Source organism: Alligator mississippiensis, chromosome 12 (assembly GCF_030867095.1).
Source record: "Alligator mississippiensis isolate rAllMis1 chromosome 12, rAllMis1, whole genome shotgun sequence".
In the NCBI taxonomy this organism is placed as follows: Eukaryota; Metazoa; Chordata; order Crocodylia; family Alligatoridae; genus Alligator; species Alligator mississippiensis.
In genome coordinates this window covers 57,499,061-57,706,865 of record NC_081835.1, presented here as the reverse complement: position 1 = coordinate 57,706,865, position 207,805 = coordinate 57,499,061, and the positions used below count along the sequence as shown (strand labels likewise).

The 207,805-nt window shown below is 46.2% G+C and overlaps 7 protein-coding genes and 1 non-coding gene across 26 annotated transcripts; 5 read left to right on the top strand and 3 right to left on the bottom strand.

The window, feature by feature from the left end:
• Positions 1-3,360: 3,360 nt before the first annotated feature.
• Positions 3,361-105,536, top strand: DNM1 (dynamin 1). 15 transcript variants are annotated; one of them, XM_059715593.1, is made up of 23 exons: positions 3,361-3,815; positions 35,461-35,534; positions 41,103-41,252; positions 43,547-43,750; positions 44,364-44,462; positions 46,749-46,909; positions 49,778-49,920; positions 50,009-50,144; positions 51,923-51,990; positions 57,207-57,345; positions 63,748-63,834; positions 64,095-64,165; positions 64,623-64,674; positions 65,935-65,946; positions 67,612-67,725; positions 86,300-86,409; positions 86,857-86,968; positions 88,567-88,578; positions 91,500-91,670; positions 91,884-92,125; positions 92,523-92,741; positions 97,789-97,825; positions 103,448-105,536. In XM_059715593.1, exons 1-22 carry the CDS (start codon positions 3,655-3,657, stop codon positions 97,808-97,810), a joined length of 2,559 nt encoding a protein of 852 aa, XP_059571576.1. In that variant the 5' UTR covers positions 3,361-3,654; the 3' UTR covers positions 97,811-97,825; positions 103,448-105,536. The 15 variants fall into 15 exon arrangements, 11 of the variants coding, with proteins under 11 accessions (XP_059571576.1, XP_019331138.1, XP_019331142.1 ...); XM_019475599.2 differs by lacking the exon at positions 57,207-57,345 and adding an exon at positions 53,089-53,227 and having other exon boundaries at positions 3,371-3,815; positions 103,451-105,536; XM_019475600.2 differs by lacking the exon at positions 57,207-57,345 and adding an exon at positions 53,089-53,227 and having other exon boundaries at positions 3,371-3,815.
• A 1,710-nt stretch (positions 105,537-107,246) lies between these two features.
• On the bottom strand, positions 107,247-129,388 carry GOLGA2 (golgin A2). Of its 4 annotated transcripts, none has more exons than XM_019475591.2 (28): positions 129,289-129,388; positions 128,927-129,058; positions 128,026-128,106; positions 124,351-124,485; positions 123,750-123,793; positions 123,528-123,591; positions 122,960-123,019; positions 122,443-122,523; positions 120,506-120,544; positions 119,480-119,542; positions 119,121-119,214; positions 118,268-118,374; positions 117,573-117,631; positions 117,225-117,366; positions 116,463-116,552; positions 116,196-116,303; positions 115,974-116,061; positions 115,051-115,394; positions 114,069-114,182; positions 113,255-113,479; positions 112,959-113,058; positions 112,769-112,857; positions 111,810-111,963; positions 111,598-111,665; positions 110,862-110,964; positions 110,423-110,529; positions 109,701-109,869; positions 107,247-109,590 (listed from the first exon to the last, which is right to left on the bottom strand). In XM_019475591.2, exons 1-28 carry the CDS (start codon positions 129,337-129,339, stop codon positions 109,343-109,345), a joined length of 3,159 nt encoding a protein of 1,052 aa, XP_019331136.1. In that variant the 5' UTR covers positions 129,340-129,388; the 3' UTR covers positions 107,247-109,342. The 4 variants fall into 4 exon arrangements, with proteins under 4 accessions (XP_019331136.1, XP_014466059.1, XP_014466061.1 ...); XM_014610573.3 differs by having other exon boundaries at positions 115,051-115,397; positions 129,289-129,387; XM_014610575.3 differs by lacking the exon at positions 122,443-122,523 and having other exon boundaries at positions 115,051-115,397; positions 129,289-129,387.
• Positions 129,389-133,983: 4,595 nt separating this feature from the next.
• On the top strand, positions 133,984-139,207 carry SWI5 (SWI5 homologous recombination repair protein). Its single transcript, XM_006269434.4, has 5 exons — positions 133,984-134,092; positions 134,332-134,380; positions 135,683-135,804; positions 137,231-137,325; positions 137,893-139,207. The coding sequence occupies exons 1-5, from the start codon at positions 134,004-134,006 to the stop codon at positions 137,955-137,957; spliced, it is 420 nt and encodes a 139-aa protein (XP_006269496.2). The 5' UTR covers positions 133,984-134,003; the 3' UTR covers positions 137,958-139,207.
• Positions 139,208-140,712: 1,505 nt separating this feature from the next.
• Positions 140,713-147,823, bottom strand: TRUB2 (TruB pseudouridine synthase family member 2). The gene is made up of 8 exons (XM_006269455.4): positions 147,535-147,823; positions 147,276-147,407; positions 146,830-146,904; positions 146,131-146,192; positions 144,531-144,612; positions 143,834-143,906; positions 143,230-143,366; positions 140,713-142,392 (listed from the first exon to the last, which is right to left on the bottom strand). The coding sequence occupies exons 1-8, from the start codon at positions 147,821-147,823 to the stop codon at positions 142,094-142,096; spliced, it is 1,149 nt and encodes a 382-aa protein (XP_006269517.4). The 3' UTR covers positions 140,713-142,093.
• Positions 147,784-153,892, top strand: COQ4 (coenzyme Q4). Of its 2 annotated transcripts, XM_014610550.3 has the most exons (7): positions 147,784-147,867; positions 147,968-148,066; positions 148,372-148,468; positions 149,482-149,584; positions 149,997-150,126; positions 151,459-151,552; positions 152,194-153,892. In XM_014610550.3, the coding sequence occupies exons 1-7, from the start codon at positions 147,822-147,824 to the stop codon at positions 152,354-152,356; spliced, it is 732 nt and encodes a 243-aa protein (XP_014466036.3). In that variant the 5' UTR covers positions 147,784-147,821; the 3' UTR covers positions 152,357-153,892. The 2 variants fall into 2 exon arrangements, with proteins under 2 accessions (XP_014466036.3, XP_019331378.2); XM_019475833.2 differs by lacking the exon at positions 149,482-149,584 and having other exon boundaries at positions 148,287-148,468.
• Positions 153,893-157,268: 3,376 nt separating this feature from the next.
• On the bottom strand, positions 157,269-157,361 carry TRNAR-UCU (transfer RNA arginine (anticodon UCU)). The gene is made up of 2 exons: positions 157,325-157,361; positions 157,269-157,304 (listed from the first exon to the last, which is right to left on the bottom strand). It is a non-coding gene; the product is annotated as a tRNA-Arg (tRNA).
• SLC27A4 (solute carrier family 27 member 4) lies at positions 157,341-173,915 on the top strand. The gene is made up of 13 exons (XM_059715591.1): positions 157,341-157,585; positions 160,713-160,879; positions 161,654-162,048; positions 163,315-163,473; positions 164,185-164,254; positions 164,395-164,486; positions 165,121-165,230; positions 165,712-165,921; positions 166,385-166,511; positions 167,156-167,293; positions 167,912-168,076; positions 169,224-169,370; positions 170,559-173,915. Exons 2-13 carry the CDS (start codon positions 160,719-160,721, stop codon positions 170,714-170,716), a joined length of 1,932 nt encoding a protein of 643 aa, XP_059571574.1. The 5' UTR covers positions 157,341-157,585; positions 160,713-160,718; the 3' UTR covers positions 170,717-173,915.
• Positions 173,916-181,755: 7,840 nt separating this feature from the next.
• Positions 181,756-206,242, top strand: URM1 (ubiquitin related modifier 1). The gene is made up of 5 exons (XM_006269435.4): positions 181,756-181,853; positions 185,813-185,883; positions 201,420-201,501; positions 202,509-202,557; positions 203,392-206,242. Exons 1-5 carry the CDS (start codon positions 181,819-181,821, stop codon positions 203,458-203,460), a joined length of 306 nt encoding a protein of 101 aa, XP_006269497.1. The 5' UTR covers positions 181,756-181,818; the 3' UTR covers positions 203,461-206,242.
• Positions 206,243-207,805: the final 1,563 nt, after the last annotated feature.

Sequence of the window (207,805 nt, the reverse complement as noted above, 5' to 3'; positions counted from 1 at the left end):
GGTTCCTCTGTAATCTGACTGTCAGAAATTCTGAGCATTCACAACTCTGGCTGAAGGCTGGGACCCATGGGGCTCAGGATCTCTGAAAAGGAGATTCTTAGTGAGCAGGACACCAATGGCAATTATAAAAATTACTAATCTTTACATGGGATCTGGTATACTGTTCCACTGGGGTCTGAGTGTATTGACAATACACCTGGATCTCTCCTGCAGAGGGGCAGCCTGCTGGCATTTGCTCTACTGGATGACTTTTTAAAGGATGTGCTTTTCCAAAAGGGCTTTTAAACTGCAGTAGCCACATAGTTGGCAGATGTCTTTGCATAAGTACATTTGTCCCAACAAGGGCAGGCAAAGTTCTTTGAGTAGATGTGATATCTTTTATTAGACCAACTGAGTAGCTGGAAAAAAAGTTCTTAGCAAGCTTTCAGGCACAATCACCCTTCTTTAGGCATAAGAAGTCTCTGCTGCTCTGACTAGTGCACCCACGCTGCCTGTTAGCACATCAGTAGATGGAGCTGCAAGCAGCAGCATCTTTATGTGAAGGTACAGTTTTAGAGATTAATTTAAAAGTATGGCCCTAGATCTTTAAACCATCTTAAAGAAAAGGTCTCCCTTTTCCTTCATTCATCTGTTCCCAGGCAGCACTTACTAGCCTAGAAATGATCTTGTTTTTTCTCTTCCATTCCTGTTTGGAAATGTCCTTTTTTATTTGTAAGATAATTTCTCCAAGGATCATCACTTGGCTCTTTTTATTTAACTACTGGTACAGCAGGTGTGTAAGTCATCTAGAAAGGCAATGCTGTACAGTCACAAAGCCTGCTACACTGCCCTTTGCAGACACCATTCCTGTGCACAAGCTTTTACATGAGCAGAAAATTATTCTGAGAGGTAATAAGCACATGCAGTTCTACTTGATATCAGACCTCAGTTTCCTTCATACCTAAATTTAGGGCTCTGACTTTGCAGGCCATGATCTGTATGACTGGAATCATCACAGAACTGACAGGGCAGACTAATGCTGTGGCAATATTACTGACAATTGAGAGCTTTGATATCATGCACACATGCCATATCCTCCTTTACCCGAGTGCACCTGCAAAACAGTAAAAGGTGAAGTGCTTTGTGCAGCTTACAAAGTAACGTTCATGGTGACTGACAGGCTCGGAGTGAAAATCTCAAGGCACTTTGCCACCGTTTCTGCAGATTTTTTCTTCTCCCTTTTTCCTCCTTTCTTGGAGGCTTGGGAAGAGAATCTGCTTTCTTCTGCTTGCTTCCCTAGCACTTTCTTTCAGGCCTCTCTTGCACCAGGTAGCATGGCTACTGTGATTAGATTGAACCAGGCAGGGCATAAAGAGCTCACCTCAGAGCCGTAGGTTCATTGATTCTCGCAGCTTTCAACTTCATATCAGTATAAAGGCAAGAATACCTAAGAGCTCATAAATGATCCTGCTGCAAATTCTGTGTTGCCTCCAATCCATCCAGTTTCCTTTCCTTTCCCCTGGGACATTAATTTTTTTTTCAGTGTGAAAATCAGCTGTTGGCACAAAGGTTTGCTTTTTTGCAAACCTTTTCTAATAGAAAAACAAGTATATTCATTTAATTTTAGATCTCACTGAGAACAGGAGGATTCCAAGTGATGAATTCTGGGGAACAGGCTCATCCGGAGTGAAACACCTGTTTAGAATGTGAAACAGCCAGATGGGGGCAAAATCCAATATCAGCACAGTTTGAGGCCGCTCCTGTTAGCACAAATGTTGACCATAGCAATCAAATACAATCAATTGTATAGGAATATTAGAAATGCAGATTAAAGCAAGCTTCTAGCAAATGGTAACTTTCCTACCAAGATTGCTAGAGGGGGACTGCAAAGATGTGTCTGGCGAGACTGAAATGATGTTGCTCCTTAAAGAGGCTTGGACAGGAAGGAGGGCATTCTTGATGCCTGTTTCACACTTTGCTGATATCTCCAAGGGCAGGAGTCTGCCAGGGAGAGAGGGTAATATTGTTATTTCAGACTCTGCCTGTATGAATCCTCAGAATGAGAGGCGGCTCACAGCAGAGAGAGAAATTGGCAACATATGGCTGTGTGCACCTCTTAACCTCCACTAGGGTTATTAAGCTTGGCCCTCTTTGAGGTTAACTAGGCTTGATAGCTTGGAAGGAAAAATAAGTAGTGGTTTCTCCTAAACACCACCAACTGATGGCCTGAAAATGATGCATCACCCACAGCACGAGATGCAGATCTTTGATTCTCCCCGCTTACCTTTCTTGCGTGAGGAATGAAAGTTAACAGCATGGATGATGTAAATCATCATTTGACATCTGAGCTAACATGTCCCTGATACAAAAAGGGCATTTCACACCTCTCAGAGCTATAGTTCCAGGCTCTGCAGTTTCATACAGGTGTGTCTGCATAGCTCACAGTTGACTGATATTTGTGAGGTTTTATGTACAATTATAATAGCTGAGACTTATTTAAAAAACTGAGAGCAGAAATTCTGGAAAATAAGATGGCAGCTCAGGCAAAGGGCCAAAGTACTATGCTTTCAGCTGAATCTGAGCCTGGAACAGGAATACCGTTTAGCCTCAGTTACAATGGCAGTTGAGATGCTATATATTTTCTTGAGCCACCACTTCCTTTGTTTTTTTCCCAAACACACTACTGTTTTCACCTGGGCATACTTCCAATGTAAATATGGCCCTGCATTTTATTTTTGTAGCTACCCTTTCACAAACCCTGAAATGGAAGACTTTCTCTTTGTGAAAATTAGAAAAAAAGAACCGGTGGAAACATCCTATTAAGTATTTCCCTGCATATTTGGGAAATGGCAACAAGGTCCGAGTGTGCTGAATAAGAAACTGAAATGGATCACTTCCCGGTCGGATGAAATGCAAAACGCAGAGATCCAAAAACAGAAGGCCAATCAGAAATACAAGAACATAACCTTTCAGACCAGTGATTTCAGGTGTTGACTATTTACAGAGACAGTACTTCACATGTTGGAAGGGATGGTTTCACAGTGCCCTTCCAGCGTGCAGAGTCAGGGCACTGATCATTTTGTGCTTCTCCAGGTTCAAAGAAAGAAGACAGACTTATTCCTACTTTCTGTACTGCAAGGTATCCCTGATCGTGCAAGAGATCAGCGATCATGAAGCTGTGCCACATCTCAGCTTGTAGGGCTGGATTTTAATTTCGCCTTTTAACTCCACTAGTGAGGATTTTGCTTGCTGAGACACTGGAAACATCCCTCTTATTCTACTCTTGCTGCATAGCCCGCTTTGGCCGCCCACGGACACTAGAGAGAGAAACTACAAGTCCCATGAAGCTCTGGGCGCGCCGGAGGCATCACGGCGCCCCCTGGCGGCGGCTTTCGGTCGCTGCGCTTTAAATCCAAGCAGGAGCCCGGCGGGTAGCGGGTCTCGAGCTGGCAGTCGGGAGCAGCGCTGCTGCCGCAGAGATCTAGGGACCTGGGCAAGGTCGGTGGAGGCGGAGGGCGAGCCAGCCCCACTGGCCACGGAAGGGTGGGTGGGGACAGCCCCCCATGCGGGCTCGGGGGTCGATCCCCACCAGTAGATCTTTTGCAAAGCAAGCGGGGGAGAAGGAGGCGGTTGCATTGCAAGCCTAGAAGGTGAGAGCCAGGCAGAGCTGCAAGCATGGGGAACCGCGGGATGGAAGACCTCATCCCCCTGGTGAACAAGCTCCAGGATGCCTTCGCAGCCATCGGCCAGAATGCCAACTTGGACCTGCCCCAGATTGCTGTGGTCGGGGGGCAGAGCGCCGGCAAGAGCTCCGTGCTGGAGAATTTCGTGGGAAGGTAAGATTGCAAAGACACGTATGATTTTAGGGGTCGTTCTAGTGCTGGATCCTGATGTGTCTGTATCTTGTGCAAGGCATTACTCAATATGCAGGCAGTGCAATTCAAGCAGGGGGAGGAGGGCTGATCTTGCTCCCATTGACTTGGGGTTTGTGTAGAAGGAGCCCAGTCCCTGCTGCATGCACACGCTCTACAGCTAGGATTGCAATGCAGGGTATAATGCAGAAATCCATGAGCGGTGACACTGTCACCTTCAGTAGCCCAGGGGTCTCTCTCCGCAGCATATAAGTGTGTGTGTGTGTATAAGTGTCAAGCTCTAAACTGGTTAGATCTGATTGGCAGCGGATCAGTGCTGGGCCTCATTGCTGGGTAGGCTCTCATAGGGTTTGGAGAAGGGGGAGGTGAAAGAGGTTCCCACAGATCCTTCTCTGGAGTGACTAATGCACAAAAGAAGCCATTTGTCTGAAGGTGGAGAGGGAGTGAGGAAGTCATGGAGCTAAATGCGTTGTCCACAGCACAGGAGATTTAATGGTTTAAATCTTAAATCATTTATTTATTTTTTTTTGAGACCTAAAGACAGGGAGGCAGGATTCAGGGGAAGGAGCTGGGATAGAAGGATGTCTGCCCCCCTTCACACTGTTGTCAGAGGACAATTGCTGCTGGACATGGAGGGGGCAGGCTGAGGAGTATGGGAGGGAGGGCACTGCTTCAAGGAGAGAAGGAATAACATAGATTGGTCTGTACATTCAATACACCCTCGTAGAGATACAGCAAAGCACAAACAAAGGCTCCCTCCGTTATGTAATCTCAGGAGGTAGAAATGTCTGAGGAAAATAGCCACAATTGGTGTGTTCTCCTATTTTATCACACCTTGGGGACCCTCAAACCTGTGCCAAAAATGATGCAGCTCCTGAATCATTATTGGCATTGAATCATCTATGTGGTTCTGGAAAGGGCTGATCAGTGAATACTGCGCATGCAAATACAGAACTGTCTATGCAAAACCCGTTTGATACCAAGATAACCTTTCCCTGCTGTTATCTGAGCACATCCTTCATGACTAGATGTCTTATTTGTTACAAGTTTCACCCTGAGGAATCCTACAAGGTGAAATGCCTGCTAGGAAGGCTAGGTTAACACAGCTTGTCCTCTGCTCTTGATTGTGACTGGCTGGGTGCAAGACTTGCCCCCAATGCTATGCAGCCCCCTAAAGATGGAGGTAGTTGTTAAGAGGCAAAACAACAGTGTCATTTAAGTTTAATTTGATCCCCACCCCAGTGTCTGCTTCTGTCCTCTATGGTGGATGCCATGTCGGGAGCTGATGGAGAAGATGCAGAAAGGATTGGGTTGTTTGTTCCCCTGTAAGCTCTGGGGACTACCATTTTGTGACAGGAAGATTGATGCTTTCCCTTCATGTAACATTCATATTAAATCATCAGCAAATTCAACAAATAGCAGGTAACCAGAGAAGACACAGACACAACACCTGGAGATCTTTCTGAGCTTGTCTGTAGCCTGGTTAAGCTATTGTAGCCATTGTGATTATTCTTGCCTATCGGGAACTACCTTCCTCTGTGACCATGATGCAGGTTGCAAGGGATTTTCCTAAGACAACTGCTATGATAGTGCTGTGTTTTAGACCTCCCCTCACACCCCTCCTGCCCAAAATTTGACAGTCTCCCATTTCTTCCCCTTTTACTGTTCTCTCTTCCCCACACTAGCCTCTGCACTGTGTTATCTGCCAACAAAAGACTTGTAAAGCTTTTGTATTGTTAAGAGAGCCTGTAATGAGTAGAAATAGCTCTATCTTTGGTACCTGAACAGACCCCATCATAGGGACTTAGACTCGGGCAGCCCTCAGAAGTAAGACTGTGTGTAGGCAGCACAGCTTATTTAAGAGAAGGCATAACTGCCGCTCCTGGGGAAATTAAAACACTGGGATCAGAGTAGTATTTCATGCAAAATATCCTATAGGCACATGTAAAAGAACAGCCTGGGATTCTCACTTGGTGATTATAAGGGACCTATCTGGAGCCTACTGATGATCCCATTCTGATTGTTCGTGTGCCTGTGGGCATCACAGCAAGGAAAAGACCCCCCCCCAGTCGGCTCTTACACTAATACTGCTACTAACTTTATCCCTGTCCAACCTTAGAGCCACAGTCATTGACCTGGAATCTATTGTGTTAGGAGGCTGTAAAAACACAATAAAGGATCCCTGCCCCCAAAAACTTAATACTCTGATAAAGCTAATTGAGAAGGGAATAAGATCACCAGAACCACTGCTGAATAAAACCCTAGTTAACCTGTTGGGTTGTCTGCTTCCGTGGCCCCTAACAGCTGATGGTCAAATCTATCGAGTCTTGTCTGAAGGCACTGCTGCAATGGCGTAATTTATAATGCATGACCACTGAGCCAGGAAAGGGCTCTTCTAAGGGACGCTCAGCGTATCGGGGAATGTAATACCTTTCTTTCAGATTTTTGCAAGCATTAGGGGACACAGTCATCCTTGGTGTAACTCCACTGTTTTCAGTTGAGAACTGGAAAGTGTAGTTGCCTGATGGAGGGTAATGAGCTGATTTCTGTTTTCCATCATTTTCTGATGATCTGTACCCTAGGAGTACTTGTGACCATGCTGTGTCCTATCAGTTGTCTCCATGGTAGCACATTAAGGTGCCACAGCTTTTAGAATAATTAGATGACAAAAGGGTCTGCAAGCAGGAACTGACGGGACAAAATAAAAACAAACCATTCATGGAAATAATTGGAGAGAAAATAGAAAATGTATCAAAGGGAGGAGCTGTTGTCTCCTGCTTGATGCCATTCAGTGGCTTGGTGACTTAGGGTCTCGGTAATGGGTATGAAACCTCTCATAACAGAAATCCCTGTACCTACCATACAAACAGCCTGGCCCCAGCCATATTTATCCATGAATGTCTCCTAATACAATTTGTTTTTACCTGGGTGGATTTAAACCCCCTCCCCCCCCAAACAAAACAAAAAAACCTGTCAAAGAGCTCAGGGTTTTTTTCCCCTCATCAGTGTCTCGCCTTAAATACAGTTCCTTAGCATAAGTATAATTTTTTTTTTCTTCTGTGCACGCAGGCAAACTGAAGTGGTTTGAAAGTATAGTGGGTCCACACACTGCTTTAAACATGGTTATAGCCCCTCTCACCAGCTTTACTTGAGGGGAGGCTAGGGGTGAGATTGGCTTTTTACCACCCAGCAGCTGTGTGTTTAGTGCACAGTATGAAATGAATATGGTGAATCTGGGTCTATTTTGTAGTGGGTAGGTACCTCCATAAAAAGTCAAACCCCCGCATGGTGTGAGCTGCCTCAGCACAAAGTCTGAGGCACACCTTGGCCATATCTTATCTTCAGAGATGTTTCCTCCAGATCAAGGCTAAGGCACACCAGTATGGCAGAGTAGGGTTGGCTGCACCAACATCAGACCTGATCCATAGGGGAAAAAAGAACTTCAGGCTCTCGAACTCCCACTCCAGCTTCTCCCTCTGGCACCAAGATTCAGTGTTTTCTGGATTTGCTAAAGCAGAGGAATTGCCCTGAGGGCAATAAAGGTTATTTCATTTACCATTAAGTTATCAGACAAGAGTTTCTTTTGACTGTAATGATTGACTGGACATTGCTAATTACCCTTCCATTATCACTTATTCTGCTGTTAAGAGATTACCCAACAATACAGAGCTTGTATTTACAATAGCAGATGTCAATGTGGCTGCTACATGTGCTTTTCATGCAGAGGACTCAGCATGGTGAATGTGACACCAGATGATGGTAAAATCTAAGGCTGTGAGCTCTGAGACTAGACTAAAGGATGATGGGCAGCTGACACTTCTATACCCAGACAGTTTTACCTTAGGCCTCTGGGCTTAAAGAAAGCTAAGCCTTGATCATTCCTGAACACTGGCTACTCTTGATGTCCTCAATGCAGCACACCTCATGGCATTGACTTCTCCTGTTTCTTATACTCAAGATCACTTTGCTACTTCAGTTGGCCTTATAAACACCACTGGCATCAATTAAATGGCTGGGTTGAGTTCATGAAGTGGGGCACATGTTAATCTAATTTGAGAATGAGTTTCTAGGCTACTTTAATGGAGCTGGCAGCGAAGACACGACTGCATGGGCTTTAGAGTGTGCTAGCAACTAGAGTTCAGGGCCTGTGTATGTATATATAGGTTGCCAGCACTTGCTCAGACCAGTGCTGCTTCATTTTTAGGAGTATTTTTACCCGTGACCAATAGATCAAGCTAGTGCATGCCATAGAAGGTCCACCAAGTCTGGCAGCCCACTGGACTAGTGTGGTAAAGGCACACCAGCATCCCTAGCCAACAGGACACCAGGGAGCCATTTGGTTAGCATATCTGACTGCCTTTGTCTCTGTACTCCAGATAGGATACCCACTGACAGATGTGTCAACCATACAGGCATGAACCTGGAGTGAGACTTGGTGAGAGACCTTCCCTACTCTGCCATCATGTCCCATGCACATCCAACAAGCACCTCTTTCTTTTGTTGGATATGCAGACTTTACACATGTCCGGGACTCGAGCTCTTGGATTTGACTCTAGCTCCTGATACTTTAATGACCTTGGGGTTGGGGGAGTAACGTAGTAGCTCTGTCCCTTATTTTCCCCACCTGTAAAACAGAAATAAATCCTTTACCTCTTAAAGGTGAAGACATGAAACATAATGAGGCAATGTAATAGGAAGGGCTTTACCAGCTTGTCACATGAAGTGTTTCCCAGACACTCCCCCAGAAAAGGCAATACTTATGAGCAGAGACCAGGGGTGGGAAAAGTCTGACCCATGGGCTGCGTTGGGCCCACAGCAGACTCCGTTTCCCGGCTTCTGGCTGGTCTTCATGGAAACCCCAGGAACATAGGGGTGTGACTGTACGGGGCTGCAGAACCAGGGCTCTGCCCTGCCTGGCCCCACATTGTCATTCCCCTGCACGGTCAGGCTCCTGCACTCCTGGGGACTCTATAGAGACCAGCAGGAGCCCACGGGAAGCAGGGCCAGGGCAGAGCTGCAGTATGCTGCCCGTATGCCCCTGCAACAAGCATGGGGCAGAGCCCCAGTTCTGCAGCCCCTTACTGTCATGCTCCCACACTCCTGTGGGCCTCTCTGGAGGAGCCAGGAGTCGGGACTGCTGGGAAATGGAGTCCAGTGGCTGATCAGATCTATCATTTTGCCCACCCCAGCACAGACTGTGCAAAAAATAAAGGCTCTCTCGGGAGCATTTGCTGGCCTGCCTTTATATCACAGGGTAATCCTAGAAAATGAGGATAGGACAGGACCTTGGGAAGTCATGTGGTCAACAGGACCATCCCCAATTATCATCCTACCAAAGGTGGTAACTACCCGGGTCTTTAAAACCTCCAAGGATGGAGAGTCCACAGCCTCTCTGGGTAACCTGTTCCAGTGATTTACTGTCTTCCTCATAAGAGAGTTTTTCCTAATTTCTAACCTAAACTTCTCTTGCTGCTGTAATGTCACTGCTGTTGCTTTCCAGCTTAAACAGTAAGGTGCTGAGACTTCCAGTATCACTTCTTAGGCAAGCACTATGGCTCGGATATCCAGAACTGCTAGGAAGCTTGGAAACTCTCATTTGGTAGGTTTTTCTGTGTCTGCTCACTGTAGTGAGAGCTGCTGAGCATTTACACCAGACTGGGAAGGCCAGATTTTCACTTAAACTATATGCAGATGTCAATATGATTCAGGCCAACTTTAAGTCCCCTTTAGGTATCCAGCGTCCTGTAAAGAGACTTTAGTGTTATAAGATTCTGACCGTACATATTAAGCCATTTTATAATGCATGCATATCTGCGAGGTAAGTGAATGATCCCACCCCAGTCTGATGAACAGAAAGCTGAGGTTTAGGTAGGTGAAATGGCTAAATCTAGGACCACAGGGGATAATACTGTGGGAACCTGGGATTCAAACCCCTGGTTCCAGTCCTGTGTTCATACCTGCCAATTAAATCAATTTACATACTATGATCTGTGTTATAACTTTTCTTTAATGTGGCTGTTAGATATACACAATTGTAAGGGTCCCCGTAAGATTGGTGGTTCGTGAAAAATGTACATTCTTCTTGTAAGGTTAATAAAAAAACGGCAAAGTACAATACAGCGCTAGAGTCCATCTATACAGCATTCCATAAGACTGCAAGAAAAAAGAACTCAAGAACTGTGCGTGGCTCTTGGCATCAGTCAGTGGGAAGAAAAACATTAGGGGACACCACTTTGGGCCAAAGCATAAGGGGGAGAAAGAAAAAAAGAGAAATATCTCTGAAAACCTGTATATTCAAGAAGCAACACTTGCTCATGTTTTGTTGACTCTCCAGGTGAAGAAGGTGCAGAATCAGGCCCCAAATAAATGTGTATATACCGGATATCCTCACTGCTTCCTGCAGTAGCTCACTGTTTGCTAGGGGTCTCTCACCTGCAGGCTTCTTATAGATATTTTTTTTTTCAGCTAAATGCTTTTGGCATTTACCCACACTGTAAAATAATCATTGCTTGAAATAATCATCACCTTCTTTAGCTTTACTAGGAATAAAGGCGTGTTCTTACCACATGTTCACAAACGCACGGGGAAAATCCAGTGAAAACGAGACGGTTGTAGTGTTAACCTGTTGAGAGAAACCCTAGAGGTTGGATTGCTCTGCTGACACACAAGAAAAGTGCAAGTGTCTTGTTACTGGGATTTTACCACTTGTTAGGTACGGCACGTGAGCGAACGTGTTTAAAAGACAACTTTTTATTTTTCCTAGTGTGGACACAATATCAGGCTTGCACTTCTGTAGTTCACCTGAGGATCTCATAGCGCTTCAAGCATTAATTCAGTCTCTCAATACTCTGCTGTGAGAGATGTGTTTTGATGCATCTGTCTAGATGGTAAACTAAGGCACAGAGTTCCTATGCAATTGGCATGCAAACCTGGACAAGGATAGAAGCCAGAACTGCTGTGCACCAGCTCTCTACACTGAACATTAGATTTTAAAAAAAAAAACAAACAAACCCCAAAACAGAAGAGAGAGCATTTAAATGTTCATTGTATCTCGCATAATTAGGAATAAATGACCGTGACAGGAAGGGAAAATATTAAGTGGCTGCTAATTTGAAGTGCTGCAGATCTTAAGACCCACCCTGCGACACCTTAGACCTCAGTTTTTCAGAAGGACTGAGTAGTCCGAGCTCCATCAGAGTGTAGGGGGACCCATGGGTGTCTCAGGTTGGGCCTTTAAAAATGAGGCCTGCCAAATCAGCGGCCCCTTCTGAAAAAGTTGTTCTCGGATAGATACTAAAAAGATAAAAACCTTAACCCCTCTCTTACCTGGATCCTAATTAATCCTCACCCCCACACTTGTACTGACTGAAGGCTCAGTCCTGTCTATAGATGTCAGGGGGGCTTTTTGGAGTAGAGGATGCTCTGTGTCTTGCCAGGTCAACCCTGGGGAAAGCAAACTGAAGAAACCACCAATTTAGCACACAAGTTCATGAATCAAAGAACATCTGGCTCTTGCTGTTTTAGCTGCAGGGGTAAAATTTGCCATAGTGCATTAAGCAGGGAATTTATTTGTAGACAAGAGCCAAACCCACATGTGCTCCACCCAAATGAGCTAATACTAGGCTTTTCCAATCAGTGCGCTTAGGTGGCAAAACCACCTGGAGTGGCTAAATGGGGTATAGGTGACACATTCCTGGGTTGATGCCCACAGCAAAATGAGCTTCTTTTGGGGTTGCCTCTCCCCCAAGATTAAAAATAACTTGCCAGCATGCACAATAAATCCTCTGCCATGAGGAGACCCAGGTTGAACAGAATGTTTTAAAATATCTCTGGATGTAATCCTTTCCTTCGCTTTCAGACTCGCAGCATAGTGATGTGAGGCACAGCACCATTTGGGGGGGAGGGGGGGAAGCTATAACCTGATCTGTAAGACTGAAGCAAGCTCTAGTTTGTTTATGGGGCATGGTGGGAAATGTAGTCTTTGTGATGGGACAAGATTTAGCCTCATAGTTCAACAGCATCCCCTCAGATCTCCAAGCTGCATTTACACATCCCAATCTGCAGAAGAGCTCAGACTGAGGGGGATGCCACCTTTAATTAAGGAGATGGGAAGCGGGGTCCTGTGGTGAGACTGCAGGCCTGGATAGCTGGAGGCTCAGTTTCTATTCCTGGCTCTGCTGTTGATTTCTTGTGTGATTATTTTTATTTATTTTTTTAATTTCTCTGCACTTTCCTTCCGATCTGCAGAAGGGAAGAATACCACTATTTATTTCATAGGTGCGATGCAATACTCTGTTATACCATACAGAGACTTAACCTACTAATGGAAGTACTTTGAGTACATGAAACAGATGGTATTAAAGAAGTGTTGGCAGTTAAAAGAAAACAGATTTTTCCATTATTAAATAGATAAATCCAAGCTCTGCAGGACTAATGCAATGACATGCACTTTGCAACACTTTCACGTGAAGGAGCTGCATTCTTAGTTACTGAAGTGACTTGCCAGGAGGCTGTAGCCATCGCATTCACCAGCTGGTGTTAGAAAAAATTTCCCCCACCCCCAGGACAGTACTATGCAATTAGGTGTATTATCAAGTGAGTATCGAGCATTGGCCGGTGTCAGAGTTTGGAAACTGGATTTGATGGATCTGTATCTGTTATGACATAACAAGAAGCAGACTACCAGGTGACATCAATTGCAACTCATATTTGGCTTTAGCATTTTTTTAAATCTTTTCTTATATAGAGCCACATAGAGAAATGCAGAAAAGTGTACAGATTGTAAGCTGTTTGGGGCAGAGATTGTTTTGGTTTTTCTCTCTGTATATCCAGCGCTTAGTCAAATGACCTGACAGATGATACCAAAACATTTGATAATGGTGAAAGAGAAGCATTAGTCGAGACCATGTTGAAAGAGCATCTTCTTCTGGTATGAATCTCATTAGATTGATGTGGTGAGGAAAGCACAGGTCTCAATAATGTACCTAAACAAAAAGCCCCTCCTTGCTTGTCAGTTATGTGGCTTTTATGCACAGGGAAGTGAACTGCTGTACTTTAGACCCTAGGGCAGACCAACCCAGAATGTCATTGCAGTTAGAGTCACTGGAGTAGTGTGTGTGTGAAAGAGAGAGAGAGAGGCCCTGCTTCTGATGGCTCCAAACACCTCTCTGTCTCTCTCCTTCAGCCTTTTTAATCTTGTCTATGGCATTTCTAATGTGGCCATCACTGTATCTATGCATTAATTTGCATATTCTTTTTTTTCCATGTCAAAATGGATTCTAGTTAGTTGCAACTGGTATTTTTACTCATAGCTTATTAACTACAAATACTAGAGTGGTGGTGAAGCATGGCTGGAGATGACACTCAGGCATGTTCCTTATTTGCTCATCCTCTTGGCACATGTTAAAATAACCACACGGTGACCTTAAAATCATGTTAAGGGTCTGACTTAAATGCTCTATAGTCAAGATCTCCAGAATGCTTAGTTATCCACTGTACTATACAGCACTCTTAACCTTCAAAGCGTTTTCCAAATATTTATTCCTAGATAATGAGTGATGACATAAAGAAGTAATTGTCTTAATCCCCATTATAGAGATGCAAAAACTGAGGCAGAGAGGTTACGTGACATGCTGAAGGCCCCACCATCCAGGGGTGTCAAGCTTGCTTTGGCTCCTTGTCTAGCACTTACATTTCTTGATCAAGACCTCCTCTTACCTGAGGAGACCCTGAAGAGATGGTACACAAGGCGCACATCTACACGAGAGGTCTACAGCAGAGTAGGCTAATTAGTTCTGCAGTAAATGTCTCTGTCTACACGTGCAGGGCTATTAGGCTGGAGTAAACTAATAAACTCTACAGCAGGGTAGTACTTGTATTTAAGTACTATCCTGCTGCAGAGTTGTCTATTATTATTATTATTATTATTATTATTATTATTCTGCAGCAGCGCACATGTAGATGCTAACGGGGCTGGCTGGGGCATGAGCATTCTTCAGTGTGGGGGATACCTGCTGGTGAGCCCTGCACTGAAGCATCCTCATTCCCCAGCCAGCCCCTCTGCAGCACACTGAGCCAGGTTGGAGCAGCCCCACCCTGGCAGGCTGACTTCGGGGGCCCCCTGCCAGCTGGTCCTGCTTCAACCCAGATCAACATGCTGTGATCCCAGGCACACATGTGAATATGGTGCCCAAGAGCAATAAACTCTGGTGAAATAAGCACTGGAGTTTATTGCATTGCATTAATATGCATGTGTAGATGCTCCCAAGATCTCCTAAGGTTCTTGATTTGGAAACCCTTGCTACCCCCAGGAATAAGAGTAGATGAATTTCAGCATACTGAGGCACAGTGCAATCAGACGTGCCAGCTCTCTCAATGCAACTTCCTGCTGACCAGGAACAGCGTTGTTGACTTCTGTGGTTTTATTGCTACTCTCATGATTTGGTTCTTTTCCTTAAAACCCCAGATGCAGGAATCAGGTTTGTGGGAATGAATCTCAGGATTCATATTTAAAAAGTCAAGTTTCTAACTTACAGGGTTGTTCAAGAAAGCTTAAGGATGTGATGGTCCCCACCAGCTGCTCCAGCACTATGAAACAGAGAGCCACAAATGTGTTGTAATAGCAGCACTGCTAATTGCAAGCATTCAGAAATCATGTGTCATGGCCCGACATAATGAGGTTGACTTTAAAATCATCATTTGACCATCGCGACAAGCATTGCATTTTGCAGAATAAGACTTGGGATAAACCCAACTCCTTTCCATATGTGACTTAGACAGAAATTGAACTCAGGTCTCTGGGGTGAAAATCACTGTTTTAATAATCCCCAGCACTAACTTCCTTTAACTCCTGCTTTCCCATTTCTTATGGGGCTTAGTCGTAATTTGCTCATGATGAGTAGAGAAGGCTTAACGGCTTTGTGGGTACTGCTGCTGAAAATGTGCAGGAGTGGCCAGGGTCCTGTTAATTATTCCTGTGCAATCATTTTGCACCAATAAAACTGAACCTTTGATACAGGATCACAGGGGTGCGTGGGCAGGATATGGTTCCTCTGGAAAAAGGACATAACAGATACTAAGCTGATTCTGCCATGGCTCTTAGCCAAAGGACCAGGCAGTTTTGCTGAAGCATTACATAAACTATAAATTGAACTGAAGTCACGTTTCAGAGCAGACTTTTTGCCTTAGCTGTATGAAAAGACATTTTTTCTAAACATCAACAGGCAGAAATCCACAGAGACGCTGAGTATTCACTTCTCAACATCTGCAAACATTTTTGTTGTTTTTTACAGCCAAGCTAATCTGTTCATGAGAGCACTAGAAAGGCTACTATTCTGCCTTCCTCGAGTGGGGTGGGGGTGTCCACGCTGATATTTAACATTAGGAGAGAGGAAAACCATAAACGCAAAATGTTGAAGCCCTTACCCCATCATTACTCTGGGTGACCGGCTTTGCCTATATAAAGGCTGAATATATTCTTCAGAATTTAGCCCTAAATTTTGGGAATGTAAATGGGGTAGTTCAGAATGCTTTTCCCCATCCACACCAAGCAGAGGGCTTTATAATGGTAAAGAAGCAGTCCTGTTCATTTCCCCTCCTCTCTCTAAAAGAGAACAATTCAACATCAGCAGAACAATGCTCTTGATAATTTAATAGATCTCTGTCTTTCATGGGCCTTGTTCTGAGCTCGGCTGCATATATATTTATGCTGATATAGCCCCAGTGATTTGCTTGGAAATACTCCTGAGTTACACTGGTGTATGTGAGGTGTGGGACAGGCCCTTTGATTCTCACATATACATGTGTAAGGTTGCCTCTCTCTGGCTGCTGTGATCTCTTTGATAATCTCTGGCTACTTCTTAAGCTGATTGTGCTTTTACTTTTAATAGAAATGTCCCTATGTATAGCTGGGAATTGCCTGGGCATAGCGGCAGCCTTGAGAGAACTGTCGCAGTGGGGTTGTTGCCGGAAGGAAGGAGGGGGAGTGGGACATGCTGAAATGGAGAACAAGTACCATGGATCTCTGGAGTGGTACAGGACATATGTCACTGCAGAGCTGTTGATGCCATCTCAATGCCAAAACCCAGGTTACCTCCTTGTGGATGTCAGAAGAGATCCTAGTAGGATTTCTCCTTCCCCTAGACCAGAGATCAGCAGTTTACAGCTTGTGGGCCAGATCTGGCCTGTGGAGCCATTGGATCTGGCCCATGGATGGGGGGCTTTGCCAGAATTCAGCAGCTGGGAGCCTTGGCTGTAGGCATGCTTCCCATGCTGCCACGGAGGCAAGCGACGGCAGCAGCCAGGTCCTAGTATCCATCTGCGTGTAACCCGTGATAGGTCATTTTGGCCTGCAGCTGGGAAAGGTGAACTAGCCCTGCTCTAGGCTGTATTACTTGGATTTTGCGTGATCTGGTATTTTTGCTTCTAGGGATCATTCAAAGAGTGTATGTGCGTGCACGTGCCTACCTGGTGTTGCCTCACTGATGCCGTGAATACTTGCCAGAGGAGAAGGGATCCCCTGGATTAATCTTCTTTGGCTTTCATTTTCTTAGGGCAATTGCTTGCGAGTGCCTCAGACTGGAGAAGCCTCATTTCAGACGCATTCCGGTCTTGACCTAGGCACCTGAAAGTGGAAGCACAGCCGAGTGAGGACACTGGTAACAAGGGGTTTGAGGAGGGAGTGTCAGGGCAAGGAAACGGTTACTTGAACGTGTCTGGTTACTTAGAGCTAAGGGACCAGAGTGAGGAAAAGGGAAGTCCAGGGTTTGTCTGCTACCTGCTTGTCCAAGTCAGAGTTACTACCATGCAGCTTTGCTGATGGGCTCCAGTTTTGCCTCTGAAGTATCAGCTGGAGTTAGGGAAGAGAAAAATCCCCTCCATTCATTCAAAATCGGTCTCAGTCTTGACCCAGAAGCGTTGTCTTTTCCAGGCTGAAAATGTCCCCCTGGCCTGTCACTCCTGTGAGTGTTGCTTCTTCCTGCAGTTTTCTGATGCTGGAGATGGGACTGTCCTATTTTTTAAGCTCCGTATAATGCCTGCGGTTCTAAGCGGACTGGAAGTGTTAGTGATTGAGCGTCTGTTTCTCAGGGGCCAGGGGAGCAGAGTCCCTGATGTGACATGTTTCTCAGGCAGCATGATCCTAATTATATCTGAAACTGCAGAGGTGCAATGTCTAGTATAGAGCCTGGCCCCACTCCTGCATCTTCCTCCAAGCATGCAACACCATCTCAATGTCTTTGAGCCCTTTGCAAAATGCAGGCATCTTGGAGAACCTCCCTTACCCTACAGCACCTCTGTCACATCTGCACAATCTGTAATAATTCATATACACCCTGGGGATCTACCTTACCATCCACAACACATTCCACCTCTGTATGCCTGTGCCAATGAAAACACAGACCCTGGAGAATCTGTCTATTTATAACAATTCTGTCCAGCCTGTGATAGTTCATACGTAATCCATCCTGCCGTCTTCCATTAGGTAGTAAACTATCCACCCCTGGAAGGGATGCCTCAACCCTCAGTGCTCTCTCCACGCTGCCATCTGTGATCACAGGATGTACCAGACAAGAGGTTGCAGTGATGGAATAGCCCCTGAACTACATTTGGGTCTCCTTTTAGTCTCGTCTCAGCAAACACCGGAGCTCTGGAACCCCTAATGTCTTTAACCAAAGTGCCTATACCAAAGGTAGCTGCCATTTATCTATTATCTCCAGAGACTCACCTCTGCACAGCCTGATGATGCATATGGACATGGGAGAGTCTCCTGTTATTTCAGAGTGCCCTTTCATTTAGTCTGGTGGTTTTCAATATTTTTAGGCTCTAGGTCCCCCTGGATAGACTTGAGGCCCCTCAGGAAAATGTCCTCTCTTAGTTTTCACTTGCTGTTTTTTGACCACAGAAAAATAATAGAACAATTCTTCTGTTGCAAAGCACCTGGGAAGACCACAACGGGTCAGAATGGTTTTAATGTTATGAATTTGTATTTGAAATCTCTGGATTTATCTTGTGAATCGTGTGCCCACCAAACCGTGCTAACATAGAAAGCATCTCTCAGTACCCTCGGTTGCTGTGGCACCCTAGCTGAGAACCACTGGTGTAGTATCTTGTGTATCCGGACTCTGTCTTTATTTCAGTCAGGTTAAGACATGGAACAAAGCATTGGGCTGATGCCAACTTCAGTCTTAGCACTGCATTGTGGTGGTTACAGTTTTCAGAGTAACTGGTTATTCTTGTTCTCTTGGTGCACTGCTCAGGTGATGCTGGGAGGGCTGCAGGACCACCCTCTGCCATGGCAAAGCCACCTTTGACAGCACGTCGGTTCCAGTTCCTCTCGGTTCTGTGGGGTCTGCGTGGAGCAAGTGCTCCTGCAGCGTTGTTAGCGGTCAGGATCACTGTCAGGAGGGGGTGGGCAAAGAACCTGAGTCCTGGGTCTCTGAAGATTGGCTCTTCTCACTCTTTGTCACTTGGTTTGCAGTCATTTGATGCTCCAGGGTGTATCTGGGGCTTGATGGCATCCTCCTACTGGAAGGAGGCTTTTGGAGAGCTGCAGGTGTGTTCTAGGAAGGGCATCTTGCAGAAAACTAAAGCAGACAGCGGAATGAGATGTGCATGCAAGCAGAGTGGCGTTTGTAGGCAGAAAGGAGGGCTGGGGTTGTGTCTACACACACGGGCATCTCAGTGCTCAGAAATATTCAGCAAGAAACACATGCCTTTATCACTTTTGATTCTGTCAAGCAGGTGAGAAATTGGTATCGCTGCAGACTGGCAGGGTCTGTTTTGTCTCTTCTTGGCGTGGAACCTATGCATCTGCTAGGTCAGGGTTTTCTGCAGTTTGAGAAGCCCCTGCCAAGCACCAGAACTGCACTCACTATCTTGGAAGCCCCGATGTCATTACCTTGAGGCATCCAGAGTCCCTGCATAGAGCCAGCCCTGCGTCCCCTGCTTGTTGGGAGGCCCAGTCTTCCTCCTTCGCAGTGGACATTACCTTCTCCATTACCATGAAATTCACACTGCCCGAGCCACCCTGAATGCATCGGGTTTCGTAGTGCCCTGAAGTTTCTGTTACTAATGCGCCGTATGCCCTTTACCTTGAATGTGCCCAGGCAACTAACTAGAACCAGGGCACCATCTACTGTCACCTTGCAGATCCAAGGAAGCTGAACAACAACAGCACTGCAGTCCTTATTCTCCAAAGGCTCCCCCAGTGCTGCAGCCTACAGTCAATGTGCCATATGCTATAATAGGCAGTGACTTTTTGGGATTAAGCACTGCTTTGTAGGCTGTACCATGCTGTACACTGCCCTCATCAGAAACAATGCAGAGGCTTTAAATAGGGAAATGTCTCTTCAGCCCTCATCTGTAAAATACAGAGAAAGGTAATCGGGGCACATGCAGGCAGCCAGTGGGTGGGAGCAATCCTTATGGGTGTGCTCTTTCCTACCTGCACTTCATTATTGCCCTTTTTCAGGGCTAACCCATCTGCAGTGAAGTAGCAGGGAGGGATCCTGTGGGTAAATCCAACCCTGAGAACAGAGGAAGGGGGAGGATACTCATAGTTAATCCCATCTGTCACAGCAGGGAGCTCAGCTGAGATGTGATAGTCAGTAGGGATGATGGGTTATGTGCATCTGGAACCTGCCTAAAACAAACTCTGGACGCTCAGCCGTGGAGCCATGGCTGCTGCTCCAGAGTCGGTCAGCACCTTGGGCCTGATGGCAGCTGCACAGGGTGCAGGTAATGCACAAGCAGCAAAAATGACCTGTTTCCATGGAAACTGCTGCTTTCCACCATGTTACAGGGAAGTAAGAAGGAAATTGCCGCCCCCACCTCTCCTCCCCAGCCCGGTTCTGGCTCCTGGATTGGTTTAGCTGCTACACTCTAATGGAAGGAAGGTGGGTGATCCCTTCTCAGGCTGCTGTTTTTGATAGGAAAGTACCCCCAGCCCATTGCTAAAGATGATTGCACTGGGGATCAATCTGTTCCTGCCTCAAGCTTCCCCCAGCGGAGATCTCGTACAGCACTGTGGTCATGTGCTATGGTTTCCAGTATCACAGCCCCGAGTGGCACTTAGTGGTTACCAGGGTTAATTCTGTGCTTGTCACTATCCAGAGGGAAGGCCTTCATTAGCATGCAGGCAGCTGGGATAGCATATCCTGCTCCAGCCTGCAGTCCCTCAATTAGGAGGATGACTAAAGTGGTGAACTGCGCTAGCACCTGTGCACAGCACAGGCAGAGCTGGGACTGGGCACTGGATCCTCTGCAGGCCAGCGCTGGGGATCAAACGTGATCCCAGGGTTATAATCAAACCCTGCGAGATGGCATGCTGTTGGTTACTTTTCATAAAGCCCCAGCCACTGGAGTCCTATGATTAGGTGAGAATCTTGGGTTTGACTTAAAAAGACAGTTTCTAGCCCTCCTGGTTGTGGAGAACAGATAAAAATCATGCATGTGAGCACCTAGTAAGGGGCCAGAAACAAAAGGGTGGAGAGAAAGAACCCATTAACTATTGTTGTGGCTTTCTTGAGTTTCTTAATCCAGCCTCAGGCTTTCTAACATGTGGGGGCTGTGACGCTGCAGGTCCTGTGGAGTGGGCCGAGGGTCCTGCAGGAGGGTCTAGCGCAGGTGGTCCAAGGTTCTCCCTAGCGCACAGATTCGTTTGGCTGATGGTAGCTCCTCTCTTGCATCTTCTCAGGATGCTTGTCCGTTCAGGACGGAGACCACTTGGAAGTGGGAAGGTCTGTTTCTAATTAGGAGGAGAAAGGGGTGTGTGAAGGAAGACTAATGGCACTGCCTGTACCCCTACATTAAAGCAATGATAGAGAGACCAGCCCCTCTGACTAGAGTAAGCAGCTAGAAATTCACCTCCCTGCCTAGTCTATAAGGTGCACCTCTACCCTGCCTTCTCTGCCTTGTGTTAATGGCCCGGGGTTTGGCCCTCTTGGCCCTGGGGCAAGGCTGGGAGTCCGTTCTCATAACATGGTGTTTCTCAAGGGTTTGATGGATTTATACCCCCTCCCCTCTGTTCTTTGTCACTATTCTTGTGTTTCCCACAAAAGCCTCTCATCCTCCCTGGTTCTGTTATAATCCCCGCAGCCAGCCACAACAGCTTGACTTGCTGCCTTTGCATGCTGCTTTCCTATTATTTTCAGTGATTAGCCATTCATTTTTCTCATGGAACTACAGAAAAGAAAAGCCGAAGAGAATGTATACCAGCACTCGCCACATCCTGCCCACTAACGCTGCCCCCAGCACACTCGTGGGATCTAACTTGAATCACTCGGAGCAGAGATTCCCTTTACTGTCTTTATCTTGCCCCATTGTGCATAGGGACTGCAGCACATATGTAGTTATGCAGGGTCAGTTAGGGACAGAATGACAGCCTCCTGTCAGCACTCCCTGCCTCCTGCTATGTGTCCCTTAGTAGCTGGACTACTAAGGTTTAGCGCTATACAGGGATGTGCCAGTGGAATACAGGGGAATGACTGCAGCATCTCTGCCGTCTTCCCAGGCCTGCAAAAAAAAAAAAAAAAAAAGAGAGGGAAAAAAAAAAAAGCACCTTGAGAGACTAGGGCCAGTTTGTGCTGGCAGCTATACTGCTACAAAGCCACTGAGTTACTGGCTTCAGTAGAATTACTCAAGATTTACAGCAATGCGATTCATTTCCATCTAATCCACAGGGCAAATTCATTCCTGTGTCAGTTCAACCCCTTATGCAGATTAACGTATGTGGTGGCTGCAAGGGGTACTGAGCGACTGGGACTATTGCCTTCCCTTTGGGCTGCCCTGAAATATCTTCTGCACTAAGAGGCTGCTGCGGAGATGGCACAGAGGGGATAGAGCATGGGGAATTGCCATCAGCCCTGCACCAATCTATTTCATAGACTTCACAGACATTAGGACTGGAAGCGACCTCGGAAGATCATCGAGTCCAGCCCCCTGCCCCAAGGGGCAGGAAGTCAGCAGGGTTGTAGGATCCCAGCAAGATAAACATCCAAATTTCTCTTGAAGGTATTCGGTGCAGAGGGTCTATAGAGCAACTATGAATCTAGCCCAATGGGTCTGATTCTCCTTGCCTTGGATGAGAATCAGGAGTGATCCGCTGAAGCCAAAGGAGTTAGACCAGTGTAAAATTGGTGTAAGAGAGGAAAATCAAGCCGAGGCATTTATACCAGCACTAGTATTAGAAAGCTTGGCTCCTGATCCTACTAGTTCTGGGAAATAGCAGAGGTACAGACAGGAAAGAGACGGAGTGAGACACAAAGGAGAGGTGGAAAGAGAGAGGGTGATAAAGAGAGGAAATGACCACAAAGGCTCCTGGGAGCTGGTCTGCACAGCTGGAGATAAACCTCAGCTGAGAGGAGTAGGATTTAGTACCGTTGGGAAGAGACAAGGTGGGAGGTGCGGAGCTGGGGAGAAGGGTGAACAGCTCCTACACAAATATGTTCATGCATTATCGCTCTGTGCTGTTTGCCTTTTGCTAGGATCGTTCTGTTTCTAAAGCCGCCACGCAGGCTGTGTTCTGAACTCGGCCACTGCGGCTGAGACGCTGAGTGTTGAGGGAACGCTACTATGTAGTCACGTGATTTTTTTTAAATTATGTTTAGGCTTACTGCTGGGGCACGCCCTTCTCTCTGCCGGTCTGCCCCCTCATAGCCTGTGCTTCCCTTAAACAAATCATTGCGGTTGACTTTGGTGTCTGATCAGGCTAGAATGAAAGCTGGGAGGAAGAAATTGTTAAGTAAAGATGCCATGTGGACAATCTATAGTAAGGTGCAACTGTCGTCATGTTTGTGAGTCAAAGTGGATCAGGTGCAGCCCACCCAGCCAGTGTGAGGAGCTGGACTGTCGTGATACAGGAAAATAACCCAGACATTTGTGTTGAACTAGTTTGGGTAGAAGATAACAGCCTGAAAACCCCAGAAGGCTAGCAGAGTGCCTCTGCTACAAAAAGTCCATCCTTCCCAGCCAGTGTTGCGTTTGGCCTCTCTGCAGGGGCTGCCAGCATAGGTGTTATGTAGGCCAGTTATAGAGGTGAATTTTGTTCTGTGGACATTTGGTGACTGGAACTGGACTGTGGTCAGCAACTCGCATCATGTAGGCTGGCAAATAACCACTGCAGACCTGGAGTAGTGTTGAAGAGACCAAGTTTGCAGAGCTTTCTATCACATCAGCAAAGCAATGTGGAATGCAGATGTAGTTATTACTTCCCCTTTGAAGCTGCACATTTATGTGTTTGTAATATGATGGGAGTGTTTTTGTGTCTGTATTTACCTTGCTTTGATAGATGCACTTTTTGAAGATGAAATATTCATGATTTATGTGGGGGGCACAGAGAGAGAGAGAGAGGCATGAGAAAAGATGAACGCTAAAACACAAACATCCTGCTCATTGCAACAGTGGGAAGAGAAAGGAAGCATAAAATTTGGGAGGTCAATTTCAGAGGTGGGTCTGGGGCTAGGTTTTCACTGCAAAAAGCTATATGCTTTTTAGTTTTCTCGCTGTAGTGGAGACAAAGCACAGGTAAGGTTTATTGTGATGTACCCGATTTGAGGTTCAAGGTGAAAGTGCCTTGTTCTCACTAGGGTTTTATGCAGAGACGGTGATCTGAAGTCAGCTCTCTTAAAGCAAACCCATGATATTTAGGAATAAAGACACGTTAGTAAAGGGTTGACCTGGCATTACTGGCATGCCAAGCAGGCAGAGGACTGGAACAGAGAAACAAAGGCTGCTTACAGGAGGGAGCAAAAAAGTGCAAATGAAGTGGCTCCTCCCTGGACTAATAGACTTCTCCTTCTCGCTCTTTAGGGTGTGAATCCTGCACATAAGACTCTCTGAGGCTTTGGTGCATGGGTATAAGTTAGTCAGTCTGACCCGTCCTACTCTAACACCATTGCAGCAGTGCAAAGCAGCTATAACTGGACCAGGTGCCCAGGAAGGAATTCCCTGTGTCAGAAGATCAGCAAACCAGGTGTAACATGTCTGTACCAGCTCTGCTGTCCCTGATGCAGAGCATTCTTGGGAGAATGAGTGCCTGTGGGCTCTGGCTGTCGGGCTGCCAGAACCACCCCATGCAGCAGTGCCCATATCAGAACAATACTGTTTTACCCCCCACTCTGTACTGCTGTAAATGGGACTCAAGGTGCAAGGCAGTGGAAAGTCTCACTGTGTCTTGTTTTGTTTGCACTGTCCCATGTATATTCTGACATTCATGAATTATGGTCTCTGACGATTTTGAATGTCCATTTGCACAATTGTATTCTGAAATAATGAATCATTGTATATAATAATGTTACCAGTGTCACAGAATATGCAGTACTTGTAAACAGAGATAAAGATCTATTGTCTCCAGTTGTGGGGCCAGTACCATATTACACACATAAGAAGTGGTGTTTATAATAAGCATTTATGGATTTGCCCTCTCATTCACCATGAGCCAAGACTAATTCAGAGCATGGCAGTGCGTGGAGCTCTTAGACAAATGAGATGTGGCCACTGACCTGAACTTCTTGAAGCATAATGATAATCCTCATTGAAATTTAATATGACTTCTCATGGTTTAGGCAGTCCCACATGAGTAAGGGTCCCTAAGATGAGACAAATCATAGTGAGGAGAGGATGAATATTGGGGGCAGGAATGTGGAAGGACAAGGGTAACAACCAGTAGGGCAAGTGGGATGCTCTGGCTCGTAATACACCTGCAAGAGAGGTGAGGGTTTACAGGCCTTCTGGTGGCAGGGCTTAAAAGGTGAAGGATGGGATCTCTTCCTATGGGGACACATACAAGAAGGTGTAGAGGTGAGAGTGAAGGAAAGAAACCAAAGGAGTAAAATTGTCTCCAACTAACTTCCCAGCCTGCTCACCCTAGGTCACAGCTGGGCAAAATCTGGCCCGGGGACTGGATCTGACTCACCAGGCCATTCTATCTGGCCTGCGGGGCACCCCAACAATTAAGAAAATTAATATTTATCTGCCCCTGGCTGCCTGTCATGTGGCCCTCAATGGCTTGCCAAAACTCAGTAAGCGGCCCTCCTCCCGAAACAATTGCTTGCCCTAGGTAGAGGAACAAACACACTTGCCCTGCCCCATGTAGGCTGACCAGTGACACTGGTGTAGGTTGACAGGACATGCCAGCTGAGGGGCCCAATTGTATACATCATCCAAAGAACTGAAGGAGGACAGGCACCCTGGGGACCCAGAGGACAAGGCACCATGTGGGCAAAAGCGGGAGGGCAGGAAATGAAGCAGCAGAGCAAAGGTGGGCAAAAGGGGGATGGAAGAGTAGAAATAAGGGCAGAGCAGGTTGAGCAGAGGGAGAGCGTGGGAAGAAATGAGAGAAGACCTGTGTGGCAGAGGCAAGCACAGGGCAGCAATGAGTAGCAGAAACTTGGTTCAACAGTGGAGGCAGGTGAGCAGCAAACCCTGGCTAGCAATTCCTGAATGAAGCCCTTTGCTCCTGGCTCAGCCAGAGTGCCTCATTTTTAAAGACTTCTGGTCTTGGTGCATAGTTGTCAAATACTGCCAAAGCCCCCACTTCCTTAGGTAAGTTGCTTCAGGCCTGAATAACCCCGAGTGCTAAAACTGCCATACAGAATTACATTCTATGGCTTTTCTACGTCCCATGTGTCACTGTCTGCATTTTGCAGACCCTTGCCAGAGAGCAACACTGATTTTTTAGCATGTTCCTAAACATAATCCTTGCACTATGGGAATAAAGTAGAGATTATGAAACTCTTTGAGCTGTTAATAAATGATGCTCTGTATTAATGAGAAACAACTGCTGCCACTCGAATCCAAGTATCCGAAAAATCAGAGGTTTAAGGAATCAATATTGCTAGGCTGGACTGGGCTTCTTGTTACTCCCTAAACTGAGTTAAAATAGAGCATTCTTGATCAGATTTTCATGTCTTGATGTTTGTAGGTGGTAGATGATCAGTCGCATGGCTCAGCCAGCTGGACCCCAGGTAGTTCTGTGTGTAAAAGCCCCGGCATATCTGGATTGGATATGAAATTTGTGAACTTTTCAGGTTAGGGAAGGTTTTTCTTCTGTGTCTATACAGCACCTAGCACAATGGGGTCCTGGTTTATCATTATTGCTGTTAGGTCCTATTAGCAACACCAAACAAGAACAATAATGGACACCTCTGTTTTTCATGTGATCTGTCAGACTCCAGATAGCTTCAGTATCACAAGATTCGTGCTGTTGTTTAATATATAATACAGATCAGGGATTCATCAGTTTCCTGGATATTGCCTTTATCTGCAGGTGGTAAATGAGAAAAGACAATGGCAGCAAACTGACCAGAGGCAGCGGCGTGTCAATTCTGTCTTCTCGAGTGTATTTTATCTGTTTTATAAATTGCAGCTTGGGTCATTTAACTGATACTTCGCCCTTCTTTAGTGTGTTTAATTCAAGCATCTCAAAACTTGAAAGCATCGCACCCATGTGATGCAGTGCTGCGGTATTAGAGACTATGATCTGACCCAAATATTTAAGTAATTTTCATCTCAAAAGTCATTACGCCTCATGAATTCTCCAGGAGAATGGGAGATATTATCACAGACATTGTGATTCTGTCCTGGTCGGAGAATGTAAATGGTGAGACGTGTTCTGCTCTTAACTGCTAGCAACTTGCAGGGTGATTCTAGTCAAGGTAGTTAATATTTCTCTACCTCAGTTTCTCCTTGATAAAATTAGGATGGCAATAATATCTACCACTATAAAAACATTGTTATATTCCTGGATAAAAGAAGATACAGGAGTAAGTTTAGCTGTAGAGAATATAATTGTTTTGGAGTATTTTCGAAGGCTGCAAAGCAAATCCAAAACGGAACAGGGAGCAGAATGCAGGAGTCCTGCTTGCCCATCCTGCACGCTGCCCAGGAGTCTGTGATCTTCTTGTGCAAACAGTCCATTGAAAGTTGGACGTTTGCTGTGCAGAATATGCAGCTCGGGAACACTGGGATCCTCTCTGGTGGAGAAGGTATCTCTGTAATCTTATGTCACAGGCCAAATGGCCAAACAAAAAGAAAGCCCATATTTGAATTTTGGTCCCAGAAAAAAGACCTCTGTTGGGGGAGTTGTTTTTATTTCAATCTTCCCTACGGAGAGAACGGCAAAATATAGTTGCAGCCTCACGAGAGGATTCGGATGCTCTTCTTTACAAATGTCCCCGAATCACAGCGAAGCAGAAGAGTTGCAACAAAGTCCAAGAAAGCAGGTTCACTTGCTCATACTTCCCAGGACAGCCTACCTCCTAGATCTCTTCTTAGCTAGCTTATACACATTTCTGTTTCCTACCACTTCTTGCCAGAAGTGAGGACTGTTATCTCTGATGAACCACGTTTCCCAGAGAAACTAGTTTACATTAACACTTCAAAATACTGAAACAAGAGAATTCCAGCTCATCTTCCTTGTGGGATGCTAGTCGCTTTCCTTACAGTGAGGGTCAGAAACAGGGCGCATTTTAATAAAGGCCAGAATACTTCCTGGAGGCCACTTCCTCTCCATTAGACAGGATTTCTCAGCCCCTAGGCAAACCTGGACCTGGGTTGTACGTACTGGTCTCAGAATAGTTATCTTCAGAAGCCTCAAGAGACCTGTGCGTCTGTATACAAATAATGAGCTTCTAAATGTAGGCAGGGCCTATACACTGAAAAAGAGGGACCTGGCAGAAAGATGCATGTTTCTTTTCTAATAACGATGGAAAGTATTTCAATGAGACTTTCTGATGCAATAGATCCTCTGAAAAAAGGGACCTGTACTGTCCTTCCATGTTGGTTCAGCACTCTGCTGCATTTACGTCAGTGCTGTTCCATTAGAGAGTACTTGAATCCAGAGCGGCAGGGTCAGAAGAACACGGGCAGGGCTGTTGCAGATGTTGTATCAATTACCGTGACACTTAATCCTGATGTTAGAGTCACCAAGCCTTTGCTTAGCACAGCTGAATTTGCACAAATTAGAGCAGCAAATCAATCTGCTTCTAGCAAGAACTAGAGGCTCAGCCTGACTATGTGGCTCTTCTCTTCAAGCCTTGTCCTTCCTTTTGTACTCTTTGTATCACCACTAAAAAGCACCTTCTTACAGGGTGCATCTACACATTAATTAATGGGCCGTAGTTACTGTGCACTACGTTTAGTATGTGGATAACCAAGTACTAAATTAATGTGCAGAAATTTGTGCTACTGCGCAGTTGTGCCAGCACATGGGGTTTTAGTTGTGCTTACTGCACAGTGGCCTAATGCTACTGCACAGTAGTGTTAGTTAGCAAGGCTTCTGCTTCTGACTCTAGCAAGTTTTGTGCCCCAAAAGTTCTGTCTCTGTTTTCCTTTGGAGCTACACTCACCACAAATCCCCTCCCTCCCCACTTTTTTCCATGGGTTCTGCCAAGCACAAATGGGCACAGCTAGGTACAACTAGGGATTTCCTAGCCCTTGATGTTTTGCAGTCAATCCTGGGGAAACCCCTCAGACCACATAATTTAACTTCCAATCATCCTTGTCTCACAGCCCACTGCTTTGGGCAGTGGTTTCCTGCTACTCCCAGTTATCACTAGATAAAGCTGCACTTAATTGCTTAGACACATGGGGTGTGCTTAGTATACTTGTTAGCTTGTACAAACTGTGTAATTATCTAAAGATCAAAGACCTGCTTGATGGCAGCCATTAATACCTTCCAGAAGAATAGTATAATGGCCCTTTTCATCTTGAAGGATCCTAAAGTGTCTGACTATCGGAGGTTTTGTTTATGCAGGGAGTTGTTCCAGGATCCAGCACAGCTGTTCGTGATTCACTCCGCGTGTGGATTCTCTGCCTTCAGAACAAGAGTGCCTCTTTTCAAATGGATTTAATATCCTTATTTCTGGAAGAACAGTATCCATATGGGGAGTGAGTCGGGAACGGCTATTCCACTTTCAATTCACACCCTGCTTAAATCAAATTAATTTTCCTACGAAGCAAAAACTTTGTGTTATGTAATTCTCTTTATTAAGGGTCACCCTGTTATATCTAACATCAAAATGAGGGAAATTACGGTAACTGGTTGTAATAGCTTAGATAGCCAGGTACCTCATTCTTAAAAATTAGAGGATTAAAAAAAATACATTAAAATTGTTGTTAGTTTAATCTAATCTGGGCCTACAAACAGTGTCTGTGTGTATGTAACTGTAGAGTTACTGCCTGGCATCAAAGTTGTATATTTTCATACCTTTGTGCACGGAGTTCTTTTAATTCTGAATCCGCTCTGGGGTTACCTTAATTCTGAATGTCATGCATTCACAGTACTTTGGTTTGAGTTGATTGTGATGTCCCTCTAATGCTTTTTACCCTTAAACTACTGATCCACACTGTCAAACATAACTTGGCTTTAGCATAGTTTTGCATCTTAGAGGTATTAGAGATAGCAAAAAGATCAGTCTACTACAGTTTGTGCCTGCCACCAGATGGTAATTCAATGTATTTAAGACGGGGAAGGACAATGTCTAAACACAGATTTGAGAACCAAGCAGCTCGAAAATATGGTCCTAATCCAACACTGATTTCCTCCCTGACACGTGGCTGTCATTAAAAATCTCCCTCATTTTCCCTTCTATAGTTATATGACCAGAAATATCAGCCTTGCATTGTTGTGAGAATTAGTTGGTGAGATGATATCTGTCAATACTTTGGGCATGGCAGATGCAAAATTATAATAATGAGTATTATGCAGGTCATTCCCTGCTCAATATATTACAGCATATGACTAGGAAGGCTTCTTCCTCCTTACCTCATAGTTTTGTTCCTAACATTACATTTATCTGAATAGAATTGAAAGGACTCAAGAAGCTAGACCTTACAGTTTTAGCTGAGAAAACATGAGCCAGTAACCAAGTCAAATATCCAGGCACACCCAGCATCTCCATTGCCTGAATGGGGCTGCTGTCTCTCAGTAGGGTGCCATTGCCCTTTTAGTGATGCTTCCCAGAAGACAGTCTAGCCTGATGATGCAGTGTAGGGTGGAGAGAATTCAGCTCCCATTTAAGAGTCTGGGAAAACCAGAGCTTCAGTGTTGCTTGCCACTTAATTTCTGTATGATTTAAAAAATATATATATCTTTTGGTTAATTTTAAGGTTCTTTCCACTCCACTTTGCATCATGAGGTCCAGACAGTAGCTTCCTGTTTAACTGAACACCATATGTCAGGCACTCCTCTTTGTAAGGGTTCTGTGTAATCAGACGTCGAGATTACACTGCTTTTTATGTCTCACTAGAGTCTGCTTTGCTTTGGAATTTGAATCCTCGCTGCTCCTGTGACTCCGTTGCTGAGCTCTGTAGGATGGTATTATTGATGATGTCATATTCTCTTATCTCCTAATTTTTAGCCCCTAGCCTAATTACCTTATATTTCCCTTCAAGGAACCAAATAAGCCAGTTTATCTAACTCTTTTGCTCTTGTCAGTCTAAGTCATCTTGAATGTAATTGCTTTTGTCTCCTGTATTGATTCCCTGCTTCTGATTTAATTTCATCACTCCATGTTCCTTCTTCCAGAGCAGGGAACAAAACAGGTGCTTATACAGCCTTTTCCCTTTGCTGCTAACTGGGCCCAACACCTCTTCAAAGGAGGCTGCCTGGCAGGTTGTCATTGCTGCACTGCTTCTCTGTCGCTGCAGTTCATTTACAGGAGCAGTTTATTAAGTCTGCTGTGCAAGTATCCTTCACTCTGCCTAGGCCCTGGCCTGCAGCCAACTAGCCGCAGCATTTATCAGTCTCTAATTGTAGGGCTATGGCGCTGAAAGAACGCCACCTGAACAGGAGAGGCCTGATGGACAAAGGTGAGGGGGCAGATGTATCCTGGAAAGATGGAGTCCATCCCAGTGTTTGCAGAGAGCAAAATAAGCAAGGTGGGTAGTGAAAGGAGAAAGAGGTAGTATCATCATTGAATCGGTGAGCTATAGGGCCTCTTCCATATTCTCATTATAAATTTTAATTTTTTTCCTGTTGGTGTTTCGCTGTCTGCTAAAGGTTCAAAGGGTTGTGTAGGATTAGAGCAGGGGCCGGCAATTATTTCGGGTGGAGGGCCGTGTACTGAGTTTTGGCAAGCCATCAAGGGCCTCATGACAGGCAGCCAGGGGCAGATAAATATTAATTTTCTAAATTTCTTAGGGGCCGTGGAGGCCAGAGAGAATGGCCTGGTGGGTCACATCTGGCCCGTGGGCTGCATTTTGCCCACCCTGGACTAGAGCCATCTGATTCCTAGTAGGACAGTCGATAGGAGCCAGCCCAGTTGAGCCTCACATTCTTTTATAAAGCAAGAGTGATGGCACAAATCCTGCTCACTGTATTAGGAACCATGTGCTCATTTATCACTCAGACAGAAGTCCGTGAAATCAGATGCCTAATTTAGGTGACAAATTATGGACTTGGGCAACTACTCTTTGGGCTTGTCTAGAAAGGGAGTTTTACCAGCAGAATATAGAGGCATAATTATACCCATAAAATTTTATTTGTATAATTCTCTGTATGGATACTCTTAATGGAAAAAGGGAATCTGTAAGAGTGTCCATGCTGGGAGTTATCAGAGTATAACTACGTGCATAATTATACCAGTACAGTTGTGCTGGTAACTTTCTCCTTGAGGCCAAGTCCTAGGCTCGCGTGCTGGAAACTTTTCAGGTCAGTTCTAGGTGCCTCAGTTTCCCTGCCTGCTAACTTGGGATAACACTTAACTATATGACAGGAGTAATGTGAGGATAATTGAATACATGACTTGAAAGCAGTAGGAGATCCCAGAATGGAAAACTGAAAAAATAGCACAATACGATGTGAAAAAAACAAGTGTGTTTGGTTTTTTTGTTTTTTTTTAAGTGTTTGAAGTATCAATAGCAACTGTGGGTTAATGATTAAAACAACAGTAATAAGTGACACCAGATCAGTGGAGTCGGCTGGAAAAGCTCAGGGTGCAATCATCATTGCTCTAATGAAAGATGATAAGCAGAGATGGAGACAGAACTATCTGTGGTATCGCTGTATTGGAATCGGTGGAGATATACCAGGATTGGATTTGGCTCAGTGAACTGAAAAGACTAATCTGAGGTAACCTGCAAATAATAGTTTAAGTGGACTTTTGTTCTCTTTTGCTTCCCTATGCTGTAGAAAAAGGGCCTAAAAGATGTTTTTTTTATGGCATGGACAGAACACCTCTTGCTTTATTTCCATCTAAGCAGCCTAAGGTGATACTAACTTATACTAATACAAGCAAATCATTGGGAGGTAAGCTAGGCTGAACATTTAAAGTGCATTAGCTAGTCTGCAGTGCCTGCATGGGTGCAGGCTCTGACCTTGCAGTAGGTGTGAGATCAATCACCTCACTTCTGTGGGGGGTGTCCAAGCTTTCTTGAGTAGCAACTTTGCAAAGCAGAGATGTACAAAGGTCAGCATAAAAGGCATACAAAAATAATTCACGGCTTGATTTTTGCAAGGTGCTGAGTTCCTGCCTTTCCCATTACTACAAAGGGGGTTGGGGGCATTTGACACCGGGAAGGTGTCCCACACCTCAGAGAATCAGGTCTTCCTATAGTGTCCCAATGTCATAGAGAAGGGAATGTTTAGTAATGGAATAGCTTTTGCTCATGGTGTAACAATTAGTTTAAAAAGAACAAGTTAATACCATACGATACAGACATCAAGTATGTGCCAGGGGAAAATATTGTAACCTTAGTGTGGGGTTTTATTTTATAGATTCATAGATGCTAGGGTCGGAAGGGACCTCAATAGATCATCGAGTCCAACCCCCTGCATAGGCAGGAAAGAGTGCTGGGTTCAGATGACCCCAGCTAGATGCTTATCTAACCTCCTCTTGAAGACCCCCAGGGTAGGGGAGAGCACCACCTCCCTTGGGAGCCCATTCCTGCCCCTCACTTAGGAACACAGAGGCAAAGAACTCGTTGAGGAGTTCAGCCTTGTCCCCCCTGTCCATCACCAATTGCTTCTGCCCATTTAGTAGGGGTCCTATTCCTCCCTGGGCCTTCCTTTTACTCCTTATATATCTGAAAAACAATTTTTTGTTATCCTTTACTTGGGATGCCATCCTCAGGTCCATGGTAGCTTTGGCCTGTCTAACTGCCTCCCTACACGTGCGAGCAGAGGAGGTATACTCCTATTTGGTAATCTCTCCCCATTTCCACTTTTTATATGCTCCCCTTTTAGTCCGCAGTCTGCCCTGGATTTCTCTGGTCAGCCAAGGAAGCCTCCTGGCCCCTTTCCCTCTTCTTCCTCACATAGGGATCGTCTCCCTCTGTGCCCGAAGGACCATTTCCTTAAGGTACAGCCACCCTTCCTGGGCTCCCATGTCTTCAAAACTCCTACTCTGCAGTGCGTCCTTGGAATACTGGCCACAGTCTTTTACATAAATGGAGATGAGACGGCAGTCGGAAGGATACAGGGTCTTTAAGATTGTATTTGTGATTCCAGAAGACAGAGAAACCGGGGCTCTGTTCTTTGGAAAGCTGACGAAAGGAAAACCCCAGTGATCTATTCCTTCCAAAAGGACTAGGGCAGTGAGAATGGGTCCAAGCCTTCTTCCAGTTATGGAGGTATATATGTCTAGTAGAGCTACATCAACTTCTGCAGGGTTACTCCAGACTTACAGTAATGTAACTAGCAGCTGATTTTATTTTATTTTTTTTATTCCCTCCCTCCCTCCCCCCCCCCGGTATGTAAAGGAGAGAGATCCAAGACAGGGTCCATTGTCTTACCTATTTCTGCCCTCTCATTGTAGTAGCTGTGCACCTCCACAAGTACTGATTTTATTCTCACAAACTGCCCATGAAATAGAAAATTAGTACCCCTACTTCACAGAAGTGAAAACGGAGGCACAGGGAAAGAAAATGACTTGCCGAAGATCTCATAAGAAGCCTGTGGCAGGCAAAGCGGGCATTGAAATATGGTTAAGTCTTTTTCTACTGTTTTACATACGAAACTCTCCCTCCTCTTCACTTCCTCCACCAACAGGACAAGCAGGAGAGCTGAGGACTTAAAGCTAGTGGAGAGGGGGAGATGGCTGGCTTTCTTCTCACCAGTGTAAACTGGGGTAGCTGTTGAAATCAGTGGTACTATTCTAGTGTCATACTGATGACAAGATGGGGGGGGGGGGAGGGAAGTGAAGCTGTTTAAGTTGGATTTCATCACATGGAATATCTGTTAAAAGGCATAAAGGGTCAGATTTTCAGAAGAATTCATTCAGGCACTGAAATGAAATGATCAAGCTTCCAGAAGTGGGCGGCACTCAGCAGCTCTTGGCGAGATGCATAGGAAGAGTCGAACGCTTGAAAATCTGGCCACAAACTTACAAGGTCAACAACAGATGCAATATGCCTGCCTGCCTTAAACCAAACAAAACAAAGCAAGAGTGAAGCATTTGAATGGGGAAGGGGGAAAAAAAAAGCTTGTGGGATGTGGCTGCAGAGTCAGCATCAGGAAGTGGATGTAGATGGGCTTCTTTCCTTCCCTAAAATTTCCTGTACTCTAATCACTTCACCAGCTTGGTGAGTTGGTTTGGGAAGGAGCTGAGGGTGCTGTTGATCTCACAGTAGTTCCTGGCTCAGACTAGTTTAGTCAGTCAGGAGGAGTCCTAGGTGGAGGCAAGCCCTTTGGCGTGATTGATTTTGTTGCAGATGGATCATATGCCGTATCCATGTTTGAGCAATGCAGTCTCCTTTGAATCCCAAATGCAGGGCTTGAATGATTCACTGACAGGCCCAACCCCCTTTAGGGTAATGCTGCACGCTGTCAAAGGAGGCACTTGGTTTTCCAGCCTTTGCTCTGATTTCTCCCTCCTTTTTTGGGTTTGGCTAAACCTGGATTTTGTCCTCGAAATCCAGATTGTTACTCTAGGAATGTAGGAAGTGTTGCTTGTTAGACTGAAACAGAAATGCTGCACATTTAACAAAGGAAATCCCTGGGGCAGGGGGCTCTCAGGCCTCCCTAGCAGTCTAGATGGTGTGGGCGATCCACTTCTCCTCAATGCTTTGAGGAAGATTTAAAGCGTAAGTAGAACTCCACGGATATCGGTGGACTACAAATCCCTTTGGAGAGTTTTACAAAACTGCCCAGGGGATTTAGGAGTACGCATCCCATTGACTTTCAAAAGGCACTTGTGCTTTAATTCCTTTAGATGCTTTTGAAACTCTCCTCCCTAACCTTTTAGAGCATGTCTACACGTGCACTTTAATGCACAGTAGCCTATTTTACTGTGCATTAAAGCATCTCATAAAAACCATGCAAATATGCTAATGTGCAGTAAAATAGGTTACTGTGCATTTAAGTATCACTTAGAAGCATGCACTTTCGCTACTGTGCATTAGGGCAGCCTGATGTGCATTTATTTACTACCTCACATTTTAGGTACTAAATTTAACATGCATTAGAAAAATGCATTAATGCACATGTAAATGTGCCTTTATTGTCTTTTGGGGGAAAAGGAAGTTTTTCCATTGCCTTGAACTTTGTTGCCTCCTTTCTCTGGCAAAAATTCTTGGCTACAGACTCTCCTGAACACTTCTGAAGGTAGCAAAGCCATGAAAAGTTTGAAGGAAGGAAGCTATCACTCATGAGACGTTTCCCATTCCATTTCAGAGACTTCCTGCCTCGTGGTTCTGGCATCGTCACGAGACGCCCACTGGTCCTGCAGCTGGGAAACTCCAACACAGGTATGTGAGTCGCCTTCTTTCCCACCCCAACCTCAGCACATCGCTCATAGAGATGGAGCAAGGGTCCAGCCTTCCATCTCTGCAGCTCTCTAAAGCCATTAACTTTTACTTCACTATTATATCCAAGAGAGGGGAAAAAGAGTCACTTTCAGCACTTCTCATACATATTATGAATGATCTCTAGAAATATTACCAGAGTACATGGAATGTCTTGTGCTCTTTGGATGGGCTGCATGAGACAGTTTAGGAGCGATCATTCCACTTTTTGGGTCTACTTTACAAAACTTGGTGTCTTAGCTGGCAGCAACTGACAAATGTGTTGGCAATTTCAAGAGAGTGCCCAGGGACTGGGTAGCCAGACTTCTCTCTCATGTCCAAAAATTATCCTTCCCCCTTAAACTAGAGATTTGCTGGCAGAACCTTGACCTGCTGCTCTCTGCATTATAACTTTCTGTGGATAAGCAGAAGATACTGGTTTCCAAAGTGGTTGATGCATCAATTGTTGCCTGCACTAAACTTGCAGATAGCCAGATGGTGATGCTCACACTCAGTGTGAGTACTGCTTAGTCCAGGAACAATCCTGCTGAAATGAGTGGTAAGACTCTATGGGAAAGAATGAACCAGAATTTGTCCCAAGAAAAAGAGTGCTACATTTAGCCAGTTTTCACATTGCTCTATGTAAAATCTATCAAGTATTAAATGTTCAGGGACATAGTGATTCATGTCACTGTGTGTGTGGACTTTAGTAGGCAAAGTTTCACAAAATGCCTTTAAGCTTTCCCTTGTCAATAGAGTCATGATTTTATTGTGTGGATGGGACCTAGAAGACTGAAGTACCCTTCCAATATCATTTTAATTGGAATTATGGCTATTATAATAATTCTAATTTGTTGAGACCAGGTATCAGAACATCAATTATGGAAAAATAGATGAACAGTGAGAAAATCCAGTGGTTCTGGTTTGTGGTGTGTTTATTAGTGTCAGTGGTGGGAAGACCTAGGAAGGACTTAAACTTTGGCACGAACATCTATCGGTTTCCCAAGTCTGTGTCATTGGGAGAAGATGCCTCTGATCGGTTAGGTGTTCATATTTGGTATTGCACACACAGTCAACTTCTCTAGCCCTTAGTGACTATTCAGCTATGCCATTCATCTGCATGGATTTACAAGTCCTTGGCATGAATGGCCTAGGAAACAGGTAATAGGATAGGCTGGGAGACTTTCACATCCAAATACAGGTGGGTAGCGACCAAAACCTTCATGATGGAGATCCCACAATTTTTCTAAATAGCCTATTCCTAGGTAGTTTTATAGTAAATCATTTCTCCCCCTAAAATCTATTTTGATTTACAAATTAATCTTATTGTTTTTTGTCCTGTCTGCAGTGGACATGGAGAAAAAAATTGTCTTTGTTCTCTTTGTAACATCCTTTCACATACTGAAAGACTGCTATCATGTTCTCCTCTTAATCTTTTCTTTCTTGGATTGAAATGCAATTCTTTCAACATATCCTCAAAGGTCATGTTTTCTGAACATCTTATTCGTGTTGCTTTCCTGCAAACCCTCTTTAATTTGTTTAAATATTTCTTGTAGTATTGGACCTCCAATTGTACCCAGTACTTTAGCCTTATCAGTGTCAAATAGTTATTCTGCTCTGTCCCCTGTGACTTGGGTACAACGCTGCCAGTAATTGCAGATTGGTATTTGCATTTTTCCAACAGCATCCCATTACTGACTTCTGTTCATTTTTTGCAATCCACTATAACCCCTAGTTCCTCTTTGGCAGTGCTGCTGTCTAATCAGTTATTTGCCATTTTGTATTTGTGCATCTGATTTTTGTTTTTTTTTTCCTTCTTCCTGAGTATCCTCCCAGTTGACAGCAAACTACTCTCCAAATGAAGTTTTCAAACCAGTTCTATTCCCACTATTCAATGATGGGTTGTTTTTTTTTCCTAGAACATATTTCTGTAGCTTGCTTTTGAGTGTACCATGTAAGATGGTATCAAAATCTAACCTCAAGTCAAGATATGTATTGCATTTCCTTCCACCCTCTTGTCTATTAGGCCAGTTATCCTGTCAAAGAAGGAAATCAGATTGTTTAACATGGCCTTGTTCTTAACACTGGTTTTCAATCTATGGTCCCTGGACACCTGGGGGGTCTGTAGACTGTCTAAGGGATCCATGAAAGATTACTATGATCAATCAAATATGTGAATACACTTACAATTCAAAGGGGTCCACACCTTCATTTGCAAGGGTCCCCAAATGAAAAAAAATGTTGAAAACCACTGTCTTAACAAATCTATGTCATCTGTTTTGTTTTACATGTTTATAATTTTTTAGGTGCTTATAAGCTGATTGCTAGCCTTTTTTTTTGAAGTCTGTCTTTCCAGGAATAAGTCAAACTAACTGCTCCATCATTCCCCAGGTCCTCCTTCCCCCCGCTTTTTAAAAAGAGGCAATATATTACCCCCCCCCCCCCCCCCCCGGGTCCTCTTGGACATTACCTACTCCTGTGAGGTCTCAAAGATAATCACTAATAGTTCAGAGATTGCTTCAGTTAGTTCCGAAAGTACCCGAGGGTGCATTTCAACAGGCCCTGCCAGCATGAACATTCCCATCTTAGTTAAGAATTCCTTAAACTGTTCTTTCTTTAATTTGACCTGTGATTCTCTTCTCTTGTTAAATTTTAATTGCATTATGTACCTGGGCATAATTTACCTTTTTTTGTAGACACCTAAAGCAAAGAAGGCCCTGAATATTTCACCCTGTTGTACATGATCTGTTATTTGTTCTCCTTTCCTATCAAGTAGTGGATCTATACTTTCCTTTGTCTTCCTCTTCCTTCTAATGCATTTTTAGAACCTTCTTGTGATGCTTGTACCCCTTGCTAGTTGTAACTCATTTTGCCCCTTAGCCATATGATTTTATTCCTACTGTTCCTCTAAACTCACCTTTACTCAAGTCTCCTAGTATCAAGTTTTTGTTTGATTTTTCTTTTTTAATTTTCAGGTCCTTAAAGAACTCCTGATGCAGCCGTATTGGGCTCTTGCCATGCCTTTTACTTCTCTTTCACATTGGGATAGTCTACATTATGCCTTAATATAGTTTCCTTTAGTAAGTGCCAGCTCTCCTGCACTCCTTCATATTCTCTTCTCAGGAGACCCTATCTGCTAGCTCCTCTGTTTGTTGATACCTTCTTTTTTGAAGTCCCTTATCCTTACTCTGCTGCTTTTACTCCTCCTTTTTCTTACAGTGGGGAACTCAATCATTTCACAATCACTTTCATCTAGATTATCTTTCATCTTCAAATTTTTCAATCATTTCTTCCCTGTTACTCAGAAATAGATCTAAAAAAAAGCTCTTCCCCTAAGAATTTCCTCTAGTTTCTGAAACAGAGTTATCCTATATCCATCCTAGGAACTTGATGGATATCATCTGTGTCTTGCTGCATTGCTTTTTTAACAGACATTTGGGTAATTAAAGTCTCTCATCAACACTGGTTCCTGTCCTTTACAAGTTTGTATTTTTTGGTTAAAAAAAAAAGCCTCATCCCCCAGCTTCTTTTCAGTAGGTGGTCTATAGTAGATCCTTACCCTGACATTGCTGGTGTGTGTGTGTAGGTGGGGGGGTGTTTCTGTTTTGTTTTTTGTTGGTTTGGGGGGGGGGGGGGTTGGGGGAGGAGGGGGAGTATAGGGGGCATGATTCTCTTGCTTTACCCAGGAACATTCAATAAATCTGGGCCTCACTTCTTCGTGAACTTCACAGCTGGTATGCATCTTCAATGCCTCCCTCTTCTTTTTTTGTCTGTCTGTTCTTGAAGGCCAAACAGTATCTTTCTGTGATTTCTCCCATCATGTCTTTCTGACATACTGTGCAGCCAGAAGTATGACTTCATGAAAGACTTCAGGTTCTTCCTGGGGTTTTTTTCCTCTCCAGATCCCTGGTTTGTGTATATCAACATCTCAAATGCTTGGCACGTTTCTTTATGATTCTTCTTCATGACCATATGACCTAACTGAAGTTTCCCATTGCTCCCAATTCCAGCTTACTGTTGCTTGATTTTTTTGTTTTTGTTTGTTTGCTTGGTTTTTTGGGGGGAGGGAGGGGGTTTGTTGTTGTGTGTTTTTTTTGTTTTGTTTTGTTTGTTTTTTTAAATGATGAGTGAACTTTAGTCCCTGGTTCCCTTCAAACCTGGTTTAAAAACTACCTCAGTAGATTGGCAAGTCAGTGTCTCGGGATGTTCTTTGCCCCGCTTTTCAGGCGGACCACATCTCCTCCCAGCAGTCCTTTCTTGTGGACTACAGAAGTTCTCCTTCCAAGATTGAAAAAGCCAAGTCCTTTTGTCAGTCCCATCTGTGCAGCTATGCATTTACCTCCCACGTTAGTCTGTTCCTTTCTGCCCTTTGCTCTGAACTGGGAAGACTGGGCACACATCCTGTGTGACTTCGCTTCTGGAATCGTGTAGTTGCTTTTGATCTGGCAATGCCATTAATACCCACATGGATGAGCAGCATGGGGTAGTGGTCAGATAAGCAGCATCATCTTCTCCTTGATGTCTCATAGTTTGGCAATCAACACACATCCCTGGATGACAGGCCAGGTTGGCAGATGGATGTCTCTATCCCCTTCAGATGAGAGTCTCTGTCCACTGCTCCCGCCTTGGTGATTCTTGAGCTTGGCAGGCAGGAACTTGAGTAGGAATGCAACACAGTCTGCAGCACAAGGTGGCCAGCAGCTGGTCTCCTCTAGGAGGAGCAGCCAGTTCTTCCTCCCACAGTGCTGGTGCAGTCCTCTCAAGTTGGCTAGCTTTCTCCACTCTCCAGGAAAATAGGGATGTGGACACTTGGGCTTAGGTCTCTACATGAAAAGATGTAAAGTATATTTAACTAAAGTGATCTCTTCTGCTGCAAGTAAAACAGGCATAGAGGGAGTAGAAATTTCACCATGAAGATACAAATCTTTTCTGACAGTAATGTAGGGTCAGTCCTTGCCAATGCTCTTGGTGCAAAAATTAGGAGAAATGTGTGTTGTGTGGAAGACCTGAGTCCTTCATTCTTTAGGGACTTGAACTGAAGGATTCTCAAATCTGTGAAGCGGCAGTTTTAGTACTTTTAAGGATAGGTCAGCAGAATTTTTTAGCCCTTTTTAGGGCCCTCTTGCCAGTAGAAAATGAGAATATTATTTGCCCGCAACACTTTAGCAAAGTGCTAGAACTAGTCGCTCCCTCCAAGACAGGTGTGCACTGTGGTGTGCACTGGGCAGTCAAAGCATTCCTGCAGGTGCATATTAAATGTCCCTAGTTTCAACAGAGGAAGAGCTGAATTATTAATTGGATCCCAGGGAGAAGACTCCATCTTTTCTGGGACCTGGGCTGAAAATCAGCCACTCTCCACCATGAGCTAAAGGGGAACACCCTCAGCCATTGACAGTGGTAGTGCCATCATAGTCATCTTCTCTGCCAGCCATCAGGCACCACAGGGGGAGGTCTTTGCCACCATTTATACCTTTGGATGGTTTCTGCACGCCAGCCAGGACTGCTTGTGACTCTCTGGTGTTGTTTGACTAGAATATGGCGAATTTCTGCACTGCAAAGGAAAAAAATTCACTGACTTCGAAGAGATACGTATGGAAATCGAGGCAGAGACGGACAGGGTTACTGGCTCCAACAAGGGGATTTCTCCTGTACCCATCAGCCTCCGAGTCTACTCTCCCCATGGTGAGTACTATACAGTATCCATGGCCAAAGGACTGGGTAGGGCAGACTGGTAGGCTTGATTTCTCTGCTGCCTTTCTGTCATGGACTTAAGTAATAATAACTGAGATGAATACATGAGTGTTCAGATGCTTTGGTTCTGCATGGGCCCAGTCTGTCATGAGGATGTGGGAGCAGTTTCCAGTCTTTTGATTATTTGGGCCATGAGTATTTGAACAACTGACTCAGCTGGCTGGCAATAGCATTCTGGGATGCCATGTACTGGAATCAAACCAAGCCAAACCTTGCTTTCCAGATTGGTTAGAACTGGGATTGTTGTACAGGTAGCATACTCAATATCTAGGAGACAAGGAGCCCTTAGCCAGACTCTCTTGTCATCCCCTATTTAATCATGGGTTGCACCAATAGATTTCAAAGGGAGCTGTGTCCAGGCATCCCTTGGTCAAAAGCAGGGATGAGATACTCTGATGTGGGCAGCAAAGATGTATTTTTTAAATGGGATTTTTTTCCTTCCCATATATACAAAAATAAAAATAAAGATTTGATACTCAGATCAAGTGTAGGGGGTATCTGAATCCCAAGACCTCTGTGCTTGGGCCTGCACATAAGATGCCTGCTAATGGATGTGGGAGTATCTGAAGTCCCAGGGTGAGAGTCTGGGGTGGAGGATGCTCGCCGGTTGTAGTGCCATACATGGTGTTTAGAATGCTTGAGTTCTGCCTGCTCAGTCAATATGGTTTTTGGAACTGATTTGACCTGGAACACAAAATATAAAAATATTGTATTAAAGAAATTGTAAAGACTTGATAGTTGATAAGATTCTTGGCTCGATCAAGATACTAAATAACTTTGCTGAGAACACTTTTTGTTGTCTCTCAGTGCTACTGTGCAATTGTTCAGAGTTTCTGCAGCAATCTCACCCCTCTGGGCTTTTGTTTAAGTCAGTTATTTTCAGATTATAAAGTGGATGCTGCCTTCAAAGTCCTTCCTGGTGTGGAGTTGAGAATGGAAGTGCGCAGGGTTTCTCCACACACTCCACAGAATGGAAAGATGGAGTGATTGAAAAGCTATGATCTCTTGTTGTCTGTACTTTAATTCCTTGCTTGTTGCATCTTCCCCTAATTTTAATGAGCCTAGCCCTTATTCAACCAAAACTCTTATCAAAGTCAAGTGAATGTTGCCTGAGAGTGGAATCCAGGATCTGTCCCTATAGTTGTTTAATATTCTTGTGCCTGGCTTTTTTTTTTCTTAACACCCTCCCACACAGCTAACTGCTGCTGTGGTGGTGAATTGCCACTTGCAAAATTATGCTCAAGAGTTTGTTTGAATCTAGAAGCTGAAAAGAAATCCGGGGTCATGTCACTCCATTGATTTTATTTTTTTAAGCAGCACTTCCCATTGAAATCAATAGCATAATATGATATGGGCTCTGTCTTTGTAAATGGTGAACCAGGGAGAATTATTTACTTCCATATTCTAGGGAGATCAAGTGAGTGAATGACTTTGAAAGTCACCCCTTGGTGCGTCTCTTGCTGTCCTCCCTAGTAGCACTTTGCCAGGTTGAAGGTAGGGAGACGCTCCTGACATTTCCCTTTAGGTGTGCATATGGGGAAAGGGCTTTTCCCCTGTATAGGAGTGACTGATGCTGCACAGATATCGGTGATTCTGAAAGGTGAGGCCACCCATTTTGCATCTGAATCCCTTAGTAGGAAGACACTGAAAAGCCTAGAATGTGACATAAGCCTTTCAGAAGCTGCTGCATGGTTGCACGTTTCCATCAGCAGAACAGGGATTAAAGCAAAACAAAATATTTGTGCTGATAATCCCTTGCAATACTCTGGCATTCATTCATGTACACTATCAGACTGATAAATATTAGCCCCATTTTACAGATAGTGAGGTGCGGAGAGTTAAAATGACTTGCCCAGTCATGCAGACAGTCAGTGGCAGAGTGAGGATACGCGCACAGTGGCCCTGTTCTAGTGTTAGACACACTTTCTCTCAAAGCTGTGACTACCTCCCAGTCTTCTGTCCTCCAGTCTCTTGCTCTAACTTCTAAACCTGTTAGATGCTCCATCTTGATTAATTGGTAACAAAAAGTAGCTTGCCCATATACCATCTTTATTCCTTTTTCCTCTGGCAGGGTGAGCCTCTGCATTGCTGGCTGAGTTATTTGCATGAATGCATCATGCCTATCAGTGGAGTATGCAGGAAATTTATAAGTTACAGATACTTTTTTATAAACACAACAAACTACCCCCATAGGCCATCACTCTCCTTTTATTTCCTTTGTTTAGTCCTGAATCTGACACTGGTGGACCTGCCAGGGATGACAAAAGTCCCAGTGGGGGACCAGCCACCTGACATTGAGTTCCAGATCCGGGATATGTTAATGCAGTTTGTTACCAAAGAGAACTGCCTGATCTTGGCTGTATCCCCAGCCAACTCTGATCTGGCCAACTCTGATGCTCTGAAGATTGCAAAGGAGGTGGACCCCCAAGGTAAATCAAGCTTCTGCTTTTATTTTGGCATAGCAACTCTGGCCCTGGGTCTGTTTTTTACTTTATCCCTGGTAATGTGGTGAGCCTAGTATACCCATCGCTTTGCTGAGGAAACAAGTGTTTCCAGCTTGTGTGGCTCTTGTTCAGGCTATACAGCCTCATGAGGCTGTGGTATTTTTGACTCCTACAACTCCCAAGGCAGTAGCCTAATCTATATAAAGAGTCTCCTAAGGCAGTACCCTGTGAAGCCTGGTTGATGTTACAACAATGCCTGCTGTCTGAAGTATCAGAAATTTCCTTGTCTCCTTCCAGTGAAGAAACAGCTCTGTTACCCATGTTTTCCCTGCAGGGTACAGACTTGGGCAGGAACATCTGCACCGGACTCCCTCTCTATAGGACAGGATGGGGCACCTCAGCAGGGTATAACAGCATCAGCGTCCACACCTCCTCCTAGATCCTTCTGGTATCTGCCAGTCTCCCCTGATCAAGGCCTTGTGCAGGAAGTCCCATGTGCCTGAATCTAGCATCCCTGTGGAATTTGTGCAATGTTCCCTCTGCCCAAGCACATAAAATGAGTTCTCATTTGTTTCTTTCTTTCCCCACCCCCTCACAGGCCAACGCACCATTGGAGTCATCACCAAACTGGACCTTATGGATGAAGGAACTGATGCACGAGATGTTCTAGAGAACAAGCTACTTCCCCTTCGAAGAGGTATGGTTCCTTTTGTCATATCATCCTCATTCTCTTTCCTCTTTCCCTCTTGCAGTCAAGCCTGGCATCAACTCCTTCCTTCACCATTCCCTAGAACTTTTGCAAAGAGTGGGTCTCCTTTTTCTTCCTTCCACTCCCCTGGCAGGATCTTAACCTCAAGCCTGGGGTTGTCATAGGATCTCTCTGCTCTGAGCTGGATTTTTCCAAGGGAGTGTTTTGGGCCACCCTGTTTGCAAGGGTCTTTGTATTTCGTATGCAGTCCTGGCAGCCGGAACCCAAGAGCATGTTCCTGTTCTGTCTTATACAGCTTTCTTTATACAGCAGAAAGGTAACCACTGGAATCTGGGTCTCACCCCTCCTTCCCAGATGTCAGTCTGAACATTCCTTTTCTTATGATTTAACATTTGCAATATGCTAATGTCTATGAACCTACCTAACCTGTGGCGAGAGAAGGCAATTTTCACAGGTTGGCCGTAGCCTGAAGAGCTGATTTCGCAATCATTTCATGGCAGCCTTGCCCCTTGGCACCAATTTTAGCAGAGAGGCCCTGCCCCTTGGTGCCGATTTGCCAGAGAGGCCCCGGGGGGGGGCACCACTTCGACTGCTGGCTCTTCTTTGTGTGGCCCCATCCCTTGGCACTGATTGGCAAAGAGGCAATAGTAGGCAGTCACTGTCTTGACTGCTGCTCTTCATGCCGCCCTGCCAGCCAGTGCCTCCCTTTCCCAGGGGGATTGCAAGGCTGGGCCATAGCAGCAACAAGAACCACTGGTTCTCACTGGGGAGCCAGCATCTTGTTAAGTTTTTTTTTTTTTTTTTTTTTTTTTTTTTTTTTTTTTTTTTTATTGGGGGGGATTGATTTTTCTGGGAAATTGTGGCCAATGCCATTTTTTTGCAGTTTCCATGAAAATCACAAAATTACAACTTAAGTATGTCCCTACTAATGTCTAATAGACAAAATCAGGTTGGGCCTCATGGTGGTAAGCAATGTAAAATGTATAATGAATGGTGGTCCCTGCCCCAGACTTCTTACAATATAGAAAAGAAATTGTGAAAGGTACATGAGACACACCAGTGTTTCAGGTGGGGCTGGGGGAGTGGGATAATGAATATAACAAGAGGTGTAGGTTAGACAAGAGGACAGGTTAGACAAGTGGGCAGAAAACAACAGGATGCAGTTCAACAAGGAGAAATGCAAAGTGCTGCACCTAGGGAGGAAAAATGTCCAGCACACCTACTGCCTAGGGAATGACCTGCTGGGTGGCACGGAAGTGGAAAGGGATCTTGGAGTCCTAGTGGACTCCAAGATGAACATGAGCCGGCAGCATGACGAAGCCATCAGAAAAGCCAATGGCACTTTATCGTGCATCAGCAGATGCATGACGAATAGATCCAAGGAGGTGATACTTCCCCTCTATTGGGCGCTGGTCAGACCGCAGTTGGAGTACTGCGTGCAATTCTGGGCGCCACAATTCAAGAGGGATGCGGATAACCTGGAGAGGGTCCAGAGAAGGGCCACTCATATGGTTAAGGGCCTGCAGACCAAGCCCTACGAGGAGAGACTAGAGAAACTGGACCTTTTCAGCCTCCGCAAGAGAAGGTTGAGAGGCGACCTTGTGGCTGCCTATAAGTTCATAACAGGGGCACAGAAGGGAATTGGTGAGTATTTATTCACCAAGGTGCCCCCGGGGGTTCCAAGAAATAATGGCCACAAGCTAGCAGAGAGCAGATTTAGACTGGACATTAGGAAGGACTTCTTCACAGTTCGAGTGGCCAAGGTCTGGTACGGGCTCCCAAGGGAGGTGGTGCTCTCCCCTACCCTGGGGGTCTTCAAGAGGAGGTTAGATAAGCATCTAGCTGGGGTCATCTAGACCCAGCACTCTTTCCTGCCTATGCAGGGGGTCGGACTTGATCTATTGAGGTCCCTTCCGACCCTAACATCTATGAATCTATGTGTATGGTTCTTAACTGGCTAGCAGTAGTAATCACAGCTTCTACCTGCCTTCTATTTTCATCCCCAGGTATCAGAACCTGGCTTCCCTTAGGGGAAATTCCAGTTTAAATTTTTCAAGTGGTTCATAATGGGTCCAGTAATCACTACTACGATCTCCCTGTCTTTGTTTTGGCAGGTATATGAATGCAAAACTGCCCGTTTCAAAGCTTTCTTTTTGTATTCCTATGTTAGTATCACATCACAGGCTTTCTATCCTCTGCCTTGCCTCTCGATATGTCAAGGGTTTCTTTGCTTTGTCCCCATAGCTATCTAACCCTTGATCTTTTCCCTGATAGGTTATATTGGTGTGGTCAACAGAAGCCAGAAAGATATTGATGGCAAGAAGGACATTCAGGCTGCACTAGCTGCAGAGAGGAAGTTCTTCCTTTCACACCCATCCTACAGGCACATGGCTGATCGCATGGGCACTCCCTACCTGCAGAAAATATTGAACCAGGTAATGGCAACTGGGCTCAGCAGTTGGCTACCACTAGGACAGAGAACACATCAAATTGGGATTGTCACCTGAGGTTACTACGAGATCATACAAATACCAAAGACTCCCACGTACTTGGCATACATAAGCTAACGAATACTCATAGTCACCTGGGACACAGTCCTTTGTTTTTCTGCTTTAAAACTTGCACAGGGTAGCTATGTGACTTGCCCAGGGTCACAAAAGGAGATGGGCAGCACCAGAGCTACAAAAACGGGCTGCAAAATCAAGTTTCCACACCAGAGAGCCAAAATCTGTTGTGGCTTGCACAGAGTAAGTTCACTGGAGTTTGTTTGGACTTCTATCCAGGGAGTTGCTCTTGCTTTGCACCATATTTGTTTTCTGGCTATTTAAAAACAATATCCTTAAACCTGCCAGAGCTCTTTACATTTCTTGTAGGGCTATGAAAGTTAATTAGCAATTTGAATACTCGATGCAAAACAATGCCTTTCAGCTTCCCTAGTCTGCTGAGGATCAGTTGCACTTCTCATATCCGGCACTAGCAATCAGCAGGCGAGCTCCTGCTCTCGGCTCACTTTCTCCTCCTACATGTACACGATTGGGGCAGCAGGAAAAACATGCTGCTATTATTATTATGATTATTATTATTGAAGAGTGTCTAAATAGGGTACTAGGAAAATGGAATTGCCCAAGCAGTGCCTGGGGAAACTGTTGACGCTGCTTCTACAGTGGCTGTGAAGCACTTTTCTACCATGACCCACTTTTAACTAAGGTACATGGTTATTGGTCCTATGTCCCTGTGGCTGCAAACAATCTGCACAGATCGGTTGTCAGGAAAGAGAGGAGATGAATGCAACAGCTTTACCCTGGCACACCTCTCTGTGCACACAGTTCATGCCAGAGTGGAGATGCTGACAAGGGGAATGCAAGACCCTCAAGGAAACAGAGGGTCCAAGGGCACAAGGCTTCAGGTGCCTAGGCTGGAAGGCCCTACTAGGGGAGGAGCCAGGGTGGAGAGGACAGCGGCTGCCCCCATGCTCCAGGCAGCAAAGCCCTGGGCAGCTCCTCTGCTGCAAGCTCCATGCTCTCCAGGCACACTGTGAAGCATTGAGACTGCAGGAGAGATCGTCTCCAGGCTCACAGTGCTGGTGACACAGCAGCACCTAGTGGTCAGGAAGAGTCAGGATAGGTGCACACTATTCTGCATTAGTGGTGGGTGTGGGGATAGACAGTGTTAGAAGAGCAGAAATCTAACCCCAAATCCCAGGCAGCCATTTGAACCTGCTTGTCATCAAGATTGCAAGTTCAACTTTCAAGCCCTGATCTTGCAAGTACTTAGGCACATGTTTAGCTGGAAGAATACATGGAGTCCCACTGGCTTCAAAGTTAAGCACATGTGTAAGAGCTGGTCAGAAAGTGGTATATTCCATTCAGTAGTTAGCGAGATTTATTTGTTTGTTGCCTTTTTTCAGACTTATTTTTTCCATGAAAACCAGAAAGTTCAGGTGAAAAATATTTTGGTTGAAAAACTGAAAATTTAAAATGGAAAAATGTCCATGAAAATTGGAGCTGTTTTTTTTTCCTATGAATGTTTTTGTTTCTGATAAAAGCCCAAATTTAATCCGCAAAAGATGATCAAAAATTTTCCTCCAGCACTTCTCTTTTTTGCAGGATCAAGGCTAAGGATGAGGATTTTAGAGCCTAACTAGATACAGTCCAGCACTGTACAGTCCCAAGCCCATTGTTTGAGGGAGCCTCTTTGGAAGTCATGAAAATCTGCACAGCAAAATCCTTTATCCTCCTTATGAGGGAGGCTTTACACAGTGTCTTTGAGTCAGACCTGGCAGATCTGAGATATGGATGGAATGGGGTGAAGAGGCTTCTTAAACTAGCCAAAAGATTGGCAATAAAGCCCCCACTCTACAGAAATAAGCATGGCATTTTTCTTGTCTTTTACCCTTAAATGAGTAATACTTCCCTAAAATGAGCCAAAGATTTCTCTCTCATGCTGGTGTTGTGAGATTCAGTCAGTGGTCATGAGAGTCTTGGGATCTTCAGGTGAAAGGTGCTGGAAGTGAATAGAATAATATTACTCTGTACTTCTCCTAGTCGTATCAATTGTATTGGGGTGTCTTTGTGGTTAAGCTTGCAGTCAGACTCAGGAGACTTTGATTCAGTCTTTGGTTTGGCCCCAGGCTTCGTGGGTGACCTGGGGATTAATCTTTAACCAAGCTCGTAGCTCGCTTCTCCATCTGTAAAGGAAGATTCTCCTAGCTCACAGGGGCATTGCAGGGCATGCAGGGACTGTGGCAATGAGTGCTATATGAATAAATACACTGTCTTCACCTGACTCTTCAAAGAAACAGCCCCTTTTCTTCCTGGAACCTGACTATTCCCATATGTTAGCATAACAACAAGAGAAAGCCCTTACTGGGATATTCACCCGCCTTTTGTGAATATTTGAAACTTGAAAGGCACAGCTTGTCTCAAAGTTCTCCTGTCAGTGTTACACTGGTCTCTGTCCCCTGGACCCCAGGGATTTCTAGAGGCAGATCTATAACCCAGCTCTTTCTTTGCACTGGAGAGATGACCTAGCTATCAGTTCCATCTCCATGTTATTTCATTCAGTCATTTAATTTCCTTATGAGTCTACAAAAGAGTTCCACCAATGGGGCTGACCAACTCAGTCACACAAGAGCCAGGAGGCAACAGTCCTAGGAATTGCCTATTCTGGCATAAACGGCTCTTGAACACCTCGCCTCCAGCCCAGCACAGAGTTGTATCCCATTTTGTATCTGCCATGGTGCTGAGGCAGCAAATTGTTACCACGAGTATTTTAACTACTTTCTTCACCTTTTCCCTGTGTAGCAACTGACCAATCACATCCGGGACACCCTCCCAGGGTTGCGGAACAAACTCCAGAGCCAGCTTCTGTCCATTGAGAAAGAAGTGGATGAGTACAAGAACTTCCGTCCTGATGACCCTGCTCGAAAGACCAAAGCTCTGCTTCAGTAAGTGACCCATCCTGTACATCCCTCTTTGCAGAGGTCCATCCACTGATATCTGCCTGTTCACATTGTTTGGTTTCTTTGTGCTTAGGATGGTCCAGCAATTTGCCGTGGACTTTGAGAAACGCATTGAAGGATCCGGAGACCAGATTGATACCTATGAGCTGTCTGGAGGAGCTAGGATCAACCGTATCTTCCATGAGCGGTTCCCGTTTGAACTGGTGAAGGTACCCACTCCCTGCACCCATGCTTACCTAGTAGCTCCTTTTTTTTTTTTTTTCCACCTCTCCTTCTCACCTGCTGTTGTCTTGGCTCATTTGGTATCTTTCCTCCTTCTCACCTGCTGTCTCCTCTTTAATTATCTCCTTTCTTCCATGTCTTTCCCTTCATTGCATTCTCATCTTTATCTGTTCTTCTCATCTCCTGCTGTTTTTCCCTTCACTAGTCCTCTCTTCTCTTTTTAACTCCTTTCTTTCTATCTCCTCACTGTTCCTTCATCCTCAGTACCACCCCCTTAGCCCCTGTCCTGGTATCTGAATACAGCCTCTCCCTGAGCCCCTGCCCTTGTATTAGAGTATGGGAATGCCTTTATTTTCTCTCTGGTTTATGTAAAAATGTTTCTCCTTAACTCTCCCATGACCTGGATTCCTTAATGCAGAATATATAAATACATTTAGTGTGTTGGTCTTGAGCCAAAAAAAGAGACCAATCATCCTAATTAATAGGTATGTAGAAATGCATTGTCAGACCTTCAGGTCCGGCTAAATTGTATAGAGTGGAAATGGGTACAAAGGTAGCGAAGAACTGCAGTCTCTTGTTCCTATGGATGCTCTGGGCAGGGCTGGTTCCCTTGCACCAAGCTGAACTAAGGTCTGCACCCATTTACACTGATTCCTAAATACTCTCAAGGGGCATAAAAAAGAATTGGTAGAGTGCAGGAGTACCCAAATCATAGCTACTTGGTTGTGTCCTCCTGTCCCATTCCCCATCAGTTGAAAGGAGGAAGGTGTGTAAAAGCTTTTTTGTTGGCTTAGCACCACTAAAGGATCTCCAGAGATGAGGAATGATCTTTTTCCTCAGGCAATCTAGTTAGTGCTGGGGCTACACTGCACTCGCAAGGGGCACAGAAGGGCTGCGCTGCATAAGGGAAGGTGGTCTAGAATGGGTAAAACCTCTAGGGAAAAGGTGATAAAATGATGTTTTCTTGGTGGTTTTCAGAACAGAAACAGGAGCTAATGCATTCCCCTGTTTAGCTGTCCTTTGCTCATGATTATTTAATTCCTGACACTTTCCCCTTGGAATGAAATGCCAAGATGTTCTCAGTGAAGGGCAAGAGCCTGTATAGTACCTGATGATGTTGTTTTTTTGTACAGGAGACATACATCCCAGTTTTATACATCTGTATTAGAAAAACAGTAGGTGGGACCTTATGTCAAATTCACAAAGTGCTTGTAGGATACACATTGACTTGTGTCAGGGCTGTCCCTGCGGGGAGGGGGGGCACTGCCCCAGGCCCCGTGCTTTGGGGGCCCTGCGGACAGTGCCATACAAGTCCTGCCACCGCTGCCGGCTCCAGCTGCTAGTCGCACCCCACCAGGCCCCGCACAGGATGATCTGCCCCAGGCCCTGCACATCCCTAGGGATGGCTCTGACTTGTCTCGTATCTTGTTCCCTTTGTTCTTTGTTTCTAAGCATGTCTGCACCATCCACAGGAGCTCCAAGTGCTTAGCACCCTTGGGGGTCCAGCCCCAACCTGAGTTGCTCAAATTTATGCAGCTGTCAGTGCTTCCAATAGAAGCCAGACTACCTGATTCCCCATTCTGTGCTCCAACCAGCAGGCCTCCCCACCCTTTCATGCCAGCTCCATCTTTCTGCATCCTACCTGGTTATCCAATCCATGGCCTGATAGGGATGCTTTTTTCTGGAGCTGCATGATAATCTCTCTGCTGGTGTGTACAGTGTGGGATCTCGGGCCTCTCCTGACAAACTTTTTCCTTTGGTGCAGATGGAGTTTGATGAGAAGGAGCTGCGACGGGAGATCAGCTATGCTATCAAGAACATCCATGGTATCAGGCACGTATCATATGCTAGGCAGGCCAGTGACTGCATAGCCTTGTAAATATCTCTAGATCTTCCAAACCAAGATGAGAAGACTTCAGAGGTACGGTAGGTCAGCAGAGAGCGGAGGACACCTCTTTGGGCTTCTGGTATCTGAACAGCCTTGTCCTGGTGGTCATCCAAATCAGTTTTCTTTCTGTTTTCCCTATGAGAGCAGCAGGAGCCTGAAAGGTAAAACTGCCTTGGTGACCAGCCTTTTTCTCCTCACCTCCTGCACTGATGTGAGGAGGAAGAAGTGATGCTGCCCTTTAGTAAGAAAAAGTGACATAAGAAAGGATGCTAGCTCCCACCAGGTTTTTGTATTGTTTTAATTTACCTTCCCCTGCCAACGAGAGCACAAACCTGCAAGCTGGCGCTGATCATGCTCCCCTCCCTGCCCCAGTGTTGTCACCTTTCCAGGCCAGACTAGGCCCCTGGTCCATGGTAAGTTCAGAAGCTTGCATTTGTGTCAGAGAAGACTAATGCTATGCAGCTTGCTGTGCCCATCAGACAGCCTGACCCCTAGAGATGTTGAGCTCCTGGGACCACCTTGTGGTGTTGGGAGCCCAGCACCCTCCCCCATGCCAGATCCTGCTGAACTTGCCAGAATGCAAGCTGATGTTCAGGTACAGATGTGGGTATCTTTTTCCCTCCTTCAGCTCATTTGTACTGAGCTGACTGAGTTCATGAGAGCTATCACCTTATCACTCCTTTATCATCAGCAAAGGACTCCTCACTGACTCTTAAGGATGAAATTCCCTCCTCTGCAGAGGGGCAGGCCTAAGCCCATGCACTGTTTAACCCCTGCCTGCCCCTCCTGTGGGGGCCTAGAGTGAGCCCCTGGCTGGGATCAGCTTCACCCTAAGGACCCTTTTTGTGAGGTGTCTGAGTATCCTTCCCTAAACTGATTCTGCCAAGGTCTCCTTCCTGGGGTTTTTTATTTCCTCCAGCCCAGTGTGCTGGGTTTCAGTGATACAAGTGCCTGCTCTGAAATTTGTATGTAATGCTGTGACATTCTCCTTGCCCCCTCTTCCCTCCTCTTGCCTTGTCTTGTCCCCCACCCTGGGTGTTTAGAACCGGTCTCTTCACACCCGACATGGCCTTTGAGACCATTGTGAAAAAGCAGGTGAAGAAGATTAAAGAGCCTTGCCTGAAATGCGTGGACATGGTCATTTCGGAGTTAATCAATACTGTTAGACAGTGCACCAAGAAGGTAACCAGAGCGAGCATGGAGTTCACACGTTCCTGCCCGCCCACCTGCTCGCTGGCTGAAGCACAGCATTGTGACCTGGGCAAGGACCTGCCTGCAGTGAAACTTGGTGTTTCTTACCACCTCCTTGGCAGCATGCCTAGACCTGAGCAATACCAGCCTGGGGCAGTCCAGCCAACCAGTCAATCAGAAAGAGATGGGACAGCTGGTCAGAGTAGGCTGCTGCCATTGCATTAGTGGTAGCTGTGGAATAGCAGAGACAATCCCCTCCATCAGCTGTCCAACATGAGTACTGGTTCCTTCTAAAAGCCAAGGATATTTATTCCACCAGAGGCTGACAGCTTATAATTTATTTGAATTTAACTTCTGACTTTAATGCCCAAATCAGAGTCTGGGATATAGAACCCTGTCCTGAGAATTTCTGGAGAATTGGGATCCCTCAGACCTGAGTCTTCATTGACCATCACAGAGCAAAGAGCTATGTTGGAAGGACACACAAACTCTCTAACGCAGAGAATCACACTTCAAAGGCTGCTGTAGCTATAGCTCTGGGCTCCACTGCATGGAAATGTTCCTAAATCCATGGTGTTTTGATGGTTTCTGATTGGCTTGGTTTGGATCCTGCTCTGGAAGAGCAGCGAATGGCTGAGAAGAAGCAAGCTAGAGGCATCCACCCACTCCTATTGTCCTGCTCTCCTTCCTATTGAGAGAGTGGGGTGATGTAGAGGTTTAATTTGCTGGATTCTACTGGATACAGTGGATATGGGGGACGGGAGCCAACCATAATTCTGCCCACCCTCAGTACTGCAGTTCTATTACTGATTCTGGGCTTAGGCTAGAAGTTGAGAAACAGTGTGAGAAAGATGGGGAGGTGCCCGCTATTCCTCTCAGCCATAGGCTGCTGCTTCAGACAGGGCCAGGTACTGGTAAAAGAGCATCTGAGCCAGAGTGTAATAGTGCGGGCACTGGAGACTCTCGGTAGGTTGGAATCATCGCTGGCTATTCGGGTACAGGTACCCAGGTGGGACAGAAACACTGTAGAAGCACCTGTGGGAGCCTGAAACCTTTCGTTTCCAAGAAAAAATGGGGCCAAATAATGAGGCTCAGTTTTGTTCTGCAAGAGACCACAGCACTTAGGGCTGAGGGACTCTGCAGAGGTGCTCAAGCTCATATACAAGTGCTTTGTCTAGTGTGGGCTGGGAGAACCAAGCGGGCAAACAGGGAGAGATTCCTCAGGTTTCTAGAATGCTTGGAGGAGCTTCCTTTTCCTATCCTGCTGCCTTCTCTTGGGGTCTGTAGCTGTGGGGAGCACCCAGAAAGTTGCCATTAGTGCCTGGTGGCAGGTAAGCACAGGCCCTTGGGCTGCCAAGTATCCAAACTTGTCCCGTAACTGGATCTGAAGGGCCTCCTTCTCATGCGCTCTTCAACATTTCAGTTGGTTTTCCCATCTGTCAGTCCTCTTTTAAGCCAGTGTCATGTCCACTGTTTCCCATGCTGTTAATCTCACTCTGTCTTTTTTTTTTTTCCCCCTCCATTTCCCCTTTTTTCTCTCTTCTACAACTTTTTCTTTCTCCCTTTTTGCTTTTCTGAGGCATGGATTTTGTATTAGATGTGAAATCATCTCTCTTACTGACATGAAGGACAGGTTCCTCTTTCCGTCTCCAATAGGCTGCCCAGGTACACAATGTATAAGGAAAATCAAATGGTAAAAATCAGAAATGAGAGAGAGACCCTGGGGTGGAGAAGGAGGAAATTCTTTCCACAGCCATCTCTAATGGGATGGGAGAGACAGGGCAAGTATGCTATACAAGTGACAGATAGGGTGTCAGAAAGAGGTGGACAGATGGGGAAAACAGAGGCAACTAGAGAGGGAGAGATTGGGTCAAACCCTGATCATAGTGAAGGTGGAAGTTTGGGTAAGAGATTAGAATTTTTAAGGTGTTTCCTTAATTTAACCTAGAGGGCTTGGGCTCAATGGGTGTTTAGAGGCTAGTGGTTGAGTTTTGCCTTCAGTTCTGGGCAGTGTGGGGCAGGGTGTGTGTCTGTGCGTGCCCATGGCAATGTGAGTTCTGACCACTTTTATTTTAAAGAAACACAAGTGCTATTAAAATGTTGTTCAGGTATCTAAACAGATGTTTTGTGTGAGGGTCCCTCCTCTGGGTGCCATCCATACAGCCTGACTTGGATATTGTATGGGACATCTGAACAGGCTGTGTTGAACTTAGCAAGCAGGCTGAATTTGTGTGGGCAGTGAGCCTGGGACACTGCTTCTAAGATGCATAGGTGCCACTTAACTGGGGCACTTGTGTTTTGCCCAAAAAAAACAAAGCCTCACTGGCAACATGCCTGAGCCTGCTGAATGCACTTCTGTAGTGATGCGTACTACTAAAACTACAGAGCCCAACATTCACTGCTGTTGCTCGAACACAGAAACCTTTCTGATTACCTGCAAGTGGTATAATGCAAAGCAGAGGGTGCTTTGCCCAAGGGTGGTAGAGTGTTTCTAGGTATGTCCATCTTAAAGATGAGGTGCCCATTCCATATTGGTATAAATCAGCACATTTCTATGATTTAAACAAAGCTGTGTTTATTTCCATTAGCTTGGAATCTAGCCCAGGATTGGTTCACCTGCCCCTGGCTGAACTAATTTTAGTGTCTATGAAATGAAGAATGTCCTAGGACAGCATCTTTTGGAAATGCACAGGAAATCCTTAGCAGCAGGCACTGTCAGCCCCAACCATTGGGGGTCAGTGCAACATTAAGTGCTGGTGCAGCACAAAGAGCATTTGTTTGGCAGATATAAGCTTTAAAAGGGCACCTTCAAGTTAAGGACTCTAGTATATTATTCAAAAACAAACTTCCTCTGTGTATGGTTTCTAGCCCCTAAATTTTGGTTAATCCTGCTTAGATTTCAAAATTCTTAATTTACTCTGTACTCTTTCTGATGATTGTGTTTCTCCTGGCAGAGACACTGAAAATAGACTGGCTGATTTTTAGTTTGGTTTCTACAAGCTTTTGCTGGTTGCTACATGTAAATTGCTTGTTATGCTATTTGAAAGGGGACACAGTCTGTAAAGCTAGGAAGGGGAAGCAACGTTCACTGGGATTTAAAAAAATGATGGAAATGTTCCTATAGTAGTTGTTACACAGCTTTTTTTTGTTTTTTTTTTTCTTACAAAGGCTGAACACTGGGCCTCAGTCCATCTGAATGCCTCATCTGGTATTGGAGAGATGTTTTGGGTTGTCCTGTAGGAAATCCCTCTCCCCTTGCTAATTGTTCCCCAAATCCCACAGACCACCTACCCTCCCTGTGCTAGGTAAGAGAATGAACAGGACAAGTTAGGCCATGACTGGACATGTTAATCTGAACGTTTTGACCTCTGAATAAGGAGGCCAGACCAGATCTCCCTTTCTTTTGCAATGCCAAAACTCGAGTGATACAGCTTTGCGAAACATGGCAGAGCCCCTCTTCAGTCCGACTATGGATGGAACTGACTGGGGAGGAGGCATGAGAGAAAGGGATAAAGCTGGTGGGTAACAGCAGAGGGAAATGATTTCAAGGTGAGGCTCAGGGAAGATGGTCAGAGCCTCAGTGTGTCCAGCCTGCATTGCCTGCAGAGACGGTTTGCTCTGAGAGAGAGCCTGGATGCATGCATGCATCCACCCATCTTGTTGATCTCAAGACCTCATGCTTTCACCTGCCCTGTCTGTTCCTTCTCACTATCATTTCCATCTGCCAATAGAATCCCCCAATACTTGGCAGCACATGGGCCCTGCAGCGATACTCACCTGGTTCAATTAACCTGTAGAGTGAACCAAAACCTCACTTCTCATTTTGCCTTGTGTTTTTCTCTTCTCTCTTTTTTTCCCTTTCTCTCTCTCTCTTTCCCTTCCTGTTTTCTTTCTTTCTCTCTCTCTCTGACACTGCTTCGCTCTCCTTTCTTCCTTGTTGCTTCTTTCGTCCCTGCCCCTTGCTGTGCAGAACGGGTCTCTTCACGCCTGACCTCGCTTTTGAAGCCATAGTGAAAAAGCAGGTGCAGAAGTTGAAGGAGCCAAGTCTGAAGTGTGTGGATATGGTAGTGAGTGAGCTCACATCCACCATCAGAAAGTGTAGTGAAAAGGTAAAGACACTAACGATGCAAAGAAAGGGCACACCGCTTCACATGCATACATGCATACCCTTTCCTTGCACGCTCCCAGACTTTGGATTACCCCAAGGGAGTAGCAACAGACCTAGTGACAGCAAACAGAACACTCCCCCCCCCGGGCAGATTCTAATGTATCAGTATGTGGTTTATAGAGAGAAACAGACTACAGGCACCAGAGCCAGGTGAAAAGCAGGGCACAAGGATCAGACAACAGCTGTCAGGCCTTTTCCTGTGAATTTAGAAGCCAGCTGGACATAGCTGACTACTTGCTAGGCAGCCCCCACTCCTCACTCCAACCTCTTGGCATGCAGCTCAATGTAGAGTAACCCCCCTTGCAAGCCCCTCTTCCTGCTCTCTTCAAATGCACGTTGAAAACCTCTGTCTCCTTTTGCCTGCTTCTCTGAAAATTCAAGTATCTCTGAAAACAGAAGCAAGTTGGAGAGAGCCTTTAGACCAGGCCCAGCCTCTCCCCAAAGAAGAGAGATTCTCTGCATCTTTCCCCTTTCTTCCTCCTGCTGATCTTTTTTACAAGCACAGTCTGTCAAGTGAAGGGGGAAAGCTAAATCTTACAATGCACTTCCCTTCCCCACAGCAAACAGAAGGCAAATTCCAGGGTAGCACAAAGAGCAGCAAGCCAGGGGAAAAGAAATGATCTTTCTGAATAAAATGGAGGCCATCATATATATATATATATGTGCTGCTTTGCAGGGTGGGGAAAATGGGTTGCTTTCTTTGGTCTGCTCAGTTCAATAGAGGGCGCCACACACCTCTTTAAATAGAAAGTAGCCATAGCCATTAATTTGGACACACATCAAGCAGGGGCTGAACTCCCGAACCCAACCCAGCCCAGCCAGGCCAGTTTCTCTGCCAGGCAAATTAACAGGGGAGCAGCTGTACTAGTTATTACTAAAAGATACTTTGTTATAATTAGTCACAATCCCTTTCCCTTTGCTGCAGAGCAGGATCTGGGGGAGGGATTCAGATGAGACGAGTGGGAAGGAAGAGAAAACGGACAATTTTAAGAGATTGAAGTAAAGGCCAGAACTGAAGGTTTGGGAGATGTTTGTGGGGGAAGGAGTATTGTATGCAGCGGGCATTAACAGCTACTGTACCTCATTAGGGAGACCTCCCTGTACATATCTTTCTCTTGAGCCTCCTTGTTCCCCAGCTCAGTGTGACAGTGCAGAGTAACTCCTCTCCTGCCTTTTATTCCTCCCATGTTTGGTTTAAGTGGCTGGGTTTTTTTCCAATTGGTATTTTTCACTCTCTTAACAGAGATGTACCTTCTGGGAAAAGAAATCAGCAGAGGGAGGGCAACAGTAGAATTAGTGGTTATCATCCCTCTCTATACCAGGTCACTCCATTCACTCAACCTCTCTTAGATTTTTAAACTCATCTTGGCATAGTAGGTTGGACAGATTTGGCACTGCAGAAAGAGGAGAGGAGAGCTTGTCTAGTGTTGAGACCTGGTGCTGTCTGGTCAGGACGTGAATGTATATCTGTTTCCAAGTCCTGATCTCGGAGTAGCAGGAAATAGCGCCATGGGCCAAGGGGGAGAATGTAACCTAATGGGACAGAAGAATTTGTCACACAATAATGGAGAAGGACAAAGAGAAAAGCTCTGAGATACTCTAGTGTTTGAATCCTGCAGACTTTGCTCAGTCCTAGTTGAGTAACAATCCTGAAGTCGACAATGTCCTGGCTAAGTTAGTGGGACTTTTGCCTGAGCAAGGACTTTGGTATTAGGTAACTAATATTAGAGGTGAAAAATGCTTGATCTGTTGTGTGGCGAGTGCAGGCTGAGCTCCTCCATTTATCTCATTACCTTAGTGATTTTCTTCCAAATCAAGGTGGAAATGTCTGTACTCTTTAGGATTTGGACCTGCAGCATCAACCAGGTCCTTCTATAAAGATGACCTCATGAACCTTGGTTTACCTGTGTGGATTCTTCAGATGAGACCTCAAAAGCTGAAGTCCTATCTGCTTTGTGTAGGCATTTGATATTTGCAAAAAGTCTTTGGCTTACAGATCCAGATAGTTGTTTAGACCAGGGGGCTTGATTTGGGGGTCATCTATTTATGAACTGTTAAGCATTATTACTGTTTCTAATGGTACCCATATATGTGTCAAGTGAGTCCCCAGCTACCAGAACAGACGCAATTTAGGGGGAAGGGTACAACATATTAATAAAGACCCAGGTGAGTTAGGTCTCATGTTGACAAAATTAAGCTAATTCATATACACGTGATAATTAAATTCTTCATGTGAAGCATAGCAGAAATTAATCTTCAAGAAGAACTTTAATGCCAAAAAGATAGGGACTTTGTGGATGAGTTCAGAGAGGATTTTTCAGGCAGAGTTAATAAAAAGCTGATAAATAGACCTTCAAAGCTATCCCCATCATCAGGGAAGAAGATTCAGAACAAGATGAAGGTAGATAAGTAGAGAGGACCTGAAGCTTTTGAAAGCAGTGACGTGAAGTTGAATTTAAATTGTTACTACTAGGAGTACCAGTAGAGAGATCCTGAAGGCTTGTGTGTGGCATTAATCAAAACACTGACCAGGAAGGATGACTGTAGTAGCAGCATTTTGGATGGACTAGAAAGGGCAGTACAGTATATGGGAGGATGGAGAAGCAGATTTTATAGTAAATAAGAAAGGTTGGGAACTTGGATGGGAGAATTAGCAGCAGGGCAAGGAAGTGAAGAATAGATCCAGTGGTATTTGTGGATAAAGAAGCACCAGAATTTGAAACTGTAGAAGTTGTACCTTCCTTCAAAACAGGGCAGGCAGCAAGGAAGTCATGGAATCTGTTGAGGCTGCCTATGGAACTCCTGTAGGATAGGCTTTGGTTAGCAAGCAGCATGCATGCCACTTTCTAATGTGAAGTTTTTACAGTTTAACTGTGTAGATACTTTATGAATCTACACTACTTCATTATCACATGCATGTTGGTCTATGCTATGGTCTGACTGCAAACTAAGTGGAGTTGGGGCTAGCTAATATGTGGTTGGAGACATCTGAGAAAGATCAGGTACTTCAGGAATCAGCACTAGTGTTTCAATTAGTGATGCTCTTTTCTCTGAACCAGTACTGAATGCAGCATCCAACCACTGTTATGAATTTATGCTCCCTTTTAGAATAAGACCTATAACTGAGGCTCATCAAAAACCTAACAAGGTTTTCCTGCAGGAAATGTCAAGAGGAATGGCAATTCAAGTCAGTTTTCTCTACTAGTTGAATCGCATATAGCCTCAGTTGCAGAGTATTCTCCACCTTCTCTTCTGTTGCTGTGTGCTGTTAAACAGTTATCCCATTTTACCCTAGAAGTGACTGCATTTCAGCGGTGCGTGAAGAAATTCCTACGTGCAGTTTGTAAAGCACTTTGAAATTATGTAGGATTGAATATGGTTTTGATCAACAGCTATAATGACTACAGAACTGTAGAGGGAGTAAATCCGTCTGTACTTTGATCCATCTTATTGGACACAACTCAACCATGAGTCTAGGAATTCACTCATCTTATAAAAGACAGCAGAAGTTGAGGGGTAAAGACAAAGAAACAATTGGTTCCCTACACGCCCTGTTTCTGACTGCTTACAGTGCTGTAAAATGAGTTGCTTTATTAGTAACAATGGAAAACTGGTACGAGTGGGAGAGAAACCAGAGCCAGAGCATCCTGGGGCATGCTGTGTCATTCCAGCAGGAAGTTTCTATGGCAAACTGCACAGCAAAGGATTCTTATAAACCAGGATTCCTTCAGCTAGAACCTCAAGCCAAGAGACAGACTCCTAGTACTTACAAGGACAGGGACATGCAGTTAAATTAGGAAGACTTCCCTGGGGCTTGAGATGATCTTCAGCTTGTGGCGTAATAGTTGGAGAAGGAAATATGACTAGGCCAGGAGTCGAAACCTCTCTTGAGTTTGAAAATCCATCCAAAGCTGATTTGAGTTAGCTCCTAGCAGGGTCGCCTACTATCCCATTTTTGGAGTTATGGCATTTCTGGGTGCTGCTTGCAGTGCTGGTATAACCCCATCCCTTGCATCCTGCTGCATGCTTCCCACTGGATGTGTCATCCTGTGACTGGTGTCAGTGTCTCCCACCCCTGCTTCTCCTGCACATGCCCAGGTTTGAAGCTTCTGCATGACGTCTGGCAATGTTGATTTATTTTGTGGGTAACCTTTGCTGAATGACTCGGGTTTGAAAAAGCAGAGAATGTTTTTCACCTCCTTTATGCCTTTTGTTTGTGTTGTTTATTTATTTGGTCTTGATTTAAAAAAAAGCTGAGATTTGCTTAGAGATTTTCCAACTTCCTGTTTGTTTCTTTGACATGAAGCCTACCCCCTCCCCATCCTTGCTGTCTCCAAAGGAAACGGGAAGTGCTGCCTCTGTCTCTGAAGCAACCAGCAGCCTACATCGTAAAAATCCCAGAGAAATCCTAACATGCAGGAAGAGCCTATTTCCATGACCTTTAGCGGAGGTAGAAAACCTGTTCCTGTTAACGTGAGGCCACTGATATTCACAACAGAAAAGTCCCTTATAACAGTAGGAATCTGATTTTGCTGCTGTCTTTCTTCAGCCTTTCACCGGGATAGCTCCATTCATCTCAATGGCCCTGTAAGCTTGAAACAATGCTGTGGTGAATCTAACCCACACCCCTTAGTATTTGACAGCACCTATCAAAGTACATTTGGAACAGTTTCCAGTGGTGATTCTGTATGGTTTGGGCTGATTCCTGTAGCATGTTGTCACTGTTCTTTATTTGTAAGAATCAAAAAGCCAAACCAGACTTAAACCCACAGATGCACAGAGATCATTCAAATTGGTGCAATATGGATCTGAGTCAGATGAGAAACACCGATAAAAATGTAATCCCAAATAGTAGTGTTGGTACCAATAATAATGGTAAGGAGGAGGCCAGGAAGTCCCAGCTAAGGTTAAATTGGTCAAACTGAATTAACACAAATAAAAATTACTTAAGGAGGCTGGGAAGGGAAGCATAGGAGTGGACCTAGATTTGAGTCTCAATGCCAATGTTGAGTTAGGCCTCAGCCTTTCATGGAAAAGCACATGGATGCTGTCCTATTAATTCAGTGCAAGTTTGGGGCCAAATCGTGGCTTTAGTAAAATAAAGGATAGTGACACCAGCTCCTTCCAGAAGCAGCATGAGATTAACTTGTTCCTGCTGAGTGTTAAACAGATGCTCTTGATTAATAAAGGGGTCTAGCTATTATTGTTAGTATTGCATGGCTTCTAGAAGCCATGATCAGGGATCAAAGCTCCTTTGTCCTGGGTGCTGTACACACAGATGAAAAAGCAATCTCTGCTTTTCTTAAGAAAGAGTAAAACTTGTGTCTTATTGCACTGTGCAGCATTTGGCCACCTTACTGCCAGAGCACCAATGTAGGCTGTGATATTCAGGAACAACATCCTGTTCCCATTGAAATCAATGGTAAGCTCCAAATGATTTCCATTTGGACCAAGAGCTGTTGAACCATTTCTGTTGAATACTGTAGTACATTTTTGTTATAAGAAAGGGGCTTTCTGAATGCCAGGTGGGTGTCTGTAGGTTTCCATTTGCTGGGTAGCCTGCTCTGGTGGGTTTCTTATGTGCAGCCTCAGTGGATTTATTTATCCCTTTGAACTACAGGTAGTGATGTTCCACTCCCTTTTGTTCGCATGCTGCAAACTGAATTTCCTCCTCATGGTGGGAGATAAATTATCATTGAAAAAACAGACATAGGAGTGACATAAATACAGAACTTTATTCTGCACTGTCTTGTACTGGTGCAAAGGAAGTGCAGAGTGGATATAAGGAGGCAGGTCTTAGGTCCTTGATTTCTACCCATTGCATTGCACAATGAGCAGCAGGCCAGTGGATTAGATCACAGTCTGACAAAATAAGACCCTCTTTAGTCATCTTCACTCACCCAAGAGGCTCCCTCTAGGAGATCCTAGCTTTCTTATATTGCCTATGAGATAATGAACTTTTTCAGAGAGCTAGCAGCTTGGTTTCTTGGGATAAAGCCAATAGTGGGCCCAAATAATAAAACTAAGGACTTCAATGTCCTCCCAATGTTGGGCGTGTTCAGGTCTGGGGGTGGGTTTGAGTGCCTTCATAAGGAGAATAAGCTGGGTTTGCAGCAGGTCTGGTCTCCTGAAAGGACAGGGTAGTTAATAAGGAGGAGAAAAGAATTTCTCAGAGAAAGCTCAAAGCAGAATGGGCAGGGATCAGGAACTTGGAAAATCTGTCTGCAGTTCTGGCTTTCCTGTGCCTTTATCACTCCCTGACCCCTGATGCAGTTTGGGAGGAGTGTTACTTCCCAGCCCCAGGCTGCTTTTCCCACGTGTGTATTTTTTCTCTCTCCTGCAGCTCAGTCAGTACCCTCACTTGCGGGAGGAGATGGAACGGATTGTTACTACCCACATTCGAGAGCGAGAAGGCAAGACAAAGAATCAGGTAGGGAAGTATGGGCTCACTCAGGGGGAGGACAGGGAGGGGAAACCTTCAAGGGAACAATCTGAGATATAAAATAGAGACTGGCCTTTACTGTAAAGTTGGGATCTGGAACTGAACTTCTTCAAGCTCAAGAGCACTTGACCACAAAGAACTTAAGGGAACTGTGAATATAGCTTATTGGCTATTCCCACCCATCTGCTATTGCATTTGTATTGTCTGTCCTTGGTCTCTCACGTGCTCCAGTTGTCTTTGCCCTACAGGTCATGCTCCTGATAGACATTGAGTTGGCATACATGAACACAAACCATGAGGATTTCATTGGCTTTGCCAAGTAAGTGCCAATACACTCTACCTTCTTCCCTCCTGACCTCCTCCCCTGCTGCCTAACTGTTTTCGTAGGTGGGCTGATGCCAGTTTGTCCACAAGTTTTGATGAGGGATGGTGGAATAAGGCCTTTGACACAGGATGCTAAGGAAGAAAATAGACCTTTCCCAGAGGGGTATGAGCAGCTCTTGGAGTAGAGTCCTGACCACTCCCTGTCTTCATGTCTTCCTGCCTCCCTACCCTTAAGGCCAGCTGACTTCTCAGTTGACCGGAGGGAGTGGGGGTTGTGTGTGGCATTTCACCCCTGAGTGCTGTTTTCTTAGCTTCCCTCCAGAGTTTGGAAAGCAAGGAGTGACATTCAGGCTCTCTCATGGCATTGCAGCATGATCACTAACGGTTGGAAATTAAAGAAACCCAAAGCTAGTGCAAGCTGAATTTTGAATGTCTCGTGTATTGTTTTGTAGTGCTCAGCAGAGGAGTAGCCAGATGAGCAAGAAGAAGGCAGCTGGCAACCAGGTAGGCAGAATTCCCTCCTATTTATTTCTGTAAGACAGATACGTATTCAATTGGACAGACCATCACTTGACTGGGTATTGATCCAGATATAGCAAAACTTCAAAGGTGTAAAGAGGTGGATGAGGACAATATTAGAGGACCACTTTTCAGTCCCAGAGAAATCGGTGTGATTACTATTAAGGCAGCTGGTGAGAGGAACGAAGAGGGAAGCACTATGGAAGTATGTGGACTGTCCATTCTGCACAGGAAAAAGTGATAGTGAATTAAGCGATATAACCTCACATGCTTTATATGGGCAGAAGGAGCTTCACTTCACGTATACTCCCTACTGCTTTATAGATAATGGTGGATATCAAACCTAATATCCATACCTGACTCATTTACTTTTCCCAGCTGTGATGACCTTTTGCAGAGGTGAGACATGGAGACAAACTCTCTGAATTTGTGGGTGCAGATGCACGTTCACAATACAAAAGTGGGGACAAACTCTCTTGAACGGGACTTTAAAGCCAGCTTCTCAAGGAGACTTTGGCATTCATCAACCATGCGTAGGTGGGGCATCCTTGCAATGGAATGTATCTTTGGGAGAGGAGAGCAAATGGAGAAAAAAGCAACTGCAATGAGCATGCTTGCTCTCAGAATCCAGGAGGCTAAAGATACCTTCCTCTCCTAGAGCTACTTGGAGAATCCCAAGATTATGTAAGCTGGAAGATCCTACAGAAAAAGAACAGCAGTAGGTGAATGCAGGCAAGAGTCCTTCCCCAGGCCCAAATGCTCATCTGAAGTGAACTTTCTTCAAAACATGTATGCCCACCTTTCCATGAGATGCAGCTAGAGTTTCAGAGTTCCTGGCAGGAAGGCTGGCAGGTTCAGCTGGACCATTGTCCATTTTACTGAGGCCATTTTGAAGGGTTTTACAGGGTACCTTCTTAGCTGCAGGGAGCTCTATCCTCTGAAAAACACCAGTGGGTAACTCACCATTACTTTCTGACAGCTCTAAGAGTAAATTAATTTCTATTTCAGGTGTGGATCAGCATATAAATAGCTTTTGCTTTCTTTTTCTTTAGCAGATCTTATTTTGGGATGTGGGGTCTTTGTTGGTTTTGTGTTTGAGCTGCTAATTTGGTAAAAGATTCAGATTAATTTTTGAGCTTTTTTTTTTTTTCTTCTGCTCCTGCTTTCCTAGTAACAATATCTCCTCTCTTTGCTCCTCTTTTTTTGTCTCTGCTTTGCTGCTGTTGCTATGGTTCCCCTTTGCAGGATGAGATCCTGGTGAGTAGAAGGCCTCTCAGCAGGCTGTGCTAATGAGCATCAACGTTGCATCTGCAAAGGGCAGGAACAGCACTTAGATCATTCCATCTGTTACAAAAATGGGGGGGAAGTGGTAGCTAATATTAGACAAAGATGAAGTGGAAATGGGGAGCATTTGCTTAGCTATCAATAGAGAATATAAGTGGAGGTCATTCAATAAAAAATCAAGATCCAAGTTTAGCTTCAGTGTCTTATTCTGTTAGCAAAGGGAATCGAACCATTGTGAATTTTAACAGTGCATGTGAAGGGAAAGGATGGGCATCCATGTACTCTTAAACACAGATATATGAATGCATAGGCAGTGTATACATATTAACTCTCAAACACCAATATGATCATGTCTAATATTTTTAATGCACAAACTCACTTTTAACATGTACATATGCTCTACTGTGTGTATATATAGGCTAATGTATACACACATACATAAAGCATGCGATAACACACACACTTACTTACAGTGGTGCTCATAATCCACATATCTACATAAATGATTATATATTTAAGCTATTGTGACCGTGTATTCTTTCTGCTAATTCAGGGGTGTTCAACCTCTGGCCCATTGGCCAGATCTGGCCCTCAAAACCATGTAATTTGGCCCACGGGGCTTCCTTTGGATCTTTGGGGAGCCTGGAAGGCTGTGGCTTTGCACACTAGATCTGGCATGCAGGCTTGTGTGCAGCCTGATCCAAACATGCAGGGCTGGGCAGAGGGGGCTTAAGCCCTGGAACATGATCCTGGCCAGGCAGGGGTAGTGCAGGGCCCCACGTCTCAATCCTAGCATACAGAGGTTCCCTGGGGCCTGATCTGGCTTACAGGCTGGCCCTACACTATTCATCTGGCCTGTGGGCCAAAACTGTGAACATCGTATGTGCAACGATAAACTCAGATTAATTTAGAGTTTCAGGCTACCCTAAATAACAATCTCTTAGCTTGTTTACACAGGTGAATTTATATACCCATGTACACTAATGCGTGCCTATCTGCTGACAAACACACACATCCACCTAATTTCTCTCATACAATTGAATCTTGTGCATGAATTCCAGATGCACCTTTGTCTCCAGATGCTCATGTCTTCTTGTGTTGCTAAATTCTTTGTTTCTTACTTGCCTGCTCTGCTTTTCTCCTTGAATTGCCTCCCATTGTACTCTGTGAAGCACTCCACCTAAGCCCCAAGTAGTGGGAGAGCTCCCCATGGCCAGCATGCTGAATGGTGTGCTTCCTTCATTGATTTTTTTTTTTAGGTGTGGTCTTTTCCACTTATAAGAAAAGTGTTGCTGTAACTTGGTTTCCAAGGATTGTGACAAGGTCCTAGCTTCTTTCTCCTGTAGTTCTTCTTCCCCTTATTTCCCTTTCTCTTGTCTTTGGCAGAGGGTGTAGCCCCCAGGACAACCAGGTTGTCTCCTGTCTCTCTCTTCTTGCCTGACACTTCTGTTTGGACACAGGTCCAGGCTGACTAGCCTGGGAGCACCAAATGATCAAGGGGCTTTTGGGAGGAATAGAGAAACTGATAGTTTTGGTCTTGTTGGTCTGTGCCTGTAGGGACACCCTCTGCTCTTCCTCACTGTTTGGAGAGTTAGGCTACTGGGACCATGTTAATGCTGGTGTTTTCTATTTCTTCAGGTGATCCGAAAGGGCTGGCTCACCATCAACAACATTGGGATCATGAAGGGCGGCTCCAAGGAGTACTGGTTTGTCCTGACTGCTGAGAACCTCTCATGGTATAAAGACGATGAGGTGAGTGGCTTAGTCTCCAGGTTGTTGTGGCTCTTTCTTCAGAACCCAGTTCTCAGAGGAGCTGAAATCTTCAACTCCAGCTGACTTTAGTGGCTGAGCATTTTGCAGGATAAATTCCGTACATCTGCTGGATGTTATCGGTACGTCTGTGTATTGAATACCAGCTTCTATAAAGCAGCCTACACTTCTTACCTGGAGCGATCCCATCTACCCACATCCGTCCTGTCCCAAGAGCACATGCCACAGGATGAGGTGTTGTAATTAGGGTTCCATGTTGTCTTGCAAGGTGTGATGTGAATCCCAAGAAACTTTGGGTGAAACTTGGGATGGAGGGAAAGGAGGGGACAACAGTTTGTGCAGTGCAGTGAAGTCTTGCACAGCAGGTACATCCTGCACATGTTAGCACTGAAACAATTTCTGTCCCCTCCTTTCCCTCCATCCCATGAATTTTGTATCTTATAGTAAGCTCTCAGTAGAGCCTTGACCTTGCTGCACAATTGGAATGAGGACAGTTTCTTTTTAACTATGAAGGTCACTGCATTAGTTTGCATGTAGCTTGCCTGGCAATGAAGAGAAAACACAATTAGAATTACTGCTTTGGAGTCCATGGATCAGTGGACAGCACTTTTTCTGCCTGTGGCAAGTAGACTTATTGGAAGGAGGGATGGGTATGTACTCTGAGACCAAAGGCCTTGTGGTACTTTCAGAGGCAGCTGTGGTGATTATTGAATAAGAAAAGTGGTTAAGCTTGACTTAACTTTTTGGTTTCAAAAGAGATGTCTGACCTAGTTGGGTGAGCATTAGAGTGGGATCTGTGGGTTTAAAATCCTAACACAGATACTGACTGCACCTATGACTATGAGTAAGTAATTTAATCTCTCCATGCCTCATCTTTTTTCTCATCTGCAAACAAAGAATGTTTGTTGGGCTGATCAATTAATTCATGTTTATGAAGTCTAACGAATATGGAAGTTCTGAGTATTGTCATTGTCTCTAGTGGGTTATGGAATAGAGAAAATCCCACACAACTTACTGATTCATTTGATGCACTTGGTGGGGGAGTATCTAGTTGATTGCACGATTTCACAGTGATTACACACTTAATTCATACATCACAATTTTATTTAAAAATTCTTTGCTACGCATTTAACACTGCTTAGCTTTAAGAAATACCACAAACATTAAGAACACAATAACTACATATATCAGAAACAATGCTCTGAATGCACTTCCTTCCCAAACAATGCTATAAGAATCAGTATTACAAAAACAACTACAATTACAACTAAAAGTTAAATTTGAATCAGTACTATTATTTTTCATAATATACTTACAATCCTAGAATTCCGAGAAGCCAAACACCTAGATATGGTTTCATTCCTCAGTAGTACAATTTAATGGGTTGGCCTCAGTAGTACAGTTCAATGGGCTTGCCTCAATACTGATAGGACTAAGTCCCCTTCCTTCAGTCCCTTTCGGGTGCTCTGCAGCTTCAGCGTGAACTAAGATTCATGTTCACGGAGAGGGTGGTTCAGGTGATCTGTCTGATCCGGCCTACACTTGCGATTCTTCCTTCGTTGTTCTGCAAGTGAGGTTACCTCCAAATTGGGACAGTAGGTTACAGTTTTTATTGAGTGAGTTGCCGTCCTGGGCCCCTCCTACCCAAACCTGTCACTACTCCCAAATTTGGGCTCGGATCTTACTTAACAGATTCTTTTACTTGGTAATTAGTTTCTTTTGTTGATCATTTTAATTACTTTGAGGAATTTCCATATCACTGAATTGATTTTTTTATTTCCAATCTTGTCAAAAGGCCCTAGGGTTTGATCTCTTAGAATTTGGGATATTTGCTTAAGGGTCATTTTTATGTTAACTTTGTTAAAGGCCTCTAAAGGTAAAATTCAAGAGTTAAGACTTTGAGCAAAGTCAGGACCTTCCGCACATAGACCAAAACAATGGCCTAGATAAGAAGATAAATCTTGTCTTCTTCCTGAAACTGGCTAATGGGTAACTATTACAAACATTCAAACTATTTCATTCAATATGACAGTTATTAGTAAACCATAGTGGAATATGCAGAAAATAACTTGGCAAGTAGTGTGGACCTGCAGCATACAGCTGCTTTAAAAACATATCCCTGAATGTTGGGAATCCTTGCTTTCCAGGATTTTATTTCCCATTTAACCAGAGATGCTAGCTGCCAGAATAAGGTCTTACTTAAAGTTAATATTATTATTTATTCATTGGTGATCTACAATATGTCACTCCGTGTACAAGATGTAAAGGAAGAGAAAATCTTTGCCCCATGCTTCTGAGTAGTGGGAGTGAAAAGCAAGATAATAATCAGAATGGTATGATTTTAAGAGCAAGTATTACACAATGAATACAGATGTGGCAGTAGAGCAGTTAAGGCATCTCACTCCAGCTCTGCAGATGCACAGTAGTTGGAAGCCTTGCTCTTGACTGATATTCAAGATGTAGCTGTAAATGGATACCTGGTCCTTCAGGCCATGGAGGCAAGGATTGCTGGACATGATACAAGCCACATCACTCCCTTGTGTGTTGTTGGCTACTAAATCTGGTATACCTTAACCACACTAGTGTAATGGACTTTTAGGCCCAGGGCAGCACTTGACCCTATCACCAAATAGTGTCAGGGTCAAAACACCTTGATGGATCAGTACAAATGCTTTCAGGTTAAGACTAACTTGCTTTTCTAAGCACTGGTTCCAAACTGCTGGTCAGAAATAAGAGGCCTTGCACCTTGTACCACTATTTGCACCTTAGCAAGATGCCTGTAACCTGCTGCCAGACCAGAATTTTTCAGTTACTTACATCAGTGGGGATGTTTAACGCTGGCTTTGCACAAAAGGAAACAACAACACAATACAGTAGGGAATTGGGTCCCAAATGTCACTCCTGCAAATGAGCTAGTTAGCCTTAGTTTAACTGGGCAAACACCAATCCCCTAATTAGCAAGGGACTGGGAATGAGAATGTCCTTTCCTAAATCTTTGTGATCTGTTCCCTCATACAGAGCTGATTGGCATAACAGTGCCATCTCATTGTTATTTGTACAGATCAGATGGTTATAAGGCTTGAGTACTGTTTTAAATTAAAATCAGCTTTTGCATCTGGATTTCAGAGATGACCAGAGCCCCCTGTTTCTCTGCCCCAGGGAGGAAGAGGGCTGTGACTGTGGGACATAATCTATGTTAACAGACCCCAGCTGCATGGGACAGGGAATGGGCATCCCTTTTATCCAGAGGGAAGGCAGCCTTGGGGGTGAGTAACAGCTGGAGGTCTGCACTGCTTCCCTTCTGCATGGCAAGAGGCAGAACCACATAATTAAAACAGCTCCTGCCAGCCAGCATCCCTTAAATAAATGCAGGGAGACCCAGTGCTGACGAGGCAGGAGCAGGGCGGGAGAAGAGAAAGAAGTCTTTGTTTAAACGGGGACAGGAGTGGAAGAGAAGGGGGAGTATGTTTTCATTTCTGATTTCTCCCCCCACCTCACTCCTACTCCCCCTTTCACCAGTTCAGCTCCTTGATGTCTGGCCTCTGGGGAGGGGAAAGGAAGTAACTTCCACTTGGATTCCATGGCCATGCTTAGCTTAGAGAGTCGGTCTGTTTTGGCGGCAGCTTGAAAAGCCCCAGGATTTAGCATTCCCATCCTAAACCTCGATCCCACACATGGGACCTATGGCTGACTACCACCCTTTAGGGCCTTTCTGCCCTGGGTGGGAATGGTAGTCTCTACTGTGTAGGCGTTTTTGCCCCTTCATGAGAAGAGGCTGTCTATTCTCAGATCTCACATGAAAATGGGTCAGATTCTATCCTTTAGAATCTAACTTTGGGTCCTGCTCCCTTTCAGATGTGGTCATCTCCATAGCTCTGTTGCAGATCCTCTCATTCCCATTGATGGAGGAATTTGTGCATCTCTGTCCTTCCTCCACAGTTTGGAGAGAAGCTGGTATTTCAAGGCCCTATAGTTACCCTCCGTGCTTTTGTTAAAAGCTGCAGCGTGGAGCATATTTATTCAGTTGCTCTTTGGGCAGACAAACCCTGTGACTTCTGTGCTTCTGTTGAGTTGTCAGACCCAGCTCCAGTGTGCTGCGGCAAGTGGCCAAAGGAAAGGAGACTGTTTAAAGCACAGCAGAGTGCTTAGAATTGGTGGTGGAGGAGCTGGCTGCAGAACTTTGGGCATCTGGTTGGAGAGGGCCAGTGGAGGGGGACCCTCAGGGGTTGCAGGGGGGAGGATGATCACAGGGTGAAACTGGGTTAGGCTAGCACTTGTGGAAAGTTGGGGTGGGTGGAGTGGATGTCAGCCCCTCCCTACCCTGTTATGGCAGGGCTAGACTGTAAGACCAAGTGGAGACATCTGGGCCCTATTAGAGAAATACCAACTTTTCCACAATGCTGGTTTGTTTTCTCTTCCCTCCCCCCCCCACCTAAAGAAAAGAATTGGAACTCTGAAGTGTCTTAAAGGGCCCAGCATTGAGCATTAGTGAAGACAGGGCTCCTGCTGCTCTGGAAAAGGCAGCCGAAGCATGCTGGGGGAATGGGAGGGGAAGGGAGAGAGCAGGCCAAGTGGGGGTGGAAAGCTGGCTTCTTGCTCTGCCCAGCTGCCAAGAGCCCTCTTTGGAGGAAAAACTGAGAGAGAACCCAAGTCTCCTTCCTGTGAGTCAGATGCCTATCCCATGGAGAGCCATGGTATGGGTCTGCTGCGGAAAGCTGTGTGGCCAGGATTTTGGAAGCTCCGGGGGGTCTGCACCTTTTAAGTGCTGCTGGGATTTGTTAACGAGACATTTGGGAAAAGAAAGAGAAAGGGAGATAATGGATTGGCAACTCTGTGAATACACTAAACATTCAGCCCGTAATATAAAGGGCAGTCTTGCTAGTCTTGGAGGCTATTGCATCCCTATGACAGAAATAGTATCTGTGGCTCTGTAACATCTGGAGGTACTGGATATTCAATTATCATAGAAATGGGCCTGGCATGAGAATCTACATAGAACTGGAGTCTTTCCATGTAATCTCCATTAGAGACCCATGATAACCACCCAGTTTTATGGTAGGATTTGGGGCTTTTCCTTTGCTTTTAAGGAGGCAATAGGCACTAAGCCCTGCTACAGCTGACAGTGCAGAGCTCTGACATGGTAATTTCATAAACAAGATGCAACTGATGTGTGTTATCTACTTCCTATCAACAAGGCCTAGTTCTCACTACAGTGACCCCATGGGACTCACCCAGTTACACAGTAGGAATTGGGGCTTTGCATTAGGCATATATGAGAGTGCACATACATTTGGATACACATGTTGTTGTGTACCCCTGAGTGTTTGCACACATTGTATTCACCAATCTGCTTCCTCCTGTGTGTGGGATGTTGGGTGTGAATACACTGTGTAGTCAGATCTTCTATCTTTACTTGTATAAAACTCCTACTAGAGGTTAGCTTGAATACAATATATGAAGTGCAACCTGGTCCAGGCATATTTGAGGGCAGCAGGGTAGCTCCACAGCTGAGTGCATGCATGTGTGTTTGTAGGAGAGGGGTCCTCCTTTAGTGCAGGGTGGAATCTGCTGTTGGAAACCTCCTTTATAGGGCATTAGAATTAAAGTTCTGAGTGTGTCTTGCATATATGAGGAATGACGTGTTTGTGATTTGTATGTGTGGATGTGGAAGTCAGTTTTTCATGTTTGTGGGAACAGTGTATATGAATAAGTAGAGCTGAATTTCTGAATCTCGGAGCAGACCCAGCTCTGCAGAAAAAAAAGTTATAAAATCCAGTTTTTAGCCAGATTGCTTTCAGCCATTATCCCTGTTATAACGTCATGCTGATGCACATCTGAATATCATGAGGATATGCACGCATATGTATGTGTGTGACTGGCATGAGAATGCATGTACATGTGTGCTCTGGATGGCCTGGGCCTGTGTGTGAATATGCTGTGATGGAGAATGGTGTATGTAAATGGTATGAGGCAGGAGGTAGGTCATATATCTGTAAGACCATGTATGTTTGGTGTATGTGCATGACTAATATTTGGGTATGTGCATTTGGCTGGTGTTAAATGTCTGGGCGCATGAATGGCATGTGTGTGCGCACAGGAACAGTGTTCATATGTCTTTGGGGGGGGGTGTGATGGAGGATGTTTCACATGCTTCACTGAGGTTGTTTTGATTCCTGCTGGATCAAAGTTGTGCCCTACCTCTTCATTACACTGTCTTCATACCTCCCTTTTCTTCCATCATTGAAGCACACAGGCAGATGCTCCTTGGTGGGAGATGTGATCTTATTTGCATATTTTTAGATATCTACACTTTACATATCGGACCCTGGCTTATTTCCAGTTCTAGCTAGAAACGGGGTTATGCTGCATTTCCCTTTGAGCTCCCATTTTCAGAAACACTTTTCTATTGCAAAATGAACCTCTTGCATAGTAAGGCCCAAATTCAGTCAATTGAAACCCTCTCTGTCCTTTCAAGGCTCACTAACCATCAACACTGAGCTACAATAGGAGTGATGGCTGTAAGCAGTATGGCCATAAACTGGATTTTGTAACCTTTTTTCCTGTAGAGTTGTTTCTGCTCTAAGATTCAGTCTTCCTCTGTTCTTATACTGGCCTCAGAATCTTTCTCTATTTATTCCCTCATGTTTTCTCTCTTTTCATTCATTCACTCTCCTGGTGTCTTTCTTTCACTCTTGTTCCAAGTATTCCTTTCTCCTACTCTCTCTCTCTCTCTCTCTCTCTCTCTCTCTCTCTCTCTCTCACACACACACACACACACACACACACACACACACACACACACACACACACATGTTCATTATCTGTCCCCTCCCTCAGTCCACACCTAAAAAGAAAAAAAAGAGCAGAACGAAATTTAAAGGAACCATAACTCCCAAAATCTCCAAGTCCAAATCTTCATTATTTTTAATGACCAAATCTATATACAACATGAAATACACCCCACCTCCCGCCAGCCACTTCCTTCTGTTTAATCTCCCCTCCCTTTACAAAGGGTTGCTAGCAAGGCACTGTGCAACTGTAATGCTGTCAGGTGAAAGCCCCCGTCTCTTTAGTCTGTGCTCTTATAGCAAAGTTGGCATGAGAGAGACAATCCATCCTATGCAACTAGCATGTGAAATCAAAGAACCAGCTGCAAAGAGGGGATGAGGAGAGAAGGAAGGAATGACGGAGAATGCAGGTAGGAAAGTGAATAGCAGCAGGTAAAGGTGATGGTTAGATGCAGATCTAAGAGGCTATTTCACAGCAGGCCCACAGAGGTGAGCAAGTTTAACATGCAGCTCTCACACCCCAGTGTTTCCCTCTGCCATGCAGGCGTTTCCATCCCCGTGCGGCATCGGCAGTGTGTGTGGTGTATCCCAGCACAGCCTAACCAATGTGCAGACTACTGTACAATCTCGTAGTCCTGAACAGGTAGTCTGAACACTGGGCAGACGGAGTGGAGCCTCTGTGTCCAGATCTCCGGCTAGCAGCAGCGCATTAATTCTTCCCCTTTTCTGCCTCTGGGCTGCCGCTTTGCGGACAGAGAGAGGGTGAGGGAAAGTCCAAGTCCCGCTTGAAGAAACCTCCGTTGGCAGCTTGAAAGAAGGGGAATCATTCCCTGCCTGCTCCCCAGATTAAGCAAACTGCCAAAACCCTTTCTCATCCAACGTTGACATCAGAAGGCAGATGCCCCATTTTCCCCAGGCATGTCATACCTTTAAAAAAATTTAAAAAATACTGCAGTTCGAACCAAGAAGATGAAGTTTCTGAATCTTGGCCATAGGACAAATGTGCAGAGTTCGTTGCGTTATTCAACCCCCCCAAATCTGGCGCCGTAGTTGGTGGCAGCAGGAGGGAGGCTATTGAGGCCCGATGTATCCTGATTTCCTTCTGTCCAATTCTCAGCCCTGCAGAATGTTGCTCTGCCCCGGGTCCGGCGCAAAGAACAAACGAGACCAGCCTTCGCTTCCAAGCCCACAACAAGGGTCCTTTGACCCGCATTGGCCAGTTGCCTTTACAGCTAGCCTCTGGCTACTGTGGGAGCAATCTGAGCTCCCTCCTTCTCTTCACCCCGCCTGCCCCCACTGTTTCTGGCACTCGCCATGCCTCCCTCCCTCCCTCTTCTGGTCTTTGCTCCCTCCCTTCTCTTGCTTCCCTTCTGTCCTTCTGCCTCAATTGACGTGGCAGTGGAAAGCTAACTAGACTCAAGGGAGGAGCTTGCCGGCTGCTGGGAAGGTCAGGGGTCCACAGGAAGTGAGCCGTCTGACGGATAAGGTTGCGCGGGGGAAAGGAAGGTTCCATACCTTGGGTGGAAACTTGAGGAATTTCGTCTTCTCTGCGGTGTTCAGCTCCCATGTAACGATTCCAGATGTTCCCTGGGCCATGTGGTTCACTTCCTCTTTTGTGCTGCAGGGATAAAGAGGGCTTTATGTGTAATATATGACCCATTGGCACACCAGAGAGGGGGAGCCAGGGAGGACAGTTTAAATCTATGGCTAAAAACACAAACACTCAAAACTCCTGCCTTGTCCTTAAGCAGCTCACATGGTGAGTGGGGCTGGTGTTTGTCTGCTTCCCTAGGGAGATTGGAACATGTAGCACTCCACCTTTTCAAGAAAATATGCAACTCATCCCTGCTCCAGTGCAGAGATTGAGGGGAGGTGCATCTTCCTTCTCCTGTCCTGGAATTGTCAGTGGCTAGTTCAGCCTTGATTAGCATCCTGGCCACTATAGTCTCTGTAAGCATTGTGCCACCTAAAAAATAACCAGGGTGTAGGAACCCTGCAGCTATATCCTTTCCACTCCCAATCACCCTTGGCATGCCCTTTGAAAGCCTCCTGCAGGGGCATATATAGCATGTAGTATCTGTACACACCAGGGAGGCCTCTGTGTTTAGGCATATTTCCACTGGGCATGGAGGCCTTAGGCCTTGCTGCCCACATACAAATTGCACATGTTAAACTTAGCAGTTTCTAAACAAAATTAATCAAATTGGTGTAAACTTCTTTGTGGGTTCCTTCATTTCAGTGTGTGTTGTTTATTTCAGGTTAACTTAAATCTGTGACAATAAGCCTGGTTGAAAATGAAATGTGCCTATGTAATCCCTTTTGCATCAGTTTGACTTAAATCAGTCTATAATTGCACTGTATGTTAAGCCATTGAACTTTCTTGTGTAAACGACCCTTACTGCTGCTTTGAAGGTCACTGTGCCTCGTGCTTGTGTGAAGTAACTGTATGGCTGTTGGTGATGAACCCAAGTGTTGCTATGTCCTTTGTTTAGGAAGCAGCTGGCTTTGAATGTGTGTATGGTATAGATAACTGGGACATCTTCAGGAAATACAGTTTAATAATTAATCTCCCCTTCTCAACATGCAACATTGGCAGAGATGAGGGCATAAGGAATGGTCAGAGTTACTTTGAGGGGGTGATGGAGCCAGAAGCAGGTGGATGGGGATAGTATTTTTATTAGTGTAGTTTGTTTAAAAAAAGATACAGCCATTTTCATGTTTTCAGATGAGCTGCTTTTATTATTTCCATGAGTGTTTCCCTACTATCCCACAATTTATATTGTCAGCTGCAATAGTAATAGTAATAATAGTAATTATTATTATTATTATACATTTAAATAGCAGCTCTCATCACGATGGAAACACTGCCTATATGTTATGTACAAAGGAATCCACTGAAATGCAACCACCTCTCGGGCAAAACAGCAGTTTGCTTATGCGCTATATACTATCAGTTTAAGACAGGAAGCAAAACAAATGACTATAGAATGGGTAAAAGCATGATTCAGGTGGAAGAAGAGAACTGTTAAATCCTAGGTGTGGCTACCAAAACAATAGAGTGGAAAGGTTATAATGCAAAATACATTGATTATTAACTAAAACTTTTCTTTGATATTCTGATATTTCAAAATTTAGTTAAAGCCATATTTATAGTGATCTTGACATTTGTTAACATGGCATCTCAAACCAAGAACTGGAACATGAACTGTATGCCAGGGTCACATTACTTACTACTGAAATTATTTTTTTTGTTTAGAAGTTTCCCCCATCCTTTCTAGCTAAATGCTATCCTTGCTTTGTATGCAGCTCTCACTGACCTGTTTTTATTTTGGAGAAGGTGCTATGTGCACTCACTGCCAGAAATGAACAGTCTTGGTGCTCTCACGGTGTTGTGACTCACATTAGAAGCTCTCTGTTATACTTGTAGCTTTTTCAAAGTGACTTTTGGCTTGGGGAGTCTGAGTGGATAATTCTGGTGGGAATATAGGAATTGTTAGACCAATGGGCCACCTTATATAGATTTCCATCTCCCACAGTAACCAAGTACCTAACACTTCAGAGGAATAATCATTATGTATGTGCATGCCCTGGGGGGACCCAGGTGTTAATAAGGGTAGGTAGTTTTTTAACTTGGATTTCTGACTTTCAGCAATGGGGAGGAATGCTCTCCAAATTCAATAGGCTTCTGGCAACATTTATTTTGATGGCTGAAATCCTCACCTCCCTGCACTTGCTGTTCATCTCAAGATTTAATTAACTTTATTTAAGATTTCTGAATGAATTCTATGGTCTTATTGTGTAAGCAGATATTGCTCTATTTCTGGCTTTTCCATTGGCTCACCGTGTGATCTGAAGCAAGTTGCTTAATTTATTCATATCCTATCTATAAAGTACCATTACCCCTCACCAGTCTCGCAGCAGCAATATGCACCTGAACTCATCAATATTAGCAAAGTCCTGTGAGATCCTCTGTTATATACTGGGCATATCCACATGTGACACTACATCACCGTAGAAATGTGCTATGGTGACATATTGCAATGCCACAATGCATCCCACAAGATCTGGCAACACCAACACCAGAAGCAGTGGCCTGTGCAGAATATTGGGAGCAGACCATATAGAAGGGTTGGATTGGAGACGCAACAAAGAAGATCTCGTACTCAAGGAAAAATAGGAAAATATGGAGCAGAAGTTCCTATTCTGACTGTTCTGACTACTGTAATACACTGTTGCTGAATGTAACACTGAGAAAATGGACTGCATAGTACAGGCTCCAGATGGAGTAATGTTTAGCTGAGGCAGATATTTTATAAGTATTCTGGGGAAATCTGGGAGAGTGGTTAAGGCCTCTTACTATGGTTCTGGAGGTCAGTTCAAGTCCTTTTCTGGGTTTATACCAAAGGTTGCCTCCAGCTGAGCCAGCTGGAAATGGCTATGTGGTTATTCAGCCTGGGAAGTCAAAGGTGACTGTATGTGATACAGGCCACATCACTTCCTTGAGTGCTGTTGGCTAAGAAACTAACTGCAGTGGGCTGTTGGGCTTGGATAGACCTTCCTTTGGAACTACGTCTGAAAACACTAAATATCTGATGCAGGATGTATCTACAAGTGCACTTTAATGCTCACTACCTTATTTTACTGTGCATTAATGCGTCACATAAAAAAACATGCTATTACATTAATGTGCAGTAAAACAGGCTACTGCACATTAAGTGTCACTTAAAAACCATGCACATTTGTTACTGCACAACAGGGTAGCCTAATGCGCATTTGTTTAGTACCTCACATTGGAGGTATTGTATTAAATTTAATGTGCATTAGGAAAAGCACCTTAATGCACATGTAGACATGCCTGCAGTCTTGTCCATCCCAAGAATGAATAGTGCATTTCCAATTTGAAGGAATCTATTATTCCTAAGGAATCTATTATTTCTGTAAAAGGGTAATGGCTAACACATTTCACCTTCATCCTGACTCAAATTCTACTTCTGTGGTGGTGTTTGTGGAACTCTGCCTCAAGGCGTACACAAAGTGTAGACCTCTTGTAAGAGCTCCCTAAATCTTCCCCCTGCAAAAAAAATACCTCTGCTGTAGTCCAGATTCCCCTAACAAGCATTACGATTGCACTTGGAACTGGTGGTCCTTAAAAGGTGCAAGACTGATCAGGTCTTATGAGACCCTATAACCCTAATACTCCTTCCCTAACATTTGCACTTGAAGTCTCCTAATTTCTGCAACCCGGCACATTACCTCCTCCCCTATGCCTCTCAGCTGTGTGGAGTCATTCCTGAGCTATATACCCCTTTTATGGAATATTATGTTGTGCAGCTAAGAGTGCAGCCTTTCCTTTGCTACGATCTCTTTTCTGCCTTACAGCCAAGAGGACAGGCCTGATGAACAGCACAGACCTTTTCAATCAAGCTGAGGACTTTGAACCGTATTCCACAAAGCCAGTTCCCCTATCCTGGGCTGTCCTGGCACCTAGTCTTCCCTCTCTCTGATTTTCTCCTGCGTCTGTCAAGCTGGAGGGAAAGAGCCTCCTCCCACTTTGGCTAAGTCGCTTTTGCAACGTCTCAGCCACCGCACATACTGCCTGATTGCTAACACATGGTACAGGGCCTCAGCCAGATCTTTGAAAGGCTCAGCCCTCGGCAGCTCATTACACACTTTCCTGTCTCTACATTCAGGAAATGAAGTCAGAGCATTGATATAAAACAGGCTGAGCTGAAAACTGAGAAGATGGAAAGAATAGAGCTAGGATTTTTGAGAGAGGGGTGTAGGTGTGGTGAAACAGTGGGGCTAGAGCAGAAGTGGCTTAATGTGTCTGTATACATCATTGAAGTCTGGGGATTTACATCCTGGCATCAGTGCTCTGGTTTTTATATGGCTCTCATCGCCCCTGAGACTGACAATTGAAATCTTACACTAGTGAACAGGAATGTGAGTCTAGCTGCTGCTAGACTAGAGGATATGAATTTGAATCTTGCTCCAGGGCACAGATATGCTGCCCTCAGAGTCTGGGGACCTAGTACTATCATTTATATGATGGAATTCACTTTCTTCAGGGCTTGTGAGGATGAACCCTGGCCACTAATATATTGGTTCCTTCTACACTCCAAGTATAAATTCTTATTCTGATGTGTGGCTCCTACTGTCTTTTGAGTCAAGGTTCCAGATTCTGCCTTTAGTTTCAGTAGTGTAAACCTAGAGAGTGTGCCAAATCTTGATATTGTTAAAGTTAAGCCAGATTTTCCATTGGTTTTTGTCAGGCCAGCACTTGGTCCTAATGCTAATGCCATTGACATTTTTTAGATTTATTTTGGTGCAACTGAGATCAGCATCTGTTCCCAGAGGTGAAATTCTTGGCACTGGTGTAAATCCCACACTGACATATGGGAGTGACAGCATGGGGAAGCTAGGAGTGTCACAGAAGCAATCCCTATGTGATGAAGGAAAGAGCTTTCGGGTCTTAATGGAAACCAAATGGCTCTAGGCTGAAGATCACATATTCCATTGTCCAGGACAGGAGGCATTCTGTTGCCCTCAGTGTTTGGTGGCTTGATTTTGTTTTGGCAGAGAATGTTTCTTCTTTCAGCTGCTACCCACTTTTCTGACATCATGCAAAGAGACAGAGAGCCTTTCCAAGGTCTTATTCTTTTACCTGGCATCTTTGTACAAGCCACTTGCTCTGGTAGCTTGGAGATAGCATATAGATGATACTTTGGTAGTTTCACTAAGAAAAGGTTGGTGGTTCAGGGACAGGACGCTGGCTTGCTGAGTAGCTTAGCAATGAGTGGCATTTGCTTTTAGGTCAGCAGTTCAACTCTAACCCAGAACAGTAGCATCTGAAAGTTTTAGTGCAGTCTGGAAACTCTTTGTTTGTGACTTCCAGAAAATGAAATGAGCTTTATAGGTCTCTGCTATTCCCTAGTCAACAAATATCCACATCACAAAAACCTAGCTCCCTTCATTTGGGATTTATCTTGCTTGATGATTTCAACAAAAAGTCCAAACGAACTAATACCTGAATACCACTCCTTTCATTGGGCTCTCCAGACCACATAACACCTGTTTTGTATATCCCCCAAAAAGCATGAGTTTCTGGGACATGTTGCTGCATGCTATATTATTTTGGAAATATTAAGCTGCGCATGGAAGGGCTGATATAAATTTATGAAATTTTGGTGAGCTGACTAAAGTCTTTGGGCCATTAAACTGACCAGATCATCTTTTTTTGAAAGTTGATTCCATCCATCAATTACATGTCAGCGGTGTCATCATTTACAGTTGCTTCTCTGCTCCCATATTTTTCTGGTTACATTTTTAGGCTCCTTTCTCACAACCTGCCTGCCTTTTCCATTCTGCTTTTCCTTGTGAAGGATCACATTTTTTCATATTTCCAGCCAAGGCTGGCATTGATGAACACGCTAGACACGGGGGAACAGTTACATCATATGTTTGAGTGTGTGTGTGTGCGTGCGTGCGTGCATGTGTGTGCGCGCGCGCGCGCACACACACACACACACACACACACACACACACACACACACACACTACATTTCCCGAGGAATCTTGGGTACCTACATGCTGCATTTAGGATGCTGGTATGATGGCTCCGCCTTTTGGACACTTCTGTTATAACAATACCTGGCTAGAATTGTATGCTCACAAGTAGGGACACTGGGTCAAATTCATCTCTTACATTTGGTGTAAATCCAAATTAACTCTAATTAAGACTGGAATCACTCTATATTTGTACCTGTTGAAGATCAGATTCTGCTGTCTCTCTTAATTTTTTTTTTTACAGTTTAAAGCCAAAATACTCCAAAAATCAACCAGCTATTATCTATCTCTGAAACCAGATTTCAGAATTAAGCTTTGTTATATCTTCGTGACTCCACAGTGGTGGGACTTTAAATTAGTCCATGGGAGAGAGCACAACAGAATCATCAGGGCTAGTGACTTTATTGGTATAAATTTGATGTCCTTTTTTGCCTGCCTTAATGCTTAGTTGGTCTCCTCACCACAGAGAGCCGATCGCCAGAAAGTTGCGGGCACATTACTCTCTGAAAATTATCCCTTTTAAATTGGACACAAAAAAGAGACATTTAATATCATCAGTCATTTTTTTTTAAATTTAAGCTTTGTTCTTAACATTTCTTTCCCTAGGCCAACAGCCTGTCTCAGCTGGGCTTCTGTTAGTCAGAAGAAAGACAGTGGCTCAGATGTTCAGTGAAGACTGTTACTAATTTTCCTTATAAAAGGTCTTTAATTGGTCCTAAAATACCCTATACCATAGCAACCATAAAGCTGCTGTTTAAGCTTACAGTGCCTTATTTTGTAAGTTACTATTATTGTTTTAAGAAAAAAAACTTTTTATGGTATGGGATGAAGCAGCAGAATGCATCATACATACCAAGTATGTACCATTTCTTCTAAAAGAGAAATGGGTTTTAATTTCTTTAGTCCTTAGAAGAAACTATCAGGCTCTATGTCAAATGACTTGTTTTTTCCTAGAACTCTAAGAATAAGGGTTCTAGGGAAAAGTCTAACTGCAACCATGATGACATTATTTTATCACATCTGATTTATTTAAACTCGGGACTAACAAACAATTAACCCCCCCCAATCAGATGGCTGGTGATACTTTACAAGAGGATGGCACTGGGTGCATCTACATGTTCATTAATGCGCTTCTGCTAATGTGCATTAAATTGAGTACCTCTGGGCATTTATACACATACCTTTGTGCCCTGCAACATGCCAGAGATCCGCCGCTTCGGAGCAGACTCGATTAATCAAGTCTGCTTCTCTTGTGAGCTGGTGTGTACTGGGCAGCGCCGTGTGCAGTTGCGTAGGCAGCAAAATGTGCATCAGCACACAGAAAATGGCGGTGGTGCACTTTTGAACAAAGCATCTCTGAAGCGTTTTAGTTCAAAAGTGCACTGCCGCCATTTTCTTTGCGCTGATGCACATTTCGCCACATATACAATTGCAGGTGTAGCAGCGCCAGATGCTTTTCAAAGCCCCCAGTGCTAGGGTGCTTGCAGGTGTAAATAAAGCCCTCCATTGTGAGGTAATAGAAAAAAGGTATCTTAGCCTATTTTAATGCACATTAGCGAAAGTGCATGGTTTTTTTGGGATGCTTTAATATGCATTAAAATAGGCTAATGAGCATTAAAAAAGCACACCTGTAGACAAGCCCACTGCATTCCAGTGGAACTAGGGGGTGAGGAATTGCGGGGTGGGAAAAGCCATGTGCCATGTAGGATAAAAAAGAAGAATAGGGATGGGATCATTGTGAATGTGGCTGGTCACTGAGAGAGGCTCTCTAACACAGACTCGAAGAAGGAAGCGCAGAAAAGATACGAAGGCACCAAATGTGATATAAAATCCTAAACCTATTAGATAGAAAGGAAGCATGTATTTGGTTGTAAATGCTCCATTGCTCAATCACTGTTTGAGGGGATGAAGGTATCTGATGAGATGGCCCAGTGGCCGTGATTCTCAACCAAAGTGCCATGTGCCCTGGGCTGCTACCAGATCCTTTGAAGGGTGCCACAGGGTGTGAGATATTCATAAACTCAGGTTTGTCCCTGCCTGGCCCCTCTGCAAGGAGGTAAGTATTATAATATATACATTTATTTATTTGAAAACGGGTGTCACAATTTACAAAAGTTATGGAGGGGTGCCTCAAATCCATAAAGGTTGAGAACCACTGCTTTAATAGGATGATGATGCTATACGGAGAGTGCAGCATTGCTGGCTTACCTTCTTGGAGGCATGGAAAATTGAGCTGTGACTGCTTGGTTGCTGACTGACTCCTTGAGGAGCTGGAGGAGCCAGGCCGTGAGGACCAGTTGCAGGTGAAGTGATACAGAGCCGGGCTGTGAATTCCTCCTTGCTAGTTGAATTTCTTGACAGAACAGCAGAGGTGGGCTGTGAGGCCCAGGCTGATGCCTAACTCTGAGGGGCTTCTGCTGTGATTGAGGCTACAAAGTTCTTCTTGCTGACCTGATTCATTTTATGGATGAAAAATGTGGACTTTGAGGGCCCCCTGACTGAGTTCCTGCAGGAATGAAAAGGCCCAAGCTCTGATTGCCTCCCTGTTTCTTGAATTGGGAGGTAGTGGACAATAGTGTTGGAAAGCAGGGCCCCTTGGCTGAGTGACTGCTTGAAAGAATAAGGGAGTTGTATTGGGAGGTTTGCCAAGCTGGCTGACTTGTTTCAGGAATGAAGGGGTTGTGTTACAGGGACCCCTTTTTGACTAAATCCTTGAGAAAATTAGGGTATTTGTCTGTGAATGACCCGCTATTGACAGCCTGTTTAATGGGTTGGGGGAACCAGGCTGTAGCCCTCGTGCTTGGACTGTGAGGGCCTTGTTGCTGGCTGACTCCTAGGCAGAATGGAGAATCTGGCTGTCCTTGCTAATTAGTTAATCAAGAGGATGAAGGATACTGCCTGTGAGGTCTCTGTTCCTGACAGACGCTTGGAAAGGATGGAAGAGCCCAGCTATGAGAACCTGGTTGTTGACCGTTTCCTTTAACAGGAGCAGGAGTTAGACTGTGAGAACCTCATTGCAGGTGGATGCCATGAGGAGACAGTGGAGTTAACTGTCCAGACACTTTCACTGACGGTCTTTTCAAAGGGAGAAAAACCCTTGCCAATTAACACACGAGAAGGAGGTGTTGTAAGATTCCCTTACGGACTCATTCCTTGAGAAGATGGTGGAGCTAAACTGTGGTGGCCCCCTACCAGGGCCCTGTTGTTTACTGATTTTCTTGAGGGAACTGGGGACCCAGCTGGTGAGATTCCTGAACCTGAGAGATGATTTCAAGGGATAGAAGAGCCCTGCTCTGAGGGCTCAATTCCTGGGTAACTCTTTAAAGTAAAAGGAAGTTGGGCAGTGAAGCCCCCTTGCAGACTGACCCCTAGAAAGCATAGTGGAGTGGAGCTGGGAGGTCTTCCTCCTTGAAAGAGTGAGGGATTTGGGTTGTGGGGACCCCTCCGCTGCTTGAGGGCTTGGAAGAAGTGGTCTGCGAGTGCCTGGTCACTCTTTGAAAGAACTGGGAGAGCCTGTCTGATGATCTTAAAGGAGTGGTAGAATGAAGCTATGAAATCCCCTTTCTGACTGATTCTTGGACAAAGTTTTGGAGCGGGGCTGAAGAGGCTTATTTGCTGACTGAGGCGATGGTGGAGTCAGACTCCCTGCTTACTGGGGTTTTTTTTGGTTTCTGAATCTCATCAGAACATTATTGTTTTTTTTAATGGACCGAGGAATTTGTCTGTGAGATTATTGACTGACTCCTTGAGACCACTGTGGAGTCAAGTTGTGTTTGCACGTAACGAATCCATGGACGCAACGCTTTAATTCACAGAGAGCCGAGCTAAGCTATGTCTGAGGAGTCTCATGCATGAGGGACTTTTAAAACGTCTGGAAAACCCACTTGTGCAAACGGTCACACTGTCGGAGTGCAAGAAAGGGCAAAAAAAAGTGACGTGTACAAACACCTTGACTGCTTGTGAGAAGAAGATGCCTGGCTGAGTGCCCTGTGCCTGGCCGACAGAGAGAAAAGGGAAATTTTAAGCTGTGAATGTTTTGTGACTGGCTGACTGCTTGAGGGATGGATGGACACTATAGAGGAGATTGAATTTTGGAGTGAATGGGGGAGTTGGTTTGACAGCTCCATGCTGACTGACTCCTTGCGTAGATGAGGGTTTTGTCTGTGGCAATGAATAACTAGCTGTTCTTCCTCTTCTTTCAGGAGAAGGAGAAGAAATACATGCTGCCAGTGGATAACCTGAAGCTGCGGGATGTTGAGAAAGGTTTCATGTCCAGCAAACATATCTTTGCTCTCTTCAACACTGAGCAGAGGTGCTTTTCTTTCTCCAGAACATGTTTGGGCCTCCCCCAGACTCCCCTTCCGAGGGAGTGGACGGGTGGGACCTCTTGGAAGTAATGGCCTGTCCAGATGGGATGGGTATGCCATTAGGAAACATGAATGTACCATGCAGTGCAACTCTAGCTTTCAGTTAGCCAGGCCGTCTGTCGTCAACATTTAAAGATTTAGTCCAACATGACTTTCTTCAGTGAGCTAATAAAGAAGGTCCCAGGGATTAGAGGGACTGTAGTAGCGTGTGAAGAAGCCAAAGAGTGAATGACTTCGAAAAGGGAATCCTTCTCTCAAATCTGCCAAGAGTGGTCTCTTTATGATTGAGTTGGTCTGGTGCCTGGGTCATTGGTAGAGATGAGCAAATGGGTTTTTTGAGGGGTTTATTTTGCCATGGAGGAGTGAAGTAATCTTTCTGTCTCGTTTCTTAGGAACGTTTACAAAGACTATCGGCAGCTGGAGCTGGCCTGCGAGACCCAGGAGGAGGTTGACAGCTGGAAAGCTTCCTTCTTGCGTGCAGGAGTTTACCCAGAGCGTGTTGGGGTAAGTTGAGAATTTGGTTGTCAGCAATAACAGGGGATGACAAAGAAACGAGTACAAGTGTCTTAGGAGAAATCTCTGAAATATGACCTCTTTTTATTAAAAAAAAAACCCAAGCAAACAACCCATTGCAATGGCCTTATTTCTGTCACCTTTTGTGGTAGGGTAGATCTGGGTGGCATATAGAATTTCTTGCTATCGTTATCCTCTGGTAAGCACCGCTTCTTCCCTTGGTGTGGGTGGGTAGAATTAAACCATTACTAACTTCCAAGTGGGAGAAGGCAGACCTAGCTTTTTTTTTTTTCTTCTTTTCTTGTATGGGCTGGATGTCCAGTAGTTTGAGATTTTCTTAGACAGATTGTGGAAGTAGCTTAGTTCAACAGTGACAAACATTCCTCTACTCAGAAGAGTTGAGAAGACAGGAGTTATTGAATCTTCCTGCAAATATTTCTCTAGCTCCACACTTTTGGGCTTGTGTTCCAAAATGAAGAGAAACAACAAAATGAAGAGAAACAACAAACAGCGTTTGAAATCCTAACTGCCTCACCACTTGATGGTTTGTCTCCCCCAAACTGAGGCATAATGGTAACCAGAGTCATAACCTTTCAGTATCTTTGCCGATTAAGAGCTCTATAGCTTTGCTAGCACTATGTTTTCTGTTCAGGGATTTTTTTTTATATTACTCTTGTTAGATGTCTTATTCCCCTATGGTAGAAAGGTTCCTTGTACCATGCAGAAGCCATGTTGTTTTCCCCTGACATTTTCCTGTAATTCTTTAACTACCAGCCTTCAGTTCTCTCTAGAAAATATCCTGAGTAGCAGTATATTATATACCATACTGCACACTCTGTATACCAAGAGAGAGAGAGGCCTGAGGCTTTTCAGTCTCTGAGACTGAGGAAAGCTATGATAAAAGCTTACCATTAGAATAGATAATTACTGACTTGACAATTTTTAACACATTTGTGTTTCTTGGTAGAGGTTCATCCATCTTTCCTCCTAGACTTGAAGATCATTTTTTTGCATTGGTTGGTTTTTATCCTATAACCACTTTGGTGGGAAAGCAACTGAGGAGTAGGGAGACTATGGGCCTTGCCCAAAGCCACTGAAATCAATGGAAAGACTCCCAGTGACTTCATTGGGTTTTGGACCAGACCCAGGAGCAGCATAGTCCATGCTCAGTAAAGGACATGTCTCATCTATTGGTGATGCAAAGGAATTATTTGGAATATTTTATACTTTTCTGAAGCATTGCAATTTCTATCAATACCCGAGTGCAAGAGCCCATCTGAGGAGGAAGTAATGAGAAGCTATTGTAGCTAAGTATCTTTCCCTTGACATCCATGCATAATGAGCCATGTTCTTTTGCAGAGGTTCCCATTTTGACTGTTTCAATTTAGTTACCAATCCATTTGGCCTCAGTGGCCCAGGGCTTGACTTAATCCCTTTTGGCTTGTATTTCTGAGGGGGTTTCAGCCTTAGTTCCATTCAGTGCTACTGTATAGTAGTTGCTTCTGCCTCTGAAATCAACTAAAATCTTTTTTTTTATTTTTGTCCCTTTTTGTTCTTGGTGGTTTTTGTGCTCAAACTGACCTGCCCAGGACAAAGACAAAGTAAGTGATACCATCTCTACCTATGTTGCCCCTTGGGGGCTCTTATCAGCTAGTTTTGATTTGTTTTTCTTTTTCAGTTTCTCCTTTTTTTTTTTCCTTTTTGTCATTGTTTCCTGAGGCATTTGCTCCTCCTCCTTCTCTCTTTATACCTTCTGTCAGCTCATCTGCTGTTTGTTTCTGTTCTTGGCTTGGGTTCTCCTTTTTCTCTTTTTATCACTGCTCTTTGGTGTTTGATTTCTGAATCTCATCAGAACATTATTTTTTGCTTTTTATCCTCCTTTTTTGAGTCGTCATGTCTGATTTCCAGCTCTCAAAACCTTTGTTTCTTAGACTGTGGGACCATCCATCCTTTTGGGGATACTTAAAATCCTTCCAGCAGAAGGTCACACAAAAAACCCCCAGGGGAAACAGACAGAATAAAAGAAAATAATCCATTCTTTACTGGGTTGTTTTCCCTCCAGTTGGAAACAGTATAATGCTCTACTCCACATCCTAAACTGCTGCAAGTCTTTCAGATTGGAGAGTTTGAAAGAGGAATATTAAAAAAATAGAGCTTTTAAATAGCATATTAATATATGAACAGCAACATCCTTCCTGCTTTGAAAACTGAATTTAAATTAATCCCAAATGGATGAGTCTTTTCAAATATGCTATTGTGTTGCTGTGCACTGTTAAACAGTTACCAGGTTTCCCTCTAGAGATAGTTGTCTTGTCTGTTGTATTGCAGTTATGAGTAAAGGGATCTCTCCTCCTCACTCTGTGCCTATGTGCATGTATCTTTGCTAAAGAATCCCAAAATGCTTTCATGTGGGAAAAGAGGTGCTTGTGGTTTTGCCTCAGGATTTGGAGTTGGAATTGGATTGTTCCACTGATTCACTAAAAGACCTTGACTATACTTACTCTTTGTAACTCAGTTTCTCCATCTATGCAAGGAGTATTAGGGCTCCCCTTTTCACAGAGAGGTTTGTTGTTAATGTTTGTTGATCACCAGAAAGAGGCACGGAAGACATCAGGCCAAATGGAGAAATGTTCAGGGATTTATAATCGCATGAAAACAGGAGATTGTAGTGAACATCCCTACAGCTTTTTAACCAGCAAATATTAAGCAGGAGCAAGTCCTGTGAACCTTAGGCCAGAGTCTCCATTGTCCTGCAGATTACGTAGACATTTACTTCAGTTCAAATATAGTGTAAAATGCTACTGTTCTAGCTGTAACATTTTACAAACACTCTATATGAATGTTGTTTTGGTGTCAATATGCAAGAGTTGCAGGATCAGGTCCAAAATTTCTAAGGTACTTTTGGAATCTTTTGAGATGAAGGCCATTATAAAGGTAAGAAATAATAATTACAATTACAAAAGGAAGTATTGACTGTATGGAATATTGAGGGGAAATGGGTCAGCAATGAGAATGAAAAGCTTGCACAGCCTTCTTGATTAAAAAATCCTATTCATAGTGCATAATTTTTTTAAAAACATTTCCCTCCCTGGAACCCCTTCCTTGTCTAGGGAGGCCTGACTGTTTGTTGTGCTATTGTGTTTAGGTATTGAGCATTTTGTGATTTATAGACTGCTGTTTTGCAAAGAAGCTATTCTACCTTACATTATCACTGTCAAAGGCTTTCTCAGTAGAACTCCATTTCCCTTTGGCAGAGAGTTAATTGCAGCCAATCACTCACCCCCTCTTTATGGGTTATTTAATTTTGTCCTTTCCTCCAAACCATGTACATTCTTTCATCTCCCCTTGTCTGTCAAGTGCAGTAACAGCAAGGATGAGCACCCTTTCTTAAAGTTATAGCTGCTCCTTCCACTGTGATTTAGCTTGGTTGTAACAGCGGTTGATGTGTCTACATGTTCATTAGTGCACTTCTGCTAACGTGCATTAAAACCTCCATTGTAAAGTACTACAAAAAGGTGCATTAGCCTATATTAATGTGCATTAGCCAAAGTACACTTTTTGTGATGCTTTAATGCTCATTAGCCTGTTTTAGTGTGCATTAAAGTGCACGTGTAGACGCACCCAGTGATGGGCAAATTAGACATCCCTGGCTAGATAGCAAGTGATATATCAGGGACTATTAAACTGTTTTATAAATAGCACCCTTTCCCCTATTCCTCTTACCAGGGAAGAAAACATCACATGCTTAGAGTTCCAGCCTGAGCTGGCTGATAGAACTGGAATCCTAACTAACACTGCTTCCAAATATTAGTACCCTGGTATCAATCTACCCATGCTATGCTCACATCTTACACCTGAGAATAAATGCATACAGATATGCCTACACATACACATATGATTACATACATATATTGTCTGTGATATTCACTTGCCCTTTGGCACATAGTGGTGTATTTGGGTTCATTTCCCTGGAGCAATGACTGATATATTGGTATTCATTTCCCTTACATACACTAGTGTGTGGGGTTCAACTCTTGCACACGCTAGCTGTATTTGCATACACCATTTGAGTCCATCTATCCCAGCACACTGATGCATTTGTGCACGTGTGCTTGCACACCTCCTGAATAAATTTTTATTCAGAGGCACAATAGGTAATGACTGATTTTAAGGAAAATCGCATGCCACTAAAGATGCTTAGTAACTGGACTTGCCACTTGTCCACTAGCTACCTGTTCTGTACAGAGGTAGGATGGATTGTGCTAACACAAAACTCAAAGTTATGGTCCTTTCTCTGAATTGAAATCAGGCCATTGAAAATTTAAATGGCTTTGCAAGCTGAGCAATGTATTGGGAGTTGTTATAACACAACAAATACATTGAATTGCAACCTGTGCTGCTGTGTGAAGTTCCCCAGTCTCTCCCTAGTTGTTTCTTGTTTGCTTTTGTGGCCCCTCTTCTTTTGAAGAGTTGTCTTATCTCTTTCCAATCCCTGCTCCTCCCTTCTGTGCTCCCTTTACAGGCAAATGAAACGGAAGAAAATGGATCAGACAGCTTCATGCACTCCATGGACCCTCAACTGGAGAGACAAGTGGAAACCATCAGAAACTTGGTGGACTCTTACATGGGAATTGTCAACAAAACCATCCGAGACCTCATGCCTAAGACCATTATGCATCTCATGATAAACAACGTAGGTATCATGCTGCCCAACCCTCTAAGGAATGTGGGAGAAACTGAATGGAAAAAGGAGAGAAATAGACAGAAAGAGTTAAGTGATAAACTAAAGGTAGATCAGAGGGTGAGTGAATTGAAAGGAGGGATAAGTAGAGAAGAAGCCTTTGCAGGTGAAATGATTTAGAAGAGGCTTTGTTACTATGATTCCATTTCTTCTGCCCTGTTACAGACCAAGGATTTTATCCACTCAGAGTTATTGGCAAACCTATATTCTTGTGGAGATCAAAACACCCTCATGGAAGAGTCAGCAGAGCAGGCCCAGCGGCGTGATGAGATGCTGCGCATGTACCATGCCCTGAAGGAGGCGCTTAACATCATAGGGGACATTAACACCACCACCATCAGCACCCCGATGCCTCCGCCGGTGGACGACTCCTGGCTGCAGGTGCAGAACATACCATCTGGACGCAGGTACCAGAGGCTCAGGGGGAGAGCCCCACAGACCTGCCTGATGCCTCTTTAAGGGCCAGATGGAGCCTCCTTCTGGAATATGAGGGCTTCCAGGGTGATGAAAGGTTTTGGAATACTAAAAGTTTACATGGAGGGTGCTGTGACCTTGAAAATGTATATAGGGAGTGCTGGGGTCTTGCAGGAGATGTTGGGCTGCCGGATGCTCTTCTTATGGGGAGGCTGTTTGAGGGATTTGGAAGGTGACTCAGGGGTTGGAGGTGTCTGGAAGAGAGAATAGAGAAGGCAAAATGGGTACTGAAGTGGTACTGAAGGCAGTACAGAATTTGAAGGTGACATAAGGTTTGGAAGGTTATCATATGTGCCTGTGGTTGCAGTTGAACTTCTCTTTGTTTGTTAGGTCTCCTACGTCCAGCCCTACACCACAGAGGAGAGCTCCTGCTGTTCCACCAGCCAGACCTTTGTCTCGAGGCCCGGCTCCTGGACCTCCTCCTGCTGGTGGATCCGCACTGGGTGGTGCTCCCCCTGTGCCCTCCAGGCCAGGTGCCTCCCCTGATCCTTTTGGGCCCCCACCTCAGGTTCCATCTAGGCCCAACCGTGCTCCTCCTGGTGTCCCCAGGTAAGTCTTGAAATGCTATTATGCAGAAGTGGAGAGAATCCAAGTTTCAGGTAGCAGTTCTAGCCATGCTTCCTTCACCTTGGCTCACAGAGCAGGCAAGTGCCATTTGGAGTATGTGAAGCCTTCCCCTATGTGTCTGACTCAGCTCTACAGTTGGGATCATGTTTTTCCTTTATTTCTTTCTCATGTACTGAGATTTTGCTTGTATAGGAGAGAGAGGGAGGAGGCAGTTCTCTGAAACAGATGGTCATCCTCTTTTCCACAGAGACTTCAGTCAGGGCCAGAGAGATCTGTAGTGAAGGGACATCGTGCCATACAAGCCTAATCAAAGCAATAACATTGGTATCTGTGGAACCCAGAATTGCCAGGAATGAGAGTGCAGTGAGTGGCTGGAAGAATGTGTTTCATGGTAATGCCCCAATGATGGCCATATCTGGGAATCTACCTTGTTATCAGCTCTTCTTCCTCTCCAAAAAAAAAATTGTTTCAAAAGAGAGGAAGAAGGGACTTCATCCAGGATGTGCAAATGCCTTGTATCCTGCCCCTCTTTAGCCACTGCTTCCCCAACTGGTACCCATCTGCAGCAGCATAAGGATGTAACCAGACACAGGGGCAGTGGTGATTTCTGGTTGCTACCACAGTCCCAATTATGATCATGGGGCTGCCGGCAGGAACCTTTTTTTTTTTTTTTTTTTTTTTCCAGTGGCTACCCACCACCCCCAGATCAATGCTTTAGTTATGCCACTGCCCATCTGGCTTGGAGAGTAGTATAAGATCATATGGTGGAAAGGGAGAGTCCTTCTCCTGCAAACACACATATATCACTCCTTCAACTGAACTATGAATCCCAAGGGCACTTTCTACACTATAGAGCTCATGGAATGCAACTTCACATACCACCATAAGTATTGTAGGGCTGGATCTCCCTTAACTCTAGTTTCATGTGTATAATTTTGATACTCCGGGATAAGAAGGCATCTTTTTCCAGCCACAAGTACATTGCTAAGGGAGCGTTAGGAAGGAGCTGATGAAGAACCAAGGTAATTTTAGTATTTGGGTCCTTCACCTCAATCCAAGGAACCAAAAGAAGTAGAATGGTAAAACAAATAATGAACAAGAATTTCCTGTCTGAGTGTAAAGGAGTTTTTTCCACTGTGGAAATGCCCCATTTCTAGTGGGTGCTGATGTTGTACGTAAGAGGCTGTCCACCTCTCTTGTAATCGCAGCCTATCTGATGGGTTGTGTTTGGTGTATGTCCAAGGATGCCTGGTGTCTCTCCTATGATAACACTCTGGTTCTCTGGGTGCTGCCTTTTCAACGAGGGAAAGCTCTTTGCCAGGCACTGTATCAAGTCCAGAAAAGGAACAGAAGCGGATGAGTCTGAAGAGGCTGAGGATCAGTTTCTTTTGACTCCTTTTAGCGTGCAAATGGTTTTACCTTCTCAGTGCCTTCACCGTGTTCCTTCTTTTGGCCCCTGACACAGCTCTCACGGTGACTTGTCCACATACGTCTCACTGCCACCTCACAGAGGGTAGCAATCCCATTGGCAGTGCCTGTGGATGTCTGCACGCTTCTGCTGTGTATCTTGTGCTCTTGCCTGGCTCTCTATGTGCCTTTAATTTTCTGTTATTTTTTGTGCATTTCCCATGCTTCTCCCTCTACTTCCATCTTTCTCGCTTTCACACATTGTGTGTTTCATTTCCTTCATTCATGAAAAATATTCTATATACCCCAGCCATCCTGGTAGGATACCCTGAATAGCTTGAAATAAATCAAACTCCTTACTCTTAGAAGATGCTGTATCCTTCTACACCACCTTGTGTTACTGCCCCTCTTGTAATAGGTCTTACTCCCGTTTAAGTGGAGCAGAGAGGGTCTGAATAAACGCTGGACCAGAAGAGGGAAACCTGATTAGACATTTGCCAAGAATGAATAGTCATCATCTCCTGCCATTGGGGGAAAAATGGGATTATGGTCTGTGCTGATTCACTGTCCTAATTTAGAGGGGATGGAATGTTTCCAAAGGTATAGCGAAGCCATGCTCACTCACACTCTCTCGCTCTTTCTCCTTCCCTCCCTCCCCTCCTCAGTTCTTCCAGCTGTTTGTAGACTCCTCCCTTGGCGTTGTCATTGGGGTTTTTTCCATGCAGTAATAAATTCAGGTGGCCACCTGGCACTTTCTCCTCTCTCCTGTATATAGAATAAAGTTCACTGCTAGCACCTGGACTTTGGTCCTTCTGCCATGGGTGAACAAGTGCCATCTTCATTGTTGCTTTTCTTTTAACACCTGTCTTTCCCTCACTGAATGGATTACACTGGATGTCTGAGTATGAAGTGGAGCTTGTCATCTTTATAGCAGGAGTGAACCTTGCTATAGGAGTTGTAGTGAGAGGAACTGTGTGTAGTTTCAGATGTATCTGTGTATGTGTGTCTGCATGCATGATCATGAATGGGTGCGTGTGTGTATATGTGTGTGCATATGCCTGTTCTATATAGATATATTCACCTTCCTCTAATTTTATATGAGCATCTGAATTTGAGGGTAGAGATTTTTGGAGCACACTCTGATCTCTGGGCTCACACTCATAAATTGACATATACAAACACTCATGCATTTGTTGTCACATACAAACTCACCACGGTCCATTTTCTTAAACAGAAGGGTTTTTCTTTAGTGTAATTCAAACATACTTCAAACAAACAGGGTCTTTTTAATTGGTCTTTGACCATAGGGGCTTCAGCAGTTCTTTATCACTCTCCTGCACACATCTGTAGTCACCAGCAACATGCACCTTTTGGGACCCATTTTTGTAGTATGTTGGAAACAATGCAAAAAAACCTGCCCCTATGAAGGACCTGTGCACTGAGCATACACATATGAAGGACCTGTGTGCAAGGTCCTCTATTTATGGAAAACATGTCTTGACAAACCGACATTATTTTATTTTTTGATGAGATAAGTTTTCTTTACTTGCACAGATTTATACTTACAGTTTTGCATTTATACTTACAGTTTTGTAATGTGCTTGACTTATAAGCAAGGTATAGTAACACCTTGAATGAGCACTATGCAGTGTCATTAAAGGACACGTTAAATGCTTTAAGACCTGGCTGGTTTATGGATCACAAAAAGCATTTGTCAGTGAGGAATATCGTCAAATAGGGTGGGTTTAGTGGAATTCTTCAGGGATCAGTACTAGGTTTGATGGTATCCAATGTTTTAATCAATAATCTAGAAGTAAATATAAAAACACTGCTGATTAAACTTGCAGCTGACAGATTGGCAGAGTAGTGAATAATGATGAGGGCAGAGTAGTGATCAATAATGACTGGAATATCTTGACCAGCTGGATGCCACTCAATCAACCTGAGCTTCCAGTGTGGTTTTGTGGCAAAGAAGGCTAATGTGAGCCTTGAATGTATAAAGTGGGTGGCAGTGGTTAGGAAGGGTTTTCTTTCTCCCATTTATGGCACTAGAATACTTTGCCCAGCTCAGATATCCACACTTCAGAAAGGATGTTGAACAATTAGAGAGTGTTCAATGAAGAGTCACAAAATTGTTCAGACAGTGAAGAACTAGAACTTGGTCTGTTTATTATAGCAAAGAAGATCAACAAGTGTCTTGACTACAGTGTATAAGCACCTTCACTTGGTTAAATTACCAGGTACTGAAGGTCTTTTTAGCTAACAGAGAAAGGCATAACAAAAACCAGTGACTGGAGTTAAAGCCAGACTAATTAATACTAGATAGGGTCCACATTTCAACAGTGAGGGTGACTAGAACAACATAACCACTGGAACAACCTCTAAGTGGATTGGATTCTGTGTCTACTGATATCTTTAATGAAGACTAGCTGCCTTTTTGGAAGATAGCTTATGTCCAACTAAAAAATATCTGGATTGATACAGGGGTAACTGGGTGATTTTATAGTTTGTGTTGTTCAAGAGAAAAACTAAATGTTCTAGTAGTTTCTTTTGACCTTGAAGTCTATTAATCTAGATTTTTTGATTCCTTGTCTTCTGGATGTAACTGAGACCCTGACCTGAATAACACAATAGCCATCTCTGCTCTCTCCTTCTCAGTTTTATTTCTGAATCCCCAATGAGATCTGCAGATCAGCCAGCCCAATCCTGAGACCTGTACCTGTCAGCATTGGCGACACATCAGAGGAATACGGGGGGGAACATACCCCCTTTCCCCCCCCCCCGGACTTCTGTGCTGACAGCGGGGCTCTAGGCAAAGGGCTCCAGCCTGGCTGGACCCAGGGCTTGGCAGCAGTGGAGGTGGTGGTGTGATTTCTGCGACAATGGTGGGGTGTGGGGCTGTAGCCAAGCTGGACCTGACATCCAGCAGGAGTAGTGGTGGCGGCAATCCAGAGTCGTGCTCCCCAACTGTCAGCACTTCCGCATTGCCTATGCCTGCCAGTGTGTTTTATGAGTCCATAAGTGTATTTTAAAGTGCACAGGTCCTTGGGGTAGTATATGTATGTATGGATGCTCTTTGGAACCTACTGACTGTTAGATTCCAGGAGCCTGAGTGTGCATCTGGGTTCCATGTATATGTAAGTGTGCAGAAGGTAGTGTGTGTGCCCAATTTAATATGCCAGTGACTCTGAATATGGATGTGTGTGCATGCATGGCAGTGTTCTTATAGGTGTTTGTCTTGTGGGCACATGTGAGGGTCTGTATGCTCCTATGTAGGTGTGTGCCTCTATGTACACGTGTAGAAGTGACTATTTAACTGCAGTCTGCTCCATATGGATAGGTATGTTTAGGTATTTGGTAGGCATAGACGCAATTGACTGTACATGGGTAGCACATTTGTGCTTTTGTGTTGGCCTGGCTGTGAGAGCGGATGGATGCATTTCCAGGCAGCTGAGTGCATGTGTGTGCATAGCTGTTAGTGTGCATGTGTGGGAAAGCGAGGGTGGTTTTGTTTGTGCAAGAGCACGGTATGTCTGTGTTTGTGTTTCACCTTCCTGGAAGTGTGTGTGGCCTCTGCCTTGAATTGTCTGAACTGCCATGTTGATTTCGTGTTGTCTTTCAGAATCACTATCAGTGACCCCTGAGGACTGACAGCCACGGTACGTTTTGCACTTCCCTGAAATGCATGAGTTAGCGTGTCTTCTCTCTTCCACCCCCTCACTCTGCTGCTCACCTCTCCTTTCTGGTTCTTACGTAGTACCAGATTCCCTTGTCTAATGAACCATCTCTGCCAGGGCTCCATGAAGGGAGGAGTCTTGAACAGAAAAGCTGGCCAATCACAGAATAAGCAGCTCTTTGAAGCTGTGGAGAACTGGGAGAAACCTCAGCAATTGACTGCTGTTTGTTTGTTTTTTTCTAAAGATCATTAGAGCATAAAACCTCACCCTCGAGTGTCTGGTTTGGGGGTAAAGGGGGGGGGAGAGAGAGAGAGAGAGAGAGAGAGAGCATGGAGGGACAAGGCAAAGAGCAGTTTCCTCTTATTTGGTTTAATCCCACACTGACAGAGCAATGAACTGAATGAATTTGTAGGTCTTTTCTATCTCTGCTTCTCAGAGAGAGATGGGGAGCTGTGGGTTGAGACTCCTCTTTCACATTCCAGTGACTGCCCACAGAGGTGCCCTCTTGTGTCCCCAACTAGTGTCCATGGCAGAGAGGGCAAGGTTCTGGATCATTAACAGCACAGGGATGTCTGTTTCTAAATGCAGATGCAGAGCAACCCTGCCTTTGTTTCCCATTCACCTGATTTACCTGACCCTAGTTAGAAACAAACATTTCTTCATACCTTTTCTTCTTGACCCCCCAAGCCTTAGATTTTCTCTTTTGTTTCTGGATGTCCCCCCTCTGCCCCTATCCTTCTGCCCAAGAAAGAGGGCATGTTCCTCTACCATTTTGCCTCATAGCTCTTAGCTGTTTCTCTGTCTGTCTGTCTCTCTCTTTCTCTCTCCCTGCACTTTGTAGCAATGTAGTTACTGAACACCAAATTAGCAAGGTGTCTAAGAACCAGGTGTATAGCATTTTGTGATGACCTTACTCTCAAGTGATGAACTTCTTGTCTAAGTAAATATTAACCAGGGTAGGACGTGATGTGAAGAAAGAAATGGACTTGAATGGAAGCTGCCTGTACTCTCTGAGATTTGCTGGCACTTGTTAATGAGGAAGAGAGTAGAGTGGGGTAGCTGTGGGACAGATGCATTTGAGGAGGGCCACTCTTCTTGTCTCTTATGTGCATTATTTTTCAACCATTGCCCTGAAAGGTGCTGATCATCTGCAGTTCCTGTTGAGTTCACAGGGCCTGATTATGCCAGTATCCTCAGCTCCTATGGAAATCAATGGGAATCACAGATGCTCTCACTTTCTGGGTCAGGCCTTAAGAATTCACAACCAGCTCATAGTGAATGGTGGCTGTGTTACTGTTGCATGTAGCTGTCCAGAAGGCTGAGAGGCACCACATCACAGAGAACCAATGCAGTGAATGGTCAGGGGTAAACACATTGCTTTGAGAAGTTCATCTCTCTCATTCAGCCCTCCTTACTGATGACTCGGCACAGATGTGCTAGAATTGCTACCAGCTTTCTCCAGTCCTCTGCCTCCAGCAGACCTCATTGGAAGCCCTAATAGAAATGCTTTTCTAGGAGAGTCTCAGAAAGGAGGTTTGATTGTTTGTGCCTTGTTCTGGGACACGCTGTTATGAGGCTTTTCTATTTCTGAACCAGTTTACAAAGAGCACCAAAGAAATCAGAACTCATCTAGAAAAACTGTCATTTGATCCTAAATCCAAATAGCAATAGGTTTTTTTTGGTTTGGTTTGGTTTGGTTTTTTTGCAGTTAAGGTGAAAAAATCCAAGTGTTGGCCCTAACAGTTAGGCCCATCATTAGGAGCCTTCTTGTGATGTTCTTTCATTTCCTAGAAAGGATAGGTCAGTGTTCTAGGTTTCCATATGATTTGAAAGGCAAATTGCAAAGGAAACAAAATATTTATTTGATTTATGCCCCTTCATTTTCCTTTTGGGGCTAAATTCCATTCTCTTTTCAATTGAAGGAAGTTTTGTTATTGGCTTCCAAGAGAGTTGAATTTAGTGATGTATGATGACAGCCTCAATAAGACTTCTGCTATTCTCCACCTTATCCCCCCCAGCACTTAACTTCCATCTTGGCCCTGAAAACTTTGGCAATATATGGAGCCATCTAGATGACATCACCACAGGAAATTAACTTTTGAGCAAAATCTCTATTGGCTAGCTATTTAGGGGGAGAATGCAGACTCTGAGAGAAATAGTATCCCTTCCCTTTTTTGTTGATGGGCACTTTTCAGGCTCCTGTGGTGTCACCATCGGGTCCTCTAAAGGTCTCACCAAAGTTTTCCAGAAGAAGAGAGCAAAGTCAAAATGGGCAAGAAAACAAAGCAAGCAGAAAGTAGTAACCACCACACTTTCTGAGAGCTGTAAGCGAGCAGCAAAGGGCATCAGCCTATGCACTGCTGTATTTTCTTGCAAATAACCTGGCCCCAAATAAAACACACTTTGTTTTTTGGAACGCAGAATGCAGAAAAGAAGATTTTTTTCCAGAGTCTTGAGCGACTGTGTGTCATAAAGTAAGTTCTCCTGGAAACACAGAGTCCAGGATGTGTGGCATCCTAGGAAACTGTCTGGGTGAGGCAGCAGGAACTTGTAGGAAGTTCCTGCTGCCTGTTGCCACACATAGATAGTGAAGTTAGGCCCCTACATTCTCAAGTCCCAGGAGGACTTGCTCTGTGTCGTACAAGGCTAGGCCTCAGACCCTTGCAGGGGCAGGAGCAAGATGGTTAATTTTTACTGTAAGTAATCTATATAAGTTCCTGTAAATAAAGTATTGTGTCCATGTCATAAGTCTTATCCAGATGCTACCAGCAGCTCCTTTGCTGCTTCATGTACAAGCTACTGTGCTCAGCCAATAACTACAGATGTGAGAGGGTAAACACAGGACTGTACCTTCAGCTTACTGTACTAGACACAAACAGCAGCCAACTTGGCAGCTGCATGGCACACACAGGGTCTCCAGGCATACTACTTTTCCAGTGACAAAAACAGCTTCGCTACTTAAGACATGCACCACAATTTTGGGGAGCTGATTATTGGGGAAAAGGTATGTGTTGTATGCAAGAAAATATGGTATTTCTTTCTGTATTTCACCTTTCAATCTTGCATGTACTGTTGGGGTCAAGAGGCTGAGACACTAATTTTTTTTTGCTTTCATCCTGTGAGATGGGATGCATACTGTGTCTGAAATGCATGTAGGCATCTAAGCCTTTGGAAAGATAACTTGTAGCATGTAGGTGACACAGAGCAATAGCACCTTGCTAAAGACTTGATCCATAGCCCATTGAAGTTAATGGGAGTCTTTCCACTGACTTTGGTAGGCTTTGGGTAAGACACTAAGGCAGCAGCTATAACAAATGATGTATAAATTTTAAGAACATCATCAAAAACAAGGCCAATGCCATCACTTCCCTGAGTCATGTCATCTCCCTCTGTCTCAATTTCCCCCACTATTCAATAGTATCACTTTTAAGTACCTTGAACAGATGTTGAATAATTCTCAAGTTAGCTTAGTGCCATCATTTGTATTACTTACTGGAAGAGTAACTTGTTGTATAGCATCCTGGAAAGTGGTGGCTTCTTTTGCATTATAAATAGCTTTGCAGTGTCCAAGAAAAAACAGCATTCAGCAGTTTCTTTAAAAAAGTTTCAAATGGTAAAATAGCACTGCCTCAGGTGGCAGATAAAGGGTCAAATCAGGATAGGTACTCCTGTTTAATCCAGAGTTGAATTGGGCATAAGTCCATTAAGTTTTGATTTAACTAATTAGTTATGTAGCCTAGGGAGCTTGTAACTATGTTGGTGTAGCTATCTTTTGAGTATAGGCCGAGGGTGGGCAAAATACAGCCACAGAGGGATTTTGTCCAGCCAATGGCAGGTCCCTTGGTCCCATCTGGCCCAGGTGTGAGGGGCGGCCCAGGCCATGGCATGTGCAGCCAGTCCCGCCATGCAGTGGGGGTGGGACAGTGCGGCAGCTGGACTCCGTTCCCTGGCAGCCCAGGATTCAGCCTCGCTGCCCAGGCACCCCAGCCCATCTGCCCCATGCCCACTGCCAAGGGTGGTACCTGTGCGGGCAGCATGCACGGCTGGGTGTCTGGGGCTGTAAGCTGGCAGAGAGTTGTGTGGATACCTTTAAGAGGGTTATATATAAGTTGGTACATTTGCCTGGGATAGGCAGGTGGAGCTGGGGAGATCCCAGAATCTTGGGGTGGTGGATTACGACTCTCCCCTCAGCCCCAGCCCCATGCTGTCACTACCTCGTGACCCTGCCCTGTGATCCCAGCCTCACCCGCCTGTTCCACTCCCGAACGCCACTTCCCACCCACCTGCAGCCCAATTGCACATAAGGAGTTTTGGTGAGTTGCTGTAGGGGGGGCTGCTGACCTGGCCCATGACAGCTCAGCAAAACTCCCTATATGGCCCGCAGGACAAAATAATTGCCCACCCCGGTATATGCCAGTGCAAAATAAGGTTTACAGCGCTGTGGCTTGTCAACTCCAAGACTGTAGCCATGCAAACAACCTCAGTAACAAGAGGACCTTGGTTTCATGTTAATATGACACTGTTAGGTCATGAATTCTTTAAGATTTCTTCTGTGTTGCAAACTCTGTACCAACAGGGACTCCTTATTTGCTTGGGCTGGCCTGGTACTGACCAGTTTAATTTTCCAGTCTTCCTGCACTAAGAGGATGTTGATGTGTTTTGGATGCATATGCTGCAGGGGATGATGTTTAAAAGGAAATCTACACAAGTGTTTTTCATTGACTTAAAAGAAAAGGAATGTGTTTCTATGTTGAGAAGATATGCACTGTGTCTTCTTTCTAAAAAGCCTATGTTTTGAAGCTGATGTTGACCCTTTAATTTCCTTTTCATTTAGCTAGATGAGAGAAAGAGACTATGCCCTTTTTAGGAAGCAGATCCTGTAGCACCAAAGTACGTTCCTTTCCATTAAGATCAAATTGCTGCTCATTCAACTTATTATAATAGTCAAAATGTAGAAGCTAATGAAGTCAAGTCTCGAACATCGCAAAGGCTATCACAATCCAAATTTGCCTCCTTAAGTCAGTGGAAGTCATATTTGCTAGGCTACATGACTATAGAAACAAAAGGATCAAGTTTGTTTTTGCAGACTAATCTCTCAAATGCTCCCAACTGTTGAGATATTAAATTCATAGACCACCTCTTGCCTTGGTGCAGAGGAAGGGTGCTCTCCAAAGCAGTCTGTAACCTCCATGACAGCGTCTCCTAGGGGGCACCATCCATGCCACTTGCTTGATATGGTAGCTTCTCTTTTGCTGTGTCCATGCTTCTCAACTCCCTTTCCTGTGCCAGTAGAGTTAGTGGCAATAAGTCCTTGTGCTTTGAGATTTCTACGCAGAAGGTGGTAATAGCTGTGCAATGAATTCCTTCCTCCCTGTTATTAATGGTGACCAGGGAATTCAATGTGTAGCAACTTTCAAAATGGCAAGCCTTCTCCATGGATTCCCATTGTTGTTATGGGTAGCTCTCTGTCATAAAATAAGGTCCTCATTCAGTCCCTCTGCCTGGTTCAGATGAAGTGGAGAAGCATGTGTGATTGTGACTGTGACTGCTATGCTAACCACAGTGTGTGTTCTCTTTTTGTTTTTGTTTTCTGCTTTTTCACAGCAGGAAGGGCCCTGCCTCACCTACTCGACCCACCATAATCCGACCAGCTGAACCGTCCCTCTTAGATTTATAACTCGAGGCCTGTAGACAGCTGGCGACGAGCGCCGTGCCCATGGCTTTCCCACCCCACCCTCCACAGGCACATTCACTCCTCTCATCCATCCCACATCTTTAACTCTTACCACCCCTTCCCGGTGTGTCGTAAAACGCTAGCTAGTGATTGAGCTCTTCGTCTTCTCTCGTGCGTCCTGTATTGCTTTGTGAGCATAGAATAGTCCTCGTACAATGGTGTGGGACCTTGAAGTACACGGGCTCCTTGGAGCAATCAGCTGCAGGGGCATCATGAAGCCCAAATGGCAGCTGTCCATCCAATCACTGGGCCTGCCTGGTCTAGCCTGAACAAAGTGTCTTGCCTGCATTGGTTAGCTGTAGTGTCTCGGCACCTAGAACTAATCTGTAGCTATGTAGCTATTTTCTTTTGTTGTAGTAAAGAACACAAAGCACGATTCGGAAGAATAATAAATGATACTGTCAAAACGTGTGGCATTATTGGTAACAAAGGTGAAATGTCCAGTGTGTGGGTTTCATTTAAGGTGCAAAACTTATTATATTGTTGGGAACAGTGCAATCACAACCTCGCATTAAAATGAGACAGGGAGATCAAGAAGGGGGGAACTTTGCAGATCGGTGTAGTCCTAGAGAGCAAAGTCTAAGGTAGCACACAACTCAGGGTGCAAGGAGCAGATGGACTTACTCCTCAGCCCTCCTTTATAGCTGAGGAGATGATGCTGGTGGAGACCCACTGGCTTCTGCTAATAGTTGGCTCACATCACAGCCTCTGACAGACTTTCCAGAAACTGAGAGGGGAGTAAATTGCTGATCCCCCCCTTATGCAAATGGACAAGCAGACATTTTCAGGGAGTTTGCTGTGAAATGTTTTATTGCAATTTCTTTGTTTTTGGATAAGCACATTTCTTGTTCAATGTTTTTTGGGTAGCAGTGCAATTCCAGTAGCCTTTTCTTCTTGCATGCAGATGGTACGTGTTTTGGGAAATGTGTAACCATGACGGATCATAATTCATCTTCTTAATGGTTTGGGATTTTTTTTAATGTCATGTGTAAAGAAAAAAAATTAAGAGTATTAAAACTATATTGATCCCATGTATCTTGAACATTGTGTCTCTGCTGGAGCCAAAGAACCACCCTTCCTGCAGGTTTTGTGCCAGCCCCAATTTAGATTTAAGTTCTCTTATTCCAGCACAGTTGTTTTTTATTTCTGTTATGGATCCACTTTGCCTGACATTCAAATGATGGTTCCTGTCTGTATTTTAACTTTTTTTACTGCTTTGTTTCCCTCCCTGTTCCCTTTTCTCTTCCCTTTTTTATTTTCTTTCTTCTGTGTCTCTTTCTTTAAATTCCAGCCGGCCGGGCAAGGCCAGTCCCTCCCGCCCAGAGAGTCCAAAACCACCATTTGACATGTAGCCCTGCTCCCTCTGAGACTCTCTGCCTGCCTCTTAGCTGTTCTGTCCTGGAATGGTCTGACTTGCATCTCACACACGGCTTGTTCTGTTGTATTTTGTGACATACACATATCAGCTGTGACTCTAGTGAAACCTGTTTTTTTCCTTCCAGTTGCTTAAAGGAATAAAAACAAGTATATTGTAGTAATGAGAAACATATCCTTACTGTTATATAAATATCTATAAATATATATATATATATAAGATCAAAATCTATAATGTTCAGGTGTTTTAAGCCATTTGTGCTTCCATGTGGAATTTAGGAAATACTTAAGTAGGTTCAAATATCTCTCTCTCTATATAAATATATATATATAAATATATATACACACACACACCCAGCAAATTAACTGAATCCTGATATTGAGTTTTTGAGCTGATTGTTAAATTCTCTGCTGTGTACAGTTGGGTTATTGTATTGCCCCAGACTTGTGGGTGAGCTGTCTCAGTGCTGGTAGTAACTGTGATGCACTTTGTGATCTACCTGTCACTCTTCTTTATTGGCTGAAATAAACTCTCATTTCTGTATAATGAAGGATTCCACAACTAGAATAAAAACAGTCTCTGTCTCTGGGCGTGTTCAGGATTTATGTGAATTATAACATTTTAACCCTTTGTCCCAAAGAGGTGGATTTTTGTTGGGGGCGGGAAGTTAATAAGTAAGTCGCACACGAATGGGTGTTCTCACTTAAAAACAGCTTGTCTAAGTCTACTATAGTTGATCCAATAAAAGATGTGCTAAAAATCACTTGAGGAAGCAGAAAGGGGCTGACGTCATGCTATACAGAGGAAATGGTGGTCAGAGAACACTTCTAAGTAAAGGGTTTCTCAACAAGGAAACTAATCAGGGATTCTGTCCTCCCCAAGCATGTTAATGTACAGAGTTTCTGGTAAGAGCATCACACATTAAACAACCTCATTCTTTTTCAAACAGCTGAGTATTCCTACTTGCAGGATCTAGCACAAGTTGCTGAATACTGCTTGCTCTTGAGGATAAAAAAAAAAGAGACCAGCCTCCCACTACACACTACTGCATCTGACCACCAGAGGTGTAGCAAACATGACTCTTAGGCAGAGTCCCGAGCACTTGTCTAACTCTGCATCCAGGCAATTTTTTTTTTAGCTATTTAGACAAAGTGGTCATTAAAACAGGGTTTGGGTTTGGATTTTTTTTTTATTCCAACTGAACAAGAGCATGGATATCATCTGGATGGCCTGTAGGAATGAGCTGCCTCACTTGTCTTTACTGAAAGGGCATCACACCAATCACAGTTGGCTGTCTAACAATGGGGGTGCCATTATAGTGTGCCTATGCAACCTGTCGTCAGGTCTAGATTGACATAGCTCTAGTACCTACTTCATTCAGTGCCCTATGGCTTAGTAAGAACACTTCTAATCCAAAAGCATCACTCTGATTTTTAGAGATGGCTGAAACTATTGTTGCTTTATGACATCTAGGGTAAAGCACTGACACCAGTATTTGGGGAAAAAAGAGCTTCCCTAGATTCTGCTCTGCTTATCTTCTGTATATATAGACTGGATAGTGGGCTTTGCAGCCTAAACTGGCTGGAAGTTCTGTTATCTCAAGCTTGAATAAACTAAATCTGCAGAGCAGTTAGTATTTTCAAAATCTGCATCAGTCAAAGCAGTAATGGCCAACAAATTATAGCAGTGTAGGCTTTTGTACTACTAGTATATCTGACCAAGCAATAGTTATGATCCTACATGCATTTAATCAGACTTGCTCAGGTCAAAGAGAGTCACTTAAAAGAAATGATAAGTTCCTTTCCTTGGATAGAAGACTGCTGAAGGCTAGACCCAAGGGACTGAGTGCTGAACGGTTAGTCCCTCCCAAGAGGGGTGCAATACTTGCATTTTCCCCTACTGACTATGGATTGCGCTCTATACTTTTTGGGAGGTCAGTAGTTTGTAGGGCTAAGCTACAGTTTCTTAAAACCAGAGTTTGGTTTATGCCAAAATCTACTAGTAGTCATGGACATTTTTCACTTGAACTGCAAGTCAAACTCTAGCTTGGAGGAGGCACAGACTACCAGAGCAGCAACAAACAATGCCTTATACAACATTAACTTAATAATGTGATGGAAAACTGTATTCTTTCTATGTCTGTGGATGAAGGGATAGGCAGAGGAGGGAGTAAGTGTCAGAGCAGAGTGTTCCTGTGGTCAGATCAGATCTCTCTGGAAAGGAAGAATTCAACTGCTCATTTTCTTGGCCTGGTTTTAAGGGGCTAGAATAAGAAATGCACATGCAGTCAATGCTTGGCTGAATAAGTTTATTCAGAAAGAAAGAAAATTTGTAACAGGATTAAAGTCACCTCTGCAACAGAATGCAAAATTTTTTCCAATAGTGTTTTCCTTCACATTCCTGGAATAGAACACCCAATAAATATTTACTCCATTTATAATAATGCTCCATATTAAATCAGAGCCCTGCCCCATTGCAGTTAGATCATTTTTATAATACAGGTTATGGGCAACCTTGACAGGCAAAAACGCTGCAAGGAGCTATCCGCTTTCTTCAAGGAATATACAAAATCTTACACAGATATACTATGTACACAAACTCGTGCAAATGGGAGCTCGCAGGCCCACCCTGCTAGTGCCCTGCATGAGGCCTCTAACCATGTACTGTGCCAATAACACTGACAGTCAACACTAGGGCTCTTCAAATGAAAGGACTTAAAAAAACATTGCCATGCTGCCCTGATGGGCTAACATTCAGTTACTCCAAGTTCAAAGGAGTGCTTTGATTTTTATTTCACAAACCTTCTCCCTACTGTAAAATGATAAAAGTTAAAATGCATTAAAAATATTCTAATGCGATGTGCTTTTGGCTTTGGAATGACAATGCCCTGTACCAGATTTACAAAAAAAGAAAGAGAGTTGACTACAAGTAGCGGATTGATTATAGAAATGATCTGCAGAATAGTAAGTAAAGAGAACCTACACGCCTCAGAGCCTTGTTTGCTGCTGCTTTTCACTTCCCGACAGAACGTTACTAGAAGTGGAGCTGGTACATGCTTCTAGGTCACCAACATGGGATGTGTACTGCATCACTCAGGCTTAAGTAAGTTAGGTCTCTTTAAAAAACCATGTGTACCTTGGGCGATTCCTAGCTACTCACTGTTGGGCTTGCTAACTTCACAGAGAGGAAGCAGCAAGTATTAGATTTAAACCCGTATGTACTTGTCAAACACTAGATGTTCCTGTATAATTCCTTTTTGCCAGCAGATGGAGACAGTAACTCAGTGTTTGGGCCCTGCATTCATTAACGCAATGTTTTTCAGCCTCAAAGTATTTATCACAGTGCACTTCCAGGTGACAGTCCTTTCTCCCGCGTATACCCCAAGATCTTAAGGGTGGGGAGCAGAGAAACAGACTTTAAATGTCAGCCCAGAGTACCTCTAATGCACTCGGGTAGTGTAAGCCTTGCCAACACAAGGAGAAAAGGAGATCTAAGAGAAGGGGAAATCCCCAGGGTCCAGAAATTCAAAACAAAGCACATATATTAAGTGGTTTCCATTTACTTATTTCTCCCATTTTTTAAATAAATAAAACCTTTCAACATGTACAGTGAAACATCATCCTTCAAAGTGCAATTCCATTCCTACCCCACCTCCAATCATCCACAAGTTACTTGTTCATAGCAAATAACTGAGCAACCATCCCTAGAGGACTCAAAGCAATGCCAGGCCATTTCTATGTAATCAGAACAATTTTCTTTAAATGTAATGCTGCCTAGGCAGGGAGCCTGTATCTTTTGGCTGTATGACTGACAAGGCTGGTTTCAAATATAGGGTAGGATGCAGCTTATAGAGAAAAATGGGAGGTTTAAGATCTGTGGTATGAAATATAGAAATAATTATTCTGAATCCAAAGAGTTTCTTACCAGAAAGAGGGAATTATTTTGGAAACTTTTTAGAAGATGGACAGGTTGCAATCTTAACTGGTAAAATAGTGTCACTAGCCAATCATTGCTAAGACGTTGGCCACCAACAGTAGCGGTTTCTTTCTGGCGATGGGGCTGCAGGAAGCAAGTGATCAAGTTCCTCTGTTAGAGATCATGAAGTCCCCCCACTTTCATATGACCCACCTGTGGTGGTGGTAGTGACTGCCTCATGATTAGTTCAAGTCAAAGTCTGTACTCAAGAGTGCACCAAGTAACAGGAGGAAAGGGAAAGAAGATGAAGTCTGGTGCTAGAGCTCCACCTGATACAATCCCTCTTTCCCCATGTCTTTAAAGAGAACATCTGCCCTGACCAGTAGCACTGGTTAGAGATACAGGGCAAGTACTATGCAGCTTGGGTCCTTACAGGGTCACAGAAAATTGTTGCAAGTCAGGTTTCTGGTGCCATTTAAACCACCATGATTTTGACCTCATCGTTCTCATCAGCACGATAGAAGAAGGGAATACATGGGTTTTCCAACAGGGAGCCCAGCCTTTCCTGAGGGTTTTGGATCTCTCTCAGAAGCTGCATAATCTGTTTTGCAGTGGGGTCCTCTGGGCTGGGCTGTGGGGCTTTGCTGTTGCTAGGAAATGAGCTGGCTTGAAGAACTGCAGCTTCCTGTTCTGGTTCATCTGTTAAATTCACCTCTCGCAATCCTGTGAAGAGACCAGGTAGGCAAATTACTATTCCCAACCAAACACCTAGCCCTCAGGTTCACCCTGCTAGCAAGCAGGAGCCACTGATGAGTGTGCAGGCTATTGCTCACCTTCTCCATCAGTAGCATTAAGTTCAATGCGCCTCTCCAGTGGAACGGCACTTTCAATTTGATTTGCCAGCAGGTCTGGGTTCTGAGCAGCTGCCATGTACTTGCTGTACCATTCATTTCTTTCTCCAACCAGACGCATCACCAACTCCTGGAGCTCCAATAACTTATTCTGCAGCAAGTTACAAAGAAAGGAAAGGCCACAAACTTTACATGTCCTGTGCCACAGGTAACACACAGCCCTCACTGGCTCTAGAGAAACTGCCAGTATCCAACTTAACCTGACCTCAGTTGCAGACAAACTAGAACATACTTGGAATGGCAGGATCCACATCTCCAGAAACACTAAAAACAATGCTTATTAAAATTTGTAGGTTTGAACCTCATTAAGAGCAGGCACCTTAGCAGATGCAAAGACTTCTGGTTTCAAACACTTTCCAAGTCAATTTACTGTACTTTCCTTTATCCCAAAGCTAGTAGTGAATCTGGCACAGTACAACAATCTCCTTTGGAGATGCTACTAGCTCGTGGTCCTGTAGGACAGAATTCAGTCCGTCAGGCAGAGTCCTGTGGAAATGTTTGTTGTGGGTATGTCCTTTCTGAGCCCTGCACTTCATCAGCTACTATGTCATCTCCATCAGTGTGCGCCCCTGCACACTCCACACATGCTCCATGGCTTCTTACCCATGGTGCGAGTACTCTTGCCCTGAGAGAATTTCCCTTACCTTCATCTCTTCCTTATCCTGGGCCAGTCGGCTGATGTACTCCTCCTTCTCCCGATGCCGCTGTTTGAGGATAGCCCTCTGACTCTGGTACAATGCAATATATTCCCCTGGAACACAGGAGGAGCATAGGGTGACTAAGAAAGGGGTTACAACATATAGCATTTCTCTCTGCTTGAGCTTTACATCGTGAGTGAATAAACAATAATGCTTTACAGTCCAGCTGGCAGCAGCCTGGACACTGAACTGGAAACCTGACTCAGCTAGGTAACATTAGGATGCAGCTGGAGGCCTGGCAGTAGAAATCCTGCCTGGAGCTGAAATTCTCAGGGTCCATTAACAATTAGAAAAAAACCTGTAGTTTTACTGCATAACTGAGAAACAACATGTTAGTACACTGTGCAGACTTCACTGAGCTCATTCTTGTGCTGGCTGATCTTACCAATGGTGTCTGTTTCCCCAGAGAGCTGTATACAGCGATGCTCCAGCTCCTCCAACCGCTCCTTCAGGTCAGCCTTCTCATGCATCACATCTGTAAAACGGGACTGAATACACAACTAGTATCAGCCTTCTGAACTACAAGTGTACAAGGAATATGTATAGAAAATGATAATCCCCATCCCATCAGACTAAGTGCAGGGAACAATACTGTTCTTTCCTTCTTGCTTGTCTCTTGTAGGAAAATCTGACTGCTTGTGGATGAAAGGGAATATACAGAACAGAGCTGAAAAAATGTGACAAAACATTTCTCCCTTCTTGCAGCCAAAAGGATAAAGAATCCTTTTGATTTCTCCCCACTACGCTGGACTTTCCCAATCACTGAAGAGGCTTGGCAATCTTGGAGCCTAACAACACCTTTCTTCCTCATTTCTGTGGGATGACTCATTTTTAAACCTGCCTGCCAGCTACTGCTTCAGGAAGAGATCAAGAAGAAAATCTGGCCCCATGCCCTTTGCAGAATAACTACTGCAGCAGTTTTACCAGGACGCGAGATGCATCCAAAAGCTAGAAAGCAGAAGCAAGTGACAGGTTTGTCACAGGAAACTTGGCAATGTAGGTCACAGAAACCAGAACCCTGTCATTTATTCCATGGCAATCTCAACTGCATCCTCTATACATGGACTTGACAGCAAGCACCAGAACTCAGCAGAGAGCAGGGGATGGTGTCAGATGCTCACCTGTAGCTTCTCCATGGCAGTTTTTAAGGCCTCATGAACCTCCACTGGGACAACATCTGTAGTGGAACCTGGAAAGAAAACAAACGGATTCAGGAGGAACTATATGAGGAAGCACAATGAAGTCCAATTCACTCTGGGAAAGGCACCAACTAGCATGGCCGTCAAGCGCTTTTTCCTTCCCACTCCCTTCAACACAGCACAAGTAGCTTTACCTCCACCCAATGTAGCAGTATGTTGCTGTTCCTGCCTAAGAACTACTATTTGCTGCAGGAGGCCTCGGCATTGTTGTTTCTGTACACTCAGCTGCTGTCTCATTTCTTCTCGCTCTTTCTCCACTTGGGACATGGTGGACATCAAGAAAGCGACCTAAGAAGCAATACGAGACGTTGCACTTGATTGCTTTTCACTTATGCAGCGTTGCTAATCAGTTACCACAGAACCCTAAGAATTACCCCATTTTGCATATGGAGAAAGTGCAAAGAAACTGACTGATCCACCTCTCCACAAGTGTTTTAATCAGAGTTAGGAATCAGGAGGGGCTTTACTGAGAGTTCTTTGCATTGGCCTTTGCCAAGGGTCCTGTGCGTGCCACAATTCTGTAACTGCAGAACTCTGAGAGGGACATTAAGGGTTTTTTGTTTTGTTTTGTTTTTTAATCTCAGTTTTCCTTTTCAGTTTTGGTCCTGGACCTCATAGCTAAGAACAGGGCTGTCCAAACAGCAGCAGCAGCTCACTGCAGCTGCCAGAACCACTTCTTTATAAACACAATTTTGATTACTGCTCTCCCAGAGATATCCAGTGAACAGTCACGGTAATCCCAACCCAGACTGCCTCCCAAGATAAAGAATATTAAAATAAACACCACAAGAATCACAGTGCTGACAGGGCTCTTATTAAATATTTTACCCTTAATTTTTTAAACTAAGCAAAGCTTTCAAAGGATTTCCAATCTGCCACGCAAAAGTGCTGCAGAGCCTGGAGAGTTTGCTGCCAAGGGGACACAGCTTTGATTATGCCTCTTGCTACTATACATGTGCTGGTGCCTTGTTATCAGATGCAACATTTTATATACTTGCTTAAATAACCCACTGAGGGTTATCTGACAGGCCCACCACACTGAGATTCATACACTATTGGGAGAAAGCAGCTTTGCCGCACATTGTAAACTCACCATTTCTTCATGGCTTTCAAAATTCTCTGGGATCACAAGTGAAGTTTTCTGAGTTTCTTCCACAGTCTCTTCACTCTCCACCCCATCTCCTGTAAGACAAGGGAGACAAACCAAGGAGTTACAATGCACCAGACAGTTCAGCCCACGCCAGCTTTTTAGCTGGAGAAAAAGATCAACTGTATTTACTCACCTTCCACTCGAAGCAACATTTTGCCATCCAGCTCTGCTGCTAACTGACTGACTTGAGCCTGCAGCTCTTTGTTTTCTTTGGCTACAGCAGCCAGACTATCCTGGAAGAAAGAAGTAGGAGCTCACTAGAGAGGCAGGATGGACTCTATGCACCTGAAACATGCACCAGAAAGTTTCACTACAAATTCATGAGCAACAGGAAAGCTCCATGTTTTGGCCCCAAGCACTTCCTATGCCTCTCTAGTATAGTACTATAGTGACAAAGTCCTGCTTCCCATCCAACTCCTCCTCTCTTACCTTGGTCTGCTGTAGCTCCTTAAGGTGCATCTCCACTGTCACTTTGCCCTGAACTTCCTCATGCTGCAACCGGTCCATGAGCTGTGTCTGAAGCAAAAACTGCTTGTGTAACTCCTCCTTCTCAGCAGCCAGATGCTGGTATGCCACAGTGTATTGCTGCAAGTGACTGTAGTACTGATCCCGCTGCTCCTGCAGGCCCTGAGCCTCCTGGGTTTTCAGATCCACCTGGCACACAGCAACATCCAACCCCATTATCAATAATTCTGTGAACATACATTGAGCAGCAGCTATTTCAGGAAGTACCACTGTCTGATCAAAGCCTCCGAGTATGGACAGACAGACAACTAACCCTGAGGTAAGCAGGGGTACTCTGACACGTCAGTACTTTGTAGTAACTGGTTGTGTATCTGCTCTTACAACGCACTAAATAGTGTGTAGGTCCATACTGTCATTCCTACTGGGCACCACTCATATAACACCACCTTCCTTTTTATCACAGAGAATAAGAAGTTCTGATTTTCATGGCAGAAGTGGTGACTGACAGTACACCTGACTCCTGCCATATAGCTGGATCCAAAAAGAACTGTCAGTATCAATCCTCAAATCAACAAGGGACATTTCACTCTACTGAACACCACCTGCCCGCAAAATGCGAGATCTCCACAGTAGGATTTAGACAAGGTAAACTGGGGGGGACTATCTCTGCGTTTGTTCCTTATTACATCAGTCTTACAGTAGAGCTTGGAAGTTGTCAGCCCTTCTATATCACACACTGGTGTGGTAGCACCCTGCTGCCCAGACACCCTGCGCATACCGTCTCCTTGAGCTCAGCCAGTTTTTCCTGCAGCTGCCCAATCTTCTTGGCCAGCTCCTTTTTTACATGCTGCTCAGACTGCAGGGCACTCGTCACCTCCATGTTCTCATTTGTCTGCAAAAATGCATAACCGCTATGAGACAGGCCCAAATTAACATCAAAAACTCTTATGCTGTACTCCACAAGCCAAGGCAATGGGTCACATTCAGTCCTGACAGAACATGAAATCAAGGCATGTTTCAGTGGCTGCATTTCACCTACAGAGGAACACTAACAGGTGATTAAAGTTTAGAAAAAACTGTGTGGGAATGATGGACTGGGGATCAGTAAAGGAAATGTATCACAAAAAAGTGAGGTCTTGGCAAATAGCATAGCCTTGCTATCCTTCAAGTATGCAGGTAGCCTAAGAACATACAGAATGATAAGGGTTAGGAAACAAAGCAATGAGCTTGTAGACAGCTAAAGTGAGCAGATAGCTGGAGGGGCAACAGGAGGAAATGAAAGCAGTTGTGCCCTGACCTACACCTCTATGTACAACCCTGAAAGACAGGCTGAGGAGTTCAGACAGCTGCAATGTAGGCGAAAAGCGAGAAAAAGGATTCAGGATTGAGAAGGGCAAAAAGGCAGTGGAAGAGATGAAAGCAGCTGGGAAGAACCCCCTCACAGGCAACATGCATGCAAATAGGGGGACAGAAAAAGACAAGAGAGATGGAGGAAAAGGAATAAAAGCAGCTTAAGGTTTGAGGAAAGGGAGGGAAGGAAACCCCTTGGCACAAGCAGAGATACTAGATAATCCACTGAAAGCTTACTAGAGAGTTTGAGAGATGGCAAGAAGTCTCCTAGCACAGTATGATCTAATACTGGAGGTTCAATAACCAAAGCACCAGATGGCAAGATAAGGCCAATATTTCTGCCAGGCCCTTATCACTGTATGTGCTGCTGCATGATTGCACCATGGGAGAAGATGCACCAAGAGACATACCAGCTTGACAAACCCATTCTGTAGCTCAGCCAGCTGCTCCTTCAGCTCCCGGTTTTGGCTCAGAGCTCGGCTGATGGTGGCCTTGTCGCTCTGCATGTTCTCCAGGATCTGTTGTCTGTCCACAGACTCCTCGCTGTAACGCTGCACCGTCTTCTCAAGCTCTAGCAGTTGCTCCTCCTGCTCCCGGTTGAGACGACTCAGCTGCTCATTATCCCGAACTTGAACCTGGTACTGTCCATGAAGCTCCTCCTTTTCTTTCTGCAATCTCTGGACCTCCTCCTGCAGACTCAGCTCAGCCTCTGTGGGTCCGGCCAGTGGGGCAGGCTCACTATCCTTGGATTTCACTGCTGGGCAAGTGGAGTCACAACCAGCTGGTCAGAGCAGCTCCACTCATGCACACATAAGTTAGAAAGGTAAAACCCTTGTTATGTGAACATGATTTCCCCACCCAATCTACTATGCTGGGCCCAGTACCAAAGGATGGGATGATGACAGCATAATCCAACCCTTCCTCTGGCAGCAGGACAAAGGAGAAAGCCACAACAGTGCAGCCATCAGCTTGCTGCAGCATGCTGTTAAAAGCCTTCTGAATTGGGGAGCAGAGAGAGCTACATGCTAAGCAGGCACTGATATATCAGAGTTCTTTTTACTTCCCAGTCTGAGTAATTCACTAGGACCAGGAGCTGCAAGTTTGCTTCAGGTAGATATGAAAAGAGGTTAGTGTATTCTTGAGTGCTGGTGTGAAGGGTCTTTTTAATGTTCACTAGGTCAGAAGGTTCTCTCATGCACATTAGTCTTTCCAATTGTTCTGCTAGTTTTGGGGTAACAAATCTGGTTGCCCAAACTTTTACATAAGGAGAATGGGTAGAGCCCCCCTCTAGCCTGCTGGTACCTCACCTTAAGCTCAAAATAGTTGGTCCTACCTGCTTTGCTGAGAAGCTGAGCAATACTGTCTTCAAGCTCCTGAATCTGCATCACATTCTTCTCCTTTTCCTCTGTCAGTGTTCGGACCTATGTGGTCACAGAGGGAGGACTTAAAACAAGTACTTGCCACGCATTTCCTCCTGTTGAATCAGCCTTGAGGTCCTCAATATCATTAATAATAATGCCTCTGCACACAGAGAATACAGCACTGCTGTTTTTACCTGCTCAGATAGCTGCTGTAACCGCTGCTGCCAGATACTGCCCTCCTCCTTCAACTTCTCCACATACTGATCTCTTTCTGCCTGGAGCTGGTGAAGCGACTCTGACAGCTGCTCAGGAAGAGGAAAAACTGCATCAGTTAAGTGAAATGAAAAACTGTCAATTGAAGGAAGACAAAAAACATACCAGTGCAAGTGCAGAGCCTCAGCCAGTATTGCCCTGCTGCACAAAGGTCACAATATTGACCAGAAGCATATTCAATCTCTTACCTGAGTGACCTGTGTTTCTAGGTTTGCCCGTTCTTCCAACGCCAGTTGCAGCTGCTGGTTTGCATCCAGATTCCCCGACTGATTTGTAAACTGCCAGAAGAGGCAAATAAGTTACAGCCAGCATTCCTTGTTTTCTCTTTATAATTCCTTCTTGATAGCAACCTCTGATGTGATCCTTTTGGCAATTTCTATGGTTCTGCAAACTGTTCTAGTTCAACACAAGTTAACATTAAAAAAAAAAGATATGGTCTGGTCTGAGCTGAAAGATCGCTGTTTAGAAATGGAAGGGTTTGGGGGTTTCTTAGCCCTCTGGAAAAGATCTATGGGGCGTGTAAAGGGAACAGTAATGGCTAATGTATTCTGATAGATTGGCAGTATACCTCTTTCTTTTCCAGAAGATATAATTTAGTAAAAATATTACTGGGCTCAATATAGTGATAACTGGGTTTAATTCTAGAGTGTGACACATATAGACTAAATAATCTCACCTTAGGATCTATAAAATGCACCAGAGGAGCTAGTATCTAGAGAATCACCACTCCAATGCCCTCTGAGAATAAGCTTCCTGTTCCTGACAATCATCAGTGAAGACCTTTTAACTTCAAAATTGTCCCTTAAGTTTTATATGCAGCTTGGAAAATGGCAGTGGGTAAATGATGATTATATCAATTTTCTAGTGGCATACTACCCTTACTTCCCAAGGTCACAGCAAGCCCTATCCCGCAATCAAGAATATCCACTCCACAGTAACACTGCAGTCACCTGTTGAATCATCAGTTCAGCCATTTCCAGTTTCTTATGCAAATCTTCCGCATCCAGTTTCATGGCTGAATTTTCAGAAACCAGGGAGCGCAGCTTCTCCAAAAGCTCAGAGTTCTGCTGCTTCAGTTCCTCACTGCCTTTGCTGAGAGACACACAGAAATAATAAACTAGCTATGATCCTTACTTTCACCAGTGGCTCTGTTGTTCATGTGACTAGTTCATAGACTCGTCCATTCTGGTGACTGGAATGAAGTCATGTTTTGCAGAGGAAGGGAAAGCCAGTGCGAGAAGACAGTTCTACCAAAGTTCAGCACTGCTGGCTCTGCAGTAACAGAAAACTGAACTCACCTGTGCTTGTACAGTTCCAATTTCAGGTTGTCTCGTTCCTTCACTAGCTCTTTATTATGCTGGAAAAAGATTAAAAAAAAGGGACTCAACCCCAGACTTTAAAGAAAGAAAAAAAAATTAAGCTGCCTATTATTAAACCTTCTGTTGATCAGCTAATGTGGAACTAAAAAACCCAAAGCTTCATATTCACAGGAATGCTCTTGGCCACTAGGGCTGAAACCTCAGAATGGACTTGCTCGGAAGCTCATATTTAGCTATAGTTGGCTGGCACTGGAGCCAAGTCTGTCACCCCATCAAACTTCATACAAAGCCTGAACTCGCCAGGAACTCATCTGTTCAGAGTCTTTTCAGGCATGACACCACCAACTAGCCAGGAGGTTTTGCAGCAAGCTTCTGGATCAGCATCAATGCTCAAATGTCTCTTTGATGGAGGACTCCTGGACAGAAGCTGTGGTTGGGTTTTCATTGTTTGAATCTGGCAAGACAAATGAAGCAAGGTGCCAGATCTGAAACCAGGACCAAAAAATAGTGGCTGTATAAAAATTAAAGAAACCTGCCTTGGTCACAGAGGGTACAAAACTGTGGTCTGGTCTCCCCCTCTTCTCAGAGATTGCAATATATGCAGCAGTCGTATGAAAAATTAAATGGGAAAGAGGACAACTGCTGATGACAGTGTAAGAAGAGGGAATTCTTACTTTTTCTGACTGCTTCTGCTGTGTAGAGATGGAAGACAGGGTGCGTTCCAGCTCCGATACCCTCTGGCGAGATGACTGCAACCGAGTAGCAAGGTCTTCAGCTTCTCCTGAACAAGTCAAAACAGACTTACGTGGAACAAAGTTCTAAACAGCTTCACAGAAGTGACTAAACAATGTTTTCTGTTGAGCCAGCAAGTTCTTACACTTTTAAGGAAAGTAGCACATTGTCTGCCAGTTCAGAGAGTTGTGTTCTGTTCCTCACTCTTCCACCAAGTCATTTCAGCTTTGGGAAAATTAACCTCCTTGTGCTTCAGCTTATTTTTAAAATGGAGATAATAAATACTCCCTTTAGAAAGCATTAGGTGCTTATTATTATTTTTCTAATGCAGAAAATTGCTGGAGTTCATTTGAGAATGAAACACTCAGGCAAATTTATCTTACCCTGATTGCTGTGGTATTCAACTCAAAAGCAACCAACAGGATGGCAAGAAAGGAACAGCCTGGGGTAATCACCAGGTCCTAACAGTCATGACAGAGCTTTAACAACATACAAAAGAACTGTGCTTCCCATGGGATTAATGTGCTGTGATTCTGGGTACAGCCGTGATGACAGATGCAATAATTGTGCCAAGTATTGCTCATTAAGAAGTCACTGAGTGTTGTAGGCTGGCTGCCAATGAATTAGTGCCCATGACTTGAATCCTCAGCTTTTCCAACTGAATCAGGTTTGGAATAGACCCCAGAGTTCATCTAGTCCAATCTTTTGCTCAAATGTTGAATGGGCTAGTTCTAAACCATCCTAGGGAAAAAAATACATATCCAGCCTCTTCTTGAATGTTCAAAGGTGATCTACCTGTTTTCTGCCGGGCAGCTTGTTGCGTATGTCCTAGTGCTGTCTGTAATTCTGATTTCTCAGAAACTAGGATGCCAATAGTCTGAATATGAACCTTTGGGGAAAAAAAGAGCAGCTCAATGTAAGTCATTTTCACTTGGCACTATATCTCCCCAGCAGTCAGAGAAGGACAATTCAGTAAAGAAAGAAAGGACTAACATAAGATCCAAGACTAAGCGTACAGCCTGGTTGATTGGCTGCCTTTTCTTGAAAGCATGAATGAAAACATGCAATGGCTTTCAGAAGGAAAACTATTCAGCATTAGTAGCTCAGATGAAAGCTAAATGAGAGGCTTGACCAAAACAGAAGTTCTGACTTACCTGTAGCTGTTCCCTCAGTGCTGCTTGCTCTTTGACAAACTTCTGTTCAAACTCTTTCTTCTCCTGCATAAACAAACCGTGGACATTAAACCCAGAACTTTTATTTTTAAAATGTTAAATGGAAAATGTTAATTATATTAAACAAACTATGTGTATTTTAATTGCAGCATTATTAGCATCTAAATAATACAAAGATTTTTTAGAAATCTACTATTTTCTTCATTTAAGCCTCATTTATTTTTCGTACTTCACGTGGTCTGGACAGTGACAGGTTCTCTTGCACTAGCACAAACCTGCACTGTTTGGATGGCAAACTACTAAAAGAAAGCCATTTCCACTGAAGAGCTTTGAAATTCATTAAACACTATTTTAATATTACATGCTGTTAAAAGTAAGTTAAAAAAAACTATTTGGGGGGCTTAAACCATTCAGTAGTTTTTATAAAGGACAAGAGACAGAACATTCAAACCTAAAATCATGTCTCATCTGTAACTCATGGCATCATAGAAAGACAAGGAGAGGGAGGGAAATGTACATGTTATAAACAAAGCAATAAGCTGTGAAGCTTGATATGGTTTTGTAATTTGAAATTAAAAAAAACCCCAAGATACACTAGTCAGGGAATGGGCTGCATCACTATCAAAAAAACTAAAAGAGAAACATAATTATAAATGTATAGTGTATTAAATGTTTTCTTTTCAGGGAGTTTTAACCAGACATACATTAAAGGTTTGTGAAAGAAGACTGAAATGGATAGCGTTTTTCTTTTACGCAAGTGAGTATTTTGGTTTGTTGTTCAAATACATTTGTCTATGGAAAGCAATATAAGCTTTATACTTATGAGTCTGTTTTTAACCAAACAAGAAAAATACTTCTGCTTTCTATCAGGTATACTTTTAAATTATGCAGTGCCACCTGCACATTCTTTACATCAATTTCCTCAACAAAAGGGTGTATCACGAATCCTCTGCTCCCAAGGGGAACAGAAATTTATCCTAAGACTACGGCTACTGGGATGCCTTTTACCTTCTCCAACTGATTCACAGCCTCTTGATTCTGCTGTTTCTGCAGAAGGAGCAAAACAGATGATCAGTACTAAGCAATTTTGTCATACTGCTCCAATCTGTAAATGCATTTGCCATCTTAACCAGATGCTTGCGATACATACGTGTAGCAAATGCAAACAGGAATTCCATTAAACCATTCTGACATTTTCTACAAAGACAGGTTTTAACTATTAAAAATACTAGACTTTGGACTAACGGCATATGGACGTAGTGATACATGCTATCCAGTTCCGGATATACTTTTCAGTCCTCAGTAGAACTGCCACATTTCACAGTAAAAATGTTACTAAGGTAACAGAACCCTGAATTTTTATATTTGAGATACACACCACCTTACATTAAACTTGCATCCTACATTCTAAGGTTTTTATCATTGTAGTATTTGATATGCCCCAACAATATATTAGAATCCTATTAAAGGAATATATTCCCTCCTCCTTTCCCTTAGGTGAAACTTTAAGCATACTATTGACAATATGTCAAAATCATGATCCAGCATAAAGATGAACCTTTATGCCATGCAGAGTCCTAGTTAAGTTGACGGGGTTCTGCAAGGGACATGGGATTTTGGTCATGTGGAACAGATTACAGGACTGAAGTCAAAATACACAGCAAGGGCCAGTGTATACAATCCTGTTGCTATATACTTTAATTTCCTGTGAGACGTGGTTGAAGTGAGCAGAAAGCAGGGTGTGCTAACCCAGGGGTGTGCACATGGGATGAAGGAGAAGAGGGGTACAGAGACTCTGCACTAGGCTATGCTAGCAGCCACAGGAACAACCACAAATCTGCTATATTCAGCAATGTTTCTGTTTGCTGTTGATGGCCACCTGTGTCTTTGCCACAGCAGTTTCAGAGTCCCCTCATTGCCAGCAACATGGCTACTACTCCCCCACAAAGAATGAACACTGATCAAATACTTCCCTGCAATCCTATTGAAAAACACAATTTAGGAAAGTGGCAGTACTGGAGATAAACTATAAGAGGCTTTGATCATAGCGCCACCACTAGACAAGAGCAAGTTGAGGAACGTAGGATAGGCCCTGTGTAAAATTCTAGGCAAGAGACCACTTCATATGCCTGTCCAGAAGTAGATAGCCACTGGTGATCAATGCTCCAATACCAGGTGCCTCTACAGGTCAGCCTCAAGAGAGACGAGGATGCAGTGGAGGGAGGAAGGAGAGAAGAACAAAATAATGGAGCAAAACAAAAGGGGTGATAGGATACATGGGAGAGAGTCCTGTACTTCAGAGGCAAAAGTGGTGGGGAACAAGCCAAGGAAAAACCACTTCAGATCAAGCGTATTTCTTTTCAGATTGTGCAGGCATTTCTTGAAGTATTAAAGCAAGAGGGTAAAAAGCAGCAGCAATAATTCAAGCAGGCCACGGAATGCAGCAGTTCATTCATAGTGCCACAGATGCTGAGATAATGATCAGACGCAAGCCCCTGGGCTATCTCCTAACCCCCCTTACTCCCATTCTGCAGACAAAGTAATACCAGAAAGATCAACCAAAGAAATTACAGATTTTCCAGTCACTGCCTGTGGACAAGATTCTGCTTCTACTGAGCTTGGTGAGTGCAGATCGGATCCAGCATTAGTTGTTTTATCATGAAGCTAGCCACCCTGGCAAAATACGAAGAGATCAATATTGTATGGATCTTATTTCATGTTATTTCATTTCCCTCATACACGCCAATACATTTGGGAGTCTTCTTTTAATCTGACTTTTCACCATCTAACTGGGTGTTCCCACAAAATCCACTTTGTTCCCTGAAAAATCCTGTGCAAGCAGCTTCCTTTTGTGGCACTGTAAAAGAACCCATAACCTTGCAGACACCCAGAGAGCATGGAGGAGCAAAGACAACGTCAAACTGGTTGGCTGGATTGTTTCTTACCAATTCCTCTATCTTTGTAATGAGCTGTTTGTTAGTTAGATTGCTGGAATCTAGGGCTACTGCCAGCTCCTGGTAACGTGTCTGATGGGCGCATGCAGACAGGTGGAGGAGAAGGTAGAGGGGCAGAGGAGGAGGGAAAAAAAGGAAATAATTAAAAAGGACAGAAAGTAAATCAATATCACAGTTTTGAAACTGATTCAGATTTCCCCCAAATATACTGAGCTTTCAACAAGTTTGAATCAGGTATCAAGGTGTTTTATATATTTGTTTAAGGCCTGAATCTCATTTAAAAAATACTGAGAGTACTAGCTGCATTCAGAAGGCCTTATTAGTTCCAACCCTCCAGTTGGAAATTTCCACAGATGCCCATCTCCAGCTGCCCTCCGATGCGGTAGTTATGCATGAACAGGGCAACAAATAGGTCTCAACATCATTACAGTGATGGTCCCACTGTGTAACTGGTAAAGGTGCTAACCCAGTGAATGAGAAAAAAAATATCAGACTAAGCAGGACTTACTTCCATTTCCTTTATATTTGTGGAAGAAACACCACTTTCCCCATTCACATAGGATGTGGACTACAAGAAAATTGACATACAAAATAACTGTTTTATTTATCAATACAAAATAGGAGATGACCTTCCATATCCCCAACAGTATACTATTATTTATACCATGCCTTTCTCTTGAGGATTATCAAGGCACCAAGCAAAAGCAGATAATATCTATTTCTCTGAGTCAAGGTATGCAACTTGTACATCTCTATGTACAATCACATCCAGAAATGGTCTTACATGAAATATACAGGCCACGTACTTCAGATTTATTGCCATGAATTAAGAGAGTGTGTTTCATGGATATAAAAGCTGCTCCCCCCTCCCACTCTGGTTCTCTTCCTACTGGTGGAGTTTCACATTCCTACAACAATAGTTTCTACTTTTCAGGGTTTAAAAGTCTTACTGTTTAGTGGGTTGGCTGCAAAGAACTCTGGGACTGATGAGAACATTCCTGAGCTGGCTACTTAAACCCCCACTTCTGAAATTTAGAAGAAATTGCATTCCATTTATCCTGTTAATGAGGCCAAACCTGAGAGACCAAGCCATTGAGCTGCTCAGACAGCTGGCGAAGACTCTCTGTTGAAGACAGGGACCTACAAACAGAAAAAGATAGCACGTTGTTTTACAGGGTCTATTCGGGAACTGGCCAAACTAGCACAGGAGGCATTTTGATAGCAAACAAGTTTGTCATCCCCTTTTGAACCCTATTATAGGTGCCTTTTATCAAACAAAAGGTAACATACACACGCACCTGTTTTCATCCAAGGCATTTTTATGACCATCAGCATCATGCATCTGTGGAGTAAGACAGAAGAGTCACAAGACTATAGCAGAGAGAAACATACTTGAGCACCCCAAGGTTTGCACTGGATAACCTCTGCCTTTACTGTAATCCATTCAAATATTACTTAAATATTCATAGCACATCCCAAGTCAGGTCCAGGTTGTGGATCATTTCTGCTTATTCTGAGACCTCCAGAAAAGATCTTGAGTGATATATTAAGCCAGGTCAGTTCAAAGTCTTTAGTGGCAAAAACATACTGCCTTCCTAAAGAGCTGAAACTTAGTTCTCGAATTCTTTAAAGAACAGAGGCCTACTCCTTCTGAGGAATCACATGTTTTCTTAGGGATGCTCCTTACTAACTGAGTTGGGGGAAGGAAGGAGCACAGGATAAGTTTCTTTATGTGGTGAAAAGTTCATTTTGCTTTCAGAGTTGGACCAAGATTGAGTGGAGAGGAGAGAATTTTACACTTGACTGGAAATCTCACATGACCCTTGACATATTAATACAAACACACTTCTGCTTAACACAAACAGCATCACTAGCGTGTCAATGCAAAGGCTCACAAACCTGTGACAATGGCATGCTACTGGAAGCAGGTGTGACAGAGCCACAGCTAGGAAGGCTGTTGCTGTTAGATAACACAGGGACATCGGCAGCCAGCTGTTCAGCATTATGAGCGGTAACATCACTGTCAAAGTATGCCTGTCACAAAACATATCACAGGGATTACAGCTACATGCTGAATGAGGGGAGAGAGAAACACACCCTTACAAGATTTCTGTGCACGAAACAAGGCGAACATTGTGGTTATCTACAAACAGGTGCATTGGCAAACAAATCTGTGTTCTCCCCAGAGCAAACAGGTCAATTCATCAACCTGTTTTTCTCCACTGAATGCTACACAGTCATGTTACCCCAGCTCAAATGGGACCTAGAAGGCTTTCATGTAGAATTAGTGTCTAGGACAGTAATTTTACCACATACTTAAGTAACAGCACTGCTATATATGCTACAAGGGAACTAAAGCAGGCAGGGCAAGACCAATGCCAAATCTATTCTCTCTGCTTTGCAAAGCACCATCTTCATTCTGCCACTGGGGAAAACACTGATCAACAGATGCAAAATAAGATGAAAAGAATGGGTTAATAACTAATCAAGTACTTGGTTAGTTCAATTCAAGCACCCCTTTTCCCCTCACCCTCTTTACTGAAATTGAGAGTTGCTGTGAACTGAAGAGGGTTTGACACCAAGATATAGAGCATTATAAATCAAAACACCAAATTCAGCCCTTGAGGTAAGCAAGTGTGACCCCCTAATGGAATCAAAAGGAGCCAATACCACTCCTGCCATGAATGAGTTTGGTCTACATGAGAGTTAAAAATGTTATCTTTGCATCACTGCAGACAAATAAATGTACCATTTTGGGGATGGGTATGATCAACCACTATCTACTATTGAGCCACAGAGCAACTAGACAATCCCTCATCTGCCTGATCTTCAACCTTAATGGGACTCCGTGATTTTTTTCCCCCGTTTTCTGTGCACCCTGGCAATCCCTGTCATCATATTACCCCAAACAGAGCTATCAATACATACTGACATTACAAAGCAAACATTAAAGCAGGCCATCAATAAATAGTCTCAGCAAGATTCTGTGGCTCTCTACAAGTTAATTTAATACCATGTCTACTCTTATTCTAGCCTAGTTCCTGACTGTTCAGAGGGAATCCAAAGCATTTATCTCCTCTCTTCCTCCTTCCCAACTGTTTGGAGGGGCAGAGGAGGGTCTGGGTGTCACCTGTTCACCACTTCTTATGCGAGTCAGGCAGTCAACTCTGAAGACAGATTTCAAAACAACAATTAGGGAATGCCTGAACTAAACTGACAAGAAAGAGATTGGAATGTTTAGAAGTCTTTTTTTAGCAAGGCAGGTTCTTGCTGTCAGGGATCAATATATATTGAATGTTCCTTGGAGGATCATGTATTGTTCAACCCCTTCCCACTGCATCCTATCTCAGGTTTCCTCACGCTAATATTGGTTCAGAAAAATCAACAAAATAGAGCAAAAAGTGGATAGAAGGGATCCCCCCCATCATATCAATAAAATATATTAAATTAAGTTGGTAGCATCCTACCCTGAAACTCTCTCTACATGTATCTAATGCATCATGCTAAAAGGTGTGATGGTTTGTCCTGAAAAAATGGTCACACAAAAAAAGATTCCTTAAAAAAAAAAAAGACCTCTGAAGTGAAAGCAGCTTGAAGACCTAATTTGCAGGGAGGGGAAAAGGGAAGGGACAGCAAGGAATTTGTCAGAAATTCTAACGCAGCAATTCAACCAACTACAGTTGTGAAATGCTAATAACCTGAAGAAGCTAATGACTCAGTCCAGCCCAATAGTTTCCTGGTTTGTCAGGTTTTCTCCCCCTTTCACAACCAGAAAGCTACAGCAGATGAGGTGGGAAGGATTTGCCTGCCTGTGTTAAGGCACCAATGAAGGCATTAGCTCAGATGCCAGCATTCAGCTTTTCTGCCTATTAGCATTGGGTGAGTGTTTAAAGCAGTGTTTCCCTGACTCAGGAGTTCTACCAGCAAGACAACTGGGAAGAGAAATTCGAAGTATAGTCTGTAATGAGAGAGAGAGCAACTTGGAAATCAGTCTGAGGCCCTGGGCATTGTTATCTGCAGCCTCCAGGATGAAAATCTGTAACAGCTACTCAGTCCAAAATGCACTGGTGCATGCAAAGAAAGCAGAGAAAGGCACTTGGGACATGAAGACTAATGGAAGAGTAACGTTTCCATATTCACAACAGCACAAACACAGCAGGTATGGATTAGGCCCTCATTTTGAGATTAGCCACTGACACAGAAAAATTATTCGTACATCCTACCTCAACCTGTCCTTGAACAAGCATCAATTCTCTTTCTGATGTGTCCATCTGATAAGCTTAATATAAATTATATTTCCAACGTGCTGCATTCAACCCCACAGGAAAGCACCTGTCAAGTGCTCTTACCATGCTAGCGCTGCTCTCCCATATAACATCCCACAGAAATACCCCACTTGCAAGAGCTTTGTGCCAGGCACTGCAAGTCTCTGATGGGAGAGCTGCTGCATTAATATGCAAGGAAAACTACTGAAAGTCTTATTTTATCTATCACATCATGCAGGTTTCACAGCAGAGTCCTCTACTCCACCTGGTGATTAACATAGTTATATCTATGGGTAGAGCAAAAAGAAAAGGATGCAAGGCAGGTATAATGATATGCTGGACTTGAAAGCTTAAGGTGAAGAGAGTTGTGGACACTATACAAGTTGATAGGTAATTGAGGTTTTAGGAAAGCAAGAACTAAGTACTTCCTGAATCATCATGTTTTATTTTGCATTTTCTGTGTTTCTATCAACATTTTAACCTTCTTTAATTTATGAGACTACTTTTATGAAACATGTTGAAAATTAAAAGGCTGGTAGAAGCTTGCTCTCTCATACTTGTATTTTATTATAGATAAGAATCTTCCCAGTCCCTTTGCTGCCAGAACTACAGGCAACATGAAGACATTAGAGCTAGTTAACACTTGCTACAAAGTATCTGACTTCCTGCCTAGACAGATTTAAAACCATGCTACTTGCCAGATTGCATCACGTGTGCAAATTTCATCACCTGTCACAAAATGAGCTGGCTGGAATAACTACACAGTTTACTTAGGGCAACTGCTTGATTAGAGATGAGCAAGAACATGTCCTTCAGAGATGAGGCACTAATAAATAAAACAGCGACATGCAAACAGGAAGATCACAGATCTAGAAAATAAACCCAGTCTGTGGCCCAGTTTGAACAATGTTTTTATATGCCCCATGCCGCATCTTTGTGGGAACAAAGTGTATGGGGAAAAGGAGTGGCGAGGTGTTTACTACTCATACCATCACCCAGGATCCCCGATACAATTCCAAACTGCCTGATCTCACAAGTCTATCTTAAGGGAAGCTGGTACATTTCACATCTTTGCGTTTTAAACGTGACACAAATCAGAAGGAAACACACAAGTAGGAGCAACAAAGAGGCACATTAAAAGGAAAAAAAAGCTCAAGGTTAATGAAAACAGCAACAAAACTCAAGCAACTGACAACAAATATGCCTGAATGAAGCTTCATCCAAAAAAATCGAGAGGCAGTTTAAAGAGAACTTGAAGCATGCAGTAAGGACAGCAAACTAGTCAGAGGGATGCCGAACACTGCCTCACCTTCCTCTTGTCCAATGAGGGTATGGCTACCCCATTGGATCGATTAAGGTCTGACACCAGCACCTTCAGTATGTTCTGAATCTAAAGGAAGTGAAAGAAAGTGGAAAGAGAAATGGCTCAGAAAGACAGAGTGAGACACCAATCAAAAGGTGGGCTGCAACCAAAGGACCTTGCATTCACTCTCCCTTTACCGAAATGGATGTCGAAACATAGGATCAATCTTAGAAAATGAGGGCTGGAGGGGACCTCAGGAGGTCAGATCTAGTCCAATCTCCTGCTCAAAGCAGAACCAGCCCCAACTAGATCATCCTAGCCAGGGCTTTGTCTACCTGGGTCTACAAAATCTCTAAGGATGGAGATTTCACCACCTCTCTGGGTAGCCTGTTCCAGTGCTTTACCACTCTCCTAGTGACAAAGTGCTCCCTCATCGCTAACCTGAATGTCCCTTGCTGCAACTTGAGACCCTTGCTCCTCGTCCTGTCATCTGCCACTCCTGAGAACCGCCATCCTCTTCGTTACCCCCGCTTCAGGGAGTCCAAGGCGGCTCTCACCCCTCATCTTCCCTTCTCCAGGCCAAACAAGCCCAGTCCCTTCACTGCTCGTGTGCCCCGACCCCTCACATCCATGTCAATGTTTTTCTTGCTGGGGTCACTTGATCCCAGCTGACTTCCTGCCCATGGCAGGGTGGTGGGGGCTGGACTCGATCTCACGAGTCCCTTCCAGCCCCCGATGTCTATGAAATCTATGAAATCCACACTGCGCACTCTGGAGTCAAGAACGGCTTCGCCAGCGGACCCGGCCCCAGCCCGTGGCGCCGGGTCCCGTTAGCGGCTGCGGGGTGCGGACCCCATCCGTCCCCGGTGTGTATCACGACGCAACCGGGCAAGCGCGGGACACTCACGTTCTCGGGCGACGGCCTGTCCCTGTCGTCGGCACCGGTCGGCGTGTCGGGCCGGCTGCCCTCCTTGTTCTTGCGCTTCTTCTTGGCCGCGGCCACGGGCCCGGGGCTGTTCTTCTGCTGGAACTCCTTCAGCTGCGGGGGAGGCGCGTCACCCGGGGACCAGGCCCGGGGGGGGGGGGGGCGAGGCCCGGCCCGGGGGGGGAGGGGAGGCCGAGGTGGCTCGAGGAACAGAGGTTTAAATGGGGGGGGGGGGGCCCGGTGACAGCCGCCGCCGCGGGGGGAGGGGCTGGTGCGGCCCCGCCCGCTCGGCCAAGGTCACCGGTGCCCGAGGAGGGGGCCGGAGCGGGGGGTGGGGGCGTTACCTTCTTCTTGGCCGCGGCCAGCTTGCTCTGCCGGCTGCCGCCGTCCGCCATGGCCGCCACGTCAGCGGGGGCAGGCTCCGCCCGGCACCAGACACCAGGCACCAGGAACCAGGCAGGCGGTGCCCGCCCCCGCGCGCGTGCGCATGCGCGTGCGCGCCGCCTCTCCCGCTCGCGTGCGCGTGCGCGCCTTCCCTCCCTTGCCCCGTGCGCATGCGCGCTGGCGTTCCCCTTCCCCTCCCTAGTGCGTGCGCATGCGTGCGGCCCGCTTCTTTCGTCCCGCGGTGTGGTGTGCTCTCAGCCTTGGGCTCCTCCTCGGGCCTCCCCTGGCGCGGGGACTCCGGCCACCCCCTGCTCCTTGTTTAGGAAAAGGCACCTGTCACAGGGCTCAAAAGGGGGTTGCTGGCAAAATGCCTCCAGGTCCTGAAGGAAATATGCCATATTTGTTGCCAGGAGAAAGGCAGGGCTGGGGGGGAGACACACCCAGGCCTCATCCTGCTTCATGGCGGTGGTGAGCTCGTGAGGGGACACAGTCACACCTCTGCCTGGGATCTGTGCAGCATATCTCTGCCCCGTCTGCCCAGGTCTCTCCCTTGGGCCTTTGGGATATGAAGCAGGTTCAGGGGTCGCCTCGTACAGTGTTAGGGTTGTGGGGTTGAGGTGGTGGGTGGTATAGGATGGTTTGGACAGGACTCATCCTGCCTCAGGCGGGGTTTGGACCAGATCAGCGGTTCCCAATTTGTGGTATGGGTGCCACCAGTGATACGCAGACCACCTGTCAGCGGTACGTGTTAACAGATTTATTATCATTACTTTATCCGACAAAATTTGCTGATGGTACGTAAGGTTGAACTGAAAAATGTGCCGGTGGTACTGAAGGTTGCATCGTTTTAAATTAGCGGTGCGCAATCTCTCAGAGTTTGTGAATGGCTGGACTAGATGGTCTCTGGAGGTCCCACCCTTTGTGATTCTTAGCTGTGTGCCGGGCTAATTTCTCCAGGAAACAGTTGTGCCTTACAAATTTAACCTGGTGTTTATCCAGTCTTGTCAAATCTCTCTAGGTTTCTCTATCATGCTTGAGCCCTGCCTCTGGGATTCATGGTGTGTGGAGGATGTTGCTTTTTTTTCTGGATTGAATCTTGAATTCTTGGACCTCCCTCCTTTAGCTTATTTCCTTTAAGCGGAGTAGGCCAGATCAGGTCAGTAGTCCGTTGAATCTGTTATCACTGCCTCCAGCATTTCCTCAGGGGTAATGTTTCAGAGAAAGATGAGTGTCACCACTGCACATGCGGTATGCTCACACAGTTATACCGGGGTAAAGACAGGAAGGAAGCTCTTCCTGACATGTGCCTAGTGCAGTGCAAATGGTTTTCTTGTCTTGCCCTGGGTTTGTATTGCAAGAAGAAATTGAGAAGCACTAGTGAGAACAGGAATGTAAACATCTGTATAATTGGGTGTGGTTCAGGTTTTCAAGCACTGAGAAATGTGACTCATTTTAAACTTTGGTTCTCCTTCAGCCAGCTGCTGTTTTTTTAGTATTTGCCTGTATTGGACATTTTGTCCAGTTGGGATGTTGAGATGTGTGTTCCACCAGGGTTAAACTTGGGCATAAGATTTCAGAGGAATGCTCAAGGGCTGCAAGTGGTGGTATTGCAGCAGGTGTTTCCCTTTCTTCTAAGTCACCATTGAATCCAGTCAGACATGGTATGGTGCGTGTGCTGTATGAAGGGTGGTGATGATGGCACTCTTTTCCTTTGAGACTCAGTTCTGAGTCAGCTTCTCAAGCCTATTAAAGGATTTTGTGCTTAAAGAGATGCTGCCTTTTGGATGAAATGCAATATTTAGGTTTTGACCACTTTGAAAAAAACAACAGTTATGGTATGTTTGTAAGAATTGGAATTTTAACCCAGGTGTCCTGTCCTCATAATTATTTGGATAGTTATAATCTGCACCAGCTAAAGTTTCGGATGCTGTTTCCAATGGAAATAAATATTTTTTACTATTAACTGTTGTGGGGGTGTTACTTTGTGCTGTTAAATAGATCTTTGTATTTTACACCAGAGGTTGCTGCATTTCAGTGGTGGGTAAAATATGTCATTTGTATATCAGCTGTTTATAAAGTATTTTTGTAGCCTTCCAGGTCAAAGTTAATATATAGAAATACTTTGGTAGAATACAATAAGTTACAAAAAATGAATTTTGTTAAAAACAAAGTGCTTGGATACAGGTATATTTTCTAAGCCTTGAGAAATTTAAAAATGAAATAGATACCACAGGACAGGTTGTCTTCTTGATTTTTGTTTTAAAATTTCTCAGGGAAGCTAGCAAATAGTATGTTCATATCAATCGATTTATCCTGCTTCACTTATGTGATGAAGACTAATTATTTGTGCAGGGAATGTTAGTCAAGCACACCAAGATGAGCACTACCTAAATGATAAGTATTGTTACATGTAACAGGGGTATAGGTTGTAGCTGTGTTGATTTAAGGACATAGGGAGACAAAGTTCTTTGGGTAAATCTGGTATTTTTTATTAGAGCAACTCAAATTTTGAAGTGTAAGAATAAACACTTGACACAAGCCTCAAGTGTCAAGAAAAATGCTTGAAGAGCTGTCAAACTACTATGATGTAATTTTCCAGCTTTCTCTGTTTCTGCTGTGCTCATGCCAGCTCTGTAGACATGAAGAGTTAGACAACAGATACATAGCCCCCCACAGTGTTTCTTCCTACAAGTTGCATGGTTTTGGAGGATTAATGAAATAATTGCTTCTGGGTCTCTCTCCCAGTTATACATCAATGGATGTTGTAAAGCTCTCTGAATTCACTGAGAAGCAAGTAACATGTACAGGTGAGTTTACGAGCTCATCTTCACATTCTTGATCCTGTTCTTCCTTAATATGTAAACTTTAAACTTGATTTGTAATAGCAGTCAGTAGGATTTTGCATACTTTGAAAAATAACTCTTGTGTCTTGCACTTCAGAAATCTTAAATCTTTTACTTCATTGTGTGAGACTCGCATAACGTCTTAGCTCTGAACAAATAAGAGGTTAGACAGCGGACTCAAATATATGGTTTGGATAGGGCTGAGCCTGCCTCAGGCAGGGCGTTGGACTAGATGACTTCTGGAGGCGCCTCCCAGCCCTACTTCTCTATGATTCTGTGATAATAACTATTACCCAAACAGCCACAGTTACACGTCTAGTACCAGGCCTTATCTTATCTTTGGTATATTTTGCTAACTGAAGGTGATTTAGAGATGGCAGAGTACAGAACCTTTTCAAAATTAAATCGGAGTGGGAGCTGTTTATAAAAGGAAGCTGAATGCAAGATAAAGATCATGCAAGATAAAGATGGAAAAGATCTGCACGACTGTGTGACCATCTCAGTCTGTGTAGTGTTTCTGCCTACGCTCATGATGATTGGATGCAGGCTGGTTCTGCAATACTCAAGCAATGTGGTTTTTGTCACAAGGCAGACAGTGAGGGTTTCTATCTAATACCCCCTGCTAGGAGAGATTGCATGCAGGCTGGTTACATCTCTAATCTCTCCTAGCAGGTTCTTTCAGTGCATGTTATATATACTGTAGTAGTGCTGGACACATCACAAGGACTGCACCATTACAACCAGGGGTAGATCTAGGATTTTAAAAAGGGGGGTGTAGCTGGTGCATCGCATCATCACATATAACATCTATTTTTCTCCAGCTAAAGAGAAATCAGAAGCTTTACTAGTTTGCTAGGGGCCTCGTGCTCTATTTTTCAGTTTAAGATCAAAGTGAAAACAAACAAATCTGTATTGGAATGTGCATTAATCTGCTGGGTTATATATAACGCTTTAAAAAGAACACAAGAAATGAGGCAAAAAAGGTTAAAAGATGCTTTTTAATTAGTCCTGAAAGTTAAATGTCCATGTCTTTTTAGATTCACTGAACAAAACCTGGTTTTCCTGAGTGCCTTGACAGCACCTCAGCACTTCACTGGGGGTCATGTCTACACCTGAGATTATATAACCACACCTAAGTGAAGGTTTTTAGCCAGAGCTAAAACCAATCTACAGCGCTGTGAAATAGAAGAGACACAGGACCAGGAATGGCAAACAGACTGCAGCATTGCAGAAGAAAACATAGGTTGCACAGTGGAACATCAAGACCATTAAAAAGGTCGTTCACACCTATGGGATGAAGAGACATTAGCAGGAAACAGGTAGATGATCATGAGCGCTGAAGTCAATTAACTCAGTGCTGCCTGACCCAAAATGCCACTGCCCCTCCCAGGCAGGTGGTGTTACAGTTTGGGTAGAGCAGAAATCAAAGGGAAGGGGGGCGCAACTGCCCCCCACCAGATCCGCCCCTGAATTCAGCCCATTGCTTCTATCCTGTGCTTATTCCAGGACCCTAAACGCAAGTGACAGGGAAGGAGCAAGCTCGAGCCTTCCCCCTTCTTCCAGAGGAGAATCCAGGCCCTGGCAGCGGTTCACCAGGCCAACATGCCTGCCAGCCCCTAGACAGGCTGCAAGAAACCCTCCGCGCCCCGCCCTGCCAGCCCCAGGCAAGGTCAAGAAACTACAAGCCCCAGCGGGCCGAGCGGCGCCAGGCCTCCACAGCCTACATGTCCCTACAGTCGGCTCCCCAGGCGACGGGCCACCAGCTCCCGGTATTCAAAGCGGCGTCAAGCCGCCACTAACTACAAGTCCCAGCAGCCCCTACAGCTCCCAGCATGCAAAGCGGCGGGGAGACCGCGCGGGCAGCCCTGGATGCCCGCGAGCCCGGGGAGCGCGGCGCGGCGCTGCGGCCATTCCCGCGCCGGTACGAGCTCCCTCCCTGCCCCGAGGGCTCCGCGCCTGCTGGGGCCACTGCTCCCTCCCCTGGGCTCGGGGGGTGCCTGGCCCTCGGTGAGCCCCAGCCCCCCTGGGTGGTGCAGCGCAGTGCAGCGCGCTCTGGGGAGCTGCTGCTGCTTCTCGAGGTGGGGAGGGAGACGGGGTCCGGCCTGGCTCCTTCAATCTTTTCGCTTCTGAAAGCGGCCCTTTCCTTCTGCTTGTTTCCAGGGCCCCTCTCGGGCGCCAGGACCGCTGCCACGCGGGCTTCCGATCGCCGGTGAGTGCCGGGCCCTGCGCCCGGGCAGAGCGCTGCATCGCTTGGGCCCTTGTGCTCTGGGAACAGGAGCGGGCATGGGGCGGACCTGCCTTTTCATCCACCCTGTTGACCCAGTTGGGATCCCTCCTAGACAATAACAGCAGCCACAGTGGTCGGTTCTGCGGTTTCTTTCTCTTACGCTAGATGCACAGCAAGCCCAGTACGGCGCAGATGTTTTGCCATCTGGCGTGCGGACGCAGGACAGCAGTGTCCTTCATTCCCAGTGCCTCTTCCTCATACAGAAAGGAGCGTGCATTGAGTCTGTTGCTGCTACACAAATTCATTCTCGGTGTTGGTCTCATTTTCAGCCAGCCCAGACTGAGTTTGGCACAGACAACTGTTGCGCCTACATGGCAGCAGCTAAGCTGGTTGGTTACGTGGACCGTTTCTTTCTCTTACACACACGATGAAGCCCATAGTTGAATGCAGATGTTTTGCCATCTATAATGCAGGCGTGTGGCAGCAACAAACTTCTCCAAAGCCTCTCCCTCCTTGTACAGAAATGAATCTGCATAGAATCCATTACTGCCAAATTAATTTAGTCTCAGTGTCAGCCCGTCATTTGTAGCCAGCCCTGTGGAAGTTGTGTCTGCAGAGTGAGTTTGGTATGGACAGCTATTATGTCTACAAGGCTTCACATCTCTCCCAGAGGAACCATTTCTTGTGATAATTCAGTCATTATGGCATATGTAGTCATTGCTCTCTCAGCTGAAACTGCAGGTGATCCTAATACTTGTAATGGTTCAGATCTGATTCAGTAGCGATTTCCCTGGGGAAAGAGAACTTAACTCTGTGACATCACTAAGGCAACAAGCAGATCTGTCATCCAGATGAGAGGAGACCTGCTCTTGAGTAATTTATGCAGCCTAAACTTCTGTTAATTTACTGAAGTGTACTAGATATCTGTGTCCTGAGATGCTGAATACTGTAATCCTGTGCATGTGCTCTGAAAGCTGTTTTTCTAAATTGTTTGTTATAATTCTTCATGTAGTGTTGTAAATGTACAAAATACTGACTAAGATCCAGCCTCTGCTGGGAAGAGCTCACAAACTACACAGAATAGACTAGACTGGCATTTCATAGACTGATAAATGCTTTGTCAAGTTTTTCTGCAAGGTCTAGTATTTTTTTTTTCATTTAAGTGATACTTCAGGAATGAACTAACAGGCACTTATTGTCTCTTCTGATCAGTTCTATCTGAGACAGTGGCTTCTTACATGGTGCTGAATTAGTAAAATGTTAAATGTACTCTTTGCCCTACAGATTCAGTCTCCAAGGTCCTCCCCATCAGTTGGAATCAACAAGGAAACCCTACAGGGTGAAATTAAAGAGCTGAAAGAGAAGGACCTCGCTCTGGACCAGGAAATTGCACAGTTATTGGCTGAGTATGTCCTTGACTAGCTTGATGCTTGGCACAAGGCCTGTGTTATCTTTTAAAACCAAACCAAGCCTCTGCATCAGAATTGAAAATGTTCCTTTCAGGCTGGTTGCTTTCTCATATTTCTTTATCAGCTCAGCCTGCTTAGCTCAGAGCATTGTTAATTTCAGCATCTGAGTACAAAGTAGAACTAAGAACTTTGTCTATTGTTTGGCAAAGCAAGGCTGTGCTTATTCAGTATTGGAGAGGGAGAGCATTGGCGATGTGTAGGGGGTGCACGTGTGCCCTGAGCTTGGCGGTGCACCCCCTACAAAAAGCACCACCGATACTGCTGGCGGCACCTGCGGGCAGTCACCACTCATCACCCCTCCCCCCACCCCAACTTGCCACTGATACTGCTGGCAGCGTCTGAGACAGTCCTTGATCACTGCTGGCAGTGTTTGCAGATAGTTGCGGACCCCTGGTCGGCACTTACCACCCTCACCCCGCCTGCTGGCACTGCTGCTGCCATGCTTCCAACACCACTGCCGCCACCTGCGGGAGTTTGCCATGCCCTCCCAGCCTTTGGGGGCATGCAGTGTTCATGAGGGAGAACTTTAAGAGAAGCCCCTGTGTCTCGGGAAGGAATATTTGTGGCTTATAAAGAGGTGTTCTTACCTGTCATGCTGCTAATGGGCTTTGTGTTATTCAAAGCATCTTTTTGATGAGACTTAAAATGCAGGTCTCGTTTTATGTCTTGGCCAAACTTCAAGTATGTTCTTGTTTCCCAAATTTTCCTCTCGTAGTAATCTTGTCTACTTTGTCTGATATGTGCTGTCTCGGCAACTCACAACTTTAAACCTCAGAAACAGTTGCATTTTCATGATGAGTAAATGGTGGGCAAAGCTTTGGAATGAAGGGTGTTATATAAAGGAGATGAAGGTCCTAGAATCCTTGATGGTGCAGCAGAGTCATGGTCATCTTGCCCTTGATTCCTGGCAGCTGTGCCTTTTGTGGGTTACAAATTATGAAACCTAAGCAGTACCTTACACAGAAACTGTGTGTGGTCATAATCCACAAATAAGGAACAGTGAAGTTAATCCAGTTTCTCCCATCTTGGATAAGCTGCCCGTTTCCTTACCTCTTTCCAACAATATCAGGCAGACCTGCTTCATATTCACAACTTACTCTTGTACCTGACTGAGAACTATTTTTGGTTTGGTTTGTTAGGAGAGGCTTGATCTTGGACAACTGAGTACACACCGTGCTCCCTAGGCAGACTTTTTGAAGATGACTTTTTGGACCTTTTGCCCTCAATGCCCGAAGGCAGCAGGGCAACTTGCAGGGCTGAGTGGGTCCCTGTCTCTCTCTAGTACCTCTGCAACATTTGTTTACTAGAGACAAACGGCAGTAGTCACTCTTTCATTGTGACCTTTCTGGTTTTATTGTTACAGAGGCTACAGCCTGGATGAATTGGAGAAACACATCTCTCTGCTCCATGAATACAATGATATTAAAGATGCTGGACAGATGCTGCTGGGCAAGCTGGGTAAGGCAGGACTCGGCTAACAAGCAGCTTGTTTTTCAGAAGTATTTTCATTTTGTTTAACAGAAGCTGCACTACTAAGTTTTTTATCATCAGTTCTAGGATCACCCTATATCCCTTACTCAAGAGAAAATATTCTTGTCACTACCCCTTTGGGATCTTTCCAGAGTAGGGGGAGGATTTCAGGAAGCTATTCATGCTCTGTCTGATTCTAAGGGGGGTATTATGCAATTACCATTAAAGGCAGTTTATGTTTTCTGTGGATTCTCAAAGCATATCATTCTGTATTAGATAGAAACCCTCACTGTTTCTCTTGTGACTTATGTATTCAGCACTGCATAAGACCTGTAAAAGACTTCCAGGTTAGGAATGGAATCAGGAGGGTATGTAAGCCTGATGTTTTTGCACCAGCTGTGTGGCTGTTAAAGAAACCAACAAAGGCAAAGGCTTAGAAGGTGCTAGTCTTTCATTACTTGAACAAAGAGTTGCAACAAGATGCAGCTCTTGCCTGTCCTGCATCTTCTGCAATGGAAGCTGTATTTATTTTCTTTCTCTCTCTCTCTCTCCTAGCTGTGATCCGAGGACTTACCACAAAGGACCTCTATCCTGAATTTGATCTAGAACTCAGTGACTAGCACTGATATGGAGGACTACAGTTTCCTTTAGCTATTGGACCTTTGTACGTAGGTGACTGATACATTCGGAACCTGTATACCAGGGCAATAAATACGTAGACTTTCAAGGGTGCTGTCTACCGCCTTAGATCTGTGAATAACTGAATTCTAGAACACAAAAGCTATTGAATTAATTGCCTGTTTTCAGGGAAGGAACATCCTTCTCTTCTGGAATGAGGATGTTTTGGGTGATGTCAGTTTTTGACTTCTCTTCTTGGTGAGAGTTAAAAAAAAAAACAAAAAACCAAACAACTTACGGAAGATTGTAATTCAGAGTTCATGTTAACCCCTTTCCCAGCTGGCCCTCACATCTGGACAATGTGACAAGGGTTACTGGGAGGATGGAATGAGACAGCAGTTGTTGGTAAGTGGGCAGATGAAAGGCCAGAAGGACTGGGGGAACATGCAGTGTGACAGGTTAAAAAAACACTAAGTAGGAAAGGACCTGCTGAGAGTAATGTGCTTGTAGGCCTTACCCTCATGTTGTGGGTGTTCAGCCTCTTAAGTGTCCCACTGGATTGGGTTCTAGAAGGCAGTTATGGTTGTGCATTATTTGTAATATTAAATAAATGGAAAAGCCTGAACTTGTGTTAAGGTATCTAATTTGAATAAGTTGGCTCGTGTTTCTCAGCCACTCCCTTTACCAGCCTGTAGAGATGCTAAGGAGAATGCTATCATGTTCCCTGGTAGTGAACTAACTTGTAGACAGACACTTCCCGAGAGGCAGCAACGGGGTCAGTATTAGCACCAACGCTGCTAGCTGCAGGCAACAGTGGACACAAGGAGAGACCCTCTCCTGATTTCCAGGTGCCTGGCTGCAGCTAACTTCAGCAGCATCTTGAGATGAGCAAAACTTGTAGCAGAGAATATTAACGCTGCAAAGTAGGGCATTAGAGTTGATAACTTTATGTTTTGGCATTTTTTTCCTGTTACCTTGATGCTTTCCCCTTCTGCCTATGCACTCTGCTAGGGACCTAAACTCCATGGATGGAGTCCTGCAGAAAAGTCATGTGATCCAGGGATCCCGGTTTTCTCTGATAAAACCCCCAAAACTCTCTGATTAAAATCCCTGTTTTTCCATGATTAAACTGAAATGCTACTCTATATAGGTATCGGTTGACTACAATGTTTTATTGATAAATTTACAGTTCTAAAGTAATTTGAAAGCCTACTGGTGCCTTAATCATTATAAAAATTTTTACATACCTGTATATTTTGGTGTTTGATTTTGTTTTTTTATCATGGGAAATTGGAGCTCCCCCTACCTCCTTTGCTTATCAGGACATGGGGCTAGCTGTAGCCGTCTCCCCTGCTGCTTTGCGGTGCTGAATAGCTCTGATAAGCCAGTGCCCTGCCCATGCCATTGGCTCTAACTCTTAAGCCATAGTCATCCTCCCCGCTTGCTTTACCAATGCCCCTCACTCCTGACCTGTTGCCCTGCTGGGACTAGACCCCTTCCCCCTCCCCCCTGGGGCAAGCTGGGGAGGGCCTGGCCCTGGAGTGCGGAGGATACTACCAGGTTTGGGCTGCAGTGGCACAAGCATGATCGAAGGCACAGGGACCTCATTGCCCTGTCCAGGACCTGCTGCTGCAGGGGTGCCAAGGAGACCCATTGCATGGCTGAGAGTCTCAGTGCGGTGGCAGGAAGGATCCACCTAACACCTCTGGGAGACCTGTCCCCTCCCTCCCTCATAGCAATGGGATCTGGGCACAAGAGGACCCAAGCCCCTGCTGGTGGGGGTGAGGGAAAGCCACCACTCCGCAGCTGGGCAGCACCCCCTAGTGGCTTGGCCATATTTGCCTGCTGCCCCCTGCTTGCTCCCTGCCAGCAGTTTCCTGATTTTAAAGGGAAAAAATACTTATTTTTCTGCATGAAACAAAACTCAGATCCCTGGTGATCATGTAATACTTGAGGATCCTGATTTCTGTCCTGGGTTCTGGAGGGAAGTGGTCTCTAGTGAGCAGATAGAGAGGCTCTGAGCTATGGGACTTTTCAGCCAGGAAAAAGGCAGGCTCAGGGGTGACTTGGTGGCAGCCTGTAAGTACATCAGGGGTATGCATCAGGATCTGGGGGAACAACTGTTCACCAGGCACCCCAAGGGATGATAAGGTCTAAGCATCTCAAACTTCTGCAAGACCATTTTAGGCTGGACATAAGGAAAACTTCTTCACGGTCTGAGTCCCCAAGGCCTGGAACAGACTCCCACCACAGGTGGTGTAAGCACCTACTCTGGACACCTTTAAGAAACAGCTGGATCCTTATCTTGCTGGGATCCTTTGACCCTAGCTGACTTCCTGCCCTTTGGGCAGGGGCCTGGACCCAATGATCTTAGAGGTCCCTTCCAGCCCTAACATCTGTGATACTTGTTGCCCATTTTTCTGCAAGCTGGATGTTGTTTCTACTCCTCAGCCTTTCTCCCTGCCTTGTAAACCCTAATTGCCCTGTCCTGTATAAATTTCAGCCTGCATAGATAACTATCTGTAGAAAGAATGTTCATTAGATGGCACCTAGCATCATAGACAAATACTGCTTATTAACAAGGAATAAGAGCAAATACACTAGCAGTTTTACTGAGTTCACACCAGCTGTTCCAGAGAAGTGTTTATGCTCTTCCACCATAAGGTGGCAGGAGAGCCCTAGTACTGCTTTGGCTGGGCTTCTGATCATTATCCAGAGAACCTTGGAGGTAGCTAAAAAAGGCAAAAGATCTATGGATTTAGTTAAAAAATTCCTTTAAAAAAATAAACAAACACAGAAACAAGATCAGCCATCACTGTTAAACACTTGCTTCACTGGGGATTATCCACTGTGAGACCACAGAGTAACATCTCACCTTTAACAGCTGTCTGGGTACATCTTCAAAGAAAGAATTGTATCTACAAGTGCCCCAGGCAGAGCCTAAAAGAGGTAAAGACAGAATCTTTTCTTGTAGCAGAAATCCTGTATTGCTTGCATGCAAATATGCAGTCACTAGGTACCTGTTAGGACATAATCTTGAAAACAAGTGGCGAATCTAAAATGGGATATTGTTATTAATGCCCATCCCTCACATCAGCCTTTCCTTATGTCAAAACCAAACTTGCATACTACAGCAATTGGTACTCTGAGACTTCAGATTGCAGCTGCTTTAGTACATCTGGCATTGTGCTTGGATCTGCATGTTTTAGAAATAAATTAGCAGTGATCAACTATAACAGGCAATTTATGGTGCATTTTCAATAGTAAGCTGTAGCCTTAAAGTGGTCACACCTCTGTCAGCTAGTTTGTACAGCTATGTTATACTGACCATTCTGTTAACTCAGTAGGGCAGGATAAATCCACAAGAAGTTGGGAATCACAGGGATTTTGGTCCTGTTCATTTTAAAATGTTGGTACCATGGAGCAGCATCTTTCCACATAAATATTTTGCACTGAATCTTAATTTCTTCCATCCTATTTCTTGCTTTTATATCCTACTCCTGAATCCCTTTGCACAAGATTACCTCACCTTCTTGTTGAGATTAGTGAAGAAGCCAAATGAAGCATTCCCCTTCCTAGGAAAGTTCTGCCTCACTCAAATCTTACATCTTCCTTGCACAGGTTCATTTTTTTGGTTTGACCAATAGCTCTTTACACCTTCAACATATGAAAATAGGGCTGATCTATACCCTATGTTATCATACAAAACCTTTTTATTTGGGGAAAGAATTCCTATAGCTAGGCTGCACTTCTCATTACAAAGAGCAAAATAAAGTAAGCATGCAGTAGAAGCAGCACAGCCTGCAACACACTGGTTGTATTTCCACTCTATCAGTCCTTACCAACAGAACCTTCCCAGTAACATCAGCAGGGGGTTGGCTTTGGAAGTAAATGCAAAGCTATCTTAGATGTCAGTGATCTCACTATACTGTTGTGCAACACTTTAAAAGAAAATATTTTGCCTCTCAATGGAGACATGTTGGATGAAAACAAACAACTCCTGCTAAGCTAAGTGCCATCCGAAGAAAGGCTAGTTGTGGATTACTCTCATTCCTATCTATTATTGTCCACCCTTCTGGTTTACACGTGGCTATCTTGTTTATGAGAGGCTGCTGGCAGGTGTCCCCCAAACACTGGGCTATCTTGATGCGTCACCCTCTTCAACCTGGTCCATCTCGATATGTTCATCATGAGCAGTCCTTTCCAGGTGGCCTAAACTTTTCTCAAGTTCTGTTTGCACTGTGAGCCTGGAGTCTTGAATTGCTTTCTGGATATTCTCCATGTCCCAATGTGTTCTCAGAAGAGCCTTGTCCAGTGTGAAGAAGCCATCCCGGGTCCTTCGCACTTGTGTGCACACAGCAGTTGACTTCAGCTCCAAGCCAATTTCATGAACTATCTTTCGGAGGTACTGCTGAGTCTCGTTCAAGCACTGGATTTCTACAAGGGGCACAGACACTTTATCAGAACAGGCAGCAAATACATGCAACTACACACTTCCATTTTTTCAGCTGAGGGATAAGTAAATGATAGTTTTACAGATGTCTTGCAAAATATCCCAAATCTCCAAGCATGAGGTGGAGGGGCACATAGTGCAGAACTGGATACTGGGGTGGGAGAAGCTTTTCAGAATAAGGTGGGCAGGATAAAGGTTTATGAGAATATACGTTTACGTCATAAGCTAAGCACTACCTCAGCAGTGCCTGAGGTGGACTGCACCAAAGGAACAGTTAGACAATGTATAGATTAAGAATGGTGAAGGTCCCCATTAACCACCTGGGGCAGGAATGCAAAGGGGTGAAGGCAGGCTCAGCTTGCAAAGTTATTGGGGGTGCTGCACTAAGTGGTAGATGAAAGGGGAATCTTTCTGCATAGGCATGGTAGTCCATTATTCACCCACTTGCACTGTCTGGTGAAACTTCCAGCACTGGCTACCATCAGGGACAGAATACCAGACTAGGAGGCCTACTGGTCCAATCCAGTATAGCAGTTATTCCTATCAGGCAAAGATTGGACAAAGTTCCCCGCTGTGCCCTGCCAAAAACTGCCTTGATCCTGGCCATTTAGCAAGATGATGTTTATTCTTTCTGCTGAGTTACCAGCTGGTACAGAATAGGCTGCTCTAACAGACCCATCTCTGCTTGCAGCTTGATTGCAAAATGCATTGGTGAGATCAGGCCACTTAAGAGTAGCCAAGTGTTGAGAGGAGCTACTTCTTGTCACATTCATGATGTAATATACTTTCACAGCACTTACAGAGCCCAAAATCATCCCTACCTAGTTGGAATTCTGGAGGAGCAAACTCAAGGCAGCGAATCGCTGTGATTAATGGAGGACTTTTCTCCATAGGGCGAAGTAACCCTTTAACTGCCAGCTCATAGGCCTCTTGGGTTTTCAGGTCAATGTTAGCATACCTGGAAAAAAAAACAAAACAGCAATGCATTAGTGCACTGAACGAACACCACCTTCCCAATGAATTCAAAGAATGCTATAAGACAAAAATGCTGTATTCACACTTCAGACTAAAGATCTGCTCACTCTCTAACAATTTCAATTCTCATCCCCACCCTTTTCAATCCTGTAAACATGCCTGATCATCTTATAATACCATTACTGTATCAGAGAAGATCTTTATTCTCCAAGATGTTAAGCATAGGTCCAAAGGTAACATGAAACTTCAGAATCCAAAGTAAGTCTTTAGTCACAGTTTTACTTCCAAGGATGAAGAAGCCAAGATAACTCTCCTCTATTCTGATCTAAGACCCCAACCTTTACAATCTCTGGCTACTGCAAGATAACTAATCTCATTGGTTCCAAAGATTAGCGAATGGCAGCACTGAAGTCAGGTCAGGTCAGCCAGGGTTTCTGATTGGATACGTACGTCAGTAGAGCTTTATGATTGCTTCCCTGAATGACAGCAAGAATCCTTTCCAGCTTTTCACTTGTGATGTGATCTGTAAGTGTTAAGAGGGAAACAAATCCTCATTTATTCACCTAGCATCTGGAAAGGTTATGTGGGTCTGAAATGCAGTATCAAAAATGTAATCTCCTGATTGAGTGGTTACATCTAAATGAGCTGGTGGGAAGCCCAGGAGACATATAGCCATACTATAGCTAAGTACAGAAGAACAGGAAATGGACCCCACTGACTTTATGCAGTTTTTTAAAGCAAAGAAGTCTCAGGTGGAAAAGAGAGTGCATTGGTTTCAAGACAGTGACAGCAATTTCTCCTTGAGATGTTTCAGGAATTTGTTTAACAAAAGTCTTTATGAAGGTGTATGACGATTACTCCATAAGTCAGGATGCTATGCCTCCTTAAGCACAGGCAGCATTGGGTGCAGCCAATACAGTGGCAGTCTGCATGATCAGGATTGTAAATTGGTGTTACACCGATTGCATTGAGTACACTATAAGCTAATAGGTTTGTGGTAAAACAGAACAGGAGTTACAGCAAATCCTCATGAATATAGATTAGAGGGTACTTAAAGTGTTCTTTTAATGCTGCTCAATCTGGCCTGGTTTAATACTTTGCGTTCTACTTATTGACTTTTTAAAACCACACTGACCAAGTCCCTTACCAAATGTTGTCTTCTCTATTAGCTTTCCTGTATCGGAAAAGTCATCTGTGGCTTTGCCAAACAGACCACGAACAGTGTAATCCTTGAAAGGAAAAAAAAAAAAAAGAGTGAGCATTATTTGCGGAGGGAACACTCTGAAAAACACTGAGTAGCAACACCTACTGTGCAGAAATTGCTGGGCAATGCAGGACACAAAGAACTTCTCTGAAGGAAACCAGCAGCCTCTGAACAGACAGTATTGCCAGAACATTCACAGGGCAAGGGGCACCTTTCTTCTCAGATGAGCTGCTAATGGCTTTAGAAAGCACCGATGCTTTTTGTTTGAAACATAAACGGGATGTCAGGCACGGCAGCTGACAGTTGCCTCAGCAAGTCAGAGGTAGGCATTAAACCTTGTGCCAGTAGCACAACCTCTCCACTTTTCTCTGAGGGTCTTGAGTTGCTTTCTGTTTGGCTTGGAACATGTATAGCTTTTTTTTAAAGCTCCTGTGGTGTCCTTTGAGGCACAGACTTTTAAAACTCCTATTTGTTCTTGATCTCCAGCCTCAGGTCCCCAGAACCACCATCTCATTGCAGTGCCGACAAGGAGCATAATCATGACTATTAGTTATCCTGCAGTAAGTGCCTGAAGGCCCCCAGTCATGCTGAGGGCCCCATTTGTGCTACGCTCTGTACAAACCTGTAAAACATTCCCTGTCCCACTGATCTCTGTCATGATGAATCAGACAGATATACAGACAAATGGGAATGGTGAGTGGTCTGCACACTCCAATTTGAAAAGAACACAATACAGCTTGCATATTTCTTGTCTCTCTCACACCACAGTATTTCTAGGACGCCTGCATACACAACCTGCCTGTCTCCTTACTGTGTTTATAAATTCTAATACACAGTATCTTCCTATTTAGTCAACTTAGTTCTCATCCAGCTCCTAGGATAAGCACAAGGGTTAAAAGCCAATGTCTTTCCTTCACTGTGGCATCCACACCTGCACTGCATAAGGCTGGAAGACCCCCTAATGCCTCGCCTATAGAAAAACACAGAAAAAGCTAATTGTTTGTGTGTCTCAGCTCTGAACTGGAGAAATTGCCTCTAGGAGTAAGAAATGAGTTAATTTCCCACAGTACATTCCAAGTATGGCTTCTCTGCCATGACTGCTGACAAAATAGGCCAGATCGGGTGGTTTGAAAGACATGGATGACTCCCTCCCCACTAGGAGAGAACAAGGCCCAGCTGGCCAATCTGAAATCTTATGTAAAAACAGTATTTATTTTCACAATCCTGATCCAGGCAAGATTCACAGTATTGATTTAGAGGTAAAAAAACCCTCTGTATCCTATTACCAATTCTTCCAGGCATCCTTTGGGGGGCAGAAATGGATATTGTATATCACTTAATCTGCTTAATGGATATTGAATACTGCTTAATCTCAGTGATTTGTGCTGTGCATAGCTGTGCATGCTATTGGCCCACTTGCAATATGACATTTGACTCTTCTTTTTCAGTGCAATTTCTAACTAGGCCTTGGATCACCACTGTGAATCATCACTCTCACATATCCCCACTTCTAGCCCAGTTTGCATTGCACTGCACAGCATACCTTAGTAAAATGGGCATTGTACATGTCTGTGAGCAGCCTGCAGCCCTGGCCCACTCCAAGCACTGAAAGAAAGACAAAATTGGAAACCACTTTTCATATTTAAAACTTATTTGGATTTAAACATTTGTCTACAGGGGCTTTTCACATTAGTCAGCAATATATCTGTGTCCTCAAAACTCACCATCAGTTTTTTTTTTTACCTCTCCTTTTGAGGCTGAGAGTTGCCATCAAACAAACATCAGGTGTTCTGATTGCCACAAGCACCCAGTTTTATTTAGTGCTTCTCACTTGTAGCCTTCAAAGCACCTTACCAAGGAAGGGCACCATCATTGTACTCATTTCACAGACAGGGAAACAGATACAATGGGCTAGTGTGTAGAGCCAAGACAGACTAGAGGCTTTTCATTGTAGCAGAACACAGTGTCCTCCAGGCACGTGGCTTCTCTGAGAATAACTAGTCAGTTCTCTCTCCCTTGTAATGTCTCATCCTTCCAAAACATTGCATTTGATTCGTCTGTTTCTCTTGTAACCTAAGGCTTACATCCTTGCCCTGCCCAACAAAATCCACGCACGCTGCCAGCAGAGCGCTTTGCAATTCTTTCCTAGCTACGTACAGAACAAACAGAAGCAAAACCCTTCCCTTTACTTCCAGACTCCACACCGAAAATACGTTTTTCTCGGTTTCAAGACAAAACCTACCAAACACTCCAGAAGACTTTACATCCAGCCGGTGGCCTGCTCCAACTTTCAAGTGAGTGAACCTCGGTCCTTTCACTATAAAGACAACAAACATGTTGTATGTTTGGTAACATGCCTAACATTTAGTTTCTCCACCAGAAATATAGCCGGACTTTTTGATTAACCAGCACGATGGCAGAAGACAAAACAAGGTTTCAAAGCAATTTAATTTCCTCGGTCTAAATCTTGCAGCTGTGCAGTGCCCAAAGCAGAACCTCTCTAGCAAATCATTAAAACAGAGTCGAAAACCCAAATCTTTCCAGCGCGCTCTCGCTCTTCCTCCAGCTTCTCTGCAACGCAAACATGCGCTGGTTTTATCCCCTCGGAGTGCGTGACCAGCGGGCACCAGCCGCCGCATCCCAGTGGAGTTAGCTCCCTGCCACCCCGGGCCCTTCCCCGTGCCTTACCCAGCGGGTGGTCGGCCAGCACGGGCAGGCGGGTGGCTACCGGGGTCAGCTCCTTGCCCGCCTCTCCTTCCACGAAGCCCGGCAGGAAGCGCACGTGCTGCCGCGAGGACCGCTGCTCCAGCGAGTTCAGGCCTGGAGGGACGGGAAGAAAAGCCGGATGCTGCTGTCAGCCCCCCGGGAGGGGCAGCCGGGCCCCAGGTGCCCCGCCCCGTCCGGGGACAGTCAACCACGCTTCTCTTCGAAAGCCCCGCGGCCTCACCCGCCAGCAGCCGGGTTTCCACGGCGTCCCGCACACGCGGCCAAGCCACGCCGCCGGGCTTGTACACGGCGAAGAGCCCGTGCACCGCCATCGCCCTGGCCCCGGGCACTTCCGGCCTCCAGATCCGTCGGGGAATGAGGTCCCACCACTCTTCCTGTGCGGGCGTCGATATGCGCTTCCGGCCGCAGGGTGCGTCGCGGAATGCGGTCCCCCGGCAACAAGGGGTGCAACTGTGCCGGAAGGCGGCTGGGCGTTTTGGCCCTTTCGCGCACCCGTCCGGGGCGGACATGGCCGCCTGTTGCGCGGGGTTGCTGCGGGGCTCGGGGCTCGCAGGCAAGCCCCCCCCTTCCCCCCGGGTCTTAGAGCCGGGCCGGCTCCTCGCCCCCTGCCCTGGGCTGCTCCGCCGCCAGCCGCCGCCTCCCTTCCCTTGCAGGCCCGCTCTACCCCGGCCACGTGCCCACCAGCCCCCTGCAGAAGGCGCTGCTGGCGGCCGGCTCCGCGCTCGCCGCCCTCCGCGACCCCTACCGGCATGGTAAGGCCAGACTCCCCGGGGCAGGGCAGGGCAGGGCAGGGCAGGCCGGGGCGATCGGCCTGGAGGCGCGGGGGGCCGGGGCAGGCCCGAGGGCCTTGGTGTCAGCACTGGAGGCTGGGCGAGGAGCAGGGAGCCCTGCCCCGGGACGCTGCGAGCAGCAGCAGGTGCCCAGGCGTGGCACTGACCCGCGTGTCGACTACGTGGGCCCTGCCGCCCCCAGGCCTCGGGCTCTTGTCCGCCGCGCCGGTTGCCCTTGGCTCCCGCCTTGGTCTGTTCTCGTGGACGCCTCTTCCCTCCTTTCCCAGATATGGTGGCGGTTCTTGGCGAGACAACCGGCTCCCTTGCCCTGCAGAGGCTGCGGGACAAGATGAGACACGATGCCGAGGGGTATCAGATCCTGCGGTGCGTTTTCCTCTCTCTTGCGCAGCCCGTGGCAGGGAGGGAGGCGCGTTTGGGAGGCCGCTGGGCTGGTGGGGCAGTGTCCGGTGCGGCAGCACTTGTCCTTGAAGAGGCAGGATGGGTAGTTTTGAATTCCCCGGGGTTCTTCTGCTCCCTGACATCTGTAAGAGCCTTCTTGGCAAAGACACAGACATTAACAGTAAATTGGGCTCCTAGTAATGCACAGCCTTTGCTCCTTCCCGCCTCTCTCATTCCAGTTTTGCTGCTGCTCTTACTGGCAAACCTCCTTCTTCAAGGAGTGCTGGAGCACGCGTCTGTGACCTCCCCGCCAGAGCAGGGCAGGAGAGCAGCAGATCTTATTGTACCACAGCCTTGATCACATAGTCGTGTGCTTCTCCCACAAGCACCTTACCTGAAAACACCCTCCCTAAGTGGTTTGAGCACCCTCCTCCAGAGCCATTTCTGCCCTGGTGCCTGCAGGAAACTGCTGTGAGTGAGGCTAAAAGCCAGGAGGGATTTCTGCAGTCACCTTGCTTCAAGGGCCAAATGCTTGTTATTCCTCCTGCATGTTTGTCCCCCCTTCCCTGCCCCTCCTGAGTGTTTGTTACGCTTGTTCTTCACATGGTATTTTAATTACGCTGGAAGCGAGGGCTAGGTTTGTGACACCCAGAGCAGCATGACCCTGATGCTGATTGAGGCCACTGGGTGCTCCCACAGCACATGTACCAACTATTAGGGCTGAAAAACTGCAGCTGGGCATCAAGCCTGATGACAAGGCTCATGGCCTCAGGCAGAGTCTTAAGCTCTCTGCACCCAAGCTCCACAGAAGTGAGGTGGAGCTGATGGTTGACCTCCCACCACAGGGGATAGATGGTTATTCGGGCAGTGAAAAGCAGCAGCCAAATGCCAGGGTCTAGGTGGTGCTTCCAGCAATGCTGCTGCACAGGCCCCAGTTACATCAGCTTCTCCCAGCAGTCTGTTCCTTCAAGGGGTGTCTTGGCCCATTTCCCTTGCAGAGAGCGGCCACGGATCCGGCTGTCCACCCTGGATGTGGCGGGGCTCCGGGGGCTGCCGGATGGGACATTTGGTCGGGAATACATGCGGTTTTTAGAAGACAACGTGAGTGTGGTGTGGAGCAGCCTGGAGCAGGCCCCAGGGGGAGGTGGGGAGTGGTGAATGGCTGTAGTCTATCTTAGGGCCTGGCCCTCTACAAGGGCTCCAGAAGGAGGTGCTAAGTAGTGTAGTGAAGAAGACAGCGGGTTTGGAGAGTCCCAAAGGAATGGGCACCGCGCTGATATTCAGGAGCTGGGGTCTGTTCCCAGCTCTGCCACTGGCCTTCTGTATGGCCTTGGGTAGACACCTCCCCTTTCTGAGCCTCAGTTTCCCCATGCATGAAATGAGGGCAGCTGCACTGACCCTGTTGGTACTGTGCTTTGAAGTCGGCTGAAGAGAGCGCTCTCTAAGCTGGGGACCATCATTATTATGCTGTTTGTAAGAGGCACTGATTCCCAGCCGGCTGTTCTGTTTGCAGAGGGTTTCTCCAGATACAAGGATGCCGGCCAAATTCGTTGATGATGAGGAGCTGGCTTACGTGATCCAGCGGTACCGGGAAGTCCACGACCTGATGCATACTCTCCTGGGCATGCCCACCAACATGCTGGGTGAGCCCAGACTGGCTGAGACCAAGAGGTGCTGCCATCTAGAACCTAGTTGGGTGCAGTAAGGCAGCTGGATCTCAGGCCTGGTGTCCCCATAGCAAAGCCTGTTTCTGCAGTTTGACTGCTTTGTGGGCCAGTGACTGCCTGAGGCTGACAGTCAGGGCAGGGCTCACAGCCACTGGTGCAGCAGCTTGCGGGACTGTGCCACTGCCCAGGCTCCATCTGTGCCACGGATGAGGTAAAGATCCCTCCAGCCCTTAGGGCCTGTCACCTTTACCCTGCTGAGCCCTGGCATGGGTGATGAGATGGTGGTGGCTGAGTGGGAAGGTGCTGCTATTAAGGGCTGATGATGAAATGGATCCGTAGGAGAAAGGTGTGAGTCAGAGGGAGCTCTGAGTAATTGTGGGCTGGATCTGTGTCAAAGGGGAAGGTGGGGAGGGTTAGAGTTCTGCTGGCAGTTGGCCAGGTCTGTTCCTCCCAACAAGCATGTGGCTGAGTAACAAACAGCAGGCTGAAGTCAGAGCCCTGCTGTTAGCTGAACAAGGCTCTGGGGGCCTGCAGGCCCCAGGACCCTGAGTCTTGGGGAAGGCCAAGACACCCCCTATTTGACCCACACTTTTAATTCTCATTGTTTTACACCAGATGAGACATTGTGAAGCTATGAGAGCACAGGGCTTGGACTTGGGGGGGGGGGGGGGGGGGCTTCTGGTTCTGGTTGTAGCTCTGCTGCTTCCCTGCTGGGTGTCCTTTGGCAAGTCACTTCACTGCTCTGTGCCTAGGTTTCCCCCTTGGTAAAACGGGCATGACAATACTGATCTTCTTTGCAAAGCACCTTAAGCTCTGATGATGCAAGGTGCTGTGTAAGACTTGGGTGTTGCTGTAATGCAACACAGGGCCAGCAGCTTGGGGCATATGTACCAACCTGCAGGAGCAAACCACAGCGACTGGCTCAGGGCAGATTTGCAGAGCCCAGGTCCTGGGCAGGGAGCAGGAGAATGGTGGAATTCCACCACTGGAGACAGTTAACCCCCTGATGGCCAGTGCCTGTGGGAAGCATCTAGACAGACTGTCCTGGAACAGAAGTGCAGCAAGTCCTGTGACAGTGATAGGCTGTGGCCCGTGTTATGCAGAAACGTAAATTGGTCTGGCAGTGTCCCCTTAATGATGCTCAAACCCTCCTTCCAGAGCCCATCCCCACTGCCAGGCCTTGCTCAGACAGAGCAGCTTCAACTATTTGCAGCTGCCAGGGATCCTGCTACCTCCCCTGGGCTGCTCTGTCACACACTCCCAATATGGGGCTTGGCACCTGCTGACTCACTTTCCTGTGTCCTCTAGGTGAGGTCGTGGTGAAGTGGTTCGAAGCTGTTCAGACCGGCCTGCCCATGTGCGCTCTTGGAGCAGTGTTTGGCCCCATTCGTCTCAAAGCCCGGTAGGTTGAGCAGCCTGTAGACTTCTGTACAGCCTGCAGTCTTTCTCTTCCATAGCCCACCTGGTTGTGGGTGGGCAGCACAGTCAAGTGGGTTAGAGCAGGCCTCATAAAATCGGGAGCCCTGGGTCCTATTTCTGCCTTTGTCATTGATCCGCTGAGAGTGTAAACAGACAAACAATGACACTGCTTGGAAGGAGGGAACAGCTCGCTATCTATGAGTCTGCATCAGCTGATCTGTGTTCTGTATAGTTGCTATTATCCCATGGAAGTGGACCTAAGCCAGGGTGATTTGTCCCTGAGCGGAAGTGGGTGTGTCACTACTAAGGCTTAGCTTCTGCTTGCTGCAGGGTTGAGCAGATGGATGAGCTGGTTCCAGCGGCATTGGCTACGCTGTGGTGAATGCTTTACTCCAGCCTTGCAAAGGAGTATAACTGTCCTGCCTGCCTGTACTGGCATGGCCTTTTGTAAGGTTCCTTGTGAGGTAGCTGAGGGGATCCGGAGTGAAGCCCTTCCTGTTGAGAGACTGAACTGCTTGATGCAGCTACCATGCTGGGACCTGTGGAGCAGGCAGTGTCAGTGCCCTCTGGCACCTGGGCAATGTCCCCAGAGCAGGGAATGAAACCATTTCTGTCCTTTTCCAGAAAGCTGCAGGTCTTGACCACGGAGCTCATCCCCTGGGCTGTGCAGAGTGGGCTCCGTGCCAACTGCATCCTGAACATTTACTATGAGCGCCGCTGGGAGCAGACGGTGGAGTCCCTGAGGGAGGAGATCGGGATCCTGCCTCCCCCTTCCATTCGCCTGTGAGAGCCCAAGCGTAGAGGGCATTGGCCTCCATGAGGCTTTGGTGGGACAAAGGGGGGTTGTCCTCACAGGGCACCAGCCTGGAGAGTGATGACAACCCCCTCAGGGCTTCGTCTCCTCCAGGGAATTTTCCTGCAGCACTTGGGACATTGCTTAGCCTGAGCCAGTGCCTGGCACATCACTGTCACGTCACAGGCACAGCTCTGATGACTGCAACATTATGCCTCCTTATGGGAAGGGGAAACCTGACCCCTGCTGCTGTGTTGGCCCCATATAAAGCTGGTCCCATGTAGAACTGCATCCAGCAGAGGTTTTGTTCACACTCGGGTGTGCCTGCCACGTTCAAGGGGTGCAGGTGGTGCATTGGCCCCATTCATCCCTATGGGCTGCCCTCCCCACCAAGTCATGGGAATGCTCCCTGGGTTGCATCTCATTAGCTTTAGTGCTGGGGTGGTGATGAGGGAAGCAGTTGTGGGTTAGATAGTGCTGGGACAATATGGCCTTTGCCTTCCCATTGACATGGGACTCCCAGGGGAAGACCTCCCTCTCTGGTGGGCCCTCGTTTTCCAGGGACTGCTTTCTTCAAGGCCTCACTTGCACTGCAGAGCAATGTTGGCAGAGTGCTAGCATCTCTCCCTGCCCTGCATCCCTCTAGCAGCTGGCCCCTCCTATCAGCCAGCAGGGTGACTCTGTCCAAATGGGAAGGCTTCAGCAAGCACAGGGAGATAGTTCCACAGCCCTTCGGTCGCCAGTGCTTCCCCAGGGCAACCTCCGCACCCTGGGACAGAGCTGCAGAGCAGAACCCCCTGCCCTACTGGTGCCAACTGAACTGCCAGCAGAGTGAGACAAGTAGAGACAAGGCCCTGCCAGAGCCAGTTGTGTAACCAGACCAGGGTGATTCATGGCCTAAGATGGAGCAACAGCAGGTCCTGCCCTAGCCCCCCTTGCTGCCCCTGCTCTACTGGCCTGCTTTAGGCTTTGTGTGAGGCCTCTCGTGCTTCTCGGCTGGTGGATCACACAGTCATGCTGGCCCTGAGGAGATGCAGCAATCGACTTACTGACACAAAGCCAAAGTGCCCTGGAGTGTGCGCACTACATGTCCATGGTTCAGAAGGAGCCAAGCACCCTGGCAGCCTGCCTCAGTGACTCCCCATGCTGAACAGGCTGTGGAACCAGAGCCCTCAGCTCCATCTTCTCTGGCTCACACCAGACACTGACCAGCTGGTGGAGGAAAGCAGCTACAAGCCCTGTCAATGCTCTGTGTGGGATGGTTCTTCCTCAGGGCCCTACTGCTGTCCCTGTCCCAAGCACTAAATTCCCACACTCACTCTAGTTGTAAGTAGCCAAGGACCTGGAAGGCTGCAGCAGGGAGAGGCAGTGGGGCTAAGGCCTGAGTCCCAGAGGAAGGAGGATGCTGAAGCTGGGAGCCACCAGCATGGGGTGTAGATGGTGCTTGGCGTAGCAAGGCAAGGAGATGTTGGAGCGGGGAGTTCTGATGCTGAAGTTGCTCTGTTAATAAAATCCATTGCGAGATGTGCAGTTGGTTTGTCTGCCCCTTGCCCCCTCCTAGGCTCACAAGATCTGACATGGAGCCTCAGCCTTCTGCCCCATGAGGGCCTATTGTTCTTTGTCCCTTGGCTTTGGCCGGAAGGGAGCTGTCGACTTGCACATGCGGCACACATCCCAAGTGGGCTGTGGGCACAATGGCAGCTGTGTGCTTGCATCTTGCTTGGCAGCTGTAGGAGCAGAGGTGCCCAGGGCCTGGTGCAGGCAGGAGCCAGGCAAGGCTTGGTGCTGATCAGTGTCCAGCAGTCCTGTCTGTGCTCCTAGGCCCCAGCCTGGCCAAGCTTCAAGTGCCCAGTGGCTTTGCAAAATCCAGTGCAGCCAAACACTACCCCTGTAAGGCAGGATAAATGATTTGGCTGTGGCTGTGCAGGGTGGCAGAGCAAGGGAGCAGGCCTTGTGGGTCAGTCTTCCAGACCCAGGCTGTACTTGTCAAGCAACATTCCCTTGTCAGCTCTCTGCTGCAGGTAGCTTTTCCATGCCACTGCAGCCTGTAGGGCTTCTGGGGCAACACGCATGTCCTTATAGCCCAGATAGCCTCTGCCTCCTCTTCCCTGCTGCTCAGGCACCCTCTCCTTGGCAGGTCAGAAGCATCCTGCTCTGTGCCTGGTTCAAACATCTTCACCTGGTGTTCAGCTCCAGCTCCTGCTCCCCTCTTCCTCCTCTCTGCCCTGCTGGTTCTGAAGCTTTCCTGTTTCTCTGGGCTCCCGTAGGAACCTGACTTGTTTTTGCCAGCTGGCAGCTGTGCAGGTCTGTCTAGTACTGGGAGCTGGGAAGGCATAGCAGCAGGAAGGGACAGGATCCTGATCCTGTCTCCACTCATTGTTAGCTTCTTCCCCATGCCCAGCTCCCCACCCTGTCCACATTTCCCCCACTTTTGCAATGAGACAATGTTGGAGGGAGGGATTCCTGATGTAAGGATGGGGGTGAGGAGTTGTAGAGCCCGGGCAGAGTGGCTCAGCACTGACAGGCTGAGCAGGTCCTGCAGCTCCTGTCTGTGTGGGCAGATGCTGGTGGGAAAGGGAATGCGATCCACAGTTGCTGAGGGAGGGACAGGGCTGGAGGAGCCCCAGCCCAGCCCCAGCCCTGCTTCACTCACTTCAGCAGTTCTTCCCCTCCTTTACTCACTTTCACAATTGGAGTTGCTGCCCATGGGCATGGTTTAGCCAAATCCCAAGCTTGACTATTGGGAAACTTGTAACTCAGCCAAAGACAGCACCTCTACCAGGCCTCTAACCAGTCTAGGTCTCCCTGGTGCTGCCTCTTCCAGACTGGAGCCCTATGGGCAGGGCTCTGTGAGCTGCAGTTGTGAAGCAGGAATTTGGTTTTCCAGCTGAACCCATGAGGCTTTGGGTTGATTTAAACGGAGTCACATTATCATGAGAAAGCAGGGCTGGAAGGGACCTCATGAGGTTGTCTAGTCCAGCCCCCTGCTCAAGGCAGGATCATCCCTGACTAAACCATCCCAGCCAAGTATCTGTCCAACCTGCTCTTGAAAACTCCCAAGGATGGAGGTTCCACAGCTCTCTAGGTAGCCTGTTCCAATGCCTGACCCCCCGTGTGGACAGAAAGTTCCTCCCAATCTCCAATTTCCACTGCTGCAGCTTGAGGCCATTGCTCCTAGTCCAGTCCCTATGGCCACAGAAGAAAAGTCCATCTCCATTCCCTCTATAATCACCTGCAGGTATTTGAATACTGTCATCAAATTCCCCCATAGTCTTCTCCAGGCTAAATAACCCTAATTCTTTCAGCCTTTCTTCATAGGTGTTGTTTCCCAGGCCTGTGATCATTTTTTGTTGTCCTGCACTAGACTCTTTCCAAACCATCCACATCTTTGAAGTGTGGGGTCCAAAACTAAACACAGTACTCCCGGTGAGGCCTCACCAGTGCCAACTAGAGCGGCAGACCTTGTCCATTGCTGCTTTCCCTCTGGGGCGCAGGAGCATGTCCACAGTGGCAGAGTTTTATTTTAGGCTGTCCAGTGCCCAGCGTGATGGCTTCTAGACACTAAATAATAGTAAACAGTGAGTGAGCTGGAGGGGGAGGTTGACACAGACCCTCGGAGACCCCGGTGCATGGGTAAAGGCAAAGAAAACTGCCCTGGAGGAGAAGGCGGCTGCCTCCCTCTGCTCCCACATGCGCTCTGAGTGAGCGAATGCTTGGTCAAAGCTGCTAGGCTGAGGCTGGTAGGAGGCACCGGTCTGGCAGAAGCATGTGCACGTGTTCAGCCTGCGCCATGGAGGAAGTCCCATCCCAGAACAAGCCCGCTGAAGTCAGTAGAGCCACCTGCATCCTTAAGGGAAAGCCTGTGCTTCAATGCTCGCAGGATGCTGGTGTCAAATCCAGGCGACAGAGGGCCCTGACCTGGGCTGCTGTCAGTTTGGATTGGGGCTTAGCTGCGAAAGGCCCTGACCTCTTTTATGCAGCTTTGAAGCATGGAACAGAGATTAGCTCGGTGAGTGACACTTCCCCGTGCCCCCGGGGGGAGCAGAGACATAGTCACAAAGGTTCCCAGGTTCGCACCGCCACGCGACAGGCAGATTCCCAGACGGGGTAGGTTCAGTCTGGCTTCAACATGCGCTGTCTGAGTCCCCGCTCCTACGCACGGTGCCGCTCCCAGAACCATGGCTGGGCTTGGGGTAAGGTCATGCACCCGGCTCTGTCACGCCACGCTGGCTCAGACGTGACGGCGGCTTTCGTGGCATGGTTAGAAATAGACTGGAAAGAGCGTGTCTCTGCTAGGGGGGGCGGCCGGGTGCGCCGGCTGGTTTTGTATCACGCCGAAGCCAAAATGGGTTTCTTGTCTCAGATCTGTGGCTATGCCTGGAGGGCAGAAACGTGCCCTTTAGTGCAGGCCAGCTGCAGCCTTGGCACCTCGTCGCCAGGCCAGGTCCGGTGGCAACCAGAGCCAGCGAACCCAGCCCAAAAGAGCTCCATCAGCCTCCTTCAGGAAAGGGGCACAGGGGGGTCTGAGCAGGCTGCCCCAGGCGTGCCACCGACACCGACACCCACGTAGGCGGCTTATATCTTACGCAGGCCCTGAGTCTGAGGGTGGCGGCCGGCGGGTCACTCGCAGGCGCTCAGGTGCAGGATCGGGCCCGTCAGCTCCCCAGCACAGCCGGGCTGACCCCTGCCGGGGTGTCTGCAGGGCCCGGAGCTCAGCGCAGGTCCTGCAGACAAACTGAAAGAGAGGGAGAGCTTGGCGGACATGACTGCGGACGCGTGTATAGCTGCAGTGCGTGTGTACACGTATTTACATGCACGTGGATGTGTCCACACGCGCGTACATCCCACGTCCTCGGCCCCGAGCCCCGGCTCCCCGCAAAAGGGCGGCGCGGCGGGGCCCAAAATACGACTCTGGTGGGACTCGAACCCACAACCTTTGAATGCCGCCCGCCGCCGCCGCGCTAGAAGTCCAATGCGCTATCCATTGCGCCACAGAGCCGCCGCGGGGACCGGGCTGCGCCGCCGCCTCCTCTTGCTGCCGCGGCCCTGCACCCCCGGGCCCGGCGCGGCGCGGGGCGGCACCGGGAGGGGAGGGCGCTCGCGGCTCCCGGCCCCGCCCGCGCCGCTGCGGCAGGACCCGCCCCCGCCGGCCCGGCTCTGCCCGGCGCGGCCCGGCCCCCTCCCCTCCTCCGCGGGCGGCGCAGGTGCGAGCGGGGCGCCGAGGTAAGCGGCCCGACCTTGCGGCGGGGATGCTCCGGCCCGCCGGCCCCTGGCCCCGGCAGTGCCGCCCCTGCCCCCCGCGCGCTGGGGTGGGGTGTGGGGCGAGCCCCGCGCACGTGCGTCCTGGGCGAGGCCCCCCCCGCGCTGCGCCGGGCCGGGCCTGCGGGGGGAAGAGGCGGCCGGGTCTGGCGGGAGAGCACGGGGGCCCGCTGGAAGTTGCAGCCCTGGCGGGCCCGCTGGGGGCTGCGGCGGCCCGGCCGGGTCTGGCGCTGGTGGCGGCGGTGCCAGCTGTGCCTAGGCAGCACCGCGGAGGGGGACAGCAGCCCTGCCCTGCCCTGCCCTGCCCTGCCCTGCCCTGCCAGGCTGGCCCAGGTCCTGATGAGCTTTACCTCCAGCTCCCCCCTCTCAAGGTCAGGCAGCAGGAGGGGAGAGGGCCGAGGAAGCCGCCAGATGCCCTGGATAATCCTCCCCTGCTCTACCTGCCTTGGCAGCGAAGGGCGAGCAGGGCGCTTGGTGGAGGCAGGAGCAGGGCCTGCTGCGCTAGCTCCTAGGGGGCGCGTGGCACCCGGCCTTCAGCTCCTGGGCTCTGGGGGCTGTTTTGGGGTGGGGTGGGGAGGAGGTCGCTCATCACCGTCTGGCCTCAAGGGGCTGTGCAGCGAAGCAAATGGCACATGGCGCCGGGACCCAGGCAGCTCCTGGCACCTCTGCAGTCAGTGCAGGCCTCAGGTGCACTAAAACCAGAGCCTGTGTCTCCATTGTAGCTCCTGCCTCTGGAGCAGCCTCCCAGCTGAGCTATGGGCCTTGCTTCCCTGGTGCTGATGCAGCTGGACAAGATCTGAATCCTAATGCAGAGCAAGCAGAAGGGAGAGCCCTGCTGGGTGCAATGCCTCCCGTGGCTGGGCTCTGCCCTGTGGGGCGCAGGGCCGTGCTCTCGGTCTGTTGTGGCCCTTGTGCCTTTTGTGTGGCTAAGGCTGCTAGGAGGCCATGGTGCCCCAGGGGGTTCTTGACCCAGGTTCAGCGCTATAGCCCCCACCTTGCTGGTGATCCCCTGTCCCTTCCCCCTCCTGGGTCCAGGCCAGGAGTGCTTATACTCAGAGCAGATGAGATGCTGAATGCCTCAGCTCACAGGGGCCTGGCTGGAGGGGCCATGTAGGCATGCTGTAATCCCTGCCCTCTTCAAGTGAGTTTGTACAGCACCTGGCACAAAGGGACCCTGGTCCTGACTGCAGCCCCTTGGCGCTATGGCAGTTCAAGTGCTAAACTATGCTACAGGTCGGGCTGTATCTGCAGTGTGGTAATAGGGAAACTGAGGCACGGAGTGGGTGTCTTGCAGCAAGTCAGTGGAAGAGCTGGATGTGAACCCAGCAGTCCTGGTCCTTCCCCTGCCAGGACCACTGCCTTGCCCTGCTGTTGGTCTGACGCTGCAGAGGCGCGTGGCAGGGGGTGTCAGAGCTGTGGGCCAAACCAACAGCAGGACCTGCCCCTGGCAGCGAGTGCTGTGACCAGACGGAGGGTGAGTGGGGCCTGGAGAGTGGGGGTGCCCTCAGCGGGGGGAGGAGGGAGCTTCAGCCAAGGTACAAGGCCTGCTGGCTCTGTACCAGGTTCCTGCCGTCCGACATGTCCATCAGGGAGCATGCCATGGTCGGGCCCCAGGGTTCGAGGCCTGTGTGCAGCAAGCGATGTATCTCTGGGGCCTGCAGTTCTCGCTGGTTCTTGCTGCATGAGAACCAATGTGCTCTGGCTCCAAGGGCCCCTGGCGAAGATGGGCATGTCCTGGAGCCTAGAAAGCCCCCTCAGGCTTTGCCCTGGAGCAGCAGCCTGGTGCTGTCCAGGGTCCCCTGCTCCCCCGATTGCTCGGGCCCAAGGAGCCTGACGGTGCCAGACGTTGCATTCATTCCCGAGAAGGGAAAGGAAACGCCCGTTGATTTCCTTCCTTTTGCTGGCTGCCTATGTGGAGAGGAGAGCTGGGGGCTGCCCTGGCCTCTGCACCTGAAGCTGCTATGGGGAAAGATCCTTTGCCAAGTGCCTGCCCACACTGCACCTCTGCCTGCAGGGCCAGCCATCCCTGGGAGCTGCCTCCCTGTCCCACGTTGGGGCAGGGGGATGTGCATGCAGCTTGTCCCCTCGCCTCTGCATGGCTCAGCTAGGGAGAGTGGGGTGGGCTGTAAATGGACTTGTGCTTGAGACTGACCTGAGCTCTGCTGTGTCTCTGTGCTGATCATGCTGCTGATCCCTGCTCTGCTGGCCCCAGTGGGCCGTGCCTAGCGCTCTCCCAGCAGCCCCCAGCCCTTTTCCCACTCTCAGGGGTGATGGGTATCTTGGGGACCCCACCCCTGCTCTACTTCCTGGGATTGCACTGGCTGTGTCCCCTTGCTGAGCTGTGCCAGGAAGGTGCTGGGTTGCCTCGACCACACAGCTATTTATACAGTTCAAAGGGTTTGTTTCCTGCCCTTGTTCCTGGTTTCCACAGAGCATAAAGTTAATGCAAGCACATGGAGCCGGGGCTGGGGTCAGAAGAGGCCAAATCCCACCCCGCCAATCCCCTCCATTGCCACAGTCATGACACACGCAGTTCCCCTCCACGCTCACACACTCTCTGAGTTAAAGGGGCGTCAGGAGCTGTGGTGTGAAGAGGAGCACTGACCTGCATGGTTGGGTAAAGGTGATGGTTGAATTGATCTGGGGCTCCCCAGGCATTGTCTGCTTAATCCATGCAGTGGTCCCCTACCGGTTCTCCCCATTTGCCCAGTGGGGAAACTGAGGCAGATGGGTAGAGTGACTTGTCCAAGGCTGCTGAGAGCATCTTGTCAGGAGGTGCACCCTGTCTCTGTCTGGTGACAAACTCAGGGGAGTGAGGGGGTTGTGCAGACAAAGCGGACAGCAGCCAGCAATTGCCAGGTCACTGGGGAGCCCCCTGGGTGCCATGCAAAGGCTGAATCCTGCTGGTCTTTACTGCTGTGCTGCTTGCCAGGGTGACTGAAGCAAAAGGTGGCTTGTGTCGCTCTCCCCAGAGTGTGTCTTGAGCCTTGGCAAGGCGGGTTCACTGTGGGGCACCCCACTAACACTCATCCTGTAGGATCTGTCATGAGAAGGCCACTGATACCTGGCTCTTCTGCTTTGTTCCCACCAGGACACCATGATGCGTTTGGCCGCGGTCACTGGGCTGTTCCTGCTCTTCAGCAGGTTCCTGGAGCTCTCCTGGGTGCTGGTGTTCACTGGCCTCTTCATTCTCCTGTTGAGCTTCTGGGGGTGGAAATTTCCCATCATATTCATCAAGACGATAAGGAGAGATGTCACGTAAGTGTCCTGGGGACATCAGTAGGCAGCACAGACTGTGGAGTGGGAGCTGGGGGCAGCTCAGGTTGGGGTTGCAACCTGTGGGGCTAAGCCATTGCAGAGCTGGGTGCACCCTCCTGCCAGGCTCTGGTTGAAGGCCCAGCCCCAGGCTGAGGTTACCATCAGGCAGCTCAGCTGAGGACAAGGGTTGTCCCTGTAAAGCTGGGGGAAGAGTCACTCTTTTGGACTCTGCAATCTCTGGCAGAGGCTCCCAGAGGGAGATAGCATTTCTGCTGAGGTCTAGCAGCTTGCTTTAACCTTGGACTCCAGCCTAGCCTGCAAAACACTAGCATGGCATGCAGTGTTTGTCCCCTGGACCTGGTGCTATGACTGGTGCCGGGAGAGCTCAGGAAATGTGACAGGCTTGGAGATGAGCCAGCTGGGGGGCAGGTGGGGGCTTAGGGAGGAACGGGGGCCCCTGGGCTTATTGTGGAGTGTTAAGTGCCCTGAGATGGCAGAGCTGCTCATTTGAGCCAAGGGGCACTCCTTGTGGCAGCACTCCAGGCAGATGCGGGGGGGGAGCTGTGTCCTAACCTTGCCCCAGCTTCCAGGCCTCTTGGGCAGGTTGTCTCAGTGCCTTATGCAAATCCTCCCACCCTCAGACATGCTGTGAGGGCACTGCTTCCTCCATGCCATGCAGTGTCCCTCATCCCCAAAGGCCAAGGGAGGGAGATGTGTGAGGTGGCCTTTGGGGCTGGCCACTGGAGAGAATCCCTGTGTGTGGTATGTTGGCAGCACGGGGCTGGTCCTGCTGAGGGTGAAGTGGAAGGTGTGGTGGCACGTGAGGGAGAAGAGCACCATCCCCAAGATCTTCCAGGAGACAGTCCGCAGGCACCCAGAGAAGACTGCGCTGATCTACCAGGGGACAGGCGAGAGCTGGACCTTCCGGCAGCTGGATGAGTACTCCAACCGCGTGGCTAACTACCTGCACGAGCAGGGCTTCCGCTCTGGCGATGTGGTGGCCTTGTTTATGGAGTCCCGCAACCAGTATGTGGGTCTCTGGCTAGGGATGGCCAAGCTTGGGGTGGAGACAGCGCTCATCAACTCCCACCTGCGCCAGGAAGCCCTGCTGCACTGCATCACCATCTCCAACTCCAAGGCTGTGATGTTTGGAGCAGAGATGATGGAAGGTGAGGAGTGTCTTGGGGGGGTGGGATCCCAGGTGGGTAGGTCACAGGTTTTTCCAGCTCTCCATTACTTCCCCACACCCACCACAGAACCCCAGGGAGAAGCTGCCACAGCAGTCTCTCCTGCTGTGGGACACTGAGCTGCTGTAACGTGGCAAGTAGGGAAACATTTTCAAGGCTGCATTTAAATCCAGCCCTGGACAGTTGTGCCCAAGGGTCTGATTCCTCACTGAAATGGGATGATGTCAGTATAAAGCAGGGCCTAAGAGTTGGCTACTGCGTGGTGGCTGTCTGGCCACTTCTGGTGGGTCTCCAACCAGTCCCCAACCAGCAGGTGTCCACATCCCCTAAACTGTCACTGGTGCTGGTCTCCACTGGCTGCCAAACTCTGAGTCTGCAGTGGGGCATGATTCTTGTTCTGCTACCTGGTCTGTGGGATGGAGAGCTGGGCAGGGCTGGAAATGCTATCTGGGGCTTGCTCTGCTGTTGTATCAGTGCTAAGGACAACAAGCAGAGGCCCAGGTAAGCCTGAGTTCTCCCTGTGAACATCTCTCTGCCAGTGGTGCCACTTCCCCACCCAGCCAGAGTGCATGGGCACAGAGGGGAGTCAGGCAAGAGACCAAAGGAAAGCAAGGTCTTGTCCACATCACAGTGGCAGCTGGTTGCTGCCTTCCTGCTTCTGAGGGGGACTCCTTCATAGGAGCAATTTCCACCTTCCTTGTCTTGGACCCCTGTTGCCAAGATCTCTGCTGTCCGGTTCCAGCTTTTGTGCATTTATCCCCCAGCTCCCAGCTCAGTGTCAGCAAACATCAGTTTTCACACATGAGAGGCAGCAGGGCAAGAGAATAAGGAAGCAGGGAGTGGGGTCTTCTGATGTATATGTGGTGTCCAAGGGCTCTGGAGTCTGGGGCTCTGGAGTCTGGGGCCAAGAGCCCTGGGCTGGGGCCAGTAGAGACCGGCCAGGCTTGCACTGAGTGATACTCTTGTCCTGGGCTGAAACTGTTTCATGGCATGAGTGCTCTGTGGAGCATAGGGCAAGCATTGCTGCTCCAGACCCACCCTGTGTGCAGCCTTCTTGGGAACACTAACTAGTTTCTGAGCCAGGTGTTCTCTTAGGTGGGTGGAAAACAGGTTGAGCCTGGAGAGAAGAGTGTAACGTGAGCTTGGATGCGTATGTACACATTAGTGCTGTGAGCCCTTTCTGATCCTCTCCCCAGGAATGTCAGTGTGACAGTTCTTTCCTTGACCTGCTCTCTGCTTCCTCTCCAGCCATGCAGGAAGTGCAGCCCTTCGTGAAGAAATCTGTGCGTCTCTTCTGCTCTGGGGAGTGGCACCCAGAATCCGCTCCCCTGGGAACAGAACACCTGGACCCCCTCCTCCAGGCAGTGCCGCAGCACCAGCCAAACCCCTCGGAGAAGGGCTTCCTCGGTACGTGTTACATAGCAGGCAGTGGGTTATCAAGCCTTTGGGAAGCTCCTTGTTCTGTTTCCATAGTCTGTCCTCTCCTGCAGAGGTAGCAGAAAATCCCAGGACACTGGTACATGATGCTGGTTCATCTGAGGCGAATCAGATCCAGTTCTTATGAGGGAAGAGCCGCTGTGAATGTCATGTACCTGTCTGCTGCCCCAAGGCATGGCATAGTGCTTAGCACGAGCTTGCTGTGGTGCCACCCTGGCCATGCAATGGGACACACTAGCCAGCTGAATCGGTACCTGGGACTCTTTCCTTGGCACTCTCCTGCAAGCACAGTGCAGGCCTGAACCTGCTTAACTTGAGTAAGAATGCCGCAGGCGACTGCCGCTGTGCAAATTCACCTACACTGAACACCTTCAAGAGAAAATTGGATGATTATCTTGCTGGGATCCTATGACCCCAGATGACTTCCTGCCCTTTGGGCAAGGGGGCTGGACTTGATGATCTTCTGAGGTCCCTTCCAGCCCTAATGTCTATGAAATGTGGATGATGGTTTTAAATGTGGTGCTGTGATGCTAGTTGCCAGGAAGTGTAAAAGTACCAAGTGAAGAGCATGCAGGTGCTCATGGGCCTGGCTTGTCCCATCAGACTGGGGTCCCAGCCCCCTGGGAAACAGAGTTCCCAGCACCTGGGGATGTACCATTGACTCCTCTCTCTGCCCACCAGATAAACTCTTCTACATCTATACCTCTGGCACGACGGGCTTGCCTAAGGCTGCCATTGTGGTCCATTGCAGGTAAGGTGGGGAGTGGATGCAGGGCTCAGAGACAAGTAGGCTCGGTGGGGTGGGACATAGCACTAGTCACCTGCGAGTGCACAGCCTCCGGGCTGTCCCTCTGGCCTGGCTGCTGACACAGCCCTTCCTCCCGTGCCCAGGTATTTTCGCATGTCGAGCCTGGTTTACTATGGATTCCGCATGAGGCCGGATGACGTGATGTATGACTGCCTTCCACTTTACCACGCAGCAGGTAAAGACCTGGCTTCATGCCTGGAGCCTCTGCTCATGCCTCCCCCTGTCCCAGAGCCCGTCCCCTTGACCAAAGCATCATCCCCTTGCTTGAGACATCATTCCCTGCTGCAACCATGGCTGTTGTAAGCTGCCCCTGCTTCCTCCAGTGTATGCTGAGGAGGGTCAGGCCTGTTCATGTCCTTGTGTCCCATCAAATATACATAAAAGATTTCACGAGGCCCTTGAGTATCATGCTGAAGGACTGGGAACTGACACCAAGGCTGTTTCTCTGTTCAGCACTAGAAGCTAGGCCAGGACACTGCTAGCATGGACTTGGTTCTGCTCCTGACTCATCTGCTAGCTCCTTCTATGACAGTAGGAGAGGGCCGGTCTCTGTGGGGTACTCTCAGGACAGCCTGCCTCTGTGGGGCACTCTGAGACCTCTGGATGGCTGCTGCTAACCCACACCAAAGCATTAACACTGTGGGGGCTGTGAGTACCACAGGTGATAGTGCCATAGGTGAAATGCTGTTTTGAACGAGGGGATTAAAGATGAGAAATTCCCCACCCCTTCCCCCTCCAGCTGGGTTGCAGTTGGTATCAGTTTCCCTCTCCCATAAGATGGCAAATCCCTCTGGCTCCATCTCTACCAGGAAACATTGTTGGGATAGGCCAGTGCCTGCTGCATGGCATGACCGTGGTGATCCGCAAGAAGTTCTCAGCCTCGCACTTCTGGGATGACTGTGTGAAGTACAACTGTACGGTGAGGAGGTGGAGGGTCTGGAGGACTGGTCCAGGATCCTTGGGCTGGTGAAGGTTGGGGCCTCAGATGTCCTTGCAAGCAGGGTCTCTGTTTCTCCCAGGTGGGGAGTGGGAGTTTGGTGCAGCAAGTGCTCTATGATCCACTGGGGAGGGAGAGCAGTTAGTCCAGGCTAAGCACTATCTGTAGTGAGTGACGTGGGGAACACCAAGGCCACTGGTTTTTGCATGGGAGCCAGAGGCAGGAACTAAACATGAGTTGGCCAACAGGACATCTAAGTCCCATTCTTGGCTCTACCACTGACTTGCAGAGCAACTTTAGTCAAGTCCCTTCCCTGGACTGTGCTTTCAACTACCCACTTACAGAATGGGGCTGTAGGTGCCAGTCTGCCCTAGTGTATGGGAGAGTGGGCACTGGCCCAGGGCCCTGAGCAGACAGGAGAGTGGAAGGGTACAGCAGGTCACACCTCCCATCCCTCCCACAGATTGTGCAGTACATCGGGGAAATCTGCCGCTATCTCTTGAACCAGCGATACCAGGAGGCAGAGCGGCAGCACCGTGTACGCATGGCACTGGGCAATGGTCTCCGCGCATCCATCTGGAGGGAGTTCATGGCTCGGTTTGGGATCCCCCAGGTTGCTGAGTTTTACGGTGCCACCGAGTGCAACTGCAGCCTGGGCAACTTCGACAATAACGTGAGGCCCTGCTCCTGCCTGGCCCTGCTGGGCACTCCACCTCTCCTCTTGGTTGCCGTGGACAGTTAGGAGGTCTCATTCAGACACATGGCCTTCATGTCACTGGTGGGAACTCCATGATTCGTGCTCCAAGAGCTGCTCTGGCAGGCCAAGCCAGGATGGGTGGCTGAGAGCAGACTTGAGAGCAGGTGTCAGAAGCATCCTCTGATCCTGGGGAGAGGGATGGAACAATGGCTGGGTCTTTAGCCCTGTGGGCCCTCCACCCCAATGTTTGCAGGGAATCCAGAGAGACCTGGGGCAGGTTCTCTCTGGTCGATGGAGCAGCACACCTCCAGCATTTCTGGAGACCAAGGCAGGATCCATCTCTGGGGGAGGAGATAACTGCTCTGGATAAGAAACAAGTCTGGGCAGAGAGGTTTGCTGGCTGCAATCGAGCTGCATCTCAGAGGCACTTTTCTTTCAGGTTGGTTCCTGTGGCTTCAACAGCATGATATTTCCTGGTATTTATCCCATCGGTTTGGTGAGGGTGGACGAGGACACCATGGAGCTGATCCGTGGCCCAGATGGGCTCTGCATCCGCTGTAAAACAGGTGAGGGCATGGAGGGGTGACCTGGGGAACCAACCCTTGCTTGTGCATCCCCCTGCCCTGACCTGTGCACCCCTGCCCAGAGGACAGCAGCACAGGAGTCTCTGTTTAGATGGGTGACTGAGTTTGTCTCCTTTCAGCCTTCAGTTCAGCAGAGATCAGAATCTAGCATAAATCCACAGCTGCCCAGTGCCCTGCATGAAATGAGTTCAGTAGTTCTCAGCCCAGTCCCCAGTTATCCATGTTCCTACAGTCTTTACTGTGGGGGGCGACTGCCTCATCACTCTGTCAGCTGTGTCAGCAAGGCCAGGTACTTCATGGACCAGGCAGATGGAGCTCCCTTCAACTTTTGCACATCCCTCCAGAACAAGCATGAGCCCTGCTGGGAGGACGATATGGGGGAAGCTTACTGACCCCATCGTGAGGGGGGATCCAGTGTCCAGGGCTGTCAGTTCAGCCCCTTAGCAGTGAGAGACTTGCATGCTAGAGACCCTATCCTTGCAAAGGTATTTCCTCCCTCCCATCCATGCCCCAGCTTGTGTGGGTGCTGGCTGTGTGCCTAACAGGTGCTCTCAGCTCTGTGTGCTGCTATCTAAGGCAGTGTCCTGGCCTTGACTGACCATGCTTTCCATCCCTCTCACTGGCAGGGGAGCCAGGGCAGTTGGTGGGCTGCATTGTTAGGAGCAACCCACTGCAGCACTTTGATGGGTACCTGAATCAAGCAGCCACCAGCAAGAAGATCACCCAGAATGTATTCTCCAAGGGTGATTCTGCCTATCTCACAGGTGAGAGGAGCGCCCAACCTGTCCTGCAGCCCCTTCTGGCAGCAAGAGCTGGTGAGGTAGCATATGGCCCCCACTGGCCGATTCCCTGATTGCCAGTGGTGATTGCTTTATCAGCTTTGCCCACACAGCCTAGTGATGTTGAGCCTCCCCTTCAGGCTGATGTGAACAATGTGAGCCATGGGGCAGGCCAGGAGCCTTATCCCTGCTGGAAATATCAGGCACACAAAGGGGAATTGACAGGTTCCAGGCCACGAAGCAAACCCGGTGGGAGAGTCCTGCTACATAGCTAAACCCAAGATGTTGCATTACCTGCTGGATCCAGCTTTCTCTGGGTTGCACAGGGCAGCAGGGAGCCAAGACACTAGTTCTGGTTGCAGCTTTGCCACTATCAGTGTCCCCTCTCTCATGCCCTCTCCCTGATTGCTGGCATGGGGAGGAAGATGGTGACCTGCTGCCAACAAGGGGTGTTGTAGCTGTTGCATGTAGTGCGTGTTGGGATCCCTGGGCAGAGAGTAGTCTAGAAAAGCAGAGCATCACACCAGCTCTATCCTGGTAGTGCTGGAGCTACTGCCAGTGGCTCTTTAACTCCTGCTGCCCTTTGTTGCTCTGCTTCCCCAGGAGATGTGCTGGTGATGGACATGTATGGGTACATGTACTTCCGAGACCGCACTGGGGACACGTTCCGCTGGAAGGGTGAGAATGTCTCCACAACAGAGGTGGAGGGGGTACTGAGCCGCATCCTCAACCTGACTGATGTCGTTGTCTACGGAGTGGAGGTGCCAGGTAACTGGGATGAGAGGGCAGCTCTGCTCTTGCCAGCCTGCCTCTGTCCTTCATGCTGTGGCAATAGCTCTTTACCCCTTTGGCAGGTCCCTGCTGCAGGCCACAGCCTGCTGATCCTTTCACATGGTACAGGGGTGAACAGGACCCAAGTAGCAGAGCTGCCCATGGGCCTGCACAGGGCAGCTGTGTATGATCCTGCATGCGGTGGTAAATTTGGTGGCTCCCCATCGCCAAAGCCCCTGTCCCAGCTGGCACTACTTACTCTCCTCAGCAGAGAAGCCAAGAACCAAGTGGGCTATGGAGCATTGCCTTCTCACCACTAGTGGGTTCTTCCACTTCTGGTCTGAAGTGCACTGGGCAGGACTTTGAGGGGGAAGCTGTTAACTATGTTTCTGTGGATAGATGGGAGGCATGGGTCTGAAGGGTGGGCTCACAGAGAGAAGTGGCTGTGGTGGGAGAGTCAGAAATCCCAGACAAGAGCTAGGTATGTGAAATAGCTTAGGTGAGAGAGAGTGTTTATGTCAGCCCATGTTCTGGACCTGGTTTCCTGCCAGTGGGTGGCTGTGATGCTGTCTTTTTCATCTGGTTAAACTCCACCTGACGTGGGTGTAAGTGGACAGGAGGGGCTTGAACTCAGAGAGAAGTATCTCTAGGGGCAGGAGGTGACCACTGGGTGTCGCTGGCACCCCTTGCCCTGTGGGGCTCTGGCATTCAGCCTCAGCAGAAGCATAGCCAGTGGTAGAGGACTGAGAGACTGGGCCCTCCCTGCAGGTGTGCCCTATTCTGAAGATGCGCTAATGACAGGGTGGTGCCATGGAAGTGCCTTTTGCAGACTGCAGTGGACGTGTTGGGGTGTGGGGGAAGCCCTAGTGGTATCTCTCATGGATATAGTTAAGGTGACTGGTGGAGCTGTGTGCATTGCCTGGACTTCTGAGCCTGCTGCAGAAGGCCTAGCACTCCTCCACCACCTTCTGGAATATGTGGGGGAGATGCCTTGTCTGTTGTGTCCATCCTTAGGATGCTGGCCTCACCTATTCAGGCAGTTCCATCCCTGGTCAGATGAAGTTCTTAGCTGGCCTAAACGGGTGGGGTGATAATGCACCAGACCCCTCCTGCCCCTTACATCACCTCCTCTGCTATGTTCCAGGCATGGAGGGGAAGGCGGGCATGGCGGCCATTGCTGACCCTGAGAATTCCTGCAACCTGGAGAGCTTCATCAGTGAGCTCAAGAGGGCCCTGCCCTTGTACGCACAACCTGTTTTCCTGCGGTTCCTGCCAGAAGTCCACAAAACAAGTGAGCCCTCCCTGGCCCGCGTGGCAGGGCAGCCTCATCTATCCTTTTCACAATGTGGAGGGAGATGGGGTGGGAGTGATGCCCTGGGTTCTTAGAGGGTGTCTGGGGAGTTTCCCCTTACTGTAAGAGGAGGAGAATGATAGTAAAGTGCCTGGAGATCTGATAAAACCTCAGGTCTTACTCAGCCTTATTCATTAGATGCTTACATCAGACATTTAGACAGACACTTGGCTGGGATGGTTTAGTCAGGGATGATCCTGCCTTGAGCAGGGGTCTGATCTAGATGACCTTTTGAGGTCCTTTCCAGCCCTACTTTCCTATGATTAGACAAGAAGCCCAGGAAGTCAGGACTCCTGGGATCTGCTCCTGGTTCTGATCTGTGTGATTTAGATGAGGTGTTTGCACTTTCCAGTCTATAGTTTCCCCATCTATGAACTTGGGATATTCTGACTTTCCCTACATGGACTTGTGAGATGTAATTCATTAATGCTTGGAGATTCGCCATTGAAAGTTGCAATGGAACTTTACTGATCTGCTTGGTTTTTCAGCCAAATATGGTTTTTGGATGCTTTTCTTCATTCCACATGCCTGCATGGAGCTTGCAGGATGGCAGAGAATCAGTGTATCCTGTGCATCCTGGCTGAACAGCTGTGTGCTCAAGATGGCTGTCAGCAGAATTAGGCTGGAGCTGCAGGGATGGGCTCTGCTGTCTTCAGAATCACGTTCTGAGCTTCCCAGCAAGTCTGATCTATGGCACAGTCCCACTAGCCCAACTCCCCAACATGTGATCCTGTTAGCGGTGGCCAGAAGAACTGTGCTAATACAGCCCAGACCCACTCAGGGTAGCACTCTGGCCTTTGCTGGGAGAGGCTGGCCCTCACATAAGAGGTTGAAGAGCCTTTCACAGCATCGGTTCATGGGAGAAATCTTCTAGATCAGGCAATAGACTCATGCTTTAACATTCTAAGATCCCAGATTTGGTCCTAGCTCCTGACAACCTTCCCCATGGTGTGGAGAAGGATCCCCCATAACAATAGTAGTGTCTGCAATCTCTACTTCAGTCTTGGTGGGGCAGGATCTTACAAAGGGCAGGAGTAGGAAGGCAGGGGCAGGTACCTGTGAACTGCAGCCATGGAATGAATGGTTCCTTGCTGCCTCTGACTTTCACCCCTTGCTGCTTCCACCCAGGCACCTACAAGTTCCAGAAGACGATTCTGCGCAAGGAGGGTTTTGACCCCACGCTGGTGAAGGACAAACTGTACTTCTTGGACTCTAGGCAAGGCCGGTACCTCCCTTTGGACCAGGAGGCCTTCACAAGGATCCAGTCAGGACAACAGAAGCTGTAACCAGTGAGATTCTGTTGGCCACCTCCCCCTGTCCCTCTACTGCAATGGGATGGAGTGGGCAATAGGAAAGAAAGGGTTAAAGGATTATAATGAAGGGCATGCTAGGGCTTTTGTTTTATGAGTTTTAAAGGTAAAGGTTCAGGGGACTGGAGAGGGGGAGAGGTGACATACCAAAGCATAGAATCATTATGGCTTTATTTTCTATTTTGTACAACAGTAGTCCCCTGGGGATGTGCGCATGGGGTCTTCAGTTCACCTTTGGCCAGTGCATGTGCCATGGGGGCTGTAGGAGCCACCATGGAGGAGGAGGAAGGGCACCCGCTGCCCATGGGACTCTGATTCCAGGTTTTTCTTGCTTGCTCTCTTTCTCTCCCTGTTCTGCGGATGCTGCTAAGTCCCAAAAGGGCTGGTGACAGAGATTCCTCATGAGGGTCTCCTGGGGGTGATGCTGTGCTTGCCTTTTCCCCAAGCATCCAGCTTGTGGGAGCCTGGCCCCTGCCACTGAACCACTCAGTGGGTGGGGACCAAAAACATGACCCTCTTTGCAGGCTGCTGCAGTTGAGGAAGGGGAGAGGGAGCAGAGCAGACTGGGGGCACAGGTTTCCCTGCCATGCCTCACTCTTCCCAGGAGTCAAACCTTTTTTTCTTTCACACTTTCTTTCTTTTTTTCTTTCACACATATATATATTTTATATATAATGTGTGTATATGTATATTTTGATTTTTATCTTAATTTATTGGATTTTTTTTCTGAAAAAACAAAAATACATATTCCGGGCTCATGCATTGGTGTCAGGACCATCCTAGCTCTGCCCTAGTGCTCATATACTCCTCCCATGTGGTGGGAGGGATCTGCCCTTGCACTTGGGACCAGTCCTTTTCCAAAGGTTAGGGCAGAAGAGGAGGCTGCGGTCACTCCCTGAAGGGACCAGCTGAGGGCACAGCAGTCTTGTGAAACTGCACCCCTTTGGCTGCCCCTGGGGAAGTCTTCAGTGCTGTTGTCTGGACATGATGGATTCTGTAAACCTGACTGTGTTCCTCGCTCACCTTGTTTCATAAAAGCCAGGGGATTAAGAGCTTGGCTTGTGTTCTCGCTGAGGTGCTGAGCATTTGCAAGCCACCCAGGAGCCAGTGCTTAGCACCTCAGAACCTAGCGTCTATCTCTCGAGGGAGCACCATTATCTGGGCCTGATTCTGTGAGATCTCTGTGGGAAAGGTGTTGCATGGTGGGAGGCCTCCAGAGGGGAAAATGTTTTGGAGGTTTTTTTTTAATTTTACATGTTAGCCAGATAAGTCTTTTTTTTTTTTTTTTAATTTCTGTCTGTTTGGGTGGGCAGGCTGCACATCTGCTGCCTTATGTGTGCTTCCACAGGTCCCGCACCTAACTTGTCTCCACAGCTGAGTCCAAGCATGGGACCCTTGAGGTTTCTCTGGTGTTGCTTGTTCTTGCTTAATCCTGCTGCTATATTGGGGTCAGGTGGGGGCCCGGCTTGAATCCTGGCTGAAGGAAGCAGAAGCAGTCGAGTCTGAGCAGAGAATTTTTATCATTCCCCCACCCCTCGTTAGAAATGGCCAGTAGGTGGAGGAGACTGTTCTTCTACCGGGCTCCATGTGAAGGGCCAGGCTTTCCAGTGTGCCCCTCAACATGTGCCTGTTTGCACACATGGTGCCTGTATGTGAATGAGGGGAACTGGGTTCTCACTCGTGCACTAGGTCCCCAGGCATCCACTGGGGACAATAACCTGCAGCCTGGAACAGCTCCAGGATTTCATGGACTTCCCTTGGCCAAGCTTAGAACCAGACATGTTCTGTTGCAAAGCAACAGGTCTGGGATGTGAGCTAAAAGAAATCCCCATCTCCATTAGATTTAGGACTTACAGTCTTTTGCTACTAGAGGTGGGAGCCCCAGTGGCAGAGGAGAGGAGAGCAACGTGCCCAAAATAGGGCGAGGATATAATGGGTTCATGGATGTTGTAGCTATCCCTGTTGGGTGTGTCCACACTATGAGTTGCCTTTGGGTTTTTGGCACATGGTAACAAACTGGTAAAATTCCTGTGTAGTTTGATCACTTCCTCCTGTGATGCAGGTTGAGGTGGATGTTCAAGGAAAGTGGATGGTTACCTAACATCAGAGAAAGAGATGCACTTTTTCTTTTTAATCACGTAATGACCTGGCTATCAAGTCAGCCCTCGGTGCTTGCAGCATGTGGCTTTAAGGAAAATAAGCAGTTTACAGGTTCCAACTAGATTCGTTATTTATTCTCCCGTCTGCTGCTTCCATGTTAGAGTAGATCTAGTTGTGGATGATGCAGTGTGAGGTCTCTGGGATCAGCCAAGGGGTACACGTGCGGACGAGCGAGAGATCCCAGTCTGAGGGTGTCGTTTTAGTGATACGCTCTGCAGAGCTGAGGTCTCTCTGAAGGTCCTGCAGGTCTGCCCACCAGAGGGAGAGCAAATGGTGGTTGCAGTCACTGGGGAGGGATGAGAGAGGCATACATTCTGCATCCCATGGCCAGAGCCATTTTATCCTCAGAGGTCCAAACATCTCCTGGCCTGATGACAGTGGCAGTTGAACTGGGGTGGAAGGAATTATTGAGGACGACAACTTGCCATCCATTGTCTCACTTATGCACATCCTTCTCCAAGATACGCTCCAGCACTGGGATGCCTGCATGCCAAGACACCACCCCTCAGAGCAAAAGTCTAACTCAGCCCATCACAGTTGCTTTCAGGACAGCATTTTCCCTCATGTGCTGTCAGGAGCCTTTCTGTCCTCTGTGCTGGTCTCCCTTTCTCCCTCACTCTGCAATCCACCCCTCTCCCCTTGTCCTGGCACAACTGAATGTTTCTCTGCAACCTTTCCCCTTCACCTCTCTTGCAAGTGTTGGAACAAACCCTTCCAGTGTCCAAGATGTTCGTTTTTGCCTCTGCTGATTGTCTTTATTTCAACATCTACTCAGGAACAGGGTGGGGTGGGCTGGGGTGGTGGCACTGACGGGGTGGCAGGGCACAGGGATATTGTTATCAGCTCTTGGAAGGGTTGAGAAGGAGTGAGAACTTGCTTTGCATCCTCCTTGGACGCTGTATCATTATCACATGACTTCTTCTTTTTTGACGTTTCAAACCTTATGGCCTGTAATTCCTGTCGTGAAATAAAAACATGGGATCTTCATGTCCAATAAAGGAGGATTTCAAATTCACTAGCTCCTGGATCTTATGATTGTGTGCCATGGCACGACTTGTTTAACAGACCCTGGCTGGGGACTTGAAATCAGTGCCTGAGTCCCAGTTCACCATTGTTAAGATTTCATCCTATTCTTTTGCAAGAGAGAAAAAAGCTCCTGGCTGACTTCTGACTACCTTGGGAGCAGCTATGGTCAAGGATCTCTGACTACATCAGGTGAGGGGAGAAGCTTGCTCTGACGGTTAGATAAGGGCGTGATAATCTGGGATCTTCCTTTCTATTTGTAGCTTTGCTGACAATTCAGTGGTTGATATTATACCACCTTTTAAATGGTTGTAAAGCGGTGTGCAATGTTTGTAAAGCAATTTGCAATCCCCCTTCTTAAAAGATGCTCATACAGGTGAAAAGTATAAATGATATGTATCAGTTAATGCAATTAATAGATATAAAATGACCCAGACAGCCATATAAAAAGGAGAGGGGTAAATGAGCAATCTTAATTTGAGTGCTTGACTTTTGCAATTTTGAAAATGTTCTTTGATGATGCAGGGACAAACAAGGGTTAGGCAGACCATGTTTGTTCACTTTCCCAGATTTTCAAGAAAGCAAGCTAGAATAAAACCCTAGAAATTCCAGCGTGTGGTATCAAACTGGTACCCATTTGGGTTGCCAGCAGGGCTAGAGCCTTTAGATCTACCACATGCAGCTCAGCCTCATGAGCTAAAAGAGTAACTGAGAGCAGCGGATGGTGGTTGTCCCCCAGCACAAGGTAGGAAGGGGATGCTTTGTTGGTGGGTCTCACGGGTCTCTTCTAACAAATGAACTGAGAGACTTGGAGATTGTGGGTTTTCTTCCAGGCTCTAGTGGGGAGTATGCTCTATTGAGTGCAGCCTGTTCTGCCCAGATATTACCCTGTCTGCCCTGACACTTTCAACCTGTCCCCATCACTGGCTCTTAGTCCCAGTCCCATTCCTCTCCCATGACCAGAAACTAGTCCCTAGTCACTGGGCTTCTGATCTCAGTTCTGGCTTTCTTGCTCAGCAAGTCCTAGTCATGCCCCTTTGAAACTCCCTTTTCCCATGGCAGTCCAGTGTTACAATTGAAAGGAAAGCCCTGCTCAGGCCCCATCCTGGATCCTACCTAGTGCAGATGAAATATTCAGGGTGTTTAGCTGCTAAAATCTCTACTCTGCAGGTGCAAGCTATTAATTTGATAAAGGTTTATAACTTGGTCAAATTTGGATGGATTTTCACAAGGATGTCATATCCCTGGAATAAAGGAGGCATTTCAAGTCCATGCTTCAAATGCATAGAGGGTCTAAAGCCTCTTTAAAAGGTCACCATTTTTATTTTGATGTGGGGAAATACAAAGCATTCTTCTCTGCCTTGCTCTTGGGAACAGCTGAACTATTTTGGCTAACATGAAAATAATAGCCTGAGGCAAATATGTAGTGTTGAACATTTCAGCAGGGATGGTCAAAGCTTAGCAGGTTTATAAGCAACCACAACAGCATCTTGTAACAGGAAGTGTTGGGCAGCCTGAATAATATGCAGTGCTACTAGTCCTGACTATCATAATGGCTCTGGTGAAAATCTGTTTTCTATGAATAATCAAATCCTTACAATCCTATTTTGCTTTTCCATCACTTTCCAGTCTCCCATGTTGTAGATATTTTGTTGTTTAGGAGTATTCACCAGACAGCCTGAAACTGAAATCTGGTGTTAGACATTTTCTTTCCATTCCCCTTGTTGCCGATTATAGGGCTGTGGATTGGTAGTGACATTTCTTCTTGGTACAGAACCACAGGGAGGGATCAGCCTTGCTGCACAGGTGACTTGGAGGCCCATGGAACAGATGTGAGGGTTCAGGATTTGGGAAGCTATTGCAGGGCATGAGCAGAGGTGTGGAGGGAGTGGAAGAAATGATTATATGTTGGTGGATCTACTGGTAAGCTGAGCTAGCAACTGTTCCTTTGGGGCAGCAGGGGTGAGTGTGCCATTAGGGCTGTCTTAAGCTGTAAGACCCCTGGGAGGCTGTGTGGAGAGAGTCCTTCCTCTGTTCACTAATGAACAGCCCGGATTCAGCCAGCTCTGTGACTGCAGTTGAGCCCGAAAACATTTTGTGGACTTTGCACACAGAAGTGGAGAGAGAAACAGGTAGGTCTCAGGTGGAGCCTGCTGCTTCTCATGTTTGTCTTTGCCTTGTATGTGCTGCTGCGAGTACCAGAGAAGCGGGTGTCCCACAGGAGGACAAGCGAGATAGAACCACCTGCCTGCAACGTCGGCCTCTGCTAATGCTTGATTTGCAGTCAGTAAAGCTGCAACTCCTGCAGCTGCCAATGGGGGGTGTACTGGGCACAGTTAACATCCCATCTGCTTGCCAAAAGCAGGAGATGCTGGTCTCTATCCTCTGGTGGGATTTCACCCAGCCCTTGGGGGCAGGTCAGAAGAAAGCTCCTAGCCACCCTCACACCTGCCTCAAGCAGGCATGTTGTGCTGCTGCAGATACAAGGTGACAGGGCGGATTCAGTGGGTGTATAAAAGCAGCTGGCTTGGTGTTCAGATCCTGACAGTGTCAGGGGAAGGCAGCGCCTTCATGTCCCTTCAAGAGACCAGTGTTGCTCAGGCACTCCAGCTCCTTCACTAGTGCATGTGGTTTCTTGCAGACCAGAGGGTCCTTAGTAGCCACATCCTTTCTCCAAAGAGGAACGATGCTGCTGGCACAAGCAGTGCGATGGAAACAAGGCCACAACCCATGTTAACACTCCTGCATGTCTGTAATGACACTTGCAGCTGCTGGTGCCCTGGTGCAGAGATCAGAGGCTTGGGCCCATATTGGGAGGAATTCCAGCCTCCAGGCTGTATGTAAAGGGCTCCTTTGCAGATGGCTGCACACTCCCTCAGGGGCCTTTATGGCAGCATGGCTGGTTAGTACATTCCCCAGAGCACAGGAGTGAGGACAGCATCCGTGTCACTCGGTGGAGATGAGCTGCCTGCCCTCGTGCTCCATGCTTATCACTCCTCACCGCTCACATCAGCCTGAGGGAAGTGAGGTGTAGGAAGGCTTCAGCCTCTGCTCTGCTAACTCAAGGTCACCTGCTGCTCCCCCAATGGGAGCAGAAGTCAGCCTCTCTCTCTAAAGCACCTGTACCAGTTAGGGGCTGTCAGTACTGTTACAAATCCATGGAAGATTCCTCCATGGCTGGGGGTGACAGGAGATTGATGAGGACGTGGCTTGAAGTAAATTTAGCACCGACGAGAAATGAGGACAGGGTTGTGCTGTCGGTATGGACACAAGGCTGGAGATGCCTCTTATGCTCTAGCCAGAACTCGCACCCCGACTATGCAGCACTCGCCTGTGCCTCACGCAGCTTCACGTGTCTGACAGGTTGGGATATGCAGGAAGACTGCAGCAACTGGGAGCACAGAGACATTTGGATGGGAATGCTGGCAAAGCAGAGGACTCATGGATAGGGGAGGCCAGGAATATTTAATAAATGGGAAACAACCTGGCAAACTGCCCGCCAAGAGGAAAGCAGTCAGCAGGTCTCTGTTAAAAATAGGCCTGTCAGCCAAAGACGTGGCTCCTTCCCTTGCAGGAAGTTTCAGAAGAGCTCTGTTCCTATGAACGGTCAGGGTTTCAGAACATCTTTGCTCCCATTTTGGCACCTGGGCAAACAGAGTATCCAAAGAAGTGACCTGTGCTGGGTGCCCCTCTTTAAAATGCCAATGCTTGAGATGAGCTAAGTTGTTTTGGTTTTTTTTTTCAGAATTCAGCACACTGCCCCTCTCCTTTGTAGAGCAGGTCATTTAGAGCCCAGAAAGTTTGGCCCCACCTATTAATTGAGGTGCTGTAATAGGATTACATGGTTACACTAGCACCTGGCAGGAATAAGTCTTGGAAGCATAAAGGAAGCACGCAGAACGGTACTATTGCTGTGAATGTTTGCAATGTACCATGTACATTAGTGCCCTCGGGTCTCAAAAGCACATAGGGAAGTGTTGAGAGCTACAAAGATGTTGGTGTGCTCCTTAGGAATATGAATACCCTAGTTCACTGGGTAGCTCCCATGTAAATAAGAGAATCTGGGCCAGAGAACACCTCCACAGCTTGTTACAGAACAGTGTTGTGTTACTCCTATTTTAACAACGGGCTTTCACAAAAATCCCATGCGCCCTTGAGTCTGTGAGAAAGCACGCATCTCAGAGGTGCATGAGGCTCTAAGAGGAATGGCACCGGGGTAACGGCACTCCTGGAGAAGTGAAAATGATTCCTCTAACCAAAAGAGGAAATGCCACTGGGCAAACCAGCCTATTGCAGGCAGTTTGCTGGGTGTATGTAGCCTGTGCTCCACAGACCAATATTGAGCAGATTGATGATAAATTGCAGGATTTGGAGGTCAGTGCGAGGGAGTAGGAACTACAAAAGAGGTCTGGGGAGGTGGGAGATCTTTTTCTGTTGTTTTTAAAAGCTGTAAAACTGGCACAATTCGTCCTGGGAAACGGGCCAAAGATTTGCTCTTCCAATCTAATTTGGAGCATGACCTGTTCTCATTTAAGTCTGGGGAAAAAAACTCCCTTTGACTGGCATAGTGCACAATCAAGCCCCTGAAAAGCACAGGGATGATTCAATTCAATCAGAGCCGGTTTGACGGCATCCAGGGATGGGGGAGACTCCATCAAAATCGGGGAGAAACACCCAAGCTGCCTTGTGGTCCAGACACGGGCTTTTTGCATGCGTCTCCTAGGGGCCTCCTCCAGCTCATCCTTGTCCCCAAAGAGCTATGATGTGGGACCTGTGCTCCCATTGTCACCTTCTCTGATCAGCATGATTCAGTCTTTCCCTGGGCTCATCCTGCAGGCTGCTGAACTCTTTCAGCCTCCATCAAAGCTCTGAGGACCTGAAAATGTCAGGCAAATCCCACTGGGCCTTTGGCACGTATAGGGAAGGGATCTGCTCTTTACATAATACAGTGCACTAATTGCAGAGGGCTGTGCAATCCCAATCAGTGTGATAGAGACTGTTACAAGCAATAACCAAAATGGATGGAGACAGTCCAGGCTAGAAGCGTGTCCCTCTGTGGAGGAGCCCCTAGCCATCCAAGTGGCCTCTGGCTTGGTAATAACAAGGGGCTAAGCAGCAGAGGGCTAGCCGTGTTCTCAGCTTTGAGTATCACTTTCAGCTATTCTGAAGGTTAAACGCCTGTTTAGAGCCCCCTATTGAAGGTAGAGACGGGGGTGCGTTATTGTTTAAATGCCCTCAGGCTTTGTTTAGCTGCTTTCAACGATCCCTTGAATTAAAAAGCACTGCACTCCCCCCAGCCCAACACCCCAGCCGGAACATAAGTGCCTCCTGGGGGAGGCAGGCAGCTTCCTGTGAGCTGTAATGACATTCAGTGCTCCATCGGTTCAGCTCCCGCTTTCTTTTTGCTGCAGTTTAACCCGGGCACAGAGGCCGGGCTCCATCTTACTGATCTCTGCTTGACACCCAATTACCACATGAATGGGAGAGAAAGGCTGCAAAAGGCTTTAACTCCCACTGACCCTCCCTCCCCTCTGCCTGCTTCCCCCCTCCCAAGCCCCCTCTCCTTTCTCTGATGCAGAGAGAGTTCAAAACTGAGACTGGGAAATCAAACAAAGCCCAGAGTAAGGAAACCCATTGTTACTGCTTCAGAGAGAGCTTCAGTTTTCCCATCTATTGTTCCCCTTGAAGTTTGACTTGATGTGTGGAGGGATGCAAACAGCTGTTTGTGGATTCCCCTGATGCTTTATTGAAAAATAATTGAATCCTCACTACAAGGCTCCCTGATAAAATGCTTCCTCGTAGCACTGGGCCTCATTGTAAATCCCTTATTTATAAACTTCTTGTCCCTGTAAAATGCGATGGCTACCCGAATCGGTTCCTCTTGGATAAACTGTGGCCAGCGGAGGAGGCACGTCTCTTCCACGCTCAGGGGAGAGAATGAGGAACTGAAACAACCACCACAAAAGAAAGTTAACTTTTTTATTATGTAGGTAAATTCTCCAACCAAGAATGAATTTATGACCTGAATTTTTCTTTAGTGTGGTTGCATTTGTGGGAGGGGAACCAGGATGGGCAGTGTATAGACTGTGGTAAGGCAAGTCTGGGCTGTTTCCTGTTGCACGCTGGGGCACATCGGCTTGGGATAGCCACTGTATCCACCACAACGACACTTACTAGCTTGTACTTGCAGGCCAAATTCTGCTCCTGGTTCCACCCATGCAACCCCAGTTAGATCAATGAAGAGTCACCCTTGTAATCAAACAGAAGATTTTGACTGAAAAACTTTGAGTAAACCTGAGCTTTGATTAAGCTATTTCTGAGTTTACACCATAACTCAATGGGTTACATCCAGCAGAGTTAGCTGTGAATTCCTGAGAGCAGGAAATGTGTTTATCGAATGTCATCTATGCTTATGATGACAGTTTGTCAGTAGTTATATGCATATTCATTTTTATTAAGACAGGTTATTTCCTCCAACAAATTTAAGGGATTTTTTTTTTTAATTGCTGCAGCTAGCTTTGATTCTAATGAAAAAGTTTCTTATATCCCAAGGCACCTGGTGCTCATTAACATGATGCCGTAGTGTCTCAGGTGTTCAAAGACTCTGGGCAATTCTGGAGCTACACATCTGGATACCAAGCTGAAATATCTTTGTGTGTATTGTATTATGCTTTTTCTTTCTTTGTTTTGCCATAGGGAAACAACACAAGAATCTGTTCTTGTGATATTTCTACAATCCAGGAGCAAAAATCCTCCTCCAGCTCTCCAGCCTCATGCATGGCTTCTGGAAGCATAACGTTGTAACAATGAAAAACAAACACAACTAGACATTTCCAGTACAAGGCACCAGACCCTGCAAGCAGCCTTTGTGACTTCTATAGAGTAACGCTACACGGTGCTCTTTAAGGATGCATATCTCGATAGCATCACTTGCTTCCCATAAAATGAAGTTCAAGGTCTCAGTCCTTATCTTAAGATACTTCACGGTGTGATCCACCGGTATCTAAAGGATCATCTAAAATATCTACAAGATATCTAAAACTTTGAGACAAAGATCATGGTCACTCCCTGGCACTATGAAACTTTACACTGAGAGCAAAGTTCATCTGTGCAGGAAAAAGAGCTTTCTCAGGACCGGTCTGAGACTGCGCGATCCCGCCATCTCCCTCCAGGAACAAAGGGTATTACAGAAGTCCCCACCTCCTGCTGGATGTGCAAGGCACATTTCTTTGACCTTTCTCTCCTAAGCATATAGCAATGTAAGCACGTGCAGGTGCGTTACAAATCATGTGAAACAGCCCCATGTACATGCTTCTCTCTCTGGAAAGGGGCTGGGATAACAAACCCCTGACAAATTAGCCAGGTTGCTTTGTGCAGGACTGGCAGATGCTCCGATGTTACGGCCCCGAGCGTAAGGTAAGACTAGACGAGAGCAGAACTGAACGTGGATTTGCCAGGACGGGTTTACTGTACGAAATCCCGTCTTCCTGCGCAGCATCTGACCGCCAGTGACTAGATCCTGAGCCAGGCATGTCGCTAGCCTGAGGTATTTAGATTGCTCCTATTTTTTTATTTATTTTTTTTGGTAAAATATGTGAAACAATCACGACAAAAGAAGGTGAACTGTTTTTAATGATGTAGGTAAATTCTCCAGCTGAGAATGGATTTGTGACCCGAGCTTTTCTTCAGTGCGCTTGCACCTGCAGGAGGGGAGCGGGGAGAAATGTTTCCCAGCAGTTTCCCGCCAAGGCCCGGCCCATGACCCCGCCCAGCCCCTGAGGGCCCGCCCTGCCCCTATTGCTAGGCAACGCGGCGTCCCCGGAAGCGGTCTGCTGCTTCCGCGGCGGGGCAGAGGTGTACTTCCGGGGCGGGGAGCCCTTTTCCCCCTCCCCAAGATGGCGGCGCCCGTGTCTCTGCTGGTGGAGTTCGGGTGAGGAGGGCGGTCGGGAGGGTCTGGGCCGTGGCTGGTGCCCGGCGCCCGGCGCCCGGCTCTGAGGGGAGCAGGGCCAGGGCCGGGGTGGTTGAGTGTTTCAGCGAGGGAGCCACGATGCCATTAGAAAGGGGGTGGCAGGGGAGGGGTGACTCGTGGTGCCTAATGAGGGGCCCACTTGCGTTTTCGGGATGAGCGTGGCTGCATTTTAACTGGTACGCAGCTATGAGCGGTCCGGGGACACTTCGGGGGCACGGCGGGGTTGCCACTAGTCACACCCGGGTCAAAGACAGATTGTGGCTCCCTGCGATCGGAGGCCTGGCAAAGAATGTCCTGTGTTTGGAAGCGTGTCGATCTCCGTCCCGGCCACGTCATTGGTCTGATAAAAGACGTCCCCCTTAGACATTCCTACCAGAGGCAAAAGGCACATTTGGGCAACAGTTCTGCAGGTTGGCCACAATCTTGTGGTGTGTTCTAATGCACTAAGGCCTTGGTGAGGAGCTGGGGGTGCTTGAGCTACGTGCCACAAAAGAGGATAAAAAGTGAATGGTTTGTTCAGAGGAACATACAAGTTATTTTTTTTAAAAGTCTCAGCAAGGGTTAGCACTGGGATTTTGGGACTCTTTGGCTTTTCCTTCTGTATTAATGACCAGCCTGTGTTGGTTGCCACTATCTACCTCCCACTGGATTTGATAGGCTCTTATGTGGAATAGAGTTTGCACTATTCACCTTGTCCTTCCCCTGATTGGCTGAGGTCTGTTCCTGGTGAGAGTGGACACAGTTTAATGGGAAGTAGGCACTGGCTGGTACAGCTGCGGTCTTAGTTCAGTAGACTGGTACAGTCGATCCAGTAGCCTTTTGTTTAACATTGTTCTTCTTGTAGATATTGTTCTGCAAGGGCCTAAATGCATGTCTTTATATGTTGCCTCTATGTGTGCTAACAGGTAGGACTGTCCATTCAGTCTTCTCCTAGAGAAGAATACTTTTCTTACCTTATAAAACATTGGTTTTACTGATGGATTTACCCACTGCAACTATGGAAAAAATAAACAATTTATAACAATATTATAAACAATTTCCAGTTTCTGTTACACATCGCTGTAGATTATTAAAACATTTTTAACCATTGAATTAATTTTCAATGTATAAATGGTGTTTACTTCTTACAGTTCTTTCAGCTCAGATGTTGTCAGCTATCAAGTCCTTTTTGCTTTTCTTTTTGAATATTTTGTTTTCAGGTTCTTATTGCTGTGATGCCTGGGTTGCTAACCCTGAAGACATTGGAATTTTTTTTTTTTAAGCTTAAGCTAGAAATCCAAAAAACACTTGTAGAAACATTTGCATTGGTTTCATATTTTATTAAAGTTGTTTTTTCTCTTACAGAAGCTAAAAAGCTGCTGTTTCCTTAATTTCCCCCCCTCCCACCTCATATAAATACACATCATAACCCTTTAAATGCCCTTTTCCTCAGTCTACCCAGCTTCCAGCTGCAGTAGCTCTCCTCATTTTCCCAGAAGAGTAAGAAGCATTTTTGCTTGTCTTGGAAATGCATAAATGAGCTCTCTATGTGCAATCACAGCTGAATTCTCTACAGCTAGCGCCTTACAGAAGGACCTTATCTAGTCATCTACATTCCTGCAGTAACAAAGCGTGACCTTGTTTTCATTATATAAAAAAATGTTTTTTATATAATTACTGTGACTTTTTCTTTTGCATGAATCTCGGCTAAAGTTGATAATTGCTGCTTCAATTTTCAGATAACTATTTTTTGTGAGCTGGTGGAAGAACACCAACAGAGTGGCCTTTTGGAGAGATGCTGTATATAAGTAACTGCTGAGAACATAACAAAGGTTCAATTGTGCTTTTCTGTTGCAGAGCCAAGAAAATCCTAGTGTGACATTTTTAGATATTGGATTTGAAGGGATTAAGTAACATGTAGGCTCATGATTTTCCAGAATATGTAGCTATTTGCTGCTTTTATTACATCTTTTCATTGAGGCAGTTTTCCACTTTGTAAGAAATGGTACAAATAATATATAAGAATAGTAGAAGTAAACATTTATTTAACATTCTGTTTTTAATTAAGTGGGACTTTGCAAGTATTGAATGTACTGTATTTGTGCGGGGTTTGGTCACATCTGTGAACCAACGGAGTATCCATCATCTCTTATCTTCTCGGCCTTAAATTGAAGGAGTGTAAGCTTCTGGCAGCAACTACACTTCAGGCCCAACTAGATGTCTGAAGTCAGTAATCAAAATAAAGAAGTTAGGGGTGTATCTAGTTCGATTTCTTCAGAAAGATGAGCCACCAATAGCTCCTACCAGCCTTGAGGAAGCTGCTGATTGCTCTGCATTTCTGAAAATTAAATGTATAGGCTCCTGAATAAATATTTGGACACTTTTTAAAAACGTTGGCCTTGCTGTGTAAATGTGTGTACTGTCCTGTATGGTAATTGCATAATCCAAGTTGTTTAAAGCATTGTTAAATCAATAAAACCTCAAACACTTCTGTGAGTAAGTAAATTACCCGCCCCTTTTATGAGGTACAGAGGGGTGAAGTGAGTTGTCCACAGTCATACAAAATATTAACAGAAGCTCTGGAAATAGTACTTGGGTCCTGGTCTATTTCTATAATTATTTGCTAAGATTTTATAACCTTTTTCATAAAAAATGGGGGTAGCTTACAGATTTATACCATCAAGAAGAGAAATGATTTGTGTTTGTAAAGTGTAGGATTGTAGGACTCATCCCTTCAGGATGAGGATTGGGTTTCATAGATTCATAGATGCTAGGGTTGGAAGGGACCTCAAAAGATTATTGAGTCTGACCCCCTGCCTAGGCAGGAAAGCGTGCTGGGATCAGATGATGGTGGCCGGGGGGGCGGTATTATTGTGAGGAAATCTGAGTCACAGATGGGAAATTTGCATTTGGCCTGGGCTTTTCAAAAGAGCCTAAGGGAGTTAGATACCCTCAGTTAGATATCCTCATGTTTCTAAAGCAGTTATCTTAGACTAGCTTCTAAGAAAATGTTGTCTCCTGCATTTACAAGCCTCTGCTTATTGGTCAACATTGTTATTCTCCTGGAGGCTGGTAGTTGTCATGAGCAGTTATTTGTACTTGCAGAGAGAACTGATTTGTGCCCTAGCTAAGGCCAGTCCCTTGGTAAGCATTGAGGGTCCAGATAGAGACTCTGAAGTGTTCTTTTCAGTAGGGAGCCAGTACAGGGTGTAAACATATATGTCCTGGTTAGCTCAACTTGTGTCCAGAACCCTTGATTCTGCTTGCTGCTTACACTGCGCTCGAGTCTGTGCTAAAATGAGTGTCTGGGAGGAATGCTGAGCAGTTGTTAAGCCATGGAGGTTTTGTTCGGGTTCCAAGGTTCTGTTCTTGTCTCCATTTTTGACTTGCTGTGTGACTTTGCCTGGCTCATTTCCTCCGTCTCTTTCTGGTTGTTAACTGAGAATAATACATATTCCACGGTTTCTTTTTGAGCCTTAAAAGTTGGTCTGGCATTTTGAGACCCTTTGCTGAAAGATGTTATATGACAAGGTACCAGAGACAGCATTTGGGCCCAAAATATTATTCTAATTGCACTAGTGTTGGGGGGGCTTTGCCTTGATGTTATCCTGGTTATGCAGGGGCCTGCACCAACAGTTTGTAAGCTCTCTGGGACAAAATGTCTTCTGTTGGTATAGTGTCTGGTTTAGGGGGATCCCATCCTGGGGCTAGAATTCCTGCTTATTAATACAGAAAAAGAAAAAATGAAGAACTGTAGTAATAGACCATCACTGCCCCATGAAGATTATGATTTAGGTAAACCAGATGTCCAATGGGTCATACTCCAAATATAATCACTACCATTTTTTATTTTTTCTGTATTTTAGTTGAATAAATCAGTTTCTTTGTTACTTGTTTCACTTGCAGATGAAACAGACTGAATTTTTTTCTTTTTCTTTCAGAGGTGGTGCAGAACTCTTGTTTGATGGCATTAAGAAACATCAAGTGACTTTGCCGTGTCAGCAAGAGCCTTGTGAGTACTAGTGGTTTTCAAATAAGTTGAAAAAAGGACAGCAAATGAAATGCATGTGAAAAACAAAGCCAGTTTATATAGCCATTATTTAGTTTACAACTAAAATCAATGTGTGTTAAGACAATTTCAGCCATGCTATTGATTTAGTTAGCTTGGCAGACAGTAGTTAACCTGCAGAGTAAATACAAAGCATAAATTAGCTGAGCACCTTTCTCATCCTCTAAGCAACCCACAGAGTAGCTTCACTGCTTCAGAGATTTTTTGCCTTCCATCTCTGCAGAATGCTAATCATCTGTGGCCTCCAAATATTTTCACAAAGTCCCTGTTCACTTTCATAGGTTCACAAAGGTGCCCATTAGCTGTTTTTTCTCTGTGGATTCCCATATGGGACTGGGATATATGCTCACATTACAGTGTATTTTTATTGTCTTTATATTAATTTAGAACACTTGATTAGACTTAAAACTCACAGTCCAGAATGTCAGAGCTAGAGCTTGAAAATTGTGGACCTTGGGGGTAAAATAGTTCTCTTTAGTTCTGCATATATAATAAATAAAAAAAATATGTTTGTGTATGGAGGGTTTCTGACTGTTCCAGTGATATTCAATATTAATTTCTGTCCTTATGAATGCATGGTAACAACAGTGAAAAATACATCATTCTGATTACTATTTTGCTTGGCGCCCCACACCTGAGGAAACCTTCATTGCAATGTGCTGGCACAGATATAGTCTGAATTTTTTTGTTAGATTAACGCCTTTTACTGTTTGAAAACTGGAACTATAAGCTTTGAAATCAGGTAAGATATCAGTGAACTTGAGCCATTCATGAGAGACTGGTTGCTAATATCTAAATCTATATGCTGTCCGTATTAAGACTGTAAATCCTCCTGCTGTTTTTGAGAGTACTTAAAGGCAAGTATAAATGCTTCCCAGACAAATAAACTCTTGATCCCTGGCTACAGACAACATATAAATAAAATGATAATGGGAGTTTTGAGAAAAGGCATGATCTTATGATTACAGATATAGGGCTGGCACACTGGAGAATAGATTCTGTTCTTCATTTTGACACTGATTCACTTTGTGACCACAAGCATATCATGTAGCATTTCTTGTCCTGCTGCTAGAATGGGGCTAATGTTTCTGTACCTTGCAGGAGGGTTGAGTAGTTAAATTCTAAGTCTGATAAAGTAAAATCCTTACATGAAAAGTACTAAAAGGCAAAATTCCAATTTATTTCAATAGTAAACTTTTTGAGCTGCAGTACTGTTGGGTGCTGTGGAAGCCTCAAATATCTGTTCGCCATGCAGCACATTACCAGTATTTATACAATGAGCAAGTGTTGGGATAAAAGGAATTAAAATCAAATAGTATGCATTATATCTGTGTATTATGTCTAACATGATGCATATACCCAGTGGGCACAAGAATGTAATGAATACTGAAACATTTTCTGTAGCTGATAGTTGTAGAATATAAAATGTATGAAGTGTCCAGTTCAATTCCTGATCAAGTTATTGGGAAGATTTCATTGATGTCAGTGGGATTTGGCCTGAAAAATAACTTTCTTGAAGATCTTCTGTTCTCAGGTGCTCATGATATAAGGTCCAGTAGCTCAGGTGTGCAAAAGTTTGGTTGGTAATATAGGCATGGAAATCCAAAGCAGAACCGCATCAGAAAAAACATTCTGTAAACTCATTTGATTTACAGTGTGACCAGTGCCAAGTGCCTTCCTTATTGATTATGAAAATACTAATGCAGCAGTCTGTGGACAGATATCTGGGGATCTGATATGCTAGTCTTCACACGGGAAACATTCTCATTAATGTCAGTGGAAGTTTTCATTGAGTAAGGACAGCAGGATTGGGCCTTTTGTGTTTAAAGAAACAAGCAGCTCACCCATGTTCAGAGTTTTTTGTCTACTTGCTTCCTTTATACTGTATATTCATCTCCTTATACACTGAAGGAGAACAGTAATATGAGTTCTAGAGCAAAATGCAAACAATTATAATCCCATTAACTGCTTTCATTAGCTGTCAAGATTATTTTTGACCATTCTGGTCTCTCTTATCCAGTCTTCTTTTCCCCTTGGGTTATTTTTTCTCTTTGTCCTCTTTCTGCAGATCAGCTGCATCTCTGGGATGTTGGGCCCAGCTGTATTTTACTGGTTTAGACTTTTGGTATATCACATAGGTGCAGTAGGATGGGAAGCTTGATAAACAAACATAACTACATTTAAGGGAGGAAAATAGCCTGTGGTCTGTATTTGTCTTGAGTAGTGCTCTTTACATAATACTGATGCTTTAAAAAAATTATTGTGTGATAATTTCAGTGATTTACTAATAGTAGACACTAGGTGATCATGGCCAGATTCTTATCAGCCTGTGCATAAAAACTCTCCCCCCCCCCCCTCTTTTTTTGCTGACTGGCTGGGGGGAGGTGGGTTGCTGGGAGGCTAAAGAAGCACAGAGAAGTGGGAGCTGCAAATGGGACCACAGCATACAGCCATGTGCTAGCAGCTTTTTCTGCTCTGGAATCCTGAGTCTTCGCACTTGGTGTGTGACCTGCTGTGCTGCCAGTGAGGAACGTGCAAACAAAAGTATGAGAGATGCAAGCTATAGTGTATCCAGGCCCATCTAATATTTTCTCAGATGCTTCAGAAGGAAAAGCAGAAGTTAAATGCACAAGAATACTTTTCCCAGAATTGTGCTAACAACTTTGATCTCGTTGATATTCTGATAGAGAGACTAAAGGCACTAATGTCTTGTTGGCTTATTGTGCATAAAACTATAGTAGGTGGAAAAGGGCAATGAAGAGGATAAAAATATTTGTTACGTGGAGAGAGGATTAAATTGGCAGGGAAATCAACTTTATTTTCAAACATCTAAGAAGCTGTTAGAGACAGTGGAGCATAAAGGAAAAAAGCCCTAAATTAAAAACTGAAAATGCTTTTGGCAGCCTCCCCCCAAAACGAGCCACAGTTAATTTGACCAAGTGCTTCAGTAATCAAATAGATCGTTGTGTACCTGCTGCTGCAAGAGATGTCAGAGCACCTTCCCCTTCTCGGCTGGATTTACAGTTGGTGGGTTTGGCCCCCAGGAGGGAAAAGTCACTGACTATTGGAAGGCTGGGAAATAACCAGCATCATTTAACCTTTGTAGCAGTTGCAGGGTTGAAGTCACATTGGCTAAGAACAGCTAGAAAGTACATGTAGCTCTGCATGTGCCACTGGGCGTTGTATGCCAAGATAAGGGTGCTCATTAAAATGTCACTGCTGGGAAGTTTTCTGCTTTGTTTCATGGGCCCTATACTGCTAACAGCAATGGAGATGTTCCTGTAGGTCAAGTGGGAGGGGCTTTTGCTTTTGGAAGAGTGGGTTTAAGCATAAGTAGTAATAAGTCTGAAACGCTTTGGTAGTCTCGCATGATGCTATTTGACATTTTAAGGTTGGAAGTACAACACTTGAATCCAAATGTTCTGGTAATCATACATTTTTTCCCCTTTTATCTGAAGCCTCACATGGAGGGGAAGAAACATGGTTATTCCAAATTTCTAAGGGTGGGGTAAAGGTAAAGTCCTTATTTGTTGATTATTGACTGCATTCATGGCTCTGAACTAAATACAAGGGAGCACAGTGCGTTCCCCCCAAGAATTTACAGTCCAAGGTCCTGATCCTGGAAGGTGTGAAGCATCATCCACTTTCACTGTAATCAGTGAGAGTTCAGGGCAATCAGCACCTCAGAAGAAGGACTTGGTATCTCTCACACTTAGGCCCTCAAATACAGAAAGGATAGTTCACACAGGTACAGTATACCTGTGGGGGCCAGCTTTTTTGACAGGCATGCCACAGATCGGTCCCATACTCTCCCACAGGGCCACTCTGATTCCATTTTTATGCCCAATCTACTGCTCTTTTTGCTTCCTACTCTGTGCTTCCTGCTCTGCTTTCTGCTTCCTTCCTTATCTGACATTGTGCTGCTTCTCCCCTCCCTGATCTGCCATGTGCCACACACAGGTTGTGTGTGCCACTTGTGGCACTCATGTCACAGGGTGGCCACCCATGCCGTACACCATAAAGGTGAGGCCTGACTGTAATTCCTAACTGCCAGAGAGATAATAAAACTCAGAGTAAGAGTCAGTTCCAGTGCAAAATGCTCCTTATGGTGATATTTAGCTGTACATGAGAAATTACTATTTCAAAAGGTTTTTATTGCTACGTTTATTAAATGTGACACTTCTACAAGCAAATGTTTTGAAATGCATTTTTGAAATATTTTTAGTAATACAGAAACTTGTCAGAAAAATTAAAATTAAAAAATCATTGGCTTTATTTATGGAACTTCATGACAATAGTATCTAATCCTTTCAAACTGCTCTGTAGCGCTTTCCCTCCTCAGAAGAAGATAAGATCATCTTCATGTTTACCATGCCTCTGTTTTGTAGGGAACAATATACTAACTGATGAGGAAAATGAGGAGCGCAGAGACAGTGTGACTTACCTGAGAGATCCTCAATATAGTTGTGGAGACGGAGGTAGAGGCTGAGAGCCCTGGCTCCCAACCCCCTTTCACCCCAGCCTGCACTGCCAAGTCTACAGTAATGGGGAGAGCCATGTTGGAGCCCATCTAGGCTCTGTCCCATGAATGCAGCACCTGCCATGGTAGATCCAGCCATGTGGATAGGCCTTTAATTTGTTCTGACTGCTTGTGTTATTTCTCCATCAAGTCTCTGGTGTTTCCTGGCTGTTGCCCCAAAGAAACAGGCATGCTGTTTATAAGGGGTTTACTGAGCAGGCAGAGTTGCATGTCTTATCAGAAGGAAAGATGGAAAAATTAAAACTTGGTTGTGGGACGGGACTAGTGCAGTCCTAGTGTCCCCCCCAGCAGGCTCAGTGTAGTGGGAACAGCATTAACCCTCTGCTTTAGATCAAATCAATCTAACACATTGAAGAAGGAACTTCCCAGGCACAGAGAAACTCATCTCTCTTCTGTGTGACCAAATCCCTGTGATGGCAAAGCTGGGCTCTTCACTCCTCATTTCCCAACCAAGCCTATTACCACACAGACACCTAGTAGGATAACCTTTCCACCCCATCCCCACCCCCACTCCTCATGCTCTCTTCTTTTCTCTTGGTGGTATTTGCTGTCATGACACCACTGTTTAAAGGGTGGCAGCAGAGCATAGGCTGACAAGGAGGTTCCTGGCCCTTTAAACTGCTTAGCATGCGTTTCACACGGTTCACGGTGCCAGCTGTTCCTTTCTCCTCCTGCCCTCACTCGCAGGAGCTGTTTGCTGAGCTCAGAGCTCCTGTGCAAAATTGCTTTTCAAAAGAGCCACTTTCTGCTTAATTAAACAATGAGACGCCGTCCCTCTGCACATCTGTAAAGCTCCTTCTGCAGCTCCTTTATCCCACAAACTGCTCCATTCTTACCTCCATTCACTTGTAAATCTTCCCCCCCTTATTCCCCCATCCTGATCATCTCACTGGCTCTTTCTTTTCCCCTTTCAAGTGTAGCTGAGGGGCTTGATGGTGTATCTGTGGGGGTGGTGGGGTGGGTTGACATGAGTTGGCTTAATGGTCCTTGCTATATATGAAAGCATAATGTTAGCAAAGTAACTGCTAAAAATGAGTCGAGAGCTGGTGCCAGACAGGGCTTGTGTATTTCAGAGGTATAAAATGAGGATAGCTGTTGAAGGGGATGTAGGATCAGTAGGGAAGAATGACTTACCCAAATGGTTGAAACAACACTAAAGGTGCCTGGGAGGCATGAGGCAGAGTCAGTGTAAGACACTGTCTTGCCCAGCTGGCAGTGGCAGAGTGAGTCTGTACCAGGGAAATCCCTCTACAGGCTTTCTGTATGAATGGATGGTGCCAGGCTGCAGGGGATTCCCTCAGCAGGTTCCCTTTATGAATAGTTGCATTCCTCAGTGGACAGGGAGTCCCTGAAATAGGATGCCATGGATACTGTGGTTGTTTTCCCCTCTGTCAGCTTGTTCCAATCCTTGGAAATGTTTGATTTTTTTTTTTTTTTTTTTTCCCCCCCAGAAAAAAAATCAGTTTAAGGGAGGTTTTCATCTAAGCTTTGAAATTGCGTGTTTATACTTAATAACTCTGCCAAATGTCGCAGGATTTGCTGGAGCTCCTTAAATTATACGGCATCAGCTGTTCCAGAGTGTGAAAGCAAGAGATGAGTAGAGGAATAGACATAAGAATTGGGTGTGGAGGTCACCTACCTGTGTGTCAAGACAGAGAAGTGACATTTAGTATGATTATACATTGCACACTTAGGGTTGAGAAGGTAAAATTAACAACAGGAAAATGTAGGCTGAATGAGAAGATTCCAAATTGCAACAGCATAGAATCTCTTGGGATTTAATCAAAGTACCATGTTCCTTGAGCCATTTAAAACCAGACTGGACAAAGCCCTGGAGAGTCTCCTGTAGGGAAAAATTCTGTGCTAGTGAAGGGATTAACTAGACGAAACCTATTAGCAGATCATCATTTCTGATTTCTGTGATCCCTGTTCAGCACTTTACTATCTGTAGAATACAACCCTCTTTTGACATTGTTAGATGTCTTTCTTTGACAGCTTTGAACAAGAAGAACACTTTCCAAGCATTAGTGATCCATATTCCTAATAAAAAGAAGTAATTGGAGGTGCCAACAGTAGTGACAATAGCTTTGGGTGTTACAGGATTAGACTCTCTGACTCTGGAAATACAGTACGTAGGGGTTTGGTTTATCTGGAGGATCATGTTGGGGCTGCCTTCTAATGACCAAAGCCAGTGGAAGATCTTTGGATTCCAGGAATTTTTTCATGGTAGGGGGTGAGATGGAAGGCTCCTTGAACTTGCTTTCCCTATTGGCTAATCAGAGAGAATAGAAAATCATAGAAAGTTAGGGTTGGAAGGGACCTCAGGAGGTCATCTAGTTCAACCCCCTGCTCAGAGCAGGACCATCCCTAACTAGATCATCCCAGCCAAAGCTTTGTCTAGCCAGGTTTTGAAAACCTCCAAGGATGGAGCTTCCACCACCTCTCTGGGTAATCTGTTTCAGTGTTTTACTACCATCCTAGTGAAAAAAATATTCCTAATATCTAACCTAAACTTCCCTTGCTGCAACTTGAAACCGTTGCTCCTTGTTCTCTCATCTGCCACCACTGAGAACAGTTCAGCTCTATCCTCTTTCAAACCCCCCTTCAGGTAGTTGAAGGCTGCTATTAAATTCCCCCTCAGTCTCCTCTTCTCTAGACTAAATAAGCCCAGTTCCCTCAGTCTTCCCTTATGTTCCTCAGCCCCCTCACCATTTTTGTTGCCCTCTTCTGGACTTGTTCCAATTTGTCAGCATCCTTTCTGTAGCGGGGAACCCAACACTGAACACAGTACTCCAGATGTAGCCTCACCAGTGCTGAATAGAGGGGAATAATCACTTCCCTTGACCTGCTGACAATGCACCTACCAGTGCAGGCCAGTATGCCATTAGCCTTCTGGCAACAAAGGCACACTGCTGGCTCGTATTCAGCTTATTGTCCCCTGTAATCTCCAGGTCCTTTTCTGCAGAGCTGCTGCCCAGCCAGTCAGCCCCCAGCCTGTACTGGTGTATGGGATTGTTCTGTCCTAAGTGCAGGACTTTGCATTTGTCCTTGTTGAACTTCATGAGATTTCTTGTGGCCCAATCCTCAAATATGTCTATGTCACTCTGAATCCTAGCTGTACCTTCCAGCATATCTACTACTTCCCCCAGCTTGGTGTCATCTGCAGACTGGCTGAGGGTGTGCTCCATCCAGTCTTCCAGGTCGTTGATGAAGACATTGAACAAAACTGGCCCCAGGCCCAACCCTTGGGGCAGTCTACTTGATAACAGCTGAGCCATAACTAGACATCAAGCCATTGATTACTAATCTCTGAGCCCAGTGCTAGGTCTGAGCACTCCTTTCTATTTGTACAAGAGCTAGGAGAAGATGCCATGATCCAAATGCTCTTTGACTAACAAGACTTAAGAACCATCTGAATGAAGACCTCAGGACCCAGGTCCTCCATCCTTGATAACAAAAGTATCCTACAAGATCATAGGATTGTTTCTTTTTTTTCCCTGTGGGCAAGAGGTAATGGTAGAAGTGCTATGAAGACCCTCTTTCTTCTGACTAAGAGGTGAAAGAGCTTCCAAATCTACCATTTCCAACCACATAAATATATCTAGAAGAAGCCAGGTCCCAGGCAGGAGCTGGTGAGGCCCAAGGTTCTGGATTCTTCTTCTTTTTTTTTCTGACCATAATCGTCAAAAAATCCTTTTGTTTGCGCAGAATTGAACTTGAAGCCTTTTCCTATTAAATGTTAGAGAAGGATTACTAACACTAGTGGAAACTGATTCCAGCTTTTTGGCCATGGTTTCTGCTCATTTGCCCAAGTTGAACCCTTTTACCTAGAAGCCATCCCAAGTCTTCTACTGTAGCTTGCGATACACCAGCATCTGCCTGGGGGTGCGGTTCAATTTATATCTCAAATAGGGACTGGTCTAACCCAAGGATCCCTTTGTTTCATTTTTCTAGAAGGTCCTTTCATAATGAATGCCCTTCGTTACAATTCTTGAGACCTATTTTCATTACAGCTTGGTGATGTGGACAAGCCTCTCACCTTGCTGACTAGTTTGTTTTGGGAGTATTTTTAATATCCATTTGAAAAGTAAGCCCCTTACCAAGGCAGAGGGATTGTGAATTCTCTTCCCATCCAGGCAGAAGGAATAATGGAAGAGGCGCGGCGAGGAAGGGGCTTTGTCATGGTTACAGGCCTGTGGCTGAGAATGTGGGCGGGATGGAGCTTGTCCAGAGCTAGTGACCTCAGCAAATTGGAGCTCAGCCGTGGTCAGTATGATAAATGATCTTATTCTGGGTCAAAGAAAAGGTACCCCACAGGGAGGTGTCCAGGAGGCGGCCTGAGAAACCCGGCTGTGCCGCCACACCACTGACCCCTCAGTGACCAGCCCTGCATATATCTTATTTATTACAAACCAGAAGGGAATTTTCCAGTGACTAGACCTTAATAAGGGTCCCCTGTTTTCCTGAAATAAACTCCTTGTTCCACAGGCAAGACTGGAATATTATTGGAAATACACCCTGTGGATATCTAGTAGGTCCGCACATCAGTTTGTGTGCATGGATTTTAATGTGGAGAGATACAGAGATGTGTGTATGTGTATTCTGTCCATGTGTGTAAATCTGCCTGTGACCCACACAGCCTCTCTGTTAGTAGAGAGCTGCCTTTTCACAGTGGCTAATATTATGGTATTATAAAATCTGTGGGAGGGTGTTTGGGCTCCTGCGTGTTTACCAGCTTGATGAGATTTTTGCAATGAAAACCTGGCTTGGTGTTTTTTATTCCAGGCACCTGTCTGCCATGCCGGTTTTCTCTCTGCACACAGTGAGTGTGCTCTCTGCTGAGTTATCACTGATGATCTGTCAGGCCCAGGAGGTTTTATTGAGCTGCAAAAGATCTATGGGTTTTAGCTATGGTTTTGAGGGTGCAGATGAGCCCAGGCACTTGTACCAGGCAGCACTAAGATGGAGTCCTAGATTGGTTTCTCTTAAAGAGGAAGCTCTGTAGATTCTTTGTTGAAGAAGAGTGAGATATCATGGAAGATCAGACCTCGGAGGGTTTGTAAAAAGACTGAAAACTGCAGATCTTTCAGCTGCAACTTACATATTCAGGAATATTAATAGGACAGCCAGTGAGAGATAAAAATGAGCTGCAGTTTTTGCATCTTGTTCACGTGCATGACAGGGCAGTGGCTTTGGGCCACTGCTAACATGCTTGGTTTTCCTGAGCTGTCCATTCAACTGAGTGTGTTTTGCTTGTGCTCTTTGGCTTTGAGCTCCCATGTTATACACTCAAATCAAACCCTAGATTTGCAGCTCTGGATGCAGAAGTCTTCTCTGTCCACAGAATAAAGACTGAGTTACACCATCTTTGTATTTCAACTTCATATGCAGGGACCAGACCCCCCCTTCCCCCCTTCAGTTAGAGGGTCATTCTGTTTTCATGGCCCATTTACTCTTTCACACTAGTGAAAGCCAGTTAGTACTGAGTATGGTTTTGCAGTGCAGATTTGTGTCCGCTGCAGACTGAGACTGCTGAAGTGATTATATTGAGGCCGTGTAACTTAGCTTATTACTGAAGTGAGAAGGATTTGGACTCATGACTAAAAGGAGAAAAGCTGTGTGTCCTATTACCCATCATCTGAGCACTGCAGTCCCCTGCCTTTTAAAACATTATTCATTCTGTAATTTTGAGAAAACAGCATAGAGAGGCTGACCGAGGGGATCTCGGTCTCAGAAAGGGCAGCAAACATTGCACAACTGTATTTTTGTGAATACTTTCCATAGAATCATAGAATAGTAGGATTGGAAGGGACCTATAAGATCATCAAGTTGGGTGCCATGGGCAAGAGGTAGTTGGGCTCAAACAAGCTCAACGAGGTGCTTTTGGTGGGTGAGGTTTGATCAGCTCTCCCAAGAAACATAGATAAAGTATTAAATTAGGGAATTTAAATTGTAGGGAAGGACAGATTACAGCAGGACCTGGACAGGTTACAGGGGTGGGCTAACGAAAATAGGATGGGTTTCAATACTGACAAGTGCAGGGTGCTGCACTTGGGCAGTGGGAACCAGCAGCACAGTTATAAGCTGTTATAAGCTTCTCAAGAGCACGGTGGCAGAAAGAGATCTCGGAGTCATTATTGACTCCAAGATGAACGTGGGCCGACAATGCGAGGTCAGGGTCAGTAGGGCTAACTGTACCTTGTCGTGCATCCACAGATGCATCTCAGGCAGGACCAAGGAGGTGATCCTCCCTCCCTATGCGACACTGGTCAGGCTGCAGCTGGAGTACTGTGTTCAGTTCTGGGTGCCGCACTTCAGGAGGGATGTGACCATCATTGAGAGGGTCGAGAGGAGGGCCACCCACATGATCCAGGGACAGCAGGGCAGACCCTACAAAGAGAAGCTACAGGACCTTAACCTGTTCAGCCTTCGCAAGAGAAGGCTGGGGGGGGGAGACCTGGTGGCCATCTATAAACTCACCAGGGGGGACGCATCAGGGTTTGGGAGAGACCCTGTTCCCCCTAGTGCCCCCCGGGGTAACAAGGAATAATGGCCACAAATTGTTAGAGAGTAGGTTTAGACTAGACATCCGAAGGCACTACTTCACAATTAGGGCGGCTAGGATCTGGAACCAACTTCCAAGGGAAGTGGTGATGGCTCCTACCCTGGGGGTCTTTAAGAGGAAGCTTGACATCTACCTGGCTGGGGTCATTTGAGCCTGGCTTTCTCTCCTGCCCAGGGCAGGGGGTCGGACTTGATGATCTACAAGGTCCCTTCCCACCCTACTTCTATGAATCTATGAATTAGTCTCTCAATGATAAGTGTACTTATCATGGCAATGGAGATGAGGCTGCAGCCAACTTAAATGGTTTTCCTACCCATTTAGCATGTCTGCTGAACCATAAGTTTACATGGTACTATACAGACAAAAGAGATCACTAACCTAAGGAACCTGAAGTGTAAGTTATGCTGCACAGATGTCTGTATAACAAAAAGAAGGTGCTAGGGAAAGAGGAGGGTCACAGCAGAGAGAGCAGCAGGTGTGCTTGAGTAGCTCACATTGTTAATTATTATTCGGGTCATGATAGGACTCCATGCCCTGGATCAACAGTGCTTTGTGCTAGAGAAGAGGTGTTGGACATATGGCCCATGAGCTGGATCTGACCAGGGAGCCCTGCTATCCAGCACATGCTGCATGCGACTTACGGGGCTGAACTGGCCATGTGCACTGCTGCATGCAGCTCCCTGTCAGACCGGCCCTGCGCACTGGTTCTGAGGGAGTCTGGTTTGACCTGCAGCCCAGCCCGCTGAACCTCATCTGGCCCTATGGGGTTGGATTAGTTTGATGTTCCTGTGCTACAGCACTGTACAGGCAGAACACAAAGATGGTTCCTATGCCCAAAACTGTACAATCGAAGTAGTCCTGTCCCACTCGCATTGTACTTGTGTGTATGCCAAATGGACCTGGTCATTTTGCCTGTTTCATAACTACTTACTGGCAGTTTTGTAGGAGACAAATGAATAACAGGACAGGTGCAAAATCCTGTGTTGGAAGACCAGCTAAAAGACATGAGGCTAAAGGTGAGATGTAGGGAAGGAGAAAGCTTGCATTATACTTTGGGTCAGGGTGGCTATTCCAAGAATGGTGGTACATTGCATAGTCCTCCAGTGTGTGCGTGCCTCACTTCTGTGGCAGTGAATCAATGCTGATGTTGATACACATATTCTTCTAAGTATGGGTACAGTCATGTGGGCTGTCTAATACTAGACTGGTGTGAAGCTGGAAATAATACATTTACTGTGGAAGGAGGCGGAGGAAGAAATCTTCCAGTATAGTCTCATAGTAAGCTAATGTCCTCTTCTCCAAGCTTCTGGGTGGCTGCCCTGTGTCCAGCTGGTGCTTGTGCCTAAATGATCGTAGTCCTGAAATGCCCCAGAGCCAAAGTCTGCTCTTGTGTCAAAGCAGACTTATGTACTGTGCAGCTCGTGCTGTGCCTTGGTGCCAGTGTACAAATACAAAGCTGCCTTGGCATGGCTGTGGTGGGAATGGTGTTCTCTCTTGCACTTTTCTTCCTCCTATAGCATTCTTGCATTTTTCACTACTTAGCTCTTATTTCGTAGTTAGAGAAAGCAAGAGCCATTCTGGCTGTCATTGGCTTTCTGCTGTAGCAGTGTTTTTCAGTGAAAAGCTGGCAAGCATGGTTTGCTCTTGTCCTGGTGACCAGTTGACCGCTACTTTATGCCATCTGTACAGCATACTCTTCCTTTCCAGTGCATGATTCCAGGAAAGTGATCACATTGGCAGAAAATCTCTCTCATGCTGCTCACTTAACTACACTGTAGTTAAGTAAAAAAGGAATTCCTGATCTGGGCCTGCCCAGTGACCTCGTTGCAAAGCGAGCTGGTGCCAGGAGACAGATCTCGCTTTTATGAGCAACACTGCCCAGCTCCAGGAGGGCCCTCTTTGGCCAAGTAAAGCAGTGAGACTAGGATACTCTAGAATAGGAAGTCTGCAACCTAGATCCACTGAGAAATGTGGGAAAGAGAGAAATGGAGAGAATCTCACAGGATTTTCGTCTTCCCATAAAAGAACTGAACCTCTGTTATAGGCAAGCAGATCTCCATTATTCATACCTGCTTGTGTCAGGGTAGATTTTTGCCATTCATATAAGAAGAGATACCAGTGTGACAGAAGCCAAAAAGAGGCAAGGCAGCAAGTAGTATGCATAGGCTTCCTCTAAAGAAATAAAGCCCTGTTTCAGGTTGATCCCATAATGTGCTGGCACAACGCACACACTGAGTCATACCATTAAAATCACATTTTTTTTTTTCCAGTCACTGAACAGTGGTACAGAAAATAGGTTTTTAGCTCAGCCTGTAAAGGAGGGTTGTGAAAATATTTACAGTGACTTGGAACAGTTTACAGGGAGAGAAATGTGCAAATATGTCCCGCTATTCCTGTTGATTCAGCTAGAGGGGGTTCAGGCCCTGATATCTGATTGGTGGGGTTGTGCATTGGGAACTCTTCCTTGTGCCTTTAAAACAAATAATCTTTTGGGTCTTTCAAAGGGACGTTTAAAGGAGCCCTGGAAGAATAACTGATTGTGGATTCAGAATGATGAAGTGGTTTGTGGAACGGTGAAATATAGAGGCAAATGCAGGAGAACTCCACATTGTAATTTGTCAGCTTCTCCAAACCCTGTAACAGATTATTCTCTCCCTCTGTCGCTTCTCACCTCTCCAATAGGAAATTAACTGATGCTATCACTAAAGAAATTGTTTTTGCCTCACGAAGTAAAATTGATACTATAAAAACCCACCAGCAGTGTCTCCTCCTCCTTTTACATGAAGACAAATCCTTCCTGTCACCTACTGAAATAGAAAGATAAAGGCTAAGCTTTAATAAAGAAGCTATTCAAACAAAGCGTTGAGGGGGTGGGGTGGAGCGAACAGGGGGTCATTGCTGAAGGTGTGATGCTGAAAGATACTACAGATGTCCCAAATGCAACCCCCATGGCCAATGTCTGCACCTGTCTGTCTATCCATTCAGGTATATAGTTGCCTGTGTCTTATGTACTATGTGGAGCTTAAATTTGTTCCAAAGCATATGTCAGTTTGGGTGCCTAATTTGAGACATTCTAGGTCTGATTTGTCAGCAGTGCTGAGTGCTCGCTGCACCCACTGAACCCCCTTTGAGTAATAGGTGTTTTGCTCTTCAGAAAGAAACCTTATGGATGTCTCAGTTTGAATGGCCCAAAAGCTAACACCCCAAATTCATAGGTATATTTTAAAATATAGTCATATTTTTTTAATGTTGCATTGTTCTATATTGTGCATGTCTAATACAGTGAAGGTTTCATTCTAACCTATTTCTTAAATTGTTTGAGGAAGGCATGAAAGAACTCCTATAGGGTAGGAAAATATCTGCCTGTCGTACCAGAAGAGGAATATTTTTAAAAGGCTCAAACAAAATCAGTTCAGCCATTTATGTGATGGAGGGGGGAAAAAACATGTTTCTCCATGAATTCCAGCCCATTTTCATACTTGCCTCAGATACTAGCACTCGGCTTCCTTTGCACTCTTGGTCTAGATGACTGCACTCATCTGCTGCGCAGTTAATTTGGTTTGGGTTCTAAACATTTAATATCAGCATCTAGAGATTGACAGTTGTAACACTTTATAATTTCACATTTGGGCACTTGACTGCTGATTTTTTTTGTTTGTCCAGCTCTTGTTAAATGTGTACTTTAATGCATTAGTATTTGTCAGCGTGGAACATAAAATATGCAAGATACATGATGTTGGAGAAATCTTAACATCTGGAATTTCCTGATGAGTGAATGCTTGAATTGGCATGACTTTACATTGTGTTGCCTCTGGAGTTTTTGCATGTAATGAGGTCAGGTATGCATATTTAACTATGCATGGGCATGTGTACACTTAAGAAAGGTGGCTGTTCATGGCAAATGCTGATCTACAGTAGATGTTGAGGATACCCCTTGCCATTCCCTGAAAGACCTTGCACCACAGCTACATCTTTTGGACAACAGGACTGAAAGGATCTCCCTTCTCCATCATTATTGCTTGTCCCAAGATAAACTCCCATGCCCTGTTTCTCTATTACCCATCATCTAACGGCTAGGACTAGGTGCACTTTTGGTCTGAGCCAGTGCGGCAGTTCTTTTCCTGTGTTTTTAGCATGCCATCTCTGCTGACCTTGGGGAGGGCTAGAGCCCTGGGTCTGGACTTCTGTGAAACAGGAATGGATATTTGGTGCTAGCAAAGAATCTTCATCTTCTCGTTTGGCATCTCCATTACTGGATTTTTGCAACTGTGGATTCCTGTTCTGTGTAGTCCTCAGCTAGTCTCTTTGCAGACAGATAGCTTCTTCAGTCTGCCATCAGCTTGTCTATAAATTGTCCTCCTCTCTCCTTTTCAGGGGACATCAGAAATCTGCTAAAGTGGATCAAACAAAATCTGTTGAAAGAGAGACCAGAATTATTTATTCAAGGGGACACTGTGTAAGTATGGATGCTAAGGACTGTCCTCATGATTCCATCTCTACCAGTTCCAACAGGAAGGTGCATGGTTCTTCTGCTAGTAGCAGGAAGGAAGTTAGTATCTGTGGAATACAGGAGGTGCTAAAAAGGATGACAAAGAAGAGTGACTCCCAAACTTCAGCTCCTTCTAAACCTAAGCCTAACCCAGTTTCATAAAACAGTGCATCCTTCTTGTGTAACTCGCAGCACCAGCTATCTAGATCTGGAGCATACACTTCTTCCTTCCCTTGTGTTGTTGCTTGAAGCCATGACGTTGTACATTGCTTCCCAAGGTAGATCCCTGCCCCCCCGCACCCCATTTGCATCACTGGGCCTGAACCAGTTGCTCTGAGAAGCACCAACAAATAGATCTTCTGGGAAATGTATTTTATTTTTAAAATGGGGCCAATCTCATGGAAAAAGGCCAGGAGAATTGGAGCGCTGTGCAGGCAGCCCTTGGCTACAGGATAGAGGCTGGGGGTGTTTAGCATTCATCACAGATCTCTGTGAGCTGAAGCAGGTGCCAGGTCCCCTGGTAACAGGAGAGACAATGCAGGACACTGAAGATCAAAGAGGGGGAATCCCTCTGCCTGTAATCAGGGGCTCTGAGTTGATCCTGGGTGTTTACAGCCTTTAGCAGAGGTGCTGCAATTGCTTTCCCTGACTCTGCATCGACCTCTCTGTGCTCGATTGCAGTATGTGGATTTTAATTACCTGGCTTTCCTACATTGTCCTGAAATGTAGTCATCTCAGAGCCTTCTCAGGAATGGTGTATTTTGATTCAAATGAGCTCTGGGATCTCTCTTACCTCCCCTTTATTTGATCTAGAAAGGGCACTGCCTGTACCTATTTCCACCTCTGTGCTATGATTCCCTTTTCACATCAGCTTTACAGGCAGGTTGCCTGTGATCTGCTTTAGCAGCCAGTGTTGTTAACTCTTTGTATAGCATTTTGCAATCCCATATCCTAACAACTTCTCTGTTCTGCAGGCGACCAGGAATTTTGGTGCTCATCAATGATGCAGACTGGGAGCTAATGGTCTGTACTACTTCAGTTGTTTGTTCTTTGTTGAGAATATTGCTCTGCCTGTTTTATGGGTGTTTTGGGGACAGCTATTGCAGATTCTTGCCCCGAGCTAAGCATGTTATATCTATGGGGGTTGGGGAGCCAGTTCTCTCTCCGTTTGCTGTACTGCTGTGGCGGTTCCAAAGCCCTGAGCTTTTGTTTAACCTGCTGAGTTGCAACAACCAATCAGTCCCCAAGAAGATTTTGGCTTCTCCCCCCCCCCAAAAAAAACAAACAAACAAACAAACAAAAAAAACCAAACCCAAAACGTTCCCTGACCTCCAGCTATGAACTCTGCTGGGTTGGTCTCTTTATCCATGCTTGAGAGAACTCCTTAGCAGGCTACCAGATGGCTTTGCAGCCTTGGGCAGTTGTGTACCATATAATAAGATGGGTGCTTAAGAAATAAAGACTGCATCTCTTGCTTAAGATCAGGTTTGGTTGTGCCAGAGTGGCTGAGGTAAAGCAAGCAGAGCTGGCCTGTGGAGGGGTTTGGCACGCTGGGCAAATTGGGTACCACCGTCACAGCTGCACAGTAAACTGTCACTATAACTATTTGGCTGCCTCAGGCAACCAACCACCTGTTCTGCTGATACGGTAGTCCTCCCTGAGCATGACCATTCTCCATATTGGAGAACAGCAGCTCCTTGGTCTGCCCTCCCAGCTTTTCCTTATTTTAAGACGAAACCTCAGTCTTCCCCTTCTATATACCAGTGCTCTGGCATCTTTTGTGAGCTTTTCTTTCCTTGGTTAGTCTTCATTTGGAAATGACCATTAAATCATTTCTTCTTTTTTCTTGGCCTGCAGGGTGAGCTGGATTACAAACTCCAGGACCAGGATAACGTGGTCTTCATCTCAACATTACATGGTGGTTAAATTCCTGGAAAATGTGAGGACATAAAACAAGAACCAGTGGGGCAAAACACCTGAGCTTCTTGAACTGTTCATGCCTAGCTTCCAAGTCATGTCAGCTCATTTACAGCGTGTTCTTAGTCATGTTAATAAAACCCATGCCAGTATGTGGCCCTGTGTGCACTTAAGTGGCAGCTGCCCTGTGGTTCTCTGGTAATCTCTCTTGATGCTGCAATCCTAAAGGATGAGAGAGCACCTACAGCCTTTGTTGACTTGATTTCTCATTCTCTGAAGGGGAAAATATAGTTTCTTGGAGTACACGGGGGATGATGCCTCTATCCTGGAGGCAGAAGCTTAAGGGAATCATGGCTATGCTTCAGGACAAGGCTGTATAGACCTTGTTTTGACTGCAGTAGCTGCTGCTGCTTGTACTGTTCTTACGTGGTAGAGTGCCTTTTATACAAACTGTATCCCAAAATACTTTGCAGAGTTAGTAGGCAAAGCTGAAAGGGAACATGAAGTACAGAGAAGCAGGGAGATGATTTGGGGTGAAACTTTGCATGAGGTTGAGAGTTGATGGAAATGTACACTGAGTGGGGGGCGGTGGAAGGGGGCTGGTGCTCATCTCCTTTGCCACTCTTTGCAGAGTGTATGCGAGTCTGTTTTAATTCTGTAATGCACCTGAGAAAAAGGAGTGTAGAGTGCTGCCAAATGAGAATGGAAGCCTTTTATACCTACTTTTCCTCATGCCTTCTGTGGCTGTTTGCATCAGTGCTTCAGAAAATAATAGGACTCTGCCTGGCAGGTCAGGTGCAGCAGAGCACATTGCTGCTGAGATGGGAGGGAAAAGTGCAAGAACTAAAATGAATTATTGGATAACGAATTCAGCTTTTAGTGTGTGTGTTTGTGTTGTGGGGATAGCTTCTAAAGAGCTGGAAACCCAGAGATTCTGCAGAGTGCCAGCCATCTGGGCTTTTTAATCTGAAAAGTAGCAGCTCTTTGCAGCAGGTCTTGATCAGTCTGTGCAAGTGAAGCAGAGTTGATACAGTGGAGTTGTATCATATGCGCATTTAACTTGCGTAAATTCAACTATACGTGCTCGGCAAAAAAAAGAGAAAAATAACTATTTAAATAGTGCAGGCGATTCCGCCCGCCATTCCACTCAATGAGTTAAATGAGTTCCCACCTCTCATAGTGTGAGCATCTCGCCGTGCTGAGTGTGATTCTAGCATTTAAAGATACGTATTTTTTGGGTTTTTTTTTAAGATATGTATTTTACATATTTTTTTAAACTATACACAATTTTTGCCTTACGCGCTGACTTCAGAACCTAACCCCCATACAAGATGCGACTCCACTGTACTCCCTGAAACACAGCGTCTTTCCCTTAACCATGTGTCTTTTGACCCTTCCCTCGAGAGGGGCGCAGAGACTTCTCCGAGAGATCAGATGTTGGTGTGGCCAAAGTGCTATTGGTGCAGAAGTCTCAGTGTTAAGATAAAGATGTCGTTTGGTTTCTAGAACTATTTCTGAAAATGCAGACTGACCCAAATGGCCAGGAAGGCTTTTCTCCCAAAGGCCACGTTTAAAGCACTAGAGGAGTGCAAGAGAGGTGTAATTCCTGTATGTAAAACGAATGAGTGGCACCAACTAGAGTCTGGTAGTGAGCAGACGTTCCCCCATGCCTGTCCCACTCACGATCTTTGCTAGCTGTTGCCTGCCAGTACAGCCTCTCTCTATTCTGGTACTGATTCTCTGTATAATACAAGCGGTGGCCCCTACCCTGCTTGGAGCCCTCCTTAATTGTTTCAGGATAGTGGGTTTTCTTGGAGCAGAGGTGACACTGATTTCAGCCAGCTACTGCATGTTTCCACCCCCTGTGTCAATAGAGCTGACCATTGCTGTTGTTCCTATCCTGGGTCTCCCTTGAACTGGTTGTGTAGTAGCTGTCACGCTGCAGTGGACCGCTGGCCTGTCAAGAAGGCTAGTCTGATACAGGCAATAAGTAGCCAATACATGAATCCTTCCCTGTGCTGCACCTAATGGATTAAGCATTTTGTATGGTAGGAAAGGAGTAGAGACCAACTCCACTGCTGTGTGACCTGTAGTGCTCAGTTTGTCTGGTTTACCCTGAAGAACTAAAAATCCTATTGAATGGTGATGATTAGCTTGTTAATGTTCCTAAAGTGCTTTGAAGATGAAAAACATGAAGTGTTGCTGGTAATAAAATTAATATTGGGCCTCTTTGAAATCCAGCTGCAGTAGCTGAGCCTGGCTGCTGCAGCTGCGAATTATACAAGCCAAAGGCTCTTATTTGTTCTCAATTTACCTGCTATTAACTTTACTGAGTAACTCCCTTGCAGACAAAAAGCATAAAAAGGCTTGCAGATAAATCTGAGGACTAGCTGGAGAATAGCAAACTCCTATTGTGCATGACTTAAAACAGACTTAAAATGAGGAAGGAAGATGTGCATTGATCTTCAGAGCCCCTTTCTGCCCTGATGTTCCTTGTCTTAAACTGTATTTGTGCCTTAGGCTGGTCTTGTCTGTGTTTTGTTTTTATTTTTATTTTTATTTTTCCCCCTGCTGTTTGCTCAGGGTAGGCTGAGTTTCTTTATTGGGAAGCCTTATTTCCCTTAAGGGTGCAGACAGGCCCAGACGGATTAGGTTCTGCTGTAGTAAAAGCTGCCAATCATGGTGAGCAAAGCTAGAAATATCAAAGTGAGGGAAACTGGGCATCAAGAGGGAAATGCAGCAAATTCCTGTACTAGCAGAAGTTTCTGAAATAAAAGGCTTTTTGAACATGCTTTGCCTCCAGCTTTGTCCTACATAGACTCTTGGTTCAATTTTGCTCCAGTCTGGTAACATTTCCCTCCCCCTACCCCTCCTGTGTTTCCTTGGTAGCTCCAGCACAGTTGGTTTTCTTTTCCTTGTGCCTCTCTCATAAAACCTCCTGCTTGTGGTTTAATGGGGGATGCTGACTTGTAATGGGAAGGATGGTTTCAGATCCAGGGAACCCTCTGCTCTTGCTCCCTGATTTCTCCTCTCCCTCCACTTCAGCTGGAAGGAGAGACTAGGGCTGTAGAGCAGGGGTTAAGGACACCTGGAGACTTGGCACAGCACAGCACTGGAAGCAGGGTACTACTGCCTGGGGGCTGAGGAATATTTCAGACCCACTCACTGTCCTAGGGGCATCTTGGCCTGCTAACAGCTGCTGCTCTGCCTTCTAGAGGCCCTTGCTCCATTCCTGTTCTTTGCCTTTTTCCCTGCTCTGGGCATGCTCTAGTCCTGCTTCCCTGGGAGGCTGCCCAGAAGCTCCCCACATTCAGAGGGCCGTTAGATCAGGGCTGCTCTCTCCTTTGCCCAGGTAACAAAAGGGCCTGGGGAGCTCTGGCCCTACTCACACAAGCATCAGTCCCCCAGGCGCTGCCAAGCACGGGCCTAGCCTGGGTCGCATCCTTCCCTGCCAGGGCAGCAGCAGCTCCTGCACTTAGCTTGGGAGTCAGGTCCCCGTGCTGCTCTGTTGTCCCCCACAGGCGGGCCCGGCCACCTCCACTTGAGCCTGTCCCTGATCTCGGCTTCAGCGCAGGGAGTCTCCCCTCGCAGCCTTTGGGATCCGGGCCCTGCTGCAGCCTCGAGTGGGGCGGCCCCACGATGGCGGGGGGTGGGGGCTGCGGAGCTTCCAGGAGGGCCCGATCCGGCCTCTGCTTTGCTGCCAGCCGGGCACCCCCGCCACGCAGGCCTGCGGGGGGAGTAGCCGGAGCACGTGGCGCCGCCCCCGCGAGGACCCGGCCGCAGAGAGGGGTTTCCCTGCCGCGGGGCTCTGCGTCCTCCGCGGTGCGCTGGAGGAGCAGGGGCCTGGGCGCGGGGCTTGGCCTCGAAATCCCCAGGAAAGATGCTCGGGGGGTCCCGCCGACCCCCGTCCCCTCCCCTCCTGCAGCAGGCGCCCGCTCCGGGCCCAGCGGCTCTCTCCTCGCGGACTCCTGGCTCCGGCATGCGGGGCCTGGAGGTACCTCCCCCGCAGCTCCATGCACGTGGGACCGCGGCTCCGGGCTGCGCCTCCCTCCTGCCGCCCTGCCCGGGCTGGGCTCCGGGGTGCCGTCCCCCCCCGCCCTCCTCCGCCGCTTGGACCCGAGGCCGGGCAAGAAGCAAAGCCGGGCACGGGGAAGCGCAAATCTTTATTCAAGCGGCCGGGCCGCTCCCCGCCGCGTGCCCCGGCGCAACATCGGCCACCTCCAGGTTGCCCCGAGCAGCCGCTGCAGCGGCGCCTCCAGAGCAGCGACAGCTGCGGAGCCGCGTCTCGGTCCCTGGCCGTGCTCGGGTCGGTTCTTTGGCCTCCAATCAACTCCCCGGGCCCGGTGACGAGGTC

What these genes read in the sequence shown, in the direction of transcription:
- DNM1 (XM_019475593.2), top strand. Translation starts at nt 3,655, where the DNA reads ATGGGGAACCGCGGGATGGAAGACCTCATCCCCCTGGTGAACAAGCTC. An exon ending in CCGAGTCTACTCTCCCCATG is followed by an intron (nt 41,253 to 43,546) that starts GTGAGTACTATA and finishes TCCTTTGTTTAG; the next exon opens with TCCTGAATCTGACACTGGTG. An exon ending in TGCAGAAAATATTGAACCAG is followed by an intron (nt 46,910 to 49,777) that starts GTAATGGCAACT and finishes TTCCCTGTGTAG; the next exon opens with CAACTGACCAATCACATCCG.
- GOLGA2 (XM_014610573.3), bottom strand. Translation starts at nt 129,339, where the DNA reads ATGGCGGACGGCGGCAGCCGGCAGAGCAAGCTGGCCGCGGCCAAGAAG. An exon ending in TCAGCTTCTCAGCAAAGCAG is followed by an intron (nt 115,398 to 115,973) that starts GTAGGACCAACT and finishes CCACTTGCCCAG; the next exon opens with CAGTGAAATCCAAGGATAGT. An exon ending in TACTGCTACATTGGGTGGAG is followed by an intron (nt 111,666 to 111,809) that starts GTAAAGCTACTT and finishes TTTTCTTTCCAG; the next exon opens with GTTCCACTACAGATGTTGTC.
- SWI5 (XM_006269434.4), top strand. Translation starts at nt 134,004, where the DNA reads ATGCAAAGCGGCGGGGAGACCGCGCGGGCAGCCCTGGATGCCCGCGAG. An exon ending in CTGCGGCCATTCCCGCGCCG is followed by an intron (nt 134,093 to 134,331) that starts GTACGAGCTCCC and finishes GCTTGTTTCCAG; the next exon opens with GGCCCCTCTCGGGCGCCAGG. An exon ending in ATTGCACAGTTATTGGCTGA is followed by an intron (nt 135,805 to 137,230) that starts GTATGTCCTTGA and finishes TTATTGTTACAG; the next exon opens with AGGCTACAGCCTGGATGAAT.
- COQ4 (XM_014610550.3), top strand. Translation starts at nt 147,822, where the DNA reads ATGGCCGCCTGTTGCGCGGGGTTGCTGCGGGGCTCGGGGCTCGCAG. An exon ending in GAGGGGTATCAGATCCTGCG is followed by an intron (nt 148,469 to 149,481) that starts GTGCGTTTTCCT and finishes TTTCCCTTGCAG; the next exon opens with AGAGCGGCCACGGATCCGGC. An exon ending in CCCATTCGTCTCAAAGCCCG is followed by an intron (nt 151,553 to 152,193) that starts GTAGGTTGAGCA and finishes GTCCTTTTCCAG; the next exon opens with AAAGCTGCAGGTCTTGACCA.
- TRUB2 (XM_006269455.4), bottom strand. Translation starts at nt 147,823, where the DNA reads ATGTCCGCCCCGGACGGGTGCGCGAAAGGGCCAAAACGCCCAGCCGCC. An exon ending in GGAAACCCGGCTGCTGGCGG is followed by an intron (nt 147,408 to 147,534) that starts GTGAGGCCGCGG and finishes CCGTCCCTCCAG; the next exon opens with GCCTGAACTCGCTGGAGCAG. An exon ending in TCCTCCAGAATTCCAACTAG is followed by an intron (nt 142,393 to 143,229) that starts GTAGGGATGATT and finishes TGCCCCTTGTAG; the next exon opens with AAATCCAGTGCTTGAACGAG.
- SLC27A4 (XM_059715591.1), top strand. Translation starts at nt 160,719, where the DNA reads ATGATGCGTTTGGCCGCGGTCACTGGGCTGTTCCTGCTCTTCAGCAGG. An exon ending in CTCGGAGAAGGGCTTCCTCG is followed by an intron (nt 163,474 to 164,184) that starts GTACGTGTTACA and finishes TCTGCCCACCAG; the next exon opens with ATAAACTCTTCTACATCTAT. An exon ending in GTGTGAAGTACAACTGTACG is followed by an intron (nt 165,231 to 165,711) that starts GTGAGGAGGTGG and finishes TCCCTCCCACAG; the next exon opens with ATTGTGCAGTACATCGGGGA.
- URM1 (XM_006269435.4), top strand. Translation starts at nt 181,819, where the DNA reads ATGGCGGCGCCCGTGTCTCTGCTGGTGGAGTTCGG. An exon ending in TCTCTGCTGGTGGAGTTCGG is followed by an intron (nt 181,854 to 185,812) that starts GTGAGGAGGGCG and finishes TTTTTCTTTCAG; the next exon opens with AGGTGGTGCAGAACTCTTGT. An exon ending in TTTATTCAAGGGGACACTGT is followed by an intron (nt 201,502 to 202,508) that starts GTAAGTATGGAT and finishes TCTGTTCTGCAG; the next exon opens with GCGACCAGGAATTTTGGTGC.